At 37.3% G+C, this 288,358-nt stretch overlaps 8 protein-coding genes and 1 long non-coding RNA gene across 11 annotated transcripts; 1 reads left to right on the plus strand and 8 right to left on the minus strand.

Moving 5' to 3' along the window:
* Positions 1-7,087: 7,087 nt before the first annotated feature.
* LOC6557453 lies at positions 7,088-70,768 on the minus strand. Its single transcript, XM_043215333.1, has 25 exons — positions 70,307-70,768; positions 41,075-41,246; positions 40,850-40,998; positions 38,532-38,702; positions 37,313-37,471; positions 35,940-36,016; positions 34,784-34,882; positions 34,568-34,727; positions 34,220-34,331; positions 28,016-28,197; positions 27,708-27,883; positions 27,509-27,640; positions 27,293-27,408; positions 26,416-26,800; positions 25,416-25,545; positions 25,241-25,336; positions 25,007-25,165; positions 24,815-24,897; positions 22,945-23,131; positions 20,095-20,235; positions 14,583-14,677; positions 13,184-13,339; positions 11,522-13,147; positions 9,352-10,668; positions 7,088-7,463 (listed from the first exon to the last, which is right to left on the minus strand). Exons 1-25 carry the CDS (start codon positions 70,521-70,523, stop codon positions 7,314-7,316), a joined length of 6,447 nt encoding a protein of 2,148 aa, XP_043071268.1. The 5' UTR covers positions 70,524-70,768; the 3' UTR covers positions 7,088-7,313.
* A 28-nt stretch (positions 70,769-70,796) lies between these two features.
* LOC122322628 lies at positions 70,797-198,097 on the minus strand. 2 transcript variants are annotated; one of them, XR_006246727.1, is made up of 4 exons: positions 198,027-198,097; positions 160,555-160,687; positions 73,632-73,691; positions 70,797-70,993 (listed from the first exon to the last, which is right to left on the minus strand). It is a non-coding gene; the product is annotated as an uncharacterized LOC122322628 (long non-coding RNA). The 2 variants fall into 2 exon arrangements; XR_006246726.1 differs by lacking the exons at positions 73,632-73,691; positions 160,555-160,687; positions 198,027-198,097 and adding exons at positions 88,048-88,070; positions 88,157-88,380 and having other exon boundaries at positions 70,813-70,993.
* Positions 76,428-77,103, minus strand: LOC6557408. The gene is made up of 2 exons (XM_001984928.3): positions 77,020-77,103; positions 76,428-76,962 (listed from the first exon to the last, which is right to left on the minus strand). Exons 1-2 carry the CDS (start codon positions 77,074-77,076, stop codon positions 76,492-76,494), a joined length of 528 nt encoding a protein of 175 aa, XP_001984964.3. The 5' UTR covers positions 77,077-77,103; the 3' UTR covers positions 76,428-76,491.
* Positions 77,304-77,976, minus strand: LOC6557403. The gene is made up of 2 exons (XM_032743258.2): positions 77,909-77,976; positions 77,304-77,846 (listed from the first exon to the last, which is right to left on the minus strand). Exons 1-2 carry the CDS (start codon positions 77,954-77,956, stop codon positions 77,388-77,390), a joined length of 507 nt encoding a protein of 168 aa, XP_032599149.2. The 5' UTR covers positions 77,957-77,976; the 3' UTR covers positions 77,304-77,387.
* A 3,857-nt stretch (positions 198,098-201,954) lies between the features above and the next one.
* Positions 201,955-204,134, plus strand: LOC6557398 (peptidyl-prolyl cis-trans isomerase G). Its single transcript, XM_032739722.2, has one exon. The coding sequence runs from the start codon at positions 201,981-201,983 to the stop codon at positions 203,940-203,942; it is 1,962 nt and encodes a 653-aa protein (XP_032595613.1). The 5' UTR covers positions 201,955-201,980; the 3' UTR covers positions 203,943-204,134.
* A 3,401-nt stretch (positions 204,135-207,535) lies between these two features.
* LOC6557053 (homeobox protein 5) lies at positions 207,536-216,190 on the minus strand. The gene is made up of 3 exons (XM_001984922.3): positions 215,730-216,190; positions 215,342-215,639; positions 207,536-208,641 (listed from the first exon to the last, which is right to left on the minus strand). Exons 1-3 carry the CDS (start codon positions 215,878-215,880, stop codon positions 207,561-207,563), a joined length of 1,530 nt encoding a protein of 509 aa, XP_001984958.1. The 5' UTR covers positions 215,881-216,190; the 3' UTR covers positions 207,536-207,560.
* A 31,315-nt stretch (positions 216,191-247,505) lies between these two features.
* On the minus strand, positions 247,506-265,391 carry LOC6556605 (myosin-G heavy chain). 2 transcript variants are annotated; one of them, XM_001984921.3, is made up of 5 exons: positions 265,312-265,391; positions 264,108-264,351; positions 261,676-262,155; positions 259,717-260,834; positions 247,506-247,805 (listed from the first exon to the last, which is right to left on the minus strand). In XM_001984921.3, the coding sequence occupies exons 3-4, from the start codon at positions 261,981-261,983 to the stop codon at positions 259,772-259,774; spliced, it is 1,371 nt and encodes a 456-aa protein (XP_001984957.1). In that variant the 5' UTR covers positions 261,984-262,155; positions 264,108-264,351; positions 265,312-265,391; the 3' UTR covers positions 247,506-247,805; positions 259,717-259,771. The 2 variants fall into 2 exon arrangements, with proteins under 2 accessions (XP_001984957.1, XP_032595105.1); XM_032739214.1 differs by lacking the exons at positions 264,108-264,351; positions 265,312-265,391 and having other exon boundaries at positions 261,676-262,341.
* A 5,890-nt stretch (positions 265,392-271,281) lies between these two features.
* Positions 271,282-278,658, minus strand: LOC6557375. Its single transcript, XM_001984920.1, has 3 exons — positions 278,593-278,658; positions 272,303-272,467; positions 271,282-271,953 (listed from the first exon to the last, which is right to left on the minus strand). Exons 1-3 carry the CDS (start codon positions 278,656-278,658, stop codon positions 271,282-271,284), a joined length of 903 nt encoding a protein of 300 aa, XP_001984956.1.
* A 1,934-nt stretch (positions 278,659-280,592) lies between these two features.
* Positions 280,593-286,593, minus strand: LOC6557400 (cationic amino acid transporter 3). Its single transcript, XM_001984919.2, has 3 exons — positions 286,473-286,593; positions 282,775-283,392; positions 280,593-282,709 (listed from the first exon to the last, which is right to left on the minus strand). The coding sequence occupies exons 2-3, from the start codon at positions 283,388-283,390 to the stop codon at positions 281,493-281,495; spliced, it is 1,833 nt and encodes a 610-aa protein (XP_001984955.1). The 5' UTR covers positions 283,391-283,392; positions 286,473-286,593; the 3' UTR covers positions 280,593-281,492.
* Positions 286,594-288,358: the final 1,765 nt, after the last annotated feature.

Consider the following 288,358-nt stretch of genomic DNA (forward strand, 5'->3'; position numbering starts at 1 on the left):
AAAATATAACTCGCATTCCTTTCTCGCTCTCTCTCTCTCTCTCTCTCTCTCTCTCCCTCTCTCGCTCTCTATGTAGCTCTCGCTCTTTCTCTTTTACAAATGCTGTGTGCTCAGTGCTTTCTCGCTTTATGAACGGAGGCAAATTTTATGCTTTGACGAAAGTTTTGCTTAATGACAAAAACATCCGTCAGATGTGCACACACGCACACACACTAGCTAAAATGCACACACACACATTCATATATAAGAATGTTGCTTAAATAAATTAACAAAGTTGCCTTGGCTGTTGGCTCTTTGCCTATAACACGAAAGTTGAAATGAAAATAAAATTTAATTCAAGCGTTACCGTCAAACGGTGACGTCAACGTCGGCGTCATGTGTTGCTGTTAAGTGCCATCATCATCATCATCATTATGATCATCAACAGCGGCTCTCGTTCTATTCTCATTATCTGCGAAACTGTTTTGTAGTTTTTCTCACTCGACTTTTCCACACACACACATGAAAAACTTTTGCAAGCAGGTTGTTGAGTAGGGGCACAACTGAAAGGCCAGGATGTGGGGACTTTGTGAATTGAAAAATAGTTGCCATAGTTGCCAAACGCCTTTCACAACGCAAGCAGCTGCAAAAGTCAAGTGTTTAATTAAGGTTTTCCAGACGGTCGGCTTTTAATGTGCATTGACGAGCAAACGTTTGCTCTTAATTAAAAAAGCGCAATATATATATATATATATAGAAAAGGCAAAATCAAATAGGCTTGTTCATTATGCTGACTCCTAAATACCCTGACAGACATTTGAGTGAACTTTGAAACTTGTTTTTAAACAGGCCTTATTCTAAACGGATTTTGCTGCGATATAAGTTGGTGGCTTATTGACAAACCATTATTTTCTCAGTAAGTCTTAATGTATTGATAATATAATGATAAAAATAAATTAGCATTTATTTAACAATATAATTGTTCACATTTAATTAGTAGATACTTTGGCATTCGAATATGGCTAATCATCAAATTATTTATGCCCTCCGCATGAGCATTATCCAAACTTAACGTCTGGGATGTCACTCTTAATATCTCCCAATTAACGTTGTCGCTCTGTTTGTGACCAGACCAGCTCAGTGTCTTTGAGCATAATTTGTTAAGTGTCGAAAGTTTTTGACCTGCCAGCGACGTAGCTGGCAACGCAACTGAAAATCTGCAGACAGATTAGGTCGAAAGTTTGGAAAAAATATAGAAAAATAAATACCAAGCGGTCAATGGAATTAACAATTAATATTTAAGTGTCTTGAGCTGAATAGCAGTATGAGAGTGTCGGTTGCAAACTTCTGGGCAAACAAATAAATAATTATTTCTGTATTATATTATAATATTATTGATCTAATTTGTTCTTAACTTTGAATATGACATTTGTCAAGCTATTCAGCACAGTCAGGTGAGCGAAATCAATGAAACATGCGGACCTGTAAGTTGCATGTTTAAATTATGGCTAGACTGTCCGTTGACACTATTCACGCTTCCAGTTCCAGGTAACCAAGGCAACAATCAACATGCCCAACACAGAATAACAAAGCGCTGCAAACGAGAAGTTGAACCGTCGCGTCGTCGGCAACAGCGTTTAGGTTGAGGTCCTTGTCAGGATACAGAGCAGGTACAAAGCACGGACGCTTCAACAACTTGACTCTATATTTGACAAAATCTTTGGTCATCAGCACGCGCAATGGTCGGCGAAGGGGATCTGCCGGGAGTACTCGAATGTTGTTGAATGGGCTGACGGTGTGAGCGGATTAAGGTCGGAGCAATATCTACAGCTGTAACTATAGCTGGCGCAGGAAGTGCTGATTCTGATTGGGGCAGTTTTTGGCATTTGGAGTCTATGCGCAAACATTGCAAATGAACTTTGATTGTGCAACTCATTGTAGCAACAGCAGACGCTCAGGTTGTGCAGCAACTGCACAATTCACAACAATAAGATGAAGATGAAGAGAATGACAAAAACTGAAATAGGTATTTAAATTCAGCAAGGGTTTTAGGCATAGGACCTAAGTATAAATGGGATAACTATACTTTTAGATGAAATTCAGACATATTTAAATTATTGCTTTTCGACTTCATTTTTTAATTTAGTATTTACAAATTAAAAAACATAATTTCTTATACCATATAAAATATATTAATATTTTTTTGATCAAGATGAGCAACTATATTTTGGCATTACAATTAAGTTTACTATTTTCTCATCTCTTTTAAAGCGGCTTACTTAGTTTAATAATTCAGTTTTTGAGAACCTTTTCATAATATTTCCTCATGCAATTTGTCCTGCTGCAACTTTGGCAAACGCTCTAAGTTTATTTGCAACGTCTGCCTTTACATTGCTTTCGCTTCCGTTGAGTTGGCTCAATGTCTGTCCCGCTACCACTCATTCCTCATTCCTCATCCCGAACCATTCCTCAACTCGATTGCTCGTTCACCTTTGGCATTTTGTATGCTGCGACAGCTTCCGCGCAGCAGTTGCAACAGTTGCTGCTGTTCTTGTTGCTGTTGCCGCTGCTGGTGCTGCTGCTGTTATTGCTATTGCTGTTGTGATTGTTGTGCCATCAAAATGTGTCATTGCTTTTCCCAGCCTTCTGAACTACTCTTTACTCTACTCAACTACGTTCTCTTCAGTTCCGTGCTGTGCGGTTCGGTGGGGTTGTCGTAGTCCATAGCATATGAGAACTACGCTTCGTGGTGATCAGAGCAGCCATTGACAGCAGCCTCGTTGACATTTTCGCCATCGTCATCGTCATCGTCAATCAGGCAGACTGACATGGAAATTATGAGAGTTTGTATTTTGGCATACACGAATCGACCACCGACGATTCCCCGACTCCAACCATCCATAGTAGCACTATTCGTAGTTGTCGCATTTGAAGTTGCTGTTGCAGTTGCACTTGTTGTTGCACAGAGTAGTGCTTATAATTTATGCGCGTGCTGCTGTTGCTGATTATAGCCCCAAGGCTGATTTCTGTTGCTGCTCACGTACATTATGCGACGTACAATGCACTAGGAGCAGCCTGGCAACATGCAAATCATACGCACAGTTGTACACAGAAAGGTGTTGCATCTCAAAGTAATCACAGCATTTGATTAAGTATTTCGGAATCTTTAGTTATACGTGTTAAAGTTTATAGCACAAAATTCACCTATAAATCATATGCATAAATGATGAATTCAATAATTTTAATTTGCCATTTTTTTTACCTATATGTAATTGTAAGTTTATTGTTATCATTATATTAATTAAATTGAAGTCAAATAACAATTGTTATAATTTTAGCTTGAATTGTATCGAGTTGAGTGCATTTAAAGGTGGATATATCGCAATATTAAATATAAATATAATTATGATGTTGAGTAAATACTTAACCAATTTTCCTCAAAGTAAAATACCTTCTGCTTTTAATTAATGTTCTCCTAAGAATTCGCCAATTCAGATCTGGTTTTCGTGAGTACCCAACGCTTGTTAAATGACAACTTTAGTGAACTCTTCGACCACATTGCAGATGGCATCTGCTTTTGCGAGATGGCCAAGAGAGTCGAAGCGTTTGTTTTACCTGAGCTCCGAGCTAACAATTCTGAGTCAGTTGGCATTTTATTTAAGTTGGCAAAGTTGAAGTGCAGTTTCGTAGCCAACCAGATACTGAAGGTGACCCAAGCCTGTTGCAGCTGCAGCAACCAATTGCAGCTGTGGCTTTAATTTAAAAGCACATTAATTTTGTCTGTGAAGGCGTAAAAAGTTTGTGAATAGCGAATGAATGAGTGCAGAAGTTGAACTAAATATGTGTGAGTGACTGTGTGGCAGGATAAAGTAGCTGGCAAACTGACACAATGACCGAGTGGGCAGTACAAAAAGCGGACAGTCTGCAGGCATATTGTTTGACAACAGTTGGCACCATTAAATGTCATGTACTCCGCACTCCACTCGACTCAACTTCATTTTGGTCGACGACTGTTTTGTTATATATTCTCTCTTTGTCTGTCAGTCTGTCTGTCTGTCTTTTTGTCTGTCTCTGCAAATGTTTGTTTGTGTGCCATTTGTTTTGCATACTTTTCGGCGCCATTAACAGCAGACAGCAATGCAACAACACAAACAGACAGCAACAGATCTGTCTATTGTTGTTTTTGTTTTAAAAAATATGTAGTTCTGTCTGCCAATGCAATGTGTCATTAGAACGGACAGATACTTTGGGCTCACACACACAAACATGCATTGAAAATTGACAAGAATACTCGACTTAGAGTTATCTTGTACTTGAGTCAAAGTTTTATATTCTCTTGAATTATAAAATTATATCTACAAACACAAAAATGTGCTCTTGAGAATGGAAATTAAAATGTGAAATTAGAGAAAATCAAATTTTATTCATGATTTCTCATTTTAAAAAACATATTCAAACTAAAAATATATTATTTATTTTATGTGAGTTTTCTTTTGCATGTGTGTGTAACGAACTTTCTTTTTTAAGCCACCCTTTGTGGTCGATTTAATTAGTACAGGGTATGACAAGGCACAAAAGTTGAGATAAAAAGTTTGTCCTTTGCATCTCAACGGCAGGCGGCAGGTGTTGTTTGTCCTGCTGACCATTTATTTAGGGGTCACTGCAAAGGCGAATTTGGGACCATTAGTTGAGCAGCAGTTGAACAGTTGAATTCAAGCTAGCAGTATTTGTTTTTGTTGCTGTTGTTGCTGCTGGCCCACCTCCTCAGTGATTGTTGTACAAGGCTGCCAACGTGCTCATCGTGGCCCGGCAATTAGCAATTGGCTAGCAAGGAGGGCACGAGGATAGCGGTTAGGTTGCCCGGATAGCAGCTTGTTTTTTGGTATTTGAGTTTTTATGAGCTCACTAGGCACGTAATTGTTTAGAAAATGTGTGGCAAGAAATGGCCAGTGCTGGCCAGTGTCAAACTAAATGCGCTCAAAGAGAGAGTAAATTGTTATTAAAATGCTGCTACGGCTTGTTCGTTGTGGTTCGTACTCCAAATCCAATCGAATCAATTTGAACTATTCCAATTCACCTCTGCCATTGGGGTTAAGCCACTAACAACATTGTTGCACTCATTTTGCAAGTTATAGTTCGAAACAATAACAACTTAACCGAGAGTTGAAATGCAGCATTAAAAATTAAATGTAATTCAATGACATTGCGGAAATGAATGTGGTTTGTCTTGTGCATGTGTGTGTGTGTGTGTGTACTTAACCGGAAGTGTGACAAAAGTGAAAACTTTTTATTCTAGTTAAAACAGAAATGAATTTGAAATTCGTGAATGTTGGCAAATATTTACCCAAAATTTGAAGCGTCAATTAATAGACGCAACGAGGCGAGGCCAACTGACCTCGACACGGATGCAGCTGTGTGTGTGTGTGTGTGTGTGTGTGTGTGTGTGTGTGTGTGTGTATTTGTGTGTGTATGCGTATATGGAAATTAATGTGTGTGTGTTTGGCAGTAACGGAAATGACAGCGCTGCAACGTTGCAGGAAGCAATAACCGAATTCAGTTACGTTGCACGGAAATGACACACGGGATGAAAATCGAAACGAGGACGAGAAGAGCATCAGAATGCGATGGGAGTCACATTCAGATCCGTGTGTGTGTGATCCCCATATGCGTGTGTGTGTGTGTGTGTCGTTTTTGGATGCACTTTCCGAAACACTAATATGCAAAAATTGGCAAATTGTAGTCTGATTTTGATTCTTTCAATTTGCATGCTGCATGCTGCAAGTGAAGCACAGGCAAATATATTCTCAATAAGCCAAAGTCGAAAAACAAATTATTAGTCAAGATAATTGGATTCTAGTAGCCAATAGAATTACATGCTTCCAGATTCCAAGATTAACCAATCTAAACTTATATATTATTCTGTCTTATTTAGTTGCTAGAAAGTTGTTTACTTACTTCAATGCCGTATAGAAGATGTAATAAATAGACAAGAACTTTAAATTTTACAATTTATTTATTTACGTTTTCTTCATCATAATTTACTTTACTCGTATATTTACGGGGTTCCTTCAATCTATATATGTATGTGTATATAAGTACTTGAGTCTAAGTTGTTTACTTTCAATTTAATTCCACTTTTTGGTTGCTCTCTGCTTTCCTATTTATTTTTATTTTTGCTTGTTTGTATTAGTTTAGGTTTAGTTTTATTTGTTTTTTGTTTTTTTTTGCCGGCATTTGCAAGTAAATGCTGATTTATAATTTATGTGTATAATTATACAGTAATGTATGCATGTATGTATACTATATGTTTTTGTTGTATTTCACATAATTAATAATAAATTATATTTATAATTAATTACAATAAATTGCATAACAAAATTCATTTGACGTTCCGTTAATTTAAATTATTTATGTTCTTCAATTTACAATAATTCGGTTTTTTAGGAGACCATTTCTTTTTTCTTTTTTTTTTGTTATGTATATAAACAGAAAACAATGTAATTAAATTTTAATGCTTACTTCTTTAGTTTTTGTTTCATCTTTTCACTAAAGCAGCTAATTTGTTGAATGTTGTTATGTTTAATGTTGTTTTCGATGGCTTTTTCACTGTTTGCTGTCAAGTTTTGTTGTTGTTGTTTTATTCATTTTTTATTATGCATTTGGGACCTGTTAGCTAGTTTTGCGGTTGATTTTGAATATACAAAAAAAAATTGTTTGCTGTTTTATATTTGCTATTCTTTGTTTAATCGTTTAAAAAAGACTATGGTTGGATGCATAATAAATTTGTTGGTTTTTATGTTGCTCCGTTAATTACTTTTCGATTTAAATTGGTAATTTTTTATTTATTATAGCTATTCGCTTTTTGTTGCTAAGTACAATGCCTGCTAATATTATTTGATAAGTGATATAAATGATGCAATTCATTTGTCCTTTTTTTTTCGTCCTTTACATATCTGCTGCTGTTAATGGGGCTTGATAATGCATGTGCATTGCCTGTCAAAATATTTTGCTAGTTAATTTGCTGCGTGACTTACATTTTAGATATTTTTAATTTATGTGTGTGTGTGTTTTTTCTTTTGTATTTATTACTTTATTTTGTATAACAATTACTATCATTTTGTTTTAGTTTACATTTATAAAGTTAAGAAATTCGTTATTCATTTGCTTTAAACAATTTTAGATTTAAAATTTATGGTTTTCATTTTTTTGTTTTACAGAAGCTCAATCGTCCGCATATCGCTTGTTAAGTACTAGAAACAATAATAAATAACATAAGTCGACCGAAATGCACTGCAAAATGTTTTCTTTAATTAGAGTATTTGGTGTCTCCAGCATTATTTCTTCTGCTCCTCCAAAGCACCCGTTTTCTTGTTCTTTTTGACCTGGGCATATAGTGAGGCGGCCTTATAATTGATGGGCCCATAATGCTGACTCTCGAGATCGGCATAGATGAATTCATCATCGAAACTTGCGGCATTTAGTGGCTGTATTTTTTTGGTATCGAGAAATGCAAAGTATATTGTGTTTAAATCAAAAATCGTATATACAATCTTCCATTAAATGGAACATGCTTGAAACAACTGTTAGAGAGCGCACTTCTCATGCATAGTATTAATAATCTATACCGCCTGTCGTATTTGTATATATAAGCAAATGAAAGAACTGGGCGAGAAAAGTGTGTGCTATATAGCATATCGAACGATTTTAAGAATCGGCATTGAAATCAGAATGACCATAGGATGACCATAAATAGCATTGACAGCAGAACGACAGTTGAAATAAATTATTAACATTTTACCATAACAGAAATACATATTTATTAAGTATAACTTGGAATATATACGAGTTATAGATTTACCTTTTTCTATTGTGACATAAAACATTTAGCTGGCATTTTAATTTTAGTTGAAAGTTATACAAAAAGAATTTAGAATATATAGGTATTGCTGCCTTTGTATGGATCCTCAAAATCGGACACATGCTATAAGAAATTAATATGAAATTTAGAACACACTTCAATTACTGGTATTTCTATTATAATTTGACTGGTTAGCTTTGTATTGTGGCAGATGATTATGGGATTATAATAGGCTTATCTGTAATGACGGTCAAGTGAGTTTTTTCTTTTCTTTTATAAATGAAGCTTTGGTATTTCTTTCCTTAGAGAAACTATAGCTTAAGTATACAAAGTATATATTATCAAGTATTGCGCTTAAATTATATTGAAATAACTATAGTATGCTTGGCTCCTGTTTGGTTTTCGCTTCAATGGTGTTTTTTATTTTATTTTCTCATTAATAAATTAATTATTCAAATAAATAGCTAATGCATCAACTCATCGTCGCTGTGTCTAGTTGCTCCACAAGTTTCTCAGTTGTCGGAGAAAAAGTAAATGCAACTAATCATCGAATGATTTCTATATACAATACGAGGGCTTACAGATAGGTTCTCATATACATACATATCTAAATTGTTTAAATATTTATTTGTATAGCTTTACACAAAACTACTTCAAACTTAACACACATACAGTCAGAGTTGCCTTATTATCGAACTTAATTATTATATAAATATATATGTACCGTAATAGAATGAATCGGTTGTGCTTCTGGGAATGGTTTGTTTAGTTTAGTGTTAATAATGCTCAATGATTATTGTGAATCTAGATTTCTTTGTTATTTTTTTCCTGTTTAATTGTAGTTGAATTAAATAATATTCACTTGTTAAATGTTTAAATTTATGCTAACTATATACACTAACACTAAGTGCCAAAAAAAGGTGCAACTGTTGCACTTTGGACTTTCTGTGTATTCGATTTCTTCATATGGGTTGAGTTTTGGGCGTCTCTGAGGCCACAAATGTCCTATCAATAATTAATTGCTATATGAATAATGCATAGATGCGTAAAAAACATTGGCAAAAGTTGATGGAATGCGAACAGCAAGTGAACTACACACACTGAAAACCCAAGAATCCTGGAGACGAGTAAAGTGTTTTTGTTTTTTAAATTCTGCCTGGAATCGCTTTCTTAGCACTCGCCATATGGAATTGAGTACCTTTTGCTGAATGTGTTGATGATATTCTATAAACTATTGTATATTTTAGTTACTCGCTTAAGTTGACTGATCTTTCGACTGCTTATACCTTATTTCAAATCAAGAATTATGCTAGTTATAAATATGCAGTTGTCTTTTTTGTTTTATCTCTGTTTTTCCTCATCTCATCTCATCTAAATACTAAATACCTTGTATGCGTCATTTAGGCCTGTCTAACTGTCATTCATTTCCATCTTTCTTTCTCTCTCTCTCTTTCTATCTCAATCTATCTCTATCTGTCTATCTCTGTTGGGTCTGAGCGATTTGCATTCTAAATGTGGACTTCGCGATAGCTTTGAGTCATAAAGTATCTCAATGCGCCCGCAGTTGCATTCGCGATTGCTGCACTGCTCTGTGTGCTGTGGGCTGGTGTTGTGGGCGGTGCTGTAACATTGTGGACTGCTGTCTCTCTATCATCATCACCGTCAGCGTCATCGTCATCATCAATGTAGTTATCATCATCATGACTAACAGCATCAACGGGGTACTCCTCCTCGCAAAAGGAGTAGCCCAAATCCTCATCTTCCTCCACATCGGCAGGAGTTGCTGTTGTTGGTGCAACTGCTGCACCAATTGGCGCGCTTTGTTTGGCACTGGGTCGAGCAAACATAAAGTCCGGATGCGTTTTAGTTAGCACCTCTAATGCCTCTAATGAGGCGGCGGGATTTAGTTGCTGCCGCAGCTGATGTTGGTCTGTTACCTGCTCCTGTTTTTGTTGTTGTTGCAACTGTTGTTGCTGTTGTGCTTCGTTGGCTTCGCGTTTTTCATAATCAGACAATGTTGTTGTCGTTGGTGCTGCTGCTGCTGCTGTTGTCGCAGGTGTTGGCGAAATTGGCTTAAAGGCATGCCGTTCACTCAGCGCCAGTGGACGATAGATGAGAGGACCCCGCACCTGCTGTTGCTGCTCCTGTTGCTGTCGCTCCAGTTGCTGCTGCTGCAGTTGGCGTCGCAGCTGCTGCAATTTGCCATTGGCCGTTTGCGTTGTCTGGAAATGGAAAGTGTGATGTTTGCGCAATGGCAGTCGCATCGGGCGACGCACCACCAGGCAGTCGTAGGCTCCGTCCAACAATTGTTGCTGCTGTTGCAGCGACGTGGCACTTGGCATTGGCGGCACATATCTTAAATTCTGATTACAGTCGGCAGCAGTTAATTGACTTGCCTGCAGCAGCAATTCGTTTGGCATTAGCATTTGTTGTTGATGATTGTTGCCCCACCCCCCACGCCCACTCCCATGCCCAGGCCGATTGTTGTTGTTGTTGCCAATTTGTTGCGCTGCTGTTGTTGCTGCTGCTGCTGACGATGTTGTTGCTGTCGTGGCTTTGGAGCTGCAATGAGCGTTGGCAGCAAAGGCTTTAATGTTGTTGTTGGTGTTGTCGTTGTTGTTGGTATTAGTGGCATCGGCATCGCTGACAAAATGCCGTTTGATATGTGCGTAGGGGTCGCTGATGGTCTGTCGTCGTAATTTCTTGCTGCTGGCATCGCTGTTGCTTTTGTTGCAGCCGCTGCCGCTGCCGCTACTGATGCTGTTGAAGTTGGAGTTGCAATTGTGCCGTTTAAGTGCTAAAAATGGATTAGTGGCCAACAGTTGTGTTTGCTGTGATTAGTTTTGGGATTGCAACGTTTTCAATTCGCATGCAGTTGCAATTGTTTAATTGTTGTTGTCGTTGTTGTTGTTGTTGTTGTTTGTGTTTAATTGCAGCAGTTGTTGTGTAGTTGTATTTCCACCAAAATTATATTATTATATATATTTTAGCAAATGTGACATGTGAATAAAAACAATGGAAAATCATAAAATTAAATTAGAAAAGTGACATACACAATAAAATATAAAAAATTAGATGTGCAAATAAATAACGATTTATTCAAACATATTTCTTCCCCTTAAAGTTTGAGCCATGAGACGTAAAACTTAGTTTGATTTGTTTCCGTAATAACAGCAAAAAAAAAGAATTGTTCATTGAAAAAGTTATTATATATGCATATCTATACATTTCTGATCAGCCTTGCCAGCTGAATCTATGTGTCCATATTGTCCGTCTGTCCTTCCTTATCTACTATGCTAATCTTTGTCTCTCAGCTTTGAAGATATTTTTATATAAAGTTGTCTGAATGCATTTTCTTACTGCAGGTTGTATTTATTATGTATTTGGCAGTTAAGGCCAATGAGTAGAAATATTTGTTCTGGTCACCTTTGTATTTGAAAATCAATCAATTTAAGAAGTTATTCTCAATTGTTAATCCGTTTAATCTATTAACCAATCTCATTTAAAATTTAGTCAAAAAAGCTGTTACCTAATTTATTTCCTTAATTAAGAAAATTATTAGAACAAAACTGAAATTATGTGGAAAGTGGAGTGTAAGGTGTGTATTGCCACCAAGGTAATTGGGTTGCCAGTCACAGGCGCATTTTCGGCTGCAAATTGGCAAGGAATCTAAAATGTACGCACCTCATGCGGACCCACGCGATGTGGCAGCGGTTGCAATGATGTTGCTGTTGTCGAAGCTGTTGCTGTTGTTGCTATGCTTGAGGGCTTGCACTTGCCACGACTGGCAGCGCTTACGCTGCTGGCAACGGACAACATTGAGGCAGAGTGCGTTGGCTGATGTCCGAGCTGGTACTGCTCATAATCCTCGGGTGTTGTGATTTCCGGCGTTGGCTGCCTTTGATTCAGTTGCTGCTGCTGTTGCTGTTGCGGATGGCGATTACAGCGAGTGCTGACTGTGCCGATGCCGCTGCTGTAAATCGAATTGCTTGAGCTGAGCGAGGTGGGATCTGTGACTGGTGCCGACGATGCGGATTCATAGGACGAATTAATATTGTGTGCAGGTGAAGCAGCACCTGCCAAATGCTGCTGTTGCTGTTGCTGCTGCTGTCCTTCCACATTCATGTAGACAGGCTTGCGGGTGAGATTGAGTCCCGAGGATGTCGCCTTATGTGGCTTGGGTGTGCGTTGTCCCAGCGCCGTTGGCAGTTGAGACTCATAGGAGCTATTTGATATGCCCGAATCGCTGCGATAAATGCTTAGGCGTTCCGGTTCCATTAGCTGAAAGTCAGCAATGCCAGCGGATGCTGCATCAGCCTTTTGCTGGTGCTGGCGATGGTGATGTTTCTTCTTATGGCTAGCCGAGGCGACAACAGCAGCCGGCTGCGTATGAAGCTGCACAGTTGCCAAATTATGATTTAGATTTGGATTGTGACTCAGATTGAGATTGTGAGTGATGCTGCTGCTGCTGTTGTCACCGCCCATTTCCATATCCATTTCGCCACCGCACTTATCCGCCACATTCTCATAGACGGGCGGATCATAGAGGCGCATGGGCTTGCCGTTGGATTCAATATCGCCATGGCTACCACCAGCAAAGGAATGATGCCGCTTGCACTTTGGCCCAGTTGTTCCCGTTCCCGTTCCCGTTCCAGTTCCAGTTGTCGGCGTCAGTGCCAGCGATGAATTTAAATTGTATGCTGGCTTTTTCAGTTTATTGCCGCCATTGGGAAATTTCAAGGAGTAAAATTTCTTATCCATATCCAAGCGCTCCAACAAGCTACCAGCCGTCGCCTTACCCCGCTTGCCACGTTGCATGCTGCCCTGCAGCAGCTCGTCGCCGACAGCATCGTATTTCTTAAAGTTGCTGGCGGCCAGAAAAGGATTCGTATTGAGCAGCGCTGAGGTGGGCGCTGGTGGTGGTGGTGGCACACGCTCAACCACCGCATAAGTTGGCTGATAATCTTGCTCGATGGCATTCAACAGCTGTGCATTTGATGCGGAGTTGGTGTTGAATTTCTGTTGCTGTTGCTGCTGTTGGGACTGTTGCTGCTGCTGCTGCTGCTGGGATTGTTGCTGCTGCTGCTGCTGCTGATGATGATGATGTTGTTGGTAGTATTCGGTGTAGCTTTTGGGAAAGCAATTGCTTAGATTATATTGGATTTGATCGGAGCTCGTCTCCAGCTGATCCATACTCCGGTTATGTGGTGCTGTAAGATGGGGCGGGGCTGTGCAGCCACGCCCGTACTGCAAAGTGTTGTACTGCTGCTGATGATGTTGCTGCTGTTGCAGATGTTGCTGCTGCTGCTGCTGCTGCTGATGTTGCTGCTGTTGCTGGTCGTAGTAATGTTGAGGATGCGGATGCGGATGCTGCAGAGTCTGGTGATGCTGCAGCTGCTGGTTGTTCATTGCTTGACCAATATTTCCATTTAGTCTCTTGGGTCGTGGAGCGACGCGCACCACATTTGTGTTGTTATTAAAATTTGTAGGGGTAGTAGAGAACTGCACATGCGATATGAGTTATAAGCGGCGTGTAAGAGTTAACAGCGTGAGAGAACGAGAGAGAGAGAGAGAGAGAGAGAGGGAGAACATTTGATTAGTTGTTATTGTTGGTTAGTTATGGATTTATGCTTTCTCAGTTAGTTACGAGTAAATTAACTGTGAGCTGTTGGCTTGTGAACTAGTTGAACTGTTGTGTGTTTGGACTAGCGAACAACACTGATGAGAGGGGGGAGATAGGTGTATGTGTTACCGATTCGAGGAGTTCAGTGTATTGCAAACATGCGAGCTTAACGGGAATTGTATTATTCAGGTATTATTCAAAATGATGTTTAGACAGATATTTATTTTGTTATTCAATTGTCCCACTTAAATCGCATATTTGCAAATGTGTAAATATTTGATTGAAGTTCCTTTAAATAATATACAAAAATGAAAAACTTGTGAGAAACTTACACTCTACGCATTACAAACTATTTAATATAGACAACATTATAGATTTCTTTACAAGAATCAGGGCTTAAAAATACCATAGATAAATACCAAAGCCAGGAGAGAAAAAGTTAAAAAAAAAGAAGAAAAATAACAAAAATTCACTTGACGACACATAAATCATGATTATTTCCGTTTTGGCAATTCAAGCTTTTTTGATGTTGCTTGTAATAAATAAATAAAAAGTAAGAAAATGGGAAAACAACGAAAGAAAAAATGACAATCAGATGACAAATGAATGATGAATGAGAGACATCATTAGGCAATGGAAAGCAAGGAGTTGAAAGAGTAGGCTTGTTATATACTACTCGTAAATAGATAAGATAGACACCTCTATACATATACATATATATACAAATATATATATATATATACTTATACGGTACTTATATCAAAAACAAAGTATTGAGCTTGAGTTTTCTCTTTGGTTTAACGACAAACAAATTACGCAAAATACCAACTTAAGATGAGAAAGATGGCATAACACTAAAGACCAGAGAAACAATAAGTGAGTTACAAGATAGACATAGACATAGACAAGAGGCAATAGACTAAGATGAAGCTTGGACTTAAACATATAGTACTTGTAGTACAATATATAATACGAGGCGAGATTAGCAATGTGTGTCTATGTGTGTGTGTAGGTGTGTGTGTGTGTGGGTTTGGATGCGTTGCTGAGTGTTTGATCATTAAATATGTTTTGTAAAAATATTCATGGCTATGTATTGGACAAACAGAAAATGGTTAACTATACCTTGTTAGGTGCCGTTTGCAGACCATGAAACGGTAGATTCTCATACTCGCCAGGTTCCGTCAATGGATCCCCCAGTGAAGACGACTTGTCGTGTACTATATAGTATACGTATACGGATCGGTTGATTTTGGCGATTAGCGTTGGGTATTTGGTTTTTTTTTTTTTGTTTTTATTTTCGTTTTTTATTGAGGAGTGTTTTTTTTTTTTTTTTTGTTTCGATGTTTTGGTAAATTAGGAGCAAATGAGATAAAAACGAAAATATTTGGAAAAAAGAAGAGAATTCAATTAGTCAATCATAAAATCAAAAACACTTTAGTCTAAAATCATTTCACTAAAATTAAACTTAAGCACCTAGACTAATCTTTATTTTCTCATTCATTAACAAATGGAAAATCTATAGAAATTAAAGATACATAATATATATTTAATATTTGTGTTTTATATGACTTAATGATTTTTCATATTTTTGATTATGTTATAAAATCATGCAGAAATTGAAACACGCTCGGGAAAAAACAATTCACAAGCAAGCAGACATGGAAAACATTTAAAAAGTGCAATACAAAAACAAATAAAAAAAGAATATATATATTTCACGAATTGATAATAAGAACATCGAGATTTGTACTAATGACAAGTTCTTGATTGCGTTAGCTGATGTTCATTATTAATGGCTCTAGTAACGATTGAGGCTATGGAGCAATATTCAAATCTCTTACTTGTCTCTTTGAGCTTAAATGAGGACCTCGACGCTTGATTCGTTATAGTAAATTACTTACACAGATTAATTGTGGTACAAAGAGATACAGATTAGATAAATGAGGAAAGAATTGAGTGTACTTATGTGTGTAAATGTATGTACGATTGATAACGATGTAATATATGATGATGAATGTGTTACGACCTTAGGCAAAAATCTCAATAAATGTATATATATTAATTTAAAAATACTCTTCTGAATTTACAATCTATCGACTGCCAAAACGATTGAACAGGTTACTTAACAAAAAATAATAATATAGTAAACCTTGTTAGACCATTTATTCAATTTATTAAAATTGCAATTCAGCATTTTCAATGGATCTCCAATTGCTTTTCAAATAAATTTCTATGCCCTATAGCTGAAAGTACATATCGGACATTCTGTTTGGCGCTGTTTTGGCCAGTCACCTTTGGCTAATAATTTTACACACGTTGAGGGAAAGTCACGTTGAAAAATGTTTCCGAAAAATGTACATAGTAATACAAAAGCAGTATATGTAGACAGGCTGAACGGCATGAAATTCAATTGAAAAGCACAATCAATGTAAATGATTTATGAGTAGAGTGTAGATGGGCGTGTGACTGAATGTTATATATATATATATGGATATATATGTATGTATATGAGATGACTTGTGAGTTTTTCTTCTTACTTTGGACGCGTTCGACCTTGTTTGGTAATACCACAACGGTGCGTTTGAGCAGTGGTGGGCAACTGCCACTGTTGCTGATGGGTATATTGCTGCTGCTGACCAACGGCTGATGGCCAGGGCCACGCCGCAACAGCGGCAACATGGGTGGCGGTGGGCGTGGCGGGGGCGTTGGACACTTCAATATGCCCTGTATACGCTGCGGTTGCGCCAAGCAGCTCGCGCCAGGCCCAGCGTGGGCTACTGTTGCTGCTGCGGCGGGTGTGGCTATTGCTGCGGGTGTTGCTGTTGCTGTTGCTGTTCCTGTTGCTGCTACTGTCGTTGCGGTGTCTATTGCCGACGTCTTGTCTAATAAAGGCGCTTGAAATGTCACAGAGGCATGTGATTGGACACCGCTGGAATTGTGAGTTGCTGTTGCTGCTGTTGTTGTTGCTGCTGCTGCTGTTGTTGCTGTTGTTGCAGTTGTTGTCGTTGTATTAGTTGCTGCTGTTGTTGGCGTCTTTTTGTAGGTGACTAGCGATACGTGAAGATACATATGTGTGTGTGTGTGTGTGTGTGCGTTTGGTGTATGATTCGCAATGTGAGCAACATAAAATGGCAAATCATAAATAAGAAATAAAAATCATAAGTTAAGAGTTCATTTTCGAGTCGTTGGAATGTCATTTTGCTTTTACCACTTCCACTGCAGCGAATGCCCTTAAGACGATGCTGTGCCCCAAAAGGGGATTCGTGATTGCCACGCCCACGCCAGAAGGTCTGCAATAGACCCACATGACTGCGTTGACTGTCCCGGGTTCCATCATCTTTACCGTTAGATCTTTTCGCTCGTCGAAAAACAAAGTTCAAAATGCGCTGCATATTGCTGGGAGGAGAAGCAGCTGCTGCTGCTGCTGTGGCTATTTCTGATGTTGCTGCTGGCATTGCTGTTTGGTTGTCCAGGCAGGCGGTAAGCTCTGGCACCTGCTCAGCTGTAGCTGCATCTGCCGATGGCAAGACAACGTCAGTCGGATTAGTCTTCGTCAGCCTACTATTGTCTATGGTTGTTGCTGCTGTTGCTGCGGGCGATGTTGCTGCTGTATCCATCACCGACACCATCACCTCGGTAAGCATTGTGCTATTTGAGTTAGTTTGGCTATCGTTGAGCACTGCGCTCAACTGGGCGGACAATTGACTCGCATTCGCAATGGGATTTGTGCTGGGACTTGGATTCGGTTTCAGTGTCATGCGATTTACGGCGAGATTCTCTTTGGTGTCGCTGCTCACGTGCAACATGACACCTGGGCGCAGTGGCCACCGTGGCGGCGATTTCGGCACTGTCGCATGCAACGATATATTTCGTATTGTGGGCGGTGGCGTTTCCACCTCATTGTTGTTCTCCATTGCGACGAGCTTTTGTTGTTGCTGCTGTTGCTGTTGCTGCTGCTGTTGCTGCTGCTGTTGTTGCTGCTGTTGCTGCTGCTGTTGGGGCAGTAGAGTTGCGGGCAACAATGTGGCTGCAGCCGTAGCCATTGTGTCTTGTGTGGACGGGGCAACACCTACTTGCGGCGAAACTGGCTGATATGATAGTACACTGTGATTTACAATGCAGTTGTGAATGGGTTTGCGTGGGTGTGTGTGGATGCGTTTATATGTTGTTGTTGTCGGTTGCAATATCAATTGCAATCGCAATTGTTGTTGTTGTTGTTGTTGTAGTGGTTGTTAAATATTTGGCAAAGCGGGTGTGTAAATGAAGCAAGCGAGCGACAAACGAGTACACATCGATATAAACAAGATATACGTATGCGATAACACAAAAGATACATTTGTTTATGTTGTTGTTGTTGAATATGCAACGAAAAAGTAAAGTTGTGTGAAAATAAATATAGCAAATAAATCAAATTAAAATTGTGTCGGATTTTAGCAATTCGAAATCGAATTATTACTTAGAAAAATTCATGCAAATAATGTCTATAGTTTAAAACTTTAAATGTTTTTTTTTTACAGTTTTCTATTTATGATTTCGTTTTTAATAATTATATAAACTTTTGACTTGAGCTGCATAAATTATTATTAATATTTATAGGTATTATTGAGCATGGACCAACTGGCTTAAAATTGGAATAAAATAAAACGTTGCTGCCTCTTTCAAAAAACGTTTAATAAAATTCTTTATTAATAACTGACAGAAGTCAATAACTCTGAAATTAATTCTAACTATTTAGATGGTTTCGATTTAAAACTTAATAACTTGCGGAAGCTTATTTTGATTCATTCATATTTTTAAACAGAATATTCAGACATTTAATATTTCGTTTTATCACCAATAATTATTTGAAAACTCTGAGAGAATATATAAATATATATTCTGAAAAGCATTTAAAATCACTCTTAAATTCTCACAAAATCTGATATATGTAACATTTATGTAATTATTCTGTAAAAATGTAATATTGTCAATATACTAAGAAATTTAAAAAGATAGTGAAACAAAAAAAGAAAGCGTTATTCAATTTTGTCCAATATACTTCAATTTACATATGATTTATAGGAAGAATAATGCTGCACTTACCTTTGATTGGCGCTAATGGATACTTCCGTATGATCTTTACCAAATGAATTTAAATCAAATGTCGTTGTTGTTGTTGTTGTTTATATGATGCAAGTGTGTGTGTGTAAGTATGAATATTTGTAGTTTGTTGTTGTTGTTGTTGATGTTGTAGCACAATGTAAAGAGTTTGACGCATTTTGTTTAGTTAGCATTGTAAGCAGCATTTAATGTAGTGTTTGTTGTTGTTGTTTTTATTGTTGTGGTCATTGTTGTTGTTGTGGTTGTTGTTACAGCGAGCAATTATTAAGTGAAGCAGCAGTAGAGACAACAATATATAATAGTATATATGCACAAGTGTATGAGTCAGATAGATACATAGTTAGCGGTAAATAATTAGTTAGAGCGGGATGCCAGGCGAAATTAATTAAAAATGTTGCAGGCAAAGCAAATGATAAGGAAATAAAAAACGTTGACAACAAACAGAACAGCAATTTAATTTTGTTGTAGTTCGTTGTGGTTGTTAATTAGTTGTAGATATTTTTGTTATTGTTGTGGTATTGCAATTAATGGGTTTATTTTTTTTCGTATTCATTTTTTTGTATGTGTGTGTATTGATGTTCCAGTTATGTGGTTGTTTTTGTTGTTGAAGCATTAAACATTGATGCAGCCAATTTGAATTGTCGTTCATATAATTTGAATTATACATATGCAAGGCGTTATATAATTGAAAATGAAAATAAAAAATAAAATAATAAACATAATTATAAATTATATATTATTTAAGAGGTATTTTTCTTTGTTCGTTAAAATGTTGGCAAACAAGCATATAAAAAACTGAAAGTAACATCTGCTTTACAGGACGTTATTTATTATGGACATTTCGAAAATGTTTTCAAATAAGCTTGGAGTTGCTATGCATATCAAGCAGCACCCTGTATAGACTTATGTTTTTCATTTTATTGTTTAATATATATTCAATTCACTGGCACAAAATAAATACTTTAACGCACAGCACATAAGCTTAAGTCCAGTAATTAAAATGCGAACAAAACAAACAAAAAACCAAAGGCCTAATTAATGGAAGAGCAGTGAAATTTAATGTGAAATGCATTCAATTGAGAAAAGCTGTGTAATTTAAATGACATAATTATATTCTGAAATCTTTATGCCTAATTAATATTTATTCAATAGTAAGTAAGCTGTTCCAGTATGCTGTTCAGTCATATAATTGGAGTTGCATGCTTAAAACTTGTTTCTTATGCAGTTATTCGGAGAAATACCCATGCAAAGTGTAATCAGGGCATGCTGCTTTTTAGGCAAAATTCAAATAAATGAAAAGTTTTAAATGATGTGGAAAATAACACCAGAAATATTCAATTGATGTTTTGTGGTGTGAGTCGTTCAAATATAACTTAAACTCATATTGTAGGTTTTTGTTTTGGTTCTTGCTATTGTTGTTCTTTTCGGATTATTGAAAGGGCCTTAAACTATGCTATGGGAAATTCCCATAACGACTATTCGCAGTCGATTTTTAGCTTATTGCTGTTGTTGATTTTGTTTTTGTTGTACTCACATTTATCCTGACGCCGACGGCGACGGCATATGCAAATAATGATGCAACAAATAATAATGACGGCCAGTAATAAGACCAATATGGCAACAACCACAATAATGAGAGTCGTTTTGTCCCAGCGCTGCCACCAGGCCAATTGTTCTATATAGAGAAAGAGAAAGGGAGAAAAGGGGTAAAAAAAAACGCATAGAGAAAGAGAGATGAGTATTAATATAGAGCATACTTGCATACTTTAAGCGAAGTCAAAAAAAAAAAGAGAAACTTAACAATACATGCAATTCTTTACAACTGACAGCTTAGCTCAGAGCTAAGCCCGATGTCTGCCTACTTAGCCACTTGACTGACTAACTGACTAACTGACTGACTGACTGACTGGTTGACTGACTGAGTGGAGTTGCAATTGCTGGTTGTCAGCTAACTTTAATTTATCAACTTGTCACATGGTTTTGCCATGCCACAGAGACCAACGCAGCATTAGGCATGCAGCAGCAGCAGCAGCAGCAGCAGCAGTGGCAGCAGTGGCAGCAGCAGCATCAGTTCCGCACATACAAATGCATTCCATGTTTTACTTACAAAAGTAAACCCCTCTCCCTCACTATCACCCTCCCACCCCCATCCACTGGCCCTTCATGACCACGCAATGTGGCATTGTCTTATGGATATAATTGTGCTAGGCAGCTGTGCAACAGCATCCTTCAAGCGGCTCGTCGTCCCTCATTGTTTTCCATATTTGCCATAATTCAGCTGTTTATCATCCAAACAAATGAATTGTCTTTGCCAGCAGCGCGCTCTAAATATATATGTATATATATAAAGAAGGATATATATATATATATATATGGGTGTGTGTGTGTGTGAACATATGTAAAGTGCCTTTGTTTTGTGGCAGCGTTTATCTCTGTTGGCAGATGTATTTGTTCTCCGAGTGTATTCACATATGTTATGAGCTATTCATTTTGGCATCGTGTGTGGATTCGCGTGTCAACAACATTTAGCAGTCAGCAGCCACTCCTTAACCATATCCACCCACTCCACCCTCCTATCTTATGCAATTAAACAAGCGAGAGAGCGACAAATGAAAAATGGCGGCTTTTAGTTTTAGTGGCGCGCATATGTCTATAAGTGTGTGTGCCTGTGTGTGTGTGCCAGTGTGTGTGTGTGTGTGTGTGTTTGTGTCTGCTTATGTGGATTAGTGTCAGCATGTGGCACAGTAGCGGCCTTTATATATACATATTTGTATGGCAACTGCGGCTGTGTTTATGCATGTAAAATAGTTGTTGTCGGTCCTTGCATAATTTACAAACATGCTAGAATTTCAAATAGCAGCGCCATCTACCGTTCACTATCATTATAAGTGGAATTTCATATTGCTTGAAAATTCTTAAGCAACTAACTTTGACTTTGTAGTGCATAAAATTCTAAGAAGTTAGACTCGTATTCACTACATAAATACAGATTAAAGTAAGCCTTCTATATATATGCAGTTCATAACATAATATTCGGGCCTCCTTCAATGTTAATTGGCATTTTGTATTATATCATTTATATATGTTAATAAATTAAGTTTTTCTTAAAATTTGTAATATTTTACTACAGTTTCTTTGTTTTAGTAATTTGGCATGCAACTACTACTTACTTTTTGGTCGCACTAATCAGATTAGAAGCATTTCAAATTCGTTAAATGTTTATTAGCATTAAATTTAAAAGCAAAAGGGGGAAGACAGAGAATAGTAAATATATTTGTTAATACATGGCGCTAACCAATTATTTTTAAGACAGGGTTCTTAACAAACTTGCAAACACAAAAATGTTCTGTATTTTCCACATGGTTAGCAATAATTTGGGTACTTTGCGAACTTAATAAAAACATTAGGGAATTTAACTCAAAATAAATAGTGAGATTTTTTCGGCATTTACCTTGCCACCAAATATAAAGTGCTGAACCAGCTGTTAATTATATAATAAAAAACCAAAAAGTTGACATAATTTCTTGAGTATAAATTATAAATATGATTAATGGTCGACAGTTGGTTTTTTTGGGATGTGAGTTCGAAGAGTTTGGGTATTGGGTCTGTGTTACCTAGGAACACATAAATCAAAGGCAATAAAATACGTCGCACAGCTTTCAAATATATAAAGTGGACCATATAAAAGAAAATCGTTGACGTCATCAGCTGTCAAATTTCAATTTCAATTTCAATTCAATCAATGAAATGGTATAAAAAGTGGCATAGTAAGTGGACGCAGTAAACTGGTAGATTAGAAGGGAGTTGGGCGTGGGGTGTTGGGTGTTGGGTGTTGGGCGCTGTATTTATTTGACAGACATTAAAATCGCTAAGGAAAATCGCAGGCCAAAAGAGAAAAGACGCCAAGCTCACGACTTAAGCAGCTGAAGAAAATCACAGCGCACAAAATAAGAAAAATAAAAATAAGAAATAAAAAATCGCGTCTGATTTTTGTGAGGAGCGTAAGAAAAAAGCGTAGAAGCCAATTTCCGTTTGGTTGTAATAAAACGTGGCGCATGTTAGAATACCAGGCAAGTAAGGCGCAGTTGGAGGACAGGTGGGGATTGGGATTGGGTTTGGTTGAAGGGGAAATGGGAATTGTTGGGTGCCAAACAATGCCCTAATTGCCTTAGCCAGCAAAGACGTGGACGCCATTTTAGTTGGAAGCGGATGCAGCTAGCCACCATTTTATGCAGAGCTTTATGCAGAAAAAGAAGCACCGGAAAACGGAAACAGATGAAGCAAATATTGACAGTAATCAGCTTCCGTTGCGTTGCCCCATACCCTCGTAACGTATTTTTTCCCCCCTCATTTTTTCACTTTTCGTTTTTGGAATATTACTCACCAGCAACTTCAATTTCACAGAATGCGCCGGGTCCAACGGAATTGTTGGCCACACATCGATAGGTCCTGGCAATGGCATAATCCTCCTGCAGTATGTAAAAGCTTCTGTCCACATAGGTCTTCTTGTCACCGCTGCCCAGCGTTTCGACTGTTTCATTCTCAGCTTTAATTGACCATGAAAAGTCGGCCTGTAATGGAGTGGGCAAGTAAAGTGATGAAACATTAGAAAGGAAGAGTGGAAATGGGTTGGAGTTGAGAACACACACACGCACCCATATATGTATATATAAGACCAGTGTGCGTTTGTATATGTGTATGCCTGTCTATGTCAAGTTCTGTCTACATCTATTTTTTCCATTTTTTTCCTATTCCTATTTTTACCTTTTTGGCCGTATTTGACTTTGGCTTTTCACTTTGCTCTTTGGTCATTCAGTTTTGTGTTCTTATTCTACGCATTTTTGCTTTGCTTCGCAATATTACGTATTCTTTGCATTCGTCGATTGTGTGAGTGCACACACACTGCTGAGACAGCTTTCAAGTTTTGGTTAATGGGCATTGAGCTGAACGATATGGCTGATCAAACGAAATTGCATTTGAAGTCTGAAACTCGGCTTATATTCGAATGTGAAATGCGAGCAATTCGTGTAGTTATGAATCTATATGCTAGATGAGCATAGTAAAGAGAAATATATCTTTAACCTGTTTGAGCCGTATCTACGTTAATCTTGTATATGCTCAATTCACCCAATGCACACCCAACTTGAATTCACATCAATTTCTTCTGATTGCGTGCTTCGTTATTAAATTTTAACTTTACGCCCGTTGAATAATTTCCAATCAAATAATTACAAGGCATCGACTTTGCTCCTTGCACACACGCACACACATATACACACATGAGTAGAGCGAGACTCGTTTCGCTGTGGTTACTGCCTGTGTGCGTGGCTATAAATCTCTGGGCCAACCAGCAGGTTATTCTGCCTCGCTTTCCTCCCTGTACCCCTTACGCCGCACCTTAATCGCCAGCACGCCTTAATTCAAGTAACGGCAAAGCAAATGCAATTGCAAAAAAAGAAAATAAAAAAAAATCAAAAATGGTAACAGGAGAAAAAAAAATGCTGCACTGATTTATGCGGCATGGCAAAAAGTGCGAACTCCAAACTGAAGTTGGGAGCCGAGTTTACAGTTGCTGCAACTGTTGTAGCCGGCAGGAGATCCCTGTTCCGGCCAAAACGTAAACTCATAAAATTGAAAATTCTTGCAGCCACCTGCATGAAAAAAAAAAACAACAAAAAAAAAAATGGGGAAAACCAAAACCCCTATCCGTTGGTGTAACCAGCCCTTCAGCAAGCGCCACAGAAGCAAATGCTTTCGTTATTACCATTCGATGGCCTGCAATGGGAAGACGAATGCCTTTTATTGTCGGTATGTGTGTGTGTGTGGTAGTGTGTGTTTGTGTCTGTGCCAGTGTCATGGTGTGTGGATGCCAGCATGGAACTAAAGTTTACTCTTGTTGTTAATTTGCTCTAGCTAGGAGTATTACTAAGCAATCGAGTTGCTTTACAAGATTAACAACTTTATCTACATTTCTAGAGAAATAATTATGGTTTTTAAGTTGGTTTAAAATTGAATAAATATACATATATAAATATAAGTCGTCTTAGACAAATAATTCATTGGTTTTACTCAATGCAAACAATACATGGAAATTATAGGGTATCTAAGCTACGACTTGTTCGCTTTGCTCTAACTCTGCACATACTTGTTTACTGTTGTGTGTGTGTGTCTCGATGGCGGATGCACACCCTTTTTTGAGGTCTGGCAACGCCCCTTTACCATCGCAAGCGAAGAGAAACACCATTGGCACTCACCTCTGCAGGATTTCCGTATGCTGTGCAAATTAGTGTATCCTGGTCATCGATCTCTTGCCTTTCTATTTCACAGCGTGGTGTAACTAAGTACCGCAAATAAAAAAAAAGAACGGAAAAGTACAAAATGAAATACAAAAGTTGTGGAAAAATAAGTTGAAGGTGTAGAAAGGACTATCAATATTAAATACTTACATTGGACATCGATGACCGTTTCGGTTGTGCGATCTCCATGCTTGTTGAAGGCTCTGCATCTATAGATGCCCGTATCGTTGCGCTTGATGGGATCATTGATAATCAGCGTGTTGCCAATGGTGACACTCTTATTTGGATACAGCCACTCGTATGAGGGCTCTGTAAAATATTGAAGACGATGCCTCAGATGCAACCATTCACAGCACTCTCACGCACAACTGGCAATTCACTTACCTGGATTAGCCTGCGATTTGCATATGACGCGTCCCGGTATATGATGCTCCTGCACATAGACAACATTCTCCGAGACGCTTATGTTCTCCGGTGCGTCTAAGGGACAGAGAGAGAGAGAGAGAGGGAGGGAGTTTAGTTGAATGCCTGTCACAGGCTGTCGTGTTGGAATACTCACATTCAATGCTCAAGTAGGTGGTGCTATTTACTGTCGGCCCCACCGCATTCGGCGTCGATATGCACATGTATTTGGCGTTATCCGATTCGATATCGAATTTTTTATTCGGAAAATTTGACATATTGAAGTGCTGTAATCGGTTTGCAAAACAACACAAAAAGAAAACGAGAAGACAACATGGAAATATGTCAATTCTGTGAATTGGGGATGAATTTTCATGTAGTGTGTCTGGAGCCCTGCTGTAACACGACATTCGACTCATTTCTCTTTTTACCCGGATTTTTTGTCACGGAGATAAACAATTCAAATTAATTGGCATTTTGTTTGCAGTGCCTGTGGAAATTATTGCATATTGAGTAGACAGCTATTTGTGTATTGACCTGCTCATATGAAACACATATTTAAATTGAAAATTCGTTGAATTTTTTATCACTGCTTAATTGGATCTAAAAAGTTGTAAGCGGGTTTGCTTGTTACGGTTTATCTGCTTTAAATTAGTTACTTGAATCTGTTTTTTCATGGCATTCATATTGATATTTATGTTGGCATACTTTCAGGTGTAATCAGTTTTTGCCTACTTTATTGGGAATACTAATTATAAATTTTTAATTCCGATTTGAAGACTTAGTAATTATTTAAAGTATTGTTCACTAAGTTCATGTTTACTTTTTAATAGCTAATCGAACTTGTAATAGGAAACCTCGTCTCTATAATTCTTAGGTGTTTAAAGTCACTCATTTTAGAATAGGAAACCTATTCTCTATAATTCTTTAAATTATTTTCATTCATTACTTGATGGCACTTGCTGCAATTTTTTGTTCAGTTACTTTTTAAATGTAAGTTAATTCATAATCCTTGACAACTGCCCTCATTTCATTTTGTAGAGGATAAGCAGACACGTCCCATCAACTTTCTGCTCGTTTATCTTTAGCTAACAAAGTAATCTTAATGGCGGAGCGTTGCTTGATTGCACTTGCTGGGAATGTAAGTAAGTACTTACCAGGACTGAGAGCATGCTCTCGAAATCACCGGTGGCTGGGGAGGCGTCCATGTACTTCTCTTTGACAAAGTAGCGGGTATCATTCTTGTCAATTGGCGTGCCATCCTTTAGCCAGGCGATCTCGCAGCGGGGCACACACTCGATGCGGCAGGTTAGATTGAAGTTGGGCACGGAGTGCAGCACGCCCGTGTACGGTTGCATATTCTTGATAAAGAATGGCGGTGCATGCACCTCCAAATTGACTGTGGCCATTACGCCCTTGCCGCCCTCATTGTACGCATAGCACGAATAGTTGGTGCGGCTATCCAAGCCGACAGGCTCCACGGTCCACTCCTTGGTGACAATGTCCTGCAGCGGGCCGCGTCCGCCACGCAGCCAACGGTATCTGTTGGGTTGCGAGAGCGTTTGAGCCACATACATGAATTTGCCCATTTTGCGGTAGAGTGCATAGGATGCGGTGGTGGATTCGGATGAATAGTCAAACGGGTGCCCCCCATTGTACAGGGTTAAGATTTGTGATTGTGGCATGTAAGTGGTGAGCGTGAGCAATGTACAAAGGGAATGATTCAAATGTAAATCGATTAAAGCATGCGTTTCTTTAATTTCGCGAGCACTCATGCTGGATAATGTTGATAATGTTGATGATATGTGTGTGGGATTAATCAATTGATGCAGCGGCTGTTGCAGCTTGTTTTGCTGTCTTTGTTCTTGCTGCTTTTGCAACAGCAGCGCCTCGAAAGCGGCATCTGCCTCATGCGGCTGCAAGGCTTGCACGGTGTGAAAAGCAATTTGTGTATTGGATGCATTGTGATTGTTGCTGTTGTATTTGTTTTTGATTTGGTTTTTGTTTTTGTTGGCCTGTTCTGTGGCTACAAACCTATTCGATTCGGGATAGCCCGGATCTTCCACAGAGCAATAAAAAATGACGCTCTTCTTCTTAATGGCAATGGGTGGAAAGTGTGTCAAAGTCGCCGGTCCAGGCTCATAATGCACCTGCAACATCAAGTAGAAAGTGAAGTGAGAAATTGAAATTAAGTGCATACACTTTAAATGAGAAAGAGGAGAGGGGTTGTTGTTGTTGCTCTCATCTTACCATTAGCTCTTTGTCTTCGCTGCGTGGTCCCCAGCCGGCGGCATTGTAGCCCTCGCATGAATAATTGTAGAAGAAGCCGCGTCCAATGCTCTCCAGCAGCAGTTTACTGGGATCAATGTGGCACAGATCCTCCTGCGTAAATAAATAAACAGCAAGTGTTATTAAAGATCGAGAGTGATAAGTTTCTGTTTGAACTTACTCTTGTCTCCTCGCAGTCGGGCAGCTCCTTGAGCAACGTGGAATTTGCATACCAGCGCACTTTGGTTAGCACAGATGGATTGGCATCCAGAATATTACAGAAGAGGGTCACATTCGACTCATCGCTTTCCTTGACGGGTCCCTCGGGTATCATCTGCACCTCGACCACCGGCACGTCTGTAGTTCAAAATACATAAATAAAATAATATAAATTATCATAAATTTGTTTGTTACATTTATTTAATAAAATTATAAAATTAAGTCAATCGATATATATATATAAATCAGATAGAAAGATCCTTCACTTACACTGCACATCGAGATCGATTTGCTGCTCGGAGATTGCCTTGCCAATGGAATTGGATAGCTCGCAAGTGTAGTTGCCAATATCCTCCTTATCGGTGGACCTGATGACCAAGGCAACATTCTCCGAATTGCCGCCCTGATAGCGATCCGTATCATTGACATTTACAATGTCACCGTTGCGATACCTGCAAAACAGCACAGAAACCAAAAATGCCAAGTTAGTTATTTGATTATTGCCAGACACACGTTGTGCAGCATAATTTAAGGCCCTTTCGTTGGATCACAATCACACACACACACTAACTCATTTATGATGCAACACGCTCACCAGCACGTACATGAGAGACAGAGACAGCGACAGAGAGAGAGAAAGAGAGACAGATGGCGAAGGTATGGGAAGAGAAGAGAAGATTTTTCTCTTGTTGGCTATTTAAAATTTATAGGCACGTTTCATTGTGTTTTTGTTTTCATAACAACTTCAACAGAACCCACACACAACATAGCATGACTGATAAACACAGAGAGAGAGAGAGAGAGAGAGAGAGAGATAGATACAGACTTAGAGACAGATAGGGAAAGACAGAGATGGGTAGATAGCTGCCTTGTTTTGCCAATGAATCTCGGCTACTTTGCAGGCTCTGCTGTCACAGACTAGAACAACAGCAACAACTTAGAAGAGGCTAGCAAATTATGTCAACTGTTCTTTGTGCATTGCCTAGCATTGCTTTATTTATTTACTGTCATTGCTTCGTTGAATGCCCCCTTCGCTTCTTCCAGCCCATGGTGCATTTTGCATAAGCTCCTACTGCCAACTGCACTCAAGTAACGATTATTTTGCAGTTGCATGCTTTGCCTAACATGCTTTTTGCTCAACTCTTTCATTTTGACTCTGTTAGCCTTTTCCTGTGCCTCTAAGTGGGTTCTAAAATCCGCTTGTGAATTCTGAACGATTGCAAAAAGAGAGCCCACTTGTAGAATTATAATCAGCTTAACATAAACTTTGCATATTAATTGCACTTGAGAGAGGTACAAAAATAGACAGACCATAAGACGATTAATTGTGTAAAATATTATTCAAGGAACGGCTAACTTCAATGTTTGGAAATTTAATTTTATTTAATATTTCTTCATCTCTACTTGGCACAATCGAAATACTTGCAATTGCACGTTTTTACTGTCAGACATTAAACACATAATTCCTCACACACACACACACACACCCATACACACACACATACACACTCGCACTCTCTTAGGCGCAGTGGCAAGCCACAGACAATGGAAGATTCTTCATTTTCGGACTGCCTCGATTTATTATTTTATCATACACTGTTCCCACTAGCGAAAAAGGTTATGCTTGAAGCTTGGCTCGACCAATTGAGTTTTTTTAGATTACAGATTATTAGCCAATTTCAAAAGTCAATTGAAGTATGCTTGCCAAGCAAACAACTGCTGAAAACAATAGGCAATTTTCAAGCTGATTTCAGCTGTTGAATAACAGAGTATGGCGAAGTCCGTTTAGCTCGCCTGCAATGTACCTATTCGTTTTTTTTCTCTGCGCATTTCCCAGTGGCATTAAAACAATTTTACGCACACTTCTGTCTGGCGATAAAAGGATGGTAGTAAAATATAAAAATTGAAGCAACCTCGTGTTCTGTTTCCCTTTGTGTGTGTGTGTGTGCGTGTGTGTGTGTGTGTGTGCGTGTGTGTGTGAGTGTGCATGCATGTGTGTGAGTTTGTGTGAAATTAATAAATGCATTGCATTCTTTACGGCGGTAGGCGGCATAAATGGAAATTGTATTACCCACAGCTCGGAATGCAACAGCATCCCAGATGCTGCTGGCAGCAGAGTCGAAGCATGTGGCAGGCAGCATGGCTCAATGTAAATTTTAATTGATTTACAATAACAGAGAGAAACAGAGAGAAACGACAACAGGCGCTGCATCAATGCACAAAAGTAATTTTGATCGCTTGGACTACACTGCATATTTCGCACAGGTTTCCATCGCAATTCACCTTGGCCAAAGAGTACTTTTCAGTGTTGCGGCCTCGTTAATTTAATGAGTTAACGTTGCACGACTTCTGTTGCATAAATCCAGCATATCATCAGCGTCCGACAAGTGTAATTTATTTTAATTATCCGTCCCTCCCAAATAAGAGCAAAAAAAAAAAAAACACAAACGCTGCAAGTTTCGGTAAAATCCAAAAAAAGCTAGAGAGAGTTGCGTGCTGCCTGCATTCTATTTGGCCAGTGTGGAGACTCTGGACGGAAATGTGTGTCCAGTACGGGTGAGAGTTCGAGCCAACCGGAAATACTCTTAATGGCAAACGGAAAAAGTATTGAAATTATTTTTATATCTCGACAGCAGCTGGCAAAGTGCTCCACACACAGTTTTGCACTCTGTTCGGCTTACAAGACCGAAGCAACTCATTAATTTACTCATGTGTGAGTATGCGTGCCTGTGTGTTTCTCTGTGTGTCTGTGTGTGTGTGTGTGTGTGTGTGTGTCTGTTTGTCTGTGTGTACATAGCAACATGAGGCAGACATTTTTAATTGGTTCGAAGGAGCTTGTGGCACTCCTGTAACTTCTGGAGCTTTGCCCTTGTCGTCATCAACAAGCCGTAAAGTCAATTTTTTTCCCTCTTGTTTTGGCCTGAGGCAAATTTTGTGGTTATTGCCAGTCGCTTAAATAATTCAACAATTACAATTACTTTTGTGGTGATTTATAAATTATGTGCAGCTCTGAGAGACTGTGAGAAGCTGTATGCTGTATGTGAGGGTGAGCGCGTGTGTGTATGCTGTCTATGGGCTTATTTGTTCTATCGTTCAATGGCTGGTTGAGCTTGTTGCTGCCTTTTAGGGTTGCTTTTCCTATTGTTAACCTTTTGGGGGTAGCAAACAAACAGCACCGTAAATAGCCCTGAGACCCAAACCTTGGCCTATTGTTGGCGGGCGCTACAAATTAAGATTAATTTTATGTAAATATTTCATGCCGAGTGCCGGATGGAAATGCTGGAGCCCTAGAACAATCGCCAAATGCATAAAACAATGTCGATTCCATCTCTACAAGATTATTATTGCAGATAGCAATTGAATTATATTACGTGAGAAAGCATTTAAATGAATCATATAATAACATCGAAGCAAATAAATAACAAATGTGCGTATGTCAGGAGAACGTTAGATGTGAGAGAAACAAAATAAATATCTTGAAAATAAAATCTAGAATCAAAGTAACATAAACAACGTAATATTATGATCTAATTAATTACCATAAATTATTCAATTATATATGAACATATATGAGCAGAATTTACAGAAAAGAGCTAGACAATATTTTAGATATTGAAATATGTACACTTTAATCGAAATACACATTCCTTTTTAAATTATACGTGAATCGTTATCCACAACTACGTTAAATAGAGCAACGCAATTAGTAGGTTTTAAACAAGCCTCTTTAAAATCCAATTAATTTGTAATTTGTAGCTGGTTGTAGCTTTGCAACCTGGTGGCGCCAACAATTGTGGCTTCAAAACGTTGGACCTCAAACGAATGCAACGAGAATTTTACCGAATCTCTTCCCCCTGTAAATTATGCTGTCTCTTTTGTGTGGAGCTTTTTCAAATTATAGCCACACAACATAACCTGCGCCAAAACACACAGAAACACACACACATATTTCAAAGAGATAGACAGAGAGAGAGAGAGCGAGAGTGAGAGAGAGAGATTGAGAGAGAGATAGAGTGACAGGCGTAAATGAAATGCCTGCTAAATAAATTTTGTGTGTTTCACTTTTGTGTGTGCATTTAATTTCTCAGCTGGCATTAGCAAAAAAGGCGCAAAAGGCAAACCTAAAACCCGAGCGTGAAAAGAGAAATGTGAAAACTTCAAGCGGGTAAAAAGGCTTGTAAAATGCAGCCACTTGACACAGTGCCTGTAACTGAATGTGTCTATCTGCATGTGTGTGTGTGTTGTCCATGTGCTGATGATGTCATCTTCATTCATCATATTTTCCAGCTGCTGCTTGTGTAGCTTGTTGTCATTCGAGCTAGAATCGTGTTTATAAACCATGATCAAAAGACAGGGTTTTTGAAAATCGGATTACTTTTTAGCTTCGGAAAGTTTTCGACCATCCCTAAAAGTATACTATGAATTTCTAGTTAGAATCTCGTTTTTCTTTCATTTTACATTTCTCTGCATTATTTATCTGTCTCGAAAGGGATCTCATTGTACTACCTTACTAATTTGTATTTTCTTAATAAGACTTAATAAACTCTCGCAATGCATAAGTGAAGTAAAAGTAAAAGCTCTACAAAAAATCAATCATTTGGAATTACTTAATGGATTGTAAGTGCATGCAAAGTTATGGTTACCATTGACTTGATGAAGATTTGAATAACAATGCGGTTATGTGTTTGGCATATGGTGGCGCACAGAATTAAGTTCTTATCCGCATTGCATCGCCACACCACCAGATACTCAGAACAGATTCTCTGCAATTAATTCAACTGCCACACACACACACTATTTGAAATTTGAAGCTGCTGTAAATGTCGCGTATGCGTCATGTTGTCACGTCAGGCATCAAGCAAATTAATACGCTATCAGCATTGAAGTCAGCCAGAGAGAAAGAAAATGAGAGCGAAAGAGAGGGAGAGAGAAAGAGAGAGAGAGAGGGACAGAGTGAGGGAAATCTGTGAATGGAACTGCAACTGCAATTTGCATTTTGTGCAGATCTAACTCGCTTGCGTACTCATCGCAGTATGCACATCCATTATCCGTCGTATTTTGGCCAAGTTAGTTAGACGCAACTGTCCAAATTATCATTTCTCTGCTACTCGTTTCCATTTCGCGCTATCTAATTCGGTGGTTGGTAGTAGCTGGTTGGCATGTCAGCTAAAGATATTGTGCCATGAGCGACAGTTGCCTATGCCATTTTATATGACAGCTATGCATGCTTGTTGTTTGCATTTCCACTGGACGAACTTGTGTGTTGGCATTTAATAAACTCGTTACATATTTAAATTTGAAATGTTGTTTGCAAATTGACAGCAATTTCAGCCTTAAATTTAATTAATAATATAGTTACTGGGTAGAAATTTTAATGAAGTATACAGCTTACTTAATAAACAATTGCTTGGAGGCCAATTGTTGCTTTTCACAAGCACTTGTTATTTTATTTATTTAATTTAAATAAAATACAATTGGATCAAATTCCTTAGCTTCTGCAAATCAAGTCAATTTTAATAATTAATTGTATTTGCCTAAGCACAATGATTTCTCTTTACCCAGAATGGAATGCAGCATGCAACATCAACAAATTTTTGGTTAAATTCCATTTGCTATTCCTAACTCGCAACTGCGAGTTTGTTTTGATTTTCAGCAGATAAATGCATTGCACGACGTTAATGTTTAAGTGTGTGTGTGCTGTATGTGTATGTGTAGGTGTGTGTGTGTAGGTGTGTGTGTGTGTGTGTGTAGGTGTGTGTGTGTGTGTGTGCTGTGTGTGTGTGCTCAGTTGCCTTAACAGAATGCGACACCCAATTCACGCACTGGCTGTCGTTTTTGCTGCGTACATTTCAACTCTTCTTGCCTATTTACTTTTGTATTTGTTTTTAATTAGATTTTTGTTTACTGTGGAAATTTTAGTTTAATTGAGTTCTGCTCCGTCTCTGCCTCTGCCGCTGCCGCTGCCGCTGTCGCTGTCGCTGCTTCTCCTTCCGCTGCCTGATTCTGCTGTTAACTGTGACTGTAGCCGGGTTGCCAAAGTCACACACAAACTGACGGGCAGCCGCAGGGCCCATTCCCCCCACCTGCCTCGGCACAACTCTGCCCCTCTGCTGTTTGGCACCTAGGCAGCACAACAAAGAGCGCGTTAGGTTTTGCCTTGGGACTATCGCTATCTCCATCTCTTTCCGATAATACAGTCACCCTCTCTCTCTCTCTCTCACACACACACACACACACTCTTCTCGGTTGCCATTTGTGTCACGTGTGCGTATTTGGGTATATTTTATGTGTGCGTTTGAGTGTTCGACCCGAATTCGAAAGCAATTTAAATTCGTTTGCATTTCGCTTTTAACTTTGGTCATTTTTGGCTGCTGTTTTTGTTTGTCACACAACCCAAACGCAATTTTCAGCTTATTTTGGGTTTAATTTTTTGTCGAATTTATTTTGTATTAGTTTTTGGATTAAAGCACTTACCAAACGACATGTGTGAGCGATGCAGGATTTGCCACATATTCACAATTGAGCAGCACAATTTCACTCGTATTTGTCACCATCTCCGGCGGACTGACCTTGACAACAGGCGGATCTGTGGGGGAAACCAAGATGGGGAAAGACAAAGCTCAGTTGTGGCCAAAAACTTAGTTTTGTAAATACCAAAAGACAAATAGAAGTGCAAGCGGATATTCTATTGTATTTATTGTTTTCGTTGAAAGCAGTTAGAAGTGCTAATAGAATACTGCTTGGATTAGATGCGTTTGCTTTGTAACTCGACTCCATTTAAGAGGGTTTTAAGTACGCTTAAGATCTTAAGCTTATACTTACACATTACTTCCAGAGTCAAAGCTGAGGCCATTGGCTTCTCGCGATTAATTTGCAGCACAATATTTTCGGCTTCACAGCGAAAGACGCGATCGTTTTCAAAGCGAGTGGCATTGAATATCAAATCGGATTGGGTGTGATAGGTGCCATCCTCTTTTTCAAACTGTAAAATCAAATCAAATTAATTAAAATTCCATTTGTTCATAGTATGGAACTTACAGCCTTCGTTCGTATCTCAGTTAAATCGTTCTCCTCGCCACTGATAATGGATGTTGCATTATACCAGGTTAGGTTAACTGCCGGACGGGCGCCATGTATCTGTCACAAAATAATAAAACACAATCAAAAATGGGGCGTACGTGTTATGTGACTGCCTTTGGGGTGGTACTTTGCGGCGGGGCTGTCATGAACTATAAGCAATTGCCATTAAATTTCCATTAGCTGGCAAGTGCACATATTCATACACATTTCCATTAGCCCAACAATTTCAGGTAAAAAATGTCTACCTAGTTGGCAAGCAGCCAAGCAGGCAGTAAAACAATTGCATAAAATTCCATTAAACATAATACGCAATCAATAGACAATTTTGCATAATTTTACAGTGCACATGAAGCTGGTCCTTGTGCTCAAAGTGCTACTAAGCTGTAGCCAATTGTGCGCTTTTCCATTAAAATGCAATGGCAACTGGCAACGGGCAACTGGCAACGGGCAACTGGCAACTGGCAACGGGCAACTGGCAACTTTGAACTGGTGACTGAGGACTAGCACAAGGCAGAGGCCCAACTAAATGACAAGGCATTGTCGCTGATGGTGTATAAAGCTCAGGATGTGGAAGGACTCTGCCAGCTGCATAGCTAGTTGCATAGTTCTCACACACACACACACAGATGTACACATGTCCTCAATGTCGACGAAAAATCGCAAAATAATTGACAGTTAATTATTGTCAATTACTTGGTCTGCAACGAAAGGGACGAGCACCGGAAGGAGATTGAGTATGTGGAATACAAAGCAGCCAGTGCACAGTGGATAAATGTCCAAAATTCAATCAGAGATTTGATAAAATCATTCACGAAAAAGTATAATTTGAAAAATCTATTCACATATAAATAAATATGTTAAATAAGCAGCGATTTATATATTTTTTAGGCATCAGTTCAGTTTTGCCTGTCTCCTTATTGCAGAATTTCAGCATCAGATTTTGTGGAAAAGTGCTTAACCATTTGTTGTATATTATTTTCTTCTTCAGATTTCGACCGCAACATGTTGCACTGTGAGACAGTTCCATAACTTCATGCCAATCCTCTTTAGCCATTTACCCCCTTGCCTGTCAGAGTGATCCTTGCAGTCGGTTCACAATTCAGCCAATACTTACGTCACATGTTAGCACCACTTTGCTGCCCTGCACCGTATGATGTTCCACTCCCTTGATGTCTATGCTCGTTGGCCGCACTGTGAATATATGTGAAAATGGAAGAATGTTGGGTGGCTGTTAGAAAATTGCTTAAAATGCTCGGCTTGTAATTGGCTTTTGTCTGGCTATGTCTACAGCTCGTTTGAGCCATTTTCTCCTTCTTTTGCCTGTTTTTGTCTTTTTTGTTTTCTTTTTCTTCTTACCCATAATATAAAACATTAATAACGGCAATTTGCATGCGGAGCTCTGCCTACTTCATATGGGGCTCCATTTTCAATTGATTGGTAAATATTTTAAGGTTTTACATGGGGATGGGTGTTGGGCACATAGCCATCAATCAATTTGTTGTGCCCACTTTGTGAATGAAAAAGTTGGCTTAGTTGGCGCAGTTTTATGTTACATTTAATGACATTCATTAATTGCTCCAACAAAAATGTCAAATCATTCGACAATTCAAAAAAAAAAAAAGGAAGAGGACTGAAATGTCGACAAGGAAGACGAAGCGGGAGCTAAAGTGTCACTCGATATTGTCAGCATTTAATTAGAAAAAATTTATTTGCATGACTTTTAAAAGGCTCTCAGACGCCTAAGGGAATCCGTTCTTGTTGTTGTTTTTGTAATTAGAAGGGTTCCCTTGGAATTTGATTGGGTTGCTTTTTGGGTTAATGAACCTAAAACATGTCAAAATGTCGTGTGAATAATGTCCCTGTTGTTTTTTTTTCTCTTTCAGCAAACTTAGAACGCTTTTTAATTTATGTTGATTAAAGCAATACCAAATAATGCTTATGCATTAAAAACTTTTGAGTCTTAAGCGGCAATTTGTCAATTCAAATTAATTTCCTAATTTATTTTGACAAGGATATGTGAGTACAACTTAAATATAATGATGTAAAGTAGAGGAAAAAATCATTTTACTGAATTCTGATCTCTTGAGAATGGACAAATTTCTACTTAGGTAAATGAGTTCAATGGTTTACTAAAAACTTGAGAAATTTAAATCTTAAATTTATATTTAGCTTATGGGCGCTTCTTATTACGTAATATTGACTTTGTTTTCCTTGTTTTCAGCTGCTTACTGTAAATTTTATTTGATTATATAAATTTCGTTTAGGAAGTTTTCTTTATGCATTGTATTTTATGCATTGTAAAATCGCAAACAAAGTCGTAAAACGAACCCTTTTTGCCCAGATGACCATATAACTAAGCTCACCTACATAAATATGGCTTATTCAACACAATATCTATGGCTGACTCATAGCTAAGTTTTATGAGTCATCGCAGCCGAGAACGGGATCTTTGGATTATATTTATCGCTGGTCGTAATGATGACTCACCTTGCAAATCGACGCTGAATTTCGAAACAATTGCATCCTTAATAGCCGCGGATTCGACACGACACTCAATATCCGTTGCCAGATCCTCACGGGATAGTTGCCAGTCCAATTCCAGGGTGGACGTATAGAGACCATCGGTCAGATCGTGCGTAGGTGAGTCTGTGCAAGTAGAAGTGCAAATATTATCAAAACATATCGAAGGAAATCTTTATTCATGAATCCTGAACCTCTCCTAACCAATTTCATATTTTGCAAGTGCGCTTTTTTCTAATTATACGCAATTATGATAAGCAACTGCTTTTAAAGTCAAGAATAAATACAATTCCGCACGGAATCAAAGATTGTGCTTAGAGGTTCGACTGACCAGACAAAAGGGTTGCCACAAGCCACAAACCGAGGCCAATTAGCGGCAAAAAAAAAAACCAAAAATAAACAGGAAACGGAAAGACCATAAAAAAAAACGAAGATTAATGAAAATGTTGTTGCCGCCTTGTAGCTGAAGTTGTTTTGCTTCCGTTGTAAATTGCTGGGATGTTTGTAGGATTTGGGGCATAAAAAATCACTTTAAGTGCTATTCAAGGCCAGCAAAAGGTAAACCAACATTTCGGAAATGTTTCGAGTGCTTGGTTTAAATTCTGCTTAAGCTAATGTAATGGATGCCTGGCTTTTAAAAATAGAAATCAATTAATTTTCATGGTGTTTTTTTTTCTTCTGCTTTGGGGTTGAACGTTGAGTTTTGGGGTTTGAGGCGTTAGCTACGGCGCTCTTAAAAATTTAATGAAAATCACCAGAAAGTTTATTTTTATGCTTTACAATAAAAAGGCATAAAATTTTATGGGCTGCTGTGGGCGCGGCTGGGCATTTGCCTATTCTATGGGGCCAAAACTGACACTGATAAGCAGCCAAATCCTTCCGTGGCCTGGACCTGGCTTTATGACCCTGGTCGTCAGTCACTGCATAAACTTTGTGGCGCATCGTAAACCCGATTCTCAATTCGACTCCTTCAACTTGCTTGGGCTTATGCATCAAATTGGCTGCTTAGTCTCCTTTTCAACTCACTAGCCCATCCCCCCTTGGGGAATCAATAAACGCGCTTCAGCAGTTTTTATGACAGCCTGACGAAAGAAAATAACCTTTATGCGTTTTGTGCTACCTTCAAACATACTAGTTGGAGCTTTTGGTGACTGAGTGTGGGTGGGAGGGGATCAGCAGTACTCACATGTGGCAAGGCGTTTGGTGCCACGCCACCAGCCCACATCGGGTTGGGGCCGGGTGTTCTTCACCGTGCATGTAGCCTTGAGGCTCTGACGCTCCTGCATGGGTCCAACGACGCTGCCGTTCTCGATGCGGTCGCCCTTTGCGTCCAAAATCACAACCTCTGTGGGTGGCACTGTACGCACCCAATATGTGTCCAACGACAGTGTGTGTGGGTGTGCGTGTGTTGTGTATGTGTGAGTGTTGGTGTTGAAGGTGTAAGTGTGCGTAATTCATTTTTTTTTTTTTGCATATTTTAAGATTTTTTTTTTTTTTTGCATTTTTCGGGAGGTAAAAATGTTCAATTTGTGTTTTTAATAAATGATATTTGATTTGCATAGTATATAAAAATATTATTAGCAGAAATTATAATACAAATTAGAATCAAAATCTTAAGTTGTTGAGAGCAATAATTTCGAAAGTAAAATGAAATGGTGAACTAAATTGAATAAAAATAAAAAATCTATTGAAATGAAAGTTGAATGAGTAGATTTCTTAAAGCTTATTAAGTTAAAAATTAAAATTAAAGTAAAGAGTGCTCTAACTAAATTGTTTAATTGTGATAAGAATAAACCAGCACTAACAGCACCTCATTCTCATTCGGTTAGAAAATTATAAAAAATTATATAAAACTGATTTTCTGCTTCAATTGTCAGTCGACTTAATTAAAAATTATAATTAATGTTGTTTAAAAATATATATTTTTTTATTTTAATTTAAATTTACCAAGGTTTTCTACGTTTTTTTGGCGCAGTTATTAAGGTATTGCCAAAAACGTTTTGTTGTTTGTTTTTTTGGTTTTAGTTTTACGTTTTTTAGTTTTAGTAAAATCAAATTTTATTTAAAGCGTTTTGTCGGAATTTAAATTGTTTTAGGTTGAGTTTCACATCAGTTTATGGTTTTAGATTTTCGGCATTTGTTATATTTTTGTTTTTGTGGAGCACACAGTTCAATACAATTTTTGGTAGCGTATACGTATAAAAAACAATCAAGTTTGTGAGTGCACACGTTTGGATCGAGGGGGCGATGGTGAAGAGAACAGGCGTGGCGTGGAGTTAGATTCAGTTTTGAGTTTTGTTTTGGGTTTTCAGTGGTTGTCATATATCGTTTTTTTTATTTTTTCGTTAGTTTTTGTTTTGGTGGAGCGAATTTGTTTGAGTTTTGGATAGCAATGCATATATATATATATATATATATGTATGTATATATGTATGTTATATGTATATATATAGAAATTCCATGTCGATGTGGACGAGCGTTTTGTATGCGATTTTTCAGATCATATATTTTTTTTATATTTTTGGTGGGACAATCAGTTAAGAGAAAATATTTGCATGAGTTTTGACACGTTCAAATGTTATGATAAAAGAGTAGAGCGGTTAAAAGTAAAGTTTTTGATTTGCACTTTGATATGGGTTAACATTTTGATATATGAATATACGAATACATAAAGTTATTTTTTAGTGTTACATTTTTTATTGTATATAGTACAGCAGAAGGTAATGCGTGTTAAGGGCAGGCAACAAAATGCATTCAAGATATATACATATATATTTTTTTAAACCACTTGCAATAAAACAAAATCAAACTGAAAATGCAATCGATGTTCCAATTTGGGTTACAAATTTTTATGCGTTTGAATTGTAAATTGTTGTTAGAAGTTTGACCAATTTGCAGTTTCATAACTTTCATACAGATACAAAGGATATTCTCGACGAGCTTGGAATAGTTTTCATTTAATATTTTTATTTATGTTATTCGCAATCTAAAATGAGTCCAAATGGCACACAATATGAAAATATTTCATTTTTCAAAATACTATATTAAATTTGAATGTTGTTAAAACTGCTACGGATTGCATTTCCATTCTGATTGTACACAATTAAGCTGAAATTTGATCAACATTGACTTTTAGGGGACGAACACAATAAGCATTAGACGAGCAACTCAGAACATTCGCTTCTCAACGTGCAACATCCTTGCAGATTTCCCTCCTGCCCCACGTGTTGTTAGTTGGCAAGCTCCACATGAATTCCATGCATAAATACTTATTTCAAATATATATTTCTAATGATATGAGTTTTTATTGGTTAGTTTAGCAGTTAGTTTCTTTAAGCAAACTGAATTGGAAAGCATTTACAAGATATACAAGAACAGAAAAGCCCAAAAATATTAACAAAGTAAGCGCAAATCATACAAGTTTGTGAAGCGAATCGTTGAGATGATTATAAGATAGGCCAACATGCAAAATAATGGTGTTAGGTGGATTGGTTGGCAACTTACCTAAGACTCTCAATTCGACACGATGGCCATTGAAGTTATCACACGTTTCTACTGGTATAAGAAATGTTGTATCACATAGATAGATCTCCTCATCAGATATTCTCAAGTCCTTAATAACTAATCTGTATGGATTCCGCTCAACAGTTACTCTAAAATATGAAATATATAATAAATATAATATGAATTAATAATTGACTAAAGTGGAGTTGCGTGTAGCTTACTCACCTATTTTTAAATTCATCGTCCACACTCGTGACATTGTTCTCTCCCAGCAGCATTGCAGCGATGCGATAATCGCCCTTGAACCAGTTCAGGGAATGCAGATCTCCGCATTTCTTCTCATCCACCGGACATGGCAGCACCACATCGTTATTCTCATGTTCGCTGATGGTGCGATCTGTAATATATTAAATATGCAAATGCAAATTAATTTGCGTCCATGTGAAGCGAGTCTGTAAAAGTGCAGGCACAAAGGCCAATGGAAAATCAGTGAATCTGTGAACACAAGAGCGACATGTACACAATCGCATGGCTATTCAAATACTGGTGGTGGGGTATTTGGGGTTGGTGAGGGCAGCCATATGAATAAAGTCGCCATTCAACCTCTGGCAGGGCTCGTGTTGTGTGCTTAGTATCATAAATTCAAAAGAACGACACTTTTTGCCAGTCAAAACACCTTCAAGAAATACGCTCACATATTCACAAACACAGAGAACGATTTTTTTTTATTTGTGTAGGTTGCTATAGAAAAATTCAGTTGCTGTTGAAATGAGCAAAAATGATTCAATTTGCATGGCAACCAGGGTTAGACAGCAATGCAAATTTGAAAATTGAAATTAAAGTGGGTCTAAGAGCGGCTGCGGCACCTAAGTAAGCCTTTAAGTAGGCCATAAATATTATCATATTCTTTTGCCAGACTCAAAGTCTCTGCCATGTAAATTTAAATGTTTACATTGTGGTTTAACATATTTTCTTTTCTTTCTTTTTTGGTTTATTTATGAATCTTGCGCTTAGGGTTTGGTTTTGCGATTTGTTGACCTTGTCGATGCCCACAATTTATGCAAATGCAAATATATGTTTTGATTTGTGCTCGATGGGTAGTGGTAAGCCAAGTTAAGAATCCAGTTAAGATCTGCCTTACACTTATTTGTATTTCGAAATTAAATATTTTTTGCAAATACAATATTTAAATATATATATATATTAGCTTAAGTATCTTAAAATTATCGCTTATGCTTAACTTATTTGCTTAAGTTAATAAATAATAAATAGGTAAAACTATTAATTAAGAAACCTTTCACTATATTATTAAATAGTGCTTGTAGTTAACAAAGTAATAAACTCAAATACAATTTTAAAACTAAATTGTAAGCTCACAAATAATACATCAGTCTCGATCTAAAAAATGGTACCAAACATTTACAAGCAATCAAACTATTGAGAACAAGTCGTGTATATTCTATTGCCAAGAATAGAATACGAAATATGCTTACAAATCCTTCATAAATAAAAAAGCAGATTTGTATATCGAATAGTTTTCTCCGTAAATACACCAAATTGCACATGCTGAAAATGTCTCAGAAAAAAGATAAGATACAATTTACTTATCGGCCTAAAAGCCTATAACATAATTTGAAATTTACGCTTCATTTAGTGCGGCTGCTCTGCCCATGCGGGTGGAAGAGTGTATGAGTGTGTGTGTATGGGTGTGTGTGTGTGTCTGTGTGTGTGTCTGTGTGTGTGTGATAAAATATCATTTATTTCGCACGTTTGTCAGAGGGTCTCAGCCCAAGAAAACTAACTTGTCCGTTTTGAGCCCTTGACGGCAAAGGGAAAGCAGATTAGGAGTTGGGTGGGACAATCAGCTGAGTCTGGACTGACTGTTAGTCTGTCTGCTTGTCTGCCTGCCTGCCTGTCTGTCTGTCTGTCTATCTATGTGTCTATTTCCACAGCTTTCTTTTGGCTCTGTCCACAAATTTCCTGCACTGTGGAATATTAGATTAGGCGCCCAGTCGTTTCACGTTCATCTTTCTGCAGCAGTCGCAGCAGCCGCAGCAGCTTCTCTCGATTTATTTTTTTATTTTTCAATTTTCCTATTTGGTTTGCTGGTTAGGTTTTCGCATGTATTTCTTTCGCTTCTGTGTTTTTTTTTTCGTGTCTCTTATTTCTCTGGTAGACTTCCTTTTTCCGCTCTGTGTTGGCTGCTTCCTACAGTGCTTATAAAATTCAAACAGACATGTGAAATATTCAATTTCTCAAGTAGAAAATCCTCTTCCCCAAACTCAAACGATTCAAGCCCCCCTCACCCAACCGCACCACTATGCAGTCCACATCCTGATTGTCTTGTTACAACTGTTATGCGTCGTATGTTGTCCTGAATTAGCCGTGCCAAATGCGTCGCCGACTTGCTTGGCTGCCTCACTGCTCAACTACTCGGCTTGTAGATTGGGTCTGTCCCTTATTCAGCGTGTGGCCCAAGGTGATGCGGGCTATCGTTAAAACTACTCGTAACCTTTGTCTGGCTGCCGGTTAACGGGTTACCCAAACATTGAACTTAAATGGCTGCCAGGGTCTTGGCTCAGTGTGTGCTTAGATTGAAATAAGGTGATTTAACAGCGATAGTCAAAGAACCTATGTAAATATTTGAGCTAAGAAATGTTTTTAAAGTATTATTTCTTGATAATTATTACCATTAATAACACACACGCATTTTGGCCAGGTATTTAATATGACTCCAAGTCTGAAAACACATAGTTCCAATTATTTCATGTCAATATTTACATTACTAATTAATTTCTGAATAATAAGAGAGAGAGTAAGCAAAACTTAATATAATCACAGTTGATATAATCGCTGTTTGAAATAGATATTCATGTGCTCACATGGCCCCTTTATACTCTTTAGTAAACTGAGTGCTCTCCACTTTTAAACTGAACGCTGTATGGGATAAGTTCGTCAAGTATTGCAATTTAAGCCTCTAATCACTTAAGTCAAGAGGTTTAATTTAACTACCAACCACCTGCTTAACTTTATGTCACTTTAAATCCATTTCAATCCCTTGAGCTGGCAAACAATAGTCAAATTAGTGAATCAATAAATGCATGAGGGCACAGGACCCAAAGCAGATGCCGACTACATTGCCACAAACCTAAACCCAAGCCCAATTCCTTTTCAAGTTCCCATTCCCAATTTAAACTCATAAACTAAACCGCTGGCAAGTTGAATGGCCATTCACATTATCGCCCGGGTGTATTCGGCAGCTGCTTGTAAAAGTTTTTTGCCACACAAATCAGCAAAAGAGAAAATTGTTCGAAAATTTCACCACAGCTTTGATAATTGTTCATAAATCCCTTTGCCCTCTCACTCCTACTCCCTCTCTCTCTCTCTCTCTCTCTCTCTCTCCCTTTGTCTCGCTCTCCATTCAATGGAAAAGTTTTGCTCGCACTTTGCTAAATTTACCACCTCATTTTTCCAAGCATTTCTACTAATTTGTACCACAAATCTCTCTGGCTACACCTGCAGCAAGCCAAGCGAGTGTCAAATATTATATTAGAAGCCTTACACACAGCCACACCCAAAAATGCTAAATCACCCCTCCTTTCTCCCTCTCCCACTCCCCACGCCTGTTTATATCTATCTGTGTCTGTGTTCACAAGCGACTGTGGCACACAAAAGATTGTTAGCAATCAACTCAAGCACCAAACTTTGATTTGTATGACCATAAATCGCACTTCATTTTTGATTCAAGCCACCTTCAACCCCCTCAAACAGTTTTGCGGTTGTCTGTTCATAAATTTGTACACCCTACGAACTTGGCAAAAAGTTTCCCCCTCATTCACGCACACAAACACACCTACAGCGGCAGCTTTAAGCCTTTGGCAAACAGTTTTCTTATCTGCCTGCCATATGTGTGTGTATGTGTGTGTGTATGTGTGTATGAGTGTGTCTGTGTGTGTATGTGTGTGTTTGTGTCTGCCTTGCCTCCCCATTGCTGCCCTGCTCAATTCTGCCATTTGCTTTTTGTATGGTGTATAAACGTCTTTAGCTTGGCTTTTATAATTCTATTTCCGTTTCCGCAGCAGCGGGAAAAAAAAGTTTCGTTCTTTCTCCTTGCTGCTCCATATATGTATGTGTATATCAACATCTTTTTTCCATGTAGACCATTTCCTTCGTCCTTTTCTTTTCCTGCAAATCAAACTTTTTCACATTTAGTTGTGTGCTACAACTCTATATCTATGTATGAGTGTGTGTGTGTGTGTGCGTGTGTGTCTGGCTGCCATCATCATTGTCATCATCGCCATTGACGCAACTGGCTACTGTCCATGTCCTTTGGCTTGTCCGTTTGTTCGGTCTCATCCTTTTCCTGTTTCTTACACACATATCGTTGCATACTTTTGTGCGCCAACACTTTGACATTGAATTTCTCTGTGCCATTTAACATTTACACACGTTGATATGTGTGTGTGTGTGTATGCTTGTGTGAGTGCTTGGGTTAACCCATAGCCATGCTCACCCCTTTCCCCCATATTTCTCTGTCAACAGCCCGCATAATTTAGCGATAACTGCCTGGCAGAGACACATTCCCAACTCAACTGTGTGTGCGTGTGTGCGAGTGTGGCTTGCATTTTGTGGTCGCTCTCTGTTTATCTCCAACTGTCGTTCCTTGGCTGCCCAAAGTTTCAGTTGTCTTGGCTGTGAAATTTAGCTGCGTCAAGCTTCACACACAGACACATAGTTTATAAGAAAATTGATATCCACTATTTAAAAGCAGCCCTCATTTCAAATTTAATGCATACAAGCTGAGATATGTATGAAATGCTTTCTTATTTATGTTATTGGTATTATTTTTATTTTCGGGAAATATTGCGAAATCTTTTTTTTCAATTTCAATTGGCTACTAGTCGTTGCAATCCCAGACAACTTGACATTAAAATTGATGACTTCATTCGCAAGCACTTGACAGCAAATTTGGCTGACGGCAATCATCAAAGAGCGTGCAATAAAAGCAGAGCTAGGTACACGCATTAAAATTTAATTTCTAATAATAATATTTTATGGTGGCCTCACTTTGGCTACACCACAACAGCAGCAGCAGGAACAACAACAACACAAAAACCAATTAGAGCAGCAAGCACCACACAAAATGCATAAGCGATTTTAATGGTCAATTTCGGGGGTACCACCCCAAAGAGGGCGTTGTGGCAACCAAAGTGTGGGTAGTACTCTGAGGGTTGCTGCTACTGCTGCTGCTGCTACTGCTGCTGCTGGTGCTGCTTGTGTCGTGTCCTGTGTACTGTCAAGAGGCTGAATTGAATTTGGTCGCTTGGTCGCTTGCTGTTGCCTCATAATTAAATCTTGGCTAACTGCATGTCCCAGTCGTTAAAGTAATATGTTTTTGGCTAATTACACATCGCACACACTGGCTCATAACTCAATTGGACGTGCATATAGCGTAGTGTAGCCTGGAGCCTTTCTATTTTTTATTTTTCCAACTGTCAAGTCGCTTTTTCCTTTATTATTTTTTTTTTTTTGTAGAGCGCTTCCTTTGTCTATGTATGCCAAAGAGTAAATACTCTAAGTACACTGAAATCGATGGAAAACTCTCTTACATGCCAACTTAAATTGTAGTATTTCAATTATGGTAATGCATTTTTGATACGACTTTGTTAAGTAATAGTAAGATTATTACAACAACCTTGCACACAGAATTACAAATTATTTTTTTTACTATTTGTTGATGTGATGCAGTTTTTCTGTTTTAACTGAGGAAGCATTTTTCTTTTCACTCACTCTGGAATATATTACTATATTTTGATTTATGGAAATATATGGTATTAACTCTGACAAGTTTTCCTTAAAGTTCTCATAGTACCTTCTGCAAGGGTATGTGAAAAGCATCATCTGATTTACATACAATGCAACTGTTGCTTTTTAATTAATTGCATATTACAAGAAATTAGCGAAATGAAAAGCTCCACTAGCTGCACACATAGAAGAGATTTTAATAAAGACATTAAAATTTGCATATTTGCCTTAAAGCAGACATTCGACTTTTTCTGTAAGTGCTTGTGGGTGTGTGTGTGTTTGTGTGTGTGTGTGTGTTTCAGCCTGTGCTCGCCGTTTAATTCATTTTGTTTGCTTCAAGCAGCCTTCTGTGTGTGTCTGCTTGGTTTTTTTGCATTAATTCCATTAAAAGCGCTTCGATAACATGTTTTACGCTTGGTTGCCTCCACAGCGTCGGCCCCTAAAAATATGCAATACAAACAATTTTTCATGCTGCTACCCTAAAAGCAAATTTTTTGTTTCTTTTATTTTTTCGCTTGCTTCTCAACACTCACGTGCCGGGCACCTAACACGTTCACACGTACACACATACGTATACGTATATGTAAGTATATGTATATGTATATGTATGTGTATGCATATGTATATGTATGCCAGCTATTTTCATGGCTCCTCTGGATAGCGCTTGAATTTTTATAGAACGTGCAAAAAAAGCATGCAATGCTGAGGCTGCACATGAGTGTGTGTGTGTATTGCTTATCGCTTCATATGTTATGTATAATAACATCACCTTCATCTGCTATTCATAGCATGTTCATCAATCAATTAATCGATACGCGAGAGCAGCATTCCCAATGCCAAATGGAAATTGTGGGTGGAATAGCTGAATGAGGGCGGGGAAGGGGAAAGAGAAGCGGCGGAAGTTCAGCGTATGAAGGGAATAAAGTTCGTTGATATGCGTTGTAATATTTATAAAATAAGCAACAGCTATTTATACTCAAAATATGACTAATGATATGTCGGCACAGCCATGAGAGTGGAATTTCAAAATAAATATTTAAGCATATTACGAATGATAAAAAAATATATATTTATGAATATTGCCTGCACAAAAATATGTTTCATATATATAGAAATATATGTATGAGAAGAACAGAAGAACTCTAATATCAGCTTTGTTTTTAAATCTGATTTTGCATCCATCTGTAAGTTTCTTATTTTCTTGGCAACATCAACAAGCAATTAAATTCCTCACAGTCAGTGAGAAAGTTTGCTCTGGTTGCAGTGGCCAGCATGACAAAAATGATCAAACATGAGAGTAAACTTCTTGACTTAAAAGTCATGCAATGCAAATTGGGCTGATTGGGTGGTGGGTGGTGGGTGGTTGGTGGTTGGTGATTGGTGGTTGGTGCAAAGCAATGTCAATGTGGCTGCTGTTAAGTGTTCCCCATAGCACAATTATGTTCGGGCAGACAAGTGGTGCCGAGACTGAGATGCCAGACAGAAGAGACATCAGATAGAGATAGATGTATAGAGATAGAGATAGAGAACCACTTTAACAACTCAACTCGGAGCACACTTCTCTGGGGAGACACCTTTATGAAGTTCGGGCAAATAGAACACAACACAAAACTAACGATAAGCGCTCTGATTATGGCTTCGAAGCAGGGCATGTGCGACTGGAAGGAGTCATTTATTTCTCACCTCTGCACACACACACACACACTCTCACGCAATAGACATACTGTTGAGTCACGCCCACTTTGGCACTAAGAGGCAGTTGTGCTTCAATTGTCCATCAAGCTGAGTTGCGTTCTGTTCTGTTCTGTTCTGTTCTGGTCTGTTTTTTGCTGTCATTTGCTCCGGTGCTAATGACACGTGTGTGTCTTGGACTTGTGTCTCGCAGGTCTTAAGTCGTTGCATACTTACGACTTTAAGGCGCTTAACAAGTCTACCAACATTTCTTTGTCCAGTTTTTGTGCTGTCTACGGTCTCAACCAGCTTGTCCTTTTCTGTTTCAGTTTTTGTCACCATGTTCTTTAAGCCAGAACGTGCTTTGCTTTTGATAGCGCTGATTGCCGGAACACATAACTGACTGGGCACGTGGAGGGAGAGACAGACAGAGAATAAGAGAGAGGTTCTGGTGTGAAGAGGGGTAATGTTTAATCGATCCATTTCATCTTAATATTGTAATCGAAACTGCTGTGATTTAGTTAAAAAAGAGATAATATCTTTTCGTTAGACTGGTTGGCTTCAAGTTTGCTAGAGTGTAAACCAGTTTTGGTTTAGTTAAACTTTTAAAGCAGACTTAATCAGCATTTGTACTTGTACAACTTTATACAACTTATTATTGCAAGTATTGTCAGTATGAACATAAAAGTCATAAAAGTGTTTCAGCCGAATCTTGTTCATATTTGAAAGCATTCCATGCACATTTTAATATATACAATTTTATTAAACAATTAGACAGTCTTCTACTAATAATCATAAACTATTCTCCAACTCCACGACACTTTAAAAGTGATTCCTGCAACATTTGTGGCTGTTACAGTTAAGATTGTATAATTTTGTCAACTGAGCTTAAGACTTTATTTTGTCCTAATGAGGGTCATCTGCAATTTTAGATCTAACATTGGGCAGCTGTTTTCCTGTAATGCTTAAAGTGTCGCAACCCTTTTCTGTGGCTTTGTAAACCGAGCTGTGAACACGAAAGACGAAACACAAAACACAAAATTCTTTAAGCAGTTTGCAATCTAAACCAAAACCCTATTTTCCGAACATCTTTTCCGAGCAGACCACTCTGCACCACAATATCTTTGGCCAAATTTCTAATCCCAGGCAGAAACTTATAGTTGCTTTTTAGGCCTTTTAAATTATGCAAACTGCTTCTGTCACACACACACACACACCTACCCCAAAAGTAATGGAGTGCTGGCAAGTTGGTATGGGGCTTGTGGCAAACACATGGCGCTGTGGCCTGTTCCTCTGCATGCGCCGGTTTCTGTGCCTGTGCCTGATGTGTGCCGTCCAATGCCACGGAGCATACAAAATATCTTATTACCAGCACTTAAAAGCACCACTAAATTTTAATGTGACAAAGCAACGAAAAATGCCAGAGGGGCTAGAGATTCACATAAACAGTGCCAGAGTTGGTTGCCTTGGCCAGAGCATAATTTAATTTAATTAGAGGCAACAGTTGCTATGCATAGGTTCAATAAAGACATCAGCTAACTGAGCCGAGCTCAACGACACCTCCCCTTTAACTAAATAGTCACACAAAATGCATGTTAGGCGAAAAATAGAAGGGTGGCATCCACCACCCACCACCCACACATTCATAATGAATGTGGTTTGCTTAGTTCCAGCCACGCCTCTTGAGCAATCAAGACGAGGTACAGAGTCCCCTTGGGGGTGGGTTGGGGCGTGTGTTGCGCTGTCTGGTCGCATACATTCATAATAAACTACCACAAATCTCAGACATGCAAACAATTTCGAAATTTGTGTATAAAGCTGGAAATTCACCTACTGTTCACAGTCCCCCCTCGGCGTTCTGCACCCCCCTTTTGCTCTTATGTTAAGTGCATGACCCTCAAATGTCCTTAAGCTGTCAAAAATAAGTGTCAAAAGTGGGCAGCTGTCCTGAAGGATGAGAGCAAATAACAACAAAATAATAAAAATGAAATGGAAAAAAGAGAAACCAAATAACAGCAAAAACAAAGAAGCACAATAACTAACATTAGCCGAATATTAAATACCTTCCAGAACAAGATAATCAAAATGTGATATATTGATATATATCCAATGTAATCAAATTAAAATGGTTCACCTAACCGACTAATTGAGACATATGTATAGTATTTAAGCCGACTGAGCTGAGTTAGACAGCAGAGGCAGGAAAAGGAAAAGAAGCTTTGTCAGTTTTGTATAAATTCTATACAGGTTTGTTTGGTTCTTTCAATGCGTTACATAAGCCACTCAAAAATGCCAATACTCTTGTCAAGGGTATAGGAGAACAAAAATAAAGTAAAACATAAACACAAATTTTTATATTGTTACGTTTTCATCTCTGGCTGCGCGGCAGGACAATGAAAAATGCCAGTCCACCTCCATAACAACAACGGAGCAGTGTCTGGCTATGGGGAAAGAGGGTAGTATGGTATTGTGGCGGCGGCAGCGGCGGGGCTGGGAGAGGTTGTGATGCTGGCTGGTCCTGGCATGTCCTTTAAGTGGCCGTTTCGGCTGCTGGCCACGCGCGCGCCTATAAGAGCCGCCATATTGAAATTATGTAAACGGCTGTCGAGAGCACCGGAAACTGCGTCGCGTTTGCCTCCACCCCGCCTCCCACCGACCATTCCGCACACCTATTTATAATAATATTTTTTTGTTTTGCGTTGTTTTTCGCTGCCACCACCACCTGCTGGGCAGCACTTGCATCCCATGACCCTCTCTGGTCCCGCCTAGATACAAGTGTCTGACTCTCTGCTGGGCTCCACTTCATTTGCAATCATTCGGTTTTGCATATTTTTAGAGTGTGTTCTCGAGCTTGTTTATCAAAAATTAAAGGTTAATTTTACCCCCGCACTCGACGCTGTCATTTAATTAGCCACCCACCTGGGATGACTCGAAAGGGAGTTGGGGTGCGGTGGTTTGGAATGAGATTTGCGTTGATTTGCGACTGGCAGTGAGTAATCAACAACTTCCGCAATCAGCTCTGGTTTTTGTTTTTTTACAGCTATATCTTTGCTTTATTGTGGGCGTGACGTCACGTATTGTTAGAACTCGAATCTTTCGCATTATAATTTGAGGTCTTTATCTTTTATGTAGTCCACTTTTTTGGGGCATGAATTTTAATTGTGTCTATGCAAATTTAAAAGGCGGCGCCATTTGTGTGTTATTGGATTTGTAATATATATATATATATATTTTTTCCATGTGTACAAATATTTAATAAAATTTGAATGACTTGTAAAAGAACAGAGCAGAAAGAGAAAGTCAGTAGTGGGAGGGTGGAGTGAGGTGGAGTATATGGGAGTTATAGCTCTCCTATAAGCTAATTATTGTTATACTAAAAAATTTAATACAATTTGTTTTGAATTGTTTGCTCATCTTTTGAGCATTATTGTCGACCTTATAGCCCTTCTTTAGGAAGTACAAAAATACCAATTGGGCTTTTATTTTAAGACTTTGGATTTTACTAACAATTTAGAATTATGGTAAAAAGGCATAAAATATTCTTTGTTACACCCACATGCAATTCTCTTCACGGCATTTGAGTGGAAAATTAAAATAATGCATATACACATACCCTGACAATGCTATTAATAAACTTTTGCTTATCTTTAACAAACAGTTGTGTAAATGGAGAACACAAGTCGGCAACTTGATGTCTCTTTAACCAAATGAATAGGCCATTGTTTTTGCCGTTTTTCATTTGTTTTTAAATTATTAACTCACTTTTTCTACTCTCTCTCTCTCTCTCTCTCTCTCCCCGTCTCTCCCGAGAGCAGGCAATTTACGTGCTCAAATATATCAGAGGGAGAAACGCACACACCCTTCTAGCCATAATTAATCTAGTGGGTGGCAGGGAAACAGGCGGGGGCAGAGTAGGATGAGGTATGACGTCTTGCTGCCTGCCTAGTTATTAATTTGGTGCGACGTCTTGTTTTAGGGGGCAGAAACTCGTTGCTTGTTTTGCTTCAAGCTGCAAGCAAAGTAAGCAACGCACTTGTCATGATTTATTTCAATTTGCTACGCACACACACACACTCACATTCACATTCACACACATACACATACACACGAGCACACTAAATGACTCTTATCAAAACACACACACGCACACGGGCAACAAGTCAGCGTACGTGCAAAAGTTGTAGTCGAGCAGCCTACGCGTCGAATACTTTATGGGTTGCTCTGCCCCATGCCCCTTGCCCCATTTAGTGCTGTATATTTCTTTGTTTTTCTTCTTTTTTTTTCTGCAAAGTAGACAAGTTTTGCCCGAAGAAAAATGAGACACAAAAGTGCTGTGTAAATGTGTGAAATTAATACACACACACACAAGCAACAAATACACAGCTGTGCGATTTGTGGAGCGAACTTTGTGTCTATAAAATATACGTTATTATTGCATTAGGGCTAGTCCAGAGTAAAATAAAAATAGAATTTATGCCACCCAAACCAACTGCCCCACAAATTGATAAGCAACTTTATATGGCCAGAAATGCGGCTGTCAAACAACTTATTTAGTTTCGAGCATGTGTTCAAATTTATGAGTTCCTGCAGCAACAGTTGTTCTGTGCCAATGCTCTCACCCTGTTTTCTTTATTAACCTCAGACCCCCACCCCTCTCCTGGCTTTATGGTAGCAACAACAACAACAACAACAACAGCTATAACAACACTTGTTACCACTTCATTGCAAGTTGTTCTTGTTGTTCAAGCTTAATAATTACATTTGGGAAACTCGTTGTTTGCGACGCTTCGCTGCCCATTCACTGCCATCAAACTGCATCCAACTGTCAAACAGGGTCATTGGTAAGGGTGTGTGGAGTGGGCTGGGCTGGATAGGGGGCAACTCATTTGCCAAAAGTTGCAAGTTCATGTAGCCCTTGTAGGTCAGTTACCAACACACATGAACACTTAGCTGCCACACTTGAAGCGGAACGCGGCAATTGCAAACCAAGAAGATATTTGTTGTTAGTGCTTGATGCCTTCTGTTCTGTCGGTTCCGCTCGAGCGCCGACTGTGGGTCGGATCGGTCTCTGGTAGATAGATTCACTCTGATAGCAGAAAGGGAACAGCAACTAAATATTTAACTGTACTACATTCTAGCCAGCAGAGGGCTTGTGCTTGTGGCGGCTTTCAGTGTTCCCGAGTTCCTTGCATGTTTTGTTTGCAAAACAAATGTAGGGCTACTTGCTATTTTTCTTTTTTTTTAGGGGGTAACCATAGCAATTTTAACTTGAATACACTGAGGTCACATGCAAAATGAATGGTAACTTTACTGTGCAAATTTAAATTGTGCCTTAAACGTTGTTTTCAGCATTCCACATTCAGCTTGATTGTTTCTATGATATTTATATATTTGCACATACCTGCAAAGAGAAAGAAAAGAATATTTCATTAGTTGAATTGCTGAAAAACTATTTAGATGCGTTAATGATTTTAATGTAGATCGGGAATGCTTTCAGCAAACCCAACTCAAAGTATTGAAAAGCTGCTTCAATCAATCAACGCCTGACTTTGAACAGCCGAAATATGGAGCATGGGCTCACATAACAATCAAAGCTGCGCAGGAAACGCAAATAGCGGTCAGACGGTTTAAGACCTAAACAAGCTCACAGTTAAACTATAATTACGTCCGAGAAACATTATTATAGCCACAGAATAGCAAAGGCTGAGAGAGAGAGAGAGTTAGAAATACCAAAAGAGAAATAGTCAAAGACGATGCGACATGGAGTTAGGCAGTCAAATGTGCCGCCAACATGCGAAAATTTATTTATGCAGAAGTCAGAAGGCACAAGGCACAAGGTCTTTGGAACAACATGGAAAATAAAGAGTGAATAAAGTGCTGGCAAAAGCGACGAAAGGACGACAGGACAAACGAAACGGAAATGTGCGCAAAACAAGAAAATAAAGAACGATACAGCGGGGAATGTCAACGCAACCAGAGAATGGAACTAAACAGGACGTGAATTGTGTGGGGGGAAATGGGATCAGAGGAAAAACTAGAATTCGGACGAACATTTCGTGTTGGCTGTTTTGTGAGCATTTTGCTTCTTTGTTCAACACTTTGCTGAAAACCAAAGGTCAAATGAAACGACAGTCCAACACTCCCCCCCCATGCGGAGAGGAGGTGTCTGAGTATCTGAGGTCAGACAGGTGAATGGATGGTGGCCCTAACCAAAAAAAAAGCTGTGACATAATTTTGAACTACTCTGTTTAGGTTTGGGGGTTATCTGTAAACACATTTCCTGGGTGGTTAGTTTTAGTCCTCGGGGGGAGGCCGGCTTGCAGAGTGGAGAGAGGGGAACTCCACCTGGCACATCATAATGAAGCAATGAACCAAATGGGAAATGTGTTTTTTAATGGAATTTGTGGTTATCGTTTGTGTCGTTTGTTTTATTTATGGCTCCATACTCACAAAAACACATTCGGGTTAAGAAATTCTCATTATTGTTATGGGCCATTTCTGTTGTCATTACCTTAAATGTTGATGAAGGTCCTGCTTGCTTCCTTGATGCGCTCCTTTCATTCTTTTATTTTCTTTTTTTTTGTGGTTTCTTTTTTGGGATCTGTGAAAGTTTTTCTTTTGCGTATATATTTTTCAATCAACTTTGCAACTTGCGTGGGAGGCCAAATTGAAATTTTAATGTTAATGTAAACTCAATTTTAAATTAATCATGAATTAGGGTTGACGCTTGCCAAGGGATTGTGGTCTGAGAAAAGGGTGATGAGAGCGACTAGAAGGTTGAGCTGGGAGGATGTAATAAGATATAAAGTCTGTCGGGACCTGAAGCTTGAGGTATGCAAATAATAGAATCTATGACTTCTGAACAACGCCTTTTAAAAGGTTTACTTGCTTTGGAAAGACAGAGTATTTACATACATTTTATATTAAACAACCAAGTTTGGCTCTGAATGGGTAAAGAATATATTTAAAATTTAGAAAGCTGAATTCCTGTTGTGAAACTATTGGGACTGAGAACATTTCAAGCACGATTAAATCGGTATGGTTAACAAGACAATAAATAATATTAAAAAGAATGTAAATAGAAAAATGTTAGCCAATAAATAGAAAAGCAGACTACAGAAATATACTTGCATTTTAAATAGTAAAGTTCGGTGTTGATAGATAAAATGAGTTCATGCTTAAAGTACTCAGAGGGGACTAAAAGTTGTGATCGATAAATTATAAATATTTACTCTATATAGGAAGCAATATCCCATTGTGCGATATGCAAGCGGTAAACAATCAAAAGGGCTACAATAATGTTTAGCCCTCGGGGAAAGATTGTTGGTAACAAATTTAAACTTTTAACAAGCTCTCCCCGTGCGCAGGGAGCCGAATAAGAAGCTCAAGGAGAACTACAAGAAAAGGAGCTGAAAACTGGCTAACAATACAAACAGCGCTAACAATAACAAAGCGAACTGAGCAGCAACACAAACTGAGTAGCGCTTTGTCGAGTGAGGAGAGTACGCAAAGGGTTAAGCACACGGGTGATATTTGAGCATAAAGAAAATAACTTGTTTTTTTTTTTTAAAGAAGACAAAGCTGGCGAGAAAGTGAGTCAGACAGGGAGTGAAACAGAGATAGAGTGGTAAAAAAAAAAAAAAAGAAACTTGCCCGAACCGCGGCACTTAATTCGCTTCCCTATCAAAACAGCGACAGTTCCACACAAACAATCCACTCACTCACTTACTTTCTGGGCTTGCCACACAGGGTTTGAGTGTGTTGCGTTGGTGCTGCTGCCTCTTCGTCTGGTGCTTCTTTGTGTGGTCCAAAAAACTTTTTTAATAAAAATATTAAATTTGCATATGTTGCTCCCAGACGCAGGCAGCGGTCTGAACTCGACTCGACTCGACTCGACTCAACTCGACTCTGCAGCCAGACATTTTGGGGTTGCCTTTGGTTACCTGTGGCAGGAACTGCTTTTGCCGCCGGAAGTGGTAACCAGTCGACAGTCTGTTGCAGGGGCAGGCAGAGCGCCAAGTAAAAGCTGCCTAGTGTATAGCCAAGTGCGTTTTTATTGCCAGCGTAGGCTAGAGTACGCTATCCTGTTGTTATATATACTTTTATGCCAGAGCTCCCCCATATTTTTTCTCAACTGCTACTGCTACTGCTTCTGCCGTTGCTGTTGATTTTGTTCTTGTTCTTCTTGTTGTTGTTGTTGTGTTTCCACTGTTTTACTAGACGTTTATGACGCGCGTGGCAGAAGATGGCTAGATGGGGGCAACGGCAACGGGGGATGCCAGCTCAAACCACTCACCAAATTAAGTTCAAGTGAGCGCAAGTACGGAAAGGTTGACGGTTGGCGGCTTTTTGCCAAGTTCCTACTTAAGCGCTGATTAAGCAGCTAAATGGCAAAGACAAGGACGGAGAGTCTGGCTGAGTGAGATAGAGAAAGAGACAAAACGAATTTCACTTTCCCTTTATAGAGTAAAGAGCATCTTTGTTGGCTTAAATGCAAAGCAATTGTGCGAATTATTTCTATTTGATGTCTGGTTAGCACTTAGACCATATTCCTTCAGTTCTTTGACCTGTCGCACTTCCAGGCTAGAAAGAATAGCAAATAAATTAGGGGAACTTATAAAAAATTTAGAATTAGAAGTAAAGCTGCTTTTAACAATGTATTTATCGCAAAACCCACTCAGTTCTTTGTCGGCTTTTTTTCTTTCTCAATTGTCATTCAGTTGTCGTTTTCAAACTTCAAAGCAAACATTGCCCAAAACTATATCAATTTGGATACTGGCTCAAATACATTTTAGCTTGTCAATTAAAATTGTACAGAACTGACAGCAAAAACAGTTGAAGAAGAAGAGCAACAAAGAGCTACATGGGATTTGTCCATATCTTTGATGTATAATCCGAATCACACATTTATAAATCGTATCTGTATCGCTTTTTGCATGAGAACTTTTCTCAACTTGCCAACCTTTTGTTGTGGCTTTTTTATATACATTTTTTTTGCAGCTGCCTCACATTAAAATTGCATGTGCTCAAGTGCAGAGCTGACTTACTGGAGGGGTATTACTGGTGATGGAGTGGCACACTGGGGGGGAAAGGAGGATATTTGTATTGCACAAGTCACAAAAATGTCAAGCGATAAGCAAAAGCCGCTTACGTTCAACTTGGGCCAGCAAAATGTCAACAGAGCCAGATACAATGCTGCCAATTTTTTCTGTTTGACAGTATTAAATGTTGTCGTGGCAATTGTCTTTCATACATATTTTTGATGTGGTCTACAGCTACACGATAAACTATAAGCGATTTACAGTTCGCTGGAGGATTTGTGCATTGAACAAAGTCGCTCAAAGAGGGAAAGAGAGAGAGAGAGAGAGAGAGAGAGCAGCTCAGGGAATATATTCTTGACAAGAGCAGTTAACTAGCTTTACAAATCTGGGTTGAAATTTCCGTTTCAGATGGGCTTAATTCTTTTTTGACTCCAGAGAAGCCTTAACAGCTTTAAATAGTACTGATTATGTCGACTGAATATGATTGAAGCTCAACAATAAAAAAGGAGACTTAAACACAACTCAAGTTTCCTCTCATCGGATTATGTTGATAAAGTAGCTGAGTTTTAAGTTAGTTAACAACAGGTTGGCCTTCCCTTCCGTAATTTGTTATGCAAATCACATTTCTTTGACTAATTTAATACATTTCCATTATGCATATCTTTAAGAAACAAACAAAGCAAAATAAAGACTCTCCCACACTTTTTGACACCTAAGAATACAAAATTCGCTGACTTGACAACTTTATTTGAAGAAGTTTCTTGTTTTTCTTATAAAGTGCAAAGGCAAAAAAATGAAAATAAAATTGCGACAAAATGTTGCGTAAAAAAAAGTTACCGTAATAAAGCATTACATATTATAATGATGGGAACATGTTACTGCAGCAACAACAAAAACTAACAAGCAAAAATGTTGTCAACAAAAACTTTTAAGCAGTGAGCGAGAGAGAGAGAGAGAGAGAGAGAGAGATATATATATATGTAGAGTGAGAGGTGCGTGAGCGAGTGAGTGGGAGAGTTGCAGAAAAGTTTTCAGCATCATCAAAGTGTGCTCAGGCCTAATTTAAATGTGTTTGAACTTCTCTTGCGTCCCTTTCTAATATTATTTACATATACGAAGGGGAAAACGGCGAGGAAAAACTTCTTCGGGGAGTTGTCTTTAAATGTGGAAAGCTTTTTCTTTTGACTTTGACTAACAAATGTTTGTGCAGCTTTAAGTTTTAACACGCAAACTTTTGCCCAAGCCGGATATAAAAACGCCTTTTTCTGTTTTTCGTTTGTTTTTTTGAATTTGCTTACTTTGATGTGTGTCGCACTAATGCAAATAAGATCTAGCCACGCCCACAAACAGAGTGAAGTTGGACAAATTACAAATTGAGAGCTATGTCAACACTTTGGAACCCAGCAACTTGACCTCATGTAAAACTTTAATGCAGCCACAGCGTCAACTTCTAAGCTCGTCGAGCAAACTGAAACTCGCTCCTAAGTTTTTAAGTTCTTAAGTACACATATCACCTGCCGCTGCTACAGCTTCTGCTAGTGGAAGGGGTAGGGAGGGGAGGAAAAGTGGGTGTGTTGCAGCAACCGCAACAAATGTGGTTTTTGTTTTTGGCATCTTAGGATCTTAAGCTTATGGCTCAAGTGGCAAATAATGCCAGCCAGTAAAATGATTTATTTACAGTGCGTCGAGTTGTTGGGATTTGTGAAGTGGGGAATTGTTTTAAGTAGCCGGCGTACAAATTGAATGGAGTGCCACCAAATTCACTAAGGCGATTATATATATGAGTCACGAGTGGCTATAATTAATTTGCTGCTAAAGCAAATATATGACGAGCATTTTGGCTTAAGAAACGAAACAACCATTTGATATTAAAGCCACAAAGTAGGCCTCAATGCAATGAGTTTAATGCATTTCACAAGTGTGTCAGTCTGTCCTATAAATAGCCTAGAACAAATAGAAAACATTCCGCATACGCCAAGTGAGTCATCGAGTGAGATTGAGAGATAGAAATGCGCTGTGCCACAATTAGAATATCTTTAGAGCAAATAATATTATTTTTTGTAGCAATGATAGTTAATCAATAGGGAGTTTAATTTAGTAAGTGTAATTTATGTGAAATAATAAATATTTATTTAAATACTCTACATATTTAAACAAGGCGTATTAGATTAGTTGTGCTTATATATTGTTTGCCAAAATGATGACTCTTTAACTCAGTTAGCTAAGCAGCTGCGTATCAATTTTCATCATTAGTCAGTTTTGCAAGTGTAACACAATCCACTTCCAACTGTCACAGGCTTAGTGAGTTCTGGTTATTGGACAGCCTACTATAGGTATATGAACCTGTCATAAATCCGTTCCGATTATCGACCCCTTTTTTGCATGCTACACATACATACATAATAAGGATACTCTTTTCTAGTAATCCAAAACCAACTACCCAACTCAATTCAACTCAGCTCAACTCAATCCGGGGGGTTTTTCATTTTAGCTACGCACATGTCATGAAGAGCAACCAACAATTGGCCACGATGCGATGTCAAGGCTTCATCACAGTTGTTGTTTGGTTGGCTGGCAACAGTTGCAATCCCAGTTGTACTAACTCCAATTCGTATCTTGCAACATGCCACAAAATCAATGAGCAGAAGCTATTTGTAAGCGGGCAACCAGCAACTGGGGAAACCAACTGTCGTCAGTTGCGAACAGCAGTTGGCCAATTTTGAAAGTGAAATTTGATACATAGATACATACTTAAGTAGTGTGGGTATGTCTGTGTGTGAGTGTTGCTGGTGCTTGCAATGTGGTTGCAACTTCTGGACTGGACTAATGACAACTCAACAGCAACACACTCTTATTGTATATGGCTTCCCTTATTGCTTCCTCTCATTGGTGTAAAATAAGTTGACCAACAACGACAACGACAAATACAAAATCAAAATTACTCTGACAAGTTGCTTGTTTAGCTAAAGGGAAGCGGAACCAGTTTGAACAGCCTTGCATAACAGTTGTTTTTTTTTGTTTAATTATTGTTATTATCACTTTTTTGTAGTGTTCTTAATAATTTTTTGTTTGCCCGAGTCTCGAATTACAACGGAAATTGAATTTTTAACGCATAATTTGCTTCCGTTTATGAACTTATGCTTCGTGTGTAGTCTTTATAAAGTTTATTATTAAAATATAGATTTGAAAATATAATTATTGTATACTATTCATATAAAAGCTAATCTAACGGCAACAACCTAATTATAAAATGTATAAAAAGAATCATCATTTGCCTTTTAAGATGATGATTTTATTTATCATTATTTATTCTATTTACATTGCCCTGATTTATGCATAGAAAAAGTCATGCAGCCGTAACAAATTGCAAATTCACCTGGATATGGACACCTGCACACCCCAACACACACACACACACACACACACACAAATACACATACACACAGAGAGGGAACACAGTGGGGATAACAAATCTGAGCGACGTCAACTTTGTGCCCCGGAAAAACGCCTCAAGAATTTGTTTAACGCGTTGCATTTAATCAAAGTCAGTGGAGGGTATTGGGGGTGGATGTTAGGGGGGAGGGCGTGGCTGGCATTATGCAGGGACGGAACATTAGCAAATATTTGCGCTGCACTTAAGCTGAAAAATGCAGCCATTTAACATTGGAGTCAAAGCCAGGAGCAAAGGAATCACAGCGTCAGAGTCAGCGTCAGGTGCGTGAGTCATGCGAAAGTCTCATTTTGCCCGACTGGCTGCATTTACATTATTTGTGCAACCATTTAATTTGGGCGACACCTCTCAAGAGTTGCGTCAGACTGTGGCATGTGGCAGCTCGCTCAACTGTAACTCCTGACTTCAGACAGTTTTTCCTTTCGACTGTTTTGACTGCAGCTCTTCAGTTGCCGAAAATGAATGGTTAGCTGTCAAGTTGTACAAGCTAAATGACAGTTTATGCAATGTCAAGAACCCCTATATCATTCCATACTCCGCCCAGACGGGGTGTCAAGTCCCTGACAAGTCAGCAAGTCACAAGAACAAAAGAAAATATGCAAAAAAAGAGATGAGACTTTAGTTTAGCGTATAATTCCTGAAAATGTGCACTGCTTTTTTTATTTAGTTTTTCCTTGTTTTCTATCTTACTTTCCATTTTTGCTCTTTTTCTATTTTGCATGTATGCAACGCCATTCGAGTTGGGTTATTGTCCATGTCAGGGCATCGCAAAACATGCAACATTTTCTATTCATTCTTTGTTGCTGCTTGTGATCTTAGCAGAGCCCACTCACTCGTCCTCAGTTACGGGCATGACAGGTTAATACGACTGTCAAAACTGGTATTTATCAGACAACAAAAACACAACAAAAAAAAAACCATGCCACAAATATAAAATAAACCACAACTGCCGAAAAACCCAAGACCCCGGGGGAATTTCACGAGCACAAAACAGCGACCTCAACTTATGTTCTTTTTGTTTTTTTTTTTGTTTGGCTCTGCTAAAGTTTTTGTTATGCTTACTTTAATAAATATTTGTGTAATTTTACGCTGCTGTCTCAACGGGCTTACCCGGCAATTGAGTGAAGCTTTAAATGTTGTTCTTAACGCTGCACATTAAAATATGGAAGTGTCCAACAAGATGTAAATGTCTTTTTAAAATGTAACAACTCTCTTTGGCCGCAAATTTACTCTTGCTCTCGATTTAGAATACAACTTCATTAATTTAGTGCTTTGTCAGACACACAATGGTAATCCAATTTAAGCTTCATTTCAAGCTCATTACAGAGTCAACAACATGGCGACAGGACCAACGTATTTTAGTCCCTTGTGCAACATATGCTGCCTGCTGAGCAACAAGGACACTTCATTTGCGGAACTCTTCAACTTCTTACATTGACAATAATTACACAAAATCTAAAAAGCTCTGTCAAACATTTGCACAAATCAAACTTAAAACGGAATACAATTTTAATTTAATATGCAAATACGAGAATAGAAAGCACATGTGCATCTCTAGAGAGGAAAAGAAATAAAATACTGAGCAAAATATATTCATAACAATTCTATTAATTTTTCCCTTTTGTGAGATTCTGGCGATTCTCGAGCATTGGTTAACAATGTGCCAACCAGTTGGTATCCGTTGGAGTTGGGTGGCCATTTGTGGGCTGGTTTTGGATTGACTGCGTTGCCGTTACCAATTTGCATATTCAATTGCCAGAGTGACAGGCCGGAGCGCAGCTGTAGTCTCTGGCCTGGTCGGTTGAATCTCTGTCTCCATCTCTATTTGGCATAATTGTCTAACAGTGAGTCAGTTAGCCGCCAGTCTGCAGACAACTGAGTTGATTAAAATCAACTGAATGCTGTCTGCTGCATCTGCTTTCCTACTCTATCGGACTGTTGAGTGTCGAGTGTGGTATAAAGTACATCAAGTATGTCGAGTGAATACCCACACAACTACAGCTAAGCTAATTTCATTTTCTCAGTTCCCCAACATAACTATATACGTAATTATACTGGATACTCTCAGTTGGTTCAAAACTCTATAACTAACAATTGTATTTTTGAATATTTTGAATTAAAAACTTCGTTTCTTTCTCCAAAAAATAATTCAAAATAATAAAAATAAAATAAGTTGTTGTCTATAGTTTCTGAAATTCAATTTATACAATAGTTCTAGTTTATGTGCATTTTTATTTATTTTTTTTAAGTATTATAAAGATTTTAAAGCATTATTTCTTACTCTAATTTAGTCAGGAAACATATTTTTAGAGATAGTAAAATACGGTAATTAAATTCTCTCTGAATCTCCGCGTTTTTTTGTTTTAATAACTTTCTCATTTTCTGCATCACAAGCTGTTGTTGAAGTGTTGTTGTCATGTTTTTGCCTGGTTTGCGTGCTCAGGCATATGTTTGTTTTGGCTTTGCTCTGCTCACTTTCTGACACCACTGACACTACAAGGAGTCGTCCTGCTCAAGTCACAGGCGTTGACAACTTGTTGTTTGCAGCTGCTGTTTGTTGGTTGTTGTTAGTTGTTACTGGTTGCTGGGGTCCTTAGATACGTGGCTTATGCGTATGTACGGATGTCTGTTTGTTTGTCAGCCTGTGCTCCATTTTGTGCTGTTGCATAATTATGCAGAGAGGTTGCTTCCTGCCACGCCCATAGTAGGGCAGGCCAGTTGGACGACATACTTGCCACTTAGCAATTCAATCACATCTCGCCACTGTTCCCCGCTCTGCAAAAGCGTTTCCTTCTGCCCATTATAATTATCCTTGCGTTTAATTAACGTGTTTACACACATACTCACAAAAACACACACACAGACTCACTCGCTGGCCGATTGACCCGGTCGTAAATTGCTACTTTCCAAGTCTCATCTAGTTGAGCTATGTTCTCTTTTAATGGTCGTTAATTTTATTTTGAACTGGGAAATTTAATTGTGGCTTGACTGTGTCACTTCGCCTCTCAACGTCCGCCAACATTTGAGCACTGAGCTGCCTGCCAATCTATCCCACAATCACCCCTCGCTTGCCGCCCCTTCTTGGCGACAATTTTCCTTTGCGCTTTGGCTGTGGTCAATTGAATTTTTCCTTTGCCGCTAATCAGCATCGGCTGCCAGCCAACAGCAACAATTCAATTAGCGACTTAATTGATTTGCGTTTCGGTATTTGTCTTGAGCCACAATATAAACCCCACCTCAACCACCCGCCTGCCAATAAAAGCCATCAATTGTCTGGTATTCTGTCAAAGTGCATTGTTCATTTGGTAAACATTATATGAGAGTGCATTGATAAATGTTTACTAAACTGGTTGACTGGTTGACTGGTCGATTGGGGAACTGTTAAGTGAAATGTAATACAATAAAATGGACAGACGGGGTAAAGTGAAGGTTATATTGCTATATTAATACTTGATAATACTTATCGATAACTCTTAAAATGAATTGTTATATTATATTACTCATATTAAAAAGCATATAAGTATTTAAGAATAATTGTACTTTACTACGGAACTTGGCTTAAGCCCCTTTAAGCTTTAGATTTGATTAAAGCAAGGCCATCTTTAAGTCAATCATTACATCATTTTTTATGTTGCAGTAAACTGCTTCATCAGACAAATGACATCATGTAGACGACTTGAGTTGCTTTTAACAGCTCACAAGCAAACATATTTAAATCCAGTCGAAAATTTAAAAAAGAAACCATTTTAAAAGTCAAAAAGCACAAATGTGCGTGTTCAGACCCGCCCCGCAACGCTTTCGCCACGCCCCCTTCACTCCTTCATTTTATTTTACACGTACGCACAGAAGCAAATTTTTATTTTATGATAACAACACGAAATCAACAAAAACAACAATGCTGCATGTGATGTTGTCACACATGAGACACACACAGGCACACACACACACACACACAGTGAAATATGTGCGTGTGTGTGTGGCATAAACTGGGTATGTGATTTGTAAAAGGGAACAAAGCGGCGGACTCTCTGCTCTCCTCTTGAGATACAACACACACACACAGACACACACACACACACACACACACACACACAGACACACAACAATTGGCACGAGTTCCCTTGGCGGAATGAACAAAAAAGGAAGAAAAAAGAAAAAAACCAATATATATGGATACAAAGAAATGTGTGCTTCCTTCTTGGCAGTCATTTTATAATATACCCCGCACTGACTAAAGCTCTATCTCCATTTTGTATTTCACACGCACATGCACACACACACACACACGCACACACACACACACGAACACATACACACACGCACACTCTGAGTTGCTGGCAGCTACTTCTCCTGCTAGTTGTCCTATCTTGATTTGTGGCAATTGAATGTCATGTGCTGCAGTAACTGACAGCATAAACATTATCAGCCAACACATGCACAACAGCACTCACTCCTGTTTCCTCCACACCACCACCTCCACCTCCACCCTCACATCCATTGCGTCTCCCCCATCCACTCCGTCTTATTCCATTTTATAGATACTTTTGACGATATGTCGCGAATAGCGCGTGTATCACAAATTTCTCGTACGTTTTGCAATTGTAACGCGTGGCTGACTCTGATTCGGATTCAGATTTCAAGAGTCGTCCAAATTGGATGGGAAACAGGTGCTCCAAATTAGTCAGCCCAACGTGGCTCTCTATTGATTCCTTCTTGCAGCTCCCTGCTGGGCTAAGAAAAACGTAATCTTTCTGGTTTTATAATGTGCCAAAGCTTTTGAGGCATTTTAAATGTATAATTTAAAGAGGATTGCTGCAAAAGTTGAAAAAGCACATTTTTTTTTAGCAAATTTCTTACAAAAAAAATATCTATCGAAGCATAAACAAATTGTCTACCCACATATTACTCTTAATATTGTTAACTCATGTGTCAGATATTTTTGTTCAGAACGTAAAAAGTTAAAATGGGTAAAAAACGTTAAATGGTTTTGCGTCAATTTATATGACAAGCAGACAGAAAGCATTTTCGACCCCATAAAGTATATATTTTTTAAGAATATTTATATATTCAGTATCAACACTATAAATATGCGCTGACTTAGTTATTTTAAGTGAGGGTGCACCGATTTTTAAAGGGAAATTTGGCAATAAAACGTGGTCAACAACATATACTGAACTATGCAAAATAAAGTACTCATAATTTGAATCATATTATTAACGGGAAATTGCAAAATGCAGAAAATAAAACTAAAATGTTGCAATAAATTTAAAAAGCTTTTAAGAACTGGCAACGATTGCCATTCGATGGCCAATGCACGTTTTTAAACAGGTCTACAAAAATAGCGAAATGATATAATACAAAAAGCAGAACAGCAAAATGCAAAACATTTTTATTTGTTTATTTTTTTCTCTCTTTTTTTCTGTATCTTGTTAAATATACACAACATTCAATCGCAAAATGTTGCACATCGAATATTTATAGAGAATTGTTAAGTGCTTTTCTGGCTTATTTTCGATTTGGCCAATGCTAGTGCCAATTGAGCACAAATAGACGAAAGCAAACTTAAAAACATGAAGTCAAAAGTGTCGCACAAAATAAAAGCATTCACTTCATGTACATGACAGTAAAGCCTGGCAGAGATATCACAATAGCGCCGAAAGTAGATATTTGAATAGCGCGTTCGAAACATAAACTACTCAAAAATGCAAAACTATAAAAAAGGACATCAAAAATATATGCACACTTTGAGATGAAAAAAATCAGAAAGCGAATTGAGATGAAATGGTTTTTTGATGGCACCATATTAAATACTCTTCAAAACAGATTAAAAAGAGTGCATACCCAGAGAAAATAAAAGTACGAAAATAAAGAATATCTACTTTATTAAATACACAGAGTTGAGCTACACATTTCGAGACAGAATGGGAAGATCCTCTGTTAGGGCATACAAAAAAAAAAAAGAAGAAATGAAAATATTTTCATTAAAACTGGCGCCAAAAGTTAGCACATAAAAACTTCCCTTACGCTAAATGTGTGAAGAATTCACGCCCCCCTCCTGCCCCTGCCACTCTCCCCCACCATTCTACCCACAACTTGTTTATGCCAAGTTTATGCGCTTAGAATACGTTTATATGTTTTGCTTAACTTTTACAGGATTTTTTGTTTTGTTTGTTTGTTATCATTTTATATTTGTTGCCATAAAAATGTTTAATGAAAAGTTTGTCTCGTAAAGCGTAAGCCATGTGCATTCAGAGCTGTGGCTCCAGTCTGAGACATGCGAACGAGCCAGCTTTGAGAAATTCTCGTTGCTGTTGATCGTCATTTGGTTTCCCATGCAGCGAAGCATTGTGCCGAGTGGGTGGCCACAAGACAAGACGCAAGACAATGTCTGCCCCTGTGGCAGCCAAAGAACAAAGCTGGGAAAACTGCTCGACGCGAATCAACTCGACTCGACTCGACTCGATGGGAAGAGCAGGAAACATTCCGCAAATGCATTTCCCATGCACATTTTCATGCACGTTTTAACAAGCAAAAAAAAAAAAAAAAAAACAAAAATGCACTGCGCGGAAATGCATATTTAAGCCAAGAAACGGATAGCCGCAGTTATCAACAACAGAAATAGCTACGAGCCGGCCGCAATTTTAATTAAATTAAACCAACAGCAGCAGCAAAAGCCGGCGACTCTTTATTTTATAGCTGCCACCTTCACTTTCTCACACAAACACACATCGAATGTTGAAGGTATTTTTTGTTTCTTTACTGCTGGCTTGCGTGTCACATTTCATTTCAATTGCTCAACGTTGCCACCCCTCAATTACCTCGGCCCCCTGCCACTCTTTGCTTACCTCATTCTTCAATATTTTTAATAAGTTTGTTCCACATTGCCTATGGCTCAGCCTCAGCTTAAGTGGCCCTCCAATCTAGCAGCTCTCTCATGCTCTCCCCCTTTTTCTCTATTCTCTCGCGCTGTCTCTCTCTCTCTCTCTCTCTCTCTCTCTCTCTCTCTCTCTTTCTATCTGTCTCTTTATTTTCTCTCTTTTTTGTTTATCCGATACTCTTTTGGAGCAGTCGCCACATTAACGCTTCACTATATTTTCTTGTAATTAATTGTGTGAATTTTGTTATTTTTCATTCTCTACCTTCGTCAACTCTTTTGTGGTTATTTTGGTTTTTCCTAGCAGCCCCCTTTTGTAATTATTATTTATTTTCAAGGGTCAGTGATTTTCTCGCTTATTTTCTTTCGCCTTCCTTTTAGTTCCGTCTTTTCAATTGAATTTTGCCGTGTGAATTTTTTGCCTAAATACATTTTTATGACGTTTTGTACACGATTTTAGTTGGAGCAGGTCTGGTACAGTTAAGAGCCCTTTCGAAAACTTCTGAAGACTTCTAAGTCCAGCAAGACCCTTTCAGAGAAACTTTTTAATTTGATTCAGCGAAAGATTTAATCACATTATTATTATTTTTAAAAATAAGTGTAGAAAGCCTTCTATGTTCTCTCCATATTGAATAACTCATATATATTTTTATATACATATTTTAAGCTATTGAATTGTATATTGAACTGAGTTGCAACATCGATATCGATATTAAATTTTAAAATGTATTCTTAAAATATGACCACATTCAATAGTTATCTCTTTTAATTATTCCACTCAACTTGCCCCAAACTGCTGCAGAGGCATAAGCATTTAATGGCGACATTTGTCGCTTATTGCACTGCGACATATTCATTGCATTGGGGTACCTTATATCCCTCTCGCCAATCAGCACTGAGCTGCATTAATTATGCATTTACATGTTGCATATGCGAATAGAATTCGAATATTATGCACTATAAGCATTTTATGTGTGTATTAGTGGCTGTGTGTGTGGATCACTAATGAACAAAATGCAGTTAGTGCAGTTTGTTGCCTTTGTTTTGTTGGCGCACAGCTGCTGCCGCTGTTTTAATTATGTTGATGGCGGGAGGCAAACTACAAAGTTACAAATGTTCTGCGACTGTTTTTAGTAATACAAATGAGCGGTCCTCTGTCCGGATCCGCCGAAAATTTATGCGTCTATGAAAACGTAACGAGCCACATTCAAATATTTCAAACACACATGAAACGAAGTGCTATGAAACATGTCAAAAATGCAGCAGTTCCGAATTCTTGACAAGGCACAACTGCCAACATTACTCGAGTAACTTCAGTTAAAAAATAGTCCCACATGTTTGTATAGTTTTGAAAATTGAGTCATTGTTGGATTCTTCATAAGCATTACTGATGCATTAAACGTATAATTAAAATTGCAAATTGTAATTACATTTTCAGGTATCCGCAATCTGTTGTAGATTTTTCTTTTACTCAGCTCTAGAGTTCTGGCGCTGCCTGGCTTATTATTTAATTAATTATGCACTTTCGCTGAACATTTTTATGAGTAGAAGGCAGAAGAAATAAATGATGAGAACAAAATTTGAGCTTTCCTTTATTACTCCTATTTCATTTTTTTTTCTTGTTTTTTGTAACTGGTCTTCATTAGCATTTGCTGGACATCAGATTTTGCCACACCTCCTCTTTGAGTGTGCCTCTTGTTAGACTCGTTTCATTTTTTATTCCTTTTTTTTCTGTTGGCTTCAAAAGAAACGAGCAAAATTGCATAGTTTTTGCATATTTTGCTTCCTGTTCGCCCCCCTTTAGCACAGCTCTTGTTGGCTCTTGATGAACTTGTTGTGTGTGTTTTCAACTCCTGCAAAAAATGAGGCGTGAGAGTGGGAGTGGGCGTGGTCATATTATGGCATCATGTGTTGTACACGAGATGAAATGCATGAAAGTTGTTCTTTTTTTTTTTTTTGCTACCTTTGGTGATTTATTTTGATGATGATGACTCTTAAATTTTCATTCTTTTCCAGCTTCCTGTTTCAAGGAAACTAAATTGCAAAGAACATTTTTTTGCGTGTTACATGCTTAAGTTGAGAATCTATATTATTTTGTATTGAAAAAGTATCAAAAATCGTGCACATGGCAATGCCATTTTGTGTTGCTTCGAACTCGACAAACCAATAAAATTAAATTATGTAAATTATGAGGGGGGCTGGCATTAGACTCCACCCCATCGTAAGGGGCAATTCAACTAATTTCTATTCAGTGTGTAACGATAATTTGTAAAATGCATAATTAAATTTGATTGCTCGATAGTTTTACGAAAACCGCACATTCAATTGCAGAGTATCAATTGAATGCATGTGTAGCATTGTGTTTGTTAATGTATATTTGTGTATTTGGAATATATATTTAGGGTGGATTTTTATACCAGCCCATAATTATGCAAATGCCATTTCACTTTTTAATGAGTTTGGGCTGCTTGCAGGGACTCGTAATCTGGCATAGGCACAACCACCTGTCCCAGTTTATTCCCCTGCCCCTTCGAGCACCCACCCTAAATGGCAGCTATACTTATTATTATTTTTATTTTCACATTAATAGATGATATGGTGGGAGGGTCACTTACCTATTTGGGCGCTGACATGAGCAACAACTGTCAGGCAGAGTAGCGGCAAAAGCCATGTTGCTGTGCTTCTTCTTCTTATTGTTGTTGCTGTTGTTGGCTGCCTCGTAAATCCGATTAGCCCTGGGTTTTTGGGTGAGCTGCTGCTGCTGTTGTTGTTATTGCTGTTGCTGTTGCTGTTGCTATTGCTGCCGCTGTGTTGTAAGCGCCTCAGCAGCATGTTGCCAGTGTTGTAAATGTTGCCAGCTCGTCGTACTTAATGTTGCCAATGTTGTCGCTGTTGTTGTTGTTATTGCTTTTATGCACTTGCCTTGCCCCACTCACGCACATTCAAAGAGGGTGTGTGTGTGTGTGTGAGTTTTGTAGGGTGTGTGGGGATGGGGTGGTTTTGTCGTTTTGGTCGTTCGTTTGTCAGTTGTTGTTGTGTCGTTCTCCTTGTCAGATATCAGTTCAGTTGTTGCGTCGCTTTGGCATTTAGTTGATTTTTATGGTTGTTTAATATATATATATATATATGTATATATATATATGTATTTTTTTTGCTGTTGTTTTTTGCGTACTTTTCTTGTTTACAATTTCATTTCCTTTGCACTTTGCTTTACACTTTTATGCTTTTCTCTGATTTGCTGGCCTTTGTGTGTTTTAGAACTTTGGTTTTAAATTTCAATGATTCAACATTTTGCAATTGGGCTGCAAAGATAGATTTAACAACACGAAAAAAGAAATAAAGAAAGCAAAAGCAAATTTACATATTAATATTGTCATCATTGAAGGATAAGCTAAAAGGATGAATATTTTATTTATTTAGTATTTCACGAACTTTTAAATTCGTTTTCCATGTTTATTCATTTGATTTATGTTATTATTGATTAAAGATTACTTAATTCATTCGCAATATAATAGCAATCAAAAATATATTATTTATGTATTTTATGAAGTCTTTTGCAACGTTTAAATTGAAAACATTTTAAATGCAATCCTCTGTTATTTTATTTTATTTTATTTAATATATCCAGTTACCCGCATTTGGATATGATTCAATTACGCACACTTTCAATTGACATCGATACGTGCCTCAATATGCCTGCCGCTTGCCACATGACATGATTATCTTTTTGTTTGAACTTGTGATTATGTATTCACACCTGGCATTCAAGAGCTCTCAAGCTCTCAGCTGTCAAAATCATATTTCACACGTGTCCCAATTTAAATTGATATGACTTCAGATTTCAATTATTTATTGAATTTATATTGTTGTTGTCTGAGCTGATAGATTTCATTACAGCAATTTCGTTTCTTGTAGATTGTAAAGCACTTCCAAATAAAATGGCAACTTTGAAATGAATACATTGGATACAATTCAGTTCTACAGCAACAGCAAACTCAATTAGCCTGCTGCGAAACTTAAGCCTAATGATGAAAAGTTCCGAGAAATATTTCAATCAAATTTTTGCCAAGCCCGAAATTTATATTTTGTTTTGGGTCAAAGACAAACAAACAAACAAAAATTCAAGTCAGTTTTATTGGTTTTACTGAACGAGAAGACAGCTTTGGTTGGATGTTGGGTCAACTTCCTAAAAGTATGCTGAAAAATAATTTTCGATTTCTTGCTGCTGTTTGTTTGTTCAATTCAAACTGGACTAAACTGAACTGAGCTGGACTGGACTGGACTGGACTGAACTGGACTGTTGGGGCGATTTGTACATATTTTAGAGGCAGTCGCTTATTGATTTCGTCGAAGGCCACACACACGCGGCGTATGCGCAATATTTGCCTTCTGGCACTTGGCAAGCGAACGAAGCGGGCAACATAAATAAATAGCGAGGAATGCGCACCCAAGAGCAACAAAAACAACTACAACTACAACAACAAACAAATAATATTAACCAAAAACTTAGCCAAAATGTTGTTGATGAAAACGTGACTGGACACGTTGAGTGGACCGAATACGCACACACAAGCACAAATACAAATACAAATACAAATATAAATACACACACACACAAGTCCAAATACAAATAAAATCATCTAGTATATAGACTCGTTTATATACAGAGAACTTGGTCAATTTTTGGCACACAGTGACCACCAAAAGTCAACTTCTTGCCCCCATCCTTCTGCCCGTGGGCGTACGTGGGTGTATGAATTATATATGTATTTATGAATTTTATATATATTTTTTCATTTCGTGAGTTTGCTTAACTTTTTGTCTGTTGCTTTTTAGTTTTTGACGTGTTATTAAAAACTTATTTCATCATCAAGTTCTTCTATAGTATGAATTCAGATTGTCTGTTTGATTTTGACAGCAGCGCGGAAGCTGTCATAATAATAAAAATAATAATATTGATAATCAATTCGTTATTTCAGCTCTAAATAAAATGTAAAATCACTATTATGGATAAATCAGTATTTATGGCGAGATAAATGTATTCTATAAATTTAAATAATACATGTCAAAATGTACCAAGTAAATAATTTATTCTTGTTATGCTATAAATTATTATGTCTGTTATTTTTTATGCTCAGCTCAGATCCACAATTTCCTGATACCTTACTAAGCATTTCCCATTGTTGTGTACACCTGTCAGTCCAACTTCTGTTCAAGAATCATTTTCAATGAGCTTTCCCTTGGCAAATTTGTATCTCATCTTAAAGCCATTTGCCTTAAATGGCCGACAAGACAAGCTGCCAGCCAGCTAACTAGCTGTCTATTCATGCTGACCTCTTACGTTAACTCTCCTCCCCAACTTCTGCCCAGACCTAGTCGAGTCCTGAACGTCCTTGATTGACAGCCGCTTTCTCTGCTGGCGGCCATTAATCAGCTTAAACAGCTGGCGCTTGCAAAATTAAAATATTTGCTGAAGCAGCCAAATGAAGTGGAATTAAATTGCACAAGGGGTGCCCGGAAACTGTCCCAAAGAGTAATTGGAAGTGCCTGAATAATATCTAAATATATTTAACTCTTAATAACTGAAGCAAGCTTTCATCTATTCCCTTCATTCTATATAATTTGCATATGTTCCGGATTGTCTTTGATATTATTTAGAGGAGTTGTTGATATTTGTTTTAATTTTTTGGTTGATTATTCGTTGATTTGAGTGCTTTGTGTTTCGTTTCATTTGTGATTTATTTTTGGCAGCATACGGCTTCTTAATCTCTGTTGCCGTGTCCTTCAGATCCATTTCCATGCCAAGTACCACATTATTTCCCGTTTGGTGTTGCACGCACACACACAAACATTCACACATAGATATGTTGTGTTGCTTCATTTAATTTCGTATTTCGTTTGCGACATTTCTCGTTTCGTGTTTTTCCCGTTTTTCTCTACCTTTTCAGCATTCTTCTGGTTTCGTGGCAGCCTCTCGCTTTTGGCCTTGTGGTCATTCAACTGTAAGAAAGCCAAGAACAGAGAGAAAAATACATAAAAAATTATTAGATTTTTCTTATTTGTTTTGTGTTTTCTAGCGACTTTTTTGCTCATAACATAATGGGAAGGTGGGGAGCAACTAAATTGCTTTTGTATGCATATGCTGGATGGTTGGCTGGATAGATGGATGGCTGACTGGATGACCGAACAAACACACACAAGTACACACAAGAACACACACACACACGCACACACAACTAAACACAATCGTGGCAAATTAGGCAGAAACATATTTAAGGCGATTTTCTTGATGAGATATCGCTTAATGGTTTGCTGTTTATCTTTGCACGTTCTCTGCGGCCCCTAATGAACAGTCAGCAAGTCACAAAAACTTTTACCAACCCCCCGCTCACCCCTCCACTCACATGAAAGGAAGAACTCAAGGCTGAAAATGTGCTCGTGCTCAGCGGGATGCTGCACATGAAAATGTCTGCATATTAAGTATACGCATTACGTATACGTATAAGAATGCTCCTAAATTGCCATCAATAACAACAACAATCGCAATGGGACGCATAATATTGATATACAATCCAAAGATTGTTCAGTTTGTATTTTATCGAAAGCATTAGGGAACAATAACTTAGTGAATAGACTTTAAATATCATAAACTGCATGTTTTGTGCTATGCGTCTGCAGAAATTGTTGAACTATCTGAAATGAATGGGTGAAAAAGAATCCCAACGAACAATAGAAAATGAGATGGATTTGAAATCGAGCTGTGAATCCAGTGTTGGCAACACATTTCACACAACTAAACGTTGTTACCTGTACATTTGTTGTTGTTGGATTTGAAATCGGTTCGGAAAATGAAATATTTTGTTTGCACTCCCATTAATGGCCCCCATTATGCCAGCTGAAATGACAAAAAAAAAAATACAGAAAAACTGTCAAATGAAAGCGATTTAAGACTCAATTGCGTTTTGTTGGGAATGTCTAAGTGCAAAAGTCGCTTTCACCGTTAGGTATTTCTTATCAATTCCCTTCGCATTTAAACGGTTCATTAAAACGCTGGGAAAACAAACCCAACCCATATAAAAAAAGAGAGAAAAAATTGGCAATTAAATGCTGTAAAGTGCTATGAAATATATTTTCCACGCTAAAACTGAAGCATTTAACAACTGCTTCATAGAAAGCTTTGTTGATGGGTTTAACCAAAAAAGTTTTGCGAGGAGGCTCTGAAAATTATTTGAGTTATGTTTATGGCTTTGAAATGCGTCGAACGCGTTCGCAACACGTGAATCGCGCATTAAAAGTATTAAATTTTTTTTCTTTTGTTTTTTGGCACTTTCATAATTTGCACAATATTTTAGGAGACGCGAAACGAGCCATGTTGGAGCGATGAATTGCTGGCCAGGATCACCAACTGGCTGACCATATTGTTTATGGCCGGTTCTGCGAGTGGATAAGCCAAAAGCGTTCGTCGCTTGCCTTTGGCTTCTGCTGCCAGTTTTTTTTTTTGCCTGTCTTTGCCTGTGGACAAAGACAAACCCATAAAAATGTCACAATTCATCAACGCCGCTAAGTAGTTTCGTATTTTATAACGACCAATGGAAGGAGCCAACTTTTTGTTATTTTTTATTCCTCCTTTCTTTTCATTCTTTGCTCTGTTGACTTCAAATTTTGAGCGCTTTCAGCGTGACCTCAGCGCTTTTTTCGTTTTTATTTTTGGGAAATGGTTTTGGTAGTTTCCTCGTCCTTTTTTCTAGGTTTCGCCTGCGGGCGATAGTGTTCTAGACTTTATTCACTTATATGAGAGAATAATATGACTTCAGTAGAGCTCGTCCTTCATTTTCATACTTGGTGACTTGTTTGCCAATATTAATATTTTTTTACCCTCCAAAATGTACATACCATGCACCTTAATGGTGTCGCTGCATTTAAATAACTCAAAAATACATCTTGAATTTTGAGAGACAATGAGTATAATCTGGGATTTTTTTTACTTTCCACCAGCCTCTGCAAGGGCATAAGTACACAGTACTATTCTACTCCGCTGAATATGCAATACTTCCTTAATTCTAATAGTTTCCGAAACTAATCTGTTATATTTTGTAACTATTTTCTGGTTGGGCTCATCATTCGGCTGAACTCTTCGTAGTTCAAAAACCCATCTTCATCGTCGTCTGCTTCGCGAATCAATTCTTCAAGCTCTTCATTTGACGGCTTCATGTTGAAGGCTATTAGTACGTCCCGCAGCTGATCGACACCTATATAGCCGGTGTTATCCCTGTCGTAGACACGAAATGCCTCGCGGATATCATCCTCCACTTGATTATTATTCAGAATATAAAGTATCATGCCAGCAAACTCTTGAAAATCAATAATCCCATTGCCATCTGTGTCCACCTGGTTGATCAACGCCTGCAATTCGCTTTCATTATGGGTCTTGTTGATCTTACGCAAGAAAGCGCCCAAATCTCTTGCTTGAACCGTACCTTCCTTATCTCGGTCCAAAAGGTCAAAGGCATCCCTTAATACCCGTAACTCACTCTCAGATATATCCATTACAATCGCTCTATATAATTTTGTATATGTGTTTTAATCGAAATAAGGAAATATTTCCCACTGTCTATCATGTGTACTTCATCACTTTTTCGCCTACTTTTATTGAAATATTCGAGTTTTCATTATTAGTTCAGGATGCTGCTACACAACCCACAAATTATGTTGAAAGGCAATTGTTCTTGTTATATTTAATATATATATTTTTCCACTAAACATACATTTAATTTTAATTTTTGCTACTACATTTATGTAATTATTCGACTTCTGAGTAATCCCAAGTGTGTGGATCGAGCTCGAAGCGCTTCAGGCGCTCATGATACTGTCCGAAGAAGAATGCCTCCAGCTGGTATGTCTTATAGACGCGAAAGAAGTCCTCATTCACATATCTATTGTTCCACACCCAAATGCATTGGTGTGGAAAATATTCGATTATTTCGGCCCTGCCAGACTGATCCAAATCGCACGGCAGATGAATTGTATGAAAATCAAAGGGCAACGTGAATTTTGTATCGCGTTTTTTGCGGATAATACCTGGCTGGGTTGGCGGGGATTTGGTTTGAGCTGGCAATGTTGTCACTGCCGTATCATTACTCCGCTTACTCAGATTATTCTCTTGAGCAACATCAGTGGTTGCTTTACTGGTTTGATTAGTATGATTTCTTTCCACACTCTTTGCTAATGTGACACTGGCCAAGGCTCTAGCATTGCCAAATGGGAGATGAGTCTGAAAATGAATACCATCTCTGTTATTTGAAAGCTTTTGAAGACTTTTCTCTCTTACCAATGCAATTAGACAACAGGAAAGAGCTGCCATATTGAAATTTGCAAGCAACTTCATAACGAAATTTGAAGAACCTCTCTATTAATAATCTAGACTTTGATTCGTAGTGCGTTGTAAGTTATGTGTAGAATAGACAGACATTTAATAATATCAGTATTGACAACAAAGACATAAGGAAATTTAACTCCACGCCATCTGTTTAACAACTCTTACAATACAAAATTTTTATAGACTATCACTAGACAAGGTATATTTATAAACGTAATGAAGATGGTTCGCAACACTTCCAGTTACAGTGTAGTCTGTATATATATTTCAACGAAACGTACAAAGAATTTTATTATGGTTATATACTATACTGTGAGTATCTAGACACCAGTATCGCCGTAGTCCCAAGTGTGTGGATCGATCTCGAAGCGCTTGAGGCGCTCATAATACTGCCCAAAGAAGAAAGCCTCCAGCTGGTATGTCTTATAGACGCGAAAGGTTCCCTCGTGCGCATATTTATTGTTCCACACCCAAATGCAATGATTGGGAAAACTACTGACGATTTGCGCCCTGCCACTTTGATCCAAATCGCATGGCAAATGCATTGTATTGAAATCAAAAGGCAAAGTCATCTCAGTCTCGCGTTTCTTGCGAATAATATGGGCAACAGGAGTTCTCCCTGTCGGCTGGGAAATCTCCAGTGATTTGGCTTGAGCTGGCAGTCTAGTTAAAGCAGTATCATTGCTCCTTCTTGCCGTATGATTCCCAATCACACTTGTCCGCACTTGCACCGCTGAGGTGCTGACCAGAGCTCTTGCATTCACATACGAAATATGGGTCTGAAAATTTACACCAATCGTAGAGAATAAGTGGAGTCAAAGCCTTTCACTTTGTAGCTTACCAGTACGACAACAGCACATAGAAGAAACATTGAATTTGGAGGATACATCTTAATACCAAATAATGCGTTCTCATAAGAAATAAACTTAGAAATTTGACAAGCTGTGCAATAAATACAGTAACTCTACGCCTGCTAATTATTGAAAATGGTCGAAAATTGATGGAAAAGTAGATACACTGCACATTGTAAAAATTGCTAGCTGGGAAGTAGCAACATTTTGACCCTTTAAAGTATACACATTCGTGATCGGAAGTAACAAAAAGTCACATTAGGCCATTTTGCGATATGTGCATTGTAAATTCAAAACTTTTCAGATTTTGGCATAATCGTTTGACAGAAAAGACTTCAGCCGCTTACCAACTTCTAACATGATCTAATCCAATACAAAAAGGCAATGCTCGCAGTTAACAATATATTTTCATCTACTATATACATATACTATCTATACTGTCGATGAAGGATTCACGAAAACAACAACAACGAGAGCATATTTTATAAAAGTGTCAGAAAAGCTTTTAAAAATTGTTTACCGCACTCGCTTGCTGACACTTTCTTTTTCTCCCTGTGTCCCTTTCTACCTTTCTCTTTCTCACACGCTCTTTGAACTTTTTATTAAAATGCATTTAAAGCTGCATTTTTTTAAGAGTTTTTCTAGCCCTTTTTTCGATTGTTTTTGTCGCTGCGGCTACTACTGTGAAAAGCTCATGCATTTCAGTTTTTTATACTGTTTACGCTATTTTAACTTTATTGTTGCCGTTGTTTTGCGTGGCCAACAATGTTGTTGTGGTGTATGTGTGTGTGTGTGTGGATAGACATGGCAGAAGTGAAATGGTTATCGCGCTTGTTTGATTTAATTTATTGGCTTAGCGCCATTGTGGCCTGATGCTCAACACTTTACACACAGCATTTTTGTTTTTGTGTACCCCCGTAGAGGGAGAGGTGCAGCGGTGGGGTTGGTGGTTGGCAACTGCCCCGGAGTGGCTTTTTGGTGATACCAGCACCGCTTCCAGTCAATCTACTCGACGCCCGACTTTACTGTTCGTTGCACGTTGCTGTGTATTTTTTTCAGCTCGCACTTTTTTATATACGTAATTATTTTTGTTTCTGTTTATTTTTTTACTTTTTTGTCTGCCTGGACTCACTCTCTCTCTGTATCTCTATCTGCTGAGCTTGTCTTGCTCTTGGCTCTGTGCTTTGGGAGGAAGAAGCTCTGTGTATATATATTTTTAAAAATGTTATGTTTATTGGAGAGTACACAGTGTCTAGGTGCATCAGCCATGCTATTTTTCAGTGTATTCCCTTGAAAGTGGCAATGACCGAAGCGATAATTTAATATTATAAGGAATTCTTAAATTCTTTTACAAAATTTATAGTTTTTACACTTCCCAAACTTATGACAAGGTGAATATTTATATGTCAGGGTATTTTTTTATATAACAATTACCGGAATGCGAATAAGGCATAAATCATTTTACAAGGTAGAAGCTAAAATAGAATAATAAGAAAAATAATATTGTAAAGTCGGATGCTCTAAAAACATATAAAAAAAGAACCCCTGCAAGCAAGTTGGTATAATGTTTACAAAACTTAACAACACTTTTCAATTAATTGCAGCTTTGAATCTGGTCTATTAAAGAGTCTTTAGAAAAGCCCACCCCAAATGTTGTCAACACGAACTGCACCACAACAATGAGAAAATCATTTGGCGAATAGCAACAGAAAACACTTGACGAGTGCCTCATTGTTTAGCGACCCTTGACATTTAGCGACGTTTTCGTGTAAATTGAAATACTTTATGTTAACATTTGTTTTGCTTTCCACTGCCAGCAACCAAAATAAAAAAGAGCTTTAGCCAAGAGTGCTCGACTTGCAAATATGCTTTAAATATCGCTTGCTGATATTCGAGTCAAAGGGAAGTGATTGAAAACATCAAATTAAATAAAATAAGAAGGAGAACAGATATGATGTTGGATTGATGCGATGGTTATCAGAACTTTGGTGAATAAGATACTTATCAAATGAGACTAAAAATAAACTCTGCCAAATCAGACATATTGACACTGATGTCGATAATATTGTTGTTGTTTTGTGAGGGTGTTTCTTTTTATTTGCTTATTGTTGTTGTTTGTGCTGTGGGTTTTGGCTTTAATTTAAATGTTGAACGCACTTAGAGCCATTTACGTGGCATACATAAAAGACGGCTTTCATTTGCCTGTCTCGCAAGTCAGATGTCACATACATTAAAGTTTGATTCGGCAGCCTGTAAACACCAAACAGTCACCAAGTCACGCACACACACACACACACACACACATACACACACACACATACATGTGGGGGTGACACACACACATAGAGAGAGACATGTCACAATGTAAGATGGGGGGAATTGGGAGACTGCCAGGCTATTTGCTTGCCCTTTTCTGACATTTGCTGCCAAAGTTGATATTATTAATTTACAGCGCGTACCATGCGAGGGAATGTCGTTACTACCCGCCCCCTACCCCCTCACCTACCCTTCCCTCTCCCATCAACCACAGTTCCGACCCCACCACAAAGTATGCCACACGCATTTCCCTTGTCCTTGTCATTCACCGGCAAGTTTGTCTGCAGATAGAAAGAGAGAGAGAGATGGGGCATGTGTGTGTGTAAGTGTATGTGTGTGTGTGTTGAGGTTTTGGCCACACGCTTACACACAACGGTGCCATAATCATAAAATCATTTTATTGCGCTGGCAATTTCATTATTTCGGATTTTAATGTAATTTCTCCCAGTTGGATTTGATGCGCAAGTTTCGCCCGAGGATCTGACAGAGCCTGTGGCAATTGAGCCGGCAATTGACTGGCTCCTTTGGCAATTAGAGGCGCATGGTCCGAATGACACAACTTTTCAAGTATTTTGACTAATTAATTTGCAAAACTCATTTCACTCATTGTCCGCAATTCTCCAATGTGTGCTCAACACAACTTTGCGTGCCACAAGTGCTACAAAAACACACACATAAATAAAAACAAAACATAAAAAAAGAAGCAAAGGCCACCCAGATAAGTTCCACGAGTTGTAAGTGTAAAAAGAAAAACTAAATCCATTTAATACACTTCGTATTCCAAATAGTACTCGTCGAATAATTCATGTGCATGTGTGACAAATTTCATAATATAATTTTGAGCCCAGCAGAAGGGTAGCTGCACATAAATTTAGATTAACAAAGGTAATACCCCTATGAACAGTACGCATTTGAATGCATGCCTGTCGTAAATTCATCACCAAATATCAAAACACACCATCAGCAAAGCTAAACAAAAAAAAAAAAGAAAAAAAGAGAAAAACCAAAACAAATAAATAAAGCAAGCGTGAAAAATGTTCCGTGTGTGCTTAAAAATTTGCGTGCTTTTCATTTATCCCTTTTATTATTTCCACTGGATAACAGTTGGAACAGCCACACACACACATACGTATTTATAAAGCAACTTGGCAGCCCTAGAAGTTCACACACGCTGCTCAACACTGGCACAGTATTGCACAAATTGCAGTGCCATATTGCCAGTCATAATAGAATATTTCACGCCAAAATAATTTCAATTGCTGTTTTTCCTTTTTCTTTTGCAACTTTTCCAAGTGGCTTTGCCAACATGTCGCGACATGAGAAAAAAACAAGCTGTAATAATAGCGATTCAGCTCGATTATGATATGCTCCTAAAAACTTGTTAATAGAGAAACAGATATTTTGAATATATAAATATTCAGATTATAATTATTTGCAAATATCAATATGGCAGCTCTTTCCTGTTGTCTAATTGCACTGGTAAGCCAGAGAAAAGTCTTCAAAACCTTTCAAATAACAGAGATGGTATTCATTTTCAGACTCATCTCCCATTTGGCAATGCTAGAGCCTTGGCCAGTGTCACATTAGCAAAGAGTGTAGAAAGAAATCATACTAATCAAACCAGTAAAGCAACCACTCAAGAGAATAATCTGAGTAAGCGGAGTAATGATACTGCAGTGACAACATTGCCAGCTCAAACCAAATCCCCGCCAACCCAGCCAGGTATTATCCGCAAAAAACGCGATACAAAATTCACATTGCCCTTTGATTTTCATACAATTCATCTGCCGTGTGATTTGGGTCAGTCTGGCAGGGCCGAAATAATCGAATATTTTCCACACCAATGCATTTGGGTGTGGAACAATAGATATGTGAATGAGGACTTCTTTCGCGTCTATAAGACATACCTGTCTGGTATGCATAACAGCATAACAGTAATTAAATGTTAAAGCAACAGCAAAATTAAATGTGTAGAATGTCACTCGTAATATGGATAACAGGCTACTAGTGACGTAGTAATCGTACTGCAAAATAACATCTGTAAATAACATTGATATCGATTTCGACCGATAGTAACCAACTTGCAGAAAAAGAAGAAGTCAATCGTTGTGAATAAAGTAAAGTAATCGGACTTGTATAGAAAAGAGATATAATTTAATTTTGACTGCTACATATCTTAAATCAAAGTTTGTTTTTACTAAGCATCTTCTATAAACAATAATGCACTTCTGAATCAATTTGTAAAACATATAAATAATTTATATACATATGACAAGCAGACAATTTTTGGTCTCAATGCAAGCAAAGAAATTCCTTAGAGACTCGCCAAAAAGAAAGGAAAAACAATTATGATGCATGAAAGCCAAAAGTTGCAACTGCAACTCTCTACGCTCCTTTTGCTTTTCCGTTTTGTTGGCAACCAAATAGAAAATGTTGACAGCTCCCAATTTCAGACAGTCGGCAAATAAGCAATAGCAAAAACAAATATGCCAAATGGGAACAACTATCTGCTTCCTCGTCAAAAATGGCAAAGCCAAAGTATCATCATTATAAAGCCAGAACAGCTGTATTTATGACACATGCCGTAAAACTCACATCAAAAATATCATTTATGCTGCGTAGAAGCCAGTTTTTTTTGTTTTTTTTTTTTTTGCTGGGCTGGATTTTGGCTGCTCTGCGGTCCTGCGCCTTTGTTTATGCAGCAATTTATGACATGCAAAGCAGAAGCAAACACATGACACAAGGACAATGCCCAAACATGAACGACCCCTCATAATACGCTGAGCAAATATTTATGCGGCTGCCTCGCGGAAATACACAGCTCCCTCTACTCCTACAGAGCCAGCGAGAGAGAGAGAGAGAGAGAGAGAGAGAGAGAGAGAGAGAGACTGTGAGAGAAAAAGAGAGAGAGTGTCAGCGCTATTAATATTTTTATATGGTTTAACGATTGCCTTCAATGGACAAACGGACAAAAGCTGAATGCATCCCTACTCTTGTCCTTGTTGTTGTTTAATTAGTTACACAGCAAATACACACATACACACACACACACGCTCCCACACACTCTCCAACACATACACACACACACACGCACACACCCTTACACATACTCAGTCACATGCACATGCTTTGATTGTGACAAGCGCATTAATTGCTTTTTTATTTGCTTGTTTATCTTTGATCAAACAACATTTTCATTGCATAAAGGGTCTGCAAATCGATTTAGTTTATTTGCTCCGGTCAGTTGGACAAACACCAAAAAAAAAAGGAAAAAGAAACAAAAAACAATCAATTAATGCAAATATGTAAAAACTGTCTATCAAAATGAAAACATTTTTATAGGTCACTTTTTTTCAATATTAACATTTGATGGCAATTAACAGCAACATTTCCTGGTTCGTGCTCACAAGCGTGTTGAACAAATGAATCAACTAAGCCGATCATTAGGCAACAAAGTAAAGAATAAATTGATAAAATATTAATAAATAAATAATCGACAAGAGTTTTTATATAATATCTTATTCTCTAATTAATTTTAATTTTGTTTTTGTTTAAGCTGGATATAAACATATAACTCTATACATTATTATTTCCAATTGATTCGTGGACTTATTGTCACAGCCTAGAGCAGCAAATGAGAAAATTAACAATGCTTTGCTATAATTTGGCAACCATTATGCCACATCACAAAATTCAAAAGAAAGCCCACGCCGCCAGCTTTGAAAAGCACTTTGATAAAGAAAATATTGAAAACAATCAAAGGGCATACAAAAGAAACATATTCAGAGGAATAAACCAGAGGAAACCACGAAAAAACCAAAGAAAAAACGAAAAACGAACGAGGAGAAATCAAAATGCGCGTTTTTTAATGTTAATTCTTAGCTGGGGCAATTTCGGAGCTTTGAGCATGAGAAAATTGTGTGTTTTGCTTGTTGTTTGGCCTTTGCATAAGAAATGTGCTGCTCAATTTTGGCAATGTTTTTGTTTCTCAGTTGTAAAAAAGGTGAAGACGACGACGACGACGACGACACTGACGAACCGGCAAGCGTTTATCGTGGCTTTTGTTTGTTTAACATTTTGCAATGGCTGACAGACAAACAGAGGCAGACGGTCTGCTCAGGGAAGAACCCTAAACAGAACTCGAACTGTGTTTTAAATGATGGCTGAAGTATATTCGCTAATGTGGAAGCACTTGACCCCTGCGCTTTGAACTTACTGTTGCGCTTGATTGATTGCACAAACCAAATGAAATACAAAAAGCAAACTGTGAACGACCTGTGGCAAATTCTGCTCCAAGTCCTTTCACCTGAAGGTATTCAACAAATTTAGTCGCCAATCAAAAATCAACTTAACTCCAACGTCGACTTCAAGTTGAGTTCGATTTCGAGTTCTTTTTTTTTTATTTTGCTTTGTGGTCAGTCTTGTAATTGTATCAAATGAACCAAGTACTTGAACATCACTCATAGGGGTAAGGTAGAAATAGACTGCGTAATAAAGTCGCCATTGAATTTTCAAGTTGTCTGACAGAAGATTCGATTTGCTTGGTTTGCCTTTCAATGAGCTTCATTCGATGCAGCCAATTTTGTACACAAGTGAAATTCAAATTTGGTTAATATAATTGCAATTTACTTACATTTCTTCTTGCTTTCGCCATTTGCATAAATCCATATAATTGCAAATATTTTGATTCCGAATATGCAATATTTTTGCTTTTGATTTGTAATTGCAAAATTTATAATACTTTTTAATTATTATTTGCGAATGTATTTTAGTGTAGGGCATCAATTATGTTATTTATTATTCTGCTTTAGGCTTTTATTTCACTGAAATGAATTGCATTTCCCCCATGCATAAACCATGCTTCTCCTGTTGATATATCAACGTGCATTAATTATATTTAATTATAAGTATTTTATTTGTAATTTTATTTTTTGATTATGTGTTTATTTTCGTTGGGACAGCTTGTTCGCTAAATTTGAATTATTGCTGAATTTTTCAAAGTTTATTTCTTCTTAAATTTATTAGTTATTTTGCCTATATTTAGTTGTGTAATGTAGTTCATCATTATACATATTTCTTTATATCCTATTTTATGGATCTAAATTTGAGTTATGACTGTTTAGCATTTTTTTGAAATATATTTATTTGACAAATGTTAAAATCATTCTTTTATTTTAATAATTATAAGATTTGCAGTTATGGTTATTTAATGAATCGTTTCCATTATTAATGATAAATATATTTTTCCATTTTTATCATTTATATTAACATACATTTTTTTATTTCCCTTTATCAAACTGCCTTAAATCTTAAATTTCCTTTCATCCCACCAGTCTAAAATCCAAAGCTAATTTTTCTCAGCTACAGTCGTGTTTAAATGGTGAATTGTGGCCCAGATTATGATGGTACTATTTTCTATGGCTGAGTCACTTTGTTTTCATTGCACGTAGCTAACATTACACACGACTCAGTGCCTCACACCCCTCCAGTTCCACACCTGCATCCTCGCAGCCATGTGCAGAGTCGCGTGTGTTTTGCAACTCGAATATTTGTCTGTTTTGAAGGTTGATTTTTAATTTTGTGTATTGTGCTCGTCTAATTTAAATATTTAATGCACAGCATGAAAATGAAAATGAGAAAAAAGACCGTTAAAATGAAATGCAACGTTGCCCCTTCCGGAGTCGTCTCACGCACAGGAAGAGCGAGTCACAAAAAGAGAGCGAATATAAGGCAAAATCGAGGGTCAACCATTTAGGCCAGGCCAACTGGCCAACGGGCCAACGGGCCAACAGGCCGACCGTCTGTTCAGGGTTCAGGTTACCATCCACATGGGGCACACGTGCACTTGCCTCTCGCTCTGCTCCAGCAGAGCTGCTCTCGGAGCCATCGCATTGTCCGCCTCGTCGCATGTGGTCATTAAAGGAATTTCCGTTGTGGTCATCGAACCGTGAATTAAAATGTGCACACAAAATGTGACCGGCTCTCGGTTAAGTTTTTGTTGTTGTTGGCTCAAAAGGCCAGCGACTGTTCCTCTTCACTGGTGGGGGAGGATGCGCCACAAAAATGTTCACTTTTGTACAGAAAACACAAAAAATAAGTAATTCAAATAACTTGTTCGTTTGATTCTTGATGCAGGTTGAACTTGGAAATTGATCAAAAACAATGGCAAAACAGGTTCTTTGTGTTATTTTGCCTAATTCCCCTTTATATTTTTAGTTGAGGAAAGCTGAAGGTTAGCAGCAAATTGTCGTTTCCCAGGAATTGTGAAATGTTGAATAATAATTATTCAAGAAAATCATTTTTTCAAATAATTGCTACATGCTAAATAATAATTACTGCAAATGCCACAAGAGTCATCAACAACCTTTCATTTCTTTAAATGTATGTTGTCAATGGAAAGTGACAGTTCTTCATACCAACACTCAACACACATTTAATATTCATAATTAATAATAATTGTGTAGACAACATAAACTTTCAATTTTTTATTGGATTCTAGTTTCGAACACTTGTCACTTGTCGTAATTATGTTGTTGTTTATCCAGTTTCGACTATACGTTAAATAAATGGCCGTAATTTATGGCAAAATATAGCTCATATAATATATGAATTTAACATATGCTCATCATAAATGACAACACATGCAACAGCTCAGATCAACTCAGTTGAGTTCAGTTCGGTTCGGTTTTATATAATTTTCATTTTTATGTCCAATGAGCAAAATCCAACAACAGTTGTTCTATGTTAGTTCTCGGCTATATAGAGAACTGACTGGTCGATTTTACTTTTGCGATATATATTTTGCCAGGCATGACACATTTTTTGCATGAATTATATGCCAGAAAACAACAAAATCAACAACAACAAGTGAAAATCGGTGAGCGCTATTTTTAAAATTGGTAGCGGCTATGATATAATTTTGCCGATTTGCTTAGCCGGCAATTTATATATGCACACTTATACATACATATATAAATGTATAAGAAAAGTACATATATACACACATATATATACATATATATATAAACATTTTATTTTCGTTTTCGCCTTTGCCGCACAACATATTTTCAACATTTGCTCATTTACGAAGAGAATTGAAAAATAGTTTTTTATGTGTTTGATTTACTTTTGGCTGTGACAAAAATCTATGTTGAAATTTTCGCTTTAAATTTATATTTTTATGTGAGTTATTACAAGGCAAATGGAATACATAAGGTCATTAAAGACACACATTTATTGAGTCCGTTGAGAACAAATTTCGCTTCGAGTCGATTTCCAAAAAGGACAGGAAACCGTTTTCAAGGACAACATGTTGCCTCGACATCAATGGCCACAGCTTAAAATGCTTAAAATATTATTTTTCGCTTTTGGGATTTATGTTTAAATTTAATGTTTCCTACATTTTTTATGTCTGCACTGAACGAACTCAAGTTTTTAAATCTATTTATATAAACTCTTGAGCCAGCTACATATTATTTTTTTCTTTAACTATTCGCTTTATTTAGATTTAATTTTTATTTTTATTAAATGTTATTCATATTTTATTTATAGTATTTTTTATATCTCATCATTTCATTTGTGAATTATATTTGCTAAGAAATTCAGTTTAAGATTCAATTTTTTAATTTTGTTTATAAATAACATTTTCGATTGCTCAGATTTTATTAAGGCCATGTATAATTATTTTTTTTTTAATTACAAATAGATTTTTTATTGGTTTCATTTCTTTATTATAAGAGATTTACAAAAATCCTTTAATACTTATTTTTTTTTATTTTTATTTTTTAATTTGAATAGATTTGCATTTGCTTACTTTCACATTGCTTTCAAGTATATCTGAAAATTGCATATATATATATATATATATATATATATATATATATATATATATATCTTTCTATATGTATTTGTTTTCTCTTTACTTTTGGTTCACACGCGCGCTGATTACGGCCAATTGTTGTTTGGCTGTTGCTGTTGCTGTTGGCCAGGCCAAAATGACAACAACGCTGAAAGATGCAATTCAATGAGATTCGATTCGACTCGATTCGAGTTGGCTTTTTCTGGTCGTGGTGCGAGCGAAAAAGAGACGCGCGCGCTATTTAAGTGAGCAAATCCGTCCACGTACTCGACGCACGACGTTCAAAGTGAAACTGAAAACTGAAATCCACTTGATGGCTGAAAAGGCAGCCAAAGCCAAACAGCCAAAAGCAGCGAAGCTGACAGCGACGGCAGCAGCAGCAGCAGCAGCAGTGGCAGTGGCAGCAGCGGCAGCAACAAAAAGCCACCCCTAAGTGGCTAAAGCGCGAAATGTTGCCGGCTGCGTTGGCGTTGCCGTTGCCGTTGCGTCGCCTTGTCTTACAACTGACGTCGACGTTGGCGTCAGCGTTGACGTTGACGTTGACGTTAACGTCGGCTTTGCTGCGTGTGTTGGTCAAGTGCTTGCTGCCCAAATCGACTGACAGCCGACGGCCGACGGCCGACAGCAGAGAGCCGTGCCACATGTTTCCCGTCTTTTGTAGACTTTTTCCGTTGTTCTTTTTTCCTTTACCATAAATTTGACTTTGGCATCTGCGGGCGGCGTTTCCTTTTAGCTGGATTTTGAATTTGTTGTTGTTTTTATTTAATGTGTGTGTTTTTTTCCTTCATTTTTTTTTTTTGTGGCTTTTGTTTTTGTTTGGCGCGGTCTTTACATCTGCGCATAATTTGATTACTTGATCTTTTGCTGCGTTGTTGTTGAAATATATGTTTGCTTTTATGGCCCCGTTTCAATTGTTGGCAATAAATACAAATGCAAAACATACAAATACATATGCAAATTTGTACATATTTGTGTTGCTCTAAATTGACGTGAACTATATAAATAGATATGTTTAGAAAGTTCACCAGACACTTGTTTTGTCAGCCAAACTGTGTATTTAAATGATTAAAAAATCATTTAAAAGAAATACCTTAATTTTTATTTGTTTATAATAAAATTATAAATTACAGTTGAAATCTTGAAAATACCATTTTGACGAAGTACCTTAATTTTTATTGGTTTATTTGCCAACTTTTTAACGTTTAAATTATAATTTTAGTTATTCAAATACTATTTTATAAATAGCTTAATTGTTATTTGTTTATTTACCGACCTTTTAAAGTGTAAATTTAATATGTAAATAAATCGTTTGTAGTCTGATTTATGTGAGTGTTTTGCAGAGTTCTTTTAGGTCTCAAAACTATGTAATTTTTTTTATATTATAATTTAAAGCCTTTCATCTTTTTTTTAGCTCTTACCACATCCAACTAAATTTAAATAGATGTCTTATAACTAAGATAACTTATTAAACGGAATTACTTGAAGGAATTTTCGACTCTATAAAATAAATTTAATTTATTCATCAGCCAATCTTTTAGTAAATTTTCTCTGTATTTTTGTTGATCTTCAAAATCAAAATAATTGATATTGATAGGTTATATATTCAATTGAGTATTTTTTTAGATTTTATATCAGAACTTTTCCCTTGTAATTTATAAGCATTTGTGGAACTCAAGCTATTTAAATTTTACTCAAGATTAATTCACGTGTACTTTAATAGTTCTGTCAATGATATAATATCTTTGATTATTAATAGATCAGCATAGAGATCTATCTATATGTTTATATACATTTATGCCCAATCCATTAAATACTCAAAATTTTTACACAACGACCGACTACAAATTGACTTCAATCCCTTGCCCTTCCCCGCATCAAACGATTTACAAAAATGATCTGAATGTAAGGAAAATTTACGATCACCCACAGAGAGACAAAAAGAAAAAAAAAAACATTTTCAAGTTCAACCAAAAATGTTTTCAGATTTGGTACATTAAAAGCTGTGCAGATATTTGGGTCACAGACAAAACACCCATTAATTAGCTGGAAAACTGAACAAATATCTATATCTATATATATCTATATGTGCAATATACGAGTCTAGAACGCAGCTAAATAGGTGCCAGGGAGAGAGATAGAGAGAGAACTATGCGAATTTTGTTGGCATGTGATTTATTTTTGGCGCTTGACAAAAATTAGCTAATGAAAACGAAACAGAACGCAGCGAGAAAAACCTCCAAAAAGGACAAAGAGACGAGCGACAAGAAGCAAGAGATAAAGCGAAAGAGTAGAAGAAAGCTGGCCGGTGGCCAAAACAAACGTGCGCACGTAGATAAAGCCAGATACTCTACAAGGCCCAACGAAAAGTCTACAAAAAGAGACAAACACGCCGCGAGAGAGCGAGCCAAAGAGAGAGAAAGAGCGAAGCGACGCGACGCAACGTCGCTGCTGGCGTCAGCAGGCGAATGAGCGTAGCAAAACAAAAACGGCGCCAAGCAACGCGAGCAGCAGCAGCAGCAGCAGCAGCAGCAAAAACGTCTTCTTATATTACAAATGCTGGCGGCAAAAACAAGCAGCAGCAGCAGCCGCAGCAGCAGCAGCGTCTGACACCTGTGCGTGTGTGTGCCCCCCTCCCCTTGCAGACATTCACTCGTTTATTAATGAGACATGCTGCTGCTGCCGTCGCCGCCTCTGCTGCCACGCGCCCTTTCACAGCTGCGAGCAGGTGTCTGGTCAGGTAACTGGCAGCAGAGCAGCAGCAGTAACAGCAGCAGCAGCAGCTCTGCACTCGGTTATCGAATCCACTGCGATCCCCTCGTTTGTTTAATTGAGTGTTTCATTTTTTTTATTTGTATTTATTTTATGTGTGTGTGTTTGTGTTTTCTTTATTTTGTGTTGTTTGTCTGCTGTTTCTTCTGCTCTTGCCTTAATCCCCCGGTTTAGTTTAGTTTTTGGCAACAGTCCCATGCAAAGCAGATGCTGATTTTTGAGAATTCAATTCTCTATCAGCCAGAGCGGAGCAGCTGTTCTCTGTGCGTTTTTCTCGCTTCTCTCCTTGGGCTAGCAGCTGTCCAGTGGAACAGAGCTGAGTCTCTGGTGTGAAACGAATGAAAACTATCTGAGAGAAAAGTCGCCACCTTTTTATACAGTATAATATGTATATTTGTGAGAAATTAGAATATGATATATGATAAGCTTCTTGCGCAATCTTCAAATATAAAAAATATAATTTAGAAACTTGTTTTATTTGTTCTGGTTATTCAAAAGTGTTTAGCTAGAAGCCGTCGAAACTATTCTAAAAAACTTATTAATTATTACTACTACTATTATTATTAGAATTATTATGTATATTATTAAAATTAGAATTATTATTGTTGTCATCATTACCATTATAATATTAGTATATTATTATCAATAGGTTTGCTAATTTTCTCAACTTAAACAATGAAGAGTAGCCTCTCAATTTTTAAAGTTATAAGATGTCTTTATAAGTAATTCCCATAGATACTTTTTTTTTAATTGATGGCATATCTCTTAAATGTACCCTTTTATGATTGAATTTATATAAGATTCATAATCAAGGGTTAAATAAATATTCCCAACATGAAAAAAAAACAAAATCAATTCGCAGCTTTCCACAATCAACTCAAATCAGTTGTCATTTGACCTACTCCAACCAGAAAATATCTATTCATTGATAATAGTTGCTAAATAGTGGTTCTTACTTGGCCAGAACAAGTACTTAACCTTTTAGAGAGCCAATTCAATTTCCTCAAAATGGGAATTTAACTTTTCATCTTTTCTTTTAAGGGGTGTGGAGGAATGAGGACTTTTGTTAACGACTGCGACACGCAAGATGAAATTGTGCAAGTGAAAAACTTGCCAAAAGCCAAAGAAAATGCCGTGAAAATTAAGGAAAACTGAATCCCTGAGGCAAACGGTTTTCAGACCCACAATTCAGTCGTATTCAACCCACGCAGAAAGAGACGCCGAGAGAGTGAGGGGGAATGGGGGGGGGAGTGTAGGAATAAATTGTGGAGGGGGGTTTGGGGGGAGAGGGTGTCGTTGAAAAATGTGTGCGATATGTCTGCCGTGCTGATGGAGGGTGTCGAGCGAAATGTTGGCAATGTTCGCGCTTCGTTAGCTTTAATTTCAGTAATTTGCAGCGACGATTTGGCCAAAAAGGCGACCAGACGCCGTTAAAACAAAAGTGAAGCAAAAGCGTCGCAACATTTTCACGACTCAAGACGCAACAATAAAAAAACAAAGCAACTTACAACACCCATATTGAGAATGTTGCACTCAAAGATACCCAGCAACTCCTTCTCAACATGCTGGCCACATTTGCTAAAATTGTATCAAAAGTGGTAATTGGAAAAATATGATAGTTTTTTATTGCCAAAAAATTGTACGAAATTTAAACAAATGAACATGTTTTTAATAATTATATATTAATGCAATTTATTATATTATTTGTATGGCTTGTTTTAATTTAAATTGTAGAAATGAATGAAATAAGAAAATATTAAATATTTATAGAAAATGATTAATTAAATACATTTTTCGGTGACGGGATTCGAAATATTTCGAAGTGTATAATAAATTCAAAGCACTTTTAATCGACCAGCAAAAACCAGATTAAAATAATAAAAGAAGTCATCAAACAATAATCAATAGAATAAATTATTCATCAAATTCGTTTTTATGAAAATATCAAAAGACATGATTCTCTTAAGTAACTCTATCCTTAATGTACTGTCCACCAAAAAATCAACAAGATTGTCAATTCACTTTTTGTTGTGCAAATACAGGGTAGATTGTACCCGAAATATGACACCCACAAAGCCAACTGAGCAACTTTCGTTTTCGCCGAGCCAAACAGAGACGTTGTGCTCCAATCCAACTCACCCCAAACAGCACTCGACACCCACCTCTCTCCGGCAAACAACCGCCTGCTCAGCTCACCTCTCACTAAATATTTAATGACCAGTGGAGTCGAGACGAAGTTGCTGCTGAATTGGACTCCAAGTTAGGAGTTGGGTGCCTCGAAAAGTCTCGTGCGCTGTAATTGCAAAATGCTTTGCAATGGAATTTTATTTACATTTTCCATGAGTTGCAGAAGACTTTTACTGTGCTCCTAGTTCTCTCTCGCTCTCTGTTTCTATTTCTCACTCCCTCTCTCTCTACTTCTTTTCTCTCCATGTATTTTGGGTCTGTGTCTGAATTCCAATGCGATTTTCATTCGTTTCATTTGAAAGCTTTTCATTTTTAGCAGCCAGCCTCGTTTTGTTTCCTTTTCGGGGGATTGCCTCCCTCCGTAATGAAGTGTACGAATTTGCTAAAAAGCTGGATTTTCGTTTCCATGTCTTTCTCTTCCTGCACACACATCACAGCTACTGACTGTGAACTTATGTATATTTATATATATATGTATATGTGTGTGTGTGTGTGTGTGTGTGCGACTCTTAACGAGTTTAGGTGCGCATGTATTTCGCGAATGGCTTACCAAATACTCCTTGAGAAATTTGGTAAAACGAGAATCTTGCCGCAACGAGCCAAAATTCATTTCTGGCTAATAATTGTTGCGCTGCGAATGAGGATGAGAAAACTTTGAGACAAGGCCAAGGAAAGAAAATATTATGTTACTAAAACGAATTGGGTTATGCCGCCTAAACGAAAGTCTGTAATTTTATTGGAGTTCTTTGACAGCTGACTGGCTCAAAATTAAGATCCTGTGTATGAAAAAACATTTGAAGTCATTTGAAGCTTTGACTTGATGTACACTCCGCTTATATCAATCAGCTTTAGTCAGCCTGCGCTCGACTCCGAAACTTTGTCTTTATATTGATTAACAAATCATTATTAGGTTGTCCAATGCTAACTTGATTTTGGTTAGTATTTAATATTCATTGTCGTTTTCTTTCGTTAATTAATTGTTATTGAGGTTTATAACTTAATTGGGCTTTCGAAACAATGTTTATTCATGTTGCTTTTCAAAATAAAAACATGTAATCAAAGTCGGACCAAATAACTTGTGAATGCCATTCTTAGATAATACTATGTAAATAAAAAACAAATACAGAACGGGACACTTCCCCAGCAAGCATGTCATGTAATCCTTTGTTGCATATGCCATCCATTCGTTCCATGCCACCTTGTTGTCTTTGGCACCCCCCTTCCCCTCCCCCTCTCCATCCATGCCAACGATTCGTTACTCTTCAATCTAAACCAATTGTTCCATCGCATTGCAATGGTTCAGTCGTCAGCCGTTCTCCCCAACTAACCAGAACAGTATGACATCATAGAGAGACAAAGAGGGAATAGAGGGGGCAAGAGGAGGAGAAGGACATGGCCACTGGCGGTTGACATGATGACGTGTGTAATGAGCAAACAAATACACGCGTTGCAGCCAGTGAATACAAAAAAAAAAAAGCAAAAAAAAGAAAAACAGAACAACAACAGTGCAAATACAAATACAAATAAATAATAAAACAAATAGCAATGCCTCCCTGACACATCCTGCAGCAATCCCAGAGCAACAACAATGAAAAGGAAAAATCACTAATGAATCCGGCAAATGTTTTTAGCTGCAACTTCACGTTACTTGCAGTCGAGCACCGAATGAATGGAAAATGAAATTGTTGTTGCCAGTTGCCGGTTACCAGCTGGGGGGAATCTGCAGCTAAAAACAAAAAAGGGAGTATAAAAAATATCCGCGGAGAAGTAAACATTGAATACCCTTCAGATAAGGCTTAGAATACTGTAAAATGGTATAATCGGAGTGCTTAAAGAAAAACTAATAAAAGAAAAAATAATGTAATTTAAAGACAAAGTGCTGTGAATCTTAATTCAAGAATTTTAATGAATTTATTGAATGGATAATCATGAAATTAGAATTTCAACCTGAAATAAAGAAATACAATCTAAAAGAAAACATTCTTAAAAATGTAAAGTAAAAAATAAATTTAAATATTGGCTGTTTACTCTTAATCTCTCAATTTGAAATCTAATATACTCTCAGGAAGTTCCTCTTTGCGTTCCACAGTATGTAACAGAATTATAATACTCTTAAATAAGGGCATACAAAGTGGGAAAAAAATGGGGGAATTGGGGTGTGTTGCGGGCCAACAGAGCCGGAAAAAATACTGCGCTTTTAATCCCTAATGTCGGTTCACGTTCAATGGAGTCGAGTTGAAGTAACTCTTGTTGTTGCTGGTGCTGCTGTTGTTGTTCGGTGGTTTCCTTAGCCAACTCTTTGGCGACCTTTTCATATTATTTTTTCTGTTTTCTATATTGTATTTATCCCGAGTTACACATTGCAACGGATGCAGAGCGTCCGGCGCTTCTAGCCGGAAAAATAACTCGAAAACAGAGAAATGGCAATGGCAACGGCAACGGCAACGGCAACAGCAACAAATTCCCTCTTTGTCGTCGGTTTTTTATTTAATTAAAAATGAAAATAATGTAATGGGCCTCTCCAAACTTTAAATTACAACTATACACAAATGTTTGCCTATGTTAATTTTTCGATGATTTTTGTCGAGCATTTAAATAATAAATATTTTTTATTTATTATTGTCGAGCTGTGTTTGGCAGCATTATGTTAATTTTGCTGTGGTTAATGAATAAATTCATGTGCTATTCTTCTGGAAAGAAAAGAGGGTTGCTTGGTTGCCTTATTTAAATTTAAAAAGGATTAAAGTTTATTGCGGTCTGAAAGGAGGCGAGGCACAGTTGTGGTGGGTGCGTGAAGTATGCTCCTTATACCATTTGGAAGTTGAAGTAATTGTTCAAATTGCACATTTGTGTGCTCTAATTGTTAAAATTATGCAGAGGCCCCACAACACAGGGTAGACGGAAACTTTTTTTTTTTTCTGTGAAAGGGTGCTGGAAACGACCAACGAACGCTTGTTGTTTTTATGAGTTTCCTGGAAAAACGGGTGAAATTGACGTTGGAGCCACAAGCAGCTTTGTTGGTTTTAAGTTTCCATGTACCGAGTTTTCCCTGGATAGAAAGTTTGTTTCATTTGGCTGGCGCAGCAACTCACGTAGACAAATGAGATGAAGTACAAGAAGAAAAACACATTGATCACAGACAACAGCTGCATGCTACGTCACGCAGTTACAGAGTTGCATTGCCAACTCTTCTTCTTCATTCCAATAATGAGTCAGGATACGAAGTTGAGCAGGATTTATTTTGGTAACATACCTATTTACAATATATGATGATACCTTGCAATGTAGTTTCGCTAGCGATGAAATCATTTTACATCAGCTTACCTGTAAAGAAAACAGAGAAAGGAAAATCATTTATTAAGCATATTGAACTTCTAAGAGCGAAGATAAAACAATGATTTAATTTCAAATTTGAGGCGACTTTCAAGTGACCTTATGTCACTTGACCCAGGGTCATTTGTAATCAAATGAAAACTAGCATAAATAGATTCAAAATTTATGAGATGCTCTTTCTTTGCACATTGCGAGTATACACATACATACACACACACACACACACACACACACAAACACAAACACATACATATATCTGGCCTGGGGGGACAAAGACGTTAGCCACAGTCAAGCTAGAGTACATGAAAGATTTATGTTTTGGCTGAGGAAAGAAAAATAAAAATAAAAGCAAGCAAAATGGGAATGCGAATTGTACTTAAGCAATATTCTTTTGGAAAATGTATCTCTCTCTCTCTCTCTCTCTCTCTCTATCTCTGCCAGAATAAACAAGTTTAATGCTCCCAAAGCCGACGCCGATGGGCAAATTGGGAGACCATGTTCTTTTGAGTGCTGGTAACTGTGGGAATGGCTGAGTCCTGACCATAAGCTAACCAAATCCAAGCCGCCGGTTAGTTTTCAGTTGAGTACATTAAAAAATACGTTAAAGAAATGAAAACTGTGCGTGGGCAACGAGCAGAGATGGGCGGAGCGAAGAGAAGAGAAGCGAAGAGCTCATTATATGCACCCACGGAACGCGAATACTTATGTTTGTCTGTATGCGAGGGGTGTGTGCGGGGTAGGCGGAAGGGAAGGGAAGGGAAGAGAAGAAGATCCTGGCCAACATAAATCAGAACGAGCGCTTCTGGTAACTTAAAACGCACGTGCGCCACAAGCAAGTCAGAGGGAGGAATAAGGCGAAGAAGGGGGAGGGGGTGAGGTGTAGTCGATGTGGGGACTATAACAGTTGAGTCTGATATAATTAAGCATCATAACTCGAGGGATATTTGTTGTTGCTCAGGATATGGTGAGGGAAATGGCGGAACTGAAGCTGGAGTTTGAGGACTATGGATGAGCCAGGAAATGAGCAAAAGATTCCGTGGCGAGCACAAAATTTAATAAAAACTTGTTGTTGTTATTGTTTTTGTTATTTTTGTTAGTCTTACTGTATGGCGGATAAAGTTTTATGTAGTGCAACAATTTTATAAAGTTTGAACAAAACAAAAGTAACGCGAAAGGTAATAGGCAAAGAAATTGGGGAGAAAAAAAAAACAAAAATAATAGAAAGACTGAAATAAAAGTAAAACGTTAAATAATATACTATTTGAATGCTGCACTTTGAGATACCCTCTGTTTTACCACATATTTCTCAAAAATTAAAAAGAACTTATTGGAAAATCATCTTTTTTCTGTTGTTAGTCAAAAGTTGTTCTAAATATTTGTAAAACATTTCGCTTTGTCTCAGTATACAAATTAAAAAGCAATTGAGACCTGTGCTTTGTCAAATGAGGTTGTTTAATGCCGGGTCTGTAATTTACACTGCAATAAATAGATTAAATTTTCCCTCATTGTTCAAGCGTATGATTCCCATTTTGAATTTGAACACCGTTAAGGGAAAAACGTGCACATTAATTGAAAATTGAATATATAATAGAAGTAATTGCAAATGATGCTAGTCAGCCAGCTAGACAAAGGATGTAACGAATCAAAAGAGAAGAAGAGAGAGAGAGAGAGAGAGAGAGAGAGAGAGAGAGAGTGAAAGGAAGCGAAAGCCGCAGGCCACTCAAAATTGGTTGCTTGAATGGTTGACAACATGTCCTCGCCATTTTACCCGTCATCGTGCTCATCATCATCGTCATCGTCCTCACCAACGTGGCTAGTTGGTCCCGTTTGATGTAGTCGAGCATTCCGGACATAGACGGCATCCCGTTCCCGTGGGTTCAAGCAGACGGTTTTCCTTTTCGGAGTGCCTTCCGTTGACAAGAGCAAAGGGGAAACTTTCGGCGAAAAGGGAATTAAATGCCCGCCGGCCGATAAAAATGCTGACAAAAGAAGTCCAAGCATGTGCCCAAGGTGCGTGGGAGGAGCAGGAAGTGAGTCAGGTGTTTTTCGGGGACGGTTAAGAAAATGAAAACATGCTGCAAATGTTGTATTGTTTTTGAAGTTGAAAGACAGTCGAAAACAGAAACAAAAGCATACAAAAAAATACTCTAAAGACAAAAGCAAAAGTTCAAATTGTTGTCGAGCTTAAAGGGGTGGAGATGGAGATGGGGAGTGGAGGTGAGGGGGCGTGGCAGCCAGGATAACAATTTTGGATTGGTGGGCGGCACACTTGGAGTCGCTGAGGCGCGCCAGCTTCGGTCAGCGAAAAGTGTTATAATGAGCCGGCTTTTGTTCCAGCAGCGACACCATTTAATGGCCTAATTATAATACTGGCAGTACCGATAGGGTCTCGAGTGCTTGATGGTCTTAGTTGTTCAGCAGGGGAACTTGCAAGGGGAAAAACAGCTGAAATAATGGCCACGTGAAGGGAAAACTTAAACAAAAATTCTTATAGCAAAAAGCAACATGCAAATAAATAAAAACGCCTTAAAGAGTTACTCAAGCAGCAAATCAGTTTGTGATGTTGATCACATCAAAATAAATGGTTAACACTTGTTAACCCATAAGGAAGGCAAGCAAACCAACATGTGTTGGGTGAGAGAAGGCTAATTTAAACAGCTAAGAGCAAGCCAAAAAGAAAGCCGCATTTTTAGCTAATTTAAATATCCATTATTGCCATTTACATAAAATCTAATTAGTAGCTAACGCAACAGGAGCAGACGATGCCACACTGTTGTCTGCCCTGCCACAATCACAATCGCATCAACACAACAAAAGAAAAAAACATAGCATACTTAGCGGGGCTCGTGCTCAGCTCCTATTACACAGTCACACACACAAACACACACACACAGAAAGCTGTCATATCATGTGCACATCACATCAATTTGCAAAAAGAAATGAAATGGAAAGTGGCAGCCACTTAAGCCACGAAACGTTGACTATGGGTGGGTGGTTTGCTTGGCGGTGCGTTGAGTGGGTTGAATATGGGTGAAACAGCAAGCGAAGTGTGTTTGCTTGTTTAAGCAAAACTCAGCGAGTTGAGGCTGTGTGTGTTGTGTAGCTACGTGCGCTGCTTGCCTGCTGTCAATTGCAGTTGATGAGTACCACCACCCCACTAACACCCCCCCGCGTGTACACTCGCAACCCCAGCAGGCACTCGCACCTTTCAATTTCCAGCAAATACGCAAATCAATTTGTGCTTTTGCGATTTTTGTGTTATATTTTCTCTTTTTTCCCCTTTTTATATACGGCCCACAAATTGACAAATATCCTCATTGCAGGACATGGAAAACTGATTTTTTTCTTGCTAGAAACGCATGAGTTGTATAGGGATATAAGGATGGTCATGGGGAGCGGGGGGTAAGGATTGTGCCGGGCGTCGACTGTTTACCGCTTAATGATGTTTGTCGCCTGTCGAACGCGCGTGTAAATTGGAATACGTGCGGGCTGCTGCTGCTGCTGCTGCTGCTCCTGTTACTCCCTCACCCCAAAACCTGCTCCCACTGCTGCTCCTGCTGCTGCTCCTGCACGTGCTCCCCTTCTCCAGCTGCTGCTCCTTTGGCTTGTCCTGGCATGCAAATTTAAATGTATGTAAATCGTATGCTTCTCGCGCTGCGAGGAACGCCTACATCTCTTGGCGAGCGGCATTTGCATACAAGATGGGTACATGTGTTGAGGTTCTCCAGAGAGCAGACCGCCCCCTGCCCAACTCTTCCACACCCCATCGACTGTCATCGGCTGTGTGTGCATGTGTGTGTGACATAATCCTTTTTGCGCGCATTAAAAGCTTGGCCCGAAAAATTCTGCTGGATTTTTGTTAAGCATTTTACAAATTTTATATGTTCGTCTCTCTGCAGCACACACGCACACCCCCTTCCCCTTAGTTCCAGCGCCCCCTCCATCTACACACCCCTTTACCAGTCCCTGTGTCATATCTTGTCTTCAATTTCTTTTATTTTTGGTTGCCATGCCTGCGGTTTGTTGCTGTTGTTGTTGCTGTTGTTGTTGTTGTTAGCCTTGTTTGTCGTACAGTTGCTCAACGCTTGACTGACAGCCAGACATCAAAATCAGCTTAGGGAATTTGCGCTTAATAGAAATTTACAATGTTGTCCTGGCTGGCACGGCCGCCATCCTCGATGTCCTCTGGCTGACGCTTGAATTTAATTACGGACTCAGCCCGTCGGCGGCTTAAAGCGTGTAATTAGTGCGACATATAATTGAAAAGGACTCAAATGATATGGCCATGCAGACCCATGCATGTCCTCCATATCCTCCTCAATGCCCTCTCTGATCGTAGGCAAATGTCACTTTTAAAATGTACTTGTAATGACAACATTTTAATGGCAGGGCAGCTTAAAAACAAAACAACAAAAAATTTAACACACAGCACATACAAAATAATTTATAAATATCCTGGCGGAATCGAATAAAATGAAAGGCGGAATTATTTATCAAAATTAATGGAATTCCTTTGAACATTTAATTAAATGCAATCAATTTGCTAATCTGTGTTCAAATTGGACGCCAATATGAAAGATACATAAATGAAATGATGGATTCAAATGGGATGTGTATTGTGAACCAAATAAATAAATCGAACACGAAAGTTAATTAAACAAAATAATGTTTTACACGCATCGAATATTGAGTAGAATCAAGACTAGATTATAATCATTTATGAACTGAATATAATAATAGAACCAATGCTTGATAGTCGAGAGTTTGTGGCTTATAGCTTATTAAACAGGCAAACTGGTAAGCGGATTTGAAGCTTGGCTTTAAAATGTATGGCATATTTCTTAATACGTTGCCATTTGTTACCTGACGTCCATTATGAAAAATATTGATCGCATCAGTATTATTATACTTTCCATCCTATTTCAATTCGATTCCTTGCTCCATTTGTGATCGAAATGCATTTTCAATTCAATAAACTCTAACAAGGACAAACAATTTTTGGTCACAAAAGCAGCAGCAACACATCATTTCAGCTGGCTCCCAGAGCAGCTGCAAAATGGAAAGAAAAAACCCAAAGGAGCTGTCTCAATAAATCGCTGTCCAGCGGGCCATGCTTGCAATTTCTTAAAGGCCATGTCCCAAATGCAGCAGCTCCTGCTCGCTGAGCATTAATATCTATATACATTTTTCATCTCTTGCAACGTAGACAATGCAAACAAGTCGGACTGTTGGAGCAGAGTAACGAATGCTAGACTTGAACATACCCTGCAGACAGAAATTATATTAGACAAGATAGATGTGTAAAAAAAAAATTCATTGGCGAACAAAAATAAATAAATAATATTTATATGAAACACAAAAGAAGTCAAGTGCAACATAATACTCGAAAAAAAAAACTATATAAAATTGAGAGAGCATATTAAATACAAAAATATGTACAGGGTACGAAAAGCCATCAGTTGGCTGACTTATGCACATTTTTGAGATATTTCAGCGTCAAGATGATGGCATTTTTGTGTTGCCTGCTGCTGCACACTTTCACTTTGTCATCGCCCATTTGGTTGATGTACATTTTTGGCTCGCAATTGGGCAACAGCTGCAGCTGCAGGCGCTTTAAACTTAAAGCCAGTAAGTCAGCAGCCCGATCCCATTTAATTAGCCCAATTAATGCGTGCTCACGTCGTATCGCATCGTTAACTCCATTATGGCCAGCTTGAAGTTCATTTGGCCGCCGCCGGGCTCGTTTTGGCTCAAACAATTTATTTGCATTAAAATGTCTAACTAATTGACAATGGCGACGCTGAGCATCTACTTTGACCCACTACATACGCCAAACGAGATTTGAGCCAGTTAAACAAACGCGTTTGAAATGTAGCCAGTTAATTAAATATTACTGCGATTGACTAAAAATAAGTTAATTTAAATTCGTGTATCGCTTGCCTAACGAAGTTAATTAATGAAAAGACAACATAAATATAGAAATCTAATATAAAAGGCTTCAAGCCAAAATTATCAATTAAAGACGACTCTTATTACAAAATAAAACTAATTTTAATGCATATGCTAAGCAGCTTTCCCTCAACACAAGTCAGCTGCCTAAAATCAATTTATTTCACAGCTTTGAACAAATATTTAAACACCTCTCTCTCAATCAGAATGTTTGTGTCTGCAAATTATTTGCCTGACTAATTTACGGTACTCGTATATCTTTCATCTATGTCAAAGTGGGAGAAAACAAAACGCATTACACGAAATTCAATTTTCAATAATTTTAGAACAACTTTTGCCAAACAAATAACAATCATTAAAAAAGAAGTCTTCAAGTTGCGCTCATTTGCATCTGATTAAAAATCACAAACAAACCCAAAGCAAAGCAAAAACTTTCTCAGCCCTGAGAGGGGAAAGGTCTTCGTCAAGTGGGTGGTTCTGATTATTATTATTTTATTTTTATTTTTTTCAAAATGGAATTCAATTTATATTTTTTGCTCGTATTTCAATTGCAGTACTCGACGTGTACGTAATTTTTGTGATGTCATCTTTCTGTGTGTGTGTGTGTTGTACGCGTTGATAAATCATCGACATGTATTTTACATAACTGGCATTACTCAGTGACATGTGGCGCTGCCAGACAACCGCCCGAATTGTCATTGAACCACAGTTGACATGAGCAACATGTCAGGTCCGCAGTCGGATCATCTCTCGAGGGACATTTCCATCGTTTCCGCTGATGCCAATTTTTTTCAAGCAGTCAGTTGTTTTTAAGGGCATAGTATAATCTTACAATTAAATATGTAGCGTTCTGATGGAGCATAAATTAAGCGTGGCTTTGAAGTCATATTATTTGCAAATATGAATATTGCAAATGGCCAAATTTTGGGATTTTGGGGAATTTGTCACGATATCAATATTTAAGTACATCAATTATTTCCACGAATACTTTTTGCATCAATCGACTTGCTTATGGCTAATTGTCAAATAAAATATGATTGACGCAGCTTTTCTGTGTTCATTATGTTTAATTGATTGTTATTTAAAGACGTTATTTATTTATTATTTAATTTGCAAGTGCTTCAAAACGACCAGTCCAATATACTCTGCTCGTAAACAATAAGCAGACAACAATAAATTTAATTACTTTGCATTTAAAATTACTTGAAACTTTTTGGCATATTAATTAATTAAGCTTCAAGGGTTTTAAAACCATGCCACAAAGTGGATAACATTAGCGATATCTTTGGGTTTTTTTTTTTTTTTGTCTTTTCGATTTTATGACTTGGTTGCCCATCAGCCATTTCACGAGTTCCTCACTCCCTTGTTGATCTCCCGCAGAAAGAGATTCCTCTTTTATACATGCAATTAATCCTCGCAGCAGGCAGCTATGAAAGCTCAAGTGGAAAACCCAATTTACTTTGGTATTGGTGGCATTCCTTTAAGTGGCTGCTGGCTGTTGGCTGCATTTGACATCTGATGCATTTGCCATGAGGGTCAAGTGTTTGTTGGGTCTTGTTGTGGACTAACGCCCCCTGCAACGGCAGTGAAATTTTCTTATTTGCCGCTCGAATGACGTTAATTCGTCTCTATGGGAGCTCCTAGCTCCTAGATCCTGCTCCTACTCCTGCTCCTTTTCCCTTACTCCCTCTCCTTCTCTGTTGCGAGTAGGTAACGAGTGCAATGAGTAAAAAAAGGCAAATAAATGAATTTCATTTATATTCATCGCTCAGACATAAACAAAGTAAAATCGACACAAATTCCACTGAGCTGCAAACGTTTTGTGTCTGCCCCAAAAGGATAAACGCATTGCCCAACGCACACACACACACACACACACACATGCATATACACTGGTGATGAGGGAGAGAGAGGCAGAAAGACAGGGAGAAAGGGAGAGCGCAACACTAACACACTCAAAGCATATTTGCATTCAAATTTTGTAGCAACAAGCAAACAAACAAGCCAAAGGAACGACAGACCGATGTAGGGTATGACAGGGTACGGGAGATAAAGAGGGTGAGAGGGCAGGGTGGTTTGCGGAGAGCATAAAACGCTGCGATTGCCGTAACGTAGCCAAGCGAGGCGTAACCCACAAAATCACCCGAAAAAGCGAACAAGAAATTTCGAGCAAAGCTGAAAAAAGCAACTGCAACAACTGCACTATAAGAAATCAGCATGTGATTGATAGATGAATGATTGACTGCTCTGATTGCAGATCGTTGACTTCGAACCATTTATGGCATGAATCATTGTGCCATAAATTAGTAAGATTGTTTGACTGTGATTGATAACCAACCAAATTTGAGCTTTGATTAAGTGTTGTTAAAATTATCGAGATTAATCGATGAGTGATTTGATGCCTCTACAAGGCTTTTTTTTACAATTTATTACTTTTTGAACTAATAAAGTTGTGCAATTAATTCATATTTGATTTTTATAATTATACAGGTAATAACTTGAATATGCTTAATTTACCAGACATATATTCCTTAATTTTCGCATGTCTCTCACATTTATTTCATGTCTTGCATGTAGTCCATCTTTCTTATTGTCGATTTCAGTTACAGAAGTTCTCAATCAACGGTGCTCCGCTTTTGCACCGTGTACTCGCACATTTACCTCTACTCTGTGCAACTGAGTTCAAATGAAATTTCGACAGTTGCACCAAAGGATGAAAAAAAATTGCAACGCCAACCGAAAGACATATAAAAATCTGTCAGTTTGAAAAACCGCGCACATGTATCGCAATCAGGACTCGTTCCGGTTGCTCCCTCCTCACCGTTACCGTTAGCGGTGGTTATCCTGCCCCTTGCTTTGCCTTACCTTAAACTCGACCACATTGCCGTTGCACGTCAGCTTTGTTTGCGTTGGCCTGAAGCCGCCAAGGTGAAGGCATGCCAAAATGACTCGTTACCCATTTGCGCTGCAGGACGAAAATAAGTCTCTTTCACTCGCTCTCTCTCTCTCTCTCTCTCTCTCTCTCTCTCTCTCTCTCTCTCGCTCTCAATGGATGTCGATGAATGTGGGTAGCAGGCAGGCGCGATACACGCGATAGAGCCCAAGCTGAGCAAATGAGTGACTGCCAGAGCAACTGTCTGACGCGCTGACTGACTCACTGACTGACTGAGTGACTGACTGACTGAGTGACTGACTGATTGACGGGTTGGTTAGCTCAGCCCAACCCGACGACCTTGTTGCCTCTGAACTTGGCAGCTGAGCAGGTCAGAGTGTTTGCCTTGTGAGGAGAGGACTGGCAGTTGCTTACGGGAATTGAATTGAGGTTAGCAGTCACAGCGCCATCATATTTGTGCATACATTTTGATTGAGCGGCAATGCATGTATAAACATGTGCTTTGATGGCAATAGTCAATTTAGTTGGTTGAATTAAACCATTCATTCTCTAACATTCTTCAATTGTAATACAAGTCATTATTAAAGCTTCAAATGTCTTGATTGACGAAGAAATATTAATATATATTTTGGAAAAAGTTTAATTGATGTTAATTATTTGATTGAACATTGTCTTTCAATGAAAAATAATTTAAAAATGATGCGTTTGACAGACGCAGTTTGAACAGCTAATTTAGGGGTTATTGAACATTATAATATATAATAGCTTATAAAGTTACTTTTATTTATTGACTGAAGGACTTAAAAGCATCTGCCTTTGGATACCCTTTAAGCTGCAGCACAATATTCAATTTCTGTTTTCGAATTACAAATGCGACGAGTGCGTAACAAATAAATCAAGGCTAATGCAATTAGAACTAAGCACTAGTCAATACCCTCCAATAGACCTACGAAAAGCCACTCGGCGACTTCAGTCGAGCACTTTTGAATTATTTACGCCAACTTTGGCATGGATGCATGTGGATCTATATATATATATATATACACACACACATATACACATGCATGGTATGAATGCACCTGCTGCCAACAGTTTTCCATTTCCATTTCACTGTTCGCATTAGCAATTGTCATTCCGAGAGATACCCGTTGGCATTCTTGTTGTTGTTGTTGTTGATGTGTATTTAGTAATCTGAAATGTTCTCTCTACTAAATCACAAAAAGTGTCAATTGCACTTCAGCTCACCGGCAGGGGTGGGTTGTGATTGGGGTTTGGGTTTGGGTTTGGGTGAATTGTCCCCATTACTATGGCGTATATTTTGTAGCACCGATGTCCGGTATGGCTTTAGCAAACTCTTTCCATTGTAGACAACCCACCATCCCCCTGGGTCCCGTGTTGCAAATTGATGTCAATAAGCGATAATTGAATTAGCGCTGAAATGCACAATGTACACTGTGCTACATTTGCATTGCCGTTGTTTTATAGTCATTGCAATCAGGACAGCTTCTGCTGCTGCTGCTTCCCTTCCCTTGCCCTTGCCCTGTTACCCACACTTTCTATCCCTTGATCCCTTTGGCCCTTAACTGTCTGTCGCACCTCTGTTTATATATATTTTTATTTTTTCTTGCTTTCTTGCTCTCTAAATGGATTCTGCAATTGACAAACTTTTGCTTTGTTTTCGAATCGTCTTCTGGCTGCAGAGTTGGCAAATTCCATCAATTAATTGTTTGGCCGCTCTTAGTCCGTTATTTACTTGTCCTTGCCTTCGGCCCTTCTCTACTATGGCTGCAACAGCTTCGTTGACATGATTAGCATTAATTGAACAGTGATTTCTTTTCGCTGCCCCACCAGATTTTGTTTGCTTTGCCCTTACACACTCACAGACAAATGAATACAAAATGAATATCAGGCACTTCCTGTTTTTATTTTCCAGTGTTGAGTGGATTTTGAGCTGAGCTTCGTTTAGTGGCTGATTAATCAAAAAGCGCACAAATCAATGCAGCTATTTCATCTGATTTGTTAATTAATTAAGCAGTGAGTCAAGTATCTTATTTTGTCACATTTTGGCTGCAGACATTCATTTGCTTCATTCCTTAATTGTTATTTGTTGTACGCCTTCAATCAAAATTAAATTAGACAACCAATCTAATGATTCTAATGATTTCTATTAGTGATGTATTTCTAAGACTGTAACATAACAAATGTAACCTAAAAAGCAACTATGTACTTAACATTGATATATATATCGATCAACATCGATATCATCGATAGTGTGATCACCAACTTGAAGAAGAAGAAAAGGAGGACAATGTGAATATCGTAAAGTGAGCAGATGTGTTTTAGAAAAAAAGATATTTTAGTTTTGACTGTAACAAAATATATCTAGAAGCTTTTTTATAATCTTTATAGGCACTGATTAAATGAGGGAAAATAAGATTAGCATTCCTTAATCGTTGTAGATGACACAAAAAGTAAAAAGGCTAAATGGAATTTATTAGGATTGATAAGATTTATAAAATGCTATCTATTTTTAAGCATTTCGTATTTAATTCTTGTTCATATTTCACTAAAAATTGCCAAACACGCTGATTTATATATTTAATATTTTGAAATGAATTATGAAATTATTTTGCGAGTTAAAATTCAGCAATCACAGTCAAAATATACAATGCATAACCCCTCCATTTTTTAGAGACGTAAACAATGGTGTTTAACAGTATGTAGTATTTATGGATACAACTGCAATTTGCTAGTTAACATTTTCATTGCGCATATAAAGCAAGGAACTACCTCGCTTGCACTTCATTACAGGCTGTAATACACTCCTCACACAATACGTTGCTGGCAGTCCTCACTTTAACACCTTGGCGCCATCCAATTAGAATTTTTTATGACCCACACCCATAGGGCCTGCATACCCTTTAGATAGGCAAACAAACCTTCAACTTTGCCTTGGCACGCACTTAAAGTGGAGTCGGCGTCATTTGGCTGCCTCTTTGCTTGCATTTTATTTCATTTTTTTTTTTATTGCAATTTGCCAGCTGTAATTGCTGGCAGTTTGATTGCCAACATGCGCGTTGATGGGCGAACTACTGTTATTCCTGCTACATTTCCATTTCCACCAACCAGTATCAGCAACAACAACTGGTTGATTTGTTTTATAAAATAATTTTCACGCCAACACTGGCAACATTGGCGCAGTCTGAACTTCTACATAAAACCCCTCCACCAATTCATAAATAAAAATAACGAAAAGACAAATAGAAAAACCAGATGCAGTTGGACTATTAGATACCCAATAACCAATAACAAAAAATGTATCTAATCATTTATCAACCAAATTATTGTTTAATACCTTGATTAAAATTACATTTTCTACAGAAAAGCGATTTAAGGAATGCAAATATACAGCTAAGAAAATAGAATCAATGAATATCCTTTATACATTTTATTTTATTTTTCTTTAAATTGCAGTTTTTAATTCAAGACTAATCTTCTCTTTTAATTTGATATAATTTAATTTATAATATTAATTGATAATAAACGAAGAAACTGGTCGACAAATTGGAATTGTGAAATGCAAATTGTTTGTTTTTTATAATCTTATTAAGAGTTAGAGACTTTACTTTTTTGATTGCTCAAGCTGATTTGTAATCTTACTAAGAGTTAACATCATTATTCTGTTACTCACTGTAACAACACTAGCTCGTGGAGTAACTTTACAATATTCTACGGCACAGGGTATAGAAAAAACAATATGCTAACCAAGGAGTCTTTGCTCTTGGCGCTTCTAGACGTTCAACGTAAAATTGGCGTTAAATTATTTTGCACGCAGCAGCAGAAGCAGCAGCAGCAGAGCTGACGTTGACGCTTGCCCCTTTGCCAACCTCTTCCTCTTCCCGCGCGCTCTGCCTTATTCGATTGCTTGTGAGCCCAGTCTGGCATATTGTTTCTGCAATTGGGTGCAAGTGGTGAGAAATAGGTGCGCACGCTGCTCTCCTCTGTTATTGCAATGCAAATTCATCACGTAATCGTTAACAGGCCCCTATTCTAGGAGCAGGAGAAGCAAGAGCAAGAGGAGGAGTGAGGAGTGAGGTGCGAGGGGCATCAGCAATTCATTTCAGTCAAGTGCAGCACAGAGTGCAGACTGTGAAAAGGCTCTCGCCTCTCCGGTCAGCTACTGCGACAGGTCCTGCTCGTGGTAGTGGTCCTCGTTCTCGTCCTTGTCCTCATCCTCATCCTCATCGTCTTCCTCTTTCTCTTCCTGGTGCTGTTCCTGTTCCTGTACTTGGCAGCACTTCAGCCAGCTCTGTTCTCCTGCTGTTCTTCGTCTGCCTCCTGGCTGGGTCTGGATTCGCTGCTGCTTGTCATCGGTTGCCAACCGGTCGCAGCCTTTCATTGTTTGTTGTCCTATGTTTCATTTTCTGTTTGGTATTTGCTCCTTGCTACATGCTCCTTATCCCTTAGCACTCACTTCTTGGCTTTGGCCTCTGTAGTTGCTGGCTCTTTAGTAGAATTGTTTTTTGACCTTCTGGCATTCATATTCATATCTGTGCGTGATTTTCACTCCAATTTCAATGGTTATTTGTATATCTCACTCTCAGAGCGCATTTCTCAATTCCAAAGCATATTTCACATAATGTAAATATATAAATAAATATATATATATATATATATATATATACAATATATATTTCTTATTTCCAGCTTTCCAGCATACCCAACAAAATAACAACCACAATGAATTTGAACCCTTTTTATTTGCCAACAGTCAGCAGGTGTTGAAATTTGTAGAACATTTTTTATGTGCATAGCATTTGTTCGTTATGAAGGGAGACAGTGGGTGGGAGTAGGGAAAGGACTCTAAATGGCATGTCGAGTGTTGGCAGATGATGGCGAATTATATTTGAAAAGTGGCCCTCAAGTGTGACGGGACTTATAAATAAAAGCCATGAGGAATGTTATTTTTACAGCATGGTATGTTAAATGGAATTCTGTGCCAAACGACTTGTTAAAAGTCGACATTTCTATTTAAGTATTTTCCAAATTTAGTTATCCCTAATCGGAACAACAACTAAGCAAATAGCAATAAGAAATCAAGCAGATTTTACTTCTTTACAATCGTTATTTTTAACTAAGCTGATTGTCCACATTTGAAATAATTCGTTAAATATTCGGTCAGCTTATTTATTTAATTCTATTAAATAAGTGTTTACATGAGTGTTCGTCTAGATACATATAGAGTAAGAAATAATTATCATTGGTAGGCAATTGAACTGATTATCACTTGATAACCACCCTGCTTGAATCCAACATTGCAAACAATCATCCATTTGTCAGGCAAAGTGTTGGCTGCTCATAAATTTTATCGAGTACTGCTAGTTATACGCTCTTACTCTGCCCAGCCACGCCCCATTTATAAAGGATGGCAGCTAGTCCTTACAAATTACGCTTAGCCATAAACAAACAAAAGATGTTCTTCCCCTGCCCCGCATACCTTAAAATTGCCTGTGTAAACATATCTTATGCAGACAGAGAAGAGGAGGTACACAAATGGCAACATTTTGTGGCCAAGTGTACAAAGCAATTGCCATAATTGACACAGTAGGGCTCAGGCAGCAAGTGGAGAGGGAGAGAGAGAGAGAGAGTTGCTACGTAGTAGGTAAGTTGGTTAGGTTAGGTAGGGGCATTCATAGTGGAACTGAATGCACTTTAGCTGAAATGCGGCAAACTTAAACTGTAACTGAAAATACGCTTAGCATTTTGCGGTCATTCCGGGTAGCCGGCGCATTGCAGCAAACTGCAGTTGGGGCCGAGAACAACAGCAACAACAACAATGGCAATGTCAGGACAGGGAACCAGTTACCAGCAACCAGCTAGTAGTCTGCCGGCCAGGGAGCGAACTGTTTGCCAACCGCAATAAACAATAAAGTGTAGCACAGTGCTGGGCTCACAGCGAGTGTGAAAGTGCAGGCAACTCCACCAAAGGATGGGAGCGGAGTGGAGTGGTGTGGAGTGGGTAGCAGCAGCAGCAGCCAAAAAGGCAACCAGCCACAGTAGTCACATGGTGGAAGATTAGCAGCGTATAAATAATGGCTAGCATGAAGGCACAACACACACACACACACACACACACATAGACACACCACAGATACAGAGAGCGTCGACTGGGCGAGAGTGCGGCTAATATTTGCGGCTCTGGGAGCCATAAATATTTTTTTGTAGGTCGTTGCCATTGTCTCAGTGCGCCACTTGAAAGCTGGGTTGGGGAGAAGGAAACGAAAATGGGAGCGCAGAAGCAACAGGAAGGGAGAAAGTTAGTTCGACTGAGGTAGGTCGATAGGTCGCCAGATCTCAGCAGAGACAACTAAGAGTGCTAATACATATGTGAAAGAATTGCAATTGGCAAATGTTATTTTCATTTTTTGCAGGTGAACTCGAACAGGTGGAAAAGTATCGACAAACAGAAAGCCCCTTCACTAATATTATTAAAGTAAGCAAAAATATATTTTGCATTCTGTTAGCATCTGTTGTAAATGGCGTGGAAAATGAAGAGTTTAACGCAGTTTCTGATTATGGATTATCTTTATTATGCGCGAGTGCGTCTTCACTTGTTGAAGAATTGAGAGCAACTTTTGAACTTAGGAAAATACAACAAAATATAATAAATTTAATTGCTAGATTACAAAAATATGTACGCTTCTAATGTAGAAAAGAGGCTACTAGTGACGTAGTAATAAGGCTGTAACATAACATGGACATAACATTGATATCGATATCGATCGATATCAATTGTGTGATCGCCAACGTGAAGACGAAGAAGCAGAAAGCAATCGTTGTGAATAAAGTAAAGTGAGCAGACATCTGTGAGAAAGTAATTAAATTTAGTTTCGATTGCTACAAATATGCATTCTAGATATAAATAACAATATTTTTGAGAGTATAACAAAATTGGTATTAGTTTTTGCTTAGATTTGATGTACAAATATACCATATAAGAAAAGTGGTATTAATCGAAACTCTTCATTGTTTTCCTTCAGCTAACCGTATTTTTTTTCTTTTAATTTCTAGACACTATAACTCGTTGGCGATACTTAAGACAAGGAATTCAAATGTTTCATTAACTTGTAAAGAATATTGTTTAATAAAATTGACTTATCCAGTTGAACATAATTACAGATGAAGGCTTAATTGAAAGCGAAACTTAGCTCAAGAAATTGAATAGCTGAGAAATGTGTAGTAAGCCACAAAAGTGTGGATTGTATACACTGTCTCCATTTGCGCCACACTCGGAATGTGAAACAAAACAACCACAGATGTTGCAGCCACAAATATTTCAATGCAAATTGCACCACAGAACGTGCAGGCAAACAAAATAAATTGTATAGAAATGTGTAATTGCAACTAAAAAAAATAAAAAATTATATATACAAAGCTTGGGTTTGTTCCAGAAATGTTCACAATAGTTGTGTCCCTCTTACATACATACACACACACACACACACATTGACACACACACACACACACATGCTTTTAGTGTTTCAGTTTTGTGTACTCAGCTTTTGAAGGCAAATATCCATTGCATAGTTTAATATGCCTGTTTTTCAGTTTAAGTTTTTACATTTATTTGTTTATATAAATAACCATAACCAGATGCGAGAAATTTTGGGTCATCTACATAAGAGAGAGAGAGAGAGAGAGAGAGATAGATAGGGCGGAGGGTAGGAAAAGGGGGGTTGGGGGTAAATATAAAGTTATGCCACTGCAAACTGTAAACATTTTTCGGTTTATGACCGGGCACACAAAATATCGTCGTCATGAACATAAATTTAAATTTATAGCAGTCCAAAAATAATGAGCAAGGCAGTAAAAGTTTTTCTTTTGTTGCTGCAGGGACAACACACGCGCACACACCATCACACACACACACATACGCACACACGCACACACTCGTGCAAATTAACAGTTATGCTAAATGAGCAAACAAAGCAACATCAACAACAAGCAACCAAAACAGCAGCGCTGAGCAGTGAAAGCTGCTGTTGCCGCCTTGAAGCCTGCACTGCCAAATTATAAACAAAAGGCAAAGGATACCTGCTGTTTATGGCCATATTCTACACTCAAGCTATAAGTACATGTGTGTGCGTATGTGTGTGTGTGTGTGTTTGTTATTCGCAGAAGTGCACAGGACATTGCATAACAAGCTGCAAACTGACACCCCCTCGTTTTGGGCCATTATACTCATTACAAGGCAAAGACGTTGCACGCACACATACTAACACACACACACACACACACATGACAGCTGAGTTACAAGTCAGGATTAGGGCGAACGAGCGGATGCAACAGCTATGCAACAACAACAAACTATTACAGCAACATCAGCAGCAGCAGCAGCAAACAAATCAAAACAAAGCTGCAGACAACAGTCGAACAAAAGTTTACCCAGCACTCTACACTCGAAAAAAAAAACTCGAATGCAACTCGTGTGCAACAGCATTTGGCCATAAAAGGAGTTTCCAAACAGGTTTATCATTTTCACTTATATCAAATAAATTAATAAGGTAGAATTTTCTACAGCTTCCAAATAAAATAAGGCAGGGAAACTGAGTCTAGAAAGAAATAAAATATGAAATAAATGTATTTTTAATCATGTTTCTTTTTTGGTGTATTTATAAATTAGTTTTAAGAACCATCAAATTTTCTCCTGGTTTTACTGGTTTTTCCTAATATTTAAAGCAGATTTATTTTCCCAAGTGCTTTCTCCCAGGCTGTCTTTCATGCTGGCTGCCTCTCTTCCGATAACTTTGGCTTGCTTAGCTAAGTTTCAAAGGTCAACGCATTTTATGGTAATTTCGTAAGCTTACAAGCATAATTTTGCAGCTGAGCTTTTGCAACCAACCAACTATCAACTATTCCCTGGTTGCACTTTCTGCTCCCTCCTTAAGTGCGTGTGTTTTGGCATAATGGAATTTAAGGCATGCAAGCAACGAAAATTGCTGAGGTTTAAATTAAAGCATACAATTCAAATATGTATGAGAATTTAAGAAATTATTAGATAGTGTTAAGTGATTTAAATAATTTATTTTGCTGTTTCGCGACCAAAGACTTTACGATTGCAGCTTATCGTTAATTGGTTTAGATTCATGCCACATAATTCGATTTAAATTTACAATTTCTTGAATTTGTTAAAGAACTGGGATTTCTCTTCAGACAAAATATAAGTCAAATGCAGAAGTTTCAATTGTGAGCTGTTAATAATGATTAAAGCCCTATGAAATTTGAGCTTAAATAAATATTTTTCTCAGCGTTCGAAAGTGCTTGGATTACTTAGGATTATTTTAAGTTTACTTGGTTTTTACATTAGTACACATTCAAGCAACACACTACTGATTTTATTTTCATTCTAAGCACTACTTTCAATCGGCATTGGTTTACCAGCTCAAATTGATGTAACTTAAGCTTCTCAAATGGTATTCACTCAATATTTATGTGTAGTTTCCTCATTTTTCACTTTCGCATTTCACGTTTCCATTTTTTTTTTTTTAGTTTGTTGCAGGTGTAAATAATACGGGATTCTGCTTTTATACTACTTTGCCTGTATTTTACGTTACGTTATTGTACCAAAGAAAGTCAATAAAGTTCTTTGCATATATGGCAACAGCACACCTGAAAGCTGTCAATGCCAGAGCACGCTTACCACTCACCCTTCTGTGTCCATTTTTGCGTACTGCATTTTCTACCTCATATTTTTGTGTGTGTGTGTGTGTGTGTTATTTACGCAAATGCATTTCCACTTTTCGTTAAGTTGCTCTTTGGGTTTTTACTTTCGTTTTACATTTGCTGCATTCTGCTGACTTAGCCACATGCCACAATTTTTGTGGTCACTTCTGCTTACACATGTATATACCCCGTTTCTGCTTGTGGATGCTTATCTGTGTAAGCCTGAGTGAGTAAGACTGTGTGTGTGTGTGTGTATGTGTGTGTGTTGGCCGAGCACTCGGTCATTTGTTTTATGCGACTGTGCCCAAGAAATGCAGCTGATTCCAAGTCCCATGTTCACTCGCCTGTTCACATGTCTCTATCTCTCTGTTTCTCCCTCTGCCTCTCTATCCCCTATCTATATATCTCTCTCTCTCTCTTTCTCTATCTCTTTCTTTCTCTCAAATGCATTTTAAGGCCATCACATTTTTTCACAAATTGATTGTGGTCTGCCGTCAACTGAAATACCTAAGACTATAAATTCAAGCTATGGTTAATAAAAATTCCACAGAGAGTCGTACATTCTTCTTAAATATAATACTCGTTGAATGCCAACGTTTCCTTAAATTCTGAATTTATATACAATATTTATGATTATTTAGCTTATTTATAAAATACATGTTAACCTTGTTCAAATTGGCAACACCTTTGAATATATATTATTAAATCAGAAATGCATCTAAACTCTCATTTTGTATATCTGTAAATTGTCTGATTCTGTTTATAGGAACATTTAACTTTTGTAATCTTCTTAAAGACAATATTAGATCCCTTGACTACATGTACAAGTTAAATTAATATTAGTTTAATAAATATGAGCATTTAGATGTCAGCCGTCTGACATCGAATATGAAGTCTCTCCTCGGCTTTCGATAGTTTACTTGAGTCGAGTCTGCAACTAAGAACTGCAATGCAAGGATAATTGCATTGCCAAACACTTAAAGCGAACTTTCCAATAAGTGCTAATTACAAATTGGATGCAATGCAAACAATGCACAGCTTTAAACCAAGCCAAAAATGCACAAAATCAACAATCCAAAGGAGTGTGAAAGAGGGAGAGAGAGGGAGAGAGAAGGGGAGAGAGTGCAAGCAGGAAGCATTTTGTGCAGTGTGGTGCGCATCCGAATCGTGTAAAGAATGAACTTGACACAGCCGCAGTCAACATAGCTGTGGCAGCCGCCGCTGCAAATGACAAAGTGCCTGCTGGAGTAGCCAGTGGGAGCAACACCCCCTACACAGCGACCCGTTGGAGTCTACAAGTCAAGAATCCGGAGGCAGGACATGATGGGACGCAGCGAACGCCGCTGAGCGGAAACTCTTTCGGACCACAGAAAACGCTGAGCTGTGGGCGATGCCAGCAACGAGAACAACAACAATACAGCCAACAACAACCATTATACGAAATGTATTAACACACACCCACGACAACAGACAACAGACAACAACAACAACGAGAGCAGCAGGAGCAGCAACAACAACGGGAACAACAGGAACCCCCAACGGGGTTGCTCAGCACAGCGTCCATTCGAATGCAGGGCATCATATTTTTATTATAATTATTTTTATTTATGTTCTTCGTTTTTCTTCTTTTTATTTTATTTCCTTCTTCTTTTTTTTGGCATTGTTTTGCACACAGAAAGTATATTTTTGCAAACGGGGTGACAACAGCGAAAAATTTCGGTCGAAAAGTTTTGAGCGGAAAACTTTGCTAATTACACGCAAAATGTTTGGTTTTTTGTACAGTGCAGCAAAACTAACGGGAGTAGTTGCCAACAGTCTCTGCGATGGCAAGCGCAAAAATTCTTCTTGTTTGTCATAATTAATTTCAAGCGACCATGTACCAAACCACCCCAACGTTCACCAACCAATTTGGTGGTAATCTAAACTTTAAGAAATGTGCAAAGCAAGCAACAAACGAGTCTGGCAATTAACTGGACTTCAAGAAAATTTATCATTTTATAAGTAGTCTTTAAATTATGTATGATATAGTCTTGGATCTCGACCAACACTGAATAATCGTTTCTTAAATGAAACCATTCAATAATATTTATCATTCAATCGAAACTTATGACAAATTAAAGAATACGTTTGACTGCTTGGTTGCCAGCTTAACTCTGATTCGTAATAGATGTATTAGCTGATAGTATTTTATTAAACGTCTTTACGCCTTGGCACTTCGAAGATCTCGACAACCACAGCAACGACTGGCCATAAGCATTAATTAAACTTGTAACAGAGTATTGCAATATAAGAACATACTATAATAAAAGCTCGATACCGAACATAAACACTTGAGCAAATTATGGCGTACTTACAACTTGCCAGAGATAACGGTAAACATATATACACACTCACACACACACACATAGTGGGTGTGTGTGCATATGCGCAAAGACCCCAATAACGAGGAAGGGCTTCTAGTGGAATTACAGGCGAGGCAGCAGCAAGTAATGCACAGTGGAGCAAGATTATGAGAGACACAAAGGAATTCAAAAGGAGTAGAACATTTCATGAATAAGCCTGAAACAAATTTGTTTATTTTTTAGCGAAACAAGATCAGAGCAGATTTGAAATTTTATTTGATTTAATTTTCATCTTAATTGATCAATGCAAATCGAACATATTTCATCTGTCGGAAATGGATAGCATTTTAAAAATATTTGTTTGTTTTTTAGACAACAGTTCCAGTTGAAAAATTTTAAAATTCGATTGAGAGTGACAAGAATCAAAGCAATATAATAGAGAACTTTAAGAACTTGAAATACTGTACTATTGCATTAAAATCTGAATAAGATTCAACACAGATATTTTACCTGGCGAAAAGAAAATTAAATTGATGAGGTTTTATATTTGTTTTGTACCAATGTGCAACGGTAGCTGTTTGGGCATTAAAAATCAGTAAAAAGAAATCAACAGACATTAAAAGCGACGAGGACGAAGATGACGACGACGACGACGACGGCAAAGGCGTTAAGGATGATGACACCAGCGATATGGCAAGTTGCCAGCACAAAGCCAAAAGGATAATGCACGAGGCGCGAATCAGTAAGGCGAGGCGAAGGGAAGGCGAGTGGAAGACGGCTAGGAAGACATGCATAAAAATAAACACAACTTAAGGCAACAAAGTTGCCACGCTGTATCCACCTGTGGGCGCACCACCACAAACCACTCGAAACTGTCAATTATGTAATGTTACACAATGTTTATTATAATTTTTATGTAGCTCGACGTAATTACATGTCGTGCGCTAATATTTATTAAGCTTGTAATAAGCAACAAGCCAAAAGGAAAAAAAATACGAGAAGAAATGAAATGAAAGCAAAGCAAAAAAGGTGTCGTACGCTTTTATGAGTTTATTAATGAGCCATCGCAACGTCAGTTCTATTCCCAAGAAAGCACCTTGAAGGTCCTGCTTGCCGGCTAACGGCTCACATGTCCAATTAAGGGACTCGTGAAATCACGTATGGCCAAAACTAACAAGCCAAAGGCAACTTTAAGCTATCAGCACACGTTCGGCATCAACTTGAAGCTGGAAACTTTGACTCAATTAACATGTTTCGCAGCCGCAGTCGCAGCCGCAACCCTGCCTTGGGTCACGTACTAGGACGAGAACGAGGCAGCCCACACACAACAAAAACATTGGACACTTGGCCATGGACAAGCCACATGGCCAACAGCACCGCTACCAATGAAGCAACAATTTTCAACAATGAACTTCCTATGCATAGACCATGTTCCATGTTGTTGCTTGAGCATGGTGAGGTCAGTTCCTCGACATCCAAGGAGCTGGCGGAGCAGACAGCTGGGATTATGACCGCTGGAATTATTATCTTTTAATTGGGTGACATGTGTCAGCGGCTTTTGTCATTTTAGCGCGTGTTCAGATAGTGTTCCCAACATAATGGCGCATACTGAATGGCAAATCAAATCATTAGCACAAATTGTGTGGCGATAGGTTGGTTCATAAGGATACCCGCACTTTAGTAAGTTGTTTGCAGAAGGTGTGTATACAATTTGTAGAGATTTATATTACTATCTGTGACATTTTCGATTTCTACAGAAATAACACTGTTTTGTCTGTTTGAAGAGTGGACTTTATGAAGATGGAGCAATAAACAAAGAATATTCGCAATTTTACAAAATTCTTTTCAGTAAATAAGCGGATTACTTACATTTTTTGCATTATGTTTTAATGAGAAATTTAATTCTGAAATTCTAAAAATGGCTCCACAATTTATGATTAATTCGCTGAAAATATATTCATTATTTTTAAGAAAATATGTTTTTGTCAACTGTTTGTTGTTTTAATTCATTTATTTCTTTATTTTATTATAAATCATTCACATCCTGTTAAATACAACTCAATTGAGAAAAGAAATCGGCATAAATTTCACCAATGAGATGAATTTTCTGCTCTTTAATATGTCAGCAAATGTAAGGATGTATCTAATATGAATTATACATTTATGATGTGCTAGCACTTAAGGCCTAAGCGTATCGCTCTCATTTCACATTTGTTTACGAACTTAATTTCATGGTTATTATTTTTGGGGTTTGCCCAGTCTCCTCCAGGGGCTTGATGATGATGAGTTATATGCTCAAAGCGAAATTAAGCAACTCGGGGGCATGACTCATACCCCCACTGAGACACGCCCATCCGCCCGTATGGCAGCTCATTGCCATCAAGTGACTTTGACTTTTTGCAACAGTGAGCAGCCACACAAGGCTGCTTGGGAAGCGTGGATGGGTAGTGCAAAATGAGGAATGTGGGTAGGTCCTTTGAAACAGAATCTGTTTACTATGTGCGTGCGGCAGCCCTGGCAGCCCATAAAATTAAATAATTTAATGTTAGGCGAGGCGAAGCGCACAAAAGAAAAATTCCATGGAAATCTTTCCGGCACAACAGCTGGCCATGTCCTTGAACTTCTCGGTGCGCCACGCCGGGTTGCATTTAAATTGTGCAAATTATGTGGCATTGCACAGCACACAGGCGACTCGAAAGCCGTCAAAAAGTTTTGCTACTACTTCTGCTGATGCTCCGACTCCTGCTTCGGCTCCTGCTACCGATCCCCCTCCCAATGCCTTCTCCGACAGGCTGTCATTACTCAAACGCAGGCTCAAAGTTTCAGGCACCTTTTCTAGGGGATCTGCACGGCAAACTGCCTAAAAAGTCAATGTCCTGTTGAGTGGCGTGCATGTGCTCGAGTGTCTAACTGCCGACTACCGACTGCTGACTGCAAACTTCCTGTTTCTCCCAGCTCATGCTCTATAGTTTCCAGCCAGCCAGCTTGTTTACACACCGCTGTAGCGGTTTTTTCACTCTCCACTTGATACACTAGCAAACGGGTATTATAAGTATGTCATGCAATGAGTAGCATGCCACAAGATATATGTATACAACAAGTTTGAAATTCACTTTTGAACAGTGCTCAGCAATTAAATATTAACAAACTTAAATTCAACTAGCCAAATAACCACCAATTGTTTAGTAAACTTATAAATATTAAGAAAATTTAAAATAAATTATTTTATCAGTTATATGCAGCACATGTCCGATAGATCAAAAGGAAATAACTATCGTTAAAAGTGTTAATAAAAATTTTTAAATAAATTTTTCAAAAATGTTTAGTATATATAAAAATAAATTTAACAAATATCTACTATTTTGCTTCAATATTTCGCTTCAGATATTCAGTCAAGCATGCAATTTAATGCTTGTAGAGCATTAAATCTAGTGCTATTTTTATTAAATTCTTTTTTTTCGTTATTCTTTCTATTTTTTAATGGCGCACTTGAGAGCTTTCTGTGGCTCCGTCGTTTGCTTTAAACGTTATTATAGCGACTTTTTATAGACATATAAATATCATCGTTAAGTTCGTCATAAAAAATAAACCAACTAGCGTGAGCACACACACACATTTGTATGTGCCTGTCGTGTGTGTGCGTGTGTGTGTGTGTGTGTATTTTTGTTAGCTCTGTGGCGGCTGCTCTAATGATCGCCCTGGCGAGATAGCGTTTGGCCCGGCTATCCACAAGGATTACTTATACATACTTAGTGCAGCACAAACAAATTACTGTTAATTAAACTCGAAATTGTTGTGCGGCGCACTTAAAAGCACTCTTGTGTTAGATGTGTGTGATAAGAACGAGGGACGCATGGGTAGAGCTAGCTGATGAGATTGGCTCGGCTCATATGTGGCACACTCTTGTTCACTAATTAACACGATATCAGCTGCGGTCCAATGCTTGTAATGAGAGTCAGCAAAAATGTCAAACTAAACAAGTTAACACAAAATAAAAAAGAAAACTAATTGCAATTAGTACATACTAACTTTGAATTTGTCTAATAATTGAGTAGCTTATAAAAATCGCCTTAGGTGGAAAAATTACATTTTAAATGGCGAAAATTATTTTGCTACTTTTTTTTTGTTTTACAATTATATATTTAATGTAAATATATTTTACGCAGGCTTCAGGTAAATAAATTTATTATTATTATTATTATTATTATTATTATAATTATTATTATTATAGAGATTCACAGTGTCCATCCAGTCAGCTGTGGAGCTTAAGCCAACCCCGTTTAGATAATTCATCTTTTTTAAACTTGATGGTTCACAGTAAAATCTTAATTATCATATTTTCATGCCCATCACGCCTTGGCATTCTAGACATCTGTCACAGAACATGTGATTAGTAGCTTTTTGCTGCAGTCACTCGAGTAACACATTTCGTCGAGTTGAAGTTTATCTCCTCATTTTTTTTTTTTGGTCCCATTTCTCGGTCTGTTTCTTGCAATCCAGCTTGCAGTTGTTACGTGCTACATGTGAGGCGAATGCTAAATCCAGTTCGGTTCACTTGTGAGAGCTTAAATATTCTACAGACACCATTTGACAGTTTGACACAGATAATACCCAAAATGCAAGACTGTGAGTCAATGAACTATGAGAGCTGCTCTAGCGCTTGCAAATTAAATTATGCTATTAATTGGGATTACAAAAGTGGTTAGCTCTACTTGTATAGTCTTACCCTGTGGCCATTTTTTATTTGTTCTATTTTTTTGACTCAACAACGCCCCAAAAAGTATGCAAATGTCTGCATAAGCACATTTTTCCATCCAAAATGCCATTAGTCAAAAGCTCGATGTGTGGAGAGCTGTTAAAAAAAGTAGGGTACAACGAAATCAAATAGTTTACCAACCATTAATTACCGCCAGGGGGCAGTTAGTCTTGCTGTGTGTGTTTGTAATTGTGTATTTGTATGTTAAAGGGCGATGACGAAACTTTGGGGCACACCGAGAGTGAAGAGAAACAGGAGCTGAAGCTGAAGCCCAGAAACTTTACCTGCCATTATACAGGTGAGTTGAGCTAGTTGAATTTGTCGTAGTGGAATGGTATTATGGTGGTTGGGAGGGGGTCTTATGCGTCAGCCGCAAACTATGCAGCAAATATTTAGATATGCCTACAAACCCAGCCCAAAGTAAAAAGTTGTGCGAGAAGGCGGATCCTATCGTCCCCTCGTCCCCTCTTTCCATCGTCGCATTAGTTAAAAGCATTCTGGGGGCCACTTTGGAACGCTTAATTAACACTTTATTAGCTTAACTCGAACGAACGGCTTAACCTGGCTTACAGCTGCAGGGTAACCTGATGCACAACCCTTAAGTGGTAGGGGAGATTAGGGATTGGCGTGTGTGTATGTGATTTTTGCGGTAAATATGCGAACGAAACCGCAAAAATCTGTAACAAAAATGCTTAAAGGCTGGAAAAACTATTTAGTGGGCGGGGTTCATTGCGGCTTTTGTTAAATTTTGTTATCGGTTGGGCGCATATGTAATTAGAGACCGGTCCGGAATTGAAATTTGAGTTACACATTAGCTTTTGTTGGCCAAAGTGAACTGAAGCGATCAAAATCATATAATTTAATTAGGCTAATTAAATTTTAAATGGCTCGTTGAGCCGGCAAGTAAACAGTCATTAAAATGTTTGCGGCAAATGGAAACGGAAAGTGTATCTCATCATTATTTTGATTTACATTTGAACAAATTTACAGCCAGCAGGCAAAAACAACAATTTTGAAGTATTTTTTTGTTGTTGTTGTATGTTTTTCATTTAAATCAAAATATTTTTATAACTTATATTTTTGTGTATATTTATTAATAATGTAAAATTCCATTTAATAAATCATCATTGTAATAAGTTAGAAGAAATAAATGATTTTTTGAGGATTGCACTAGAGGCCAACAAAAATGCGCTCTGTAAAATCAGAATTTAAATAATTTTGACTGTGTTCAAGCTGTTTTTTATTTCTAAGAAAATCTCTGAAGTAATAAGCTGCCCGAAAACAAACACAGAAGTGTCACTAAATATATAGTAGAATAAACAGTATTACAAGATGGAGAAGGCACACATAAAACCAAAAGCGCTGCTCACAAAAATGGAGTTTAAAATTAAAGCGGAGGCCAATATGCAAAGCAAGCAAAATAAACATGAAACTTGATGTCTCAACTTGGAGTCGCCACCCCCCCCAATAGAAAAGCAAGGTTGACCAAAATTGAATGGAATGCCCGCCCTGCGACGAAGAGCGGGGCCATGGGACACAAGGAATGTCCATGTAAAAAGAGAGTATAAACTTATCTTAATTGAATTATCAAAAATTATGCGGCACACTTAAGACGATGACGATGATGATGACGCCGACAAGGGAAAACTCTGGAAAACTGTTGCTTGTCCTGCCTCGAATACGGCCCACAACAAAGGACACGCAATTGATGTAAAAGGGCGGGGGGCGTGGGCGGATGCGTGGGTGGGGGAGTGGGAGAGTGGTTCACCTGACGGCTTAGCCATCAGGCTCCATCAAGGAGCTACAGTTTGTGGCATTTAACTTTTTAAATGGTGAAACGTCGGCCGAGGCAAGTGGTTGAAGAAGTTCTACGGGAAAGCGTATTGTGGGTCGCTTGAGAACTAATGAAGACGCTTGTTGATAATTTATGGCCGTTCAGCACGCAACTTTGTGCGTCATGGGGCAGCCAACGAGAAGTGGCAGCTTCATGGACTGACTGACTAACTGAAAGAGGGCAGTGTATAAATGTGGCAACTGGGCGGGTTTTAAGAGCGATTAACGCACAGTGTTACATAATTAACATAGTCTGTCCAGCTCTCACTCTCACTCTCTCTCTCTCTCTCTAATTGTCAGTCTCTGTCTGTGAATGTTGTTGCAGCGCCATCTAGCGCTGGCAATTGCATTTACTTCGCGTGTAAGTGGCATATTTAACTCGTTAATTGTTTGCGTTTGTCGCATTGGCCAGGCCATAAATCATTTGCCTACTTTGTGACGTGATTAATGATTGTTCCGTAAAAGTTTCTAGGAATCAAAGAAAACAACCGGCAAAAAACCCATTTCCCAACAAACGAAGGAAATCGTCTTGCGAACTCATTAAAAAGGGACTAGAAAAATTGCTGTTTTCAGCATTATATGGTAATAAAATGCTATCTGCCAGATAAAGATGCACTTAACAGCTCTTAAGCCATAACTTACATTTTCATTCATATGCAATCTCTGTCTCCAACTCCATATCTCTCCTCAATAAAATGGAAATATCACATTTCGCTTAACGTATACTTCTTCTACGAGTTAATTAAGCCAACAAACATATATATTGGTTTCTTTGGCAACGCTTTCGATGATTTGTTGAACACTTGATGTGTGTATTAATTACGCTAAATTAAACTACACTTAAGACCTGTGTAATTAATCTGTCACGCCTGCTAGACAAGTGTCAAGATATTAGATATTCCCATATGCAACAATTTCTACAGCCTTTTTATTTACTTGCTTTCCCATAGATTCATCGAGACATCAAGTGCAGAATGTAATTAAAATAAATAGTTTTTTGGTAGCAACTTTTTGTATATGTAGCTCCACCCGAATTTTCAAACTTTTAAAAACTTTGCAGCAGGCACACTCCACTTAACCGAGCAAACACACACAAAATGAAATAAAATGCTCGCCACAGGTACATTTTTCAATTTTTGGCCACAAGCCATGAACGAAAAGGTAAATAAATAAACAAACTGAAAATCATAAAATAGAATGAAAATAAACAACAACAACAAATAAGAAAACCCTAATAAAATATTTCAGGTCAAACACTTGAAGTTTTTTCTAGCTCTTCTTTCAAGTGCTGGGCCCTGCGCCGCCATAGCTTTTATAGATTTTGCGGTCAAAATTAGTTCAGCTCCAACAAAAAAAAAAAAAATAAAAAAAACAAAAAAAAAAACAAGTGGCACACTTTTTGGGGCGCCGGCGAAAGTTGCGCATAAATCAAATGTGGTGGAGGCGTGGCCGTATATCAACTCCGTCCCCTGCCCCATCGGGCAATGAATGAAAAATCAATAAAATGCGCCACAAAGTAGGCTATGATGTTTTTCCAGCCTTTCGGCAGTGCATTAAAGCGCTTAAATTGGTTTTTATTTTCATTTATTTAGCTAGAGTTTAGCTGGTCGCTCTTCAAACTTTGCCAATAAAAATTTTGGTATGTGCAAACAACAACAACAACAGCAACAAGAGAAAAATGCAAAATTGGTGGCACTCTTGAGTGCATCATCAAAATTGTTGCCTGTCTAGACATCAAAATTTGTTGGCGCTTCGCTTTGGTTTATTACAAAAATTGTTTGTCTGAAGTTGAAGTTTGCTACTCAAAACCAACATACACACACACATACACACAGATACACACACCCCATTTGCATAACCCCCATAAAATATATCATGCCTTTGCCGTTTAAAAATATTTTTGTAGTGATTTTTTGTACAACACTTGTTTTTCTTTTGACTTAAACAGGAATTAAAATCATTTATAATTTTTATGATTATCTTTTTAGAGCGTGCAGTTGGCCTTAATCCTCACATACACTGGCCCGGCACGTAGTTGATATGGCAACGTTTAGGCTCAGGCATAATGCTAGTGGACAGGGATTTTGAGTGAGCAAGTTGAATATGTTTAACTTTGTACAAAAAAAGCATACATAATTACTTTTAATTGTATTTGGGCAAATAGGCTAAGAATCCGTCTACCAGCAAATCATTGTGCCTCGATAGCTATAAGTGAATTTCATTTACTGAATGGATTGGTATGCAATGCTTTAAATAAAAAGTTAATGCATAACTTAATAGTTATTATGTTATCATATACAAAACGATGAAAAGCGCAAATTTTCAGCCACAGTTTGAGCTTCGGAGCTCACTCAATTAAATTGCTACTTCAACGAGACACTGCGTTAACCTCGAATTAAGTTTTCCTCGCTCAAATCCATTAGCAAAGTATATAATAAAAAAGAAGAGAGAAACTCGCAAAACTTCAAAGGCCAACAAATTTTTTCTCTTTTCTGCCTGGCCACTACTCTGACAGCTAACGACAGCGAGCATCGAAGCTTCTATTTCTTCTTCAGTTGCTTCTTTTTTTTTTTGGTTTGCAAAAATAATCACCGCGCTAAAAGCAATGACCCGACCTACTGTCAAGTGCCTGGCTTCTCCAGCTGCCACCTACCGTGTTAAGCGTAGTTTCTTCGACAAAACCTTTTGCTCATTGCGACTTGCTTCTTGAAAGTCTTCGCCACATGCCCCCCTCAAATCGCATCCCATTGCGACGCTTTGCGGTATTTTGTGTACGTGCTTTTCATACCAAAAAATGCAAGATCCGTGCGAAATATACCTCAAAAGCTTAACCTAGCTGAAGGGGATAGGGGTTGGGTGAGTGTGGTATGGGAGGTGCACCACAGGCGTATAGACGCACTTCACGGCGCTTGGTTTTTATTTTAACATCATTAAGTATTTCTAAATGAGCGCCGCTTTGAAATTAAAATTAGATATTTTTAGGCAAGCTGCTCTTGAATTTAATTTGAAATTCAGCTGCTGAACGTAATGCAGTGGTGCAGCTGGCTGTGAGAGAGATCGCATCATTTAAAATCGTTAGCGGACGGCAGACTCTTGGTTTTCTGTGTACAAACTCTGTGTATGTGTAATTAAGTGAATTATGCATGTGCATATGGATGGTGCTCGTGGGGCAGGGGCATTGGCATGAGCATGGGCATGGGCATGGGCATAGGCATGGGCATGGGCATAGGCATGAGGCATAGGTGAGAGGCAGGAGCGGCTGAGGTTTGACCTAGTGACGGGGAATGTGACTTCTGAAGCGTCGCGTCAGCGCCGCAGCGAAAAACTTTGCGCTAGTCACCTAAAAAAAATGTAACGTAATTTATTTCAAGTGACTGCACACAAACGTGAGTACGAGCAAGAAAGAGTGTGAGACAGTGTGTGTGTGTATGTATGTGTTTCTGTGTGTGTTGTGAGTCTATTTTGTCTGTGACTCTTGACCAGCATTTCATGTTGTGGCATTTTAATTTCATGGCATACTTTTAGGCATCAACATAATTTCGTATGCAGCTCATGAATTCCGTTACGTTGATAGAACGCGCTAGAGGGAGAGAGTGTAGCTGCGCGTCTCTCTCGCACTCTCTCACACACACACCAGGAAAACTGTGTGTCTGACACTTCTTTGATTTGTGTTGCCTACTTTTCGGCATGCTACGTGAGTCACGTGTCCTGTGAATGAGATCTTTCACTGCTTTCTGCCTAGTTCTCTTCCTAAATTAATAATATTATTGTTTCTTCTTTAACTTTTTTCAAATCACACTGAAACAAGAAGTTTTAGCGTTCGATGTGTTTATAAAAATAGTCAAACCCTTAGAAATAATTCATAAAAATATAATTCAAGCTTGACAAGCATGCTTTTTTTGGTTTGATTTTAATGTTAAGAAAATTTTTCGACTGAATTTCGACTGATATAAATATATTTCTTCGATAATAAAACGCTAATCTGTTAAGTGTTAAATAGTTTGTAATATTATATGTATTTTAACTGAATATTTGAATAGATAAAATGTTAACATTTATTTGTATAAAATCATACTAATTTCACACTCTAAAAGCCACACATAGAAAAGATTTATATATTTATGCATAGCACAGACACCTTTGCATATTAGTAAAATATCAATATTTAATTAAAATTTAATGCTGCTGTCGTTTCGCATTTTGGTACTATTTACGGTTACGCAATTAATTTCAATTCGCATACTTCAATGCACACCAATTGCCATATAGCATGATGAAAAGGGAGTGTGAAATAATGAGAGAATGAGCTAGCGATGAGAGTAGAAAAAGGCAGAGAGGGTACCATCAATAATGCACAGAGTAATTTCAAATGAAAATAAAACTGATTAAACATAGTTCAATTGAAATTCTAATGGGTCATAAAACATTTTCATTGCACGTTGCATTCGGCTGGAAAATTTGCAATTAATTACAAACAAAGGCGGAAATTGATAAAAATTATTGATAAATTGAATTGAGTATTGAATGAAATCAAATTAAATAGTAATAAAAAGATTTCAAACTTGCAGAGTGCCCCATAAATCCAGCTTACGATAAGTAGGGGTAACACTTCATATCAAGACTCGACGGGTGACCAACGTTTTTTTTTGCTATTAGAGAGCTACTCAATAGAATAGTTCCAAACCACACCTTAGGGGTCCAAAAGTTGGTGATTCAAGGCTCAATTCTTCTTTTTTTTTTTGAGGCTTCAAACACTACAATTAATTAATTTACACGTCAAAGATTGTATATTGTATATTGATTAATTACAAAGCAAAATAAGTTTTAATAATTTAAAAAACTAATTTAATTATTTTTTAATGACACTTATGTAGTTTCTAGGCTATCTCAATATCTTTATTAAACTCCAAGAAAAAGTCTACATGCAACATTTGACAAATTCATAGCATTGACTCTTCCAAACCCCAAAAGGCACATCAATAAATAATAATCGGACGAAGCGCTTTCATTTTGGGTCGTTTGCTACGCCCATTCGAAATTTCGAACCACGGCTGTCTAAAAGTCAACTCCCCTCAATGTTTTTTTTTATCAACGTGAATTACGTCGTTTAGCTTTGACCTTTGACGGGTTGGTTACATATTTTTACCCTTGTAATATTCCTACTTCTCCTACCAGTGCGTTCAGTCCATTGCCGTTTGCGTATGTGCGTGATGTGTTTATTAATTTCTTCTTTGTTGTTGTCCATTGTTCGCATTGTTGTTGTTGTAGCGGTCGACATTCAATTACTACGTTTTTAGTCCAAAGCATTTATGAAAATTAAAAAGAGCCGAGCCGACGACCGAGCGAGACCAGAGACCAGAGAACACCGCCAAATGAGTGACAATTTGTATAATTAGTAGCGACCAAAGTAGGAACGAGGCAGCAAGCAACATAAAAAATACAACAATAAAATGGGGCGTATGCGTTATGCCGGAAATTGGGGACAGCTTTTCATGTTGTCCCCAAACATTTGCTTTATAATTATTTCACACAAATTTCCTTTGTACTCTGGACAATTTGATAACAATTCCAAGAATAATTTGCGCCTCTAATTCCTCGACATATTTCCCAGAATGCATGTTAATACCTGCGCTAGAGTAATGTCTATTCCACATAAATATAATTTGAATTAAAGTAAGGCGCTTTAATAAAAGTATTTAAGCTGAAAATAGTTTGCTGTAAAAAATAATTGGTTTAACTCATATATTTTTCATTTGTAGATTTAAATGAATGAATTAAAATTTAAAAATAAGTCAGATATATTCTAAGCACTGTTTAAATTATAAAACTAAATAAATAAAATAAAAATGCTATTTTACCATTTATGAGCTTGTATTTAGTTAGAAGCAAATAAAATGAAAATTAGAAAACCGTTTTAAAAACCGTGCAACATGAAACGGACTAAAATTGGTATTTCACCCAAAATGACTGCGAGCTCGTTTTGTAATTCAATATGTTGTTTAATTTATTGCAGCACACTTTGCAAGCACTTTAAGTGTTGCGACTGACCGCGTGGCGCCAGCACAAAAGTTTGCAACGTTTGTTGTGCCACGCCTCAAACTCTATACTCTCTGCGTGTGCTACATAGTTTTAGGCTGTTGCACTTTGTCCATCTGATAAGGCAACGCCTAATGGCCTTTGGTGTTTGGCACACACATTTATGTGTGTGTGTGTGCGTGTTTGTGTGTGTTGTATTAGCAATGCAACACCCCCTAAAAGACCACTTTCCCTTCCGCACACCCCTCACACCCGCGCTGGCGTGCGTGCCAGAGCAACGGAAGTTATTTTAGACGTTTTTATACCTTTTGTTTTGGGGCTAGGCTATTGTGTTTGTTACCCTTTTCGGTTGCTTGTTGTTGTTGTTGTTGTTGTTGGTTATTGTTGTTGTTGGTGTTCGTTGCTGCTGTGCGTGAGCGACTCAATGCAGCTCTGGCTAAGGGGATTTCATGTGCCGTTCATTTCATTCAGCTGATAATCGTTTAGACCTTTTGCAGACACATTCACTAGGTTCAGTTTAGTTCAGTTCAGTTCGCGAAGTTCAGCGTTCGCCAAAGTGTGGCTAAACACCGGAAACGGAAGTGAAAGCGCAGTTTTTGTGTGTTGTTACATTGAAGTAACGACCCGGAGGACAACGACGAAATTATATTTATGTACCGGAGCCACGTTGAGTACACTCACATTCTACTTGTCTGTCCCGCTCTCCCACACTCGCTCTCTTTCTCTATCTCTATTTCTCTGTACGTCTCTACATCCCTCCCCCCTCACTCTCTCACTGTCTCTCTCTTGATCATTGAATTTGCTATTTTCGCTATTGATTTTTCGTGGAATTTGGAGTTTGGGTTCATAGAATAACGAAAGGTTTTACTTGACTGCAAAATGTGTTAAGAACTTTTGGGTTAAGCATGAAAAAATTGTCCTAGGCACCTATAACTTTGTCGGATGATTGATTTAGGTTGAAATATTGTAAATATTAATTGTTAATCAGCTAGAAAAATATTTAATAAATTTGATTGAAACCCTTTTTATTGGATTTTTTACTTTTGGTTGGCACACTTTTTATAAGCACCAAAAGAAATTTGGCCGTTATTCCCTTTCAAAAAGAGTACTAAAAACTTTTTATAAGGCTTGTATTACAATCAAATATACCTCTTGAACCCCTAGCTAGGTTATATGTAGAATCATTTAACTATTTTAAATATCCCTCTCTTAGAAATTACAAGACTAAATAGTAAAATGCAATCGTTTTTATTAATAAATAAATTTACAAGGATATTTAATTTTTTGCACAAAAAAAAAACCTTTCAATATTGCAGCTGTTTTCAGTATTGAAATTCTTGTTTAAAGCTCAAACGCAAAGTCTTGCTATTAAATTTGGTGAGTGTCTGGTAAGCGAACCTTGAACCCTGAACCCAGTTTCCACGCATAAAATGTATATTAATCGCCTTCAATGCCAGTGTGACAGCTGTCTCTAAAACAATTTTGACCAATCACCAGGACAACCCTGATAAGAATAAAGTATTTGTGAACTAATTTAATTAATAAAACAGGCAGCTGCAATTGGGTGAACTGAAGCCTTTGTCCTTGCTAGCGTTTAATGAGCACTTAGCACAAATTAAATGCACAGGCGAACAGGAAGGAAAAAAGGGGATGTCCTGGCTAGCTTCACACGCCGTCAAAAGGCTCAACTAGTTGGCATGATGGAACAAAAAGAACAACAGCAACAAAATCAACAACAACAAGCAGCTGAACCATGACACAAGTGTCAAGCCGAAATAAAAGGACACAGCACATACAAAACGAAAAAAAAGGACCAAAGTTTTCAGCGCTGCTTGGGTCTTTTTTGCCGCTTGTCAATGAAAAGCTGCGCGAAATGGCAAGAAAATGTAATAAAAATTTGTACCGCCATCAGCGTTCTCCCTCCCACGTTTTATCTGCCTCTCACTCTTCGGCACTGCATCTCTCTCTCTCTCTCTTTCTCTCTCTCTGGGCGTATCGAGGAAGTAATAAAAATGTCGCTTAATTGCAAAAAGTTTTGCTTAGATTTTCATTATTTTATTGCATACTTTTTGGGTTGTGTGGAAGTATTTTCCCATTTTATTTTCCTTTACTTATTTGCTCACGCTGTGGGTCAGTGCGTGTTGTATTTTGGGTTCATTTTCCCAGACGATGCGTGCTTTGGAGTTTGGGGAGAATATGATAGCCGGAAGCGCAGCAGCAAGGAAGTTCTCATATTTTATGAACTGCCCTCCCTCCCAAACCGAATGTGAAACGGACTTCAGCTGAAGAATTTGAACTGCAGTTGAAAATGCCTGAAGTTGTTAAACTAACTGCGATGAATTGTTCTGGGGACTTAATAGAAAGTGACCGCTTACATCGGACACCGTCAAAGGGTAATAAGGTTTATTAAATTATATTTACATGTTTTTCACACATTAAATAAATAATCAGAAATCGGATTTATTTGCTTTTTTAAGCGCCCTTAATTAAAATTGATAAGCTAAGTGCGATGAATTATTTAAGGGGCTTAAAATAAAAGGATGACTCACATTTGACATAGTTTATTAATGATACTTATAAATAGTAAGAAATATTATGATATCGGTGTCGGTTACACCGTAGAAAAAATCACAAATTGGAACCGGTAAGTAAGAGTTATCCAAAGCACTTTAGATTAATGTATTTTTATTAGTCAATTTATTTTCTCGGTCCATATAACCGGCATCACACGTACTTCCGAACAACTATTTTTTTTCAACAAACCGAATCTGTATGTAGTTTATTGAAAAATATAAAAACTATTGTAGTCTGTTTGCTTTTGTCGAGCGGTTTCTCACTTTAAATGACGACTCGGCTATTAAATGCATGTGTGGTCTGCCCCACGGTAGGCATTTAAATGCATATTGTTCTACTGGAAAACGCAATGCAAAAAAGTTGAAAACGAGTCAATAGTCTTATGTAATGGTTCGTGGTCAATGTGTTGATATAATGCGCATTTTATAAAATATTAAATATGAATTCGACATTTTTGTTTGACTCTATGGACAACAGTCCAATAAAAATTATTTTCTGCATATATTTATTTTGCAAACTTTTTTCACTTTATCATAAGAAATGAGTACACATCTTTTTTGCGTGCACTGTCCAACAAAGTTCAAAAAGCACACTACATGCAGGTGTATATTAATATACATATCATATATGTAAAAATATATATATATATATATATATTGCCCACATGTACGACCCTTAAGCTGCACTTTCACAAACTGACAAATGAATCGCATATGCAAAATATATATTTTTTTTAATCCTATCTTCAACAAAATTTAATTAAAAGCACATTTTACACTGAAGCGAAAAAAAAGCCAATATGTATGCTGAGTCCATGAAACTTGACATAAATATGTGGCATATATTACGAAATGAATTTTAATCAAAAAGACCCCCACTTAACTGGTTAACGAATTAAGCCAGCTCAAAAGGAGCTAGAAGGATTTTAAAATTTCGATGCAAAAAGCAAAACCAGAGAAGACTAAATGATTGATGTGAAGAGTGGAAAAGAGACATATATTCTAAGATGAATATTGAAAGGTTTGTGTGGATCTCTCTCCGATTTCTGCTGGACTTGCAAGTTTTACGTTATCCTTGCAGTTTCCTCGCAGTTTATTATTTCTCTGCAAGCTCTTTTTTATTCAGGTCTCTTTCTACTTTTACTTTGGATGCAACTTAAAGTTCAACTTTGCCAGGTGTCTAAAGAGCTTTACATAAGCTTTACTATATGAGGACCACCATCCAGAATATATTTTCCAGACATGTGCAGTCTTAACTCATTATTCATGCAGAAGTTTGCAAGAAATGAGTCGAGCATTCACTACACTTTACTCCCACAAGAGCCCAACTTCATCTACCGCTGGTTATTGCCACAATGGTGCTGATTTAACGGTGCATTTATTACCAATCTATTTGCCGACTATCAGCCACTGCTTCACCAACATCTCTGCCCCCGACTCCGCCTCGCACTCTTCATCCGGCGATGTGTGAATGACGTTGATACATTTGCCAGGAGGCAACGTGCGACACCACGTGTTGAGTGCCATTGAAACTAATTGAAAATGCGTCAAACACCTACACAGACACACACACACACACACACACATAGACACACACGCATACACACAACTATGAAAAACTCAACGAAAGTCTTGGTAGACAAAGTTTTGCTGCTTTAAAATGGAAATGGTCTCCAAGACACACACACACACACGCACATGTGTTATTGTTATTAATAATTTATAATGCAGCATCTGTTTGTGCTGCATGTGCGTAAAAGTGTGTGTGTGGGTGTGTTTGTGTGTTGAGCTAACAAAAGTTTTCGTACACCTTTATTTATGTGCATGATTTATAGGGGAGTGACATTGATTGATTTGGATTTGATGGTGCGGAAAACTGCAGCAGCAGCAGCAGCAACAGCAACAACAGTGGTTACTAAAAAGTATGCCACACTATTTTCATTCAGTACTAATTTATTGATAGTCGCAGTCATTCGACGAAGCCAAAAAGATACTGATATCCATGTGTACGCTTGCAATTACGACTGACATGATTAATTTCGGAATTAACACTAAATAACATTAGGCAGTTTCCCCAATTTTAGACACAATTTCAGCAAAATCCCATAAGTAATTATCCAACACAGCAAATAGAATCGCTTACAGTATTTGTCAATTATTTACATTAGATTTGCAAGCTAATCAGATTTAAATTTGATGCCAATCTTCTCATTTCGATTTTTTTCTATTTGATTACAGCTTAATTGACAATCAAATGTTAATTAAATAATCAAATAAATTGCTTATAACAAAAATATATTTACAGATAATTTATATATAAATGTGCACGATATTTTCTATTGACATTATGCAATTGAACCATTTAATTTAGGCAAAATGACAGAGCAGGAGAAATCGAATTTGACGCCTTTTAAAATATTTCATCAAGAATTTAGATGAATTTCAAAAAGTCATAGATAAAAATCTTCTCATTTAATTACTATATGTAAAAATCTCTAACGGAATTTCCTTTATATTTCCAGCTAAATTTGTGAGTTTTGCGTTAACTTTTAATGTTTGAATTTCCCCAAGTCTTCTTCTCTAATTTTACATTACCAAAATGAAATCATAAAATAATTAAATTATGTGGCACACAGCGTATTTGCAAGCCAGTTTCATTAGCAAAAAAAATAATGGGTTGCTCTGCACTTTTTTAGACCTTTCATGAAAGTAAAATATTATTCCCAGCAGCTTAATTAAATTTCCGCTCGCGTAATTTTTTGGCAAAATTGTCGTGAATTGTCGACATGAACAACGCATATATGACATCATACGTCACAGTTACAGCAAGAGTTACAGCAACAACTACAGCAACACCAACAGCAACACGTGACAGGCAGTCACAATTTTCCACCAATGTTATTTATTAATGCAAAAAGCCAATTGTTTTTATGCATACAGAGAAACACCACAGAGTTGGTGTTCTCGGCATTAACTTAACAAACGAAAACAGTTTTTGTACCCTATGTCTATGGAAATAATTAAAAGAGTGTATACAACTGTTGTGGATTTTTGAGTAGCGGATTAAAGAAGCCTTTGATGAGGTCACCTTTATTTTAATTAAACAAACTTGCTATTTTTACTTTTATTTATATATACTTGGAATGGCTGAAATAGTTCTTGTCGAAGGCTTTTAAAAATATTGTAATGAAAAAAAAAGAGAATAGCCACTAAACAATCCGTTTCTGAGTAAATTCTACTACTTTGTTTAATATAGGCAAACATTCCCACAGAAATTTTCAATATAAACAAGAGTATTTCATTATCTATCACACTCGACGTAAGCAAACTGATTTTTTTGTTTACAATTTAAAGTACTTCAAGCGAATGAATTAAAAGTGAACTAATTTAATATATATATATATTTTTTTGCAGATTGGCATGTTAAATAAATATTAATTTGATTTATTTATTTGTAAAATTAAATCAATGAATGACGAACAATGGCCAACCAACACAGACGTTTGGCATTTTTGGGTCAATTTTGGGAGCAATTAACCAAGTCACTCTTTAAGTTCCCCTCAAGAACTGTTGTTGTTGCTGCAAGGGGCGGCTGTGCTGTGGCATGAGACACCTCGCGTCTGGCAGACACGTGCCAGGGATTGGGCAACTCAAACTTGATCCTCTGTCTGCAAACAGTGGCGCTTGCATGGGTTAAACAAACTTGAAAGCTGAAAGACAGGCGTTAAAGCACGTCCCGACCATCGCCATCACTGCACTTCATCGGCCAGACTCCCACTCCCCACTCCATGCCCCCTCCTGCCTCTGGCAGTCTGCAGTTTAATGTCAAAAACTTCGATTTGACGTTGATAATATTTGGCGTGTGCCGCAATTGCGCTGCAGCTACAACAGTATCCCTCACTCCCAGGAGGGGTAACACCCATGCAGCTCTCGCCACTCCATTTCCCTACGAAGCTTAATGCACTCTCTTCACATTCAGTCAGCCTGACTTATGCACTGCTGCTGCAAGGAGGAATGTGGCAAGCGTGTGTTGCAACAGAAGCTGCCTATCATTTGCCTCTGGTCTGAGTGGCGCATTTCATGTGCTAATTATAAATACGTGATAAAAATATATAGTGCCTCAGTTGTTGTCCTTGTTCTGTTGCAGATGTTGCCGCTGTTGCAATTGCCATCAGTTTTGGATGGTGTTGGGATGTGTGCAATAAGATGGCATTGTGTCAATCCATTGAGGGGTATAATGCGCTGATAATGCAGTTTGCAACGATTCAACTCTAATCTGTGCAAGTAATGCGATAAATAAGACAAAGACAGTACTTCCCTCTAATATCATATAATTATATAATCTTCAAATAAATTCTATTGTGCTTATTACTGCCTTAGAGTAATTATCAATGTACTTACTTTATTCTATAGCTAAACTTATAATATTAAAGAATAGAGCATTTGTAGAGCACTATTTTCTGATTGAAATGTTCAACACAATTTGCCAGGCATTTCCGTTGCGCAAAGTTTTATAAAACTTGAAACGTGCTTGGTATTTTGAGAGCTTTATTAAAATGTAGTTTTTTTTAATGCGAATAAGGATGCAATCGGCAGTTACTAAATGGCTGAAAGACATCCGCATATTGAGCAAATTAGCAAATGCCTCGAAAATTACGTGCTACGATGGCAATCGCAACTGGGGAGAACAAGTATTGGTAGCAAAATGCTTTTTTTTTGACTCATCAATCGCTTTTGGAACAGAGCTGGCTCTTTGCCGTGGCTCGAAGAGTGCCATCCAGTTAATCCAGCCATTTTGAATTTTGCGGCAGACAAACAAACAAAAAACTTCTGAGCCTGAATTCAAGACATAAATCGATATTTTGAAGTGGGACCCACAGACGCCAAGCATAACCAGGGCAATAAAAAAAAATGGCACGGCAGAGGCGAGGAGGAATTGTCGGCTTGGATGACTATCAGAAACCACTTTTGACGGAAATAGCATAATATTTGCACACTCGCAGACTCCTGACTGGTAGGTGGAAGCCCACCTTGTGCTACCTGCTAAATGCTCGTGACGCGTCGCCAAAATAATAATAAAAAAAAAAGAAAGAAAACATCAAGTGGAAAATTTCGGCGCGCACATAAAGCAGAATATTTTTTTATGCGATATTTTATCATCTGGGCTGCTTTTGCTTTTTGAATTCAACACGCATTCTGAGTTCTCAGACCGAATTTGCCATACAAAAGTGGGATTTTTGACGATTTCGGCACGGCAGGAAATTTTATTTATTTAAAGCTCGAAGGTGTCCTTTACCAGCGACTCCCTCCCTTTCACTCTCTTTGGCTGTCTGCCGCTCCCCGCTCTTCAGCGGGGGTTGCCATTGTGGCAATCGATATAATTTGGCGTATGTGAAGCACGTTTTGGCATTTAGGGACGTTCCACTGTACCCAATCCGAACACATTGTAACATTTTGTAAATAACTTGTAGATCGTTGGTCATTTGAGACATATTTGTTGTTAATTTATGTATTACAACATATATATAAGATATTCTCAAGGTCGTTTTTGTATTGTCAGTTGAAAAAATAAGTCTGGGCGATAATAAAGTATTTGTTATGTTTAGCAAGAAGCAGAAAATTGTATGACTAGTAAAGGAAATCAGCTTGGAAGAAGAGTGTTGGCAGGCAGTATGCAATTATTAAGAATTAAGCAGAGCAAAAGAGTTCAACTTTGCTTAAACATAGTTAATATGTTCTCTTCTCGTTCACAGCATTCAGTTATTCCGCAATAGCGACATAATTTGTCATCTGATATAAGTCTTCCAACATGTCGGCTATAGGGATATTAGCTTTTGCAAATTAGCTCAACGGTCTGATGATGAAATTTTCATGCCTTATCCTGCATCTAATTATCATTAAGAGGTTCTGACATTATCAGACCGCAGACAGAGCGCAGAGGGGAGTGAAGACACAGGACTCAACTGAATCCAGTTAAAAAAGTTGAGCAAACACATGCCATGGCGTGACATGCACTCAGCGAATTTCACATGTCTCTTTGCAACACCCCCCTCAGCTTAGGCCCATTGAAAAAATGAAAATGCTGCAAAAATGCAGTTCATAACAAAGTAGCAGCGTTAAGTCGACAGCGCAGGGAAAACAATTTTTAATGCCTAATGAAAAACAATGCAACAACGGAATGGCAGACAAAAAATAAGCGAAAGGAAATCCTTGTTATAAAAACAGCTGGGGGAAAAATGGGGCAACAAAAACTGCAACGAACACACACACCACACACACACACATCACACACACACAAATTATACATACTGCTCACGTAAATTCATATCTATTTGTTTGGCTGTTTAGCAACAAAGTTTCCGGCTTTTTATGTGGCTTTTCCCCGTGGTTCGTTCTTCGCACCATCCAGCAAAAAGTGACAAAAGAAGCTGTCAGTTGGTTGCCCTGCTCCATTTTGTTATTTTTTTTTTCGCTTATAACTAAAAGCAGGCGAATAAAACAAAACAAAAGGAAGCGTGGCTAAAAGCCTTTGAAGCGCAAGAAAAGTTGCATAAATGGTAAAACCATGTTGAGAATTGTGTGAAAAGTTCAGAAAATCCTAGTCATTTTCCACCTCTGCGCTGACAACTCTAATTGGCAATGAGATCGAAATGAAAATAATGAGTTTAGACTGCAAGAAGTTACTCAACTTAGTAAGTCTGTTATGGTTTAAGTATGGGTACATCAGATTAATCATATTCAAATGTCATATAGTGGATACTTGCAGTTATTTAATGCTTACAATATTATTTATACAGTATTCAGAATAAAACTGCATATTTATATCTGCTGCAATTTACCACCAATTTACCTTTCTCCAACTAAGACGAAAATTGTATTCGAACAGAATTTGAAATAACATTCTAATTGAGTTGTTTATCATATTCTCGTAAGACCACTAATTAACAAGAAATTATAGCTTATTGTTATTGTGCCAACAGTCAATTAACTATAAATTATTAAAAAGCAGTAAGTAAGAAGGAAAGCGGGAGAGAGAAAGAGGGGCAAAGGATGTAAACGCTACCAAAATTCAGCTGATGTCAAATTAACCAAAAAGCGGATTTTCGGGTTAACATATGAGCGAGTGTGTGTATGTGTGTGTGTAATGTGTATGCACGTGTGTGTATGTGGATTATGTTTTCATGAGCCTGACAACGAAAACGCGACATTGAGCAATTATACAAAACAACAACAACAAGCGCATTAATACCATGACACAAATTCCTAATCAATCTTCACGACTTATTCATGCATATAAACCTGCGCGACAACAAAACCTCAAACAACCACACATAAGCGCACACACAAACACACACACATGGTGCTTGTGTATGTGTAACCTTTGCTGTGTGGGTGTGAGTGTGTGTGTGTGTGTGTGTGACTGCGTGCATCGGTAGCTGTTTGAGTTTTGCAATTACAACATAAGCACACAATCATTATCATAATCCTTAATCGATATTATGGCTTACAAGAATACGAGAGGCAGACAGAGAGAGAGAGAGAAAGAGAGGGAGAGGGCAGACAGTAAGCAAACATTTGCATGTGTGTGTGTGTGTGTGTGTGCGTTGCTTTTAACCCACTTCCGTCCAGGCTGTTCCTGGTTTGGTTGACTGTTTCCGCCTCTTGCATCGAATTAAAATTCCACATACGTTCGGGTGTATTTCTTGGCCAAGTCAAGAGAGAAAAACTGAGCAGGCAGTTGGCGGAGATGTTTTTGGAAATGAAAGTAATCCTCGTTAATGGATGAGTCAGTACACTTGAAAAAAATCATGAAATTGGCCACCTAACAACGCCAACACATTTTCTAATACGTTTTTAAGGCTCCACATATGGAATTTGACGAAGAATTCCCACAGATTTTTTTGTTCAGTTCAGTTTCATAATTTAAGGCAGTTCCAGCATTGGAATTTATTGTAGTGTGGCCTGCTGGGGTCGTCTGCTGTTGCCCTTTGCCTGTCGTTAATAGTTAAATTGCTGTTAACAAATTTAATGTCCTTAAAATTTATTACCAGGCCACAGCTAGCTGGCTGGCTGCATGGCTGCCTAGCTTGCTGGCTGGGTGGCCGCTTGGCTGGCTCGAACGTCAGCTGTCTTTGGCATTGTCCTGTTCCGGCACCAGGATTAAATGATAAAAAGTGTTAAGTAGCAGCAGCAGAAAGTCGCAAGGCGACAAGGAGGGGCACAAGGCAACCTGTTTTAAAGTTTCTGGCCCCGTGTCAACAAAGCGTTTAATGAAGGTTAAAAATTTAATTTCAGATTCCTTTCTTATTTTATTTTTTGTTTTTTCAATGTCTGTGTGTGTGTGTGTGTGTTTTTCCTTTTTTGTATTTGTTGTTTGTAGTGAAGCTGCGCAATGGGGCGTATGATTGTTATTGGCGCGCCGAACGTTCTTGCAGTGCTCTGCACTGTTTGAGCTTTTGTCGCCGAGGATGAAGTACACAAGGACGCAGGGACGAAAGGACGATGATGTCGTGTACGTGTTAAGTGGTTATTGCTCCAGCGGCGCTTGCGTATCGTCTGCGAATGCAGGCGTCTATGTAACATAGGACTTAAGGTGGCACAGTTCAAGTGATATTTGCATTAGATTTTGTTTATAGTGATATTACACATACGACACGGGGTACGCAATGAAGTGAGGAGTGCAGCACTTGAAGTAGAATACTTAAAATATAATGACATACATTTCAGATTATGGGCAATGCCATTACGCAGTCGATGTCGATTCACATAACAGTTTAAAGTGACATAAGCGATATCCTCTTAAGTATAACCGCTTAAGCGCACAGATTCATGGCAGAGTTGTCATGGGCAACCGATAAATAAATTGCCTTGCCTAAGCAGCCTTAAGTAATCGGAATTGCTTGGAATTCAATAGTTATAAGAGTTTATAAAATGATCGGAACCAATAAATTAATTCATAAATAAATGAATATAATATATAAAAATAAAAATAAAATATGAATAAAAATTAGAGTATTTGGAAATTTTTAAATAAATGCTTTTTCACTCCAACAACAACAATTAAACTTTGGATTTACTATTTTGACTACTGTTTTCTGCAGTTTTTAACTATATTGGATTGTTTTTAAACTAAATTTAGAAAACAAAAGTCAATACAACTTAAAGTGCTTCTAAACAAATGCACAGTGGCATTCAAGCTTTGCTTTGCACTGACCATGCAAAGACAACTTTATTTGTCAGTGCTCACACTAAAACTTTTAAATCACAGCAAACAGTAAATCAAAAGCAAACACATACACACACACACACATACAACACACACAGACTGTAAACTAACAATCACTTTAAGCCTTGCAGCTTGTGAAGTCAGTATGGAAGAAATAAGAAATAAAATATCAACTTAAAAAAAAACACATGTAAAAGAAAAGGAACACAAAAAACTGTTGTACAAAATAGGAAAATCCGCCAAGGAGTACGCAATAAATCACAACAAAGCGCAGCGCACAAAGCCGGAGACAGTTGTATAGAAGCCGAAGCAGCAGCAGAAGCAGAATCAGAAGTCACCTCCTCTTTTTAGCCTGCATAGTACACATAAATTTGTGTACGCTTACAAGGTTAGTTCAGCAGAATGGAAACTGGGTTACATGATGCCGCAAAACTGATAAAAATCGAAATACTCGAATACTCGACACCCACACACACACACAGCCACACACACACAGCCACACACACACGCACATACAGAGGGAACAAGAAAATGCCAATAGATGCAGCATTCGAAAAGCGATTTACGACACCATGGTTCCGCATAATATGATATAGCAGTTGTTTGGGGGACGGAACGGGGGCCATTTGGTATGCGATGAGGTTGGGTGGGGGGTGTGGTGGTCGGATAAGTCCTGAATGACGCATCATTTATAACTTGGCACTCAACAAAAATTGTAAAACAGGAAGAGACAAACGGCAGCCACTTTGAACGCGAATTAAAGTAATAAATTAGTTTTTTTTTTCCTCTTCTTCATCTTCTTTTTGGGGGCGTGCGTTGTGGCTGGCTCGACATGACAATCTGCAGTCCCCAACCCCTGTTTTGAGTTTCATATGGGCGCACATTGTGCCCACTCATTTGATTTGAAAGCCTTCACGCCAGCCACAAAGGCATTCCACAGAGGCAACAACAACAACAACAACAACAACGGCACCAATATTTCCAGCACGCTGAATCGAAATTTGCCTTTGCAAAAGCAGTTTCCTCTGGCTACTGCGCCCTTGGCCCACACTTGGCTGCCTTTTTACGCTAAATTGCTTTGCATTTGTGCTTCAAACATATTTTTAGGCGTGCTACATTTTTCATAATGCTTTGACATTGCCCCATTGCCTGTTTCTGAGACTTACCGCAGAGATAAACTGTCGCTGATATCTAAACTCAAAGTTTGTGCCTCCATTCTCGACCTTCTTATCCCCAAACACATTCTTAGATAATCTGCGCGTTTTTATGGTGCTTTCTTTTATGATATTTATGCACGATATTTATCTCAATCGTTGCTTTCGTTTGCTTTCGCTTCGCATATTTTTGTTGCATAATTTCTGGCGCCCTGACAGTTAATATATTGAAAAGGTTTTCGAAAATGATAAAACGATAGTAAATTTACGCAAATTTACAAGCATTTCTAACTATAAACCAAATTATAGACACAAGTCCAGCTAACGCGCTCTCAGCAGTTAAAACCATATAAAAACTTGTGGTAATCGCTTATTTATGGCCAAAGACAAACTCGTAATACCAGCTTTTGTGGTTGACTCATAAAAATTTGGATGACGATGGAAGTGATTGTTAAACTGGAGCTGAGATTTTTGCGATTTGGTAAATAGAAATGGACTTCTTAGTTGATGTTTTGTTAAATTTTGAAGATAAACAGTTTTAGAAAATCAAAGAACACGGGGTTAAGCATACAATAAAAATGTTTATCTAATTCTAAAAATAATAGTAATATTAATCATTCACTAAACTAACAAAAAGATGATCATCTTGTATTTCAAACAGCTTACCCTTCATATATTTAGTCAGCAACTAACCTGGAAAGAAACAAGTAAAAAGGAAATATTTTTAATCGTATTATTTATTTATATTAAACTACTTTCATATTCAGTTAATTATCTGGAAGTTTGAGAGTTCCATTTTTAATATGGAATGAAAAGCAACTCATAAAGCAAAGAAGGAGAACAATGCTTACTATTTCCCTTCACGTAAATTAACATTTCACTTGCATAATTAAAAGTACGTTCAAAAAAATAAATATATAAATTGAGCAAAAAGGCAAAGAGCTAGCTCTTCAGACTCTGGTAAAAAAATAGTAAAATAATATGCTTACTTCCGCATTGCTAAACATATTTCTCTTTCGTCTGCCGCTTCTGTTTATTTTCTTGTTTTATTTTTGCCATCCGAGTACAACTAGATATTACGCTTATTTTGACGTTAAAAAGCTTGTTGAGAAATTAAAAAAGCGGCAAATGCGCGAAAGCAAACCAAAACAGAACAAAACGAAACGAAAGCATTAGCGAAAACGAGTCGAAACGAAACGCGGTATAGCAAAAAAGGTCCTGGAGAAAAACCACTGCCAAGACGCCGACAGACAGATGAAAGTTTTTCACCAACTTTTGTTGCGTTTTTCTAATATTGTTCCCCTTCTTTAGCAGTTTTTTAATTTACTACGTTGTATTTTTAATAACAGCAGCAGAAGCAGGCGAAGCTGCTTTTTGTGCAAATTTCCTTTCGCCACACACACACTTTGAAAGCGTTTTCCGCGATTCTTAAGAGTTGCCTACGTGGAAAATGGCGGTCGACAAGCGCACACCAAAACAAAATGAAGAAAACTCAATCGTTTGCAGCGGCTTAAAGAAAAAAAACAAAACAAAAAAAATAATATAACAAACCACTTTACATTGCTGTGCACTTTATTTGCTTTTTGTTGCTGATTTTTTAGCCGGTTGCGGTGGCGTGTACGTTATATAAAATACGTATACGTAACTTTCTTTTTGCTGTCTGCTCAATGTGCAGCCTTTGTATTCATAACGCGACGCTTCGGTGTCGGCGCCGGCAACGGCACAGAAAACAGCAAAAAAAAATACGCTAATGAATTTGCATGAATGAATATTTGAAAAGCTGCTGCAAGACCCAACAACATATTCATTGCTCCAGATAGGGTCGGGTAACGGCATCAAGGAGGTGCACCATTGGTCAACTAACAGCAGCAGAGATTTCAGCCCAAGAATTTATGCACGAACAATTTATGAAAGCACGCGAAAATTTATGGCCACTAATAATATCATCAGATTAGAAAAGTAACTGGAAATTATGGCTATGTTTCGGCATTTATTAACTTTTTCTCGGTTATTTGTTATCTGCTTTTTAGCTACAATGAGAATTTGTGCCTTGCATTTTGAATCTGCAATTTGCATTTTACATTTGGCATTTGCAATTTGGTATTTAGCAAAGGCCATGTCCATGTTCATGACTACGTCCATGTCAGGGTTATTGCATGTTTACTATCATTAGATTTTACTTAAGTATTTCAAGGAGTTTAACGCAACCAAATTGCATTTTAATGCTAATATGTTTTGTCAAATATGCATTTCAAAATTGTATTGAATTCAGTTTAGTTGAACACAGAAATACTTAATTTTTAGCTCGATTATAACTTGTGTCCAATTAGAAAAGTTGGTAAAAAGTAAATTTCATGGGAAATACTTATTGAAATCAATACAAATATTTAACAATTAAAATTGGAAATACTTTCTGTTATCAAAAAAATATTTAAAAATATAAGTTGGAAATACTTTCAAAGTATTTTAAAATAAATGCGTAGCGCAAAAAACAAAACTGTAAAGATATTTAGTAGCACAAATAAATAGATTTTATTAAGTAGTGGACAATTCCCTATTATTATAATTGTTTTAGTTTCATATGTAAATATTTATAAGAGTTTAGTATATAATATTTATGTTTAAATATTTAGTAATTGTTGAAGAAAATAATTTCAAAGTTTCTGCATTCTCAGGGAAAGATATTTAAGTCCTCTTTAGTTACATTTACAGTATCAAGTGCTATGAGATCAGCTTTGGTTCGCACCTCCTGCAAAGTACCATTTGCAAGCAATATGGTGGCTTCATCACTGGATTTCCCAGGTGCAATCGATGGCAATGGCACGTCGGCGTCCATTTTCATGTCATCCGAATGATGAAGTGCAACTAAACTCGCATCGCCAAGGGGCTTGGCGTTTACGGAAGGATCGGTTGATATTCCATTTTCGGATTTCTCCATGTGAGTGATGACTGTGGAGTTGGTGGGGCACCTGCTGCATTGGGCTCGACTCTTACGGGCAGGCTTTGTCTTCGGCCTGGACTTGGCCTTGGTCTTTGGCTTAGCTGTGGTGGTGCTTGTGGTGGTTGTGATTTTGGTTTTTCCGGGGTTGGCGTGCATAAGGAACAAGGCCTTGGGTGACAACGTTGTCGTTTTTCTTGTCATCAGTTGTTTTTTAAGCTCAGCGTTTTCCGACAAGGCTGCCTCAGCCAACGCGTCAGCCTTGACGACATTTGGCCACGACACAAAGACCACAGCACAAAGAACGGGAAATGCCAAAGCGGGTACAAAACGCATTTTGGTAATTTGCCACAAGCACTATTCAGAGTGAACTACTTTCAAGCTGCAATCGTGGCTACTTTTATACTACATTTGCTGGGCAAACGATTAAAATAATTGACTCACTTCTTGTTATAAGCAGCTGTTTTTCCGTTTCATTCAGCACTTGAAGCATTAACAACTACCAAAACAAATCTGAACTAAAATTAAAAAATAAAATAAAAACAGATTTTTAATATACGATATAAAAAGGAAGATTTGCTTGCAGAAAGTCAGTCAGTCTTTTGGCTTCAACAATCTCAAGACACACAATGCTAAATTTAAAACTTTGTCTGCTGCTCATTCTGAGTATTCTAACAGCTCGGTCTTTAGCCGATCCGAATGCCTGGACGATGTTTATGAAATCTACAAATGAGTTTGAGAAAACTGTGGATGTGCCTTACGTGAGTTTCGACGACATGGCTTTTGAGACACTCAAGCTCGATGCCCTGAGCACAACAACTACGGAGCCACCAACCACAACTACAGTAACAACTCCATCAACCACTACAGCGACTCCAACCGACACAACAACAACTCTATCGATTACAACTGAAGTCCAACAAGACTCAAAATCTACATCCAAAATCCAAAAGAAGAGGAGACATTTCATAAAGCACAGATCACATACAAATAACAAATCGCAAATCAAGTGAATAAAATATAATCAGTTTAATTCCACATTTAATTATATGTGACAGCCAACATCTGCAATTAAATGAACAATCTGTTTAATCTAAAATCTATCACTGCATTGACTAGAATATAAGCGTTTATTATTTATTATTTTTTAAATATATACATATATGAAAAGATTCAATACTGTAATCCGTGTACAAAGACGATAATTATATTTTCATCGATTTAAGAAACTTGAATGCGTCTAGCCGAAAGTTTTTGGCACCGCATGGTCTGCAAAGTTCCGGTTCAACTTTCTTTTTTTTTGACAAGTCATGTTGAAATCGTTGTTTTTTATTTCCTCTTTCGCCATCAGCTGGGTCAACATGGCCAAAAGCAACGCATGTGAACTTGATGTCAAGAAATGGCAAGGCAAATGGAAACTTTCGCAAGGTGCAAATCGCAACAGCTGTGCACAAATCATTTCATTCTTTTACCTTTGAATACCCTTTCTTAAGTAGACTGTATTGAAATGCATACAATGCGACATTTTGAAGGTTAACTAAATACTTTCCATGGGAAATCAAATCCGATCGTATAATTATATAGACTATCAGCAATATATCCCAGAGTAAAAAGTTGAAAGTCTGTTTTTCCTTCTTATAATATGCTAATATTTTGTTACACTTATGAATCATAGTAAGGGTAAGGGTAAGGGTAAAATTTAATCCTAAGCTGTTGAAATATATATTTTTTTATTCGTATTTTATTTTTTGGTGTGCATCTCTGTAGCATAAGTAACACAGCTGTCAAGTGTTGTGTGCCGAATGGCATTTTGATGGCCGCTTAGCCAGGAAACTTGCAACTTGCCACACTTCATGCCGTGAACTTGACACACCCCAAAAAACTTTCAATTCTCATCGATGACAACACGCGCCAACTAATGGGGAACGTGCATAAAATATTTATAGATTTGTTGGCCATGCAAATATTTGCGTACGAGTAAACCAGATGCATTCACTAGTTTGCAGATTGGTTTCTCGTTTTTTGGTCTGGCGCCTCCGAAAAGCCAAACAAATTAAAACAAATATTGCATGCACTTTTAAATGATTAATAATTTACTGGCAATTCCATTCGCTATTTTATGCGCTAAATGAATTTACGAGCAGTCTGTGACATATTTTATGTTGCGAATGTATATCAAAACATATATGTCCATAAAGCACATGAACCAGTTGTCGGGCGCAGATGTTGAACCAACAAAAAAATAGATACATTTTTTTGATTTGACACGCATTCAGCTAATTTTTTGTAATTCCATTATGTGTAATATTGGGCGCATTTTTGTTTGATTTAGTTGATAAAATTGAACTTGTAAATGAAAATGAACTAGAAATCCAGCGCACAAGGACTAGAAGATAAAAACACAGTTTCTTCATTTACTGTCAAATTTAAATGGCTTTAACCAATCAAATAATACATTTACTCTATTCATTATTGCTTATCACACGAATAAGATAAGTAAATAGTTAATGTATAATAGTAAATGATAATTTTAAAGGCCTCAAAATATAAATTCACATTCTTTACAGCTCCCTTAATATCAACAGGAACAGGAAGACTGCAATAGTTAAATTAATCTCACATTTGACGCAGCCGCTGCTTGTGGAATTTAGATCCTTTTTGAGAATAAACATTTTTATTGTAGTTTTGGTATTAAGGGCAGCATGCAACTTCAGGCCTTGAGTTGAGGTCATATTTATTTGGTGTTGAGTTGAGATGTTAACCTCTGGCGACTTTGTGGGCTTTACAGATGTGGATCTTGCCATTGTTATGAGTTCAATCGATGTTGTTGTGGCTTTCGTTGTTGTTGTTGCATTTTGATGTTTGATATAATTTGGATAATTAAAAGAACGCTTTGTGGTCGTAGATGTTGTTGTGATTGTGTCAGTTGTCGTACTGTCTGAAGGACGCGTGGTAAAAGCTAGAAATCTATTAAATAAGTTCGTTGTAGAAATAATCACAGTTGAATTGTTGGTTGCGATTTCAGGAGTTGGAGTTGTCGCTGTTGCGTTGGAGTTGCTGGAGCTGGTGCTATTAAGCTTGTTGGTCGTTCTATTAATGTATATCAGAGTAAGCATCGTAGAAGTAGAATAGTTCGTGGTTCCTGGGCCAAGAGTCGTCAAGTCCTGAATTGCTGAAGAAACCAGCAGCAGTGGGCAGACCAAGAGTAGCTTTAGCAGATGCATTGTAGCTGATGAAATACTTGGAACGCACTGAATCTCTGTCAAGCTACTTGCATCTTTTATAGCACATTAACCAAAATATTAAAAATCCAGCTAACTGTAAGTCTTAATCATTTTAAAGCAGGCCCATATTAGTCACAGCTTTTTGAGGCACCGTAAAAAGCAGTTGGCTTCCATTTACATAAACTCCTTGCCTTGTTTTGGCCAACAAAAAAAAAAGGTTTGAAAGTTATTTATTGATCAACAGCCGGACTGCAGGCTATGCACACTTTTATGGCTCTGCGGCACTTATCAATGCAGCTGCCAATCACGGAGGCAGTCAGTCGGTTTACCTCACACAGACAGACCATGATGGAAATGGTGGGCAGAGTGGGAAGTATGGGAAGTGGCCACATATCGGCGCCAGGCAACACAGACTGGACATTTGTATAAAAAACATTTCATGCGCTCTGCTGTCACATGACATTTTTTCAATTCATTAACTATTTTAGTCATAAATTATTGTACAACCGTTCTAAAGCAACAAAAACAACATCATAAACAATTTTAATGGAGCTCGCATGGCACATAAACCATTGATATGTTAGCAAGCTAGAACATATCAGATATATACTAAATTTAGTTTCTAGTTGCCCGTTTTTAGTGCTTAAAATAATGGAATACAGCTATCAATGCGAACAGGGAATACATTTTTATGGTATATTGTTTGAAAACTTGCTTAAAAAAATGTGTTATTGATATGTACTCAATTATAAATTGACAGACAACTAAATATGAAATATCAATCAAACGTTGCTAATCTATAGTATATTTATATTTTATAAAACAGTAAAGAAAACTCCGAATAAATATATGTGTGAAAGGCTTGTAGTTCGAGTGCGAAATGGAAACATTTAATTTTATCCCCCAGCAAATCTGTGGCAAGGCGTGTGAACTCTCAACGACTGCAACATCAACTTAGTACAAGCAATTCATATTTTGCCACTGCCAGCGACTAATCCCTAGAAACAAAACACATAACTAACTCCACACACACACACAAATCACAGAAGCGTCGGCAATTGCTCAAATATTGAAAAAATACGAACTAAAAACCAAAATATTTCAAACGTAGAACTCCAGCATAAATAAATTTGCAAGTGAAAAAAACAATAAATATGTGGACAAAAATGGAAAATGTGGAAAACAAATTTATGGTGCAGGGCACATTTTATTTACAAACATATGTCGAAAAACATTTCCCCAGCGCTAAAGTGTAGCAAATGCATGAGGGAAACGCACGGGGGCAAATATGTACATGGAAAATATTTTGACACAGATTAAAAGCGCAGCAGCTGCAACAACAACAACAACAGGCCAACAGCAACAACAGCAACATGAGAATTCAAAACAGTGCCTCAAAACACAATAGACGTTGTTCATTTCAATTTAAATGAAAAGCAGCCACATTCGTTAGGATAAGCCAGAACTCCCGTCCAACTGCCAGTTGTGGGCGTGGCATAGGGGCATACAAAGTCGCACTGACCTAAATCAAACAAACGCTAATGCCCGATTTTCAGCGCCACAAAATGTTGTGGCAGTAACAACAACAACAACAAGCAGCATTCGGCTTCAGACACCCAACTCCCTGCACAATTCATATTTGTTGCATAAAAATGTGTTCCATTTCAATACGTGCCACAATGCTACATGTAGCATGCCACCATGCGAGCGAAATGTGAAACAAAAGCATCGACCATCGACATAGCCAGAGGACCAGAAAATTTTTACCCAGTGCAATTTTACAATTTTCCCTGACGTTTGTCTTCACTGGTGCGTTTGTTCTTTGGCCACAAATTGTGCTACACTTAGAGAAAAAATTGAATTCTTTATTGAAATAAAATTTAACTTTATTTTTAATACAATAAAATGTTGGCTGAAAATTGATGTAGATATAAATGCAAAACAATCTACAAAGAAAATAAAAACTTAAAAGAATCTACAAATAAAAATAAAAACTTAAGAAATAAATTCTTTTTAGTGTACAATTTGATGTAATTTTTAAGGGTATTTCTTCACCTTTCCGATTTGAACAATGAATATTTATGAACAAATTTGCATCAAAATTAGAAGTATATGATGAAGATTGCTTTGGGACAAACCAAAGTTTTGCTTCAATCTTTTATTCTGCTCAACTTTGTCGGCAATGGAATCAAAATCCCTACGAAAAATATATAATTTATTGATACAGTTTTAGTAAGTTTCATTACAGTTTATTCAGTTTCTGTCAATATTCTGCACGATAAATTGGATTTTTTTTATTGGTGCGTCTTTTGTTGTATCTTGCTGAGCCCCGCTTGTGTGTCACGTCAACTGAGTGAGTGGTTTGCGGGTATTCATTTCTACGATTTGATATAGTCGTTTGCTTCCTGTGCATTCTGTGGCTCGAATTAATTTTTCTTCTTGGCTGTTGGGTTGATTTGCCGGTTCTTGTAGTCCTCCTCCGTCTGATATTATTACGGGGCACTTTAGTGGGTCTGTCAATGCCGGTTTGAATGGCATGCTGCGCTTTTAGTGGACTTGTCCTATCTTCTTCGAGTAACCATGTCGGATATTCGTTTGTTAGGGAACCATCAGGTACAAATCCATTAGGACTTTGTATTGGGTCCTGCTGGGTATGAAGCACCAAGGCAAGGACCACGCCAAATGTTAATAACAACACTTTTTGCATTTCAATGTCAGACTAAGCTAATTGCAATTTCTGCCCAAGCTTTTATGCAACTGTTTCTACAACGAACACTTTGTATTTGAAGATAATAATCGTGTAAACATGTGTTTCAAAGCTGGTGAATGCACCTCTGGAATAAATTCCGATAACTGACATTGTGAGATGTTATCAAATTACGTAAGGGGAAAGTGGAAATGGGTTAGTATTTGCTATGACTAAACGACTAATGACTAATTAGAAAACCTGCTGCACTTTAAGCTATTAACCAAATGGTATTCCATTATTTCAAGTGTGTGTGAGAGAGAGAGAGAGTTAGCACCTGAACCGCAAACGATTTCACTTAGCCAAAATGTAAGCAACTTAAATGCCAACTAACTACCCAATTTTCATTAAACTTTTGCCATTACACTCAAGAACTCAATTGCAGCTAAAGAAAGAAGCGCTTAATGTGCACCAAGACGAAGAACAAAACGCTGATGATGATGATGATGCTGATGATGTTGCAACATGGAAGAAGGCAAGAGAAGCGGCATAAAAATTACAAATTAAAAAACGCTTGAAAATAATAATAAAGGCCAACAGCAGGCAAACAAAAATAAAATACAAAAAAAAATAATGAAAAAACAAACAAAACGAAACAAAACTTTTTGCGAAGCGAACAAAAGCTAATTAAGGCATGGCCAAGGCAACAACAGCAACAACAACAAAATAAAAAACAAAAAATAAAAAGACAAAGGCAAATGCAATGCGAAGGGAAAAGCTAAAGTAAATTGAAAACTAGGCAAAGCAGAGAGGAAAACTGCAGCTTAAGGAAGCTGTTAAATAGCTTAAATGGCGTTGAGCGTGTACGACATGTGTTCGCAATAGGCAAGAAGGACTGATAGGAGCTATTGCAGCCATTGGTGGGGTGCGGGGGATAGGAGTATCTGCTGGGTATCTGCTCAGTGTGTAGTCGTGCTCAAGCCGGCTGGCTGCCAGTCAAACAAATCCATTTTAAACCTTAAGCCTTGAGTAAACAACACGTACACACAAACACACAAACACACACAAACACACACACACACACATACAGAGGCTCACATATGACGCCTTGCCTTTGCAGGGCAGGGCGTGGCAAGTAGCTACCATTCTTGGCTGCTGAAGCTGCTGCTGCATTTTGTTTGTGCGCATAACAAGCAGAAGCAGGAAATTGAAATGAAATTGTAATCCTTATTTCTCAAGTGGGTGAAGTGCACACGGTGCTGGTTTGAGTTAAGGGCGTGGCGAGGGTTAAAAAGGCGCACCATCCGCACGTATGCATATTTATATATGCTCTGCATCCATTTGAGACTGTGTGTCTGTGTGTGTCTGTAAGTATGTGTGTGTTTGAGGTGTAAGGCAGCTGCAGTTGAGAGAGACAGACGCCAAAACGGAAATGCAACCGCTAAGCAGACGTTTCCGGGCTACCAGCAAAGAGAACAGACACAAAAACATCAACAACAAATGCAACGAAAATCGGACTGAAAATGTCGAGCTTTCTATGCTGCAAAGGAGCTTTATAAAAGGGCAAAAAAAAATAATTGAGTGGAATCCCAATAAATTGCAAAATATCGGAAAATCATTGACTCACAAATAAGATATAATTAAGTTATAGAAAGTCAAATTTGGAACAGTAGTACAAGCAAACTTTAGGTTTATTCAAGATGAAAATTGGCATAGGTAAATGAAAAACAGTCAAGAAATTGTAGTTTTTGAACTTTAAAACAAAAATAATTATAAATATCACAATATAACAATAAAATAATTAAATTAAGTTACTGCTAGTTCTTACTAAGACTGCATATATTGACTAATTAAACCGTGAGACTAACTATGCTATATTTAAGTCAGTTACTCAATGCAATTCCTTGAATTGTAAATCGACGGAAGCCCAACATATCCTTTGTGCACTGCAACTTGTGCATCTTCGTGTGTGTGTGTCTGTGGCTGTATATGTTTGCAGTTTTTGACGCAAAGTTAACGACGACAACGTCAAGATCGAGAAAAAATCTTTTGGCTGATGCTAACACTGTGGCAACTTTTGTTTTAGTTCTCGACTCTCGTGTGTCTGTTTTCTTTTTTTTTTTTTTTTGTAACTTTGTGCCTTGTTTATGTCCCAGAGATGTCTGCACTTTTAATCGTCGTCTATGCTGTGCTTATTTGCTTCCGTTTTGCTTCAGCTTGCCAATTTTTTTTGTTTTTTTTTTTGTAGTTTTGCTCGCCGTGTTTCTGGTGCAGACTGCAAGTGTCTGTTGTGTCGCTGACATGTCTAAGGAGCGCACTCTTGGCCTGGCCCAAAGTGGCAGTGGCAGTAGCAGTGGCAGTGGCAGCCGTTTCGATGGCATATGCCAAGCAGCCGGTGGGGTTGCTTCTGTGTGGGTTGCTTCTGGTGGGGTTAAGAAAAAAGCAAACTTTACAAGTAAATGTGACAATGAACAGACATAAACACGTTTTGGCTGCACAAAACTGTTAAGCGAGGCAGCACCAAATGGTTGGTGGCAGATTTGGGTGGCGGGGCTTGGTGGTTGCAAGCTCAGCTCTAGTCTGTTTGTCTTGTGCTGCAATAACAACACATGTATGGCTTAAATTGTTTATAAGCGAAGCATGTGTGTATGTTGCATGCATGTTTTTGTGGGTGGTAAAAAGTTTTATGTCCAACTTAAAAGTGAAAAGCAGAAGCGAAGACATGACGAAAAAAATAAAAATAAAAATAAAAACAAAACACACACAAAAAGTTGTCAGCGACATTTTACGACTTATTTTCCTTTTTGTTCTCGTGTGCGTCACAAATTGATGGAAAGTTTAATGACACGTTCGATTAAATGGCGTTTTATTGTGTGCGGCAGGAGGGGAGATTCGTAAGTAGTTTGCTGACAGCCAAACGGGGCGTATGAGTGTTTTTTGACAGATTTATACTTGCTGTGCTGATGAACAGCGTTGGAGGCACGCACACTCATCGATAAACTGCATACAATCGAACGAAAAGTTAATAAACAGTTTAAAAGAACTTCATGCAGTCACATGTCCAATTAGTTAGTAAACAGACTGCCTCGGAATACTTGAAACCACATGGCGTTTCTTGCTGCAGCACAAGACTGTACTGGTAGCCAATTAGGCCAGCTGGCAGCTGTGGGAACAGTTACCGCATTTCAACAACATGTGTCTACGAAAGCGCCTGGCTGCTTTTCATGCATAATACAATTTGGCAGTAGTTGCAGCTCGGCTGCAGGCAATGGCAATGGCAAATGGCAACGGCAACGGCAACGGAGTTCCAACCACTCGACGCTCTAATATAATTTGTGTGGCAAGTTTTCAGCAGTGTTGGATCAAAAAGAAATGCTTCGGTGCAACTTATAGCCAGTGGGCTTAGCAAATCAACTGCAGGACGTGGCAAGAGGCGGCTTCCTCACAGCTTCGCACTCTCTCCTCGCTCATCCAAGTCGATCATCAATTTATTTAAATTTTGTGTAAGCCACAGAACTTGACAGCTGGCTGTCAGGCGCTACGCTGGCCACCGCAGAAACTTCAGATAGAAACATACCCAAAACCATCCCCAAGCCTCACCACAGCCACAATCGTAGCCATAAACTAAGACACTCCTCAGCCTTCAACTTGACTCGCTAACAAAATTATGCCCAGGGAGCAGCACTGCTGAAAGTTACGGATGCAGTTCGAAGCAAGGAAGAAGCACTTTGCACTATTAAATCATATTTGCTGCATTCGTTGTTGTTGTTATTGTTGTTGTTGTTTCCTTCATATGCCAACTCTGACTGTGGCTTTGAGTCTAACTTTCATGCCGTCTGCATCCGTTTCATCCTCATGCGCACATCATTTCTACTTATGTACTTTGGCCCCCTACCAACTGGTGCCACAGCTTCTGCTCCCATATAATATGTATTTTATAGTTTTGCTAAAGAAAAAAAATATATACAAGTTGTAAGAGCATTATGCTTAAAGTTTCAATGTGTATTTCAATTACACTTTGGCACAAAGTGCAGCAAAGACGGGAGCCAACGACCCAACAAAAAGCATTGTGCCAACAAAATAATAAAACCAGCTACAAAACAGTTCTTCTCTTGAGGTGATGAAGATGAAATACTCTTGCAGTAATGACACACATAATGACACATCATTGAAGAATTGTTAATTGTAAGCCAAAGCGAAAAACTTTCTGCAAAACACAGCTTACATTTTTCATATTTTACTACATTTCCCTTGCTGATCAACAACTAATAATGAAATACTATTTTATAGGTCATCGGTCTGTAAACACACAGCAGGAGAAGCTGTATAGAGATGGAATGCCAATTTAAACGTTTTGTTCCACTGCCAAGCTGTGGGCGATGGCTGCTAATTGCAGTCTAGCTAAATGTTTATCAATCCACTCATACGCCCCGTTGTACGCAGTTGCCAAGTAACCCTTGCCTAATAAACCAGAAGCCAAAACATAAATTGTTGACATCTGGAGAACAGTTACACAACTGCTGTTGCTGACAACATAGACGAGTCGAGAGAGAGGGAGAGGAAGAGGAAGACAGAGAAACACACAGAGAAAATGGAAAGCTAAAACTAAGAATGAGAATAAATATATTAAAAACTAATCTGCATCGAACAGTTGCTTATTATATTTGTAGCAGTCTTCAACTAATTGTGAACAATAAGAAACACTTTTGACCTTAAGATAAATTCCACAAAATAAAAGTGTCTTTTATTATTGCAAAAATAAACAATAATCTAAAATTTGCAATTTTACTTTTAACTTTTTTCCAGATCAACATTCGATCTCAACATGTATCTGCCAAGAAAAGTAGCAAAAAATATTTGGAGTCGTATTCAGCAACCACAATTGGCTGTCATCATTATCAAAGTGTCGGCCTGTCACTGTTACTGTTACTGTTACTGTCTTAATGCTGGCCCCTGTCAATGTCCTTTGCCTTGTCTTTTGCCCTTAGTTGTATTGTTGTTGTTGTTGTTTTGGTTTTTCTAGCTCTGGCGCCAAGTGCGACTTTTATTTATGGCTCCAGACTGTGGACATGGCGACAATGCTGCACGTGTTAAACCCTTTAAGGTTTTCCTTTTTGCCGTTTTTTGCAGCTTATCTCTCTCAAGACAACGGGAGCTGCTCCTTGACTTGAGGACGGCCCGGCATGTCAACAGGCGGCCACAACAGCCAGCAATCTTGGCAGGAGTACTTGCTTCCGCCACAACGTGCTTCTCAGCTCTCAGCTGTGTGCTGCTTGTTTTTATCTTTTAATGGAATTTTTAAATCAAATAATTGGTTTTGTTAAATTTTTTAGTTTGTCGCTTGTCCGCTTGGCGACAATGAAGGATGCTGCAGGTAAACACAGGACAATGTGCAGGACACAGTCAGTTTAACTTATCGCTCGCTTTTGCCAATCGTGTTTATTGCACTGAAAAGGATACGTGATGTCCTTGTTGCCACTAGTTCTTCTCCGATTACATGGCATACGGTGTGTTAAGCCATTTGATAACTATTCTACCTGCAGCTGTGAATCGTTTAGAATTTAATCGATTCTTGCAATGTGATATTTGACACCAAAAAAAGATAACTTTTTTGTGCAATTAAGATTAATTTTATTTAATTTTTTCCCGTTTTTAAGAGATATGATTTTGTATATATATTCAAACTATTGAAATACCATCGCCTTGTTTAGATTGTACAATAAATTACATGTGTTCAAGCCAGATATCATAAGGTTAATATTTATGAATTAACTTCTCAGTTGAGTTAGTCACCTCCGGAGCAGCTGCAGTCGTGACTGTTGCCACACTGCTGCGGGTTTCCCCTACGTCATGCTTGACAGCTTCTGTTCCAGCTGTAGTTGCTTCGCCTGCCTGAGTTGCATCGGTAGGCTTTACTTCCTTGGTTACCTTGGCATCGGTGGCAGCCACTGTGGGAGTCGCCGTTGTGCTAGTTGTGGCTTTTGGAGTTGTGACAGTTGTGACCGATTTTGAGCGAACTGTACCTGAATCGATGTTCACGTACACAATATCCCCATTTTTACCGCCTGCCCCATGGCGGGCATGATCAGCAGTTGCAATAACGGCAGCGATCACGGTGAAATAGGCAAACAAGCAAATCGAATTCATATTGCTGGAAGTGGCTAAGTTTCTCTTCACAATGTTTCTTGTTGCTGTCGCGTGTTAAACTAAACTGACTAATGAAGCCCAGGCTTTATATACCAGTCATTTTTGTATTTGTTTTTACTTTTTCAGCTGTTTCATTTATTCAACTAGTCATTAGAGCGATACAGTTACGCTTAACTAATTAATAATTAAATTTGTTTGCTATTCGCAGAAGTTCTTTAAACGGAAAAGTTTAAAAAGGAATTCAATCTAAAAAACAATAAAAAAAGTATATTGTCAAATGACAACACATATTTTCTTAATGAATAAAAACTATTGGATATTATTAAAAACAGTACAACTATCTTGAATATTCAAAAAATATAATCATGCATCATGAATATAAATACATAACTTTAACTTATAGAAATCTGGAGTTGTATATTTGAAAATAAACAACAATTTTAATATCATTAAGGCAAGTTTTAGAAAACTAAATCGTTTTTCCAAGGATGAGTTGCAGTTGTATAATTTTAGCATATATATGCTAAATATTGCACTTAAAAATCTTTCTTGCCCCGAGCACTTTACCCGCGATATATATGCAAACACACACAAAAACACACACACACAAACACACACACACAAATACACACACAAATACACACACACACGCAAACATGTCACATTCCTGAGCAAGAAACTTGACCTGTATTTGCCACAACTAAAAAAAAACAGTTGCAACTGCGTCAACAATATTTGCATTTCTCTAGGTAAATGGAACACAAAGCGCCTTGCGAACAACATGTGCATTTATATACATAAATCAGAAATGTATATATGTTCTATATAGTATACACTATGCGTACTCATATTTATATAGGCGGAAAGAAAAAGAAAGCAATTTGAATGGAAAACGAGGCGAGCAAACAGTTTGCCCCACGGCTTTCAAGCGTTGAAAGCGACTTACGCAAATGAATGGGGTGTGTGAGAAAGGGGGGGGTGTGTACGGGGTAGGTAAAGAGTTTGTGGATCGACACAGTTACAAAACAAATGTATGCAACAACAAATGGCATCCAAAAGTCGTCCAAGACCACGCAAATAGACAGAGAGACAGAGAGAGAGAGAGAGAGAGAGAGAAGAACGCAAGTCCAAAGTCCCTTTAAGAGTTGCTACTTCAGTAACAAGTGCGTCAATATGGAACAGCTTAGGGTGCCACTGTGTATGTGTGTGCATCTGTGTGTGTGTGTGTGTGTGTGTGTGAGAGAGAGAGAGTGTTTGACAATGTCATTCGTGCGTGGCAGCAGCAAAATCTTTTACGACACACCCCCCACCAACACTCAGCCCCTTTGCAAGCAGCGCTATATTTGCCAATTCACGTTATAAACTTGTTTTCAATTTCAAATTCAAATGCTGCCCCTGGAAGTTTGCGCCTGGATATATAGGACACACACACACACACACACAACTCTTGGCAACATTTGTAACCAAGCCACATGCACTTGAGAGAGAAGAAGAAGCAGCAGCAGCAAATGCTTTACAAAAGTCACTGCAAAACTTTGTATATGTTGTGCATGAAATTTCTTAAGTCACTCCCAGCGATAGAGCAGGACAACCACCCATACATATCACTAAACCACCCCTCTAATCCCCTTCCATTGCTTTTATAGCATAATGCTTGGACGTGTTCTGGTAAATTGCTTCACTTTTGCCACATTTTGATCGTTTCATTTTGCCTGTGCGTGTGTCGCTGGCTCTTTCACTACATTCTATTTTATTTTTTCTTATTGTTTTCTCCTCTTTTCGAAAGTCGCATTTTCATGCGTAAAACTTTTGCCAAATGGAAAAAGTTTTATAATAACCAGGCACATAGTTATTAGAGGCGACAGACCAAATCTTAAGACCTTTCTCCGTCTCTCTCCTCCTTCCTCTATATCAATCTCTCTCTCTCTGTCTCTCTCTCTCTATCTCTCTCTAGCTTGGCCACTCATAATTTGTAAGAATTAGTTGGTTGGTAGATAAACGCTTTTGGTATCTGATTTTATTTCCCTATTTTTTAACAATCTATTTTACGCCAAGTTTGAAAATCTGTGTGTGTGTGTGTGTGTGAGTGTGTGTGTGTGCGTGTCTGTGGCCACAGTTGTATGTGGATTCTTTAGTATGCTAGAAACTTTCATTTCTAGATCAACTTTCTTACAAAACAAAACGATTTGAACTTAGTTTTCCAGTTCAAAAGTTGTACAAAGTAAAATGTTGAAAACCAAATTTATACATTTTTATACGCCAAATTTGTGTTATGTGCATAATACAGTTGAAACAGAATACGTATTTCTCACAAAAATAAATAAATAAATAATAAAAAAGTAGATTATATACAAAACGTGAATATCTAAATAAAAGATTGAGTATTGTGCGTAATGTGTAAATAAAAATGATTTATTTTTGATTGTTTGTTAACCTTCTTGTATCAATTAAGTATTTGTCTTTTTCAATATATATATTTATATTAAAATATCGATTAAAACTGCTGGTATTATATAAGATTATTAAAGTTAACTAAGCTTAATATTTTTGTTCAACAACTTTGGTGCATAACAAATTTGAAAGCAATAATTTACAATGCAAAAGTCTTACTATTAAAACAACTTTTCCAGTTGAATTTGCCATCATCTCTGCTGGGAATATTAAATATTATGAAGTAATATTTAATTTATTACCTGCATATTTGAATTGAAAACTTGATTCAGCTGCGCTCCATTCGATTGCAAAAATGTTTTGCTTAACCGACCATATGCGATGCTCAACGGCCAAAGCCAAATGCTGGTCAAATAAAGAAGCCAATTTTACGAGCTGCAAAGAAATGAAATGAATTTAAGGTGAATTTCTTTCTGGCCAAACTTAACTGAAGCATATCAACCAGCAGATGAATTGAGTGTAAGTAATGCTAAAGACTTATGCAATCACAAGCCTTCAAATGCTAGCTTATTTTGAGTGCGTGTGTGTGCTTGAGTGAAAGATACTCAACATAAATTAAATTTCTTTCAGGTACGTCTTACAGGAAAAAACCTTGTAGTTAAAGTGAATTTAAGCTGTGCTGTCGCCGACTAAATTGTTCCAAAGCCACGCCCACACCAGCTCCCACAGCATGTGGTTACTTAGCCAGGTCCTACGAGGCCCGCCCTCAGCCACATTTCATGACGCACAAAACACGAGCAATTTCAGCAACAATGTTCTCGTTCCTTTCGGCAGCTACAACATTCTTTAGCACACACACACACAGACACACACACACACACACACACACACAGACACACACACGTGTTCCTTGCTTAAGGACATAGCTTAAGAAGAGTTACGCATATTTTAAGCAGTCTCGTGTCTCTTTCAGCCATCCGTATTTGGTGCTCAAGAATTCTTTTTTTTAGTTTGTACACCTTTGAGATATTTTTCCCATATCCGCCAAATTCAACTAACCTATAATTGAGTTCATGCAGTGCACTTTCAATCCGTAGCAACAAAGCTTTTATTAAAATATTCCTGATTGGGACCTCTAACCATTTAGGTGTGGAATTTTGAATATTTCCGGTATTTGTATGGCGAAATGCCTTAGGCTAATAATGCTTTGGAGCGCCAACTAAGCGCTCGACCAAGGTATGAGCATAGATAGCATTGCTTTTGTGGGCAGATAGCATTTTTGGCATTGCGATTATTAGCTTAAAAGTTGGGCAGGTTGGGTTTAGTTAAAGCAAAATCAAGCAACGATTTACATTGAATTGAATTTAATGCGAGCTGTTCGATTTGAATATATATTTATATGTATTTATTTATTCTAAGGAGCATTTTAAGGAAATGGTTTTTTTAATTGACCTGTAAAACATATTAAAATAATAAATAATAAGATAGTAAGTAAATTGCCTGAATAAATGCACTTTTTTATTATTATTTTTTTATTTATGTAAAGCTAACTTATGATCTTAAACCTTAAGATAACTTAGATTATAGAGCAATAACAGCAAAGGCCTTAAGCTGAATGCGTGTTCGCTTATATTGAAGTAGTTGCTTCACTTTTTCAATTAAACCTTGCATATCTTGTATCTTGTCTCCAATCCACTTAAGTCATTTGTATTTCCAAATCCAAATCGTAAGCCAAAACCTAATTCCATTTGCCACAATATAACTTTGGTTGAGCTGCATCCAAATGCCTTCAATTATGCTTTCAGTGTGCAACTAAAATGGCAGTTGCCATGCCCCCTTTAACCTTTCAACGAAGCCAGCCACCCACACAACCCGTAGAATTAACCCCATCCTGATGGCAAGCGGCTTAGAACTTAATTTCCTGTTTACAGTCATAACCAGGTAGGTCGTTACGCCTTCCACACGCCATGCAGGCATGCAAAAAAAGCAAAGAAGAAAAGTCAACACAAAGTGTAGAAAGTCACTTAATTAAATGTTGCTTATACGAGTTGCACGACGTGCGACGCAATCAGACTTTTTTGCTCCCGCTTGTTGCGTTCACAAATCCTTTGAGCCGCTGTAGCTGTGTGCTTTGTAAATATGCTATTCCAGCTAGCTAGCTAGCTGGCACCTCAACAAAAGGGCCCAGACTTCCTGGCCACTGATGCTTCCTGCGACGTTCATGTCCTAGTCTCAGTCTCAGTCTGAGTCTTGGTCTTGGTCTTAGTCTGTGTCTTGGTTGTCGACTTCGCATTGCAATTTTCGTTGCACAAAATCCCCTAATTAGATGTAAATTACAAATTGCTTCAATGCCAAGTGGCAAGTAGCAAGTGGCAAGTGGCAAGTGGCAAGTAGCGTTGTCATTGCAGCAGACACGTCAGCATCGAGCAGCAGCTAAATTTGTAATTTTCATGCTTATTACAATATTTATGCGCGCTAAGCAGCTGAGAACATCCCCTGGCTTGACTCCTCCTCTCCTTTAGTGTCCTGCTGGCATTTGACTTGTTGGCGCTGCTTTCTTTCGCACTCAGTTTCGTTCGTCGAATTGTTTTCTTATCATTAGCACTGATGAAATGTAAGCCAGCGAGCAGCTCAAGCTGCAACAGCAACTGACGCCAAAGTTTCGTCCTTGCTGCGTAATGGCTGCCATTTCCGTTTTAGATGACACGACGCGACACGCGCCACCAAAGCCAAAGCCAACGCCAAGTGTCGACTTGGAGCATGACTGCCCAGCAGCATCCCCCCCCCCCCGTCGCCCTACTATTGCCTGTGTTGGCGTCTGGTTGTGTCGCCGGGCGTCTCCAGAGCTTAGGCGAATGCAAATCCTTCAGCTCAGTGCTTGAGCACTCTGCCAAAGTGAGACATTTGCATTAAATTTTCAGAAAACAAATGCAACGAAATTGACGGCAACTTTAAACCATTTCCAACTGGATTTGTTATGTTTTGTTTTGCTCTCCTTTTATTTCTATTTTCCAGCATTTGAATAAAATTTTAATAGCAAATGTCTTGCAGATTTTATTGTTAAATTAAATGAGCTGTTTAAAATTATTCCCTTTCATCTTGAGTTTGAGGTCAAATACCTAGTTTAACTAAAATATGTTTAATAATAATATATTTTTTCAGTACAACACTTAATTTATGCCAGCTGGAACAGTGTTAGAAAGATTTCAGATCAAAAAACCAATTTAGATAAATGACAATTCAATGCCAAAACCAATCAACAATTATTGTATTTGTTGTCTTTCTTTTAACTAAATAAAATTTGAAAATAACTAACTTAAAGAGTTAAAACCAACTGCAACTGAGGCGAACTTGTGGTGAAATTGGTAACAAAAACATCTGGCAGTCTTTGCAGGCTTAAAGCCATAAACCTAAAACAGCAACAGCCGTAAAAGCGAACAGCATAAATCAAAGTCGAAACTATTTTCATTTCGGGCAAATCGAATGCTGTGAGTAACTATTAAACCGCTGCCATTAAAAGGCGGTAGTAAAAGCTTTACTAAATGCAAGCTAGCTAAAAACCGAGCGAAGGTGCAGCTCAAAAAGTGCCAAAAACCCAAAAACAGAGTAAGACAGAGCTAAAGAGTCTCTCTTTCTCTCTCTCTCTCTCTCTCTCTCTCTAGCCAAAAAGTATAAGTCGCGAGTTTTGTGCCAGCCGCACACATAATAAAGTTAACGCTCAAAGGGGCGGAACACATTTGTGGGCATGACAGCGGGAGGAAGTGGCGGTGGCAACTCGTACCTAGACCAGAGCCAGACCGAGACCAGAGCCTGCGGTTTAGCAATTGCTGCAAAATTTGACAGTTTCCAAAAATTTTCGCAATTAGATGCGAAGTACGACAATTCCAAATGGCTGCCAGCTCTTTTTAGCGTAGCAAGTGTATTGAGTGTGTTGCTGTGTGTGTGTGTGTGTGTATATGTGTGTGTATGTTTGTGTGTATGTTTTGGTTAACTGATTGTCGCTGGCAACCAAACTCTTAACGTTGCCTCGTCAAGCCACTGATTCTGTTTCTGTTACTGTTTCAGTTTCAGTTTCAGTTCCATTTTCAGTCAGTTGTCAGCGCCTACAGATTTTTATTGCTTGCGACATTTACACAGCATTTGATGTTTATTGATGGCAGTATGTGTTTGAGTGTATGGGTGAGTGTGTTTTGTATGTGTGAGTGTGTGTGTGTGTTCGGTTAAGCGGTTGAGCAGCTAAAAGGCAGCCGGCTTCATTGACATGTTCACATTGTTTGCTGCTGCTGCTGCTGCTGCTGCTGCTGCTGTCACACGTGGCGTATGCGCAACGTGAATATGGCAATGTTAATGATTTGAACAGCAGCCAAATGGCCAAAATGAGTGGCTGGGGTTAGAGCGGGAAGTTGAAAGTTGGGTTTTAGTGCCGTCTAAATGAAATAGTTTAGAACGCGCCATAAATGATGCGGCTGCCTGGGTTTTCAACTTTGTTTGTGTGGGTCTGTGGGTGTGTGTGTGTGTGTGTGTGTGTGTGTGTGTGTGTGTTTATGGCCTATTAATATTCAATTGCGAATGAAAATGTGTGGGCTTCGATGTGTCCCAGGGGTGCACTTTGAATGTGCTGACTGCTGAAATGCAGTGAAAGTTTGAAGAAAGTTGTCAACGGCGAAGCGGGCTGGAAATAGGCTGAGTAAACTTTAATTTAAGCTTGAAGATGAAGGAGTTATATGTTTAACAGTGGAGTATAATTAGTGAATTTATATGGATTAATTGCCAATCTAATATGTCAGCAACCTTTAAAAGAAACTAATTCAACTAGCTCTAACGCTTAATATAGTTCTGGCTATTTTCTTTTAATCTCACAGACTTAGTCTCTATCTATCTCTGACTCGTTCTAACTTCCCCTGTCTCTCCTTCGCCATATTCCGCCTGTGAATTGTCAATTGCAAGGCTAAAACAATTGACCACTAAACGGCCAGGCTGAAATCTCTGGCACTGGAAGCTGGAAAAAGTCAAGCGGCTCTAAGCATTTGGTCGGCCAACCGAGAACTATAAAAGTGGAGTACTTGCAGCAACGCCCAAGCACTTGACTACAATTGCGACTATTAGACAAAAGCTGTAAGTGCCACAAAAACGACTTTCTGCACTGGCGGCTGCGTTGGGTGCTCCACAAATCGATGACACTGCCCATTGCCAAGGCCCATAACCGTAAAGGACGCGAACGAAGCCGCGAGACACGTGCCACGGCTCGATTATTGACTGGATGAGGGGTGTGCGATGTGGTTGAAGGGTGTCAGCAACAGAGCATTGGGCAGGCATCAAGTGTTGAAGCACACTTGCAGGCGCTAAAACTCAAACATAAACACTCGGCACGAGGCAAGAGGAGCGCCAGAAAATTGCGTTAAAAATTACGCAAAACTCTACCAAAAAAAAAAATAAATAAATAAATAAAAGAAGAAACGGCAATGGAGCGAAAGAAAAGCAAAAGAAAATGTACTGAAAATGCCAGGCAAGCAGAAAAGAAAACACAACAGAAAAGTTGGGTTTTTTGTTTGGGGAGTGGAGCGAACAAATTTGAAAAGAATCAAACACATACGCATAACACTTGCTAACAAGAAGTGTTTGAGGTTGACACGTACACCCACACACACACTTACACACTTACCCATACACACACACACAGACACACACACACACACACACAGACACACACTTAGTCAGAGATAAAACTACACAATTGCAAGGGCAGCCATTTTGAGTGCCATTGACAGATTTCCTTATTGATTTCGCACTTGATGGCAGCCAAAATTGGCGCCTTTTATATGCTTGTCAAGGCACCGAAAACTTCTTAAGTGTTCAACTGAGAATGTCATCTGGTAAGTATAGATATGTTATTTATACTCCTATCTAGCGTAATTTTCAGGAATTTCCCATTGTATTTTCATGAATTTATTGATTATTGTGATGCTTCTGGTATTTTAAAATAGAGTACAATTATTCAAGCTAATATAATAATATAATTTAAATGTTCATTTCTACTTATTTACTAGATTGTTAGCTTAGTAAATGGTTTTACTCACTAGTTCGTCAACATCAATCATTTCCCAGGGAGTAGTCAGCTATTTTTCTCAAATAACTCACCATTTAGCATTTTTACATTGTCCAAGCTTTACTCGATGCTCAAAACTCCAACCACGTAATGAAAAAAAACGATGACGCCAGCGGGCAGTCAACGAGACAAAAAATTAAATGCTTTGTTCAACGTATTTTTTTTCTTTCTTTTCTCTTCTTTTTTTTTTGCTTTCGTCTTCTGTCATTTGCCAAAAAAAATGATTTTCTTTTACGTTCTTTGCTATTTCTTAGCTTGTCGCCAGCGAAACTTGTGTAAACAAGGCAACAATTTAAAAAGCAATAATTGAAAACCTTTATGGCATACCGAATAAAAGTTTTGTCAGCTGTGCCGCTGCCACGACTACTCACACCACCGCCTCTCCGCTCCACCCCAAATCACTCCTATTCCTCGCCACCACCCAATTTGAAACCAGAGAAATGTTTAATGAACTTTAAGAGAAATCTCTTCAATTTTTCTTCGGTATTCGCTGTTGCGTACTTTGCGATTCAAGGTAAGCAGATTGAATTGGCCAAATTGGGCATGCGACCACGCCCACATTTGTGGGCTTATAATAGAAGCAGCTGCTAAGCTCAAACACGCGTGCATCGAAATTCGTGTGGTAAACTTTTGCCTCTGCCACGCCCACGACAGACTTTGGTTTTGCCTGCCATGGGCGTTAACCAAATGCAATGGGCCAAAGTACATGGAATCGATTTCGTTAGCTAAAAGCACGGTGAATGCCTCCAGGTGAGGGGCGGACAGGTGATGAGGACTGGCACGAGTAGGTGGGAGACGTTTATGTAGTTCTCCCAGGCGTTGCCAGTCAAATTTTCGCATGTGCGCCCCAAATTAGATAGCATTCAAAAGCAATAAAAAAGAAACTTTCGTGCAATTGCCAACAATGAGGAAGGCCAGAAGGCAAAGAACTAAATGTTGGCCATAATTTGCGTGTGCACTTTACATATACGTCAATATCTATATCTATATCTATATCTATAGAACTCAATTGCCATTTAAGCTTGTTACCTTCGATTACTGTCGATGGATTGTTAACAGTTTGTGTTGTTAACCAACTTTAATAAATAAGAAAATATCAATTAAAACAGTTAAGTATAACTATATGTATTACCGATTGTTCCTAGATATATATAGGATATAGTATTTGGATATAGACAATTTTTAATGACAAATACATTCCAATTTTTAGTTTGATTTTATTCAGAACTCCACGACTACTTTAAAAAGATGTGGCTATATTATAAGATCCTTAATATTTTAATTAATCAGAGATGGTTAATTGTTTTATGATCTATTTTTATAATTCAGGTCAAGTGTTTTTTAACTTTTCATTTACTCCGATATATTTCTAATTCCGTCGGCACTCATCTTCAGAGAAGGTTTATGAAAAATCAAAATTTTGCTCATATGAAAATTGGCTAATTCTGGACAAATAACATTTAATAGACTCATATCGGGTGGTTATTAACAACAACATCCGTTTACCGGTTTTTGGGAATGCCACACCCATCGAAACGCATTTAAAAACTCCACAAATAATGTCAAATACGAAAAAATGGAATCCAATAAACTTTATTGCCTCGTTGCACAACTATCGCAGTTGGTTGCAACAAAAAAGAAGGATTTCCGCTGGTTTCTTTTCTTTTTTTCTGTGCAACGAAGCAGCCAAGTTATTTTTTTGGTGTTGTTACTGCAGCTGCCGTTACTTTATTTGAATTTGTCTAACGAGCGCTTAAATAGCCTTGAGCAGCAGGCAGCAGCCAGTCAATTTTCCGCTGTCTTTCAGGAGCGGGGCGTGGCCGTTTGCCATGTTTCTTGTGCGTGTGTGTGTGTGTGTGTGTGTATGTGGTGCCGGATGTGGCTCAAAGTCATATCCTGTGTACGCCAGCGTCCGTTTGGCTCCACATTTGTGCCTTGTTTTTCGGGTAACCCTTGGCCCTGCCTTTAAAAATGTACGCTAAAACAAAAGCGCGCCCAATCCGTACATTCATCAAACCAACAAAAAACAACAGCAAAAAATAGTATACAAATTTGCGTTTCGCTCGAGTCTTTTTTTCTTTAGGTTTTATTAGAGTTCTTTAGTTATCGGAGCTGGTCGCGTGTTGTTTGAGGGGTTAGTTTGGGTAGGTTAGAAAAAATTGGGCTGTCTGCCAAAATGCAAGCTGGGTTTGTCCTTGAAAAATACTTTTGCGCTTGCAAAGTTGACAAGATAAAATTCGTTCTAAGTGCATTGCAAATAAAGTTTATTTAAATATGCCTGAGTGTCACTTGCCTTGTGTGACCTTACTTTTTACATATTTAAAACTTCATTGTAATGCTTTAAATTTACCTAAATTACGCAAATCATTTGTTTTGCTCGATTAATCACTCACTTTTATCACATGTTTGATCATGAAAAATGTTAAAGAAAAACAGGAAAATTATTATGCCTTGTTCTGATGCAATCAAGCAGAGTGAAAAAGTGAACAAAAAAGTGCAGCCAGCAAAAGGCAACATTGCTGAACAAAATTTTTAATATGTTAAACAGCAATTAAAGTGATTTTTACACAAGAAAATGATTAAATTTAAATGGTCAGCAAACACGAACGAAAATGCCAGCGGCAACGCTAAACTAAACTCAATTAGAAAGCCTGCGTTCTCAAATGAAATTGAAAACACTATAAACTCATTGGACTGGGAGTGTGCTTTAAATGAAAACATGCAGCAAAATGAGGCAAGCACACGCACATGCAGCACTCCCACGTACACTGGACACATTTTAATAGGCACTCACATTGTTTGCGGCCAAAAAGTTGACATACGCAAATGGGGCAACAAATATGAAGAAAACCAAGGTGCTTCAAGTTTTGAGCATGAAAGAATATCTACATTTTGTAGCCACAAATGCTTGCTATTTTGAACATTCAACAGTTGCAATTGACGGCAATATTTATAAAAGATTTCTATGATTTTGATAATTCATTACGGCAATGCAGATACAAAGTTGGCTAAAGTTAGCCAGCGTTCAACACGAGTTCTCGCAGCTGGCAACTTTATTATATTGGCACACTCAAATACGCACTCGCACACGTCTGTTGTGTGTGTGTGTGTGTGTGTGTACGTGAAATTAATTTGAGATGTCCGCTTTGGTGTTGTTGCTACTCCTGTCTCTTGGCTGATGATGCTGCTGCAGCGGCGGCAATGCGGCCAAACAAGCCCCAAAAAGTATGCTACAAATTGCCTTAATTCCCCAACGAAAATAAGTTATTCCGTTTCGTGTGTCGTCTTCGTTGTCGGCGCACATCGCTTTTATGTCCAGCAACTTTTCGCATGTGTTAAAATTAAAAAGTTTTCCTTTTGTTTTCGCTCTCCGCTGTGTGTGTGTGTGTGAGTGTTTTTATCTTTTATCTATCGCTGGTCACAACACTCCATTTCCCACACTCTCTCTCTCTCTGTCTCTCTGTCTCTGTCTCTCTCTCTGTCTCTCTTTCGCACTAACTCTTTTGTCCCTGTTTGTTTGCCTTTTCTCCCTCTTTTTATTTTAATTATTTAGTCAAGTTCAATTTGTCGCTGTGTATGTGCGTAGAGGACACGTACAAGTCCTGTGTGTATCCTTGGAGGATTGCATATGTATGTGGCATTGAGACTTTCTTGTGTCACGTGGCTCACTTTTAAATTGAGTTTATTGTGTAGACCATAAAATGTTATTTTGTCGTGGGCCGTTCTCACTCTAATTACCAGGGGAATGACAGTTCACACAAAAGTGCGACAAAATAGCATTAAAAACCGAAATAAACCTTAAGCTTAAGCCCAAATAGTTGAACGGCAAAAGTCACTTTGATGTAAAGGTCGGCAGTGAAGCTAGTCATATTTCCAATAATAATAAACATTAAAAATTCAATTTAAATTTGGTTTTTCTAAATTTAAATGCAGTTCTAGTCTGGAAAAACTCTTTTATTTACATGGATTAAGATTCCGTAGTCACAGTGAATTAATACTGTAAAATCTCTTGGCTAAAATGTAAAATATATTTTTGGTCGGAACTATGTTGATTTTCTGGCTGCCAAGCCGAATTTCTCTTGATTAGCTGCATATTTTTGCTGAATTAATGTCTCAAAATATATCTAGCCAACTGAGTCCTCTTCTGTCTTACTTTTAACATTTAACCTGTTATCTCTGCAGCTCTCTCTCTCTCTCTCTCTCTGTCTTTCTGTCTCTATTTCCATCTACCCATCTGGCAATTTATCTCTATCCATCCAACATTTGCCACCCCACTTTAAATATGTACAGACCTTAATCACACTTTGCGCTGCAGCTTGGCATAGAAATTTGCCCATTACGTTCACTGGTATGCAACATAATTTTTAAACTCACGCCGCAGCATGCACATAAATTTTCCGCTATCCAACACTGGTCGCAGCCTCCATTTGAAAATTAACGAGCGCGCGAGCATAAATAAGAAGCGAGCGAAACTATTGAGGAGGCGCCAAAAGGAAGCAGCTAAGGAGTAACTAGTTACACAACTCGGCTGGGGCCAGACTGAGGCAGTGAGGCAATGTCAGTGGCAAGCGTAAATTTATTTTTCATAAGTAAATCCCTCTCACTTTACGAGAAGAATATAAAAAAAAAGCAAGGAAATCTTTGCCATTACGTGCCACAGTGCGCAGCCGAAAAGTCAAAGTGACGGCAAAGTCAACACAAGAAATTGCAGCCCTGCAGTTAGCGCAGCAAATGAGATACCCCAGGGTAATACCATCCACCAACCCCAACCCCTCGCCCGTTGGTCTCTAGAGGGCAGGAGTGAGTGTGCGGAAGGCGAGAAGTTCGGGCAGCATCCTTAGCAGAATGTAATAAAAACCTGAAGTACGTTTTGTTTGATAATCCCATTTTAATATTTATAGTAATAAACGCGCTTACGCGTTGACGCGAAAAGTGGAATTGGTATTAGCTCGGGGCCACGCCCACTTTATACACTGGCATATTGGCCGCTCGTTGCCATTGCCTGCGATTGTTTGCGTTTGAATGTCGTTTATTAGATGACTTCTGGGCTTTTGGCTGCCCCAAATGAAATATTCCCACTCACTTACAACAAGAAGGATATCAAGCGAAAAGGGGAATATTTTGATTTAATGTTCTAGGAAGAGTGCCTGCTCAAGAAGAAACTATAACTTTATTAATTCCTATAACTAATGATGACCAGGACTGTAACTTAAATTAAGTATATATGTGAATATTACAGAAATCTGTTGTATTATGGCAGGGCTATTGTAGAGTATTCAATATTCGGTATACCATATAAGGTAACATTTATTTATTTACCACAGCAAATGAAGTGAAGAAAATACTGCCTTGCAACTGAGTAGGACTCAGATGGCGATTTCATATTAGATTTGAGCAGATTGTAGCAAAGTGAAAGTCTATTTTTATGCAGCACAAATCTGCGACTTCGCCTTTGTGTCCCCTTCGAAAGGGGTATATTGAACGGCTCGAATGGGAAGTGTAAGTAGATCCCTGGGCAGACGTCTAGCAGCCAGCTTACCTTTGATGGCAAAATCAATCCAATTGTCTCCGTCTAGCATTGAGTTCAAAGCTAGACAGTATACTGCATTCATTTCATGTTTGACGTGGCGTATGTGTAATGTAATTTGCTTTAATGCTTTGTAACTGGTTTACTTGGCCAAGTAGACGAAGTGAATTGGGTTAACTTGAGAAGCGCGCATAACACAGAAAGTCAACATTTTTAAAGGAGTAAATTTAAGAATCTACTGTGCAAAATATTTTAAAAATTCAGTTTAGTTGTTTCTTTTAACAAAAAACTTTTTAAACTCTTCTTTGTCGCATAAACTAAATATGTAAAAACATTTACCTGAAATATATTTATTTAGTGGTATAATTTCTTAGCACTAATTTAAATAAAACATAAAAATAAATGTACAAATATAAATATAGAAATTTCCAGAACTAGAATATTGTCTATAATAATTCACTATCCAGATATAAAAATACTCACATTTTTGACAAATTTAAACATATTCAATATTACCAATAAAGAAAGATGAAAGAACTCAAATAAATTCTTTGTTTCTAAAATACATAAAAGTAATAGATATTATTTTACGAAATTATTCCAAGGCTCTGAATTATACAAAGATAATTCTATATATTTGCAGTGTGTCAGATTTTATATGTCAAACATTTTGAAATATTTATCAGCCAAGATCTGTGCAACTTGCAATTAACACATGTCAAACTCTTTGGAAGTAAAGTTTGTGGTACAAAAGAAGAAAAAACAATGGCAAGTGAGCAGGCAAATCCATTGTCACATTAAATTCGAATTATTTTCGGTTTTGAAGTTGTCGCCGTTGGGGTATAACGGGAATTCACGCCATTTGCAATCAATGGCGAAATAATATGGCGGTTTCGCTTACGTATTTTTCACTGATTTCCCAAAAGCAGACGCTGAAAAGGGCACCCAACGCTTGGCGATAGTTTTTCTTCGAAATGCAAGTCGCGTGGCAAGTTTTCAATGTGTGTGTGTGTATGTGTGTGAGTGTGTGTGTGCTGGCTGTGTGTTGCAGGCTTTGAGATGGCCCAGCAAGCATTTGCCGGCTCTCTCAAAAAACTTGGTCCTTCTGGTCCTGGTGCTGCTGCTGCCACTGTTGCAGCTACTTTGGGAGTTCTCGGAGCATTATCTTTTGGCAATGCCAAACACTTCCGCCCAGCGACAAGAACGATAAATTGTTGCGGAAAAGTGTTAAGCGTGGAAAAGTTCAGGCCAAAGTTTCGATGTGCGCGCACTTTTATTTAGGGTTCATTATGCTTTCTTATGCTACTTTTCGCCACGCCCTCCTCTCATCGGCCCCTTTGCTGCCGCGATTGCCTTTGTTTGCCACCATTGAAAATAATGATTACACGCTTACGTTCTGCTTTTCTTTCTCCTCATAGAGACGATGCGAGTGGATGCGTCAAAATTATGGCAAGGCTGCAGAAATTGGCCAGGCCAAATACTATAAGCCGATTACCAGCATATTTTTGCTAATACCCTGCAGCCAGTTGAATGTTTGAGAGGGATATGCAAATAATAATTACCTTTAATGAAAATCTACAAACTCAACAATTAGATAGAAATTGAGAAGTAAGAAGATTCATTCATTAACAAACTCAATGTAAATCTATATATATATATATTTAAGATTTCTGGCACTCTCATTTCTAATTTAAGGTTCACTCTATCCCATCAATCTTTGATCTGTGCATAGGGTATCTTCTGGTCATGCAACATATTATTGTTAATTTTGTTCATTAATTTTTGCTGCTGCTGCTGCTGCCCAATGAGGCAGAGAGCGAGATGAATTGCTCTTTGAATAGTTGCTGGCCGTCGGCGCTTGGGAAATAGAAATGGAAATGGAAAGGCAGAAAATGCGGCTTAAACTAGAAACTACTGCCTGACATTGCATGTCATCAGAGTTATTAGCGTTAATGCTCCATTAATGTGCCGAACATTGAATCTAGCGCAGGCATCGAGAACAACTCACGCTTTTATTGTGCGCAGGTATTTTTTTTTTGTTTTGGCTTAATGGAAATTGTTTGTTTTGTGGCAACTGAGTGGAGTTAGGACTGCGATGGTGGATTGGGTTCAATTAGTTAGGATTGCGAAAGCCCCAAAGGACCTTAAATGTTGAGCCTATGCTGCGATATACAATCACTTTGAAGATTCAACAACGTTTCATTTTCTACGGCTACGGTTGGATGTGTCTGAGAATGTCAGCCATAAGCAAAACATAAACAGTTTTTTGAATACAATTTTCAGAACCATTCGGAAATTTATTATTTAATTCACCCCATCAATCATTGCTCTGCATATTAAATATGTTTGCTCAACCATCTGGCATTCGGCTAGATAAAGTTCATCAATCAATCGTCAAGCTGTTATCAATCATTAGCTATAACATTAATGCTATATCACACTGCATAAATTACTCGAATTTGCTTCGGGTATATAATCAGTTATGTATTTCGATTTCAATTAGCTCAAAATAAATTTATTAATTAAAATTTAAAGCTTCAGTTTAAGCAGTTACTTCAATTTCAATTGCCTAACATATATATATATATATATTTGTTGTATTTGTGTTGTTGTATTTAAGCAGTTCTGTTGATATTGTTACTTTACAAAATGTTCCCAAACTCCGAAAATGCAATCAAGCAATAATCAAGCAGTTCTGTTGAAATTGTGATTATCAATGATCCTATTCAGTTACTGTACAAACATTTCACAAACTCCAATAATGCAATCAAGTTCCAAGGAAACTCAAAATGTATTTCAACGAAATTCGAATTCAACTGAATTCAATTGAAAGTGTTTTCGGCGCTGAAACTAGCTAAAACTTATGCAAGGCTAGTGCCAAATATTGAGCATGTATGTGAGTAGCATAATAGTATTCACAGGAGTGCATTTTGAATAACTGCATGTGCTGATTGAATGAAACACATATTGATATATCGCACATTCATCAATGCCCACTTCAAGGCAATTGAGTTGGCTGAATGGAAAGCGAAACACAGACGACAGACGCAGATACAAATCGCAGGCATGGGAAAAATTGCAAGTCTTGAGAGTAAACCAATCGCAGCTAGGGGGAAACCCTGTTGACTGAGGCAACAATGTAATAACATTCGCAGCTATTTAGACCAAATTTTTTTTTTTTGTTTTTTTTTTGTACACACGCTTCTTACACCTGCTGCGAACTGTCAAAGGGAAAAGTGGACTCAGACGGAGGTCGATCTTTTGGGGGAGCGGGAGGGGAATGGACAGCTGCTTTAACTTATTTCGAAGGCAGCCAAAGAACTTGGCACGAAGCTTGAAGGCAAACAGTTTTCATTTCCGCTTTTATTTGCACTGCAAGCCAAAGGCATTCGAGGGGTGATGGTTGGAGATCTACCAAATACCTAGCTGTAAAGAAAAGAATTTCTTTTGAGTTACTTTGGCAAAGGCAAAGAAGAAAAAAAGGAAAAAGAAAACGAAACGAAAGGAAAGAAAAGGACACATGTGTCCTGCTTGCCAGGACAAACTTTACGCCATTTGCGCTGCCTTAAGGTGCGTTTAATGAAAAGTTGCCAACAAGCAGAGTTCGGACACATTAGACCCAAAGTATTAGCCGTAATAGTTGTAGTACTATAAGAAAAAGCAGAAGAACACCAAGACAATAGACAGACAATGGTCTAAAGGATGCAGGTGCTGCTTCTGCTTCTGCTTCTGCTTCTGCTACTGTTGCAGGCTGCATCAATATCCTGTTGCCATTTTGCGCTATTTACAAATGAAATACGCTGCAAGTTTTCGAGCCAAAGTAACCACGAAAATTAAACTTTTGCCTCGTTTGTGTTTTATCAGTTTTGTGGATAGTGGCAGGAGGCAAGAGGTGCCGCAAAGTTTGCACAGAACGAAAATGCAATGAAGAAAATGAAATTAAAAAAGGGGGCAAAATGAAGAAACAACTAGGTAGCAATTCAAGTGGATTTCTTAAAGTGGAAGTGGAGTCTACTTTCATGTTGCCTTAGTTGGCAAATAATGACATTAGGGTATTACATCAAAATTGCCAATAGATATACCAAACTTAGATGATTGCATGACAAGTTCAAATATTGTTCTTTTATCGAAGCTAACTTGATTTATTTTTCATATACGAGTATATTTGTTTTGTTAAATTACTCGAGCCAGAGAAATTACTGCTGCATACATAAACTAAAAGTTTCATTTGGAATTTCATTCATCTTAAGCCAACACTTCCTGTTTTCTATAAATTTAAAAAGCATTCAAAACAGAATCGGTCTCATTTGTTTAAGAATAATCCTTGTCGATGTTTAACCACTATTTCTTATCTGTCCCACAACCATTTAAAATATGTTCCAACGCTTGTTGGCAACTGTGGGCCAAGTTCCACCATCATCATCAGTCACACAATTTGTAAACATAAAATACGAATTTCTATCAAGTCCAAAAGATCTAAACAAACTGTAAAAATTACAATGCCATTGAACAAGCGATGCCTTTGGCCAAAAAGAGAATAATAAAAAAAAATAGAAGTCATGGAAAAATCCAAAGAATTTTCGGACGAGAAGTAAACAAAATCTGGTAACATCAATTTTGTCAAGTTTTCACGCGGACAACAACAAATCAGATGAAACCATTTGCTTGCGCCTAAGAGCATGCAAACAATACACAGTGAAAAAAAAAAAGAAATGAACTGAAAAGTAGAAGGAAAAAAATATAATCCTTAAGATGTATTTATTTCAATTTGAATACTTATTTTCAGCTGAATTTCCCAAGAATTCATTCAGACCAACTTCTAGAATTCCTTTCTATTTTTTTTAGTTTTTTGCTTTATTTATTTTTATTTTTATTTTTTTTTTTTTTGCGCAGTGCACTGCTAACGCTTTTAGAGTGTCTCGTCTTGTTTAGCAAGAGATACAAGATAAGGGGGCAGGGTGAGGAAAAAATGGGACCAGAGAAAGGCAGCAAAACGAAAGAGATTTCTACGCACAGTGCGAGAAAAAAGTCAGTGGACGTGCCAAAGCTATGAATGCCAAGTGACACTTGAGTGGAGTGTTGGACAACCGACACTGGGAGTGGGCGGGATGAGATGATTGGAATGGGCAGGGATGGGAGTGCGAGTGGGAGTGGGAGTGGGGTGCAACGTCTTTTGGGGTTTTAGTCTGGCTCGAAAAATCGATGGGGCATCATTCTTATCAAATGCTTGACGCCAAGCGGCCAGCACTTATTAAATTGAAAATATTTTCATGTGGCCAACTTTAAGGCGTAAAAGGGCCAAGACAACAAAAAAAAAAAAAGACAACAACAACAACAACAACCACTGAGCTTTGATTGATTGCTGTCGTTTTGCGCTTTTGCCAGCTGAGAAGTTTAATAAATGAATGCGGTTTTTATTGTGCCTAACCGAATATTCAAGTGTGTGTGTGTGTGTGTGTGTGTGATTGTTGAAGTTTATCATAGCAACATTTGATTAATTGCCCGGGTCATGGCATAGACCACGCCCCTCGACCAACTCTAAACGCACGATGACAGCTGGCGGTAGCTGCTAGTTTTCAATTAAAAAAGAACTTTCCACTTTGCCAACGAAGACGGCGTCGTGCAACTTTGTGTGAAGGTGGCTTCTGTCTGTGGCCGCTGTCTTTGGGGGTTTTTTACGACGTCGCCACTGAATTAATGTAAATCCTTGTTATCCTTCACTTTATGTTGCCACTGCCTGCATTTTTACTATGCAGGACGTCGCCTCCACCGTCCCATCTCCACCTCCTTCTGCATTGCGCCATTTTGTTGTTTATGTCGCCCTTCTTGTGGTTGTCTTTTCCCACCCATTTGCCACTTCAGCTTCGACTACTTTTTTATGGTTTTGTGTTTGTGTTTTTGCGTTTTACGGTCAATGTTGTCTCTTTTGTAATTATGGTCACGTATGTGCTGCACCATTTTATGTGCAAAGGACATCCAAAGGACAGACGCATTAATTGCAGCTTGTAAAACATTTGCCCACTGGCGACTATTTTATATCGGTGACAATTTCTGTACAACCAAGGGCATAAAATAACTGAAGCATTCATCATCATCTGCAGTGCCTGAGAGCCACATCTTAAATTTCTTTCGTTAAATAAACCAAGAACCAGTTTGGAATTCTTCTGCAAAACAGTCAACTCAACATCTTGTTTCCTAGATTCTCAACGTGAAGATTTGTTCTGTAGCTATAAAATATTTTAATAGTTGCATGAAAATGAAAATATTTTATGCACATTTTAAGTACTTAACTTGACCTCAAAAATGTTAACTACTTCAAAAACTAAACCATAAAAATGTTTACAGCCTGTCCAAGATCAGAAATATTTGGTCAATTTTCATACATTTCTATTAAAATCAAGCTGTAATCTACTTGATAATTAATCCAAAACTACAATAATAAATATGAAAATCTTACGGAAACATTTGCTGCTGATATTGCTACTTAGAATTTCGGCGTAATAAAATAGTTTACAACTATAAAAATATTTAAAAGTTACGCTGAGAATTAAAATAATTACTGCAATAGTAAAGTCTTATTTATATATAATTAAATGGCATTTTATTTGCCAAATTGCACTTATTTATATCTCACAACTCTATACTTAATTAATCAGCGTGGAACCCTGCTAGATCCCTCAAGGATTAGCTCTAGTACTGAGTCAGGACGATTGTCGCACTTCCTGCCTAATCACAGGCCGTCCATATACTGTATATTTGAAACTTAATTCTATGCATTGAATTTTAATCAAATCAAGGATATCAGCAAATAGAACTAATGCAAGAAAAAATGAATTTTTACTTTATTTTCATTTTTCAGCGAAAGATTTTAGAGTGGCAAACGCGAACTTTGAACTTGTCCAATTAATTGAAATGACAGACATTGAGCTAATGGCAAAGTGCTTAATATTTGGGTGTACTCAGACATAAATCGATTGATCAATCAATCAGCCAGTCATTCAATCAGTATACAAGCCAAGTCATTCAATTTGTATGCAATTTTGACCGCAAACATTTGTTAATTGACCGCAGCACAGAGAGAGTGAGCGATGGTGTATTTGTGGGTGGATGGTCGATGTGTGTCTGTGTGAGAAAAGTTAGTCCCAATGCCAAACACAAATACCACACACACACACACACACACACATCAGCACACACCTACAGTTGCACAAATAATTAATTATGTACGCTCAGTTGCATTTGTAGCTGCAGGAAATGAAGCTGCGCTCTGTTGGCTGCCACCTAAATTATGCCAAGAAGTCTACGTTGCTGCACAGGGCTGCTCTGTGCACCACCCAACCACTCAACCAGTCATCCATCCAATCACACAACTAACCAAACAAACCTAGTCACTGTCAATTGCTTCCGGTACACGGTCTGGACGGCCATCAGCCTGTTTGCCACGGTTAAGTAGCGATAATTGCTCACCTTTGCTCACCTGACCATCAGCCAAGTAACTGGCTTACCGAACCCTTCTCGCCACCCAACTGTCTGCAGTGGCAATCTCGCCAAGTTCATCTAGAAACATCAACGTGTAATCGAATGACATTTAAATGACACCTTGGGCATAATCGTTAAACAGTCGACTGCAAGTCGACAGCAGAGCAGGTGCTTATCTTTAGATTCCTATGGACAAATGCACTGATAAATAGAGTAAATACCAAGTCAAGTGTAGAAAAATAAACAAAATAAATAAGAATATCAAATAAAGGTTTTTGAGTGACCTCAAAATCATAGCTTCTAATCTTATGCGATTGTTTGTTAACTATTATACAACTATTATTCATAAACCACATTTGTAAATATATACTATAAAATTATTTTTATTTTTAAACTAACCTAATATGTAAATAATCTTAAATAGTTTAATATTAATTTCTCTTTAAGTGAATCAATTGTTTTACTAAACGAGAACATTTCGCATCCTACGATTATTTATAATATATACTTTGTTTAATTATTTAAGTATAATATTAACTTTACAATATAGTGTACAAATATATTAATAAATGAAATAAATCCATGCCAATAGCATATTTTATCTGTTCAACATGTGTGCTTATTACCAGACACCACTTAACACTGCAGCACCCAAAGCTCGTCAGCCGTCAAACTAGTTTAGACTGTGGTTTATTGCCAAGGTCCAGACACATTTAGAGGTCATACACACACACACACACACACACACACACACACACACACACACACACACACACACACTATACAATGTGCACACAGATAACTAGACAAAAGATGTGCATAAATTTGAACAGTTCGACGAGCACATAAAATCAGCTACTTATGCGAATGCCAAGAAAAACACCTTAACAAAGCCGCACACATCGAAGAAAAGCTGATGCTGAACTTCGCAGAAGCAACGAATGAAAAACCTGATACAAAAGTAGCCGGCGCATTGGCGAACGAAATTGATTTTCAGGCAATTTGTTCGTTTATGGATTGTTGCCCAGGACCCAAAAAAAAAAAAAAAAAAAACGAAATTCGATGAAAATGGCGATAAAGGACAGCTGCTGCTACTTTTGCCTGAAGTTGCTATCTCCCTTATCACCATCTTGGGCAGTGAAAAGCGCCCTGCCCCCAAAAAAAAAACACAAAAAAAAAATCAGAAAAGAAAATTGAACGTGAGCTGGCAACTGAGAGGAGCAAAGAGCAAAGAAGTTGAAGGAAAGCTCATTGACTGCAACACTTTGACACCTGACAGCTGCACAAAAAAGCGTGCGACGTATTACGGCTCTCACACCCCGAAAAATTCCGCCGGACAAGGACAGCGGGCAACAGCATCCGGGTTAGGGAATAGGGAATTGGGTCTATGGCAATGCGGTATGTGCGGTCTTGAAAACTTTGCGCCCAAGACATGAGATTTATTTGATGTTGCGGATTTGGTTTCTGTGCTTGTTTGTGCAGCGATTCAGGTCGTGCTACTGCAAGAATACAAAAATGATTAAGTGGCGCCATCTAGTGTAGAGTAGTGAAACGCATTAATAGGCTGAAACTTCAACGAAATAAGTTAAAGTCATGTCAAGTAGACGCAACTATGAATCTATTAAATATATACAGGATTGAAATAAATTTAAAAATACTTGAAAGTACATGTTTGAATATAGAATTGAGAAATATACAGAGATATATAGAAATAGACAGAGATGAAGAAATAATTATTCATATAGATATGGATATAATTATAAATATACATATAGATATAGATATAGATATAGATATAGATATAGATATAGATATAGATATAGATATAGATATAGATATAGATATAGATATAGATATAGATATAGATATAAATATAGATATAGATATAGATATAGATATAGATATAGATATAGATACAGATACAGATACAGATACAGATACAGATACAGATACAGATACAGATACAGATACAGATACAGATACAGATACAGATACAGATACAGATACAGATACAGATACAGATACAGATACAGATACAGATATAGATACAGGTACAGATACGGATACAGATACAGATACAGATACAGATACAGATACAGATACAGATACAGATACAGATATAGATACAGATACAGATACAGATACAGATACAGATACAGATACAGATACAGATACAGATACAACTATAGATATAGATAGAGATATTGACACTACGTCCCAAATAACAAACATCTTTTTGCTTTTTGTGCATCAAACTAGATGTTGGCATTTCCATTGCCTACTTTTGGGCAACATGAACCCATCCAACATTTTTGCTTATCCAATCCTAGCAACCAGCACCCAGTCAGGAGTCGCCTGTCGCCTGTCGCCAACGCCATCGCATTATTCAACGCATGCATAGGACATTAGACAGCGGGTGGAGTTTTTGGGTGGGTTTAGTGGGGGACTTTTTGGGCAAACGGCCTCAGATGTTGCTGCCGATGCTGCTGTCAAACAGACGGTGGGCAATCATTCAGTCAATTTGGCTTTTTGGCTTACTGTTTTACTATGTACGCTGCAGTTGCTTCTTTTTATTTGCTGGCTCCCTTAGGCTGGCTAATATGTCTGTCTCTCTGTGGTTTGATTTATGGACAGGCTGGCTGGCTGACTGGCTGACTGGCTGGCTGGCTAGTCAGAGACCCTTCATGACATTAGCAGGCAACAAATCCAAAGCATGTCAAGCTGTGCATCAATTTTGACTATCCAATTAACTGTATATTTCAATTTTGTTTTTTATTTTTGTTTCTCTGCTTAACATTGACACTTTATGGTTTAATTTCACATGCAAAACCTGGACGTTGATGTAACATCTCTAAACAATTACGGATTGTGTCTGGCGTTTGTTGTTTACAAATAAACAGATTTGCAAATGGATTTATTTGAGGGCTTTAAGCAGTTTTCCACCACCCAACTTTAGTCAAATATTTGTCGGCCCCATCTAAGCACAAACATACATGAATTTAAATCATATGCGTGTCTAAAAATACAAACCCAAAATTGCATTTCACTTGGCAGTTGCCAACGCACTGAATTGAATGCGTCAATCACTAAGCTGCAGCGAATCGTTTGTGATTTTAGCTGATATTTTTGGAGTTGTGTTTTTGAGCGCCACGCAAAGAGTGTGGCCCATTTGTGTTCTACAAATAAATAACGTATTTTGGAGGCTTTTATTCATGGACATGTGCCAAAAACACACATATGTATGTTGAATTGGCAGGCGCCTTGTTTGGTCTGGTTTAATTCTTAATTATTATTTATTTATTCATGAGCTAAATATGCCAAAAATTTAAGTTCTTCAAACATAAGCCAAAAATTGAGTATACTTCAAATGTAAGTCGTAAGTTGTTTTAGGCCAAAGAGAGTGCATAAATAATTGAAGATTTATATTAGCCCCTGTTATTCTTAGCCATTAGCATCATTAAGCCCGCTTAGTGTCAATAAAATATCGACATTTTGTATCTATTTCAAATACTCTTCTATACTCAACCCTTAAGCGCAGCTCTATCAAATTTTTTAGATACCATAAGCCGTGTCCGTGTCCTTGTCTCGTTCGCTGCTTACCGCCATTAATATTTATTTATGCCTCAATCATTTACAACATGCGCGGCCAATAAACTTGAGCAACCGGAAAGGGAGAGGGAAAGGGAAAGGGAAAGGGCAACCAGGTCTAAGAATTCCGCACCATTTGCTTAATAAAGTGCATAAATTTAAATTTATGCAAAAACCACAAGTTGCCCACTTCTAATGCTGACTACAAATTGCTGTGGCGAACTTGTTATAAATGATCAACGCATAAATCAACAAATACCCAAATAAATGACACAAATATCATATTTATGCGAAGGACAAAAACCAAGCAACAAACTTGCCGCTAAGTTTTGGGCGAGATAAAAACCCATTAGATTTTCTAATAAATAGCAGCATTAACTAAACATAATGAGCACTTAAGCGCGCACTTCCGGACCCCAACAACAGGCAGCAGACTGCGACTGAGACTGAGACTGAGACTGAGACTGAGACAGAGACTGTGGCAGCAGCAGAGAGGCTGAGGCAAAGGCCGAAGCCGAGGCGACCACGCCCTCAATAGTGGCAACGACAACGGCTATGCCATTAAATTCAAACATCCTGTGTGTGTGTGTGTGTGTTGTCGCCTGAATGTGTGCATGTTCTGTGGCAGGACATTGTCTCGCCGCTGCTGCTTTAAGTGTTGCCTAATTTACTACAACAAACAAAAAGTTGCCAGCAGCAAGTCTCAGATACTTTTTGGACTTTCAGATACACTATTTGAGCTAGAATTTATAATGAGCTGAGTAAAATAAGTGGGGATCCAAATAAAAAGATAATAAGACACAATCTATACAACCAATTCTTTATTATTGAAGACTAGCCTATGATAAAGATTGAATTTACAACAAATAAATAATAATTTATACTCACTTTACAAATAAATATTAATTACAACAAAAGTCCAAAGATGCCCATATATAAATAAAACAAAATTTAGCTTTAAATAGTCATGTTTAATATTGGTTTGGATATAGTTTCATGCTAAAGTGTAGTGAATACAGAGCAAATGTTAAGGCAAAAATTGATACTGGTTTTGGTTTTGGTTCGCCTTCTGCTTCCCTTTGTGGCTGCTTCGGATATTAAGGACATTAAATCCACATTATTCATTTCGTTGTTGTTGCTGGCTATACAGGGACAACAGACACAGCAGACAATGACAATCGGAGTTGTGTTCAGCGCTTATTAAAGCCATTTGGGCAATTCACGTGACCGTTGCGTATACGCCCTATTGGCCATTGTGCGATCGCCATAAAATGAGTAATTGCCAGCATGTTTCAACGCATTCACATTAATGAGTGCCCACTGTGCGTGTGTGTGTGTGTGTGTGTGTGTTTGTGTGTATATATATTTTAATATGTGCAGCATTTTTATGTTTAATCATTTTTCGGCGCCTTTTTATTACCTTTTACATGAAGTTTTTGGCTCTTTTTCTGCGCTCGTCGACCAGCAGCAACAACAACGGAACAACAAACAATTGCAAATTACAAAATCGTGACTAGCGTAAATTTGACCATTTTGTGTGGCCATAAATTTGCCATTTGTTCAAAGTTCTTTTTGCCCGCTGACCATTGGCGAGCGTCTTCAGCGTCCAGTTGCGAAGCCAGTCGGTTATTAGTTTAAATAGCCAAAGAAGTTCTTTCTCTTCTATTATTGTTGGCTTAAATAGCCGCAAATTTGTTATAAATGGGCATTTGCTTGATTACAGCCGTTAAGCTTAAACTACAAGCTTGCAACAACCTTTGTTGCTCTCAGCTGTGGCGCACACTATAAAAGATTTTATTGTACTTTGATAGCAGTTTTGCCTTAACAGGTTGCAGAATTGGTCAAAATTGCCATAGAGTCTGAAAGGATGCTTTACAGTTGAACATGTCTGAAAATAAAATAAATTAAAAAAAATATTAAAAGAAGAAATTCAAAATTAATCGCAAATAAAATATTAAAAAACTAATAACAAAAAAACATCAAATTAAACGCAATAAATAAAATGAATTTATGCAAATAAACTTATCAACTAAATGTTATTTCATTTCAAAATGTGTGTAAATATTTAATAATGCTCTTAAACTAACATTGCTGTCCTTTGTCATTATATAAAATATACTTAAAATGTGAGTGGATCTATTTTGTATTTTATGTTCATAATATTTTAATATATTTAGTTCATTCTATCACTATATATTTCTATCCTTTTACTCAGTTTTTAAAGTCTTGCTTTGGCGCAAATAAATTTCCATAAAATGTTTTGATGGCTTTTGCACTTGCTAGCAAAAACAAGCAATAAGTTTTACCGGTATCTGTGGGCAACAAGAGAAAACTAAATTATAAAAATAAATAGCAATAGACAGTAAATAGAAAATATGAATATATATCTACATCTGTCAAGGAGTTAGAAGAATGAAAAAAATAAGGCGAAAAGAGCAACGAGAAAATGAAATCGAAACCGGAAATCGACAGACAGACGACAGTCAACAGCAGACTGAAGAAGCAACACACACACAGACAGGTTGCAACAACAGTCGTAACTGTGCCTGCTATTTGCCCCCGTCTGCTGCATTCCCCTTTGCCGTCGGCTTTGTTTGTATGTTTTGCACACTTGAATTGCTGCTCATTCAACATTCATTCACATGGCTAAAGAAACCGCCCGCCTGACAATCCTGACAGTCACGTCAATCGCTGCGGTTTCATCTGCTGCTGCTGCTGCTGCTGCTGTTGCCCCTGCCTCACATCGATATTCAAATATTTTCCGTTGACAGATTTCACAATTTTCCACTTTCATACCTTTTCTGTTTGCTCAACTGTTGGCTGTTGGCCATGGCCACAAACACAAACACACACACACACACAGAGAAGCATTTCCTTATACTTATTGTTTATTCATTCAGCTCGCAGCTTCTTATGTCTTTCACTCACTTACTCTATCTCTCTCTCTGTCTATCTCTGTCTATCTCTGTCTTTCCCTTTTACTTAGCATATTTGTTTGTCTATCTGAGTATCTGATGCTGAAGTTGCCACAGCTAAGAGCCCATTTGGGCGCATTGTGAGTATTGGTAACAAACTGGTAGCTAGCTGGCTTAGAACAATTGATGTGTAAAACTTTGATTAGGTTTGCGAACTGCGCCCTAAAAGTAGGCACCACATTTGGGTCTTTTGCTTTCTTTTTTTGTGTCAGGTCTCCTCACTGCTCACAGCACATTGATTTTTGCCCAGCTTTTACAATTGCTGTTGTACTTGTGCTTGAATCAGGTGAAAATTTCATTTTTTCAGTCCCAAGGCTCTGAAGGGTTACTATTATATATATATATATATATATTTGTACTGAAGTGCATTCATTTAAAAAATGAAAGGGTCTTCCTTGCCGTGTTTCATTGCGAAAGTGAGTTGCCTTTGATATAAAGAGAAATCAAATTATATTAGCAAGGCACTTTCAGTGGCACTTTTAGCACGAAATTGGATGCACTTAACAAATATGCATTCGACGAAATCAATTTTCATTTACAGCTAAATTTAATTTCAATGCAGGCCAAAAATCCGAATTCAGGTAAACGAATAGGCCCGAGTTGTTCAGAGAAAGCCGCAATTGTTTTAATTACAACCATCAATTTGTGGCCTCGCATGAATACAGATTCACTCGCTTAACTATCAATTCAATTCAGTAACAATGCTAAATGCAGTCCATTAATATCATTTCCCTCAGCTGAAATTTCGTGTACATTTTTATTCGTGTACCTATGAAGTACATCATCAAATAATTAATTATGAACAAACCACTTAAAAATAAATGTGTCCACAAAACAATAATAAAAAGCGAATTATATTTCACAGCGCCATTGTAGAAATTCAAATACCCTTTTGCAGTATTTCTTATAAATATTTATTGGCTTCACTTTTCGCCCAATTTTATATATTTTTTTCGACTTTTATATTTACTTGACTTTTATTATAGCTTTGTATTTCAATAGTCCTTATAATCCTTGTGTCAAAAGTGTCTTACATTTTTTTGAAAGGGTATGCAAAGCGATAGAATTCAATTTCAATCCACAAGCAACTTTTTTTTGCTGTACGAATTCATTCAACATATCTTTCGCAGATAATAATATGCTGGCTGCTTGTTAACATTTTTCTTCATTAAGTGTCAATAAAATAATAAAAAACAATTGACAAAATGCATGCCAATGTTGAGCAAAAATAAATATCAAATAATATATATAAATATGCCAGCCTGGCTGGTCAAGGACAGGTTTTTTCTATAAATTTCATTGGATTCTGTCAGTGTTGTTGTTAAATGTTTTTAATTACTTGACGGAAATAATGGATATGCATTGAGAAAATATCTCGAAGCGAATGTTCATAATTAATTTATTATGCTGCCTGTTAATGCGCTGCGTATTAACATTAAATTATAACTATATAAGTATAAATGTGTATGTATATTAATATCTCTGTGGTATCTGTTGCTGCAACTGCGTCTCCTTGTTTTGGGTCAGCGTTTAACAATTATTCATTTATGTTGCCATTAACTGTCAAACTGTTTAATTGTTTTCATCGCTTAAGGCTGTCAGTCAACAGTTTTTCTATAGCCCCCCAGTCGGATCAATGTCGGCTTAAAACACGTATAATTATTAAAGAAAATAATATAAATTAATATTGATTCAGTCTTCAGTCTGATAAACATATTTTCAAATTTTTGTTGGCTTTTTTACAACTCTCTCTCACTCAGCCCAAGTGAAATAATCTTAACATGCAGCTAATTTAATATTCCCGACTTTCTTTCTCGAAGTTCTCTTTAAAGGATACTACTTGTCAACATAAACATATCCTCTTATCCGATTTCCCGCTCTTTGGCAATATTTTCTAATTTGGATGCTTCGCGCACTGGGGCTTCCCCACCCCCCACAATTCCCTTGCCCCTTGGTTGCTGCACATATTTGCCGCACATTCCGAAAATATTTTTGTTTTTACTTGCCCGAGCAAGAAAAAAAAAACACACACACACACACACAACACACACACGCAATCACACACCGAGAAAAAAAAATATGGCAACATGAGAAATGTTTGAAATTCCACGCAAAAGAATGCAACGAGAAACATTTTTTTGGCTAGACATTTGCATAGCACGAGGAAGTTTACAGAGTTTACAAAGGGGCAGGAGGGGTCGTGGGGGGCAGGGGGGGGGGGGCGCTATTACCGGAGTACTAATGAATTAGTTTTCAAGTCTGTGGCCTTCTCTTTTCATGATGCCCGCAATGAGTTTGTACCGACTCGAAAACCCCTAAACTTGTCCATCACCGCCGCCTTCTACCTCCCCCCCCTACCGCCACTCCGCGGTCCCCTCTCACGCTGTGTGTCGCCCAGGGTCGGCGGGCCAGCGGGGGGGTGGGGGGCGGGGGGGGGGGGGGGTCTGTGGGTGGGGGGTGGGGGGGGGGGTGGGGGGGGGGGAGGGGGATAAAAAGAGGCAAACAAAAATACACACCGCGAAAGGCCGGGAGTGGTCGCAAGAAGGATGATGTTTAAGAGAAATCTTGGGTTGGGTGGGGGGGGGGGTGCTTGGAAAGGAGAGCATTTGGCAAAGTCAGCGTCAACATGCGGCGAATGGCAGATGGAAGTTGTACGATGTACGCAAAGACAATGACTAAGCACATGAGGCAGACGGAAATGCCAGCGAGCGGCAAAGCGGACAGACAGGCAGACAGACAGACAGACAGACAGAGAATCAAACGGCATGGCCAACCACAGAAAGCGAAAGAGCGAGAGAGACACCAATGGAGAAAGAGTGAGAGAGTCGAGTATCAACAATATGCATACAATGCAAAGCCGCAGATAAAGTTTCGTTGTTGCACACTGCTTTTATTTATATTTTTGTCTCTCCGAGCAGAGTTGCCTTGACAAAACGTTGTGTAAATGCAACTGCATTGCAAACACACACACAGCCATATATACACACACACACACACACACACACACACACACTTAGAGATGATGTCTCTAGTTTGTAAGTGCAAATAATAATATCCTTAAGGTATTTTCATGAACATCTTAGCTGCAAGCCCAGCTAAATAGTTGTATAACTATTCATTTGTTCACTTCAATCAAACAAGCTGCATCAACTTTATTATGTTGTTTATTGAGTAGGGAATTATTATCATATTCAAAATCTATAATTACAAATAAATATATATAGGTATATGATCTTACTGTAACATTATTTATATGTAAATGTATTTTCAATAATATTAAAAAAATCATAAATAACAAAAACATATTTGTGAAAACTCCAAAAATGAAGCCATAAAAGTTTAAAATTGGATTTATTCCTTGCAATAGAGAACTGACTACTTTCAGCAGATAATATATAATCTTTGTTGTAATAAGCAAATGCATTTTTATAAGAATTTTAATTATTTTTCTAAATTTTTAATTATGCATTTAATATTTATTTATATATTTATTTCAAAGATTCTAATTTGTAAGATAAACTATTTTAAGTATCTAAAAGTTGGTAACAGATCACATTAAATAAATAAATAACACAAATTAAATCCAGCTCGTCAATATTAATTAAAATGAAATATATTTTAAGTCTTTAAAAATGTTATAGCTTTTTCAAGCTTAATTATTAGAAAATTATATTATATTGGATACAATTTGTGCAATTTTTTCAAACAATTGCCTCTGGTAAATAAAATATATATTTATATTCTACATATATATTTCTACATTTCTCCTGTTTTTGACGGCAATGTCAATTCGCAAAAAATATATATATATTCTATATATATACTACCTACTCCATGAATGGATATTTTCCTTTTGGCCATATAAATTTGGTGGGTGTGCGCAGTTCAATTAACTTTTGGCCAAAAACCACAAAAAACAACAAGCGAAGAAAACAGGAAAAAAAAACGTTAACTTTGTAAAACGGTTTTAACTTTGGCATGCCAGCAAATTTTTAGACAATACACCCACGCAAAAGTGGCAGATGGGTGTGTGTGTGTATGTGTGTGTGTGTGTGTGTGTGTTTTTAGTGTTGCTGAATACTCAGCATTGACATGCGATGTGGGCGGCCATGGAGAACCGAATGCAGCCCTGGCCCACAACTTGTGAAAGCCATGCACTATAATTTGTGTACGCCTGCAGACATATACTTATTGAGCTCACTGTATGATCCAGTTCCTACTTCTGCACTTGTTAATGTTGCTGTTGTTATTGCTAAAATGCGCGTTTAAATGAATTACACGTTGAGGAAAATGCATTGAAAGAAACTGCATGCAAATATTGACATGGATATAGATATGGATATATATAGTAAATAATATTATTTAAATAGTTATATTAGCAAGTGTATATTAGCTATATATCTTTCGGTTTCTTAATCATAATTTATGAACGATGATTTTGTGTCTGCTGCTGCTGCTGCTGCTGCTGCTACTGGAGAACCTCAGTGAAATATGTTGAATGGCATCAAAATACATAACACTGATTGAGCTGTAAACCCTTTGGGATCACCTGGGGAGTCAATCAATTAACCTGACTCAAAAGTGGGCGTGGCTGCTGTCCCGTTGTTTGCCTCAAGTGCAATTTTGATTGATACTTGACATTTATGCGGCACGTTTGTTTTGCTCCTTTCTGCCATTTGCTCAGGTTATTTATTTGCGCACATTCGAAGGACTAACAACCGACATGGATACGACAACCACATGAAAACGACTCCAGTTCAAAGATACACACTCACTCACACACACACACACACACACACACACACACACACACTTAGGGCCTGCACACTGGTGTGTAGATACAAGTTCTATGAGCGTGCTTTGGACGTCAACAAACAATTTTCGACATTTCAACATTCATTAATCAAAACGGAAATTATAAGGAGTTGCTTTCCACACACATGAACTAAACAACCAAAACACAAAACAACATTGCCAACAACAACAACAACTACTACAACGAGAAGGGTGAATTTCAGGACGTTTGGCAGCTGAAAATAACAATTTGTAGCATACTTTTTGGTGCGAAAAATTGAATTGAAAGGCGCCCAAATAAAAGCAAATATTAAAGGCTTAAATGTGCAGCAGCAATTGATAAGTGAAACGTGCTAGGATATCGAATAAATGTCTCGAAAATAAACAAACAACTTTAATTTCATTCATTTTCAATTGCTTTACTTATATTAGCTAAACAAATCAACTTTTTCAACAATAAAAATAAAATATCTGCATTTTATTTTGGCAAACAATTCTCAAGTTTAATTTAAAGTCAGGGAATGCCTATTTAGCAACAAGTTGGCAGAAAAATAGTTTCTTAACTCAGCTTATCCTATAAATATATTAACATACAAAGACTATTAAAGCATTTTGAAGCTTGACCAGTTATGACAGCAAAAACTTGTAAATAAATTATGAATGATTACGAGTAAATGAAATATTTGCCATTTGTCATATGTTTTACTAACTAAAGTTGACAGAGCAGTTGTCTGTTTATATTAACTAATCATTTAAAAAGTTAATAAATAATTTCTCACAAAGAATTCAGAATTGTCCATGTAAAATTAACCATAAACACAGTAATTGGCTTTAATAAAAAACGTCTTTCAATAAGTGCAAAATATTTGAAAAATTCATTTGAACAAACCAGAACAGTAGGGAAATGCTCGCTGTGAAGTAACTTGCATTTGCAGTTAACAGGAATTTATTAATTAAACACTGGTAAATAATATGTGTTCAGCGCTGCGATGAAGCGATTACCAACTGGAAATTTAACGTCGAAATTAAAAACGAAACAAAGGGAAAACAAATTTGGCGAGGGAGAGGGAGAAAGAGAGAGAAATAGGGGGGGGCACTGCTAGTAAAATTGGTTTACCGAGGCTGATAGATAGGTCTAAAGTCCCGGTCCCGACCCGACCGCTTGGCCATAATGTTGGCCAAAGGCGGCGCAGCAGTAAATATGAACTGGGGCTGCACTGCACAGCGAGAGAAGGATGAGCGGTCAACAGTGACCAGCCTGGTTTTGTGCCGCTCAATTGAAAACAGTCCACACACACACACACACACACACACACTCGCATTGCCATTGCTCCTACCCCCTTGGCCAACAGAACACATGCCATTAATAATACGCTTACGCGCTTTTGTCTACCCAAAACTGTGCAACTTGTGCCTCTCAGCTCTGTGCCCCATTTGCCGCAGACCGCACAAATGCACCAAAATGATAATGTGTGTGTCTCTCTGTGTGTGTGTGTGTGTGTGTGTGTGTGTGTGCAACACTCAAAGTGGAGCAGGGTGCGAGCACGAGGCTGCTTTTTGCGGCTTGTCATGCAATGGACACATATACATAAGTACATATAGACACACACACACACACTCACACACAGATACGATTTATCGCATTGTGCGCATTTTTTCTGTTGTTGTCCCTTAATAAAATAAAGGAATTTCGCAGCAACTACAGAAGACTGCAGCTGTAAAGTAAAATCAGTTGCAGCTCATATATTTCAACGAACTTAACCAATAACCAAATATTAGCCTTTTTCTGGCTAACACAGCTGCTCTCTGAAAACTCTTTTCACTTTTACTTCGCACTCAGTTTTAAGCTGCTACAAATTCTCATTGTTAAGTTACAAAAATTAGTCAACAAAATGTTATTGAAGAACTCATTTTATATATATTTCCCATTAGTTTTTTATACAAGTTAAGTTGTGGAAGATATTTGCAATAAATATAAAAAAGGACCAACAGCAATGCGTAAAACTGACTTAAGCACTTAACTCTTAAATTCAATGAATAAATGTATAAAGTATAAAATTAAACGCTTTGATTTTCAACAGAAAAGAGTTGAGTTCAGATTAGATTAGAGCTAAACATATAATAATTAAAATGATGTCTTTGAAATGATGACATGCACAAAGCACGCCAACAAACACTTTACCAATGTATATACATACATATGTATATATAATTATATATATCGGCAATTCAAACGCAACATGACTGGAGCACCCTTCAAAATGCTGTCGCAATCTAACCAATTTGCTCTTCCATTTGTTTCTATATGCAAAAGTTCGCGTGCCAAACGCCACAAATCGATTTACATGACAGCAATAGCAGCAGCAGCGAACAACCAAAAACGGGGGGTAAAAAAAATAAAGAAAACCGCTTTGGAAAATGTGAAAAATTACAAAGCATAAAAGAGAAATGACAACAACAACAACAAGAACAATAACAAGAGCAGCAACAAAAAACGACAACAGCCAAAATGGGGCATTTTTGAGGCGCTGTTTTTCGATTTGTAACAATTATTGGTCGTTACGAGGCGCAAAACAAGCAGCCCAATTTCCTAACACACCCCTAACCGACTAACTACCCCTACCACTACCCCTACCCCTGCCCCACCAACCCCCACCGCCCTGCTGCTCCTTGAACCTAGCAATTATTGCACATTTTTGTGGCATACTTTGCGGCGGCTTGCAAGCACGAATGGGCACTTCCAAATAACCACCCCCTCACCCACACCTCCTTTCAGGCCAACGACGCTAATGCTTTTGAAATAATAACAATAAATATTATTGACATGCAAAAATGCCACAAATTGTCAGGAAATATTTATAACACGCCAGCAGCAGCAACAACAATAAAAATATAACAACAACAATCAAGCAACTACACAAATTTCAGTTAATATTTGTATTTTACTCCATACTTAATATATATTTATATATATATATATATATATACCCTCGATGCGGACACGATATATACAACACGGATGCCATTAGGTATGTAAATACTGCAAATCTATCGAAAGTGGAACCACTCAAATATTTATTTATATTTACTTTTATTTTCATTAAACTGCGATTTTAAAGCTAATAAAATTTATATAAATGTTGCACAAATATTTTTGCAATTCTGATTATGCTTAATTAATATCTAACAGATCAAACAATTATAGCATGTACTACACAAAATAGAAATCTTATAAGGAATTGTTGTCCTTATTTTATTAGTCCTCATTCGATTTAATTACTTTTTCAATTACTTTTTGAAGTTAATATATTTTTCATTATATATTTCATTAACTGACTAAATTGCATTTAGTCTGTGATTCTTGACAGATCTCTGCCAGATAAGATAACTAAATAAGATAACTGACAAAGTTAAAGCCTCGTAAAGAGTATTTAAACTTCTTCTATTATTATTTTTCTAATACTTTTGCCAATCTCACCACATTATTTAATTATCGCTAATGAACTTGCAGACCGTTTCTGCAATTATGTGAATTTTTAAATGATGATCCCAATTTAAACAAACAAAAAGATACTCAAAAAAAAGTTTCAAATTGGCCTCATTTTCCAGTGCAGTTCTAATTAAAATATGCGCTGACATTTTTATGCGTTTTTCGTTCGAATTTAGACTAAAAATGAAAATTTATTTGCTTTCGGTTTGCCGTTGTTTAAGCGCACAATAAAATGCAATGCGCCAACAATGAATATATCCTCGATGAGGTCGCTCATCTGTTTAGTTTTATGAGCGGTTGACTGTGTGTGTGTGTGTGTGTGTGTGTGGATGTGTGTGTGTGTGTGGGTGTGTGTGGATGTGGATAATGTGCCTGGCAGTTGACTTTATTGTCTTTCTATTTAGAGCCAACCCGTTAACAATGCAATAAATTTAATATTAAAATTCTCGTTTAGTGCATTTGTTTGAAATTTGCACTATTTTAAACACAGATCTTTGTCAACGCTGAAAATTGATTGTACTGAAATTTGGTCAGTCGAAAGAGGAGTTCCTCTATGAAAACATGATTTGTTTAATAAGCTATCCTCACCAAACTTGGTCAGATCGGACTGCTTTATTCTATAGCTCCAATACAGCCAATACAGCCTGTTTTTTCTAAGCTATCCTTATCAAATTCAGCAGCTTTGCGTGTGATTATGTTCCACATGTTTGATCTAAGCATCATTAAAATCGGATCACTTTGTCAGATAGCTTTCAATAAAGAAATTCTAAATTCTAAATTAGCTGAATTGACTGAGAATTATTTATTTCCAAAAGTAACGTCAAATTAAATCGTTTTATTTATTATTTCACTGTAAATCGTATATTTTATTTAAGTCAACTCAAAAAATAGCTTCGATTTTAATACAAAGATTCATTATATATATCGATTGCGCTGTCTTACAAATATTATTGAAATCAATATAAGTAATATGCCTACAAATGAATAAGATTTACATTATTTTGAATATACTCATATATATTTTCCAGCTCACTTGCAACTATCTAAAGCGAAACCAGTTAAATGTGGAAAGCGTTTAAGATGCCGCCATATATGCATATCAATATCCCAGCCTCATTTTCATATACTTATTATTATTCCTTTTGTTCGATACTCAGCCACCTACTTCGCATAATTCCCAGTAGCATTTTCCTCACTTTTGCCACCCATTTTTCTATTGTGATTCGCTTCTTCTTATCCCACGGAACAAAGAAAGGCAGTTGCAGCATGTAGTTGTTGCCGCAGCTGTTGCTATTGCTGTTGCTGTTGCTTATTGTCCTGCTTGGTTGCATCATTTTCATCATTTTTGTTTTCCATCTGGTGGCGCACTTGAAGCGCTTTTCCACTCGAGCAACGAGCTTTTCTTTGGCCGCACTCAAGTGCCGCTTCAATTCGCACTTCACCTGAAGGGTCCAAACAGGTGAAGTTCCCCCCTTTCCACCCCTGCTGTGCCATAAATGACAATCGAAGGCTGCAGTTTACACAAAACAGTAATTTAACATCCACTTCCCCCCTCCTTCCGCCCCTGCCCCCTCCATCGACCGAGTAGTTTCCCAATGTTGGACCGCAATTAAAAAACGAAGCCCCAAAAAGCAGGCAACAGTAATTTATTTTATACCTATTTTTTGTGCTTTTTGTGCATCTGCATTTTAAGGTGTATTTGTGTTTAATTAAAATACTTTTCGCACTTTCTCTTTGCTGATTGCATATTTTGCCAGCATCTGTCAGCATTCTGCTGCTGCTGCTGCTTCTGCTGCTGCTTCTGCTTCTGCTGCTGCTTCTGCTGCTGTTGCTGCTGTTGTTGCTTTTGCTGTTTGTTTGACTGATTGACTGATTGACAGACTCACCTACTGGAAATGGTTTAACTTTGCCACGAAATGTTTTTATACACTCAACCTGACCACAAATGGGCATATAGCTTATAGCAAAATTGTGCAAAAGAAAACTTACACTGCGTATACTCTTCATCGAGACCAAAGACGAGTCGATATAGCCATGTTTGTATATAGAACTCAAATTTGGGTTCTAATTTATCAGATAAAGTTGATTTCTTATCACGTTTACCTAATATCGATAAAAATCGATTAATTATCGCAATTAAAGCTACCACTTTAAAGACAAATGCTTTCTACATATATATTTTTATAAATAGACTTCATTTATGGAATACAAGTATTATTTTATCGCTATCTTCCTATGTTGCCTAAATCGATAGAAATCGATTAACGATAGCAACTTAAGATACAATTTTAATGATAGAGCCTATATATATATATGTATATATCTTGTCATCATTTTGAACAACTGTCAATAATTCAAGATTGATGAGATCGTTTTTAATTATCAAAAACATATAGTAATTTTAATAGCTAAATACCACTGTACAGAGCATCTTCTCGTCGAGCTATCCCTTCTCTCTCTCTCTCTCTCTCTCTCTCTCTGACATTCTGCCTTTTTTTGCATTTACTGTGCGCAACTCTGTTGAAAATGATTTGCATTCTTTGAGTACTGAAAGTATTTCAATATAGTTTTTGACGTTTCGTTTTCGCCTTTGGCAACTTTTAGTTGCAGGTATTTTCATTAGGAGTTTATGCTTTTATCTAGTTCCTGTTTGTGGTAAATAATTTTTTTTTAACTTTATATTCAAATGGATTTTCATATCGAATCAGTTGAAATTTGATTTTAATATTTGAATAATGAAGTGGCGACTCAGTAAATACAGGTTTGGCTTTGTGGGCCTATAAAAATGTGTTTTTTTCTGTTAGGTTTTAATAACAGTGCTTATTTGTTGTACATTTCACTTTATATTTTGTTAAAAGATGTATAAATACATTTTAAATTTAAATTAAATTATAATTAAATTAGCTATAATAAGCATAATATTAATAAGTTTATTTATGCGTATGAATTTGTTCTTACTTTAATATTTTATTAAATGGAATCTTCTCTTGTTTGACTAAAAACCCATTCAATCTTATGAAATTTAATTTTTACTGGGTTAACATTCTTCATGAATTAAAAGTAAGATTTTTAAGCGTTTCTTAAATATTTAAATGTATTTAAATAAATATAAAAACGAATAAATATTACATTTGTAATTCATAACGAAATAAATATTTACAAATTGAATCTTAAATTAATAAGCAATATTTTATTTTACATTTTTAATATAATTTTTGTCTATTAATTTAAAATAATTTAATATAAACTTTTATTCAATAATATTTATACTATATTTAATACACATTAATTAAAATTCATGTAACGTATAATAAATTAAATACTTCGAAATTATAGCTAAATTATTTCCCATCTAATCTCAACTTTCAAACATATCAAAATTCAAAGAGATAATGTGTAAACATTAAATTAAGACTTCCTGATACATAATTTGAGTTATTTTAATTGGGACTTTCTCGGCAGAGTCCAAAATAAACGTTCTTTTCAAGTAATTCCACCTAATATTTTGGCTAACAGCTTGCTAATGTGATTGAAATTAAACTCATATATATTTTCTACTAATTGAATCACTTAAAACCGAATGCTTTTGGCCAACACACACACACACATACATCGATATCTGGCTATTTCTTCTTTGAGCAATTAATACTAATTAAATTCGAATTGAGATCAGAAACATGCTGAAGTTGTTAGTTGAAATTGATTGAGAATTCACATCTCTTCTGATTGAAATATTTACTAATCAGCTTAAGCTTAATATTATTTCTGGCATTTATTTCAATTGATTAAATAGAATAAACAAGAGTTGAACTTACCGCCAATTTGAATGAAGTTTGACAATTGCACTAGTTTCAATTCAATCTCTTTTTTTGTATTAAAACTCAAATTTTCGCACTTGTTTTTTAATTGATTTATGTCGTTTTATTCAAGTTGATTTTGTTAAATTGCACACACGATTATTTCATTTGATTTTCTTGTTGATTTGTTTATTTTTTTATTTTTATTTCATAGTGATGTATATTGTTAAATGCTTATTTATTGCATTTGGAATAATTTCTGCAAAAAGAGTATTTTTGTGAGCGAAAGACTTGAAATTGTTGGCATAAATAAAAGATGTTGTCTGAAATGGAATTGTTTTTAGCAACATTTCCCACAAATCAAATGCATAATTTATAAATTCTCATTTTGCAAGCTAAAGTTAATAATCGGGAACAGGATTTAAAATGCAAAACTCTCGACAAAAGCAAAAGCTGCCAAAACTCTTAACTGAAATGGAATCACAGCTGATTCAAAGTGTTAAAACCAGCCAGCTAATTAAATTTAACAACCGACTAACTGACTAACGGAATAAAGTGCCAAAAAAAAAGAGAGAAAACATTAGACATACACATATTTATTTGTTTCGAATGAATTTGATTTAGACGCAATTTTGGCTTTGGCCAAGTTGTCAAATTTGGTACGCGCTGCTAAAGATTTGTCGTAGGTCGTCGTCGTCGTCGCACGCGTTTTGGAGAACACTCAGGAGAACTTTCGAACTTTTCGCTTAAATCGTTCGTTTGCAACTGAAAAACTGAAGCGACTGCTGCACACAGCTCGCCCAATTCGCTGCACTCGTTGGAGACGCGAGCGTTGCCAGCCAACAGAGACGTCAACAGCAGCAGCAGCAGCAGCAGCACCAGTAGCAGCAACCAAAGGCTTTTCCAATTGGAAACGAACGAAGCTCAGCACAAAAAGCAAATACAAAAACAGAGTTTCTCTGTTGCCGGCAAAAGCCGTTAGACGCATTCGTGATTTTTGCCGACCCATTCCCAAATTGTTCCACACATGAGATATGAAATTTGAGATTTGAGAGTGTTAATTCCCATTGCTAACTGTAAATTAACAGTTGATAATCAAAATGTTATCCTTTGATAACAAGCTAATAAAATTATATACAGACTAGCAGCTGTAAAAAAAAACACATGTCAATTCATAATAAATGGTTTGTTGTGTTTTGGAATGTGGAGAGCGGAGAGAGACTGACTATGGCGAATTGCATTCGCGTTCTCTCTCTCTCTCTCTCTCACTCTCACTCTATCGTCATTTTATGGCGCTCCGAATGCTGTTGCACATATGGAAATAGTACTGGAAGCGCCAAGCAACTGGAATTGTGAATGCAAGGAAAGACAACTCAGGAATTCACAGCTTACATTCACTTGACAGCAAGCAGCTGTGAAGGATGCACGCGCGCACAGCGGAGCACTACAAAAAATGCAAATAACTGCTAAACACATCTTATTTAAATTTGAAAATTGTAGAAAGAAATAAAAATATTAAATAAATAAGAAACAATAAATAAACATATCGAAACAAAGACTTGTTTAAATATTTGAATTATACTTTCTAGCAGACAAAAGTTTTTATTTCTATGAATAATACCTAAATATAAGTAATTTGTATAGCATTCTGTTTACTGTTAAACAGTAGAAGTTTAAGCCGCTTCCAGCCAAAGCTCTCTCTCTCTCTCTCTCTCTTAAATAAACAAGCAGACTCTCTCTTAAATGCTTATTGCCATAAAACCGTTGGAAGCTTGCGCTTCCAGTGTTTCGCAAATGCCAAAACGTTTCGCCCAAGCTGCCATAAAAATTCCAGTAGCACCTACGCGGCGCCCTCTCACCACTCTCTCTCTCTCTCTATCTCTCTCGGGCACACTCTCTCTTTCTCTCTGTCTCCATTAAGTGTTCCGTGCTCCACATTTCAAAGCCACAAACTGCTCTGGCAGCTGACACTTTGGCGATGTCATTTCTAACTAACTAACGAAGGCGCCAAGCGGCAATTTACGAGCACGAGCATGAGCACGAAACACGAACACGAGCCGACGAAACGAAGTGCGAATGAACAACAACAATAACAGCGATGGCATCTGCAAGTAACGGTAAAAGCAGCTGTGAACGCTGTAAAGATGAACCTGCCCCAAGAAAATATTTAGAGCACGCCAGGGTTAAACCGGCCGGCTTGCAAATAAATCAGACAGAATCAATTTCATTTTTTTTAACGCTGACTGGCAGACATTTTGAAATTGTAACGGTACTCAAAAGAACGCGCCTAAAGGCAGACAACATTAACGGTTATCAGCTTTCCATTTTCGAAATGAGCAGCCCTAGTTTGTGCCCCTCTACCCTCTACTCTACACGTTTGCAACACGACACGCACTAGCAGACAATGCAACAACCCCCACTACCCATCACCCTCCCCCTCCATCACTCACCTCGTATACAGTTTTCATGTTCATTCGCTTACAATGCGCTCCCTTTTGTTCCATTCCATTTCATGGCGACTCACTGCCTAACCACCCCCCCCCCCCCTTCCTCCACGCCCGCCGGCACAGTGCTCCACTTGCCACAACCACCCCTCCAAATCAATTGCTCGCAACATGACTAAATCTTTTCGATACACGAAATTTGTTTAGTGTGTTCTGCTTTGGCGCCCCGCGGTTCGTGTGAAACGAGGGGCGTGGCAAGGGGCATGAAGGGAAGACCTAGAGGGAAAAACCTGATAAACCGGGCATTGATTACAACTGGCAATTTTTCAGCTTGTTGCACATGTTGCGTGTTATGTTGCATCCATGTTGAGGTATTTGCACCGAGTGTGTGCCAAACTAACAATAGTCTCTGAGTATCTGGGCACAGTGGGTGCTAGAATTGAATGCACATATATAAGACACGCATAGGTATACAATATCTATAATTATATATACATATATATCAATATTAACCTGATCAACATTAGCTAAATATTATTTAGAAACCATTCCAAGTGAAATTTTCCAAGTATTTATTTAATTGAGTTATTCTAAATTTATTTTCTTGATTTAAAATTTGTTTGATTATTTTCTGAGCATGCAAAACGAATTGTGATTTGAATATTTATATATAATTTATTTAATTGAAATAAATAAAATAATATTTATATTCAAATATGTTTATATATATAATAATTATAGTAATAAGCATTTAGAGTAATTTAAATTTTCAAAGTATTTATTTAATTAACATATTCTAAACATATTTTCTCGATTTAAAATTTATTTAATTGCGATTTTAATATTAATACATATTCTATATAATTGAAATAAATAAGATAATATATATGTATACATATATTTTTAAATATATCTAATTATTCTAGTGATCTCCCAGTGTAATTAATGCCAGAAAGAAGGATGCTGCTACTTATTGCTGATATTTTCTTTAATAAAGTACTTAAATAAAGATCAATAACAATTAATGAAGAAATGGTGTGGTTCTTGGTGCACAACTGATATATTTACAGGGTATCTGCAAGTCAACTAACTTCGATTAATTCATTTAAGCTGGCAATTATAACTTGGAGCTCATCAGTAAATTGCATAGCTCCCATTATCGACTTATTGATAATTTTTGAAATAAAAGAATGCTCAAAAGATGCAAATGAATTTGCAGTGCAAGAAAGTATTCAAATGAATACACTCATTCCATTTGACATATTCACAGCAGTTCTTAATGTGCTTATAGCCAATAGGAGTGTCCACATTGAGAGGGTAGCAAGAATCCCACTCCGAATCGATTTCAACTTGTCTTTGACTTGACTTCCTTTGACATTTGAGATTTGTTCTTTTTTTAGGAAACTTTCAAAATTTCTATGCTTAACAGTCAAACAAATTGTTCAGAAACACAGGCCTGAAAGCAACACCCCAATAAAAAAAATACTGAAACAACATTTAAAAACAATTTGGAATTTTTAAGCAAACAATGAAGGGAAAATATTTAGAGCCAACGATCGAATGCAATTGCTCCGAGGAGAGCCTTGCCACAGAGGCCACAAAGGAGCGACGATACACCTGGCTGAATGCCAGGGGTCGCTTGGTGAGCCGAAAGCTAACGGAATACGAGTGCCGGCTGGAGGATGATGTGGAGAAGCTGCAGGAGGCACTCTTCTCCATATCATCGCACTATGCCAAAATACAATTTCGATTGCGTCAGATTGCCTCCGCCACGGATTCGGAGCGCATCAGTCTGCTCCGTGAGCTGGAGAGGATCACGTACCGGGACATCGATGAGAATCGGCACAACAATGAGTTGCCCACGCTGCTAAATGATTCGCAAAGTTTGGGCAATGTTCGCATCAAGCAGCAGAAGATCATCTCACAGCTGAGGGGTCGCCTCAGAGATCTGGTGGAGGTCAGCGATTGCTGTTTCAGTGCCAAATCCGAGCACATCTACCAGCTGCGCCGACCTCAGCAGCTGCAACAGGAACCAGCGAGAACAATGGATTTATGTGTCACTTGTCGCGAAGCAATCCCCAAGCAAAATGACAATCCAACTCCTCAGGAGCGGGGCTACCTGTCGGAGACCTGGCCAAGCCACATGACTCCCAATGATGCCTCATTCCCGGTGAAAAGGAAATCCAAGTCCAAGAAGAAGCGCAGAAAAGCGCACAAGTCTCCTTCCAGTCCCGCATCCTATAAAAGATACAGTCCCGATAGATCCACTAAGCCAAGTGCTGGAAAAAGTTATGCGGAGTGTGTTGCATCTCATCAGGAGAGAAGCAGGTGCAGAGGCAATCAGGATGTTAGTAGAAAAACTGAAGAATCAAATCAAAAGCGAAGGCAAACCACGATAAACAGAAGCCAGGATCCAAAAGGATATACGAAAAACGAAAAAAATCCAAATATTAATAGAAAAACTCAGCAATCCGAATCTGCTAAGAATCAAAACCGAAGGCAAATTGTGAATGGCAGCCCGAAACCCAAAAGAAACATGGATAATGAGAGCAATCAAAATATTAATAGAAAAACCCAAGAAAGCAATCACAATATTTATAGAAAAACCCAAGAAAGCAATCAGAATAGTTATAGAAAAACCCACGAAAACAATCAGAATAGTTATAGAAAAACCCCAGAAAACAATCAGAATATTTATAGAAAAACTAAAGAATCCAAGATGAAACCAAACAGAGATAAGGAAAACGAATACAATCAGGATGATGGTAGAAAACTGCAAGAAACCGAATATGTTAACGATCAGGATGTGCCCAGAAGAGACAGCAAGTCGAAGGACTCGTCAACCGAGCGAGTTGTGAATAAACGAAAGATTCGATCACGAATTGTGTTTGCAAACGATCACTATCAATCAGATGGACCATCTAACCATCAAACCAACTCAAGCTCGCAATTGCCAAGTGGGAAATACAGTCACTCCCCGATTGGGGCCAATCCGATTCGTCAAGTTAGAAGCGATGACAATGCGAAATCGATGACAATATGCCAGCGACGAGCTTGCAAAGGAAAGTGCTCCACAACTGGCACATGTAGGCATCGGTATAAAGATAATGACGATCTTGATCAGGATAAAAAAGCACCTTTAAAAAATGTACAATTTTGCAAAAGAGCAACCTGCTCGGAACTCAGAGAGAAAGAGAGTAAGACGGATAAAAAGGAGACGCGAAAAGCGAGGATGCTGCACAAAGTAACAAATCCACTCTACTCTGGCCTGCAACACCAAAACAATTTCGCTGAGTGTACACGAAGTAGTTTCCTAGTTTACCCAAATAAATATGGAGCTCAGAATTTCGCCAAGAATGATCGATGTTTAAGTTTTAGCTGCAAGCTTCGCGAACGCTCGGCAAATCACAAAAGAGACAGCTGCGATAAAATCGAGGACTCGAAATCAACACAAGAACCGAAGCCAGGAGACGAGACGACAGACTGCTAATCGGAAGGATGAGCGAGCAGGATAATCTAAAGTTAGCTTAAATCACTCTCAAATGACAGGAGCAGCGCTGCATCCACTTTGAGAGTGTTTTAGTTTGGCTTTGGATTAAATACTTGCCTCCCAGTCTGACATCGTCTGACTTGTATATTTAAATGGCTTGTCAATTAATAAATACCATAAAATATAATTATGTTTGTCTTAAGATAAGCCAAATCAGAAAGAACGGATCGCTTATCATAGATGTATCAAAGATTATATATTCTTGCATTAAAACCAACTGATTATTGCTATGAAAAATGTGTGATTTGATAGTTGGATACTTATAATTATAGAATTATAGATCCCATTCTCAATTTAGATAATCAATTTCCTACTAATAATATAAATAAAAAATAAATGATAACTATATGATATAGTAGCTGGATGCTTATAATTATAGATCCCATTCTCAATTTAGATAATCAATTTCCTACTAATAATATTGTTGTAAATGGCATAGAAAAATGAAGAGTTAAACGCTGTTTCTGATTATGGATTATATTTATTATGCGCGTGTGCGTCTTTACTTGTTGAAGAATTGAGGGCAACTCTTGAACTTAGGAAAATACAACGCAGAAAGAAAGAAAGACAATGCATGTGTGACCAGATCTTCGATACTAATCGATATAGCGATACTTAAGTATTAATCGTTGCTGCGATATTCAAACATATTTCAACAAATATAAATGTAAAATATATCAATTTTCTTAAGTTATCATTTTTTATGTTTAGTTTTCACAATTAAAAAGTAGATTAAATATTTGAGTCTCTTCTACTAATTTTTCTAACTATTGCTAAGATATGTGGATCAAAATATTTAAAAAGTTATGTTTTATTTGCAAAATAAATGGATAAATTGAAATTTTGTGCTTTGCGCTACATCCAATAAGACAGAGTTCTTTATTTAAGTATATTTTCAAGTAGATTTAAAAGGCTTTAAATACTTTTAAAGAATTCGCACTTATCCCCAACATTCCAAATCCTGATACGACATCTCTTGTCGCACGATCCCAAATTCAGGCATTCAGCAAATGCGACAACAAATCGGCAATGAGACCAAAAACTATATTGACTCAAATGCGCTGAGAGTTTGTTGGTCTAACCCCAGTGCGATGCTGGCCATGGTCATTGAACCCAATCCGCGCAGCATCCCTTAAGCGGCGCTCTCGACCAAGGCTAACAATGAGCATAGCCAAGAGCCAAGGAACCAGTTTTTATAGTCGCATCAACGTTTTTGGCAATTTTCCGCGCATGCCCGCAGCTAAAACTCGACATCGACATTTTTGCAGTCGCTGCTAGGTAGAGGAACGAACCGTAGCGGGTCGGTAGTGTACGCGTCTAAAAAAAAAGGGCCAGATCGTATGGACCGCATTCGAGGGTTGTTTTCGGAGTCTTGGCAGCAGCAGACTCAGCTTCTGCCTCAATGTCATTGTTCGCCCAGGTTTCCCTTAAATGCGTTTCATTCATGAGTGCGCCTGTGCGTCTGAGGGCCCTCTTCCTAAGTTGGTCTATATCGTTTTTGGCATGCCCACATCTGGTTACCCCTCACCCCACTCGTTCCGCTCGCACAGCTCGCTCGGCTCATCCTCAGGCTTGTCCCATGGCGCATGCGCTGCTGGGCTTATCTTTTGTCTCGACTGGTTTTTATGACGCCTTCTGTATTAATGGTCTCTGCGTCTTTCTGCCCGACATCTGGCCAAATGTGTGTGTGCTCTCTCTCTCTCTCTCTCTCTCTCTCTCTCTCTATCTCATACTAACGAGCGGGTCAACAAAAGCGTGGAGGGGGGGAGGGGACTACCAGTATTGTACACATGTGTGAGATATGCTAATAGTTTGGCTTGTTTAATGGTCTTTCGTAAGGCATTTTGAGATAAGTTCAGTTTGTTGTGTGAAGTTGAAGATAAATAAGAGATTGTGCATGAAATACAGGATGTAAAAAGATACAAGAGAGATAAATTATTCTTGACGATGTATATCAAGTAGAGGATTAATGATGTGTTATTATCAATCAGTAGTAATTTTAATGGTTTGTAAATAAAATACGGGAGTATGCAGATAATAATCTTTGAGTTAATATTCTTGAAAATAATTAGCAGAGAAAGCATTACAGATTAATGTCATAATCAATCAGCAGTTGATTAAATGTTATTTAGAAATTTAATGCAGTTTCTGGGTATCTTGTTAAGATATCAACATTTATCTCTTTCTAAATAAAAGATTGTAAATGAAATACAGGAGTATGCAGCTAAAAAGATATTTGTAACCAACAAAAATTAAATATTGTTGAAGACTTTTATCTGAAAGAGGAGTAATATATATACTTTTATCAATCAGAAAACCATGTGAAATTTTTATAGAGTTGTCAGATATTAAAGATCTTTTGAGATGTCAACGTTTATCTGCTGTGAGAATATTCAACTAGTTTCGCATATTTCTAGACAAAATTAATTCTTTGACCTTTTATAAACATTCCTATAATAATTATAAAATCATCTAGGCATATATATATATAAGATTTATAATTTATACAAGATAATTATATTGAAAATATAACGATGAATGTATATTAAATGTATTTTATTTAACATTTCTTTCATATGTAGTACTTACAACGCTTTGCAAACGAAACATAAAATGCTTTAAAATGTTTGTGATTAAACTAAGAGCAACTAAAAATAGAATATATTTTATATGTATTTGCCACATTCGAATGAACTTAAATTATTAGAGTGCAACAATTCTGTCTGCATTGGCAAGATTTCAAATGGTTTTTGCCCTCTTGAGTTGAGTTAAGAGCTAACTTTAAGAAAATAAGGAGATTAACGTAATATTACGAGTTGCAGTTGCAGTTGTGATGAAACGATGGCTAAGATATAATATATATATATATATATATATATATATATATATATATATATATATATATGTATTTATAGACCTGTTGCGGTTTTTCGAAATTGTTTATCCTTTGAGCAAGGCAACACCAAAAAAAAACAAAACAGATTTGAAAAGCCGAAACAGTCTGTTTAGATAAATGTATGTAGATCAGGACTTAGAACTAAATTAACGTTTATAATAATCAAGTAAATCTCATAAATGGCTAATATTCTTTGTCTTTGTCTTTGTTGTTGCTGTTTGTTTGTGTCTTTTCTTTGAGTTTGTGTTTTGTTTGTATTTTCTTTTTTGTTTTTTGTTTTTTGTTTTTTTGGGTTTAGCTATATAAAATATATATATATATATGATTTTTCCATAGGGGTTGCTACATTTGGTACTACAACATTTGTTGTTATTGTTCTTTTTTCTTTTTTTCTTTTTTGGCATGGCACAAAATTTGGCTTTCTTTGTGAGTTGAGCAATTTTATGGCAAATTGGAAAAGTGTTTAAAATTAAATGATTATCTTTCGTATATAAATGGCAAGTTGAAATGAATTCTGTTGCTTTGAGCAGCGGGCATTAATCCATAATCCATGCGCTCTTCGACTACAGCACTACTAAACTTTAAACGTACCCGGAACCTGCACCCCCACCCAATCCCCCACAGCCCATCCCCCTCATCCCATTTCTCTCATTTTCCTAGACCTATTTGAGCGTCTCGCACTGCTGCATTTGAACAACCAGCAACAGGATGCGATTCATCAGATTGTCCGCCTCCGAATCCTCCATGCTGTTCAGCTTGGCCGAGATGAAGCCACAGAACTTCGAGTTGAGCACCTCGCGGACGGTTTGGGGCGGCGCCAATTCCATGCCACCCACGGCGGCGGCGGCAGCAGCGGCCGCAGCTGCGGCAGCATTCTGTTGCTGCCTCAGATGACGATGCTGCTGGAGCATTTGATCCTCATAATCATCGCCATCCCCACCGCCATTGATGTCCGCATCCATGTCCAGCTCATCGGACAGTTCGCCATTGCGGCGACGCTTGCGCGTCAGCGTCGACGACTGGCCACCGCCATCGGCGACGCCACCGATGCTGCGCGGCGAGTTCGAGTCGAGTATGATGGGATAGGGAAAGTCGGCATCGATCGCCTCCAGTTCCTCGATCTCATCGGAGGCATTGCCCACCTCCTCGTCGCCGTCGCCGTCGCTGCGCAACGAACTCGCATCCAGATCATCGTAGCTCGTCGCCTGATGGGATCCGTGGCCAGCGTTGCTATCGTTGCGTGTGGAACTCACACGGCTATCATTGTGCTGCTGTGCTGCCTGCGCCAGCGCCAGCGCATGCTGATGGGCGGGCAGCGGCTGGCCGGCCACTGGGCAGCCAAGGGCAACCACTCCGCCGCCGCCGGCGCTGCCGCTGCTGCTGGCACCGCTGCTGCTGCTGCTGCCGCCGCCGCCAGTGTTGCCACCACCGCCAACGCCGCCGCTCGAGAGATCCAGCTCCGGCTTCACATAGTAATCGCAATAGTAATCATCGCTGCTCAGATTCAGCGAGGAGCACTTGGACAGATTCAGCACGGTGCTCGACGAGTCGTTGAACGATGAGCTGAGTTTTAAGGCTGCTGCTTTGCTAACGCTCAGCAAGCTGTTGTTGTTGTTGTTATTGTTGCTGCTGCTATTGTTGTTGTTGTTGTTGTTGTTATTATTACTATTGTTGTTGTTGTTGTTGTTGTGCAAGTGCTGTGCATAGGCGCTCAAGCTGAGATCGCTGGCATGTGAAGCGCCCCTGAGAGGAGAGAGTAAGAAAGAAGCAAGGAAATAATTTGTATTAATTTTAGGAAACATTTTGAGGCATGAATACAGAGTAAATAAAGTACAAAATAAGATATATATTTATATATATTATAACTATACTTCGTATTTCGATTTGTGGTCTTTTGAAGAATAGTAAATAAAGTACAAAATAAGATTTATATTTATATGTATTATAACTATACTTTGTAGTTAGATTTTTGGTGCATTGAACAAAACGTCTCCCAGCAGATACAACATATATATTATTATTCAGATTTACTATCCGAAAGGGCAACAAAATTCACACAATTAGGCACAGGAGTTGCAGTCTAAGGGTATATTTTGGTGTTCTAATTGTGGAGTGGTGCATTGTGAAAAAAGATTCACGGATCAACATAAATACATTGAGATATTGGAAAAAATGTGATGTTGCCTGTCGCAGATAAGGAAATGTCTTAATTCTTACAACAAAAACAATAAATAAATACATTATATTTATATTATTGGAATTATCATTTACTTATAATGAAATTTAGACTCTAATCTGCAAGGATATTTCAAATTTAAGAGAGCCTTTACAAGTTGTTCCTCTAAACACAAGTTCGTAAAAGAAAAACTGTGGAAAAATAAACATTTGAATTTAAAATGTCAAGAAAACTCAGCTATTTTTATGTGATTGTTATATAGAAAGCGTATTCCCATAAATGCCAGCAGTTTACCATTCTTTACTCACATAATTATTCATAAGATCTGAGAACGATAAAATTATAATTTTACAAATGAAATTTCGATTTTCAATATTTTAAATACGATTGTCCAATTTGAAATAATTTATACATTATATATATTGATTAATATAGATATATATCAATGATATAATAAAACATTAAGACCAGTTTCCCGTTTTTTCTTATAGCTTTTCTAACTGGCAGTTCCCATATAAAGTTTATTGGTAATTTCAAGCTAGGCGTTCTAGACAAAAATATATTATTATTTTTATATTTATAAAATTTGTGGCACGTTTCTTTCATCAGAACTACAAAGATGAATCATAGCCTATTCAAAACATTTCTATTCAATGATCTTTAACAATGATGATGATGTTGTCAGCTTGGAGTAAAATGTTGCTAAACGCTTATTCGTACCCTTGGCCCGCTTCCCCCCCTGTTGTTGCATGTTGCATGGAAACTGTTTCCAAAAATAGCGCAGACCATGAAGATAAACGCCAACAACCCCAAATGACAGCCATGAAGAACGTGCTCCGGGACAAACCCCAACAACAGAATTCGACACAAACTACCAAAAACTCATCGTGTTTTTTTTTTTGTGTTCTTCTCTATTTTCTGTTGGCTGCCTGGGTTAGGGGCTCGGGGCTCGGGGTGCGGGGTTTCGGGGTTATTGTAGTAAGGGGCTGGTTGGTTTCCTGCGCTACTCAAATTTCAAGCGCATTTTCCACACAGCTGCCCGAATGCCTCAAAGATATAGACGTGGCTATTTTTAGAGACCCAGCGACAGACCCAGGGACCCAGAGACAGAGAGAGAGAGAGCGAGAGAGAGAGAGAGCTCGACCCTCTCCCAGCCCAGTTCAAAAATCAGGCAGCGTTGCCAGGACAAGGCTCAATCTTGTTGCCCTGGAGCAGGTAGTTGACAATTGGAATTGTAAAATGATATGCGAGTCGAGCGGCTTTCATTTCTTTTTTTTTTCCTCAAAATGTTCACATTGATACCAACTAAATAAAATCACGGCCAAATGCATTTTTTACTATTTGCTTGTGGTTTCTGCGGTTTGTTTTGAGTTTGAGTTTGGGTTTTGGTCTGGTATTTATTTTCGTCTTCAATTCTGGGACTTGGGCTTATCAACAATGTTTGCTTCCGTCAGTCCCAATAATGGACAGTTTGCATTTCTATTTAATGCGTAGTTCAGTTCATTTGAGGAATACCAGTTTTGTGGGTTTATCAGCTACAACTACAACTACAACCATAACTACAACTGACTGACGGACGGATTTTAAAGTTTCCGCTCCGCTGAATTGATAAGCCAAATTACAAAAGACAAGAATTCGAGTTTAGTTTTGAATACGCATAAGAAAGTGCGTACTGAAGTCATAATCAAATAATAATAAAAAATGCAAAAAGCTTTTCATATATCAATTTTGTGGAAAAGTAAAGTATTTTGAGAAGTTCAAGATAAATATTTTCAAAAAATAAATGTTAAATAACAACTTTTAGCTAAAATATTGGAAGACAATTTATACAATGATTATTACTACATAAATGAATTATAAAAATCAAAGCATCATTTGTAAAAGTTACATTTTTATAAATTATGTTCGGATTTTTATAATTGATATATGTCGTAATCAATCAACTTAAAAAATCAATAATATTGATAAAACATATTAATAATTAGTTCGTTTTGAGACTCGATTGATATCAAAGGTTATTGTACTTAACAAGAAAAACTTTAAGCTTGAAAAACAATAATAAAAAAAGGGAATTAATTGGAGCTTCCACAACGATCATAAAAAATAAATTATTTATTATATGGCAGTAATGATATTATTATATATATTATATTATATACAAATTACATTTTTTTCTCTGTGTAGTAGCGTATTTAAATGAGAGTTTATTAAGAGCGACTTTTAGTAAACGTAACTTTATTTTCACAACTTGTGACTGATCAATCAAATATTCAAGAGCTACACCCTCAAATTGTATGTTGGGCGAGAGTCGTAAATTACGAAAAATTAAATACACAAAAGTGTCAATTATTTGAGCGCAGTAAATATTATTTTTAATAACATTTACGAAATGTGGACGCGACCTATTGCGCAAATTGGGTATACGCCCAGTATTTTGTGTTGGGGCCACAACTGACGCATATGCAAAAAAAAAAAAAAAAAAATTCAATAAAATAAAATAAGAAAAGAGAGAGAAAAAAAACACACACTTTTCATGACAATCGCGACCCGAACTGCCCCTCTGAGATTTTGTATCAAGTATTTCAGATATATTTTGTTGGGGCGCGGCTGGTCAAGCGATTCACTGGCAAAGTGGGGGGGCAGGGGGGAGGTGGTAGAGGTGCCTCGCACAACCACAATTTCATCAATTTTTGAGCTCATTTGCTTATTAAATCATAAGCGTGACACAGAACCGAGCACGAACACACACACACACACACACATACACACACACATACACAGACCCTGGTCATCAGCAGGCGGCATGCAACCCCGTTGACTGGTCTGGTCGCGCATATTTTTAACCCTGCCTGGTCGGGTTTGTTTTGGCATCGCCTGCCTCAATTGCTCACCCATAGAGTACACGCACACACACACACACACATGCGCACTCACTCACTCACTCTCTTTGTCTCTCTCTCTCTCGCTCGCTCACTCACTCACTCGCGCCGAGCAAATTTGTATTGCTGTAGTTGTTGCTGTTGTTGCTGTTTTTGTAATCTACGCTTCGTCTTTTTCTAAACTTGGTCCACACAGTCGACGCCGCAATCGCTCAGCGCTCAGCGCTCGTCGCTGCTCGCTTTGCTGATTGTCATTTTCATATTTGTTGCTGCCGACTCTCATTGCGTTAATTTATCACTCTCTCTTTCTCGCTCTCTCTGTCTTTGCTGCCCACTCTTGCGCTCATTATACAAGCACGCTCTCTCTCTCTGTCTCTCTCTATCGCTGCATTCGCTCTCTCTCGCTCTGCCAACCACCATCAGGCTAAGGCTAAAGCATTTTGTTGGTTTTTGCAGCTTCCCTCGATTTTGTTTTTGGTTCAAGTGGCGATGCCGACAACAACAACAGCAACAACAACAACATCAGCAACAACAACAACAACATCAGCAACAGCAACAACAACAACCACGTTGTATAATTTTTCGCTCTGGACGAGATCTGTTTTTATGGCTCAAGCCGCTGTCTCGGGCCCGGTCCGTTGTCTGTTATCAGCTCAAAATAATAATAAAAAAAATTTAAATATGTGTATGTATATATGTGTGTATGTGTGTGTGTGTGTGTGTGTGTGTGTGTGCGGGCATGTGTAGACCCGGGGCCGCATTCAACTGTCGAGACTGTGTTGCCTCAGCTCAGCTCTTGCTTATTTGTTGCTGCTGCTGCTGCTGCTGCTGCTGCCGATGTGGGTACAGTCAATTGAAAGGAAATGGCCTTATTTCATATAAAGTACAACACACACATAGAGCGACGCAGGGGTGCAGGGGTGTAGGGGGTTGCTGTTGCTCCAACACATCGCAGAATCACAAAAAATATATATATAAAAGTACCGACGAGCCCCATTGCCCTGAGCCTGGTCATTTCTTTGTTCGAATTGGTTTTTTCCGTCCAACGGTTTCGAGACTTTTGCAACGCGTACTCGCATATTTTACATATGCATATGCTATATATATATATATATATATATATATACATATATGTGTATGTGTGTGTGTTGGGCAGATGTTTTTACAGAGGCTTAGCTGAGATTTTTGTCTGGTATTCACTCACTCAACATGCCGCTGCTGCTGCTGCTGGTGGGCTGCCCCCTCAATGCAAATTGCCGAGCGATGCAACAACTGGCGATAACAAAGCAAAGGACTCGAAAGCAAAGAGTAATTCAAAATCACGTCTACTCTCAACAAAATGTACTTTTCACGTATGACTCATACTAAGCGGCAGTCAATTACTAATCACATCCGTTGATTAACTAAGACTCTATAAGTCTGATAAGGTTTCAAACAAAACAAAACCAACAACATTTTGAATCTGGAATATTAAATCGTTAGAATTCGTTAGATTGGTAAGAAATAAAAACATTTAATGTGAAAGCTTATCTTTTCTTGTTAAAAACATGGATTACCCAAGTGGTAATATTTCAATTTAATTAAATTGTCAACATATATATAATATATAACAATAATACTAGCAAAAAGCAGACAAAACGATGCAGCACTTTTATTAATAAATATAAATAAAATAAAGTACATTTTTTGGCAAATGTAATGCAAAAAGATGAAACCTGATCAACTTTCGACTTAATCAGTTGACAACAATTGCTGATGATTTGCAACAATCAGCAGTCATAAAAAATATTTCTAAACTGGGCAACATAGAATTCCTTAGATTTACCAACCACAACAAACCCACAAAATGAATCGTCGTCTTAGAGATGCCATGTCTCACTTCACTGCACAACAACAATAAGAATATTCTACACACACACACACATATATATATATATATATATATATATATATATATATACATATATATATGGTGCGGTCGACAATAAGAATATTATAAGTGCGCGCCATCATTTCAATTTCAAAACAAGATCGATTGAGTCATCATCGTCATCAGCTGGGCAAACGTGGCAAAGGAAACGTTCTTTGGCTAGAATTGTAAATGGCTAATTTGCTCTTTGCACTGACACGCAACAAAAAATACAAATCAAAACAAAAATAACAACAACAAAAAAGTAAGCGAAAGACAAGCTAAAATAAAGTACTGAGAATTGCATATATTAAAAAAAAAAAAGCTTGTCTTTTGTCATCGAAATTGAGCGTGATTCGAAGCCAATGAAAATAGTTAATGGTTAAGGGTTAAAATTGTGTGATTCGACTGAAAAGCCACAACAGAAACGCACACAAAGCAAACAAAGCTAAAAGAAAGAACCGTTATTCATACTTTGAGGCCGATCTTTGCACCCTTCTCTCCCCCCTCCTCCACCTACTCATCCACCGGCTACGGCTCCGTTTGTGATTCTGATTATAACGATTTGTATTTGCTGCTTGGACTTTTGTTTTCTGACACTTATTGCTCTCTCTCCCTCTCTCTGTCACACTCACACCTCTACTCCTCTTGTAATAGTAGTCAAAAAAAGACAGACAGCGAGAGAGACAATGAATGAATGATTGGAAAGTGGCCACATTTTTATTCAGGTGGGTGTAAGCTGAGCTCCTCTCCGATAAGACAAATGTATTGCGAACAAGGTTTTCAGATTCGTTTCTAGGTTATATTATTCATTAAACCAGTTCGGATGGCATCCATTGCGACCAAATTTCAATTGGGCTGAACCACAACAACAAATTCCGATAGCCCCAAATAAAAATAGAACAGTCGTTTGGGGTTTCAGGGGTGATTCTAATTAGCCCATAATAACAATGTCTGGAAATGCAATAATTTTTCACTTACAGATTTAAAGCTGAAAGTGAGCACAATTGGAATAAAAATATATCCCTAAAAGATATATTAAAGTTTAGTCAAATAATGAGTTATCAGAGTTGTAATTCTATTTTATATAAAAATAGTCTGAATAAACTGCTCAATTTTCTATTATAAATAATAATAATAAATAATTATAATAATTTTACCCCTCATAAGATCTAAAAATTACTTAACCACAAAAAATTATTAATCAGTTTATATATATAAAGAAAATCAGAATCTTTAAATTGATTCAACTACAATTCTCTGGGACCAGACTTATTATTATCACCTCTGTTAGGAAAGATCGAATACGAACGAAAAAATATTTTAAAAAATTACTTGATCAAGTGTTAAAAGTAAAACTTTTTTTTTTTTTTTTTTTGGGACCAGCCTAATTATGATAATCTCAATTTGTGGGGGAGAATCGTAAACAATGTAAAAAAAACACTTTGGGGTTAATTGAGTGATTTGTTTTGTACTCACTTTCTCTCGCGGATAACATCCCTGAGGAAGTCCATGGCCTCATACAGGTTCCACTTTGGCTTGAATCCACTGACTTGCTTCACATGGCCCAGCTCCCGCCGATAGGATTCGCGGAGCGATTTGAAGGCACGTGCCACACGGCGACCGGGCGCATTGAACTCCCTGCCGATGTGCTCCCAGGCGCGATTCTTCTCCTCCTCGGCGCCCTTGAAGTTGGGCAGCCGTGAGTCCCACAAAATGGGATTATCGTGCACCATCTGGATGAGCTTCAGCTTGTCGGAGGCATTGCGACGCACCACTGTAAGATAGATAAAAAAAAATGAAAACAAATATAAAAAATACGTTGTTGTTTAAGGATTGATTTTGTTGTTGTTGTTGTTGTACGCACGCTTTTTGATCTTCTGCGGGGGCGTCGCGATCAATTCGACTTTGGGCTTCATGTCCAGGGCGATGGCAGCAGCAGCGGCGCTCATGTCCTGCAGCGAATTCGTTGTGCTCGGCGAGTTGGCCGTTGTGGCGGCAACGGCGACGGGCGCCATTAGAATATGTTGCAATATTTGTTGATTAATGTTGCTGGTGTTCTTGTTCTTCTTCTAGTTGTTGTTATTATTATTATTGTTGTTTTTGTTGTTGGCCAGTGTTCAGTTTTTTGTCACTCGACCCAAAAGTTCACTTTTCACATTCACATTCAGATTCACATTAACAAATTGCAATTGCTTTTGGCGCGATCATCGGTTGTTTTCTTTTTGGGTGGCAACTGCTAACGACGGGGGCTGCTACCCTCTCACGACCAAGTTTAACCAGCAACTAAAAACCAAAACCAAAAAAAAAAAATTATAACAACCACTGCGAGCAGTGACGGCCGACGCGACAACGGCAACGGCAATAGCAACGACGTCAGCCGCGCTGTTAGCAGCAGGCCCGCATTTTCGAAGCGAAGCCAAAACCTACAAGAAACGCTCAATGCGACAAAAGCCGCACACTAAATACCCTCAAGGACTTGCCAGACAAAGTATTCTTCTCGTGACTGCAGACGAGACAGCAGAACTAGCATGCTGTCTGTTAGAGTATGAAAACACAAACACGACTCACACACACACACGCACACACACATACATGGGCCAAACAAAGACCCAGGCGCAGGCGAAAGAGCCACAAAAATCACGCGCGCTCAACATGCGCGCACTCTCTCTCTGTCAGTCTCTCTCTCTCTCTGCCTGTCACTCTCTCAATGTGTTTTGCTCTGCTCATCGCTGCCTGGGCCAATTCACAACGTGTGTATGCGCGGCGGTATTACCGTTATCGACGCCTGCGCCGCCGTCGCAGCAACGAACGATAGTACGATGCGCACACATTGAGCGCAAAGAGCAGTCCGGGCCATTGGCTCGGCTCGTCTCTGCTCGGCTCGGCTCGGCTCTCTCGCCACGGCTGTGGCTGGCGTTCAGACGGAAAAACGGCGTTTAATTGCAACAACCGAAAGTAAAAGCGAGCAAAAGAATGAGCGCAAAAAAAGCAGAGCAGAAACTGAGACGAGAACGTCACTCACACACACATACACATACACATACACAACAATTGAAGAACTGAAAATGTGTGTAACACAAAAATCCGTTGACGCGTTTGTATCGCTGACGTTTTTCAGTAGTCGTCATTGCTTCCACTTCGCGTTTTGTTTTGGTTGTGTGATGGGCAACTGCTGATGTTCCTTAAGCGATACCCTACGATTGAGTCTAGCGCTTTTGCAAAGTGCAAAGTAACGTAACAAAATATAATTAGCGAATAGTCATAGATGGAATGAATTCATTACTTCTTTATATGTTTAATATTTTATGTGCGAATTTGTCATTAATATTTATTTTTATTTTACAATATCATGACTGAGCAAAAATGTTTTTAATTAATTAATAATTTATTATAATATTTTAATTAACATATATCTCAAAATATTGTATATTAATTGAATACCTTAAAAAAAATCCATAAGAACAATTTCAATGATATACGAATATAAATGATTATTTTAAATTCCTACGTGTAGCGTATTTTGCATACTCGCCATTGCTGCCCTTTTTTATTCCGATAGCGTTCATTAATCGGCTACTTTGTAGCTCAGCTAGCGGCTCAGACTCAGCTACTCTTGCTCTCTCTCTCTCCCTCCCACTTCCCCACTCCCTTTTTTTCGACAATTGTTGCACTTATTTCTTTTCCATTTCGTTGCTCGCTGCTGCAGTTTCTGCAGAGGGGAATGAGTGCGTTTCTGACTGTGTGATTGAGTGAGAGGGGAGTGTTGGGGGTGCGCAGCAGATTTGAGCCCGCTTAATATTGATGATTTTCTCTTCTTAGTTTGGTTCGTTGACGCTGGCGTTGGCGTCTCTGCCGCGTCCACTGCCACTGGCACTGCCTCTGTTCGCTGAGGTCGCGTTCAATTGCGTTTTAGTTGAATTTATTAATATGCCCACTTTGTGTTTTACATTTGCTGCTGTTTCGCTTTAACGTCTGTGCTTTGTTGGCTTGTTTCGCTTGTGTCGCAGTCGCCGTCGCCGTCGCAGCCGCTGTCGTAGTTCAGCAGGCTCTTGTAAAAATTTACAAAAATAAACATTTGGAGCACACATGTTGAGCCTAAAGTGAGCGGAGAATAAGAGGCACCAATAGTTCTCCCTCTCTCTCTCTCTCTCTCTAACTCTGTCTCTCTCTGTGTGTGTCAACTTCTCTTGTTAATGTTAATGCCGAACATTTGTGTCTTGCAACGTTCTTTTTTATGAGATAACAACAACGTTGCCGTGGCATTTAAGCCGCTCAAATCTAGTAAATATAATCGACAACTGGCGAAAAAAAATATGAGAGTGAGAAAGAGAGAGAGAAAGAAGAATGCTTTTGTCTGTATGTAATTTATGCCTAATGAACTATTTCCGGCCAAGTGTCAATTAATGTATTCTGTGTATTCTGGCCCTCGGCTCGGCCCCATACCCAGGGACAGGGCACAAGGGGGCAGCAGCAACAACAACAACAACAGCAATAACAACAACGTGCCCGCACAAATTTTGTCATGATCATTTCTGGCAAAAATAAGGAGAACAAAACAGAAAACACCCCTCCCACTCCTCCTCTTCCTACTCCTCCTCCTTCTCCTCTTGCGGGGAGCTGCCGTTTCCGTTGCAGTCTTTACTCTGTTATTTATCTTCTTTTACGTCTTGCGCCTCCTCCATATCATTCTATTCTTGTTTCCTCTTTTGGCATTTGTTTTCAAGCCAAATTAAAAGTCATGCAAGCGGAATTCGTTTTCTCTACTGCTGATTAAATTTTCGTATGTGCGAGATGAATTTTTTTCTTCGGTTTTTTTTTTTTTTTTGTGTTTGACTTTGCGTTTTTCTGTTCTCTTTGCGCCGTTAATTGAGCAGCCATAAATGCGTTTTGGTGGCATTTTTCAAGCGATTCTAGTGTTGGCGGAGGGGTGGACGAAGATCAGCTGAGAGAGAGAGAGATTGATGAATTTGGTTTGGAAATGAGGAGACAGTATGCAGATTAGCTAAGCGACAAAGGCAAAGGGAATGAGACAGTTGATGATTGACGGCTTACAACAAAAAATAAAAGTAGCAAAGAATAGGCACACTGATCTAAGATCAAGATTGCTCAACATAAATATTTCAAATACATTTCTATTCTATTTGTTGAATACATTTCGAATCGGAAAATCAATCGAGAAATTAACATTTTTTTAGACTGCTAAAGCGTGTTAAGCTACCTTAATGTGCTGAGGAAAATGCGGAAAATTCCATAGATTTAAATTTTATGCAGAGAAAAATAGTATTTCCAAAACATATTGGATATTCATTATTCAGGAATTGATTTTTTCTAGAAAGGGAAATTTAACCTCAAAATGTGTTCAAAAAAATGAAGAATAAAAAGTAAGAAGACAACCAACTTGATTTAGATATTTTGGAATTAACAATATATTCTCAAGGCATTTATTTTTTAGTGAACTTAAATTATATATCCTATTATTATAACTAATTTATACCAACTATTTTTGTTGGTCTGATCGGGTTCTGCTGGGTTTTTCTTAATCCAAGCGTTGATCCATTTTGTATTTAAATACCCATAAAAATCGAATAAATCTTATTGATATTTCTATTTTTTTTTTTTTTTTTTTGTAATTTAAGTGTAATATTTAATTTTATTATTAATTGAATTCATTCTATTTTTTACATTTTATACTTTTTTATTTATGTATTGAATGGCTTTAAATAAATAAATACAAATTGGTAAATGTTTTGAAATGTGGTGAGGATATCGGCAATATATCGGAAATGCCAGAACTATTTATATTATTCCTCAGTCGTTTGCTTATCGGGCAAATTAATCACAAAATTCAATGCAAATACCAAAAGTGGCTCTGGGCTGTAAATAAAGCCAATAAATATTGACACAGGTCAGAAACACGAAGATGGTACGAAACAACAGTTGAAACAGGGGAATTTTGTGGTAGAGGTGGGGATATACATGTACATGTATATAACGATCGTAACTGTTGCCGTTTTGCCGGTTCTATGGATTTCCGATAAGCCCGAAAGCGAACCCTCATTGAAGCCAGCCAAATAACCCAAACCAAAACCCAAACCCAAACCCAACCCAAAAAACCAACCCAAGTCAACTCAGCTCAATTCAATCAGGCAATAAAATAAATGTATAAATGGGGAATGTGTTTTGTGTCAATATCTCAAGCAAGAAGAAGAGCGTGGGGAAGCGTAGAGCAAGGGGAGGGTAGACCATATCAAGACCAAGTTGAAAACAAATTTCCAACCAATATTTTTGTTGTGTTGATGAAGCAATCGACGCAGGCGCAACATTTGTTGCCAGCAGCGGAGGAAGTAGAAAAGATGGGCAACAAATCCATTTGTAGCTGAAGGGGGAATCGAAGGGGGGGGGGGGGGCGATTCGAGTAAACGATTGAGAACCGTTCGAGCAAATCAAGCAAAACGAGCCCGAAACGCGAAAAATCAGTTGACGTTGTTATTGTTGCTTGTTGCTTGTTGCTTGCTGCTTTTGCTATTGGCGTTGAAATATTTAAATTTTGACCCAACCCCAATCCAAATAAATTTGTTGTGGCGTAATGCGTGCAGCTGTGTGTGGCTCTCTCTCTCCCTCTCTCTCTCGCGCTCACTCTGCTCTGCTCCCTCTCTCTTTCAGTTTCAATTTGTGGCTCGGCTTTCCTCCGCTTTGCTGTACTCGCATTTTTGGTCTCTTGGGGTCAAAAATTGTCGCATATCGTTAAGAACCAAAAAAAAAAAACAGAAAAAACACTGGAACAAACTGAAGCCGCGACGCAGTTTCGAAATCGAAATTGGCCATGTGCTTGACGATTCGTAACGGGGCATTGGAAGAGGCACGCAAGAGGGATACGCCGATAGCGGAGATGTGTTGTGCTTAACAACAGATCGACAATGAATTAATGTCTGCGGCTTCAGCATTTGGGTTCGGCTTGACACCTTGCCGTACCATCATCCATTATCCATATATATCACGATATCTGCCATGGATTTGTCTATAATCTGCTGTACAATTTTCTTGTAATTTCGTAATTTATTATTCATAATTTTACTCGTATTTTATTTTTATTATTTCTTATTTATTTTGCATTATTGAAAGATCAGAGTACAATAAAATATCCTCGTAACTTTAAATCATTGTCAGCCGTTGCAGAGGAAATAATAATAGTCAATATCGGCGGTATTATAGCACTATATAGTTCAATATACATATACATATATATATTCAATCTGTTTCAAACTTATTTTTACAAAAGTTATCCAGACTATACAGACTCATTTAACATTTTCTAATTTTCCCAACATATTGACCAATTTTAAGCTGGCATTTTTACAATGATTTTAATGCGTTTTTTTACAATTTCCTCATATCTCACTTAAATATATATTTATTATACTTATTATTATTATTTAATTTAACTCGTAACTTTGAAATTGTTATTTATTTAAACAATTGCAAAACTGTAAACAGTTTTTAGTTCACATTAAAAAAAAGAAACTGAAAAATACTACAAAAATAACTTAAGCAAAGTGATTTATTAGTGTTATTATTATTGCTTCTATTATTTCTTATTATTATTTCTAGTTGTAATCTATCAATTTAAGAGGGAGATCTGTCTGGCAAGTAGAGGTTCAATAATGCGATTTTCATTTGTAGTTAATAATTATTAATTAAAAAGTTTGAGTAATCGATTGCTGTTTAGCCAAGACATGAACCATATAAACTTTAACCCCTTTGCTCAAATATTACCAAGACTTTTAGTGGTTGTTGTTGTTGTTGTTGCTGCTGTTGTTGCTGCTGCTGTTGTTGATTGCATGTGTTGCCAATGCATTTAGCTGGCTGTTGCATTTTTAAATTAATAAACAAAATGAGTTGAGTCAGTTGGCAGTCGGCACTTAAGAAGCGCTACATAAAAACATATATAAATATGTATATACATAGTGTAGTGCTAAGTGTGTGTGCGAGTGTGTGTGTGTGTGTGTGTATTTGTATCTATGAGATACTTGTATTCATCAGCTTACCCCAGCGACAGCCAGCACCAATCAAAAACGTTTTGCTGCGCTCTCAGCACAGTTTATTGCTCATTGTTGTTGCTGTTGCTGTTGTTGTTGCTGTTGCTGTTGTTATTGTTAGCTGGGCCCTCGGTTTTATGTTTGTAATCGCGGTTTAGTGTAGGCCAGCACTTGGGCAAGTCTCACACACAAATACATATATATATATTTATATATATATATACAGTATATAGATTTTTGTTGCTGCTATCGCTTATCGTGCAGCGACGTTGATTGTTGTAATTGCTACAAGTTTGTTATTGTTGCTGTTGCTGTTGCTGTTGCTGCTGGTGGCCATTGGCCGCGTCAACTGATAATATTGGTCTGTGGCTCTGACTCTGGCTTCTTTTTCAGGCCTGTCTCGAATTTTTCACATTTGTATTACAAACGCGAGCTGTTTCCACATTATGTTTGCTTATCTCTGGAGTCGCTCCTCTGTTCCTCCATTTGTTGTTAATTGCTCAGTGCAGCTTACCTAAAAAAAAAAAAAAATATATACATATATATATATATATCAAAATGTAGCAAAAATAAGAGAGAACAGCGAAAAGAAGCTTCAACTTTAACCCCATTGCTGGCATTGTTTGTTTTCCTTTTCGGCATGCATTTTCCCACACGTCCGTTGCAAAATGAGAACAGGAAAAATTTAATTAACAATTTACAGCAACATTTGGGCCACGAAAAAAAAACACAAAACATTAACAACAAAAGCATATAAATAACAACTTGAATAGCAAGACTCGCATATACTCTGTAACTCTTGTGAAGAAAGTTTTAAAAATTATTTATAATTTTAATGGAAAAATAAGAAAAATATATTTTTAGAATGTTTATAAAGTATTGTTGTAATTATACAAAATATAATTCACAATTTTACAGAGAGAAGGTATCAAAAATAAAATTTCTGTTTATTTAATTAATGTCGACTAATATTGGACGCAGAAGAAATACAAAACTATAAAAAATAAATTAAGTTAAATTAAAAATTATAAAGGTTAACATTTAAATGTAAAAAATTAAGAAAGTTTTTCAAATTTAATTTAAAATCTTTGTGCAAGATTTATCCATTTTTTATTGAAATAAAAATATTTTTGGCTGTTTTACTTTTAGCTTATTAAGCACAATAATTGTTCAGTTGTATTTTATGTAATATTCTATTTATCTTGTGATACAAACTAGTAATATTAAATCAGTATCTATATCTATCTAAAATCGGATTTATAATTATCTGTGTATATTTGTTCATGTTTTTATCATGCTGAAGAAAATGTTTTCAAACAAAATTAAATGAAATAAATAAAATAAATATAAATTTTGTATTCTAATAAAAAAAAATTAATTTATAGATAATTAAGAGAAATCAAAGAAAGTTATTTAATATGCTCAGTAATAATTCTTAGGCATAAGCTACCCACTGCTGTTTATTGTACAGGGTATACAAATAAGAACAAACCGCTAACGCCAACGAACCTGAGTTAGTTAGTTAGGTCGAGTGTTGGCCATGTAACACACCCGGGCTGCCACAGCAACCATCCCTTGCCGCACAACAGCTGAAGAGCCATTCGAAAACTGACAAATGCAACTGCAGCAGCAACAGCAGCAACAGCAGCAGCAAGAGCAGCAACAGCAGCAGCAACAGCAGCAAGAGCAGCAACAGCAGCACTTATCACTCAACAATCGTGGCCAGTTAGGGACCCGCAGCCGACAACAACTGGCCGGGCCAAGTAATTACAAGAGAACATGCCAAGAAGGCGAGCGTTCATGTGAAATGCTATCGGTTTCGAGTTGGGGTTTGTAAAGGGTCAGGGTTGTTGGTTGGGTTGGAGGGGGCGATGGGTTGGAGGGGCTGGGGTTTGTTTTTCGGTTCTATGCACATTTAAATGGGTAACCAAGTTGTTAGTTTAAACAAGCAGCAATCAGGCAACGAAAGAGCTCAGATTTCTTGAACAGCAAATCCCCAAGAAATGTCCTTGTCAAAGCCAAAAGACATGTGGCAAATTATGACATTGACCAAGCCAAAAACAAACATACACACTCACACACACATACACACACACACACAAGCATAAGCCCCATACAATGGGTTAGTTCTCAACGTCCTGGTTATTTTGTTAGTTGTTAGTGCTATTGTTGTTGGTGTTGTTGCTATTGTTGTAGTTGTTGTTGCTATTTTTGTTGTTGCCACATGTAAACCAACTGTCATAATCAAGGCAAGCTGCCCGCGGGGAGCTAAGAACAAGAAAACAGCGGCAACATGTGCTATCACTGCTCCCAGCTCCTGGCTCCCAGTTCCCAGTTCCCAGTTCCCAGCTCCATCTACCCAAAATGGATTTAAGACAGAAAGGAAAAAAAAAACTAGAACAGGCATTTTTTAGTTCATTTTGCGCTACGTAAGTTTTTTACTTACCAACGGCTTGTTCAACTTTCAGATAAAGTTGGTTAGTTGTCAAAGGTATAAGAATAATTAAATTGATAAAAGATTAAGTTGAGAATACGAGAAAGTTTTAATTAAACATCTTGAAAACAAGAAAGTAAAGTAAATTGATGAAAGTGCCTAATTGAATATTGAATTTAAGCTGATACGAATATTATAATACATAATATTTATTAGTTGCAGTTGTCTTTGACAAATATGAGTTAATGAAGAAACTAAACAAATAGATAAAGATATTTGAAATAATGGTTAATTAAATCATCACTGAAATTGTAGATATATTTTTGGAATACATTTGAATTAGTTAAGCTGGTTCTTTGATGCACGATTATAATTCTAATTGATATAATTGTCTTCAAATATAGTGTATTTTATCTTCAGCAGCATCTGCAAGTCAAACTAGGTAATTCAAACGAAACACAAAACTTTTGCGACCATCCCCTTGAGTTGCTAGCTGACTTTGGGGAAATAATTTCAGCTCTGTTATTATTGTGTTATTAGAGGCGTTCCATGTTGTCGTTGTTGTTGTGGGCGGCTCTAGGGATGCGGAGGGAACTCGAACTGGAACTGCTTTTAAATGTGGCACATTTCTCGTTGTGTCTTCACTTTCGCTGGCGAAATGTGCTTTATTAGAAGGGGAGATTTTCTTTTCATTTTTTTCTTCTTTTTTTTCTGTTTTTTTTTTTTGGTGTGTCCAAGTTGTTCGCATTTCTCTTGTTCTCTCATTTGTGTCGACGATTTTTCTCCCCAGTTGTAAGTATTATTTTTTTTTCTCTTCTTCCTTTTTTTTCTTTGCAGTTTTCAGAGTAAACATGTACCCGAAGCACAATCTAATTAAGTGAAGTGTAGCGGGTCCAGCATATGAAGGGTGGTGGTGGAGGGGACTGGGTTTGGTAGTGTTACTGATGGACTCCCACAATGATGAGTGCAGTCGTATGTGTGTGTGTGTGTGTGCGCGAGTATCCTTTGGATACTCCTTAGCTGGGATGCATGATGTCCTGACGTCCTTGCCGTGCTGTTGCATGCAATTTGCTGCTTTGCTCTCGGCTTGTTTCTTCTGCTGCTGCCTGTGACGCAAGTGTAGTTACAGCTTCTCTTCTATTCAACTTCTTCTTCTTCATCATCGTCTTCTTTTCATCTCTAGTTTTCTCTCTGATTTTTTGGTTTAACTATTACGCAGAGTATTTGTTTTTGTTTCCGTAGCTTGTTCGAACAACATTTAAATTGGCTAAATGGTTTTCCCATTTGCTGCTCATCCCCCCTGCAACATTTTTGCAATTTCCCCTTTTGACTTCAATTTGAAATCCCCGCCGCGTCCCCCAGAGAAATGGCAATGTGCAATTTTTGTATTGCTTTTCGAAATTTTTGTGTGTTTTTCCTTCATTTGCCTTTGTGGCTTGTCAGTTTACTGCTGGGGTGTTGTTGAGATTAGTTTTTATTATGTTGCAATTGCATACAGTCTATGCAGTCTATAAATGTTTGATTGGATGCGAACTAGTTAAATGCTATAAATTCCCTCTTAGAAATATAGTCATTCTTGTTGTGAATAATAGTTAAGTCGATTTAGAGTTTCAAGACTCTTTTGCGGAAAATCGTTAGCTTTTAATGCGCAATAAAAGCAATCCAATTAAGGTAAGAGCTGCTTGAATTTATATTGAATTTGTTGATGCAATTGAAACACACAATAAATGCAGTGGTTTGATAACAAATTATTAAATATTTAAAAAAATACATGAATAATAAGGAACTTATTAAGTTTGATTTTCCGTATATATTTAAATATTTATTTTTCAGTCACCCTTTATATTTATTATGTTATCCGAATAAAACATTTGCAATTTGCATTTTATTGTGCTTTTCATATTTGGACAACCAATTATCGAGTTCGGAATCGATCAGATTTTCTATGAAATAGTTTTTTGTTTACCAATTTATCCTATCAGTTAAACATATTATTATAAACCAACCCAAGCATTTTTAAATTTATAGTGAAATTAAAATTCAAATAAACGTTATTTTTTGTGCAAATTATAAAAAGTTAGTTAAGCCAAGTTCTGTTAAGTATTTAAGCCAAATCGGACTAAAAACTACACTGCGATTAAATAATTGCCTCAAGAAACATACAAGCAACAATTATTTTTTTGTTTTTGTTTGCCTGTGGTTAAAAGATCAAAACATGACAATGCGATTACTCATACTATTTTGAATATGATGTGGCTTCTAAACCAGATTTACGTATTCAAAACCTTTGAAATTTAAATGTTGCCTGTGGATAATCGGTTTAGTGTTTGCCATTGAATTTACCAATTAAAAATAGTCATTTCTTTTCACTCATTCGCAGACGCCACATTTTAAAGTCGTTTGTTTGAACAGAGCGATATCCGCTGAATTATTTCTTATTTTCTTCGTTTTTTTCCGGTGTACAAAGGCCCTTTGTGAAATATTGTCATTATCGTATTAAAAGCGCCTACGGTTAAATGGCCATGTTAAGTTTTACGAGTTTTACGAGTATTTGCAAGCCATAAGAAAAACACAGCCAAGTCCTTTTGCCCTTTTATTCCTCGTTTTTTTTTTATATTTTATTTTTGCAATCGCTTTGTATGCATAATTTATTCATTAATTATATGGACGCATGCCGGACAACTGCAGCAGCAGCAGCAGCAGCAGCAACAATAACAACAACAAAAACAACAACAACAACAACAATGACTCTTTAATATTAAAAAAAAAACAAAGAGCCGAGTGCAATGCACTTTAAATGTAACGATTATAAAAAATACCATGTAAAGAAATTTGCCGCTGACACGCGGCCAACTCTTAAAAATATGCAGCAATTTATGACGTGAGTTTATTTACCGCAAATTATTATAAATCGAATTTTAAGTAGAAGCTGCAAAAAAATAAAAATAAATATACAAAAAAAAATATGTAATAAAAAAACGCACGCAAAGCGAAAAATGGAAATAAAACTGCGTGGAAAATATGATAAATTACGCATACGCCGTGTGTATTCTTTGCTCACAATGCATCTGTATGCAGTTAATTGCCATTTTTAACAACATTTCGGCCTCTATGGCATTTTTTGTTTCTTCTTGCCTTTTGTATACCATCGGCATCAATATCATCTTGATCATTACAATGCCATAATTATGTCGCGAGAATAATTTTAATGATATGCATTTGGCTGGGGATCGCTGAATTTTCAACTTGGCTTCAATTGTGCACTAAAAAGTATAATATATGACTACCATTGATTTATGCCTACTTGTACTTTATTCATTTTTTCGAGTTTCCCAATTATATTATTAAATGTTAAGAGTTTACGCTGAAGCATAACACTTTAAGCTTATTCAATTTATGAGTACAGCATTTATTATAACAAAAAAGGCATCGTATCCTAGGCAAGTCGAATATTACATACCCTTCAAATAGCAGTCAAATCCATATTCTATACATGTATTATTTCCGCAGGATTCTTCTACTCATTATTTAGTACAAATTCACATTTTCATCTACATTTAATTTATTACACAAATTATTATTTGCCACATTGAATTTTTAGTTTCCACAAAATTGAAAATACAAATTTGTTGTAAATATATTTAAAAATATGCATGTACTTTATCAATCGCTTTTTCAGCACTTACATATATAAAATTGTAGCTTAAGACTTATGACAAGTTTCTAAGCATTTATGAAGCTGGTTCCATTTTTCCATTTGACTTTAATCTTGGACGTTCGAGTTGTTCAAAGCTGTTTCCGCTCCAGTTAGTCACATACATTCATAGCACTCCCATATATACATAAATAGATATAAAAACTTCTTTTCGATTGTCGCCCATAAATTGTAAATTTAATGTGCCCAAAAGGCTACTCTCTCTCTCTCGTTCACACACACAGGCAACCATTCTGACAGTCAGTGAGTTGTCAAACAGTTTTATTGACTTTCTATACAAGTCGATTTCAAAAGGAGCTCGCCTCGTATCCCGTCATCCCACGGCTGCCCCAGCCGAGAAATAAACAAACCCAAGACTCAGCAGTGGGAAAATAAACACTTGGACGAACAACCAAATATCAGATAAATGGCTGGGGCCGTTTAAAAATCACAAACGAAATTCGAACTCAAGGTCCTGGACCTCGATACCTACAAGAAACAGATTAGAAAACTTCAACGGCTGACCAAGTTGTTAAAAACTTTTTTTTTTTGCCGCCCTTCCCCCATCCCCTATTGGAAAATCAGTGGCGTCTCTCAAATTGAGTGGGGACTGCGTGCTCGGCGATTCCCTGCTCGGCAGCCATAAAGTGCGCCGGATATCGTCCCACTGAACGAGTTGTTATACCAAATTGACATATGGCGTTGAAGTTTAGTTTAGTTTTTGGTGCCTGGGCAACTTCACTAAACTTGTCGCCCTCACACCCGCCCAGCCAATCTCCCCGTCTGCGTGTCCCCCTCGCGCTGTCTTGTCAATGCCAATTTTTTGTGCTTGTCTATTTTGCTTATTGCAAGGGCCAGAAAAGTTTTTGGCCAAGTTTTCGCTGCGAGTTCGCTACATGCTATGCAGCTTTATCGACGTTTTAAAGTTCGCTGAGAGTTCGTTTGATGTTTTGCAGCTTAAATCACAACATGTCTGGTTGTAAAAATCTTAAAAGAGATGCGTTCGCGCAGTGGCCTTTAAATTGAGAGCTGTCGAAATTAAATTACACATTTTAACACGTTTGCCAAGGGTCACTTAACACTTTGAGTTGAACGCTATTCGCCATAAAGTCGAAATTCAGTATTAACAGCAAAAGACTCGAACTTCAAGTGTGCAAATAACGAAACTTGGAATGCCCTCAACAATCTTGCATTAAGCGTATTTTTCTTAAAGCCAAAAAGTATGCAATTTACTTACAAGCAATTACTTTTCAATTTCTCCTGTTTAATAATTAATGTTCGACCTCAAATACTCATTTACCTTAAATCTCAGACAGAGATTAGCTATTGAAATAATAATTAAAGACGGAGCTGAATCATAAGCTGTCAAGCGCCCGAAACACCCCAAATTGTGAAGTAAAATCATTTGATGACTGAGAGCATCGCATCGCATCGCACCGGAAAAGGAAAAGGAAAAAGGAGAAAGGAGTAAATGCCGAAATATCTTCTCCACATTGGAGTTGCCTTTATATTGACGACTGCCTGTGCTAACATTTTATGCCCCAGACACATTGGAATTTGCGCACATTACAAAGAAGGAAATGTAACTACTTCCTCGAGAGGAGACGTGGCTGCTGCTTTGAAGTGGTTTATACTGATTAGTCCTGTAAATTGGCTTAAAAACGCGCGGTTTTACACACACTCACACACACACAGAGTGTAGAATCGACTTTTGACTGTGGAAAATGGCAGATAGAAGACCAAAGACTAAAGAGCCCACGTCAATAAAAAAAAGAAAGCTAATAAGAAAGACATAAATGAGAGTCGTGCTTCTCGAAGATACCCTGTAAAAATCTTAGAACTATTGACTATTCTAATGTCAAAGGGATTGTTAAATAATTAAATAAATAAAAATATTCTACACATTAAAATTCATTAGGAATTCTTGTTAAGATTCTTAAAATATTGCAATGATTAATATGATTTTATAATACGACTTTACAAACCAAATTCAGATTGATTTGTGAGCCAGATAAATGCAGATTGTGCTTATAAAAAGTAGTTGAATTCTTAGAAAAATGGCTGCTTTTAAAACTACTCTCTTTAGATAGATCCATGTTTACAGGGCATGTAAAAATGAAAATTACGGTCGAAATTTTCTAGCCTCACGTTGGAATATAGATGCATGTATTGGCGGCAGTTGAACGACTGTTGTTTAGTTTATTGCCAACGCGTTGCTAATTGGCGGTTTTATAGTTTTAGCTTGTAAATGGCTTTGAAATGTTGCCAATGGCACGAAAAACGTGTGGCAGCCGCCAGTCAAACCGCGTTACCACCATGATCCACAGCAGGAGCTGCAGCACCACTGCCACTACGCCCCCACCACCAAATGGCTGCCACCCGCATTCGCGCCAGGCGCTAATGATGATTGGCAGCTGTTAAAATGATTAAAGGGTGCACAAAACGCTGAATGTACTGCGACTACCTCTGAATTTGTTTCAGCTCTCCTCTATATATGTATTTCGCGTCCTCCGGCTGTGGACATTTAAAAGTGTTAGTTAAAAATAGCACCCGACTATTGAATTAGCATTACATGTTCAATGAAAGGCAGCCAAAATTTGCCAAACCACGTGAAACCAATTTTGGATTGTTCAACAGATGCGAATTTTGTGTCGCTGCTCTCAATAATAGCATTTTAATGTCAGACAAGTCGTTGTTTCTGAAGTCTAATCAATTTACAATTCAAAATTGTATCAGCAACATTTAATTTTTCTCTCAAATTGTAAGATTCGTCGAATATTCGTCTAAATTAATTGGCAAAGAGACATCAATTATTAAAAAAAAGAAACCTTAGCCAAATAAAATCGAAAAATATTTTTTGCTGAAACTATTTCAGTCTATACAATAAACATTTGTCAAATATTTAGACCTTCTACAGCATTGATTAGCATTTTGCTAACCTGGCATATATTTTCCCCAGAGTTTTCATCACAAAAATGAAAGAAAAAGAAAGACTCTGCATAAATCGTTCAACAATTTCATTTTTTGATTAGCATTTCCATTTGGCCAAAGTAATAACGATTTGTACTTGCAAAACTCATTCGCTTGCCAAACTCCCCCCCTCCACCTACTGTTCTTTACTCCCTGGATATTGCTGAATAGATGTGGGGGGATTGTTATGTATGCAGTTTTTGGGACACATTCAGTTCGAACAATTGCTGTGGATTCATTTTGCGTGAGAAATTTTCAATTAATATGCGCAATTGCAATCGTGTGCGAGAGTTTTTAGCATATTTCGCATAGAATTTTGGATACCCTGCAGCCGTCTAGAGTGCCAAGAGAGACTTTTATTTTGTACAAATAATAAATAAATTTATAATTTAATAACTCTTTATTTTTCTGTTTAGAGTAGTTGATTACACATTAATTATAAGTATTTTTGTAAGGCATTTATTTATACTTTGTAAGCATTATCAAGAAAAATTCATTCCATATTAATTGCTTAATAAATCTCAGATTATTAAGAGAAACAGAGAAACAATTGCTTCGAGGAATCCTTAAAGTAAGTTAATTGGTAGAATACTGTTTGGTACGAATATTCTTTAGTTATATTTAAGCTAACTCTGAAGATTATGGCAAACACAATAATCGAACTGGAACAAGGTATCTCCAAGTCTGGCATTCGTTTCCAAACCTTCACCCTCTGATTTCTTTTTCAATTTTTTGCTTATCATACGCAACTGCAATCCCTTACTGCAGCTACGTTTATGTTTGGAATATTTTTTCTTTTTTCTTTTCTTTTTTTCTTTTTTTTTCTTTTTTTGGGGGAGGGGGATTTTGTAGTCTATGAAGTCGCCCACTTTGTATTCAAGTGTAAATTGCATTGCAGCTGCGACAAGGGCGGCAATATTTGGTAGATTTTGCATTTTGAGTGGCAAGAATGGATACAAACAGTTTTCACTAAGGGGTTTTTTGGGCCGTGTTGTCGCAGGTGGCGCCACCAGTGCCATATGTGATGACGCCAAGTAGTTTGCAGCACTTGACAGACAGCCATCCAACAAACCATCTATCCAACCATACATCCAACCATCCATCCATCCATCCATCCATTCATTCATCCATCTATCCATCCATTCATTCATCCATCTATCCAAACCATCCATCTAACCAGGCAGTCAGCTTTGCAGTCAGGCATTTTCTTTGGTTCGTAGTTGTTGATGTGAGGAATTTACAATTCAAAATGCTACAGAATTGTCTTCGGTTCGCGTGCAACATCTATTTGACAGCTGTCAGTGGCGGACAACTTTTCTTACCGCATTCAGCGAAGTACACACCAAAAATGGAGACGCGCCGAGTGACAGAGAGAGAAAGATATAGAAAGTGTGGCAACTTTGTCTTGGCGCTTTTGTAAATGCAAATTTTCAATCAAACTCAAGACGCCTTTGTTGTCACTTGTATCAGCATTTCCACCGAAATCTTGTAGGCTTTTCTTGCATTCTCTCTCTCTCCCTGCTTTTTGGTGGGCGTGGCCGCTGTGCCTTTTGCATATGCAACACATATCATTGGGCAGCGCGACAGCAAACTTCAAAAAAAATAACACAAAAGAAAAGTTGGTCAAATTGGGAGATTTATCAGATATTCAAGAGATAAAAACAAAAAAAAACTTAAGGCAAAAATATATTTTTGATTCAATTAAATGTCAGCTAAGCTGCAAAAATCTGCGGCAAAAATATACTTTAAGATTGAGTTCGTTTTCTTTTTTAGATTCAAGCTAGTTCTGAAACAAATTCGTATAGTTTTTACTCATCATTTTGACTGGGGCTAAACTTTAAACTTAGGATTACAAATTACAAATTCTTGAATACAGATTCACAATTTTCTTTAACAATAATTTTCTTTCTTTGAATACGCTTTTAAAGTGCGTTGAGAAACTTAAATGCAAGATAATTTTATGTATTTAAATATCACAGAAATCAAATGTAGTCCCTAAAAACCAGTTGTTAAATAAAAATAAATAAATAATGAATTATATTCTATTGTTTTCAAATTTAAAGCCCAGGAAGCCATCTAAATACTTCTCAGACGCTCAAAGTATCTTTGTTCCATTGTGTTTAAAGTTCAGGCGGCATTTTCTTTGTCTGCTTGTTCGACAGCTGCAATTTTTTCCAATTTATGTTGTGTCCAAGCATAGGAATTGACAATTTTCAAAATATTTCTGTTGCAGCTTAAAGTTGCTTGATTTTTTGTGTGAGATGTATGAATATGAAACTAGCTGGTTGCTGACACCTCCGTCATTTCGATGGCAAACATCAAAGTTTGTTATGGTTTCTTCTTTTTTTATGCGCCATCAAAGGTAAAGAGAAATCTCCAAAGGCCCCTGAAAGTAGTTTTACGCAAAGTGCCAAAGAAATGTCAATAAAGATAGACACAAAGGCCAGCCACGGGGGGCGAATGCCAGCAAAGGCAGAGAACGAAAACGAAAACGGACACGAGAGCGAGACTGAGACTGAGACGGACACGGAGACGGAGACAATTGAACAGAATGCAAGGCCAATTGGCCACATTAAAAGCAGAGCTTGTAAAAATATTTTGCTGCCACGTAAGGTCCTCGGCAGCCCGAATCGTGGTCTGGTCCCAGGCGTCTCTGCCACAAAAATATCCTTTTATGATTTATCCCAGCGGTGCCAGTTAAGAGTTACACAAACATGCGGCCAACTACGACTTGGACTCCGGTATTCTCCTATATTATCCAGGGACACTTTTAATAAGATTGTTTGGGCGTGTGCGCGCCAGGACCAGCAAAAGGATATCTATATTTATTGTGCAGCCAGCTGGTAAGTAAGTTATTTAAAATTATTTATGTGTCAATTATTGAGGTTTCTCCGTTTCCCGTCCATAAACTTTACTGAACAAAACAGTATCAAATAGCTGGGTCAAAAAGCGCTTTATATGTGCCCTGCTTAGCCAGCTTTTGCAGTTATTTGTATGCGAAAGAAAAGTATTTTAGTTGCCATCAAAATTAGCCAATAATTACCTAATAATAATTAATAATATATATAATAATTATATATATAGTAATAATTATAAGCTAATAATAAGTATGACAATACAAAGGGAAATTTTGTATTAAAAATATAATTTAGCTTTGAAATGATTTAATTTACTTACAAGTATCTGCTAGTCGAAAGAGCTCGACTAGAAAATGCCTATTTGTTGATAGAGAAGAATTATACAATTGAATAACACAATTTTATACTCTGCTAACGAAACGAGATTGGTTGGCAATCTTTTCTTTTACTCGGCCCAATTTTGAACATTTCATTTCAAAGAGCATCAATTAAACATGCAACATTTCTTCTTTCGAATTGTTGACTTTCATTTGAGGTGGCTCTCTTTGAGTTTGTCGTCCATCAATATGGCAAATCAAATTAAAAACATTGCAAATAGATTTGCCCAATGCGTGATAGAAGCCAGTCCAACCATCGGAAATATCAAAAGATATTGAGACTATTTAAAGTAATTTTCAACATTTGAATTGAATTGAATTTGTTGCCATGCTCGATGGAAAACAGTTCTACTTTTGTACTTGGCTTGTATTTTAAAATATGAAAAAAAGATATACATTTCCCTTACCCAATTTGCCCTTGCTTATATTTGCCCTTATATATGTGATTATATGGGCTTTTAGCTTATATATATCCATATATATATATACTCGTAGATAAACATTTATGAACACAAAACTTTTATATAAGTAATTTTGATGATTTTCGATCTTATTTGCTTTAATTTTAAAACCAGAACGCATTAAAAATAAAGAAAAGTGGGCAAAAGTATGGAACAGGCAGAAGAAAGCATCTTCGACTTCATAAAGTGCATATATTCTGGATCAGTATCAGCAGTCGAGTCGATCTGCACAGACATGGATCCTGTCCGTCTGTAAGATCAAAAAATATCCAATTTTGAATATAATCCCTCGAATATCACACAGATATCATGTTTATTGTTTCAATTCATCGATCCCCTTTAGCGAATATTGATACAAAAATGAATTTCCGATAACTTTCCAAGAGAAACAGATATATAATATACCTTGGCACTTAATAATATTGATTTACTTAGATTAGGATCCGAGTAATGACTCAAAATGTATCTTCATATTGAATTCATATTATTTCCTGTCTGAGAAGGGGTTAGCATTATGATCGCCAACGACTTGAATTGCTGTGTTAATATTTTCAAGATGCATTCTCAGTGAGAGAAGTTATTATAACAAAAAACAACAATTTCTGAATTTCTGGCATCAGTTAAATAAATTCAGCACAGATCTGTCACAAAACCTAGACTCTTGAATATAATAGATTTGCAAGAGTAAAAGTGAAGTCGAAAACAAAAATCGCGAATCATTAAATGCGGCAAAGTGTTGTTGGCAATTGTGGCTCTTGTGGCTGTTACAGGCGCCATGGCCCAGTTATTGTCAACCGGATGCGGCAAATATGCCACTTTTATGGGACGCATCCGCATCCGACACAGCAGAGTAAAAAGAATGTGTGCGAGAGGGGTAGGAACTGAGCAAGGTAACAGAGCGGATATAGTTGGAAAATTACGGCACAACCTGCGACTCGCTGCATGCCCAGCCAAGTGCGCTCGAGACCAAAAGAAAAACACTGAGAAGGAGAGTTGGAGTTAGAGAGAGAAAAAGAGACAACTATGCAAAAAAAAAAGAAAAAAAGAAAAAAATGCTAAGTGCCAACGCACTGGCAAAAGTATCATAGAAGTATGTTGCGAAAATAAGACACCAGCAGTTAATAATTCCACACCACACTGACAAATGTATACCCTCTGATTAAATAAATCTAAAGACGATGAGAGGCAGAGAGAGAGACTTAATATACAAATATTTAAAGACAAATATATATTTGTTGACATTTGAAAACCAGTTTAATTCGCGAGGAAGAAGCAAAAGTACTGTGCGAAAAAAAAGCTGTAAATATTGGACAAACATTCAAAAAATATATATATTTGATAGGTGTTTTGAATTGCAGACTAAGAATGTGATATGATTTTAAGTAACTTTTGATTTTTCAATAACAATTAAGAAAGCTGTTGCTGATTTACTACTTCCAGCACTTATGTAGCATAAGAGAAATTTAATTAAAGAAACTCGAAGCCGTTGTATATTAATAAATTCGTATTTATTTTTATATATTTGATATTTAAGAGAATTAAATAATATATCATAATTTTAAGCCATCTAGTATATAGGTACTAAGACGAATTATATTTTTCTTTTGACTTTGAGCCCAACATTTGGGCGCCATAGTCGTAAATGCCCAATGCAAACACGTAAAAGTGGCATATTAAATATGGCATGAAGGCAGGCGTTTTGGGGCAGGACATGCGCGGCAACTGGTATCGATAGCAACAGTTGCAGTTTGTAGTTTTCAGTTTGGTAGCAGCCGGAAGCAGCTGGTGGCAGCTGTTGGTGCCGCATTTTTAAGTTTTACGTGTGGCACGTGCGGCAAACATTGCCCCAGCCGAGGCAGAGGCATGTGGCTCCTGCTAGATGCAAAACTCTTAGATGCAGATGGAGTTGTAGACTTTACTGACACACGTGCCCCAACCCCCCCACCCTCCGCCCGCCCGCAGCTGGTTGCCATCTTCTGGCTGCTTTGTTTCTACGACTTTCAGCCGCGTGTAAAAATAAAGAAAAAACTGTCAGGCTTGCTGTGGGCGACCGGGATGCAACTAGGTGATGCACTTAAAGCCATCGCCTGCCAGCCAAGTTTGAGTTATGGGGCCACATTGTCAACATGCAATCTGCAATCTGAAATCCGCACAGCTGCGTAAGAGCAGCCAGCGATAGGAGTCCTGAGAGGAGCATCCCTGATTGGTCCTACATCTCAATGTGCCACACTGCAGCAGTGGCACCACACGACTCACTTAGCAATTCGGCTAGTTAAAGATGGCTAAGATAATGATAAAGATTTTATAACTACTGAGCAGTAAAACAAATAAATTAGTGACGAGAATAAAAAGTAAATTGGTATTGAAAATATTAATGCAATTAAAAACTTGAGCGGATGACAAGAAAAATTTATTAATTAGTTCCAATAAAAATGAAATAATTCGCAGATAAGATATTATTTTTTATTAACGAAGAGAGCTTGAAAAATATATATCAAAGGAGAACTATTTTGAAAAGTGATATAAAAAATGATATTCGCTGATTGCTGATAACAGAGCACAGAATTTTTAGCACCATAATTGCTGGACCTCAAAATACTTGATGCGAAAATGAATATTATGGCTTAAGCTTTTTGATTTGCCAGCACTTGAATCTCTAAAAAAGTTATCTTGAAGTACTTTTGAAGTATCGCAAAGTTTTTAGCTATCCGCCATTTTTGATAATTTTACCATTTTAAATACTTAAGTACACTCCTAATAGTGTCTGAGCTGGGCAAATTGTATGACACAAGAAGCAAGCTTAAGTATGCCACAAAACCTAGCACAAAAGTGCCGTAAAATAAAATAAAAATGTATGCAAAGCAAATAAGGGAAAAAAGAAAGGAAAACCCAAAAAAAATGTCGAAAACAAATTTTGAACTTTAAATAAATATTTTTGACTTTAGCATTTGTACTCGGAAAACTAAAAACAAAGTTCTTAAAATAACAATGAAATATAATAATATAGAAAGCAACTTGATGCGATATACTTTTAGATACTCTATATTTTATATGAGCAAAGATGGATTTATATATGTGAAATTATTATTTAATTACAGAGAATAGAGAAGGATAAGTAAAAGATACAGAAATTATCAAATATATACCATAAAAGATTAGGCTTTTTTATTTTATAATATTAAAGATGTTGGCATTTACTGAATACAGGGTATTTATAGTGCAAGGACAACTCCAACAGGAACAACTCATGTTCTACAAAATGGGGTAAAAAAACCGCGATGAAATAATGGGCCCAAAAGCCTTGGCATTACGCTGAGTTGAGTTGAGCTTAACCAGGAGGCAGCTAGAAGCTGGAGCAGGATGTGTGCTCCGCTCAAGGATATGAGCGGGCATTAAGTTTAATGCTCGATGCTTGCAACTGAATTCGGCTCAAAGAGGACGACGACGACGAGGAGCAGCTGCAGGAACAGCGACATCAACGTTGCCTGCAAATTCTCTCAACTCTGTTGCATTATGAATGGCGCATAATTTAAGCACATTGCTCAGCTCTGTCCTGCTCCCGTTTTGTCCGTCAAAGGAGGCTGCTCGTTTGTACTGTCATATCTGTTGCCGCATCACATGTTCTCTAGTATTTTTATTCAATTCAGCTTACTTAGTGGGACTTGAAGTGTGTTTGCAGAACGCTTTAAAATCTCAGCCTCATTGTGCCATTGGGCTGGGCTGTTAACGTGTCCTGTGTGCATTTGAGCACTTTTTGTTGTTCTGGTCAAGTGTCCTGCGTGCGTGCCATGTCTCCGACACTCAATCGTTTTGATGTGGCCCACAACTTTGGCAGCCCGAAACTTGGTAGCAACTGTATTTACAAGTACTTGCAACTGACTTGCACTGCAGCTGAGACGTGCCCAACGACAGGATATTTAGTCCATAAGTGACTAAGGATTGTATGTAATGAGCATATAAGTAAATATATTCCCAATGTTCACACATCTATAGGCATCTATAGGAATGTGCTTTGAAATTAGTCAGAATGAAAATACTTTCTCTTCTTTTGATTAAATTGATTCTTGAATGAATGATTATCAATGAAACTTGAATCTTGAAACTGAATTGTATTTATTTATTGAAACGAAACAAGTTGAAAGATTGCTGCATTTGTTTTATTTCTAACTTATTTCCAGCTTATTAAGTGCAATTTTGTTATAAAAGGCACTTGCAAAGTTTCAACAACTTTCATTTCAAATGCTATTGTATTTATTGTGTGCGATTTGCATGTGACCCAGTCCGAAACTAAGAAAAGAGCGGCTGATAAAGAGAATAATACAAAATAAGCATTTCCTTGTTTGATTACTAGACAAATACGTGCAACGGGAATGAACATAAAGGACACTGCCGGAACTGTGCAGCAGTCAGTAAAGAGTGTCCTCCATGCATCAGAGAAATATGGATATGAATGTGGATATTGATATGGATATGGATTGCATTGTATACAATGAAAATCTAATCTATTTTTGATGAATCGCAATTGTGAATTTCAACAATGTAAGCCAGCCAAATGCTTCAAAGGCGCTGCCAAATTATTATTGTGTATACAGCTCAGCAATAACATAGACAATATTATTCACTATACTTCGGGGATGTCACATTTGTAGATAGTTTTCAAATATTGATAAAATATACTAGTGAAATTATTTTTTTATTCTTACAGTTAATTACGTTAGAGAATTAAATTTATATATTTTTATTTGATTTACAAAACATTGTCAGAGCAACTATTGATCAAATATGCGAGTGAAATTCTCTTTTATTCTTAAAAATAATAAGAATTTAATTATACATTTTTATTTGATTTACAAAACATTGTCAGAGCAACAAATAGTCTTGTTAACTCTGTGAAATTGTTTCCATTTCCACTATCATTTTTTTTTTATTGTTTGTTGTGTTTTATTTTATAATGCAATTCAAATGCTCGGCCAATATGTACTCGGGTCTAGTTGTAAGCATTCTGCATGGGCACTTTTGGTTATCCATCGATGATGATGCTGATGATTCTGATTTTGTATGCACAAAAACAGTGAGCAGCCATATAGAAATTGTCATCAATAAAATAAATTGTTGTGTGTACTTGCATGTCTATTTATTTTCATATGGATTCATTTTTTCTTCTTTGATTATTTATTGCAATTGGCCTGGCGATATTAACAGAAAATAAAATAATTGCTTACATATTCATTCATACCAGCAAATGAATTCGTATTTTCTCTGCATAAAACATACTGGGATTGGGAGCAACATTGTCCAGTGGAAGTGCATCAATTTTGTATGGATTATTTCAAACTCAGACCGGGGGGGATTGTCTGAGCTGGTAGGGTAGGGTAGGGTTAGGTTCAAATTGATTTAACTGAACTGCACTGTAATTCAAATTTAAAGTCATCAGTAAAACAACTCATTATAAAAGTGAACATAATCCAATTTCAATAGACTGTTTTCTTTAATCGGATTATGTGATTTCAATAAATTAAAAAATAAATAAATTGGTGGGAAATTAAATTTATTAAGTTACAAATTATTAAGTCTGGTGTACAGGGTATATCCAAGTCGAGCACTCTCGGCTTGAGCAATTTGGCTATTCACTCATTAATTTTTTTGCTAACTTCATTTACAGTTATTTCGAGTGTATTGTAATAAATAATTTATGCGTGTAATTCGATTATGCGGTGCACTCCAAAATGCAATTGTAAAAAATTTAATTCAATACAAAAATAAGTACAAAAATTGTTTAGCAGTAAAATAATTGTGTGTTTGATGGAATTAGAATTGAATATTGCGTGTTCGAGTGTTCAAAATGTGATAAGCCAAAATATATAAGTGACTTCATTACAAAACTCTTTAATTTTAAATAAATAGCTTGAAGTGATAAAATAATATTCGAAGAGTCAAACTTGAATATGTATTTTAACCAATTATAATGCAAGCTTTCAATTTAAAAACAATACTCAAGTCAATCAGAAAGTCTTTTAACATTATAAAGAATTATCTTCAATATAAATCCCCAAAATCTTTGTTTGGTTTTTGCAAATTTTGCTTCAATGGGTTTTCAATGGTTTTTGGGATAGGATAAAGAGTTTGCAAGTGGCCTCTAAGGAACTTTGGACTTGTTTCTGTCTATCTGAATGCCTGTACATTAATAACAATGGCAACGCAAATAGGCACAGATGCAGCCAGTCTTATCCTGGATATGTGTGTGTGTTTATAGATGCCTGACTAAATTAACTGCCTCAGTAGATTGACGATGAGCACTCAACAACGAACTGGCCTACAAAATTTACAGCCAAAATGCCAAAAACAAAAGCATGAAATCTTGTCGTAAATTTCGTAGGCATGGCAAAACAATTAAACAATGAAAGTTGGACGGCCAAGCGGCTGGGATGCCAAACAGAACAGGTGTGACCAGGTACTTTTGCCTATTTACTGGCCTGTCTGCACTTCATCATCAACAGCAACTGCCACTGCAATTACTCAAGACATTTCTACACTGAAATCTGTTGGTTATGGTTGCGTTTCGCGATGCCCTGTAAATGTCAAAAAAGTTGTGTGAACAATCAGTAAACAGAGATGAGCCAAGGATCTGTTAAGAAATAAAATTGAATACATCATAAATATTACTTAATGTTATATAAAGTTAACTTCAAATTTTACTCGAAATTTTAAAGTAATAATAATAATTAAAAAGTGACCAAAAGGAGATAATAACTAATATTGGACTTTAGTTCTCGCTTCGTTAAAGAACCAGCTTTAAGAATAGGGAAATCAATAATATTATTTTACGAAATGCGAATGAAAGAAAGATCATGACACGAATGTTTTACTTTTTGTAAGTAATGGGAATAGGCAAGTTTTTATATAATTTCTTGCCAACAATTAAAAAAAACTTTAATTTTATTTAAGTCTAATAACTGGGCTATAATCTCAAGTATAATTCAAATATACACAAAAATTTAATTGAGTTCAGTACACAATATAGTTCTAGTAAGTAACTATTGTATTGTGTTATCACAGGGTATCTCAGAGTTTAGCACTGTTCGCATCTACGTTGTTGCTGACTGTTAGACAAAGGCGCGTGCCAGTTGCCAGTTTGCCTGCAGACGACAACGGCGCCTGTAAGCAGACAACAACAAAATTATTATTTATAAATTGAGCTTGCTTGTGTGTAGGTGTGTGTGTGTGTGTATTTATGTGTGTGTGTGTGTGTCTATGCCACAGCAGCAAACACCTTGAGAGTCTAGCAATTGCCCATGCTTTGCCTACTCTCTGCCCCATTGTCAGACAAAATCTTTTGACTTTTGTATAACATTTTCGAGAGGGTGTCGTCCAGTGTTTTGATCTTGTTGTTGTCGCTTTGCCTATTGGCATTTATTCTGTGCGTTCCGGTTTTAGACCATTGTGCTTGCAGGCCTTTTGTTCTGCAGTTACAAAAACCTGAAAATTATTGCGCCTGCATTGCTTTGGCAGTTCAAGTGCAAAGCAAAAAACCCAAAACAGATAGAGATAGACTCTTCACAGCTGAAAGAGACGGAGCTACATTTTTTAATTAAATTCTAAATGCCAACTGTACAAATACATAGTTTGAAATGCGTCAGGCAATTTTTGAATTGGCTTCTTTTTTTCTTTTCCATTTTACACGCTTTTTACATTTCAATAAACAATTTTTATTGCCATGCTGCGAGGCATCCCCGCTGCCTTATTGCTACTTGGATAACTGTAATAATATATACATATATATATATATATATTTTGTTGCAAATGTCTTTTTAAAGTAGTCGACATCATTTTATGGAGCTGTTTAACATGATGTTCTTCACATCAATATAAGAAAGAACTGTCATTTGAAGACGTACACTTGAAGAAATTAAAGTGTGAGGAATAAACTAATTATTCCATGTATATTTACTGCGTATGGAAAGTGACTTAGCGAGTCTAATATGGAAAATATGTATCTCTTATAATCTGGAAAGTTTAAGAATGAATTTCGATTTGGAATCACATTTCCAGGTTTGCATGTCGTATTTATGTAGCTATGTCAAACTATGATCAAAAAGTCCTGGCTTATGAAAGTCGAAACACTTTTGACAAAGCACTTTGAAAGGGTATGGTTTTAACAAGAAAGTTTTGACCAATCTCTGAGCACTTACAATATCTTGGCCAGCTTCAACCTCATAGATCGGGAGAGCCTACATCTCCAACAAATAAAGTTACCAAATTTTGTGTTTCAGATACCAATTGTTCCGGAGACTTCGGTTTTGCCCGACAGCAACGCTCTCACCAGTTTTTTATTCTTCTTTAATTTAATGAAAGTTATGTTTTCCCAAGCATAAAACTAATTTAACTTGCATTCATTAATCAAATTACTTAGATATCAAACTATTCATTCCGCTTTTATGCCAGCTATATCTGAGGATGGCAGCACTTACCCTACATCTTGGTCCTAGACACAAGTCCAATTTAGATGAAAAATAAGTTAATGAATGGAAAATATGTGCTCGGAAAACTTAAGCACTTAGCATTAAGCGTGGCATTTAAAACTCATTTCAGTTGGTTCTCATTTGAAGGCCCCAGACATTTGGCATGTGCTATTTAATGTTGTGTGTGTGTGTGTTTGTATGTTATTTTTGTTGTTGCAAAATTTTTATAACGTTATTTCCCAACTGAGTTAAGTAGCAAAGACTCTCACATGTTTCTTCCTGCCCGCCCCCAACCCATCATCACATCGCATAATTACGCAAAGTGAACCCTGAAAAAAAGCGGCCCTGCCTGCATGGGAAACGGATGTGGGGGCGGTGAATGGGGTAGGGGTGGGCATAAAAAAGAACTGTAATTAGTGGTGCGAAATTAATGTTATCCTACAGTGCAAAAACATTGAAAATATCCCACCACAGGCCCCCGTCTCTGACTGTCTCCCTCCATCACCTCGAAAGTGAAATGAAACACATGCTGATAGTTTTTTAATGTGTGTGTGTGTGTGTGTGTGTGTGTGTGTGTGTGTGTGTGTGTGTGTGTGTGTGTGTGTGTGTGTGTGTGTGTGTGTGTGTGTGTGTGTGTGTGTGTGTGTGTGTGTGTGTGTGTGTGTGTGTGTGAGTGTTTGTGATGTGCAATAGAAGCAGGTGTTTGCAATACCAGCATAACCTAGGCATTCCATCATTTAAGTCCACCCAACGCCAGGTGGCGCCAGCTGAGCGCCAGTGAGGCAGAAGCTTTGCAAATTCCATAGCTGCGAGTTGGCTGCTTCATAAAGCGTGCTTTTTGGGTCAACAACTCGACTGCGACTACTAGCATATAGGCAGTGATATTGGGTGGTATAGCAGTGGGTATATATGTATAAGGGTTGGGTGGTCAGGTAGCATTGACGGCTGTTGATAGGGGAACTTTGGCGCGCAAAAAGAAACTTTTTTTATGAACTGTTAAATTCCCAATTAGCGCTGATTGTTGCGATTTAACTGAAAACAAACAGCGCGTGTGAGGCGCCTCTCAATCGCCGACGGGTAAAAGGTGCAGCATGTGATGTATTTGCTGCAAATGCTGCTGACGTTTGTGGAAAGTTTATTAAAACTTTTGTTGCACTTAGTTGCTGACGAAGATCAAAAGCAATCGCGTCATAAATGCGTTATTTATTTTGTTAATAGACTCAAGCACAAGCTCAGATTAGAGGCGAGTTAAGGGATATATATATAAATTAATATTTTTAATAAGTCAAAGGAACTATGTTCCTTTTATAATCATTTACTGGAACATGATCAGATTGAACAAATTCTACCAATTAAAAAGAGGAACAAATTATTGTCTGCAAGCGAATCTTCCTTAAGTGAAGCTCTGTGTTATATTTATGGAATGGTTTAGAGAAAAGATACATATTGAAAAAACAGGAGTTGAAAAATGTTTCCTGTAGCATTTCAAGCATATCAATTTAAGCGAAAACTTGTATAAACTACTCCGGCTACTCCAGCTGCTCAATGACTTAAATCCATAATTAATGCACTTGACAACGTCGACCGTTTGATCCTTTGAGCTGCACAGTGTCTGGTTGCTGTTGTTTTTTTTTTTTTTTTTCATTGTAGTTGTATGTTGCATGTGTCAACGCCCATGTTGAACCGACGGAAGGTATAATATAATGGCTGGAGGTTGAGCCTTGGAACCTCAAGCTTTTTATGACCATAATGTGTATGCACACGTATCGACGTATCTGTATCTACGAATGTATATCTGTATCTCAATATAAATGCGATATCTGCTGCTGCAACAGGCTTGGCTACCGTAAGCCACCAACCCATCCTCAGTTGGGCTGCAACGTTTTTCCCCACAGATGAATGTCTGTTAAATATTTATGAGCATCGAAATGTTGCCTCAATGCATATTATAACAAATGAAACGTCAATTTCATGCGAAAAATGCAAACAGCAAACGGAACCAGGGAGCAACACCAGGACGAGGACGAGGACGAGGACCAGGACCAGTAACAGGACCAGGACCAAAGCTGACTCAGTTCCATTGCGGCCATCATTCGATTCTCGCTCTCTCTCTTTATCCATATGCATGTATGTGTGTACGAATGTGTGTGTGTGTGTGTGTGTGTGTGTGCGGAGGTTGTAGGAGTAGCTGGGGAAGATTGGGGAGTAGCTGAACGTGACATGTCTCGTCCGTTTATAGGCAGCCAGAGCAGAGCCTACGGTCATTTGCTCGATGTACGCCTTAGTGCGCCCAGTGGGCGATTGTAGGTGGTTGAAGGCTCTGTTCCTCGGCTCCTCGGCTCCTCGTTTGGTTTCCGCACAATTTCATTATGGATTTTTATGCATGCACCCCAAGCTATTCGATTCGCTATTTAATGATGTTTGCCTCCAAGTGCAGGTTGAATAAAAACAAAAGTTAAGCCAGACAACAAAATACTTAGCTAAACCATCGAAAGCTTCTATCAAACTTGAATTCAATTCAATATTCTTTTTTCTGCTTATCTAAATTGATATCAAAATAGAATCATCTCATATCAGATTTATATATATGTATATAATCAATCATCCAGCGGAATCTGAAACTTCAATTTACACTTACCCCAAAAAATGGTATCAAATTAAGTTAAACAGAAGAAAATAATATTAATTTGAAATAAAATATTCCATTTGATTGTTCAATATTCTCTGTCATCTATCAGTGGACTAATCTTCTCTGAGCACAAATACTGCAAATGCTAACATTATCTTTTGAAATTTTGATAAAACAATGCAATCAATATTTGATATATTTTCACAACAACAACTTAAATATAGCCGGCAACCTCAAATCAAGTGGATTTTGTGTTTATTTTGGCTATTTAAATCGCACAGTGTTGTTTCAAGTATACTTCGCTGTTGAGTAGAACTTTCAGTAAATCAGCAAAACCATCAATTCAAGTTGGTTTTAATGCGCTTCGCAAGTGGGAAAGTCTTTAAACAAAAGTTATGCAACTGCCAGGCCACAAAGCGTTTCAACTTTATGCTAATTAACTGAGTGTTTGCTGCTCTTTGCCTATAGAGAGAAAATCCCCAACTAAAAGCGTTTAAACGTCATTAGCATTATAATAGCATCGCGACTTTGACTTTGAACGCAAAAGCTAAGTATCCATCCATCCAACAGCCAAACCAAGTCCCACAACAACACCCCCTTCTAACCTCTGGTGGGGAGTAAATGACCAGTCATTCATCTTCATAGTAGTATCAGTAGTAGCTACAGCAACAATGGCAAAGTCATTTAGCTTTCATTTTAATTGTAATTAAAGCGATTATTAAGGCGCAAGTGTTGAAGATTTGCTTTTCTTCCTGCATACCCTGTATTCCAGACAAGGCGAAATGAGGCAGCTATATATATATATCCTTGGTCAATTTCAATTGGAACCTATAACCTTAAAAGCTTGAGGAAAACTCATGAAAATATTGTGTAAATCAAATTTCTACTGAAATGTTCAGATACTTAAAGTCTTGTAAATATGTTGTATATGTATTATAATTAAATATATTTAATTCTTAATTAAGAGGATAGCAAATATTTTGGCTGAGACAGCAGGGCAACTGCTAGTCGAGAGTTTCTTAGTACTTATTTTTAATTTTATAGCTCTTAAATTTTGCGCTTAATCTCTGCTACCTGCAACTACCTGGCAGCTTATTTTCAATTTAAAAAGTCGCAGCAACTTATTCTATTTGCCCCACTCGACTTTGCCAAGACAGCCTAAAGGCTTTTGTGCTTTGAGTATGGGGTTTGAGTTGTGGATGGAAATGGAGATGGAGATGGAGATGAAGGTGCGTTAGTGAAAAAACTGTTTCTTGTTGCCTTTTACAAAAAAGATCTGTGTCTTGTTGCTAGCACCTCCCCACACACACACACACACCAAAAAAAGTTTCAGTTTGTTGTTATTTCGAAACTTGTGAGCTACTTCCAGTTGCTCGAGTGGGTGCCAAGGCATAGAACTGAGTTAAGTTTGGCAGTTTACTTTCATAGAATTTAAATTGATTTGCTTTTATTGAGAGTGTGGGTAGTTTCAAGGAATGCAGCCGAAATCGAACAGAGTATCAAATGTGTTTACATAGATCTACAAAGCCAAATAAAATCTGTTTGTGTAAGGAAAAAAAAAAAATCAAGTCAAAAACAATGCAGCTAAATGAAGAAAGGGGAGAGCCTGCTGGCAAGGGTTGTCGTGCCTTGACCCTCTATACAGAATAACCACCATTCGTTAGCTTTATATTAATTAAAAATAAAATATATATTTCTATAGTTTTCAATTTATTCTCTTGCTTTTATTGGATTTGAAAATAGTTGACTGCTTTGACATTGGATTTTTTTTGTTCAAGCTTAAAAAACTCACCTATTTTATTCGTACTATATACTTATCTATGTTACATCTTCACATTTGATATTTAGTTGTTCACTTGTGTAGATTAGATTAAATAAAATCGGAAACTAGATCATATATTTATTGATACATTATCATATGTCTTCTATGGCACTAATACAGACTCATTTAAACGCTAAACGCATCCAGATAATCCAGATATTTAGCTACTCCTACAATCGACTGCTTCAGTTCAGACGCCACTGCAATGATATGAAAAGTTAATTAAAAATTAGCAATCAACGCGTTTTAATAGCATGTCCAAAAAATTATAGAAATTGGCACATTAATATTGACGAAAATTGGCATCGAATGTCAGTCATAAAGCCTTAATTAATTTTATGACCAGTCAAAAAGATATCATAGATCAGTTTTAATGGTTGTTCGTCTAATTAAAACGCCTCACACAAAATATTAGCCATAAAAAGTTTTATGGCTACAAAGCGATGCTGTAAAACGTATCCAGGCAATTAGCCAACATGCAGGCCAAAAAAGAAAAAAAAAGAAAAATGAAAAGAGAAAATGAAGAGGAGCACAGAATGAAAAGCAAATATTATTATGGATGGGAAAAACCCTGTGGATGACAAGTGGTTAAAATGCATAGAGCAACAGCAGCCACTGTGGCAGCAGCATCACCATCACTGACAACATTCGAACACTTGCCTAAATAACTCGCAGGCCCATTTCTCTTCTGCTTCTTATTCATCTTGTTTCTTTTTTCTTTTTCTTTTCCTTTTTTTTTTTGTTTGACATTGAACTGGTAATATATGGGCACAACTAACCACTTGCATGCCACGCTGGTAACTTAGGAGGGGCTTTAGCCTAATGAAAGTTACAACAATGCAGATGGAGGCTCTCCACTCAGCAATGATATGCTACAAAATATTCTGTATTTAAAATATAAATCATAATTTATGTGTATATTTTGTAAGCTTTGTTATCAGCATAACTATTGATAGGTTACTGCTTAACTTACATTGCTGAAGTGTATTTAGCTAAAAATAAGTGCACAAACATATTAAACAAGCTATGTGAATACACAAAACATTTTATAAAAACTTGATTATAAAGTGGAAATATTTTTAAAACTCAGAAATCTATCTTAGAGTCACTGCAAGTTGACACTCTTAACTAGAACTCTTACTTATTTATTAACATCTACTGTTATCACTTTGAAAGAAAATAATATTCATAAAAGAAGAAATTATAAAATGCAAAATAAAGTTTATTTTTTGCAACAAAAAATTGATTTTGAGAAATTAAAGATATGTGCAAATTATAATCATTTTTAGAAGCAAAACATAAATAAAATAAATAAAAGACTAAAGTTCTTTATTAAATAATTATTACATTGTTCAAATCAATCATTTTTAATCGGCTTAAGCTAATTTATTGTTATCTTTTTACCTTAGCAATACTTAGTATATACATCTATATTTTCTATTTCCAATTATGTAATTATATATTGTTTGTAAATATAATTGTAATTTAGGTGCAATCGATAGCAAAAATCATTAAAAGCATATGTGCGAATACCCATTTTAGAAATATTTTTGAGACCAGGGTATTGAAAAAGGCAAAAGTGAAGAGCAAAGAATAACAGACACCGCACACTTGACAAATGTGTATGTATGTCCTTGCAGCTTAAAAAAAAAAAAAGAATAAGAAGCAGGAGATGAAGATGAAGATGGGGAGAGTAGATACTAGATACTAGGACTCGTGTGTGTGTGTGTGTGTGTGTGTGTGCTGTGGATTTTACGCACTGCTAAATAAGCAATTTGCAAAATGTCCAAACCAATAACATAACAAATGACAGTGGCTCCAACAGCGTTGCGGTTAGCTGACTGGATAACTGGCTGGCTTGGTTGGCTTCGGTTCGTTTTTGGTTTCAGATTGGGTTCGACTAGGTTGAAAACGTGGCAGTTGCAGCTGCAGCTGCAGTTGAAGCCGATGCTGCAGCTCCGATAGTTTGGGTTAGCTAATGAAAATAAAGGCTAAGGCAACCGAGAACAGCAGCATGAAGCAGAGCTGGTGTGAAAGTTTTTCTTGTCAACCCCGTGTGGCTGAAAAATATTTGGTTTGATTGCTTTGCATTTGCCACCATGTCTCCGCATGTTAAGCCAAGCCAAGTGGTTTATTCAAATGCCGTCGCACGTTGCGAACTCTCTCAAAGCGCTTGCCCTTGAGGGTCGTTGCAACCACAAAGGGGCGAAGCCACAAAGAACAAAAACAAAAGAATAGAGTATAAAAATTGGTTGGCATTTTGCAGGTGTCAGCCATTGACACATTTGTGCAAAGAGATTTTGGGGCAAGCAGGAAGTTGGAAATGAAGTTATAGTTGGTTGAAGCTACCAATAAAAGAAAAAAATTCAACTTATTTAAATTAAAATGTATGCTTTTGATAATTGACAGCTGTTAAACCTATTTTGTTATCATGTCTAATTAAATTGATATTTAATAATAATAATAAATTAATGAAAAGTGTTTAAAATACACAGACAAACATGTCATTATTTATTTCAACAGCTTTTAGTTATTTTTCGTTAAGAGAATAAACAGTTTATCATTTTATGGGTTATCACATTTTTGGTGTGCCATTTTTCAGGTCCATTTATCAGTGAAAAATATGCAAGCCATTTGGTAAATACCAACAAAAAATGCCTGCCAATTTGCAGAGTGTATGTCAATTGACCGGACAGGCAATAACCTTTTAAAGCACTTGCCAAAAAAGTCTGTCAATTTGGTTTCACCCTCAAATGAGTCTCTTATTTTCTTTTATATATGTACATATATATTTTACATGAAAACACCAAAAATGCATACCTTTTTCTGGGGCATGCAATGCTCTTTCAAGCGAAAATCTCATTAATTGGCAAACGCACCACAACGAGACAATGGTCAAGTGCCTTCATAATGGCAGTCCTTTAACGTGACGCTTGCCAGCGCCTAAAAGCACACTTTGAATATTTAAAGCGCAACCAACAAAAGGGCGGTCCACAGCATATGGGGGAGGGGCCTATGACAACGTCGACAACGTTGACAACGGCAACGGCATCAGCATCAACCGCAAAACATCAAACTGCGTTGCAGGAGCAGCCACATCAGGCAAATTGTTCCATGGACCTCAGCCTAAACTGAGATCTGGATATGGACAGGCTCGGGGTTATGGAGGCTAAACGCAAAGCCGTATAATTTACAGCTCACCTCAGTCGCCAGGGAACTTGAAGGTGGAGCAGTCTCAACCAGACAGCAAGCACAGTGTGGCAAATCTGAAATTTCCCAATTAGTTGGCTAAAAGTAAATTTCGAATTTTGTATATAATAAGAGAGATCCAAATCAACATGTGATAGTCTGCATACTTTCAGGGAGCAGTTTTTCAATGCAATAAAAACAAACTAAATTTAAATTAAAACTCTTTTAAATCTTTAAATATTCCACATTAATCCTACCTACAATTTTTCAAATTAGTTACCCGTTGCACTGTGCAAAGTGATGAGTGGGGTTTTCACATTGATGCATTTGACAGCGGCGACGATGGGGGGCGTGTCTAAACACCTACACCGTTGATAATGGGGCAGCGTCTGTTTATGAATGCAACGTTGACCAGCGGCGAGGCAGTTGAAAATGGCAATCACAATGGCGATGATGACGTTGATGGAGAAGATGATGAAGATGACAGCACGCATAATTGGCGCTGTGCATCTTGAAGTCATGCGGCGTTTAGCTGAGGCCAGATTAGAAACGGGCTTTTCAAATCGTTCAACAGACGTGCCGGAAATCAACTTAACACAACCGCAAAAGCGCAATCTCCCCACAATGCATCCCAATCCAAAAGTTGGATTTTTGTTTCTGTTTTCTGTTTTCCGTTTTCAGTTTTCAGTTTTTTTTTTTTGTGTGTGTGTGTGTGTGTGTGTGTGTTGCCATTTTGGATAATTGGTGTGTCCATGTTGGCCATTGCTTCAACGACTGCTCCCCGGCTGCACATTAGGTTGAACTCGGGCAGGCATCCCCTGCACCTCTTACAAAATTGACTTAACGACTCCATCAGCGTATTGTGCACCCAGTCCCCCCCCCCCCCCCCGCACCCGACATTGTGGCGACATTTACTACGCACCCAGTTGGAGTTGACGACTGGAGTCAGTTGCTCCCTGTGGTCCCATAATGATGTGGTGCGCTTGCATATGTTGCTTGCTATTTTGCATGTGCGAAACATTTTCAATGCATTTGTCAGACATGTTTTATTGCCAACTGGCGCCTTGAAGTATGCAATCGAAAAGGCCAACAATCCATGTATAATCAATCCAAAAACAAATTATTTCAAAGTGCATGAAGTACACGAATAAATGAAGATTTTCTTTCCTCAATTGACAATAAAAATACAATTTAAAATTGAGTTACTTTTGTCGCTTAAATAAACATAAATTGTAATCATACTAAAATTAGTTCAATTTCAATGCAATCAATATTTATTTATCCCCAAATATATTTGATAATATATATGAAATATTATTAAGGTAATAAAATTGCACAAATAGCAGAAAAGTGCTTTTTTTAATTACCAAATCGATGCGTCATATGCAGCTTCAAGCAGCTATTCAACTCCACAATAAACAAATGAATAAAAACATTATTAAAAGGAAAGCAAGGCAAATTTCAAACGAAAATTTAGCCATTTAATGAAAAAGACAAACGCAATAAATAAAGCATCTTTGGCTAACAGAAGATTAAATACTCTTTTAATGTTTGACAAATATAAGAAATAATACATTTTCAAAGCAAATCGAAACTAAATATAATTTCATTTAAATACAGATTAAAATTCAGCTTAAGTTAATAGTTTCATAGAGTTGAGATAAGTTGAATGACATAGCTAAATCATACGCCAACAAAAGACAAACAAATTGAAGAATTGAAAAATATTAAAAATCAACAAAACAGCACAAAGCCCACAACAATCTCTTGGAACTGCACAGTATTCCGGTTTTTTGGCTTTTTGGCTACTAATCAAAGTAAATAGCTGAAGAGAAGATAAATATTTAATTACCACTCAGCAAGAGCACTTGTAAATGTTTTCCATTGGGGTGGCCCCCAATCTTCGTAGTCGGTAACCTGCTCTTGGGAATTTCGCAAGCCCCTTTTCAGTTGTTCTTTGCATTTCATTAGGGAAATGCATAAACTGTTCAGCCTACTTCAGTCTACTTTCTACCCCTTTCTACCCCTTTCTCTGCCTTTTCTCTTTTTCCCTTTATTTTTTTGTTGTTGAAGTCAAGCTGAGCATCTCAAGAACTGTAGCATACCTGCAGGCACACCTTATACTGTTTATGCTGTTTTTGGCTTGAGGCTCGAGTGTTGTCTGGATTTGATTGAATCAAAAGTATAACTTCTCCTGACAGTTAATGTAATTAGTCTGGCATTTTGTTTGACTCCATTTTGACTGCATTTTGTATTGCCTGTACTCAGTAAATGAACAGCAAATGGTATATTGAACTTGATTACAAATAGCAAATTCATTTAAAAATTTTTAAAAATATAAAATATCTTTATTTTAATAACATGTCGCTAGTTAAAAAATAATAACAATAATTATAAAGAAATTGCATTTTTATATGTCAGTCAGTCAGTCACGTTTACAGGGTATTGGTTTGACCATCTGTCAAGACTAGCTGATGCATTGCTTGTTAGTGGTAATTAATTGTGTATCAACCAAATAAAATGACAACCGAATTGCCAAAAATATTTCAATGTCCACATTCTGTAGTCAAGTGGACCAATTGAGGGAAGTTGCTTCTCTTCTCTGGCAAAATTGAAAACGCATTTGCCAATTTATAAATGTTGTGTACTTTTATTTCAATTGATTTCGTTGCATTTCGTTTCGTGTATGGTTTTCCTCGTCTGAAAGCCGCAAAATAGCTGCAAATATTATTTAACTTGCAATTCGGCTATTCGGCTTTTACGGCAATCAATTTCTGTGGCTATGCTCTGCCAAATTTACCATTAATGGCATTCATGCCAACGATTTATTTTAAATGATTATGCATAGGAGAAGATAGTTAGTGGACTTACTAACATTATGTAATCAAAAAAATCATTTAAATCCATCATAAAATGTATGACAATTAAATTTAAAGTCATATTCTTTTAATTTATCAACATTTCATTTATTTTTACCAATTTACTGCGTTAATCTTTCTATTCTGAATATAAAGTTGTTGGTCTTTAGAGCATTTTTTTGACTGCAGATCATCTTGGAAAAGTAACTAAGTAAATAAAACTTTTAATTAATAAGCAGCTGCATCTTTTTCAAAGTAAGTGTCACTAAATATTTAACCCTATCCCTTGGAATATAAAATGAAACGAAAATGATTCCTTTTGGTTGGCAAAAGTCAAAAATGCTTGAGACTGATTGTCAAAAGCAAAAAAGCTGCAAAGAGTCTTGCGAGTGTTGCAGCCCAAAAAGCTAATGATGGCAATTTTAATGAAAAACTTAAACAACTTTACCCAGTTTGTCAGCCATTTTCAGCTCGTCGCCAAGCAGCATCTGCTCGACGGCAATCAAAGTTATTAATTTATGAAAATTCACAGAAATCTCAAACACTTTTGTTGGGCTTTAGAATTTTTGCTTGTAAAGTTTGTGCGCACATCCAAAAGGTAAACTTGCATAAAATCTGCTGCCACAAATTTTTGCAGACGCAGGCAAAAACACACAGATAGAAAAAAGGCGTCGTTGTGTGGATAAGGCGCCTTTTTTACTGTCCGCCATTGGCCATTGGCAAAATGGCGCCAACTAATGTAATTTTTACGCCCAATTGATGTGGCATAAAGTTGCAGCCAACGGGCAAAACTATGCCAATGATACAAGCTTAAAATGCCAATCAATCAATTCTAATAATTACGCAATAAAAAAGTGGGGAAATATATAAATCTAGTCAATGGAGAAAATTTGAGTAAGATTTAAGCTTGGCACACGTTTTTTAAACTCATTTCTAAAACTAGTCATTGAAGAAAAAACAAATCATAAAAATGGCAAAGAACTGGAATATTTATAAAACGTATAAAACTAATATTATTATTCAATTATTATCAAAAATAGGTATAGAATACTAGAGAAATTAGTAAAAATATGAAAACATATTAATAAATCATAAATATTAAGCAAATCTCAACAGTTTACTTGATTGCTTAGAAAACATTGTGTGCTTAACACAGCTGTTGGCTTGCAGTGTCAGTTTCAGTCAATGTCAATGCGACTTGTGCAGGTAACTTAAATTAATCGCTGGCAAAGAAGCTGACAAATCCATTTCTAAAACGATTTTATTGGCAGTCGATTTATATATTTTTTTTTCTTGTGATCATGGTGAGACTGTTGCCAGTTTTATGATTGCAACGCACGTCGAAGACGCTGCACGTCATCAATTCTTTTGACATGTCCTGCGGCCATTAATGCTGCGTCGAGGAAGATGACGACGAGTCTCCAAATACTGAGACGTAAGTCATTAGTGTGTGTTTGTTGTGTGTGTGTGTGTGTCTGTGTTGTGTGTGTGTTGTGTGTACATCTGTGTGTGTGTGTGTGTGTGTGTGTATGTGCGTTTCCGCTGCCTTTCCGTTGGCTTTTCCCAATGGCTGCGTCTCAAATTAACCTGATACCCAGCCACTGCTTTACGTATGCTGTCAAATTTCCCAAGCGCAGACGGAAGCATTTCCCAACCAATCAACCCACTCAGCATGCAGCAGCAGAGGAAGCAAATGGCAGCAACGGAAGTGAATCGCAGGCGCCTCCTGCTCATTAAAAATGCAATAGTCCTTAAAGTACTGTGCTGCGCTCTCCACCATGAATAAACCCAAGGCATTCACTGCTTATTGTATAAAATGCCCATACTAATGCCAGTCAATATTGATGCTCGTCCTTTTGTGCTCAATCGGTTGACTAGTTGACTCGGGTCCATCCAATCCATGCATTCAATTATCATATGTGGCAGCATGTGGTTGACATGACTGCAGTTGCTGCAAGTAGCAGTTCTGTGTCTTATCTAGCTTAACCAAGTTTTTGTTGCCCTTCATGCAATTATAATTATGTTGATTTCCCTGCACACACACACAAATCTGCCATGCAGGCAATTCATTTGATGCTAAGATCCTGTTCAATAATGAACGTATACAAATTTGTTCAAGATTAGGCCAAAAACCGACACAAAGTCCACATTGCAAGAGGTTTAATGAATATCTAAAGCCACTTGGCAAACATATCCCACATTTTAGCCAACTTGCATTACTACTCTTTACAGATGGTTGCATTTTAACAATCTAACAATGTGCACGTTAAATAACATACAATTTATTACAGAGCTTTATGATAAATATTTATATATATACTCGTATATAAATATATGCTTAAAAATTGCAGAGGATTTAAAAATACAAAGATAAAGCCCACATACGTTGCATCCATAGATAGTTCACAGCTATTGGTAAAATCAATGTAAAAGTTTTGTAAAAATCAACATAAAATTAAAATGCTGTGAAAAGTTCAAAACTGCAAATAGGAAATCAAAAGCCAAGCAAAGCAAACACAGGCGAAAATCAGTAAAGTTTTCAAATGTTTTAAAACGTTTCCAAAAATACCAAAGAAAAACAAAAAAAAACAAGAAAAGACTGCAACATATTAATCAAATAAATGCGCTTTTATGATGGCTAAAAAGTTGAGACAGACAGTGAGTGGAATTGATGGGGCAGACACAGTTTATGCCTGCATTTTGGCCTTAGAGTCTGTTTAGACAACAGTGGCAAAATCCATTAAACTTTTACGACCATTGTAAACATTAAGTTGCATATGCAATTTTATGTGCAAAAGGGCTAAACGCCGCTGGCTATGCAACAATTTCCTAACTTGGCCGCCAGTTCAAACTTGCCACCGTATTTTGTCGCGTTTATCCAAACGCCTTAGACATTGTAACCAGCTGTGATTCCATTTCATTTTCTTCCCCTTTCGGTGACACAAAAGCCAGTAAATTGTAGAAGATCTTTGGGAAAAAATGTTGAGCCACGAAATGTTACATTTATTTACTGTAACTTCTGCACAATCAACTAGCTAGCAAGAGAGAGAGAGGGAGAGAGGGGGAAAGAGAGAGAGAGAGATAAAAACTCTGGTATATAAAGCACAGTGGACTCAGAAATCGGAATTAACGTTGCTATAAATGTTAAAAGCTTCTTAAGGATTTTATAGATCTGATGTATATTTTTCTTAACTTTAGAAGTATAATAATATTTACTCTACAATATATAAAAATCACATGATCAACTAGTTTTAGTTAGTTTAGTTGTGTATCTTCTTTATTTAATACTTATACACATTAAATAAATTATTTTCTATTTTGACTGACTTCAAATTTTATATTTTCCTTTAGGAGTTGCTTTTTAAGAATTATTGGAAATAAGCTAAAAGATGATCTTTAATTATTTCTTATGATATTTTTTCTTTCTTTTCTATAATTAATCCAAATTTCTTGTATTTTAACATTCTTGATTTTTCCGACTAATTTGTTTTCATTACCTACTCGGAAAAATACCAAGATGATATTGTTTAATTGGACAATCAAGTGACTTCTCATGTTAATTTGTTTGCACTATTTTATAGCTAAGGGATTTCTGGTACTTGACATGCCCTCTCCACTCTCCCCAACAGCATTCGCCATACCCTTTTATGCTCGTTAGCGTTATACGCTTTTTTTTATGCTTTTGGTTTTTGAATCAAAGTTTCGCCACTGTTGGCCCTATCAGCGATGCGCTGCATTTCATATAACTATAATTTATGGCAAATTTATAATGTTGTAAGTGCAAACAAACTTGCTGAAACTATCCATAAAAGGCTATGTACACTCACACACACACACACACATACACTCACACACACTCACACACACTCAAAAGTCACCCACTGTGCTCTCAGCATTCAGGCTGAGCTCGTAAAGCTGTTACCATGAATACAAGCGTGGAAAGAAGTAGAGGAGCAGCTGGGGAAGTTGGAGATTGGGAAGGCGGATAGTTGACGGAAGAGTCACATCGGCATCTAAAGGACACACACCAACACACACACACACACACAGTCAAATGCACCAGAAGCGTTGCTGCATAAATATTACCAAACCGTAAATACACACGCCCAAAACTTGAACTTGTTTCTGTGTGTGTAGTGTGTGTGGTTTAGTGCAAAGTCATTCGAACAGCAGCAGATACAATTTGCAAATAGAACTTAAGATGCAGACAATATTTAGGCCTGCCCAAGTTGAGTTTAGTTTTGAAATTTTAAGTAAAAAAAAAGTATAATTGAATTTAAAGAGTTACCTAACACTTAAGATGGAAAATAGCCGGCAAAATGTGGCTTATATATTTTATTAGATCAACTTTAAAATCGTTTCAAAACAAATTACTTTGAAAACTGCATACATATTTTCCTCATTTAACACAGTAAATATTAAGCTATATATATATATAAAAATTGACTTCGTAGTACACTATAATTCCCAAAAAAAAATTCAATATATTAAATACACTTGCCAAATAGTAAAAAACAATATTATAAAATTTTTTTGATTGACTTATGAGAGCTGAAATATTTTAATGAATATCTCTATTTATTTTAGAATGAAATAGTTTTTAGTGCTTTTTGCTTTTGATAGCAACACATTCACTGAATGTTGGCCAATTTTGAATTAAGCTCGTTGCTGCCAGTAAAGTGCAATGGGTGAAATTTATGGGGCTCTGATTCCATTTTTTTTTTTGTTTTGTGTGTATGTGTGTGCCACTTTTGGACTTTATGTTATTCTTTTAATACCCTTGAAGAGGATATTTCAACTTTGTGTTGACATATGTTATACATTGAAGGAGACTTCTCCGACACCATAAAGTAGTTAAATTCTTGATCAGCATTACCGAGCAAGTCTGCCTATTTCTATACCAACTATTCAATCAATTTTGAAGGTATCCTGATAAAACTTGGCATATAATCTTTCAGCCTTGTTGCAGAAGTAGAAGATTGAATTACTTCATAATATTGCTAGAAACGATTGGTCGCAAAATGAGTTCAGGTATAACAAATTTTGAATCAACACGAGTTCCAATCCAAAAATACCTACTACTATTGTTGAGCTCCTCACAGATATAAACGATATCGGACTAGTAAATTATAGAGCAGCTATAGGAATACACGACTGTAAGATGAGTTCTTGTATAAAAAAATTGTTGTCTAAGAAGATATTCTAACCAAACATATCCAATATGCCCAAAATTTGGACACGAAATGATCAACCTCGATCAATTATCAATTACATCATCTAGTTTTAATAGAAACAATCAGTTTCCTTTTGAAATTCATGGTAAAATTTGGCTGTCAACAAGGGTATTTAATCAACGGCGTGCCTAAGAAACCCCTTCATTCTTGCTTACTTTGTCTCGGTCATTGTCCGGCTTCGAATGTGTTGTGTTTCGTACTCTTGGCACTTGCTGCATGGCTTCGGGTGTTTTTTATTTATGCGTGAAATGCTTTCAAATTTTCGGATAACTTGCAGTGCTTTGTTTAGTCGGATATGTTGCATGTGCATGTGTGGCAGAGTGGCAGTGTCTGTGTGTGTTTTTGTGTTTGTTAGTGTGTCATTTTGCTTCTCTGTCTGTGCGTCTGGCCCACTTCAGCGTTCGGAAATTAAAACTTTTTATGGTCTTGGCATGTTATGTGTGCAACAACAAACCAAAAAATAAAAAAAAAAAAACAATATATATGCTGCATATATGCATTTAAATATATTGGAGTTACTTGCCACGAATTCTAATAGCTGCCGCACAAATTGGTCAATGTAATAAATTTTGTGTAAAACAAGTTCTCTGTGCTTTATTTGGGCCGAAAAGATAAATAAAAAAATTGATAGAATCATTAAAAAAATTTAATTTAAGTGGATTTCTTAGTGGAATATTTTAACTCATTTTATTTTCGGATAGTAATTTATTTATATATTCTAATTAAAATAAATTATTATTAATTACCACATATTTTGCAACGATTTAAAAATAAAATCAAAAATTTTCCAACATTCTCAAGTGCATAATAAAATATTGCATTTAACTTACCCATCGCTTAAGAACGGGTAGAACGGATTAAATCCTTTCGAGTCACTTCAGTTGCTTACTTCTCAGCAATTAGCAGCAGAATCTTGTTCATCAGCTCGTTGGCAACGGTTTCGTGCAGTGTATTCAGTCGTGCGGCAAGAAAGTCACCAAATTTAATATAGAGCAGCTCCCGCGGACTCGGCTGATGACGTGCGCTGGCCCCACCCACTGCCGTGAAACTGCTGCCAGGTGAGAGACGACCAGCGGTGCCCAACATATCCACTGCGATGTTGGGCGGACATTGAGCCGCCTGTCGCCTAAGGGCATCGTTATCGGTATCATTATCGTCGTCGTCATCATCGTCATATTCCAAGTCATCGTCATCATCATCCAAGTCGCCAGCATCCACATCGATTAGCTCGTTGTTCGTATTGATAATCAGATGTGGCGACGGCGTGGCATAAAGCTCCGCCCCACCGCCCACTTTGGGCGCGGCCTGGAGACTCGCCTTCAACTGCTGTTTCGTCTGCGCTCGAATTGTGACCAATTTGCGGCTAGACTTGCGCACCGCCGATCGACTGCTCGCCTCGTCCTGCGAGTCCGGCTCGTCCTTGATGTAAATGGAGGGGGAGCTGCTGCAGGAACGCGAACTACTGCACAGCTGCACGTGGCCAGGCAACGTAGCCGCGGGCGCTGGCGGCACGGCTGCAACGGCGAGCGGCAACACAATCGTGGGCGTCGTCTTCTGCAGCGACGTCAGCGTCACATCCGGCTGCAGTTGGAGCGCCTGCAAATGTTGCGCCTGCTGCTGCAATCCAACGGGCAACTGACTGATGCTGGGCAGGATTACTGGCTGGATGACTGGCGATGCGCTTGGTATGCTCGATTTGTTTGGTTGCTGCTGATTGTTGGGATTGTTTGGATCGCTGGGCGCAAAATATTGATATTCATCATGGGATATGCTATTGTTGTTGTTGTTGTTGTTATTGCTATTGGAATTGTTGTTGTTGTTGTTGTTGCTGATGTTGCTAGCATTGTTGTTATTATTATTGTTGTTGTTGCTGGTAACATTGTTCGAGTTGTTGTTGTTGTTGCTAGGATTAGACTCCATTGCGCTGTTCTTAATGCGCTCACGAGATCTGCAAGGAGTACAAATTAATTTTAATAATAAGCATAATAATAAAATTAATAGTATAAATTAATATTTATAAAATATCATTGTAAAAATACCTCGAAATATTGACATAATTTTTTATGCATTATTTAAGTGGTACTTTAATGCAAATAATAGTAATAAATAAATCACTTAAAACTTAATTTAAATGTCTCCTGTTAATTTCATTTCTATGTTTGAGATTTAACTAAATAACAACAAAAATCACTAAATGTATTTCAAAAATCTTCTCTAAAGAATTGATTTAATTTAATGAGTGATTTTGGTTTGAGAAAAATTTGTAAATAACATTAAATTTAATAAGTTTATTCCACTTGACGAATAAACAGGGTTGCTTCTATTTCAGTTTAATATTTATATATGAGAAAGAAAATCTTTTAAAAATCAATTATTATTTGATTATTTAAGAAAATAAAGGAAATTATATTTATAATAATTAAAGAATTTGTAAGAAATACATTATTGAAGTATAGAAAAGAAAATTCTTTCTTCAAAATTATTATATTAATATTGAAGAAAGTAAAGAAAATGTGTTAATAAAAAAAAATAAAATATAAATATTCAAAAGGAAATCTCTGAGTCTGAATTATAATTTAATAATGTAAGAAAGTAACTGAGAAAATTAAAAAAGACTAATAAAATTCCAGTTTCCAAAGCATCAATTGAAATATTAAACACATCAAATTGAATGTACCCAAATAAAACTCAGCTTAAATTAAGCAAATTTCTTTAAACAAAATTCTGCTTAAATTGAAATGCATTTTTTATTCGAATATTTATTAGTTTTTCTGGAGCCGAGTACTTACTTGCGTTCCCTGATGACCTCCTTGAGAAATGCCATGGCATCGTAGTACTCCCACTTTGACTTGAAGCGTGTGGTGCCCAGCATCTTCTCGTGGTTGAGCTCCCGCCGGAAGATCTCCCGCAGGGATGTGAAGGTGCGCTGCACTCGCTCCCCATTCACATTGAACATGCGTCCCAGTTCGTTCCATTTGATGGCCTTCTTCTTGTCGGAGCGTTTGTAGTGCGGCAGGCGGCAATCCCACAATATGGGATTCAGTCGAACTAGCTCGATGAGTCGGCGCTTTTCGATGTTGTGCCGCGAAAAGGCCATGGCCAAAACAGCTCTCTCTCTCTCTCTCTCTCGCCCACTCTCTCTCTTAATATGCTCTTAGCTGTTTGTTGTTGCTGTTGCCTCCTTTGCTACCAACCACTACCAAATGCGCACTGCGCATGTCATCTGTGTGGTTGTCTGTGTGTGTGTGTGTGTTGGCCCGCTTCAGATGCTGCGCAAGATGTGTGAAATGAGAAAATCGTTAATATTATTTGTTGCCTGTTGTTGCTTTGATGGTCATCAGGCCGAAAAGTATGCAATGTTTCGGACACTTCTTACTTGGTTGGGGGAGTTGTTTGAGGTTTTGGGGTTTGGGCCAATGATACTCATTGTTTGTGAGCCGAGTTCAATGAACTGACTGCTTGCATACCAATACGGGAAGGGGTTATGCTTGCATCCAGGGATATTTATATTGAGGCACGTTAGAAATGCAAATATAATTTTATTGCACATTCTATCGGTGGGTGGTCATTGGGAGGGGGTCATTCAACTATAAATCAGCTCATGAACATAAAATAACTTCAAATGAAGCAGCAAAACTGTTGCAATTGTTAAAGTGTCTCTTACCAACTCTTACAGAGTTAGTAGAATACTATTTACCTCAATTGCAGAGCAAAAGTCAACAAACTTTGAAGGTAGATTATTGAGAAACTTCTTCAAAGATTGGCGAATAAATTTCTTGGCCTAGATTTTTATGCAAATCTATATTTTTATATTATTTACTCACTATTTAAGAAGTATTTGTATAATTAAATAAATTGGTAAAGCCAGAATAAGTGACGGAAAATTTTATTACTAATTATATTTATTTTGTTAGGAAATGGGAATGGGATTTCTATGGAATCTGCATGTTTATCAATGCCATCATTAAATTCACTTGAACAGTAATAAGTCAATCGTCATATTATATATTATATATGTACATATAAAAAAGATATGTGCGTAAATATGTGATTCATAGGTAGACGTACTTTCCACAAACAAAGCACAATTAAAAGTTAGACAAACAAATCGGATAAAATAAACATTTTCAATGCTCTGATTTCGCATTCCCAGAACTGAAGCGTTGCGGTCGAGAATGTGCAGGTCTATATATACATATATACATATGTATGTATGTATGTATACATATGTTCACACACTCATAAACATTTGAACAATTCCCAAATAATGCTGTTCCATTTGCGAACTTATGAGCATTGCTGAACCGCATGTAACGATTGCATGCCACTCAACCACCAATATTAGTGGACTTCACAGAACTAACTAGTGAGTGGCATGATGTTCAAGATACATATACACATATGCACAGATGTGTCATTAATATTAATATTGGTGTTTATCGGGCATTTGCTTTTGAACAAAGTGTGTATCATTGCTCGGGGATTATTACATTCTCAATAATTGTTAGAGAAATTGTAGAGAAAGCTGAATTTTACATTTTTTATAGATATGATTATAAAATTAACCCATTAAAAATAGGAAGTAGGCTGTAATGAAGTAGTGATAAAGTATGTAAGACAGACAGAAGCAAGCATATACGACACCATTTAATATATATATTCTAAATCAGCATCAATAGTCGATTTGGGCTTGATCGTCTGGAAAAAAATGTTATTATTTTCAAATTTATTTATTTACTCGATTCGCAAAAATCGATATAAATCGATTACGGGTAGATACAATTGTCATTATATAAGGAAAACTGATCATTAAGATTGAACAATAAAGACAGATTTTGCTAACAAAAATATATATAATTTTATCAATATACTTTACTAGTATACCTTACTCGATTCGCAAAAATCGATATAAATCGATATAAGGAAAACTGATCATTAAGATTGAACAATAAAGACAGATTTTGCTAACAAAAATATATTTGCCTACTAAATAGGTGACTTAAGCTAAAATCAGGCAAAAAAAAACTATACCCTCTTTAAATATTAAGCTTTAACACAAATAATATATTTATCAGCTGCGTTAAGCAAATTGCAAATTGCAACTTTTTAATTCGCTGCTTAAAATGCTCCAAGTGTAAATAAATTCCAAGAGTATTTCAAGGTTTCACTCGCTGTATAAAAATGTTGTTAATAAAGTGCGTCAGGAATTTGCCATACTTACAACTCTTACCAATCCTTTAAAGTAGCTTCCTCTTTTTCTAGCACACGTTGTCGCACTCTCTTGCCGTCTCTTTCTCTCTCTCTGTCTCTCTCTCTCGCTTGCCCACTCACTCTCTTTGGCTGTCTCTCGCAGCTTACGTAACAGTTTGCGATGCTAATTTAGCTCTCAATTTGTGATGCGTTTTTGCTGCTCTAGTTTTATTTTGCCAATTTCTTGTTTGAACTGATTTTCAATTGTATGCTTGCTGCAATCCACACACACATACACAAACATATATATATATATAAACAGGCTAAAAATACTCACAAAAATCGCAAGATTTACCGATTAATATACTAAAATAATAACAAAAAACAAAATAAAAATAAAAAATAGCACATTTGTGTAGACACTTGCACTTGTTTAAATCTCAATTTAATTTTGCCGACAAAAATGTTTATATAAAATTCAAGAATTTTTTTCTTTTTGCAAATTCAATTAGCTTTTATAATGTTTTTGCGACCAATTTTTGAGTTTTTTCTCTGCTGTTTTTTTTGGGTCTGTTTGCTTGTAGCTAAAACATTTGGCGCCTCACTTTCAACTAACACAACAAATTTTTTTTAGTTTCGTTTTTGATATTGCTGCCGTGTTGCTTGTTGCTGTTGTTGTTGTTGTTGTTATGGATGTTGCTGTTGTTGTGGATGTTGCTGTTGTCTTTATTAACAATATGAGCAGCACGTTGAGAATTTATTTCAATTTATTTCAATTAACAACAAAACGTAGCTTGTTATTATTATTATTGTTGTTGTTGTGCTCGTTTGCTACGCAGTTTGCTGCCACTTGTCGCAGTGTTAGTAGTTTGTTGCTGTTGTTGTGTGTTGTATGAAGGCTATGCAACAACTATTTGCCACCACAAAAATCTGTAAACGATGCGAGCGCAAAATGTACCACAAAATTCACAAACACATTTACAAAATGCGCTGACTATTTGCCTGTGTGTGTGTGCCTGTGTGTGTGTGTGTGTTGTATACACACACAAATAAGTGGGGGGACGACGGGAGAGCAGCAATAACATAAACTACACACATGCACAAACACACACACAAACAAACACACAAACACACACAAATACACACACACACACACACACATATACACACATGCCAAGCACAATTCCAAGCTCAATTGATATTCGTATGTTATTAAATTAAATTGTTTATTATACAGTTATATGTACAGATGCGCATGTGTATTTTGCAGCTGATAATGTTTTCTGTTGCCACTTCTTGGCAGCATCGGCAACAGCAGTAGCAGCAGCAGCAGCAGCAGCCGTTCGGTGTTTCGTCGCTGTTTTTCACAACTTGCCCCACAAAACCAACTGTAAGCAGCGAACTTAAATTTTCTTGCAAATTGGCGGCGCAGCAGCCGCATGCTGAGCGCACATAAGCTACACATTGACAGAAAGAGAGAGAGAGAGAGAGCCGTCGACGCTCTCGCCTGCACTGCGCTCTGCCAACAATTTTTGCTGTTGTATGCAATAAGAGAGAGCGAGAGCGGGAGCCAGAGAGAGAGAGAGAGAGAGAGAGAGAGTGAGAGAGATAGATGCCAAGGGAGAATATTCTGCCATTGTGTTGGTTGCCGTCGACCCACGCGTTGTTTGTTGGGGGCTGCGCTCGGCTCTCTTAGTTGTTCTAACATTGCTGTTGCTGTTGCTGTTGCTGATGCGGATGCTGCTCATGTTTTTGTTCTAACGTTGCCGGCGCTAGAGGAAGAGAGAGAGAGAGAAAGCTTTGTGCTGCTGCTGATGCTGTAAACAATTGGGGGAACTTAATCGTTGGCTGTTGCCAATAAACACAGCGTCGTTTTATCAACTTAAAAGAGAGTCGCACAAATCACAGATACAGGAAAGCGCCTGCTAAATTATCCATTTGAATTCAAGGTCATTGCAATAGCTAAGCACAATATGCAAATGGTTGATGGACACTTTTTGGTAAAAAAATAATACTCTCTTGAGTAAGGCTCTGAAGAGTATTTTTGTTTTTTTTTATTTTTTTGTTTTCAGTTGTAAGCTTATCGCCTGACGCTTGCGGGTAAATACATCTTATAATTATTTATTTTCATTTCATTTAAATTTTATTTTTAATTTAATCCAGTTTTTACTTTTTGTATTTTTGTACATTAAATAAGTAAATAAATTTATTTCTCATAATAATTGGTCTCATTCAAATCACTATGTTTATATTAAAAAAAAAACCCCCCAATTTTCTTTGAAGATTATGCATGATTGGGATAGTGATTAATGATGTGCTATGAAATTACTTAAATAAATATGAAATTGTTCTTTGTTCCCCTTAATATAATAATAAGCAGATCAGTGCATTTCTTTCGGATGCATTCTTAAGCTGGAAATTGATAAGTAAATCAAAAGAAAAGAGCAGATAAAAGAAAAACAAATAAATGTGTAAGAATTACATAATTTTATTTATTTATTTTTTCTTTTTTTGCTGGCCATAAATCGTAAACATATCTGCGAACAATACAGAAGAGACTTGAATGGATCGAATAATAATAACGCATGCTTATCAATGAGACGCTTAAGAAAATACGCAAATAAACAAGAAACCAAAAACTAAAGACAAGGGGGCGAGCAGAAGAAGAAGAAGAACAACAACAACAAACAAACAAATGCGAGTGCTCGCAAAATAAACAAAAGAAAATCGATAATGCACAAGATTGGCAAGAGCAGCAGCAGCAGCAGCAGCAGCAACAACTCTTCACAGTGTATAAAACAAAAACAAAGCAACAAGCAGCGAAAACAGCCTAAGAGAGCGAGAGAGAGAGAGAGAGAGAGCGCATTGCACCAAAGAGAATGGCAATTGATAAACGTATAAGGATAGAGAGTGAGAGCGAGCGAGCGAGCGAGGGTTGCGTTTGCCCTTGGATGCTGTGTGGACAACGTATTGGTAGCAAGGCGCTCTGTGTAGTCGTAGTCGATTGGCAGAGACCAAAGACTACCGTTAACAATGGGCACGTTGTGGGAGCGAACGAATGCTCAGCTCTCTTTGGCTGCTCTTCTTGTTGTTGTTGTCTGTAGCTGACATTTAACAATGCGAACAAATACAAACAAAGCGAGACACACACACACATATATACACATACAAACATACACTCACACACACACACACGCACACAAAGACAAATATTCAATTTGCCGCCGGCTACTGCCTGCAATCAACTTTATTACTCGCTGCCGCAGTTGTTATTTACTTTTTGCTGCTGTCGTCGCCGTCGTCTCGTTTGGTCATCTGAAAAATAAGCTACGTTACTGTGACAGCAGCGCGTCAACGTCAACATTGACGTCGCCGTCGCCGTCGCCGGCGCAGTCGTCAGCGTTAGCGTCAGCATTCGTATTTATCAATCGTTCTGTGGGCCATTGCAGGCATATTTGCCAGCCCATCATTCCATTCTCTCCATTCGCATTGTTAGACTTATCAACTTGTACATGTGTGTGTGTGTGTCTGTGTGTGTGTGTGTGTGTGTGTGTGTGTGTGGGCATGCTGATGCTGATGAAGCGGCCTGCGCTCGACACACGGTCCAATATTTGAATGAGATTAATTAACAGCAATGCAAACCGTTACATTCCAAGCGCATATTTTGATTTTGCTTTTGATTTGTTGTCGCTTTCACAGTTTTTGGATGGACATCAATAATTTTCTTTATTTAAATCATTTTCAAGCGTTTGCAACAAATTTAAGCGAAATTTATAATTGGCTATCAATAGCTTCAAACGGATTTCTACTCATTTATTGGCAACTATTAGTAAACATCAAAAATCAGAATTTGAATAGCTGCTTGATTTGTACTTATTTGAATCGATGTTGGCCTAGTCTGGTCCAATTAGCAGCGATTGGGTCGCCTGCGGAACAAACAGCAGCAAGAACAACATCATCAAGGCAAAAATAGTCAAAAGTCAAACACAAACTGAGAAAAGCAAAAACTTTGCACCAGTGCAAAAAGTTTGTGTAGCTTGAAAACTTATGAATAATTTAATAATAACGTACACTTGCCTCTGCCGTAGGCACAATTTTCTTTTTTCTCCGGAATGGAAAACTCTCTGCTAAGTGCAGAGTATTTTTTTTTTAATTTTGCTTTATTTTTTTCTGTTCTTTTCAATTACGTATCTACCATTTGCTGGCAAATTGAGGTGAAGAATTTAAAGGCAAATCGGCTTGAGGCTTGACTCATAAACCCGACTGTCAAGCACACAATTTTTGATTGTTCCCCAGTTCCACAGCGTTTTTCTTATCTCTTTTTTCTCAGAGATTTTACAGTCCACACCCCTCGCCCTTCTCACCCACGCCGTTTGGCAGTGTCTATAGATGCTCTTTGTCGCAGCTGTTTGCCGTCTGTTTCCATTAAAAATCCATTTAAATATTATCTGCTACGATTTCGCTTCGCTTTTTCCACACATCGCACATCGCACAACGCGCATCGCAGCGGAGTCGCCTCCGTTTTGCATCCGTTTGACATTTGGCCAAATGACGAGACATCAGAAGAAGTTCGAGCAAAGATAACGGCATAGATAGGCGCACTTAATGAGCTATATTCATAATTATGCTGCCTACTGGTTTTTGGGATTTAATAAATGCCAATAAATGCAGATAATTTACTTCTGAGCTGTCTTTAAAATTGGGCAATTCGAGCATATTTCAATTACCCAAATGCAATTAGGCCTGGCCACAAATTAGCTGCAAATTGTTTCACTGCATTTCACAGACAATTCAGTTTCAATAAATTGTTTATGTTGCCGTCTCTTACATCTCTCTATCCCTCTCTCTCTCTCTCTCCCTCTCTCTCTCTCTCCCTCTCTCTCTCTCTCTCTCGCACTCTTCTCCGGCTCATTGCGCTTCAGGAAAGCGTTGAAATTGTTTTTATAAATGATGCATGACATTTGTAGAGCAATATGCAATATAAATTTACCAACAACATCGAAAATAAAAAATGTGTTTTTATCGATGTCGAATTTTAAGTTCGAGTTTTAAAGTTGTAAATAATGTTTTATTGTGTGTAAATTTGTCATTTATCTGTAATCCACTCTATGAAAAAATCTTAAATATACTTTTGTAAAATGTAAATATTTGTAAAATTTAAATATATTCACTCAAACTTTTACTTTGGTTCTTTTAAAAATAGTGAAATATACCTTACATTGATTAACTTATTCATTCATTTAACAAATTATTAAAATATTTTTGACAACACTTTGCTCTTATGGCCAATAAACCAGAGATGTTAATTAAATGTAATAAATTTATTTCTTTTATTATCAATTTATTTATATTAATTAATTAATGCAAAGCTCAGTAGACTAGAAGAAACTCTTTCTTTGAGCAAAAGGACAAATATAAATTGCGATACACAAAACATATTTGCATAGAATGGGTTCATTTCACAGACTTGCCAGACTGAAATGAGCAAGAACCATTTAGAAAATGAATATTCATGGGGACTCTTAAGGTTTAGCCTGGCAACGTTTTTAGGCCGCTGCTTCACAAAGTCAAGCGCTCAATTATAAAACTTTATATTATTTTTTTTGGTTCATAAAATGTTTTATTTACCTTTTTTCCTCGTTCCATGGCCAATATGGAATGAGAGAGAGAAAGAGAGATAGAGAGAGGGAGAGAGAGAGAGAGAGGGAGAGAGTGCGCCCAAGCCATGTCTGGCATATTGTAATATTATTATTTTTTTTTGCTTTTTGCGCTGCAAAAGCAATGAAAGAAAACAAAGAAATCCGAACGCTGTGCAAATAAATGCAAAATAATATAACAAAAAGTTGACCGAAAACTAACGAAAGATGGCAAAGAGGGTTGTGGAGAGCTGGTGAGAGGGGAGGCGACTCCGTCAGAGTCGCTGCACTTGCTGGGTGCTCAGCTGGTGCGCCTAAAAGCACACACTTCATTTCTAAATAGAATTTCGCAATTTGCCAAAAGTTTTCTCAAATTTTTCTCTTTTTCCTTTTCATTTTCTTTTTTTTATTCGCTTTTCACTATTCGCAATTTTCCATTCGCTTTGGCCCATGGCCATTACTTGTCCATTGATTTCAATTCCACTTTTTCCCATTTTTTTTTTTTTGTTTTTTTTTGCTCATTGGCTTCTTTTGTGTGCACTTTTTATTTCTTAGCTTCTTCCTCGACTGCTGCGGCGGTTGCCCCTCCTTCGGTATTTTAATGTGCAATTTAGCAAAAATTTCATTTTGATTTGATTTTTGAGCACCACAAATAGACAACTCCACTCGCTTAATGATCATTATAATAAAGACGATTATGATAATGTTAATGGACAGCTAAAAGAGCGGGCATAAAATCGCTTTAACGTTTTTGTTTTTATTCTGCTTTGCCAGCCAAATTTGATTTCTCTATAAAGTAATGCAAATTTACTGAATATGTTTTTTGATGCATTTTGAGCCAATCTAAATGGACTTTGGCTAAGGAAAGGGAGATCAAATCTTAACAGTATATAAATCTACTTTACTTTACTTCTTTTATAATAAAAGTTAGCTCAAACTTATGATTTTCTCGCTTGTAAAAGTATTTGAAAATCATTATTCATTTAAATAAGAATTTAACAATAAGCCAAATTACTTTTAATGTTTAATTTTTAATATTTTTTACAATATTTTGAATACTTTATTTTATTTATAAATTTTTAAATATTAAAATGTGATTAATTGCACTTAAAAAATATTTTATTGGGGACTTTAGCCAATGTTCTCAATTTAATTTAGCTGCCAATTTAGTAAAATGTCTTTATAAAATTTCTGTTTTATGCATCATATTTATTAAATGAATTTTTATTATATTTTTGATTTTTCTTTTGTGTATTAAGTGTGATGATTGATAAATCAATTCCATTGATTCTTCAGTTTCAAATCTTATTTTAGAAAAAGAAAAAAAGAAAACAAAATAAGTTTTTTTTTTTGTTTCGAATAAACTTTATTATTCCTTATGCTTTGTGGTGGGAACAAATGAAAAACTAAGTATATTATTTAAGGGACAGGGGATTGGGTCGAGTGGCAGCCAAGCAAATGGAAACTAACAAATAACCATTGTAAACTTCTCCAATGCCTGGCTGGGCAAACTCTGTGTACTATCAGGATCAATTTGGTTCAATAGGCCTAAGTTCGGAAATCAGCAGCTTAATGACGGTAACGGTAGCGGATGCGACGGACGGTCTTGTAGCGGTAGCCATCCTTGCCAACCTCGGTGCCCTCGGCGGGCACATCGGCGGACTTGACCTCAACGGTATCGGCGGCGGCGGGTGTCTCTGCGGGTGGCAGATATTCACCGTTGGTTGCCTCAGCGGCGGCAGCATCCTCAGCTGGGTCAGCCTCACGACGATGGCGACGGAACTTGAGTTTGCGCACAGTCTTGTAACGGTAACCATCGGCGCCCAGCACAGTCTTCAGCTCGGGGGCAAGCTCAACATCAACCGGGGGCAGATACTCGCTGGAGGGTGCGGCAATTTCGGAGACATCGCGACGATGACGGGCACGGAACTTGAGCTTGCGCACGGTCTTGTAACGGTAACCATCATCGGCAACCTTCGTTTCGGCAACCTCGCCACCATCAACGGGCGGCAGATACTCCTGGTTGGGTGGCAGATACTCCTGGCTGGGCACCTCGCGGCGATGACGCAATTTCAAACGGCGCACCGTCTTGTACCGATAACCATCGTCCGACAATGCGGCAGCCTCAGCATCTCCAACGGGTGGCAAGTACTCGGCGGAAGGATCCTGCACAGCGGCATCCAACGATTGAGCTGCGGCAAAGGCCACCAGGCAAAGGGAGAGGGCGCCAATGAAGAGTTTCTGCAACGAGAAGTTCAGCAAATTGTGTAAAAAATATGAAAAAATATAATTTAAAGTTGAAAAACTTATGAAATTAATAAAAAATAAAATATACTAAAATTTAAATCTCAATTTTAATACTTGAATCGATTACTTTGAATTCTATTAAATGTTAAAAAATTTAGATCATTTAGATTACAAGCGAATTCTGAATTATTTTAAAACTTTTCCTTTTATGTGTAAAATAAATTCTTTTAAATACTTTTCTGTAGTAAATAAGTTGTAAAGATATTCATAGGAAAGCTTTAAAACTTCGTGCTCCAAGACTAAATAATTGTTTGTATTTTTCAGCACACTTTGGGACACTTACCATGCTGTAGATTTGGTTCTTTCGTACTAGCAAACTAGGCAAACTGACGAAAGATGTTACTGTGTCGTAGGTATTGAACCCAATGATGCCTTGGTCCAATTCGCAATGCGTATTTATAGCGAAAAATGGATCATCGACGGTTGAAATCTGGTTTTCATTACCAGTCTAAAGAGTAGAAAATAAAATAATAATAAAAAAAAACAAAACAGAAAAAAAAACACATATGAAATATGGAGCCAAGTCAAGTGCGCATCAAAGTTAAAGATGACGACAGGCCGTCTTGGGCTCTATTAACCACTTGATAATATGGCTATGACGATCCGACGACGAAAAACTGACCGAAAATTTCATGTTTAAACGTCCGCCTTCAACTTAGTTGGCCACGCACTTGAGCACAATACACATTTTGGATCAGGTTTTTGCATGTGAAGTGAAGTGGCTTTTTTTTACTCGCACACTTCAAATTAAACGTTTTGTTCGTTACAATTGTTGGTAATAGATTGGCTACTGTTTTTTTGTTTTTGGCTTATTTAGCAAATACAATGGATAATAAATGGTACGTTTTTGGCTCATTTAATGGTCTAATCACAAGTTAACTTTATGTCATATATTTTGATTATATTTTAATAGACATTATTTGAATTGTTAACAACTTCGGCCCACTCATTTAACATATTCATGCTCAAGTGCCTCATTAGAACACTTGAAGCGTTCTCTGACCTTGAATACTGCTACACATTTCAGATTTCAGATATCAAATTTGATTTTTGGCTTTTCAGCAAATTTGTTTCCTGCTCTGTGCTCGCCACTTGAGACTAATAATATTCTAAGTATTATTAAACTATTATTCAATCATTTGAGTTGCGCATTATTTTGTAAGCAATTTGTTGTCTTTACTTGTATGTAATTCAAATGCGTCTTACAAATTATTACTAAGTTGTAATTTTAATTCAAATTTAAATGTGTCTTACAAATTATTCTTTAATTTTTTGCCAATTTGCTAAAAATTCAAGTGTTTTTTTGTAGTTTTTGATTTGCTATTTTTGGCGAATTGTCGATTTATTTATAAAGCAATTATACAAATTTATTTTTGGTCATAAGTGTGCCTCAAGAAGTCTTCAATTGTTTAAGAGTCTTTCGCTGTTCAATTTTAATATCCTATTCGGTTTTTGGCATGATCTAGAAGTTTTTTAAACTATATAATAAAGATTAAATATAAACAATTTATGTATGTGTAAATGATTTAGTTTTAAGCTTAAATCTTTAAAATACATATTTATAAATATTTTATGAATTTAATTTAATTTAATTAAACATCAAAAGCAGTTAAAAATTCAATTTTAATTTTTGGTTAGGTGATATAATTTTGTTTAATATTTTAATATTAAGTGTGAGCAATTTTAATATTAAATTAAGATCGTTGGTGACTGAGTAATGAGTAAAATAATTTATACACCTATATTAAATTGTATATTATGAAAAATTCAAATTAAGCCCTTCATTTTTTGTTGTCATCAAGTGTGCATTTTCTATGTTTTTCACTCGATTTTTCAAAACTCTGAGTGTGATTTATGGTCTGCAAGTGGATTTCCTTGTTTAATTTACTTTCAGCTCACTGCCAACACTCGGGAAAACTGATTGCAATCATGAGTTCGCCTGGAGCAGTCATAAAAATGCGATCAACACTTGGCAAACACAGACAACAGGCAAATACAAATGACAGCAATTATAACAGTAATGATAATAGTAATAACAACAATAACAATAAATGCAATAATATGCAGCTGGCCAAAAGTGATGCATTAAACAGAGCCAGAGTCATTTAATTGGCCACGCCTACTGCCCACATTTCGATTGTTTGATAAGGCAAAATTGTTTACACTCTGCATAAGGACAATCGCTATCCGACAATCAAGCGGGCATTGTGAAGGGGACGGGGAGGGGGTGGACAGGGGAGGGGACTACACCTTGCCAGGATATGCTCTGCATTAAAATGAAATTAAATGGATGCGCTGGCAATTTCTGTACTTGTATTGTTATTATTGTTACTGTTGTTGCTGCTGTTGTTGTTGCTGTTTTTGTTGATACTGTCATTGTTGCAACAAGCGTTGCTGCTGTTGCATATTTTATAAAAGGCACAAGTGTGGCAGAGTGTGTGCAGGCGCAGGGCGTATTCTGTTTTCAGTTTTTTTGTTGTTGTTTTTTTTTTTTTTTTTTTTTTTTTTTTGGTAGGATGGTAACCATTTAAATCGCATTTTGCAACGTGGAAGTTGCCAACCAAATAGGCCGTCTGTCAGGTCGGATGCGTAATATCTGTGCAACAGCAATAATAAAACAATAGCAATAACAAATACAGCGGCAGTAATAAATCGACAGTAAATCCATATAAAATAGAGATAGGGTAAAGTGTTTGCTGGGAGTTGTTGCACAGTTGAGCGCTGCAAACAGACATCAATGTAAATACGCAACATACAAAAACTTGTCACCCTAACAATAGATCGAATAGGTCGCTCTGCTGTTATCCCAATAATAATAATAACCCTACAGTTTTGACTCAAACAAGCATTTTAGGGATAAACCAAAATTCTTTATAACTGATCTAGATATTTCACTTTTCATATATGATTTGCCTACATTTTCTTTTATTTTTCTTATTAATATTATTAAATTTCACACTCAAAATCTTTGTTTCATGCTTAACAATATTTGTGCTGATTGGAATTTTTTCTGATTTTCCTTGCAATAAATAACCACAGAAATTATTACGCTCATTATTTTATTTTATTTTTTCATTTTTAATTTAATTGCTCCCTTTTAATTTTATATAATAACCTAGTTTAATTGTTAATTTAAATAAATTGAATACATATATAATTTTTAATTGTATATAATAAACTAGTGTAATTTTTAATTTAAATAAATTGAATACATAAGTTTAATGTATAAGATTAATTTTAAATTTAAATAAATATTTATAAAATATTTGCAAATTTTTTATTTATTGCCAACTTATGAATATTTATATAATTTTATATAATAAACTAGTGTAATTTTTAATTTAAATATATTTAATACATAAGTTTAATGTATAAGATTAATTTTAAATTTAAATAAATATTTATCAAATATTTGCAAATAAATTGCAAGCTTATGAATATATATATATAATGAATATACTTAATATTTGCCAAGTGAATATTATTTGAATAATTTAACAATTGTCTAAGCTCGCAGCCACAAACAAACGTCAGATTACACCTTCAGTTAGTTTCGAGTTGATGCAAGTATGCATTAGTTGATGTAACCTGTGGTTAGGCAAAGCAATGCAAACAATTGCAACAGTCTGCCGCACTCACAATCTTGGCTTTCTCCCTCATTTGCGATAGCTTTCACACTCTCTCCCTTTCCCACTGACGCTTGCTTCATAGCTTCCCGTTATCTGCTTATGCTCAATTGTCGCTTATTGCATATGTGTGTGTCAGAGTTCTTGTCTATGTGTTTTCATAGCTGCCTTTGACTTGCAAGCATGATAATGTGTCATTACATTAAAAGCTTTGCAAATACGCCACCTACCGGGCAGAAGTTCAACTCCCTGGGCAGCTGTGCAGCTCGGCTTGCAAATTTCATTAGCGTTTCAGCATTTGTGCCTTGAGTTGTTGCTGTTATTGTTGTTGTTGACGCTGCGTGCTGCCCATAAAACTAAGACGCCATTGGGAATTTGCTTAACTAGCAAAGCCTGCACTTGCAGGCATCTGTGTGAATAGCGTGTGAGTGTGTGAGTGTTTGTGTGTAGCCTTCAAGTGCAGCCTCAAAGTAGGCAATTAATTTGTTAATTGCCATGCATATTGTTAGCCAAATTGATGGCATTTGAAGTCATTGTGTGCCAAGTACGTTGAGGTTGGCTTCAAGCAAATTACGTTTTCGCGCGGTCAACACAAACATATATAAATGATTAATGATTAAGCTAAACTTATAGCGTATACAGAGCGAATACATTTGATTTGCCTTTATTCCTTTCAAATGCAATATTATAATAATATATCACCTGACCTTGAGCAGGGGGAAACAAATTTAAATTAGAGAATGAAACTGTAAATTGAAAATAAATCTGAATTAGCAAGCAATATCTTTAAAATTGCAGTTTTTATTGCAGGCTATCGATAAATTGATATAAACTTAATTTCAATTTGAAATTTTCTAACTCTGCGATTGGCTTGCTCATACAGACGGATAAACAATCAGATGGACTTTCACGCTAATTAAATTGTGTATAAATATTAATTACAAAATTAACAATCTATATTTAGTTACGGCTGTCTAAATAGACACGTAAAATAATACACACGTACATATACAAATAAAGATATCCATTTATATATATGAATATGGATTTGCATTACAGATTTGGGGAAAATTGTTCAACCAAATTCATCATACGCCCTGTTGCACAGCGCACACCTCTCCGCAACTAAAACAATTAGGGAACTAGTGAGCGTGGTTATATAATTAAATGTATATTTTGATGACAATAATGAAAATATTAAAAGAATATCAAATGAAAAGCAACCAAAAATGGAAAGCCATTTAAATAAAAAATAGAAAAAGAAACCAAATCAATTTGTAAATAAAAATAAATGCCTGTCCTAGATTGGTAAGTCATTCATTCTTTTATCAGAGCTGAAGTTGATGATGTTCATATTTTGTTATGATTTTGGTAATTGCATTTCTTGATCAAACTTTGTAATTTTGTTTTTAGGTATTTAAAAAAACTTTACTTTGTAGTTACATGGATTTTTTAATATTTCTTATCTTATTATGCATTACTTATTATTATTATTTGATAAGTCTTAACTAGCTTTTGGCTGCATCTTAAAAAATCACAATATTCCAGGTCGATTTGTCGTTGCATGTCCATATAAATGTCATTTGCAGTTCATAGGACACCTGTCATCGTCATTATCATCAACATCCGCAACTGGCCCAAAAACATCCGCTTTCGCATCCGCATACGCATCCGCTGGATACTCTGGTCTCATCAGGAACATCATTACGACCGCCACATGACATGGTTCAGGAGTTTTTTCCGCTCGTTTAGCATATGTTGAATATGTTCGCATAATGGTCCCATAATCCCCAGTCCGGATTGTTGAACCCACCCCTCAACACTCATCTGCCATGGGCGCCTGGTGCTCCCGTTGCTGTGATGACCACTCGACGACAGTTTTTGCCAATGGTCTGCTGTCAAATAATATTTATATAGTATTCACATAATGCGCGGATTATTTTCTTAATTGATGGTGATCGGCCTATTATACGAGTATGTAAACAACAGTCAACCTTCATCAACCTCTCCCCACCCCATCCCCCATTATCGCACTCAAGTTGTGCGTTGTATTTAAAATTAAATTTTTAAAACTTATTTCCAGCTGTGGTTGCAAAATTTTCAACATACTAAAAGTTAATTTGATTTTGTTGACCGCATGTAAAATTTTTGAACTTTCCGACTTTCACAAATTTGCGGCCAAATTAGATGCTAGAACGGGAAGGGTGGTGGGGGAAGGGGTAAACATTGCACTGTGATCAAGCAGCGGTAATTGTGGGCATGGCAATCATTAGCAATTTTTGCGGACTTTAGTTTATTTTGCCTTTCGTTTTGGCAATATACCAATAGACTTTTTAGAGAGAACGAAAATGTTAAGTGAGTTAAATTGTTAATGAGAGTTTTGTCGCCAATAGAAAATTAATAGAATAATATCAAATTAAAATGCTGGATTGTATTTGTACTTAATTAGCTTACGCATAATTAATTTCAGTTAGCAATCAACTCAATTAATTTATTTCGTTTTCGATTTCAATTCATTTTATTTCGTTAGTATAAATCAATTTGAATACGATGAATGTCTTAGCGAATCGGCTTATATAGTCATGGCTAATTTACCATCATTTTTATTTAAAGCTTATTTCTCTCACATTTTATTTACGACATTCAAACAGATAAAAAGTAGATTAGTGGATTGAAGATGATGGCCACTTGAAATGCATTGGCTAAAACGAGTTTCGAAACGAGTCGGGTCCAGGAAATTGTGTGTTTTGGTGCGTGACCAGTTGCATTTTACAGGATTAAGCACTTAACGGCAATTTCAGGCACGCATTTTAAATTAATTATGCGTTATTTATAAATAAATGAAAATGCACACGCAATGAGCTCACATCGCAAAATTATGTATGTTTTCCCATATCAAAACTGCCCACATTCCCCACCTGCCTGCCCCGCTGCTGTGCGCACTTACATTGAAACTGATGCCAGATGAGGATGCAGCCAGAGGATTTGATGTTGAAAACCGCAGGACGAACATGTTGCGCTTAAAATACTTTGCTAATTTTTCGCTAATATTTGCCAGGTGGCTGTTGTGCTGCAGCTCTTTCATGTTGTTGCGATTTGTTGTTGCCTCGTTGGTCGTTGTTGGTTTGTCTGCCTGTCGGAAATAACAAATATTTAAACGTATTTAATTAAAACTCACAAATGAAACCACAACGCGCATCGAGCGCTCAGTTCTCATCCTCCAAATGCTGCTGTTCCCATTGCATTCTACATACACCGTTTATATTACGTTTTATGCTAACACACAGACACACTCACACACACACACACACACACACACACACATTTGTACATAAACGCGGCTCAAATTATTGTTTATTTATTTACAGCTACACAGTCACGTGTATATTTCTATTTGTATGTGGCTCGCTCTTTTCACAGTGTGTGTGTGTGTGCGGTGTTTTCAAAAGCGTTTTGGTTTCACATTGTAGCCATATACCAATATACCCTGCAAATACTCTGCTCACACAACAAATAAAATGTATTTTGGCATATCCTAAACCTAAAACTGTTTTTTTTGTTGCACCACTTGTTTAAAAGTGATATCAATTTAATATTTGTTCAATGGCAAAAATAACAATTGTCTGCAAAAAGAAACTAACAAATTCGGTGCCGAATTTGTTGTTGCTTTGCATTTTCAATATTGCATACTTTGAGGCTTGTGATTTAATTGTTTGTTCGAATGTGTTGGGCAAATAGCATTGCCTACTTTTGGGCGCGCATTGTTATTTAATTACGCATACGTTATGTCGGTCAAGCAGCACTTTTTTTTTTAAATTTGGTATAAGTGAACACTTGTTATGGATCTCTTAAGAAGCTATGTAGAACTATTAAGAGTACTGCATTTAAATATCTTTATGCGAGTCTCTTAATAAAGCTTAGCTCCTAAATATGAGAGTCAGTCATCTTAGGCAATTTTTTGTTGAATGACAGCGTGTGAAAAATTGCATTTATTCGCAGATGTGCACACAGAAAATATCAAAAAAGTCAAAATTACAATACACTGCAAGAAACACAGTAGCGGCGATTATTTTGACGCCTTCGCCATTTGATATTCTTTTCAAATGCATAAATGAATGCAGAACAAAAAGGGACTTGGCCAAAAGGGCAAACACACAAAACGCTTTTATTTTCTCAGTGGCGCTCTGTTGACCATTTGCCTTCCGTTCACATACATATGTGTTTCTGTATCTGTATGTGTGTGTGTGTGTGTGTTTGCACTATCCAAGAAACATTCTGCTGGCTTTTTGGCTCTAGGTTGCGTTTTTGACTTGCTTCTGTTATTTACCCAACTGCGTTTTAGTTTGCAGCTCCTTTGAAGCATTCAAAGAGTTGGCAAATCCAGCTTATTTGCCATTTAACTAAGCTGGTTAGCCAAACTAGCTGGGAGTCGAAATGAATGCAGCTGCCAAGACCTACAACCATTTTTTATTCGACAGATATTCTGTTTAATGCGGGTCTGGATATTTGCACATCTCAAAAGTTGTAACCAACAAAATTGTATACTAATGAATATATGCATTTTTAAAGCATTTAAAAAAACAAATATTCTTTCAAAAATGTACAAAAACCAAATTATATCTGTAATCTGGACTAAAAGTGCAATATCTGTCAGCTGAAAAGGTTAAGTAATCTAAGACATGTTTAAGATAACTGTTCTCTTTTCTTTTTTATATTTTTATTATATTTTTTCAGCTTGCCTCATGCATCATCCAGTATCGGTATCTTTTAACAATGTTGCTGATCAATCCGAAAGATAAGATTAGCTGCAAAAAGAACTTTCGCAGGCATCATGTGGAGTACCCTAAATATACAAGCAAATATACATAGTTAATATATATGATTACGATATGATTAATTTGATAAGGTTTAACCTTCAACTGCAAGTTAAATAAAATAATCAAACTGTTCTCTTCTGGTACAACATTTCGTTTTATTTAACTAACAATAATTGTGGAAAATTCGTTTCTGTTTCACTTAACTAATATATATATATATATTGGGAAGGAACTTATTGGCTAACTATCTTAAATAGAATTGCATAAGAATGTATGACATTATTAATATTATTACAACAAGTAGTGTGACAGAAATACATATACATATACATATATAAATAAATGCAAAACATTATAACACTATATACATATATATATATATTTACAAATATCACAACAATATGGGGACATTATATGTACAGAAATGAAAGGCAGCAAAGTTATTAGAAATATATATATAAAAATGAGTCTGTGAAAAATGTAAAATTTTTTTAAAAATATCAAAAAGAAAATTGAATAAAAGAGTATACATTTAGCGGCCTTTGGGAATGTCGTGTGTGTCTACAATTTCAGGCGCACAAAAATAACAAGTCCATAGAGATGGGCAAAGCACCTGAAGGACTCATTTAATTTTTATGCGCAATCTATTCATCTCTCTCACAAACACATGCAAGCTAAACTCAAGATATATTTGAACTTACTAGATAAGTGTGGGGGGGGTGGTTTTTATATAAAAATCGTTCAACTGACTATACAACAATTTAAGCTGACTTCACAAGGCAGACTCTAACTGAATTGAATATTCCTTTTGACATTTCGTTTTCGATTTGATTTTTCTTCATTTAAAACTGTGAAAGAAATACTTTTTCTTGTGTCGAAAACGAAACCCAGAAGTGGTCTAAGTAAAAAATTGTTTAAGCATTATAAATAAAGTAGTTAAATGGAATATTTGCTCAGTTAAAAGTCAGATGTGAAAACAGCTTCACTTATAATACTTTTCCACTTTGATTTCCGACTAGCCGAGTCGAATCTAAAGCTTTTCCGAATAATCATAAGTCGGCTGCGCGGCTTTAACACCGTTCTCAATCTTCGAGTCCGGTTCGAAGCCGCGATTCTCATGCTGCTCGGAGAGCTCGGGATTCTGCATGTCATTTGCTGCTACTTCAGCATGATTGCGATTTCTGGAAATTTGCGTTGATTTGCGAATGCCATACGTGAAGTATATGCAATAGCCAATGAAAACCCAGATGAGGAAACGAATCCAGGTGTACAGATCCAGCTGGAACATCAGATACAAGTTGACGAAGACACTCAAACAGGGCACAAACGGCACCAGGGGCACTTTGAAGGTTAACTCAATGGTCGAGACCGGTTGCATGCCAATGCTAACGCATATACAGATAAGGATAACGCCAACCAGGCTCAGTGATACAATGCCGCCGGTCGAGTCCAATTCAAAGACCTGCATAAAGATGCACCAAATTATGCAGAATATGGAAAAGACGACGATGGCAACTTTGGTTATCGCCGATGTCAACGTGTTGGGCTCCTTGTAAGCATTGCAAAAGAGCTGACGGAAGATGTTGGGTGCCCGCACAGAGATCACTTTGGTCATCTGCTCATCCTGATAGCGCAGCACCAGCACACAAATGGCCACAATCGTGTAGGCGAGCAGTGTGCCAATGGACATCATGTCCACCAATTGATCCAAATTGAACAGCATCGCCATCAGTGCAGCAAAGATGCCAGAGACTATGGTAGCCAGCAGCGGTGTCTTTGTATACGGATGCACCTTGGACAGACGCTTGAACAGAATGCCATCGTTGCCCATCGCATACAGGATGCGGGGCAGTGGGAACATTGCACCCAACAGGCTGGTGCAGAGCGCAAATACGGCACCAATTGTTACAATCCATTTGATCGTATACCATCCGACGGCATCGAAGGCGGCGGGGAAGGGTGCCTCCGGATCTTGTAGATAATACGGCATCATCATGGTCAGCACGGTGGAGATACCAAAGTATGACAGAAAGATGATGATCAGTGAGACCACAATGGCCAAGGGAATGTTACGCTTGGGATTGATAGCCTCCTCGCCGGTCGTCGCAATGCAATCGAAGCCAACAAAGCCGAAGAAGCATTTGGCTGCTCCAGCCATCACACCAGCAATGCCAAAGGGCATAAAGCCACCGGTTCCAGCCCATTCGGGCAGTCCTTCGGCGGGAATGCGCCAATTATCCGGATTGGCTGTGATTCAACAAGCAGACGGTGTTTAAATTAAATAATAAATTCAAAATGAAATAAACACTCACCGTTCATGGCACCAGCAACGAGCACCAAGGCAATGGTCGCCAGATTGACGCACGTGAAGATGTTGTTCATGAAACTGGACTCCTTGGCGCCAAAGGCCAACAGGGCAGCCAGCAGCAGAATCATGCCAAAGGACAAGAAATCCGGATAGTCGCCCAGAAAGCTAACCTTGATGGGCATCGTCGAGTTGAGCGCCTTGGACATGTTGTTGTCAATCAGCGAGTCAAAGTAGCCGCTCAGGCCACGCGCCACCGAAGCGGTGCCAATCACATACTCCAGTATCAAATTCCAGCCAATGGTGAATGCCACAAACTCGCCAATGGTCACATAACTGTACACATAGGCGCTGCCCGCTTTGGGCACTCGAGCCGCAAACTCGGCATAGCAAATGCCGGCAAAGGCCGAGGCAACGGCAGCTATCAAAAATGATATGGTCACCGCCGGACCAGCAATATTGTAGGCCACCTGGCCGGCCAGCACATAGACGCCAAGACCCAATGTGCTGCCCACACCCAGCGCCGTCAGATCAAACAGATTCAACACACGGGCCAGCTTCGATTCATCCTCGTTGACATCGTCCGTCTTACGGCGGGTTAGAGAATTCCACAGTTTGACCATAGCTGCAAATGGACAAGTTTAAGCTTCAGCATCATTATTTATTCAAAATATTTTAAAACGTTTTCTTTCATTTATTTTTAATATAAAATCTAAAGGAATAAAATAATAATTTTTAGTAAAAAAAAATATCAAAAAGTACAATCAATTAAAATAATAATTCAATTTGATTAAATTAATGTTATTGCAAGAATCGAATACATTTTACGATTTAAAATTATAGCAAGAATGGAGTTAAATTTTATAAACTTAAATCTTAATTCATAAAAATAACAAGTTCCAAAATTCTTATTGAAATTTTGCAGTAAACAGCGATGCCAATCCACATTTGAAAATCGCCAATGTTCTTTATTTTTATTTTTCTCGTCGAAAGCATATAAAACAAATCTAATAAATGCCCACCAAATAGAAAAAAAAAAAACAATTATTGGTTGACTTTAGTCTCAAGAACAGAAATGTTAACTTACTTTCAAGCTGTATACATTATTATTGTGATTATCTGTGGACAGAGTGGAGCATTTGCTAAACCTGAATCTAAACTGATCGATTAGACATTGTCCAGGTCATGCATATCTTATCTTATCCCTCGAAAGCCCTCAATAGATGTCGATAAGCTGAAGGCAGCAACTGGCTTTTTATTATTATTTATTATTTATTTTTACCTGTGACGCTCGAGCTTCAAGTTTTTTTCATATCGCAACAAGTTACTTTAATGGCCCAACTCAATGTGGGGTTTGTCATGCCAAGCACGGCTGAAACAACACAATTACACACACAATTACACACACACACACGCACACACACACACAACTACACACACACACGCACACAATTACACACACAAACACACATTTATTGAGACTGAGACAAGGCGATTAGATAAATTTCAAACTGAGAGTTAGTTCAGGTTTTATAGATTCCCTCGATTCAGGTCGGCCTTTTAGAACATTCAATTTGTTTACTTAGCTCTTTACTATCTCATTCAGTTTTAGAATTGTAATTTTGTGTGATTAACTAAGCAAAATAACAAAGCAACTCAAATTTATACTCTTTTTACATTCACTTCAGCTGATTATTTGAAAGGCATAAGAACAATAATTGCTTTTACTCCGACACATACGTCATTAACTTTATATAATAACCAAGTTAAACAATGAAGTATTATTGTTTACACTTCTTTTGTTCAAGTCAAGAGCAATTTATGAATTGCAAGTGGGTTCTATAGGAATAAAAACAAGTTCACTAAGCGGAAAGTTGTCATTTTTTGTAGGTTAATCATATAAACATTTAATTTAAGGTATTCAAAAAAATAAATTCCAGATTTAGATTAATCAAGGTCAAAGAATACACAACAAAAAAAATGCACTATTTTGTTTAAATTTGCAAGGTGATTAAAAGTACTTTTATTGCTATCAATACTTTATCGCCCATCAAATTGAAAATCTTTTTAGTTGTTGAAATTGCTCGAGTGTCACAAAGCCCAAATCGCGTTTAAAGCCAAGCACCACCAAGCAACAGCTAAATATAGTAGATTCTAGTAAAATGCAGAGCCATAAATGGTTATCGCATTTGGCTAAAATTGATATGTGGTCAGCTACACCTACGAAATGGCCGGCACTTCGTAATGTTTTAGACATTTTGATAGCGGCCAATAAGCCAATATCAATGTTAACATCAATAATTCTACGAACTGAAATGTAGCACGCGCCCAACTCTGCCGCTATCTAATCAAAAATATTTCTTGTGCGGATTAACCCATAGCAGTTTTTGTGGTTTTAACACTTGAATTTGATGTAATTACCAGTGAATTTTTGGATTTATGCGCCCAGAACCGTGCTGTAAAACTGTCTAAATTAAAAGTGACTAAGCGGTTTTCGTTTGCGTTTCTATTTTTTATGGCTATTAAAATATATGGGATTGTATATGTACATATGTATGTATGTGTCCATGGAGCTCAACTGATAAGTAATCAATAACAAATCATATTCGATTTTTGGCATATGCACAACTACAACTTTATATGGCACAACCGTTTCCGCATTTCAGCCAACTCATTTTCGATGATGTCTGATTAATGGGCGCATCTCAAATTATATTTCCCACGCAATTCACTGGGAAGGTCACACAATTTGATAGGTCAATATTGACTAGCGTTGAGCATACAAATTGGGAGTGATCAAGTCATTAAAATAAGCTTAACTGGTGCCAAGCACGTTCTCTACAAGGGTAAGTCCATAACTATCGAATTGTCCATGTATATAGCACTATTTAGCCAACTGACTGAGGAAGTGAATACAATTAGTAGTATTAAAAATTCGTATATATATTCAAATATAACAATTTATGAATGAATCTTTGACAAAAATCGCATCTAATCGAGTATAAATTGCATGCAGTTAGGAGTGTTTTCACTTAAACTCTAATCGAACCAAGATAATATTCACATTTGTTCGTCATTTCAAGTACATTGATAAGTTTTAGGCATAGAATTCGTTGGAAATACATAGAAATACTTAAACTTTCTATAATGTCAACTGCGAGTCAAGAATGTAGAGAAACCAGTTTCAAATTATGTCGGAGAGGAATCCCCAACAAGCGCATATTGCATGTACACTTTTAATATATTTATAAATATATATTGAAGAAAAATGATATATATATATATATATATATATATATATATATAGTTTGTATACTAGAAGTGCTCTTGCGATAAATGATGCACGTGTAACTTTCACAACAACTGCATTTTGCAAATTCCACAAATGAATAAGTTACGGTAAGCATCAGCAGATATTATATAATATTTAATTATTTTAAGTACTACACAGTTTCGTCCAGAAAATGACTAAGATATTTGCATTACAATTCTAAATAATTCCACATAAATCTATCATTTTTTGCGATTTAAAACAAAAAAGGAGTATTTGAAAAACTGGCCACAAACACACATTTCCAATTACTAGTCCTTCTTCGAGCCACTTATGTTGCTATAGTTATATTATAGATATAGATATACATCTCTTGCTTAAAGTCCTTTTATGCTTATTTTATTTGTAGAACGTTTTGTAAATATTTCACGTACTTGTTACGCTTTTGCTTTTTCTTTCAGGGCCAACAAATATCACAAGTGTTCCACTTCAAGCACCAAATTGACAACGACTAACGTTTCCAGTAAAAGTTGTTAACGTTATTTGTTTTTTTTTGATTTTATTTATTTGTTTTTTTTTTTTTTTTTTTCGAGCAACAAAATTACGATACGTATACGAATACGAATGTATTTAAATCATCGACCGCGCGCGACGCGCTCCAAAGTCGTTCTGATCGTGCGGCGTTAACGCTGAAGCGCTTAAAGCATTTGCCCTGCCTGCCGGCTACTAATAATAACAATAACAACAACAACAAACAAGCAACAACAACAACAACAGCAACAATAATTTGTTAACAACTTTTTCTTAACGAAAGCGAACCGAGTGTAGTTCAGTTGTAGCATTTTCCATCTATCGTTGAATTTCCGGTTCAAACCGATTTGTGCGCTTTCAATTTGGTTAAGATTTATTGTTAGCTTGGCTCTTCTAACAATTTGTTGAACTCTACTTGTTAAGATAAGTTCAGTAGATTAAGTTTGGCCATATAACTGACATTTGGCGTCACAGACGATTAACTGTATAGTATAGAAACGGCATTACCAAATAGAAGGCAGTCATGAAAAGAAGTTAACATTAAATCATTTTTAACGTTTAATAAACTGTTAAATGCATATAAATATATTGCTTAGTTGCTCGAGCTGCTATTTTATTTCACTTATAGAGAACATAAATGGTTAGGGTATCTCACAGTCGAGATCACAGTTGATTTCCATGTGGAACCCGCTGTCGTATGGCGCTCGTGCCACTGATTAGCCAGATCCGACTTGCATACTATGTGGAATATACGTTAACAGCTTGTTAAGTACATTGTCCGACCGCTAACTGGGCACTTGTCGGCTCTCTTAATATATATATAAAACTAGGCACGTTCGCACGTCTCAGCGATGTTTACAAGTCCCAATCCATTACACTCTGCAATCGACGAACCTATGTAAATTTTGTGAAAATATAACACGTTAAACTATACATAGAATGTGTACAATTGTTTGCTGTTGGTAATTATGCTGAGTTTTTGACTATTTAATATGAATTAACCTTGACACAGTTACCTATATGGTTAGGGGGAGTGAAGGGTGGGTGGACGGCGCACCAAAGATCAGGCAGAAACAGCTGGAAAAATACTCGTTGAGTAACATTTGAATTAGGGTTAAACGTATTATTTTCGAAATTTGTTTTAGATTAATCTTCATGTTATTTAACTTTTATTTTAAATGCATTTACGCAAAGGTTTTAATCCGCAAAGCTTACGAAATACAGATTTAATGTTTTATGTATTTTTGTCTTTTCATAATCATTTTATGAAAATCATCCATGAAAAACAAAAAAATATCAAATATACACATATATAAAAATGAATAAAATTATTAAGTTTGTTAAACTTTCTAAATAAAACTCTAAAACAATAATAATATTAATTGTAAAAAAGATACTCTTGATGCTTGTAGCCACTAAATAACGCAATTTGCAACAAGTGGCAGTGGCGGTAATTTTCCATTAGCAACATTGGCACTTAAATCAGAGCTCTAGACAGATTGACGAAATTGGTAATCATCACAAACAATAACCAGAACAACAAGTCAACGTAAACAACAGCAACCAGTCAACGTCAACTTGACCAACAGATGGCTCTAAACAAAAACACACTCCAAAGATCAGCTCACAGACCTCGAGCAAGGTCAATGACTTGACGCATTTGTTTGGGACACATTTTGAAAATTTCTCGAGCTGCAAGCACCAAAAAGACCAAAGAGACAAACACAAACAAAAAAACAAAAAAAAAAACAAAATGCAAGACAAACTTGTAAGTCAAATCACGCCGCAA

This window comes from Drosophila grimshawi, unplaced genomic scaffold (genome assembly GCF_018153295.1).
Source record: "Drosophila grimshawi isolate 15287-2541.00 unplaced genomic scaffold, ASM1815329v1 contig_44, whole genome shotgun sequence".
NCBI classification, from domain to species: domain Eukaryota; kingdom Metazoa; phylum Arthropoda; class Insecta; order Diptera; family Drosophilidae; genus Drosophila; species Drosophila grimshawi.

Excerpts from the sequence above, each read along its gene's own strand:
- LOC6557053 (XM_001984922.3), bottom strand. The coding sequence starts at position 215,880 with ATGGCGCCCGTCGCCGTTGCCGCCACAACGGCCAACTCGCCGAGCACA. Across the intron at positions 215,640-215,729 it reads CCCGCAGAAGATCAAAAAGC|TGGTGCGTCGCAATGCCTCC; the intron begins GTGCGTACAACA and ends TCTATCTTACAG. Across the intron at positions 208,642-215,341 it reads GATGTTATCCGCGAGAGAAA|GGGCGCTTCACATGCCAGCG; the intron begins GTGAGTACAAAA and ends CTCTCCTCTCAG.
- LOC6557403 (XM_032743258.2), bottom strand. The coding sequence starts at position 77,956 with ATGTATCCTCCAAATTCAATGTTTCTTCTATGTGCTGTTGTCGTACTG. Across the intron at positions 77,847-77,908 it reads TATGTGCTGTTGTCGTACTG|ACCCATATTTCGTATGTGAA; the intron begins GTAAGCTACAAA and ends GTAAATTTTCAG.
- LOC6557398 (XM_032739722.2), top strand. The coding sequence starts at position 201,981 with ATGAAGGGAAAATATTTAGAGCCAACGATCGAATGCAATTGCTCCGAG.
- LOC6556605 (XM_001984921.3), bottom strand. The coding sequence starts at position 261,983 with ATGGCCTTTTCGCGGCACAACATCGAAAAGCGCCGACTCATCGAGCTA. Across the intron at positions 260,835-261,675 it reads GAGGTCATCAGGGAACGCAA|ATCTCGTGAGCGCATTAAGA; the intron begins GTAAGTACTCGG and ends TACTCCTTGCAG.
- LOC6557375 (XM_001984920.1), bottom strand. The coding sequence starts at position 278,658 with ATGTTCGTCCTGCGGTTTTCAACATCAAATCCTCTGGCTGCATCCTCA. Across the intron at positions 272,468-278,592 it reads CATCTGGCATCAGTTTCAAT|ACTGGTAATGAAAACCAGAT; the intron begins GTAAGTGCGCAC and ends TCTACTCTTTAG. Across the intron at positions 271,954-272,302 it reads AGAACCAAATCTACAGCATG|AAACTCTTCATTGGCGCCCT; the intron begins GTAAGTGTCCCA and ends TTCTCGTTGCAG.
- LOC6557453 (XM_043215333.1), bottom strand. The coding sequence starts at position 70,523 with ATGCTGCTGAGGCGCTTACAACACAGCGGCAGCAATAGCAACAGCAAC. Across the intron at positions 25,546-26,415 it reads AGAGCATGCTCTCAGTCCTG|CACTTCAATATGTCAAATTT; the intron begins GTAAGTACTTAC and ends AACCGATTACAG. Across the intron at positions 25,337-25,415 it reads CACCTACTTGAGCATTGAAT|ACGCACCGGAGAACATAAGC; the intron begins GTGAGTATTCCA and ends TCTGTCCCTTAG.
- LOC6557408 (XM_001984928.3), bottom strand. The coding sequence starts at position 77,076 with ATGAAGTTGCTTGCAAATTTCAATATGGCAGCTCTTTCCTGTTGTCTA. Across the intron at positions 76,963-77,019 it reads CCTGTTGTCTAATTGCATTG|ACTCATCTCCCATTTGGCAA; the intron begins GTAAGAGAGAAA and ends ATTCATTTTCAG.
- LOC6557400 (XM_001984919.2), bottom strand. The coding sequence starts at position 283,390 with ATGGTCAAACTGTGGAATTCTCTAACCCGCCGTAAGACGGACGATGTC. Across the intron at positions 282,710-282,774 it reads CGTTGCTGGTGCCATGAACG|CCAATCCGGATAATTGGCGC; the intron begins GTGAGTGTTTAT and ends GTTGAATCACAG.